This window comes from Diadema antillarum, unplaced genomic scaffold (assembly GCF_040938485.1).
Source record: "Diadema antillarum isolate AM-2024a unplaced genomic scaffold, OU_Dant_1.0 seq00000231_RagTag, whole genome shotgun sequence".
Lineage (NCBI taxonomy): Eukaryota > Metazoa > Echinodermata > Echinoidea > Diadematoida > Diadematidae > Diadema > Diadema antillarum.
Window position 1 is genome coordinate 2,520 of NW_027271281.1, and position 288,358 is coordinate 290,877.

At 40.1% G+C, this 288,358-nt stretch overlaps 6 protein-coding genes across 6 annotated transcripts in view; 3 read left to right on the top strand and 3 right to left on the bottom strand.

Annotated features, from left to right (window-relative positions):
* The first annotated feature begins 2,128 nt into the window (after positions 1 to 2,128).
* Positions 2,129 to 146,861, top strand: LOC139729259 (semaphorin-5A-like). The gene is made up of 24 exons (XM_071640190.1): positions 2,129 to 2,227; positions 5,294 to 5,339; positions 7,291 to 7,353; positions 26,503 to 26,601; positions 43,802 to 44,015; positions 44,861 to 44,949; positions 71,363 to 71,395; positions 77,649 to 77,757; positions 78,917 to 78,974; positions 79,648 to 79,777; positions 110,016 to 110,161; positions 122,281 to 122,351; positions 122,728 to 122,807; positions 123,940 to 123,987; positions 131,618 to 131,694; positions 132,721 to 132,795; positions 135,927 to 135,988; positions 136,390 to 136,593; positions 139,139 to 139,285; positions 141,029 to 141,223; positions 142,975 to 143,136; positions 143,867 to 144,055; positions 144,663 to 144,872; positions 145,738 to 146,861. The coding sequence occupies exons 5-24, from the start codon at positions 43,922 to 43,924 to the stop codon at positions 146,076 to 146,078; spliced, it is 2,520 nt and encodes an 839-aa protein (XP_071496291.1). The 5' UTR covers positions 2,129 to 2,227; positions 5,294 to 5,339; positions 7,291 to 7,353; positions 26,503 to 26,601; positions 43,802 to 43,921; the 3' UTR covers positions 146,079 to 146,861.
* A 10,570-nt stretch (positions 146,862 to 157,431) lies between these two features.
* LOC139729261 (cip1-interacting zinc finger protein-like) lies at positions 157,432 to 169,530 on the bottom strand. The gene is made up of 8 exons (XM_071640192.1): positions 169,363 to 169,530; positions 168,123 to 168,232; positions 166,164 to 166,272; positions 165,362 to 165,472; positions 163,822 to 163,887; positions 162,177 to 162,402; positions 157,617 to 157,738; positions 157,432 to 157,452 (listed from the first exon to the last, which is right to left on the bottom strand). Exons 1-8 carry the CDS (start codon positions 169,528 to 169,530, stop codon positions 157,432 to 157,434), a joined length of 933 nt encoding a protein of 310 aa, XP_071496293.1.
* Positions 169,531 to 170,779: 1,249 nt separating this feature from the next.
* On the bottom strand, positions 170,780 to 176,775 carry LOC139729262 (uncharacterized). Its single transcript, XM_071640193.1, has 5 exons — positions 176,626 to 176,775; positions 173,514 to 173,849; positions 172,377 to 172,671; positions 171,407 to 171,909; positions 170,780 to 170,793 (listed from the first exon to the last, which is right to left on the bottom strand). Exons 2-5 carry the CDS (start codon positions 173,836 to 173,838, stop codon positions 170,780 to 170,782), a joined length of 1,137 nt encoding a protein of 378 aa, XP_071496294.1. The 5' UTR covers positions 173,839 to 173,849; positions 176,626 to 176,775.
* A 7,144-nt stretch (positions 176,776 to 183,919) lies between these two features.
* Positions 183,920 to 210,311, top strand: LOC139729257 (kelch-like protein 18). Its single transcript, XM_071640187.1, has 10 exons — positions 183,920 to 184,237; positions 188,116 to 188,246; positions 191,158 to 191,298; positions 197,878 to 198,076; positions 200,758 to 200,918; positions 202,045 to 202,181; positions 204,565 to 204,787; positions 205,292 to 205,396; positions 206,165 to 206,276; positions 209,891 to 210,311. The coding sequence occupies exons 1-10, from the start codon at positions 184,097 to 184,099 to the stop codon at positions 210,272 to 210,274; spliced, it is 1,734 nt and encodes a 577-aa protein (XP_071496288.1). The 5' UTR covers positions 183,920 to 184,096; the 3' UTR covers positions 210,275 to 210,311.
* A 10,696-nt stretch (positions 210,312 to 221,007) lies between these two features.
* LOC139729260 (ectopic P granules protein 5 homolog) lies at positions 221,008 to 275,215 on the bottom strand. The gene is made up of 45 exons (XM_071640191.1): positions 274,571 to 275,215; positions 271,902 to 272,784; positions 269,834 to 270,243; positions 268,867 to 269,031; positions 267,926 to 268,169; positions 266,473 to 266,618; positions 265,683 to 265,790; positions 264,904 to 265,073; positions 263,691 to 263,805; positions 262,506 to 262,614; positions 261,581 to 261,737; positions 261,016 to 261,204; positions 259,873 to 260,045; positions 259,024 to 259,175; positions 257,250 to 257,390; positions 255,346 to 255,510; positions 253,962 to 254,081; positions 253,029 to 253,366; positions 252,428 to 252,574; positions 251,335 to 251,452; positions 250,581 to 250,790; positions 247,312 to 247,542; positions 246,437 to 246,603; positions 245,808 to 246,095; positions 245,185 to 245,308; positions 244,584 to 244,719; positions 243,583 to 243,754; positions 242,771 to 242,861; positions 242,241 to 242,324; positions 241,657 to 241,799; positions 240,744 to 240,909; positions 240,030 to 240,224; positions 238,930 to 239,152; positions 237,253 to 237,398; positions 236,202 to 236,400; positions 233,599 to 233,677; positions 232,648 to 232,760; positions 230,934 to 231,115; positions 228,800 to 228,985; positions 227,105 to 227,256; positions 225,961 to 226,154; positions 225,259 to 225,507; positions 224,502 to 224,727; positions 223,493 to 223,699; positions 221,008 to 222,526 (listed from the first exon to the last, which is right to left on the bottom strand). The coding sequence occupies exons 1-45, from the start codon at positions 274,613 to 274,615 to the stop codon at positions 222,169 to 222,171; spliced, it is 8,616 nt and encodes a 2,871-aa protein (XP_071496292.1). The 5' UTR covers positions 274,616 to 275,215; the 3' UTR covers positions 221,008 to 222,168.
* Positions 275,216 to 287,898: 12,683 nt separating this feature from the next.
* Positions 287,899 to 288,358, top strand: part of LOC139729263 (exopolyphosphatase PRUNE1-like) — a 10,755-nt gene continuing 10,295 nt past the window's right edge. Inside the window, exon 1 of the mRNA XM_071640194.1 lies at positions 287,899 to 287,970. Coding sequence (XP_071496295.1) covers positions 287,899 to 287,970 — 72 coding nt within the window. The remainder of the gene's footprint in view (positions 287,971 to 288,358) is intronic.

The following is a 288,358-nucleotide window of genomic DNA, read 5'->3' on the forward strand; positions in this document are numbered from 1 at the left end:
ATATGAGTTTAATTTAGACTGTAAATTCTTGCCCAATAGGTTGAGATGTATCTCAGTACTCCTCATTGTTTACTACAAAGCATGCTTCATTATTATTATAATCAGAGATTAAAGCACACACACACACACGCACACTCACAAGCAAAAAAAAAAATGCAATCTGCATGTAAGATTTTGCAGGCTCCATAACAGTGTTCCTCTGTCCTAATAAGAACTACAAAGCAGAGGTTTGGCAAAGGAAAAAAATAAGAGGGATAAGTAGGTTAAAATGAACAGTGACAAAGCAATATCAATTTCTTTGGGGTGGGAGTGATAGTCTTTGATGTTTAAGAGCCAGTGTGGATAAAGGTGAAGGGGAAGATAATATGCTGAAGAGTCATGACCCCAAGTTACCCCCATGTGACATCACTGTCGCTTGACCAATCAAAAGCCCACATGTCGAAATAACCGCTGCCACTAATCACGACACCAATTTTCTTTTTTCAATTCCGTACAACTCCGTAATTGAAATGCATTTAATAGCCTATGGGTCATCCGTTAGCTACAAAATCCTGCTCTTTTCACGCAGACAACAAGGTGTAAATGAGACCACTTGTCGTGGTTACTTTGGCAATGGGGTAAAAAAATGGCCTACAAGCCTCAAAGCGGATTTAGCGGTGGTTTGTATACATGCATCCAGCAATAGGTGTGCCTTCTTCTAAACTCCTTCCCCCTCACTTGGTTTGACTTTCATTTTGAGTTTATAGCTTCCTTGTGTGGTTTGTCTGTTTGCTTGTGTGTTTGCCATTGTCGCCATGGGGGTGATTCTCAGAACTTTGCCACACATTCTCAGAAATTTGCCCCACGTATGGAAGGATGAAGCATCTTTCTTGGGGTAGAGTGTGGTCAGCTGATAGCTTTTTGAGCCTTTAGAGGGTGAACGTTATCTTCTTTTTTTTTTCGTCTTTTTTTTTACGGAAACTGGGAAACAAGGAGTATAAGAGCTCTTGGGTAGTTAAATCCAGATATGAACATTAAGTGATGTGAGATATATACATTTTTTGAAACAATATCTATGTGTGAACAATACTGTAAAACCAGAAATTTTCATGTGCATGAAACTTGTGCAAAATTTCTTGAGGAGCCAAGATTCGCAAAATAAAAATGCACATGAAAGTTTCTGGATATACAGTGTACAATACATGTACTGTAGCTTTCTTTAAAAAAAACTGGAGCACAGTAAGAGAAAGAGAAAGGGAGATAGAGAGAGGGAGAGAGAGTGTGTAAAGGAGAGAGAGAAAGAGAATGAGATGGAGACGTACTGAAAGAAAAAAAAAATTTCAACCAAAGTTTGATCTCGTAGAAATAAATTTCCCTTTTCAGCACAAACGATTACTGCTATTAGAGCATGCATGTGCTCCTACCACACTCTATTCTCCATGGCGACACGTTTTCACTTTGTTGCTTTTGATGCTGCGGCATCGAGTCCTAGCATCAGATATTTGGCTCATTAGGCGAAGAAAGAGAAAATCTCATGTAATCGGGATAAAGCGATAAATAGGTGTGACAAATAATAGGGCAATCTTTTATTTCCTCCCTCTTTTTTATTATTTACCTGAAGCAGATTTTCAAGGTTTCAATTATGACACCCTGATTGTTTGCATTGATGTCACCTTTGCTGAGATGTGAGAAGAGATTGCTTTTAGAGAAAAGCGATGTAATGTGTCATCGTAAGAAAGGAGAGCATGATACGCTCGTTATGAAGAAGAAATGGGTCACGAGATTGATTATGTGGTTTTTACCACTTCATTACACCAGAACAATCCAGGGGCAATTGTTGTAATTCACTCTAATGCCCGTAGTGAACGTGCCAAGGATGTCATTTAAACTAATCCGTCACGATTTAACGAGAACAAGAGGAAATCCTAATTTTTGAAGTCAATGCCCCACATGCGTGTATAGGTGCTACGTGAGATGGACTAGTGGGCTATTGATCTAGTCATGCTCAATTTGTCTCACTGTCTTGAAACAGAAGCTGGATCTCGTTTTAGTATGCAGGATTGCAGGACATAGATTTGTCAGGAAAAAAAAAATATATACAATCATTCTTAACTTTTTTCCATCTAATTTCTTTGTCTCTTCCAGACCTCCAAGGCAATGGCCTCGCAGAATACAGCAAAGACGGAGTGAAAGACTTTTCGCAACTTCTGACCGATCCTCTGAACAATCAACTCCTGGTTGGTGCAAGGTGAGAAAGAAAAAAAAAATATGAATTTAATATTCCTCTGTTGTTTGTTGTGTGATTGCATAGAACCGCACACAAATCAGCAAATTATGATTTTGGTGGTGTGTTGTTTTTTTTGTGTGTGTGTGTGTATGTGGATCATGTAGTCAACGACCAAACGTCCAGGATGTTATACTGTCTTTACGATGTCTGGAAGCGAGCCTTGCTTTCGCTTGCAAAACGTCATGGGATGTCTCAAATGAAAATGGTCCTCAAGTAGCATAAAATGTCAATTCATACATCACAGCATTCCATTCATGCTGAATTTTTTGAAGGTGACCTGAAAAAAATCTTACCCAATCAAGAAGATGCTATGAAAGTGCATTCTAGATACACAGAAAAAGTTTGATTCAGTTGGAATCCAAGCTTGAAACTCTCTGAGCTTTTTTCGATACTCCGTGTCATCATCAGCCTAATTGGATATAAATTAATTGGGAATGGGACTATGAAGAAGGCTTCTACCATTCATGCACAGCGAGCACTGAAGAAATTGTCAGGATAACATAATTCTAAGCGGTTGTCAGAGTTGTATTCATGTCCCCCACCACCACCCAAGCTCCCTGTTGTATGTGAAGAGTTATAAATGTCGCTAAAGTGAAACACATCTCTTTACATATTCTTGCAAAGCATGCTCATAATGTTGCTGTGATGTACTTAGGATTGGAAGATCAACATAATCCTTCACAGGAATGTAGGAATACTTTAATATCTACATCAGAAGACAGTGAAACTGTAGGATATCTTGTACATCCAAACCCTTAGGGACACAATAAGCTAAATTGATGGTCATCTGATAATAGCCGGATATCTCCTACCCTAACCAATCTTGTTTCCTTTTCTTTTCTTTCATTTTTTCTGACTGTCAATGTATCATCAAGGATGAGTGGTGATTAAGAATAAGAACATCTTGGAGGGCACTAAAAGTCTTCCTTTGCTTTCACACAATCAATAAGAGTTATAGAGATTTGGGGGTACTCTCATTTTATGGCCCCTCCTTTGTCCATACCATACCCTTCATCTGTGGTCCATGCATCCGTTATTAAAGGCTGTTTCCTTGTTCGTTTGTGTTTTGGTAACATATATCCGTGCTTCGTCCCAATTTTGTGTCCCCCTTTCGGTCAGCGGCTCATCTCGTTTTGAGGGCATTCACTCGTGGCATCATTTCAAAAGATGAGATCCCCCCCCCATTTTTTTTTTGTTTGCTCCTCCAGGGCTATGATGTCAGGATGATAGTGGTGTATTCCCTTTGGGAAATAAGTCACTGTCTCATCTTTCATTCAACTTTGTGCCCAGGATTCATGATATAAACGGGGAGGGAGGGTGGGGAAGGGATAAAGAAGGGCAAAAGAAGAGGAGAATATTGCTCATGATATATATAGGTCCTCACAGTTTACCACACATATTGTGTTTGGGATAGACACTAGCCTCTATAGAGATTTCCTAGGGCTCTTGGCATTCCTGTACATATTTTTTTTTTTTTTTTTTGGGGGGGGGGGGGTTGGAGAATTAGGGGCTAGGACTCCTTGCTCCCGTATTTTGGCTGAGGCAAAGCGAACACAGTCCCCTGAATTTGAGAGGAATTAAACAAGGTGCACCATTCGCAAATTGGATTGCGAAACTTTCCCCCGAAGCCCACTTTGGGGATGATCAAATTTGTTTACCGTCATCTTCTCTGCATCAAATAACATTCCGTTCTGGCAGCATGTTATCAGATCGTTCGGAATTCTCTTGAGGACGAATAAACTCCCGGACGCAAAGTAAATTCATTCTCTCATTTTCTCTTCTCATTCCCCTGTATTTGTGCTCATTACATTGGAGAATCCATTCAATTTCTACTTTGTAATGTGTTGTTTTTTTTTTCTTCGCAGTAAGAAAATGACATTGTTTCATTTCCTGACTCAATTTCCACTGCTTGATACATTCATTATGTTGTCAGTCATACTTGCTTCAGGCAAGTTTTTGTGTGTGTACAGCGTATCAAACTTCTCAACAAAACAACAAATTCTGTAGAATGAATCAATTTCCATTTCAGTCAGTTCATGGTATTTTCAGTCAATTTAAATGGTGATGAGAATACTAGTTTCACGATAGCTATCTTTCTCTTTGTGAAAGTCCATGAACGGCAAGTTTTCTTTATGTGCTGTTCGCTGGAGACGGGCTGTATGTTATCTATGTGCATCGGGATTTGGAGATACAAACTAAGGTAGTCTATCAAAGAGATCTAACATGAGACATTTTGATTGACTGAATCTGGAGGGATTACTGCTGTGGAGGCAGGCAAAAAACATTGGTAAATTCGGCATGATTCAAATTTATCCGTGAAACAATTGCAATGCCAGTCAATATGTATGGAATAAACTTTTACTGAAAGAACATTTATATGTTTACCTGTACAGCCTTCATAGCCTGTTCCGTGTGTGATTCAAGTAGTATGAAATTGGTTAGGTGCAGTTCAATGACAATTTCTCATTTTACAACGACCATGGAGAGGGGACTTTCTCTTTACATTTACTTCTCACCGAATGGAACTCAAATGAATTGAAGAGGCATTGCTACTTCATGTACAAATACAGCATTATGCCACTAACTAAAATATTCATATTTACTGATCCAACTTTATGATGTACAGCATGCATCAGATATTTGTGTCAGTATAGACATTTTTTTTATTCTTTTGAAAACTAAACTGGGTGAAAGTTATTGTGCCATCATAAACACAAAGCTGGGAATATAGACTTCAGTGCAGATATACCAGCTTGTCTGACTGCATATCATCATATTCAACGCTTAAAGAAGAAAAAAATATCACTTAACTGAAGTCTTATGGGCTAAGATTGAAGAACAGTAAATTAAGGTATAAACAGCAGATGTTGAGGCAAATTGTGCTTATCTTTATCATATTTTCAAGGAAAATGTGAGATGAAATAGTTCTCCCAGGGCATGTCATTAAGATCTTTATTATTTTTTTCATGCACCATGGACAAGGTACTCTAAATTTGATCGTTTTTGTGTTTGTCATACTCTGTACAGGGATACATTACTTCGTCTGGATCTCAACACATTATCACCACTCGAGGTAAGTGATTTTTGTCATTTAGAAATACATAGACAGGTGTAAAATATTGGGGGTGTTTCATAAAGCTGCTTGTAAAGTCACGAACAACTTACAAGCGACTGGTGATCAGTTCTGATGTGCTATACTTATCAGAATTTCCATAATTCAGCACAAGAAGTGATCACCAGTCGCTCGTAAGTTGTTCATAACTTTACGAACAGCTTTATGAAACAGGGCCCAGCTGGGATGTTTAATGACTTGACAGGTATATGGATACTTTCATCGAAACATATACACATAGATGGATGGATGATTAGACATACAAGTGGTGAAACAGAGAGATTTGGGTGAAGAGGCATAGATATGTAATTTTAATGAAAGCTCAGGGTTATTAGGAAAAGCAAGAGAGAGAGAGATGGAGGGAGGGAGGGAGGTGGACAAGTAAAGAATTTAGTGATAGGTTGATACAGCTAGCAGAGAGAGAGAGAAATAGAAGATAGAGAAAAAGGAAATATTACAGATATTAATATATGTACATAATTAGAGAGAAATATATGTAAAGGGAGAGAAACATATGATTATATAGAAAGAAATATATATATATATATGTATATATATATATATATATATATATATATGAGATATATAGATATGTGTATATATATAGAGAGAGACAGAGAGAGAGACAGAGAGAGACAGAGGGAACAAGTGTGTCAAAGTAATTTCAAAGCACAAGCACACAAAAAGGGGCAAAGAGCATGGTTTGCCACTATCTCATCACCCATAATATATCCCTCTCCACATCCTTGCAAATATTTGTGTGGTTTGTTAACCTCAATTTTTTTCCGCAGTGACCTAATGCATACTCTGCCTGGAAAGAGGGGACAAAAATGTGAAGAGTGTTTTTTGACTGCCAAAATATTGATATATTGGGCAAATATTGGCTCTCATATCAAAAGCTTTGGATTGGAAAAAAACTGGGCTGTCTTTTGTAGGGCCGTCTGAGTGTAAAAAAGGGATTCGCGGGCCAAGAAAGCCCTAATTGTGTGTGTACACCAAGCAAACTTCGGGGAGCAACTTTTTTTTCCTTGGGATCGCTCTCTCGCTTTTTTGTGGATGAAATGTGTTTGCCTTGCTGTGGATATTTGTGTCGAGAAGGCAATGCAGAGGTGTTTTATTAGCATTGCAGGACAGGTATCCATGCTTGTTGAGAGATGGGGAAAGGTTAAGTGGAATGACAGTTGTCATGTATGTGGACACTTTTTTTTAAAAGAACAGTTATATTTTTGCAGGCAAGAGAGCTGGTATTCTCACTAGTTAGTATTCAGGGCATCCTTCTCAGACCAGTGTGCATTCGGTCCCAATAAGAGATAGAGATTGAGACTCATTGAACAGGTATTGACATGGAAAAGGCCACAATTGTTGGATTTTTAACAGAAAAATTGTGCAGAGCCAAGAACAAAGATGGAATTGTTTGGGAATAACGAGAAACCGGGACTTGATTGAAAAGAGAATAATGGAAAGCGTTCTAAAAGAAAAAGGAGGTATTTAGGAAACAGTCGTTATTTTGACACAGGAAATGGAGGCATGAGAAAACAATGACACAATGTGTACAGATGTACATGGTGCAGTAATTCGACACCAAGAAAGATTAATTTTGAAAGCAGGAAGTAGACCACAGAGGCCTTATTCAGAAAGAACTGTCTGATATGCATTAGTACAAAAAAAAAAAACACTTCATGATATGTTTCTATTAGGAATCTTTAATGAAGCTGTAGAATGAGATTATGATGGGGGTGGGGAGGGGAAGGGTATAAAGTGTGTACCATGTATGAGTGGTGCCCAACTCAATATACAGTATATGCAATGAAACGTAAGTCAAAATTTACACCTTAGTCCTGTTCAATGGTATTTGAACTCGTATCTTGTACTGACTTTTTCATCCAATGTGGGTTTTTTTTAACCTCTGCAGGTTACTGAATGGAAACCCAACAAATTGAACGTTGAGCTGTGTGAAAGCAAAGGAGAATCTGATGTGAGTATACCCTCTCAAATAAATACCAACCCTGTATTTTTTTTTTTTTGACAGTCTTTTGCTTAAGGCAAGTTTTTTTCTTTTTTTTATGAGATTTGCTGAAATTTCATGATTCATCTGTCCTGTTAATACTGTAGAACAATCATAGTCATTTACACTGTTCCAACAAAGCAAAGTCAGTTTTTGTTGTTATTGTTCATGAATCAGTTTCTTACTCCAAACTGGCACAGAGAATATCCCAGGATCAAGGTTGGTGTCTTGTAATCCGAGACCATGAGAAGTTCACACTTACAGTAAAAATGGTTTGTAATCACATTTCTGAAGTGCATTTTCAAAATGCACATTTAGAGATTAGGAGTGTTCAGACGCAGACTTAGTCTCCTCACCGACTGCTTTTACAGCAAGCAATATTCAATATTATAAGACTGTGTGTGTCCTAAGCTCCGTGGCCCTGATAATCAAGACGCCCAACTCTCGATTGCACATGTGTGTGCTTGCACTCTGGCAGTAGTGAATGAAGTCTTAAATCATGTAATGAAAGGTTTTCAGAAACACACTCTTTCGACAAGCGAAGTACTTGCAAGTGTGAAAGCCATCCATGATATTTGTGTGGTACAACAACGTAGTGCTTAGGCCGTCAGTGAAACTATACAGAGGATAAGTCAGAAACAACAACTGTCTGCTCATAATGAAAAATAAGTTGCCCCTGCAGCTCGCATCACCAAGCAGCAGGTGCCGCCGACTCCTTAAAGGGAAATATCTCACATGCACGGCCTGCTCCGAATGTTTTCATAAGTTGCTGCTGAGTTTCCCTGTCATGTTTTGGGTTTGTTTGTTTGGTTGGTTGGATTTTGCAACAAAAAAAATAGCTGAGAATCCATACATGCTTCACATAAAAGCAAAACACTTTGCAAATCTGCCATAGCAGCATCAAAATTAACTGTCTGCAATGATATGCATTTAATTTTATCTGAGTGTACGTGAATGTTTCAGAAAAAAAAAGGTTTAATGCTCTTTGACCTTGATTTGCAAATGTTTTGGAGATGTGGATAAAAGAAGATCATCTCCAATCAAACATTTTGGTGACTAGCACCCAACGGTTTGATGTTCTTGTAAGATTTTATCAGACACAAATTGCCCAGCGAGTCTGTGTGCTTTTAATATTAAATTTGATGAACTCTGTCATCCCCAGCAGCGGTATGTTTGCATACAATGTTGTTTGCATTTGGAAAAGACGGTGAAGAAAAAGACGGAGCTTGCAGGGGGGTTACGGTTGCTCGATCTGTTCCCCTCGAGCTACTTACCCCCCAATCCTCGTCGGTTCGTCTTCCTCCTCCTCCTCCTCCTTCTCCTCCACCACCGAGGGCCCCCATTCCGCAGACTCGTCACCGCTGCTCCTGCTGCATTTCTGTCAAACTTGTGTTAAATTTCTCAAGGTGATGCATAACTCATTCATGTCTGTCTGCATGTGTCTGCGAGCCTTCTGTCTTTTACCACCTTGCCTAAGGAGGCCCAAGATGCATATATAGAACATTTTTTCCCTCTCTTTAAAGGGGTGGCATAGCTTTGGTTGAGATGGAGGTTCAGGTTTTAACTTTTTTGAAAGATAGTTAGAAACCACTTAAATGAAAATATTGAAGAGCATACCACTCCAAGAGGAATTCAAGGTTTATTTGATGAAAATTGGGTTTGAAATGGTTGAGATATCTGAAAAAGAAGCAAAACATAGTGGTCCTGATAAAAGGTGGCTCCCATATTTTATTAGCTTCACTTTTGTTTTGGGATAGCTCGGCCATTTCAAAACTGATTTTTTTTTTAATCAAATAAACTTTGAATTCCTCTTTGAATTGTACGCTCTTTTATATTTCATGAAGTGGTTTCTAATTAGCCCACAAAAAGTTTTAAAACCTGAATTCCCATCTCAGCCAAAACTATGCCATCCCTTTAGTGCAAAATCCATAGAGTGTTTCCATTCTTTCTTTATTATTTTTTTTCTTTTATTCAAGCCTTGTGTGGTGTCTTTTGCCAGTGTTGGCTTCTTTGCAGTTTTATCATGTTTCTGCTTTCCTCCCGACACCTGTTTGGGAGAATTCCCTGCAGCGTACGCTGTGTCATGTTATGAGCATGACATATTCGACGTGAATTTTTAACATCTTTATCGCCCCAAGTATTCAGCTAAGGTCCTTCCCCTACATGTACCTCCTTTAACCCCCATCTCCTACCACTGTTCCCCCCCCCCCCCCGACAATAAACCTGCGAACAAGTGCACTAATCTAGAAGAAGCTTGTACTCATTTCTTCTTTTAAAAAAAACACACCTCGATATGATATTGTCTGTTTTCACAAATCATTCATTTGTTTAAGCCTATCCTTCTTTCCTACATTCCCTCCAGTGATCCTCTGCCAATTCAAAATCCTACATGGCGGTTGAATATGCCCCTCCCCCCCCCCCCCCAAAAAAAAAAAAAAAAAAAAAAATCAGCAGCATCATCACACACAATTCTTGGATTATTGGGAAAGATGGTTCATCTTAAAACTGTGATTCATGTTCACCAGCAGTTATTGTTAACATCTTGGAAAGCAAACAGGATATGGTGAGAGTGGGGACTGCTTGACGTGTTGGCGCGGACATCATTCAATCTTTGTTGCATCTTCGCCGTCTCTGATCTGTTGCAGTCTCGTGTCAAGCCCTTTGTGCCATTTGCGCTGATAGGTAGTAGAATAACAGGGACATTGGGAAGCTGGCTGAGGGTAAACCAACTCTGGAGTTGTCACTTCTCATCATTGCCTCACGAAAACATTTATTCTGGTCTCACCCCTTCCCCTAAGCCCCATGTCTTTTCTCCCCCTTTTCTTTTTTTTTTATAGTTTGTCTGCCCTTCCAGTCTTCTGTAATAATAAGAGCTCTCTTCCGTGGTAACCTGGGAGTCATCATCAGGGGTGTAGCAATGATTTTTCACTCCGATTTCTAGCGTTAAACCCTTGGAGTCAATACCCCTTCCTAACAGACAGATAAAAAGGGAGCACTGTCATCGAATACACTTCCATCTATACAAAATCGACACAGATGTTTTATTTTGTTTGTTTTTTTAAATCTTTGATGTACAATTTGGTGCTAGCAGCGTGGGTATGGATGGGGCAATTAAATTGGGCAGAGTGAAAAATCTCTCGGCCAGTTTCACGAGACTCTCGATGCATCGAGAGAGCGTATAGAGACCATTCTTTTGTGACTCGATATTCGACAAAAGGCGTCGGTCCTTTCCTCTCTGTGGAAATCACATACGTCTACATCGTTCCTATGGCAATTTTTTTTTTTTACTCCCCGTTCTGATTTGGCAAGATGTCTCAGTGGAGGCTCTCAAAGACCATTTTTCTGTCTCCATACCCCCTCTCTGTGTCTACTTATTCAGTTTCACTCCCCCATCTCTAGATTTGCCCCCCCCCCCCCCCATCCCCCACCTCACCTCACCTCACCTTACTTTCCTATGTCAGTCTCCCCATTTTCGTGGTGTTGAAGAAGAAGAAGAAAAAAAAGGAGAGAAAAAATGACTGAAATAGGAACCAGATGTATGTAACCTGTGCGAAGGAAATGACATTCAACACTGGCTCCTGGCTCGGCTACCTGAGAGAATTACACCTCAAGGCCCGGCTCGGGAAGTTACCGAAAGTCGCACAGGAGGCCACGGCCGAAGTGGAGACTGGAAACGAGAGGCGTGATTGCTAGTAAACACTCGCTGAAGAATGGCATATTTTGATATTAGAATGGACTATCAGTTAGATATATGGATAGATCTTATATGCGCAGATGGAAAGATTTCAGTGCTTGAAATAACTCAAAAGCTAAAACTAGTAGCAAAAATCTCCCACGTGAACACTAATTTAACCGTCGCCAGCTTTGTGTTGATGAGGTTTTGGACAGGTATGATACAGCTCATAGTCAGGTTACATTTAAGATGGGATTAACTCCGCCTGCAAAAACTTTTAGTCCACTATTTACTCCCTGCATGCTGCACATTCAATTTGTCAATAAGAATATTCCTTATGGATGCACATATGTAACTATAACTTTGTATTGATTGAGTTGAAACAGAGAAGAGACAATCACTGTGTATAGGGCTTATAGTCAGGCTACATTTGATATGGGATATTGTAGCAGTTAGTCACCATTAATGTGTAAGGGCACTTTAAACTATCTACATGATTGGATCACACACATTCTAAGGTTGAAACCGTACAATTTGATCTTGCAATTACATGCGCATCCCCCAAGGTGCTATATATAGGGATTGTGTTATCGTGAGGAGCCACTCAGAATTTCTTGTGCAAAATATCACTTGAGAGATGGAGGGATTAAAACATTTGACTGAAGGACCATAACCCCCTCCCTTTTCATAAAGTTTTGCATGAAACTCTACATATGTATATCTTTCAGGAAGTCATGACTCCCCCAAATGGTTGCCATGGAAACATTGGCAATATTTTCTGATTTCAGTGGTTTCCCCATCTAGTCAAAAAAAGAGGGAAAAAAATCCAGGGGGGATAGATTTCAAATGGGGAGTGATGCTCGCAATCAGGTAACATTCGACTACAGATACCAATCATCTCTGACATCCAGACACCGCCAATCTGAGAAACACTTCCCCCTCTCCCGTCCCCCTCCCCCCCCCCTTCTGCCAGACCTGCCATCCTCTGCCAACCTCCCTTCAATCTCCCCCCTCTTCTTTGCATCCTCCTTCACTCTCTCCTGTGAACCCATCCTTTTCCTTACCTCAAGGAGGTACATCCTCTGTGAGACGTTGGGCTGTGGCCTCAGTGTGGCATGGCTGGGTGTAGTCTGTTGCCTGGCCTACCGTTCGTCATGTTAGAGGGGGAGGGGGTTTACTTTCACACCTTATTGAATCGATCATAAATAGCAACTTCACCAAATGGACAGAATCATGACAAACATTCATTTTGCAGTGTTGGAGGAATGTATATATATGAATGAATGTTCATATTCTCATATATCTATCTTTTTATATAACATGTTTTATTCTACTTTACCATGTAGATGTTTTTTTTCTGAGTTGAACATACCCAGTAATTCCTTGTAGTTTGCTTGAGGGTCCCTCATGAAAAATAGGTAACTTGGCAACATGGAGTAGTGTCCTATATACCATATGATTCTTAATTTTTACTGTGAGATTTCAATAGATTCGATTCTGTTGCAAAAGAAGTTTGCCTTTTGTGTTTGAAGAAAAGGAAAGTAAGGAAATAGAGATAATGTGTTGATCTTTTTAGATTGTCAGTCTTGTCTCTAGTATGTATGTATTTCCATCCAAGATTCAGCATGATTGTTGCTATTAACAGGTAGAAAGAAAAGTTGGTTTCAAGAGTCAGGCCCCTGGGTTGCTAGTGATATAGGTTATGTCTTGAAAATGCATAGCATCAGCTCTATTCTCTATATAAAGGCAATATCTAAATTCAGAAGAAAAAAAAGTGTTGGAGGGGGTAAAAAAGATTGCATGTCCTCGATCCACCTGATGCGTGTGAAATACTTAAAACATTGACGTCACCATTACGTCCTTGTTCGCACTTCATCCAAGGACTTGGATCCAAAAGTCACTGTTATGTCATGTTGCGTGTTGTTATTTTTTTTCTACTGGTGTGCCATTTGTTTGACATATTTCCAGCAGGAATGCTTGCTTCAGGGCAGATGAGGGAATTATGACATGTTGTGTCATCGCACTGTTTCATTGGAAGTGTGTTGTTTCTTAAATGTTGTATGCATGGGGCCATATCCTAGGGGTTGTGCATATCAAAGTTTAGTTGTAAGGAGGGAAACTTAAGAATTTACTACATAATAATGCAAATCCTTAGGATTTTTACTTCTCTCACTCTAAAAAAAAGTTACTTTACTTAAGATTTTAGATAAGTTATCCTGTAATGTACAGCATTTTGCTCAGTAATGGAACTTTAAGAATAATGAAATTAGTTGCATCTCAAGAAACGTGTGCTCACCTAACTTTAAGAATGCTACCTAGTCAGTAGGCAGTTAATCCATTTGCACCCTAGATATTTCAATTTTGTATAGAGCTAACACATTGCACACCCACTTGCAGTTAGTAAAGGGTTAAACCTGCAATGGTGTGGGTGTGAAAGTGTCCTCAGAGATCAAAGTGTCAGATCCGTTTCAAAGACGCGATCCCCATCGCGAAGCCCCCGCGGGGGTCGAATGTCGTAATTAGATTTCACTTCTTTTAACCAGATTAAGATGGGTTCGCAACTGTGTGGCATTAAAACTGATTCATCTTTTGGGAGTTTCATCACTGGCAGAAATGTCTCTCCTGTGATCTCTCATCGTTGATGTTCAATAGAGATTTGGAAAGGCTTGGGGAGTGTGTCATCATCTTAGGCTCAAATTTTGTTGGAAATGCATCTCGGTGTATCAAGGTTATTCCAACGAGCTTGTCACATGGAATAGAGTCTTGTGGAATTCACATGTCCAGAAAAAAATGACTTTGTCGGATCAATGTAGATAAATTGAAGCAAATTTAGGTTGAAGTATTGACTCTGTAGACCCCGTAGAGCATGGCACATTAATCCTTCTCCCCCCCCCCCCCCCCCCCCCATGTTGATGATTTGGGAGAGTCTCCCGTTCCAGATAAATTTAAGTGAAAGAAATACATATCAATATTACGAGAAGAGATAATGTCTATCACACAGCTGGGTAATTGAGTTGCGGATGCCTCTGTTGCCATGATAGTCAATGCTCTCTCATATCTGCGCCTTTAATCTATCATGAACATATGTCATACCATAAAAGAAAAAAATAAGCAAAGATTGGTCAAAAGGGCCTCTGCTTCTCCAACCCAGAGAAAAAAAGAAACACCACAAGATGGTTCATGACCCCTTCTTATTGATAGGGTGCCATAATTTTTAAAGAGGATGGTGGGGGGGGGGGGGAGGGAGGTTGGGGAAGGAAACATATGACCGGGATGGACATTGTATGCAAAGACAAACTAACATACAAATACACAAAACTAATGTGAGTAATCATGGTTTCTCTGGGGACAGAACTAGTTTTGTTTTTCCCTTTTCCCAGCAGACTCCCTAAACCCCTCGCAAGAGAGGGGGAGGGGTGAACCCTTCGGAGAAAAGATGATTCAGAATTGTTTGTGTGGCGATGGTAGCTCACACAACCCTCAAAACAGGAAATCGCAAGTGTCACTTAGAGGCAGACTTTTTTCTTTTCTTTTCTTTTTTTTTTAAAGATTTGCTCCCTTATATTCAGAATAAGCATCATTCAAAATACAGTAAAAAAATTCACTCTTGAGCGTTCAAAGCTGATTATCTTCATCGTAAACCCTCTCTTCGCCAGTATGGATATATAATCAAAAACAGAAAGTTGTTTGTGGATGGCTTCAAATTCTGATGCAGATGGTTATATATTTCATCAAAAGCTCTTCCCCAAAGCTCTTGCCTCAGAATAACAAATATTTTGTTTCTTTTAATCAGTTTTAATCTTCTCATATCCATGTATCCAATTCACCTTGATATGAGGGCTTTATTATACGACACTTATTATGTATCCAAAATAATTCCGCTGTCATTTTTTCTCTCTGATTTGGTGGCAAAGTTCATTCTTTCTCCATGATATTGATATATGTAGAGTTCATCATTTCATGTCATCTGTCCATTGTTTTGTTTCCCCTTTGAGTTGTTCTCCAATTTTCAACAAATTTATAGTTTAAATTACGTAATTCATTTTTCCTTCACTCTTATACATACAGGTGTCTGACGTTTGGTATATTGATTTTTTTTTAATAAATCAAATAAAAATGAATATCCCTTTTGTGCTTCTATTCAGTTTGCAATACATAAGGTATTTAGCATTTACATCTTGGCTCATTTTTCATTATGAGAACAGTTTTTGCATAATCACCAATCAAATATTTATAAAATGGAAATTAACCTGAAAAATATATGCATGCAGTGAGTGCATGTATATACCAGTGGAACACATTACTGAAGTTATGAAGGAAAATCAGGTAGTCCTTTTGAAAGCTGTGAACTTGTAAAGCTTTAGCTTTGGTTAATAAAATCATTGTGCAGTCATGGCCAGTTTATAAGAATGTTACAACAATATTTATGATGCCACAGTAGTAGAAAGATAGAGAGAAAAATCCCTTAACCCATTGAGGACGGACTGATTTTGTTATAACACGCATTTCCCATAGACACCTGCCCGAGTGTACTCGGGACTCGTCTCCATCGGGTTAATGGTCTCTCTTCAGGATGCCTGGTCTGTTGGTTCTACCCGGCAAGACCAGATATTCTGTTAGTCTCATCAGAGGGAATAAACCTTGAGTGCTTGGATTACAATCGCAGGCTAAAAATTTATTGTTACTGATGCTGAGAGACTACATGGTATCATAATTGGCCAACTAGGGACAATTTTCTTTTATGTGTGAGTACCTTGTACGTGGCAGGTCTTTAGTTACTCCTGTACAATGGTCTGTGACTGGTAAATGTTCTTTTAGAGGTTAACAAGTACTGTGCATTGCCAAGAACATTGGATGAGAAGGTTTTGGGGGGTAGAAGTTCACTGCAAATTGGCTTCAAGTGCAGTGTTTGCATTGTTACCGGGGCAATGTTGTGACAGATTCCCTGCGGAATGTGCAATTTGCCGCTGTAATGGACGTGGAGATGCGTTTTCATAATGCTGGTTGTTGTTGGGTTTTTTTTTTTCAGCATTATGAAAATGAATCAAATATATGGCTTTTTGCTTGAGTTGCAAGAAGAGTGAAAATTGATTCTGAAACATGATCCACAAAACTTTAGCTGTTGCTGATGCCACCACATGAAAATTTCAATGTACCGTGAAAAGAACGCACCATTTTAATTTTGCGGCGCCCGAGGCAGCACGTTCGGTCTCCGGTGCTCTGGGCTTCGAGTCTCACAGTGAGACAAATTTATTTCTCTCATATTGGCGACCTCTGTAAGGAGTTTTTTTTTCCCCAGAAGGTCAGACGGTGTTAACTTTCATGATTTTATGATCAAAACGAGGTTGTTTTTGATCTTGCAAAATCAGAAATGTATTGATTTTCTTCCATTTGAAAGAAACTTTCAGAGTATTTCTGAGATATCCAAGTGGGAATGTATTACATAGCTCATACAGTTGTGAAATTATAAATCATTTTCTGTAAAAGAAGTGATTAGGTGAGTTGATGTTGTATGTTCTTTCAGTTATCACGACAGGAAAGTATCCATTTCATGAGAGAATTAAGGCCTCGTCAAACATGATTTACTCTGACTGAACAGAGTTAGTCATTGTAGTCATTGCCATATAAACATGGATGTCATTGAGAAAGTTTCATTTGGCCGGTACACACTGTCCAAACTGAGCGAAATGAAATACCTGGTGGTGAAACTACATGTAGTTTCACATAGTATAACTGTGGTTTACAGTGTTTTTATAACAATGATGAATATTTTCCCTGCCCACGAAAGTACTACTGGGTATGTCTTCGGAAGAAAAAAAAAAGAATCATGCAGACTGAGCTCAGATTTTCACTGCTTCATAGATTGCTATCAAAGGTAGATGTTGACGTAGGCTCGATCAGATGAGGCCAAATCGTAAGGAAGTATGTGGTGCTGCGGTAAGATTTGCATGATGCATTGAAATCAAGTAGTAATTTGGTCTTTATGCAAATTAATGATAACTTGACTGACAGGATCATGGAATTAAAAGGAAGAAGATGAGTTTTATGTTGAAAGAGTCTAAGGGGTAAGCAAATTTTTGTCATGTTGAGAAAATGTAGGTACATCCATGAAGGCCTAATTGTCCACGGATGTTGTAATATTCAGAAGATGATCCCCAAACAAGGAAAGCTGTACTACTTGAATTGTTTCACCCATAGCATGTCTAAATTCACCTTTCCTGCAACAAGTTTTTGTAGGTGACAAAAGGTCGTGGCGATGGAAGAATCGGCACTTGTTATGTTTTTTTTTTTTGTTATGTTTTTTTTTTTTGTTATGTTTTTTTTTTTGTACATGACCAAACGAATAGCCCCCTAGCTGAGATGATTCGAGGAGTCGGTTTGTGAAGCCAGCCATGAAGAGAGCTATATAAGGCATCATTGGTGTGTCGTAGCGGAGAATGCCACCCCTTTAATAAGCTCCATCAACCTTTTACACCTGGATGGCTGGAGGAGGGAGGCAGAAGAAAAAGTGCGGGGGGGGGGGGGGGAGGGGGAGGGGGTGGCCCCGCCGGGGATAGGTCATGAATTTTTCAGAAGACAAAATGACGGGGAACTTTTCACCCCTTCATCTCCTCCTGTCTGCCTTCTTGCTTGCATTTGTTTCTGCCGCGGAGGGCATGGTGCGAAGACGTGAGTTCATGAAATGAAAAGAGATGCATCCAACTCCTTCATAAAAAGTCATCCAGAATCATGGGGGAAAAAGGCAACAATGGCTTATGACAAAAATACTTCCTCTCAGCACATCATGTCCCTTTGCATATAAAGCTTTGTGTGTAATGTGCCTAGTGATTGCTACACACACAAGCAAACAAAAAACAATAAACAAAAACAAAAACTTGAGTGATAAAGGCTCATTTTGTTTGATGTGCCATGCAGGAAAGCATGTGTATGTCTGTTTGTGTGTGTGTGTGTATGTCTGTAATTGGTGGACAGCAGTGAAGATGTGCAGCATTATTGTGAATATAGCATGCTTTCATTTACTTCTGTACCTGTATTTATGGCATTGTTATCCAGATAAAAAAAACCTTGTCCGACAAGTCTATTTACCTCAGAGGCATCAGCCTTACGCATTCTTCCCTGACCTTTTGGGTTGATGGAGAACATGGATTCCGTGTTAGAATAAGTTGGATTATGAATGAGTAAAAGATTTAAGGATATAGCCTAAAGTGCAGGAGTTCCATATATTTTTTTCAACTCACTCTCCCCGAGAAAAAGGGCATTTAGCAGGAGAATCTGAGGCTCGATTGATGAGCTGACACGACCCAGCCGAGTTCAATCAATATTTGAGCTTCATGCGCTTGCCTGGATTTGAAAGTCATACTTCATGTGACAGAGGGACCGAGGGAAACATAAAAAGTGCAATGGATGAGGGAACACTAAGGGGGGGGGGGGGAGATGGGGAGGAGGGAGGGTGAAGAGGGGGAGTGGGAAAGGGGGGGAGGTGGAAAGGATGGGGGAATATCCTTTGTTTACATCAGTTTCAACTGTCTGAAGTACAGATGAAGGACAATGTTGATTATGAGATCCACTGTTCCTCATGCTTTCTTCGATTTCAGTTTGAAATGAGCGTGCCCATATGAACTTGATCTTGACTTTTTGTTGTCCATCTCACAGTTCTCTGTCTTCCTGCTCTTCTATTTCTTTTTGATGTAGAAGTTTTTTTTATTTCCGTTTGCAGGGGGAAATGTGAGCTCTCTAGCAGTTTTGATATCATTCTATTAAAGTGTAATTCATACAGAAACGAGACACCACGCAAATGATCCCATATTTGCAGCTGCAAAAAAGAAAATGAAGACAACTCTGATTCAAAATAATGAATCTTTTCCTGCATTATCTATTTCTCTTTCCTCTTTCTTTAGGGAGATCATATTTTCATGTACTTTTATGGTTACCATTCGGGGAGAATTTGGTGCATCATTCAACCGATTCTAGATATCTCAGTCGTAAAAGTATATGCCTGATTTTAGTAATTTAATTGAATTCAGATTTAGATGATGCATTTTTTGTTCCCTAATCTTCCCATTGTCGTTGAAATATGCCTCTCAAGTGCGTGATGAAAATTTGAGGTCAGGTTCACCCTCTGTTGTCTGTATGGAAAGAATACTTCGAAAAAGAAAAGATGTCTGTCTTTATATGTGGTTGAGGGGTAAGGGGGGGGATGACGAGAATTTTTTTCTCCTTTACTCCCTGGGCTGTCTAACCCAGCATGTTCATCTTTGCAGAAGCACTACGAAGAAAGGACTTTCTTTATGTATGCCACTTTTACGCAGTTCAGTCACGATTAGTGATGCTAGGGAGACCAAAACAGAATTACGCCGCATGATAACACCATGTCTGTCCGTCTGACTGCCCGCATTACGATATTGGGCTTATTTTCGGCCTCGCCTGTCTCTTTCAAAGGAAACACAGCTAGTGGGGAAATGCCAAGTTTTCCCCCCATTAAAAAAAAAAAAAATTGTCAGATATGGCCATTTTCGATGCAACTCAGGTGTGTGCTCTCGATATGTTAAAGGAGAAGCTCTCGTTTGTTTTTTTCCCAAGCCCTCCTACTGTCTGCAAAAGTTCATTAAAACATGGACGTGGATTAATGAAAACACCTTCCATCCAATTTGACTGCAGAACGTGACAGCATTGGTAGCAAGAAGCAAATTTCATTCCCTTTCTTCTCAAGTGGTGGATATATCTTCCAGCTGAATTCAGGTGAAAACTTGTAATTCGCTGGATGAATGTCAGTGGATGGCCTTGGATCAGAACGCTATGCCATGTGCACAACATGGGCAATCGTTTGCTTCAACAACGAGACCATTCACCACTTTCTCGAAATGATACTGTGCAAATTAGTGCTTTCTCTAATAGTGTTTTTGAGAGAGATGTAGTCAGATTCTGGGACTTGATTCTGAGCTGTTTTATGAGACTAACACCAGCTTTCTGGCAATTTTGACAGCAGTGACAACATTTACGTAGAACTCCCGATCTAATTTCTGTTCAAAATTTGGTGGGACTTCATGGAAGGTTGACCGCATTTCCTTGAAGGGATACATAGCCGGAGGTTTCATTGAAACATTTGAAAGCATGCGTGAGATTCTGAATATGCAGGATGTAGTTTTCTGCATCCAAGCGTGGAGAAATTATGGCCCGCCAGCCCCGTAATGAAAGAATAACAGCCGCAAGTTTGCGTTACGTGCAGACGAGAGAGAGAGACGCCAAAAGACGATGACAGAATGTGTCTCTGCCGTGCGGTCTGTGTCAGCATGACGGGACAAATGTTTCCTACGTGCTGTATCTAGCAAAAGCATTAAATGCCCTACCACCACCCCCCCCCCCCCCCAACTTTCCCTGTATTACATGCAGGCAGACAGTTTGAAATAAAATTCTGATACATTAATGCTTCCTTAGACCATGTTACTGAGTTTCTGTCCAGTGAACTAGATCAAAAAGTTTGTGAGGAAAGATAGAGAGAGGGGGGGGGGGGGGGGAGACAGGTTAGAAAATGATTTACAGCCAAAGTCATCGCATCCGGCACACGGACATGAAGGAGGGCAAAATTGATTGGAACGGTTCTTGTGCGCTCCTCACATTTCAGCGCAATTACAACCGCTTGAAGTTGCATATGCATGGAAGGATCTACACACTCGTTTCATTTTCTTCTCGCCATCCAATTTGCCTCTTGACTCGACGGTCGGTCGCATGTCAGTGGAAGCTACTTCCCTCTCCAGAGTAGCTTCCACTTCTGTCCAACCCTTTTCGGATGTAAGTATACTGCTGGGTACACGTGGGGAACAAACTATGGATTTTTTTGGGGGGGGGGGGTGGGGGGTGGGGGGAGGGGGAGGGGGTAGATCGTGGTGGTTGTACGGGGGAGGGATGCTAAAAAGGGTCTTGTATATAAAGTGGGTCAACTAATGTTGACAGATTTGTATGGAAGGAACGGGTGATGTCCACATTTAAAGCTACTTCAGCTGTGGCACTGGAGCACATTTTGGAACTACTTTGTGGAGAAAGTTTTATCCTTGGTCCATCCTCTTTGAAGCACCAGTGGCTCTGATCATGTAAATATGTTGTTTACCTGTTGGTTTACATCCAATAAAAAGTAAAAAAAAAAAAAATTGGCTCTGATCGCTGGAGGTCTCATGCTGACATGCAGTGCAGTGTGGGCTTTGTTGTGTGTCATGAGCATTACTTGGTTTCCAAGCTGGAGGAGCACTTGGACTGTTTGCAAGATCAAAAAGGCTCTTCTTCTCCACAGATTCAATCAACACATCACGTAGTGATGTTTAGTGTCTCTCAGGCTGTGTTTATCATTTTTCCAATGATTGAAACACATTCCAATTCCCACTCAAACTAACTGCATTTATCATCTCTACAGAAATTCATGTCTGGCCTAGACACGTTTGAGATAGCACCTTTTGGGGGAGGCATTTCTGAAAAATTTTTCCTGACAATTACATGTACCCCCAACTAAGTATCGGTTAGCAGTAGGGTTGGAGTAAGGTTTAGGGTTAGAATTTGGTTAAGGGTTAAAATCAGGTTCAGGATTAGGATTAGGTTTAGGGTCAGAGAAAGGGTCTGGGGTAAATTGACCAGGGGGAAATTGTCCTAGAACCATCATAATGCCACATAAGTAACAAAATATATATTTTAAACAGTAAGTATTAGATACATGCATTTGAGATACTGCTTCTCATTCCTCTGCTATACCTTCAGGGTGTGTAGGAGTGTGTGTGAGAGAGAGAGGGAGGAGAATAAATAAAGGTATATTCCATATTAGGGATATATAATGGAGAATGATGGATTGAGAGCTTAGCCCATCAGAGGAAGATTGGAAGGGGGTGGTCGTCTGGAAACTGACACCCTCTCACCTACGCAGGCCATTCCCATTACAGTCTGTATGTCTCAAAACAATACGAACTGGGTCAAAGGTTAACTAGAGATTGTAATTTGTCATCACTGACAAATTAAGGTGATCCGATTTTTTTTATCAATGATTCGAGTCCTGATCGCAATAGGCATGACCATACAAGTTTCATCTGTGTTTAGAGACATTGGCCGTGTGATGTTTGCATTCTCATTTAGAAAAGGGAGTCATATCTGCCATCTTTGGTACCAAATTCTGTATACACTGAATAACGAAGATACAGCAATGAATACATATGACCTTTGACCCACCTTTGCACTCCCAAGATTACATCTGATGAAATAGTGGTTATTTTGTGAAATGATTCTCGCGACATCGTCTATACGTGTGAAAAATATGGGAAAGATAGGACAGGTATTCACTAAGATACAAGATGAAACATTTATGACCTTTGACCCTAATTTACATACCCAAGATGTTGTCCGATCTAGTAGTTGTTATTTTATGAAATAATGTACGAGACATGAACTAAACATGTGCAAAATATGGGGGTGATAGGGCGTGTTTTTCTTGAGTTATTGCAAAGAAAGTTGCAGAAAGAAAGAAATATCTCAATACATAGAAGATAAGCTTTAATTTCAACCAATTTTTTATCGTAATTCCGACATCGTATGAAAAAACGAATTAAATAAAACGATAGCGCAAAGTCTCAGCTACAATATATTAAAATCTGGGAGAAATTCACCGAAGGGTAAGTGAGCTAGTGCTCGATAGAGACAATCATGTCAATTTTCACATTAAAGAAAATTCCCTCCCATAGAGATAACACGTCATAACGAAGATACAGAAAGAAGTACATATGACCTTTGACCTCAATTTGCACAGACAAGATGGCATCTGAGTAAATAGTGATTATTTTGTGAAATGATCCTTGTAACATGGTCTTTGCGTGTGCAAAATATGGGAAAGATAAGACATGTATTCACTAAGATACAGGGTGAAACACTTATGACCTTTGACCCTAATTTACATACCCAAGATGGTGTCCGATCAAGTAGCTGTTATTTTATGAAATAATTCACGTGACATGAACTAAACATGAGCAAAATATAGAAGTGATAGAGGCCGTTTTTCTTGAGTTATTGCAAAGAAAGTTGCAGAAAGAAAGAAATATCTCAATACATCGAAGATAAGCCTGAATTTCAACCCAATTTTTTGACGTGATTTTGACATCGTATGAAAAAACAAAGGGCACACTTACGGTAGCGTAAAGTCTCAGCTACAACATATTAAAATCTGGGAGAAATTTACCGAAGCTTAAGTGAGCTAGTGCTCGATAAAGATAGTCATGTCAATTTTCATTTCCAGAAAAACTGCACTCCCATAGAGATAACACGTAAACTGGTCAAATTTGACAAGATTACTTTTAATCCATTTTTACGAGGTGATACTGTTATCCAATCAGAACACTGTAATTTTATGTTTGAAAGAACATTAAATAAGCTACATCATACTGAAATCTGGGTGAAAATTGACAAAGGACTAGTGAGATACGCTCGAATGAACTTGAAATTTGATGACGTCATTTTGAAAATTTACTTTTTTTACTTTATTAAGAAATTTGATATCTTTTAATCATTTTGTCAGCGTTGCCAACCCATGAAATGACATGTACAACTCATCAGTTTTCAAAATATGTATAGAAAATGGGGGGTCACCGTCCATCCTAACGAGTAAAATCGGATTCAAAATTGGCAGTTTTTTGGCATAGTTGTACTGTATATCGCCATTGACGCGCGCGCGGAATTTCAACTTTGACGGGCCCGTATGACGTCATATTGAGTCGGATTGACTTGAAACTTGGTAGAAATATTCCTTGACATTTCAGGCAGCCGATACGTGTGAAAAAACGGGAAATTTCTATTGCATATAAGCTGTGCGTGCGTATATGCGCGCGCGCGTACGCGTCCGTCCGATTTTTTCAATTTTTCAAAAAATGCTCCAAATGGTCTGAAACGTGTGCAAAAAAAATTTGAGCTCGATTTGAGCATACAAATATTTCAACGCGCGCGTACGCGCACGTACTAAGAGAAAATGTAAATTTTGAGAATATGAGTAGAATGTGCATAACTTGAAATATATGTGACGTGAATTTCATTGAAAAACTTCATTCCATTAATGAGATATGACTGAAAATGTGTTTTCATATAATGACGTCATAGTGACGTCACGGTCGACTGATCACTTTGATTTTAGTTCGATTGCCGTCTTTGGGACACGATACATACATGGTATAAGTTTGAAATTGATAGGCAGAGTACTTTCTGAGCTAACCTCTGCACAACTTTTGGGGAGAAATAAAGAAAGAAAGAAGAAGAAAGAATCCGTACAGATACAATAGGTGATCCGAGAGGATACTCGGATCACCTAATAAAATGAAGGGGAAACTGGAATATATCCTCTCTCCCTCTCTGTCCCCTTCTCTTTCTCTCTATGCTCTCTTTCTATCATATTCACAGACACCTTTACACAAATGTGTATGTTTATGTGTGTATATGTTTCGATGGAACGACCTCTCGAGTTTCATATTTCGAAAACGGATATATTTTTCATTTGGCCCCATTGGGAGTGGTGTGTGGTGGAAAGATTCTGGTTACCACTGGGTAAGACATCCAATGTAATGGGTGTTGTGATAGGATTTTTCTCCTGTTTCAGAGGCTGAAGGACTTTATTGTCATGCTCTCTGGAGGGTGTAGGGGTAAGTGCTACGCGAGAGCGAAGAGGGGCGTCGGCAGATGTTGCAATGCGTGTGGTTACGCCCACGTGCCGCCAAAGCAAAGTCGGGAGAACGAACTCAATCGTGATGCTTTCTACATCCATGCACTCTGCCATCCATCTGGTGTGAGGTAGTGGGAGATGGTGTGTACCCTTCGCAGAGGAGGGAAGGAACCACAAAATTTTGTAATACGCCTGCAGACCTGCTCCCAGACAACTGGGCTAGTATTTCCCACTGGGGACCTTGGCTTCCTTTTTGCCTGAAGTCAGTCCTATATTCTGCTGCATAAGCTGGAGAGAGAAAGTCTCCCTGTCATACCATGTTTCTGTTTTTGTTTTGGGTTTTTTTTTTCCTTGATGGGGTCCTCAAACACACACACACTTACAGATAGATAGAGAAACATGCATAGATATATTGTATGTATGTATGTATGTATAGATAGATAGATAGATAGATAGATAGATAGATAGATAGATAGATAGATAGATAGATAGGGAGTATAGATAGATAGATAGATAGGGAGTATAGATAGATATTTTGCTCTATACAGGAATGAACAGGGATGACGAGAAAGCAATGTTTTGATAGTCAAAGGGGTTGATCAATAATGTACAGCAGCATAGAATTATGTTCTTGCAGATATAGTAATGCTAGCCAGTGGCTCATATCATGGCCATGTTTTGTATGTAGTCCTTGTGAAAAACTATTGCATTCTTCTTTTTGTTTTCTTTTTTGGTAGTACACCTATTTCTGTGGGGAGGAGGGATTTAATGGTTCACAAAGGCTGAATTCAGCACAAAATATGGTCCGGATGAAGACTTGTGCAGGTTCACTTGCAGTTTCCCCATGGGCGAGGTCATTTTTTTTCCCTCCCCCTCTTCCTCCCCTGCCCCTGCCCCACCCGCTTTTTCAGCCCCTCTCCATGGAGATGTGTGACAAAACACATTGAGCCAAGTACTATCCCCTGTCTGTTATGATTAGCAGGGAACTCATGAGGAAATGTTAGAAGCACGTTTCACACTCATCAAATAATTGGACAGTCTGAAAGCAAAAGTGAAATCAGGTTCTTCCCAAAAGCCATTTGAAATCCAGTTTGGTCGATTCGGATCCGGAGGTGTCTTCCAGTCTAGTTTTGCTCAAGTCTGGGTGGATATCCTCCTTATCTGAAGTGTTAAAAGTCTAAAACACAGATGATGAGGTGTAGCTTAACTTGACCTTTAACTACTGTAAAAGTGGTTTCTTTCGCGGTGGTTTTATTTTCGCGCTTTGAGGTTGAACTGCGAATTTAACATCATGCGAAAATGTTTTGAACTCGTGGCTTGTTACAATGCTATCATTACCGACCGCGAATTTAAACACACGCGAATTTAAACGCACGCGAAAAAGTTTGCACTGATGGAAACCGCGAAAGTTTCTGCACGCGAAAGAAACCACTTTTACAGTAGTATTCTTGTCCACAATGCTGTGTGCATATGATTATTATATACATACCCACTCTTGCAAGTGAGCATATTGAGAGTTGATTGACAATTGATTCGCTTCAGGCCATAGAGTTGGTGAGGCAGCTGTTGTGTGAAATGTTATTTGCCAGGTAGCAGTCGAGAAGGAGATTTCTGTCAGTGTGTGAAAACTTTGTAAAGCTGAACTTGTACGGAAACCTGTTTCAGAAATGTCATTACAATTGTACAAACAAGTTCTTTAGTGAGTCTGAAACACCTCAAGTGTACCGACTTTACACTCCTCAAGCCTGTCTGCTTTTCATTGTCCCCCTTACAGGAAGACTGCTGTAACTACATCCGTGTCCTCCTAGTCCACCAAGAGAGAGTATTCACCTGTGGAACCAACGCCTTCAATCCCCTGTGTACCTGGAGAAATGTAAGTGTTAAATGCCTCATTATCAAATCAATGGAGACTTTCACATGAACACACACACACAAAAAAAAGACTGACATCAAACCAAAATCACATTCCCTGCACACATGGGTGCAGTAATGAATGAACAAAGTATGCCCCATATCAAAGACCTAATTATATACCACACATATACATGTGTATGAGAACCACCTGTATCATTATTTCCAAAATCCTAATAGACATTGTCCAGGACTTCCTAGGTTATTGCAGGGAAAAGGTTCAATCCTCGGGAGCAGCCATGTTTCAGAAAGTAGCAGGTGAAATCTTTATGTATTTTGTTTTGTTGTTGTTGTTGTTGTTGTTGTGTTTTGTTAGCCACTTTGCCTCTTCGACTGTAAAGATATGAATTACGTTTATATGATACCATACTGAGTAAGATTTATACAACTTTCGTGAAATTCACCAATGAAAATAGATTAGCTTTTGCAGTAGCCGCTTCTTTGAGAGAATAAAAAAAAATGCAACCAGTTCTTCGCTCATTGGCATATGCTCAAAACTTGTTGTTTACAATATCGTCTTCTACATGCATGTACCATGAATCAACCAGAATATGAATGTGTCTGACACGTAAAAGTCTGATGAACAATGGATGAACAATGTCCCCCGCCTGAATGAAGATCCCATTATCCAAATGCAACCACGAATTTCATAATTTGTTTATTCATTCATCATCATGATGCCTAGTAACAAAGCTGAAGCAAATACACATACATACACTATTTGGGGTGATTTTGTTTTTTTCCTCGAGGCTCCACAGGAAGGAACTACGTATATTTTAGTTTAGATGTTTGCAAAAAGCAGAGATGCACTGACCTTCGTCGCATTTCTCGTGTGGGCGTCATTGTTGCTACCCCCTTTATGATAAATGTTGCAGACAAATCAAGAGAAGTTTTGGATGGGGGAAAAAAAAAAGAAAATTGGGTCAGACTAAAGCTCTTAGATTATTCACATCGTCTTTTCCCCCGGCTATGTCACTGCCCTGGCTGAATGAACTCTAAATTTGGGAGTTACCATGGTGACGCGTTTTGACAACATTGTATCAAAAGCAACTTACATTCCAGCGTGTTCTGAAAAATATCCCTTCTCGCAAACGTAGCATCGATAATTGGTGGAGAGTAGGAAGTGGAAATGTTAACCTGTTTGATATGGAAACGTGGTGGCCTGGGTATTAAATCTATGAGCATTTAAGAATTCAGTATGGATCGGGTTGACTTACACCATAGATTGCCTTTTTTCCTTTTTTTTTTTTTTTGCCTTGTATATTCCAATGATTTCAAAGGTACATGTATGAAGACATAGCAGAGGTAGAGAGCTGAACATTGGTTTAAAAGCATACGATGTCAGAGTCTGTCGCCATGGTAATATCAAGTTGAGCTCATGAACTTTTGTCCAATTCTTTGCAAAAAAGAACTGAGGAAAAGCATTGAAATTTGAAAAAAAAAATCACCTCGATTTCCAAAGAGATACTAACATATTATTCATGATGAGTTATTGATTATGCATGTTTCATCAGTTCATTAGCTGAGTAATAGATGAGTTCATAACCATCATATCACCATTCATATGGTTGGTTGTCTGTATTGCTCCCATTTGTGACTTCCCACTCACACAATAGCCACATCTAGGAATATTACTGATGTAGCAGCATATAATGAGCTTTCTGTGAGGAAAATCTGTAGGATATCAAATGCATTATGCTGTAAAAGTGGAAATTTTTGCTGTTTGGTAATATTTCACACATTTTGCATGATATTATACTAGAATGAAAATAGAAGCACCTTATGGTTGTTGCTTGTCATATGTAACACTTTAATGTTTAACACTTTAAACTATGATTGAATTGAATTGAATGTTTTGATTCTGCGGAATTAAAAGCACACGCCATGTACCTTACGCAGCCTAGCCGAAAAGAAAATGCACTAAAATTTCCACATTTACTGTAGTAATTATGGGAATTGGTGAGATTGAGGAGATTTCTGGCTGCAAAAACTGGGGGACTATTGGGGGCGAATGAAGATGAGGGGGGTGCGTATACATGGTGCATCTTTTCCTAGATACGAAGAGGTGTTAGACATACATGTGTTTACTAATCTATTCTTTACTATGGAACATGAAATGTCAATGGACTTCCAGCCTCCAGTTCATGTCTCGCTTTTGTGAGTTTGTATGTTTGTGTGTTGTGTGTTTTGAGGCGTGCATCACATCTGTAACAATCTCCGAAGGGACGGCTCTTCCCTTCAAAGTGGGTCAGCCGTGTCACGATGGCGCTCCACGTTATTATGCGCGACAACAAGCGGAGTTTGATGTAAGATGACATGTTCTCTTTATTCCCATCTCTTTCCCTCCCCCTCCCCCTTGAGCTCTGGGGGGAGGGGAGGGGAGGGGAGGGGAATGTTGATAATATGACAAGAAATAACGGCCCTTCGGAATTCCCTTCTCGTTTTTCTGAGCTGTTTACCGTGAAATCCCCACAGCCGTAGTTAAAAAGTCAGAGAGTGGGAGGGCGGGCCATGGAAGAAAACACTTGAGGTGAGTGGGTTTCTCTTACGTCTTGAGAACGAGCTCCAAAAATACCTCCCAAAAATACACCCACCCAATGATTTCTTTAGGTAGATAACCTCTATTTATTTTTTTCCCTCGCTGTTGAAGGTGTCCTCACAGATTTTAGGCACGTACAGCCGAGAAATGGTGCCTCCACAGATCCATTTCCACACCTGTAACCATGTTATATTGATTCATAGTCCTATGAGAATGTAAGGAGCAACAATAAACATTCTTTTTTTCTTTCGATGGGTCAAAAATGCTGCAAGAATTGCACAGGAGATAGGACCATGAGCAAGAGATGTTGTAATTAATTTTTCACTGTAAAAATTGCGGGTAATTCACATACAAAGGGAGGGGGAGAAACAAAAATGGATGGAAGTTGTGCATTTGTTCTAGTAAATGCCAAAGTAGTGCATATTAAGAAACTTTGTGGATATCTCTAGGGCTTTGTAGAAGAGAGGCAATATTCCTTTAAAAGGACCAATGATGTGACCTCTTGAATGACTGCTTATATCGCACGCTACGCGATGATATTGCCTCTAGTGGGACCGACTGAGATATTTGTAAATACCACTGCCTTTTAGTCACATGCCCCAGTAGTGAAAAGCTATAAAATTTCATATTTTTTTTTACTATTTAAAACCATATTCTTCATATGGGACTTCTCAAAATGAATCCCTAGCTGATACATGCCATATTTTTGTCTTTGTGTGTGTGTGTGTGTGTGTGTGTGTGTGTATGTGCTTATGTGCTTTTTTTGTTGTTGTTGTAAAGTGATGATTTCAGTGAAACGATTCTCAGAGCAAAAGTATCAGTGTCAATTGTTAAGATAGCATAACTTTGAATTTCATACATGTATTGCTGACATCCAATACCTTTTGCGAGCAGGCATATATTATATAAGTCCGATGAATACATTAAGTAAGGCTTACTAAGGAGATCTTCCTTTTTTTTTTTTCCAAGGCCAATCATGTGCAAAGTGCATTGTTGGTACCCAGGCATTATCAGATATTTGATTGAATTGCTCTGTGAATTGGAATAGAAGAATGAGAGGAGGGTTCAAGTTCAGAAAGGGAGGTGGGACAACGGAGGAGGGGGTCCGGGGGAAGCGTTTGACGGTCGATAAGGTCAAAATGCCGCCGTCACGACTGGTTCTCTCCGCCATTGATGAGATGTGTGGACTTTAAGCATGCCGAGAGGGCAACCTAATCGTTGCCCATTTTCTTTCAATCACAGAAACCCTGTTATCCAGGAGAGCCTGAAACTGAATTTTCCTTATTCGTCCAAATCACAAATAAAAGAAAAAAGAAGAAATGATGGTTTTTCACCGTGCATTAGCCGTTATCAATATTCAAGGACAAGTTGATAATTTTCTCTGTGGATGCCCACCCTTAGCGGAATGCCATACGTTTCCATGCATTTCCAGAGTTCTTTGTATCATGTATCAATGGCTCCCAACAGTCAGGGTTGAAACAGAAATACTTTACATTAGATATTTAGTTTGGCTTTAATCCTCAGCAAGGATAGTAGTTTTGGGAAGAACTTTTCCTTTAAGTGGTTTAAGATAATGGGCAATCATTCAATAAATTGATGAGCTGCATCATGGATGTTTGTGATTACCACAGACAACTGTCCCATCTATTCTCCACCTAATGTCATTACGCGGGGATCTCTCCCAGAACTGGTTACGACCAAGGATCCGTGTCTTGGTTTCCCATGCCAACTTCGACACTCCCAAATTGTCCACATTTTCAGACAAGGATGGGGGAATCTGTCACGACATTAGCAGATGACAATAACGTGTAGCAACTCACAGCAGTGACAACAAGGACAGCTATGCCAGCTGAATTTTGCACGTGCCACTGGATTTCAAAAGTCTGGGAACATCGAGGCTTTGGAAGAAGCAGAAGAAGAGGGTAAAGCATCGTAGGATTTGGTAGAAAAGGACACTGACAAGAACGGACAAGAAGAAGGAGTTTCAATCGAAATGGTCTCAAGAACTGGATAACTGCCAATTGTGTAACCATTTTCAGGATACTTTTTTTAAAAACATTTCTTTAGATGTCATGTCAAACAGTAACTTTTAGACATATTAACAAAGTAGCTAATTCTCCTTGAGATATATTTACCATTGTCTTTATAATTTGAATACAGTTTGTCTCATTTTTTTTTTGGGGGGGGGGAGGGAAGGTGATAATATAAATCATTTTTATCCAACTAAAACCAGACATACTCCAGGAGAAAAGAATAAAGAATATGAACATAAAAGTGAAATTCAGATCACTTCTTCTTCTTTTTTTTTCATGTGAGAGCAATATTGGTCCCAATGATATATTCATTTGAAATAAGTTGATAATATGCTCATCCATTTACAAGTTTCTGTATAGTTTGCATGCAAACAGTTGCTATATGCTATATGAAAGAAGTTCCATTGCGTTGAAGTTTACTGGAGTTGTAATGATTCTGCAGTGATTCATTTGTTGAATGGAATTGAATGATTTAAAAATTTGTAATATTTTTGTATAGAAATTTCTGCAAAAGAGTAACAGTGATTCTGACATTATTACCTCATCCAACCTTCTTGTTTGATTTTGACCAATGTCACTGTACATGTCACAATTGAATTTCTAATATCTTGTGTGGTTCTTGCACTTGTTTTCTTCTTTTTTTTCTCAAAATTGACTTGAAATGAGACTGAGGATCAGACAGAGAGCAAAAACCAATCTGTGTTGTTCGGATATCAAAGATACACATCATTATTGTCATCATCAGATATTTGAAATTCGATAGCATGCATAGATACATAGGTCAGGGGGGAAAATGGCACGCTTAATACATCAACAACAACAACAACAGAAATTACGTCATGCAGCATTATTTCATGGAATCCGGCATAATCTGGGATTAGCGGCATACGGCATCCTATAACAGGATGTCGGGGTGTAAATCTCGTGCGGAGAGGGGGGTGGGCTAGTGGAGGGGGTGGGCTGCAGAGTTTTGCCAGTGCGGCGCGGAAGAAGATTAGCAGTATTCGTAATTCATGTGATTTTTCACACAGGAAACTGAATCACGACTCCCTGAGCTCCCCCGCGTTGAAACGTTCTGCCGGCCTGTTACCCTGGGAGGACAGAAATTGATAGTGGAAGAGGATATGCAGACGTTGTCGCGGCGATGCGCGTTCCGATCTGACTTTTTTTTTCCACGTGCGTGTCCTCGCAAACTTTTAGAAGTGTGAGAGATAGCCTCCTAACTCCTTCATATTGAAAGAAGAGAGTTCCTACAGGAATTCATTTTTTTATTGCCCTTCTTTTGTTGTGCTAGGAAGGGTATATGTGACACAGAAATTGAGTAAGGTTATAAAATCCTTGTAATGAGATTATATGGCAAGTATCTGGTTTTATCTCACATAAAATCAATATAGCAACAAAAACTCTGATCTTCTTTTCTTTTTCATACAACGGATGGAAAAAGAGATTATATCATTAGAAAAGTATGAATATAGTTAGAATGAACTAAAAAGTGGCACTTCACAAGCATTTCGAATGGGACCAAGAAATGATGTAAAATCTAAGGTTTCTTTTTTGTCTTTGTTTGGCAAATTGGAAATGTATCGATCCTGCAGATAGCCAACAGTACTTGGTTGTATTCTTTAAGAGCAAGCAGTACCTTCATGGAACACAAGCAGAAAGTCGTATATACCCCTATTGAACCCATTACCATATGACACCTGACGGGTCTAGGGTAGCGAGCACAGTGCTTTTCCTCCCCCCACCCCCCCCCCCAAAAAAAAAAAAAAATAAATAAAGAAAATTTTAAAAAAATGAATAAATAAATAAATAAATAAATTTTAAAATAATAATAAATAAATAAATAAATAAATAAATAAATAAATAAATAAATAAATAAATAAATAAATAAATAAATAAATAAATAAATAAATAAATAAGTAAATAAAATCCATCAGCATAGTCTTGTATCCAGACTTTCTGCTTCTGATGATTGTAGGCATCCTCTGCCAACAGAAATCATTTCTTTGGCAACAAATCGCAGGATGCCCTTAACCCGTTGAGGACGAGTCCCGAGTATCCTCGGGCAGGTGTCTATGGGAAATGCGTGTTGTAGCAAAATCAGTCCGTCCTCAACGGGTTAAGGACATATTTACACACTTTTGCACTGACTTTGATATGTCATGGAAGCGATGCAATTATATATCAATTGTGGCATAAAATTGAACAAAATGCGTAAAAGCCAGGCTACCGCTGCTGTTGGAAAGGCATAGGCATACTGTAACACCAGAAGTTTCCGCATGAATGAAACTTTTGTGAATTTCACAAGGAGCCACTATTTGCAAAAGAGAAATGCATGCGAAAGTTTTTTCGTGTGCACTCTCCAGCGGGCCTACATGTAGTATACTCGTAAATTTTTCATGGCCTCGCTACTCGCAAAAAAAGGCTGTCGGCTCCAATTCGCAAAAGTCTCATGCTGCGAATGTTTCTGGTTTTACAGTACTGGTTCTCATTATTATTTGGAATGAGTGGTGCCACAAACTCATCAACAACAATAACAACAATTTCAAGCGGAGGAAGCGTGTTCCTTTGCTGCATTCAAAACTCTCAGAGAAGGTATATAGAGACAGTGTTCTGGAAGTAATCTCACGTTCCTGGGTGGAAGGAAAGGATGAATTCTACTCATTTAATTCAATTAGTGACTAACCATGCTGTCAGTTGAGACCTTGCTGATCGCCCTCAGTCAACCCCTGTCTCACCAGCGTCATTTTGTTTGTTGTTGTCGTCGTCATTTTACGGAAAGAGCAGGGAGATAGCGAGGAGAAGACAGTCCAGAATAAATTTGTTCCAGGTCCTGTAGTGAAGGACCTGTGCTCAGAGATGACTGATGTGTGTTCCCCGTCCCCCGTCCCCTCCCCCGTCCCCTACCCCGTCCCCTCCCCCTCTCCTCCCCCTCCCCCAACACATTGGTGCAAAGAGCCATTTACACGCACAAATTCGTCCTCACAGTCAACGCCTCGTGGCACATGCATGAAACGCTCGTGTGCTGGTAGAAATTAATGAACTTTCAGATGCAAAGTGGGGCTAGTATTTCTGGTGATATCTTGCAAATTTAATGTATTCAAATATGATTTTGATAAAAATTGCCAGATAGCAATTTGGGGTTAGTTTAGGATAACTTTGTTAAAAAAGCAGGTAGCTGATGATTATTCCATTTTCTCATAGAAGTTCAGGATAAGCATGATTGACTTTTTGCTCTACTTCACTGCACAATAGATTAATTGATTTGACAGTGTAGCTTTAAAATTTATCTCTGGTTTTTTTTTTGTAGGAGTGGGGAGACATTTTGAGATATTTCTACAAGTTTGTTAAAAGCAAAAGTTCAAGATAGTGGCATGCTGCTTATAGAGTAATCCTACTCTTCTCTGCTAGGATGTTTGCAATATTTCTAAACATTTTGCTCTATCTCAGTTCAGGGAAGTTGAGGCCACCAAACTCTTGTCATTTGTCATTTGATTTGCAATGAATTGACCTGCAAGTTCCGTGAGGGATGTAGGGCAGTTGCTTATTTTCTTGGTGGTGCAATTCCAGTATATGGACAGGATGTTTGGTTGGCAAATAGAACACAGCAAGTTTTTCTTTTCTTTTTCCTAGCTTCTAAAACTGACAGGCTGGTAAACGGACGTCTTTGTTGGAGGCATCTAGCTCTGAAACATGCTCAATCAGGAGAAATCTATCGTGTTCCCTGCCCCCTCCCCCCATTAGGGTCAGATTTCATGCAGCTTCTTCAAGCATCGATCCACTTAATCCATCAGTTCTTATGCATTTCATCTCTAACTCCTCAGCTTGTGCTTTGCTACAAGCGTGGACTTGTGTCCACCCCTACCTTTATATATCTATATTAATTTTTTGTTTTAGTTTTATTGTGAGTTGTTGTTGCTTTTCTCTGTTCCAATCCAGCCAATTTCATAAAGTGTATGACCATCGGATGACTGGCCATTCAGCAGAAAGGTCAAGTCAGGAGGGGGAAAAAGAAAAAATGGAGAGAGAAACTGCTCTCAGCTAAAAGGGTAGGTTGATGGCTCACATCAACGACTCGTAATATAATTACTCGGTTTCACTCAGAGTCGCTGACAAACTTTTGAACATCAGATGAAACGAAATCCGGCGGCCAAACGTATTTGTTATTTTCTGTCTCCATATAAGACATGACAGGGAGAGTGGGGTGGGAGGAGGAGGAGGAGGTTGGGGAGCGATCTCTTTAAGTGGTTTGGAGGGTATTCTTTACAGTTCGGCTTCGTGGGATCGTTTCAGCGCACCGCATCGTTCCTTTATCATCATTGGTTGGCAAGCTGTGGAAGTATTCATTTCTGGATCAGATATGATTATGGAATGCAGACGTATATCGTCATGCTTTTCAATTTTTCTTTAAGTGGTCCTTAGGTAGCTGAAATAGCAGACATATTGTCTCTGCTTGGGTTCACAAACATTAAAGGGTCATCTGCCACTAAAGGGCGGGGCTCAGGGGATCAGCCTTTGCTTCACTTAATTTCTGTCTATATATGGGCAATAGCATAAAACGTTTTTGAAGAGGTGATGAAATTTTTAGTGGTTTAATATTGCAGTCTCCTCAGTAATCAATACTTTTTTCTTTCCTCTTTTTAAGGTAAAGCAATCTTAGACAGAGGTGTGTTCATTCACTGGGGGAATAGGATCATTCTTTTTTTCTTTTTTTTTACATCAAAAGGGGAAGAATGGGAATAAGTAATTTTCTGTTACGGTAATAACAGATACATGATGAATGCTCGACCTGAAATGGAAAATGAACAGAGACCTTGTTTGTTGGCAATAATTGCATCCTAGGATTCGTCATCACCGAACCTCTATCCAGATCTGCATTTTCATATGCCTCTTGTATTGACTTCATGCAGTTTCACAAGAATACCACCACAGGGTTGGTTAGGGGAGGGGAGTGGATGGTATACTGGCATTGGCAAGACAGAAGGATCTTGTCCAAGGTAGCTGAAAAGAGAAAGAATAAAGGCACGTAGGGGTGATGAGAACAGCAGTAGATCGGTTAATGTAGGAGTTTATGAGGTGCGAAGGCGCAGTGTCATTAACCTTTTCTCAGACTTTCCCTGGCGCTGACCTCGCGGGAGTTTTATGGGATGCCGTATTCCTGCCGTGCAGTAGGAAATGCGACACGATTAGCTGTACCAACTGAATTTTGGACGATGAGGCGAGGTTATTGATTGGATAAGTGGATGATATTGGACACTTCCCTCACAGCGCCCGCATCCCCTGGACGACGAGCGCCACTCGTCAATGGACGAGTGGATGTGACCACGTGGATACGGGCTGGTAGGTTACAAGGCAGAGGCAACTTTGAGTGCATGCATTTAAGGGCCACGAGTCATTCGTGAGATCGGTATGCACCCAAGGCACCCAAGAATTGTGAATGCCATAAATGTGTGATAGCTCCTCATCGGTTGGGGGGGGGGGGGAATGAGGAATATACACTGGTGTTGTATTTCCTTCTCTTTCACTCTCTCTCTCCTTCAAACACACACACAGACAGGCACATAATCTTTCTCCCCGTCTTTCTCTCTCTTTCATTCTGGAGAAAAAATGTTTACACCTTGCCGTGATGGGCAGACACCTGGCAATTTTCGGATCCATTGGCAGGCACCTGAGAAGGATTCTGCGGTAGATTTGCTTGGTCGGAATAAAACAGGAAAAAAGCTCGCTCTGTTTGAGGTGAGGGGATTATGACAGAGTGCTGACGAAAGAGCGAAGAGATGTACAGCTTCGTGCCTGTATGCGATAGGCTTTACCGTCTATTTCAATTCAGTTTCACTCAGCACTTGTTGACAAGATCCCATAAAATGTTGTTGGAAAAATGCAGTAAAATGCTGATGTGAGCAGGCAGTGCTTAGCAACAAGCTTTGGTCTATAGTACATTGGGTAAAGTTGGCTGATATTGCACATTAGTGTGGAGTGTGAGAAGACAGAGGAGATAGAGGTATAAACATTGCCGTAGGACTGGGAAGTGACTAAGACACACCCATAGAATTAGAAAGGAATCAAGGTAGACAGAGGAACACAGTAGAGAACTGTTCATGATGCATACGTATAGCACATGAGAGCAATGAAAACACTCCTTCATTGATTGTGTGCATGTTTTCCCCCACAAAGAAAATTTACCCTCTTTAGAGTGTAAACATTCTGCCATGATAGTCAACAACATAGCAAACCCCCATTATTCATTTTGTTCCAACTACCCTTCCCTCCATCCCCTCCCCCCTCCCCCTTTCCCCTGGTAACACCCTAATACCCTCAAAGAAGTAAAAGGAGCCATACCAGAAAACCGAGATGCAGTGATTCCAAATGCCCAAAGGTGGATGGAGCTGGAATCTTCTCATTACCCCTTTCAGCCTCATCACCTGAAAATGCCACTGATCCTCTGTGCAAACATGTTACAGATGGTGATGACAGGGTTCAGACAGGACCGAATGAGGGCCAGAAAGGAAAAACTTTTTTAAGGCAAGCGCTTTTGTCAGCGGGAGATGAAAAGGAGCGGTGGCGAAGTGAGGTGTCGATTAAGTCATTGAAGTTTGCCTCCTATCTCTGCAGGAGAGGACGGTGGAGGATCGTGTTTTACGGAAGGGTTTAGGAGACCGAGGTCTTTTACGGAGTGTGATGGTCACATACTGGTCTAATGAAAGAGAGGGAATTGATACAGTCAAGTCAATTTGTGTATCACTCTAATTAGAGATTGGAGAGCATGTACTCTCAGATATTGGCAGGTGTTTTGTCATGCCCAACAACAGCAACATAAAATATCACTGTGTAACATGTGTTGTAAGGTATATGATAGGTATAGATATTAGCAGCTGTTTTATCATGTACAACAACAGCAGCAAAAAAATGTCTCTGCACAATATGTGTTGTACAAGGAAGGCTATGAGTATATTGGTGCATGCTGACAGTGATTACTTATGACCTACAGTTCTTTATATTGTTTTTAGGCACTTAAAAAGTTTTTTTTTTTTTGGTGGGGGGGGGGGGGTATGAGATGCTTAGTTTCGGCCTAGCTGGAGCTTGTGCCGGCAGAATAAAAAGGGGGCTGCCAAAGTGAAGTTTCAGCACACATGCAGTACACCTGTGCTAGGCTAATGCAGAAAATGTCCTTGTCGTTCTATCTATCTATCTATCTATCTATCTATCTATCTATCTATCTATCTATCTATCTCTCTATCTATCTATCTATCTATCTATCTATCTCTTTCCTATGAGCCATGGTGGAGTAGCTCTTTTTGTATGGCATGTTATGTTGTTTGGGCTTGTCTGCGATGATTAGATGTGAAATGCGGGACCATTATTGAATCACAGACTGGGAAGGGAATCTAGGATGGCATCAGTGAAGGAAGAGAGGAATAAACCAGAGTAAAATAGGATCGTCCAACTTCGTCGTGACGAGATTGGGTTCTCATCCATTCAGAATTGTGAAAGATTGATGAAGAAAATAGGTTGGGGGAGGAGAGGTTATCTATGGCCAAAAAAACTCATGTTGCTCATACAAGTTATGGAAACTTGCTGGTATGAATTCTCTCTTTGTTAGTTTGAAGTTTCAGCCACTGTGATAAACTCACCTCAGTCCTTGCAGCTAGTGCTCAATAACAATGATTTTATCAAATCTCCTTTCCTGCCACTTGCACAGTGGTTATGTCACACACTCTCGTTCTGCAAGTTTATAGGATAAAACCACATTTCTGTGCAACTTGGTGAAGCATATTTTCTGTGTGGGATATCACTGTACCTAACCCAGCACATTTGGAAAGTTACTGGGCACATTTGAATGGATACAAAGAGAGTTGATGTGTAACGTGCTTTTGACTTTAATTGTGCTTTGATATAGAGAATGATAGATTTTCATGAATGAAAATCATCTTCTTTGGAGATCTCGGAAGAGTGTCTATAGTTGATGCAGCAAAATTTCACCAGACTTTTGCTTTCTCCACCATGTCTTGTCACACTCAAGAAAACTCAGTGAGACCCCCGAGCAAGACGTTTTTAATTCAGATGCTGAAATTAAGATCAGCCTAAACTGTCACAATGTGAGTTTAATGTCAACAAAGTGAAAACAAAGTTTGTCAGAATATGACAAGAAAACCTGGGGCATCAAATACATCACAATTTGTAAAATGGGAATCTCCTACAGACAAGTTTTTGCTTCATTCTTTGCTAGGCTTGAGGTGCAAAACTGCACCAACAAAGAAATTTTCAAAATATAGGGGAGAAAAAGAAAACCTCCAGGCAAAAAAAAACAACCAAAAACCAAAGATTCAAGGCTACAATACATCCATGCCAGCTCAAGAAAGAAACTCTGCCATATTAGCGAGAGTGATGCCAGAGCGCAAGAACCTGCTCGTAATCTAAGGAAGGCATCCAGTGCAACATTTCAGATTCGATATGAAACCGTATCCCGCGAGGGAGAGATTGTCCAGAGATATGGGACACATTTTTCCCAGTCCGAATAGAGGTGTTTTCTAGTTTCCTCCAAACGGGAAAATTAGGTTGCTCATATAGCAATCCATCAGATACTTCACCTGAGATGATTATGTGCTCTGGCTTCTCTTCCGGGGATTGTGAGATAACGTTTGTCCCACATATCAAAACTCCTTTGAGCGTGGTTTTTTGGCCTGTGCGATGCAAGCTGATGCAGGAAGTGGAACCTAAAGCAGGGCTTTGCGTTTCTGTTTATTTCAACTGAAGTTTGATTAGTAGGAAGGATCTCTCCTTTTCAACTCGTGATCAACATAAATACACATTCCTCACTCAAACTATTCTTTCAGAAGTCAAATAAATTGGTATTTATTATCATCATCATTGTTGTTATGATGGTGATGACTATGATTTTAATTATAATCATTGTTATTGTAATACATTACTGCTGTATGAAGTTGATTGAATGAGGAATATTCATGTCAGGTACAAGCAGTAACAAATAAAAAGAAAAAAAGAAAACATAGGTGTCCATATGCTTCGACAACATGTGCAAAAATGGATTCCTTTTTGTCTGTACATGATGATCGATTTGTAAAATTCCTCATGCTGTGCACGTTTGATATAGGTCACTTTCTCTTTCTGGGAAAAAAAAAATATAGCGGTTAAACTGGGGCAGGTGGGAAGGACAGGCTCTTTATCCCCTTTCACTGAAAGAAACCCAAAACTATTGGGTATTCTACACATTTCAGTGAAACTCGCCTCAGAATTCTTTTCGGAAGTGATACCTTGTAACTTACTGCTTTCATAGTAACAAACTACCAACTCTGCCTCCTTTTTTTTCCATTTAGACGGATACTATTGGCATTCTTCCTGTAATACAAGGCTTGTGAGAGAGTGGGGCCAAGTTCACTGAAACGTTGATTAAAATAGAAATTGTACATGAAGAAGACTAAAGGAAGTGAAAGAAAACATGGATCGGTCTTAACGGAAAATACAGAAAGCTTGCTTAACAAAACTTCGTGCTGTGATGGAGAAAAAGAGAAAAGTATGATTGAATGAATGAATGAATGAGGGAGGGAGTGCAGGAAAGTGAGATGGGTGGAAATATAGGGAGGATAGAAGAAGGCAGAGGAAAATCAAAGAAAGGAAAGGTGAGTGATAGGTATATGGTGAAATAAGAGGTGAGAGAGACTGGGAAAGAGAAGGAGAGAAGTATTGGGGGACACGGGTCGATGAAAGCACCAACTCCCGATTCATAGGACTGGGTTTTCTCAGTATGGGGTGCAGTGTGTGTCTGCACCGTCAGCGTGTGAAGTACATGCTGATTACGCGAGTGAGAACAGATCCGGGGGAAAAACTAGTTCACATTTAAGAGGACGCCGCTGCCTCGGGAGGTAGGAGATGCTTTCGGGGGTACTGCCGTCCTCCATCGTTGTCGAGAGCTGGGGAAAATAGTCGGGTCACTCGATGGAAACGAGGAGAAAGTATGCAGCGTGAAAGAGTGGTTGAAAAGGGGAGAGGAAAGGAGAACAGCGAGACAGATTATATACACTCACCATCTCTCAGTCACGAGGGAATTCAAGAGGAGAGTTCACTTTAAGGTCATGTTGGGGGAAAGTAGACTTGGATTTATCATTATGAATATTTTTTTTTGAAGGGTGTATAACTTTTATGAGAGGATGATGGGTAAGATATTACTTGTTCACATTGGTCATAAGTAGGGCACAATTTCCTTAGCTGCTTTTTTTTTGGGGGGGGAAGGGAGAAAGTTGCAGTTGTTTAGAAAAGCGCTCAGATTTGGGAAGTACAGCGCCTATTGTAGGTAAGAGCTCAAGATCCACATGATTAAAGCTTGTTTAGAGAGAGAAATGTGTAAATCATAAAGGCTAGACATCCTTTAAGTAAGTCTGGTGACGGTTGTATATCCTTGAGTGTGACATGTCAGTGGTATGCATGTTATGCGCATTGATGCGTTGATTTCACATCAGTGGTAGATAGCCCGGGTGAGAGAATGCAGGAAGCTCAGGGGTGAGTTAGTGGTCACAGCACTTTGTCGCAATTAGGAAGAACCGGAGACAGAGAGTAAATCTCCGCCGCTGACAGATTACAAGGGAGGGAAAAAAAAAAGATTGCCAAGAATGCTCAACTCACCCAACATGATAGTGTGGGAAACCGCTCACACACACACACAAAAAAAATGGTGCGCACATAGTTTGTGACATCGCCGAGGAGAGAGTTACATAGCGTAAATTCGTCTGGAGCATTCAATAGCGTGGAGATGTAATCGTAACCGAGGACGAGAGAAAAAGGGGAAATGGTGCAAGGTCGGGACACGAGCGAGTGATCGGTGCAGAGAGATTGTACGCTTGAACTTGTTTCAACAAATAAACCCCTGTGCGCAATTTCCTGTAAGAAAGCTAATTGCATTTTCAGAGATCTGTGAAGAAGAGATTTGGGATTGTGCAATCTTAGAGCTCAGTGACTACCCTAGTTAGGAGCTTTTCTTTTTGCGTGTATTACAGGCAATCCTGTTAAAGGGTTTGTGCAATTGTAGTTGTACTTGAGTTTTTAGGTGACCCTGGTGACCTCCTGATTGAAAACTGTCATAATTCAATCATTTTTTTCAATGTAAGGGGGTGAGGGCACACATCTGTTTAAAATACGGTGTAGTTTGATTTTAAAAAATATATGTTCAGAATGAGTGAGGTTAAAATAACTGCATTTATGCAGGATTTTATTGGATTTTCAACACTGAAAACAAAAATCACATGGTTGCAAATGAAACATTTTGAATCTCCAGACTGCACATGCCTAAACAGTGACCGGAGCGTGACCCTGGGCACCCGAGTGCATAACATGGACCTAGTGTGACGAGTTGCATTGTGGGATTTAAAAGAAAGAAAAAAAAAAAGATTTCTTCATGTGCCATTCACACATGCGGAACAGGGCAAATTATTGTCAGAGTCTCCTAAAAAATGAATTAAGCTGGACCAAGTTTTGCATCATGATGTGTATCAAGAGAGTTAGGGAATTTTTTGTGTGTGTGTGTGTGTGTGTGTGTGTGTGTGTGTGTGTGTGTGTGTGTGTGTGTGTGTGTGTGTGTGTGTGTGTGTATGTGCACACACACACACATGTGACATAAGAAGAGGCAATTTTTCACTTTACATTGCAAAATTCAGTTGAAAAAGAACAACAACTTCCATTTTAGGTGCATGTGAACAGAACTTTTGTAATTGATTGGGATTTCCGGGGGGGGGGGGGGGGGGGAATGGGGAGGGAGAAGTAACATTTGTTGACTCTCAATTTCACACAGCAATTTTTGTTCATTGAAGAAGATGATGATAAGAAGAAAAAGAGCCATATGAGGCATGGTCTTGGAATTTACCTGCAGAGGAAATGAGTGACTTTCAACAGTAACTCATGCATCTTACATGTGTATCCACTGTCAGCAATAATGGCCCATTGTGTCCAGTCCATTGTTATGTGCTTCGTCACTTTCAAAGCGGATATCAGCCAGCCGCCCTGCGGCTTGTTGTGTGCTGCATTTCATATCTTCTCTTTGGTGTGATACATGGCTTAGGAATGGTAGGCAACCTGGGGATATGTTTTCAGCAAGAATTGTTATTTGAATAGAGATATGATGTAAATTTTGAACCGTGAAAATTTCGGTGGTGACTCATTGGTAGGATAATGTTCTTGTACCAGAGGTTCTGAATGACAAAGAGTCAAAAATCAATTCAAACTGAAAAACTGTCTTGCCACGATTAAAACTCCCAAACACTTCATTACCTAAAAAAACATCAAAAACTCTTGTTCTCCATATGTTTAAAGACATGTATGGTGAGAGAATGTAGATAAAATTGTTACCTCTGTGTATTCTAGTGCAGTGGCTATTAAAGTGAGGAGAAGCAGCAGTGATATTGGTGAAATATAAGCTTGTACAGCTGTGCAAAACAAAGAGTTGACGATGTAGATTTAGCACTATGACATTCTTGTTGATTGTCAAACAACTAAACTTAATATGCCGAAAATTTTTTCCTGTTTCCTCTCTTGTGACTTATTTTCATCTACTCTTGCTCCCCTCTTTGAACTTTGCTTCGCAGAGAAACAATGTCAGCAACATCGTCGATGAGGTTTCCGGCATTGCGAGATGTCCGTACAACCCGTACCACAACACCACGGCACTCTTCACTGAAGATGGCGACCTGTACACGGGGACCGTCATGGACTTCATGGCCCGGGACGCCGTGGTCTATCGGACCTTGGGCCCCTCCCGTGTCCTCCGGACTGCCCAGCTCAACTCAAAGTGGCTAAACAGTGAGTTTGTTGTTGGCGATAAATGTGGTTCAAGGCATTATTTACCATTTTGCTGATAAAACAAAATTCAGCTTTAGTGCTTTAAAATAAGTTCTAAAATGGAAGTTACGGATAGAAACAACCAGTGGAAAAAAGTTAATCAATATCATCAATGTTAAATATAGTTACATATACAAAATGTGAACAATAGTTACCTGGTATAATAAAATTGTTTCTAGACTAAACCATGTACAGTTACGGTTTAGTGAGAAAAATAGAGATATCTTCTTATATTTTAGACTTTATTGCAAAATCTTTATATGATAAGATGTTTTGTGATACAACTGACCTACACATATGCATCAAATGTGATAACTCAAACATTTTTTTTAAATCACTGCTCCCAATGGTAACCTTTAAAGAAAATAGCACCCTTTAAAAGTCTGCAAAAACAAAACAAACCAAGTCAGCTTATTTATATCCCCCACCCTCACAAAGTCTCTCTTTGTGCATTTGCTTTACCTTTGTGTTGTCATGATTGAGTAGACTCGGTCTCCTTTACTCTGAAAAAAAAAGTATTGCAATTGCCAACTGCATATTATACTTATCCTATATAACAACTTCAACAGGAAATATTGGACATAAATCGTAATTTGTTACATCTGTATCATATCCTGCCTTTCTTTGAAAGCTTTCATGAATTATTAAAGAGGACTCATTTTGTGAAGCTTTAAGAATTTGATCACTGAAGAAGGGAACTTTATTGTTCAAAACTAATAAAATGTAATAAGATAAAATAAAAGAATTATGAATCATACTAAAAACCTCCCTCTAATTTCCCATGTCTATTATCTTCTGTCACTCAGACCCCAACTTCGTCTCATCATACGAGATTGGGCCATACGTCTATTTCTTCTTCAGGGAGACAGCAGTGGAGTTCAGTAACTGTGGACAGGTGAGAACACATACCAAATCCATTCCCAAATATCGTATTGCATTGTTGCTGTCAATATACCCTACTAATATGGCACTGCAAAGTGCATACATTTGAATACATGCCCGTCAGTAGTATTGGACCTCTAGCAAAGAAAAATTTTAAATTTCCATGAAACTATGCAGATGTCAGGGGATGCTATCACTTACTCGAGAATCATGACCAAGTGTTAATGCTTATGTTTCTTTCATGATCACTAAAGTGGTGCTTGTAGAGTAACAGAGAATATGACTGTATTTTCAGAAGTTTGCTGCTATCGTGCTTGCCCGAGCGTCTGCAGATCCAAATCGAGTGAGGTTTTATTAAAGCCACAGAAAGTGCCTTGACTCCTCTGTTGCACTGGTTCCGCCATGTGAGAGAAGGTGGAAATTAAATTGTGCATTTAACCATCATCTGACAGTTACAAAGAATCCCGGGAGAGAGAGAGAGAGCACTGAAATTCCCCTGTATCATCATGAGTTTTAATCCACCTGCCATTTATCAAAGGTAAACAAAACTAGCCTGTCTACTGTACCCCCAAATCTTGCACATTTGATTATATTCTCATGCTGGAATCACTGTCGGGCTTCCAATGTGTGCCTAACTCTTCATGAATCCAGTCTCAACCAAAGAAAGAGAGAAATGGAGAGAGAGGGGGAGAGGAAGGTAGAGAAGGAGAGAGAGAATGAGAGATAAAGAGTAAGAAAGATGTATACTTGGGGAGTATTACACCAATGGAATAAAGAAAGCCGCGCTGCATTGCTTTAATACGGGAAGAAAAATAGGCCGGAATGTCATCTGGGTGCGCTGACGTCACGCGGTACAGATGGGGGCAGCAGGACGGATGGGCGTCTTATCTTACATACATATCGCCTCAGATTAGTCTATATCTGCTTGCATGCGCCATTATTTTTCTTGAGTGGAAAAGTGGAGGCATGTTCACCGGAGCCTGGCAAATAAAAGGCTCAGCCGCAGGAGCGCCACCCCACCCTGTCGTGAAGTAGTAAAACGATAGAAGAGGTGTTGGGTTTTTGCGTGTATGTCTGTCTCCTCCAGCCTTGTTGACATCTGCTTACCCTGAAGAGATGACAGAAATTCCCCTTTATTGGTTTTCACTCTCCTTCTGAATTGGAGTGGAACGAATTTATGAGAAGGAGTTTGTTTTTCTGCTTTTTACAGTTCGATTTTCGAAAGTACTTGTGGCAGTTGCCGAGTAGTAGTAGTGTTCTCTTTTTTATTCCATTGATAGGAAGACAGAGTATTGTAATGCAGTCCCAATTTTTGTAAGTCTTTTGTACCCCCAGTGGAAGATGAAATGGACTCCTTCCAGCGTATACCCGGTAGATAATCCCATTAACCTGACAAGAAAGGGTTGTGCATGGAATTAGATTAAGTTGTATCGATCATGTCAAGGACCTTTAAGTTTGTATTCTTATTGGGTTTTTTTTTTGTGTGTGTGTGTGTGTGTGTGAGTGTTGCTGGCGAACTTTCCCCTAGCCCGTGCTAAGAAACGTTAACCTTAGTTGTACGGTCTTCAGGGAGCAATATCGCCATGTTTGCTCAAAGCTTTGAACCCCCGCTGATTGGCTGGAGCTTAGCCAGGATTAATCACTGGGTAATCCAACCCCCAGATCGAAGCATGCAATCCTGTTGTAGAAGTGCCGAACGGAATGGTCTTGCGACAGCCTGACATTACGCGGTGCAGTGTGTTGAGTATCGGTGTCAGAAGGGTTCGACTAGTGCACATGAGCTCATTCGGTAGTGATTGATGCGCGCTCTTGTTTCGTACAATTGAACATGTCATGATACGTCGTCTAGTTTGAAACAAGATTTTTTTTTCTTGTTGTTTTCAAAGTTCACTGACAGTAGAGAGCTCTACGGAAGCCATCCCAAAGCTCTTACCCAACAAAACTGTGCTTGCTTATTCTTTTGGTTTTAAAGCCCTTTGGATCCTCTGGTGGATGTATTATGTCTTTCTTTTTGAAAATCAATAGTGCAGTAACAAAGATTCTGCAACAAGATTTGACATGACTGATTATTGTTTTGCTCTTCCAAAAATTTGACCATCAATAATCAAAGAACCCTATCAGGCAGTTTAATGATATCAGTCTAGATACAAACAGAAGCAAGTAGCGAGTGGTAGGAGACATACATGTATCATGTGACAACAGAAAAGCTCAGAGATGATGGAAAAAAGATGTCAGCCCACATCGTAAAGGAAGATGAAAGCTAGTTATCTTCAAAATAGGGGGGAGAAGAGAAGATGGCACCGAGAATGGTGTGTTAGGGGACATTCGTCTGTCGCCCTGACTGTTTAGCATTCTTGGGAACTTATGTGTGAAGATTAAATGAGGGTAAATTGATCATGCGACAGCTTTGAGATGAGATGCCTAATTTAGCTCAGGCTTTGCAAGTCTGCCAACACAATGTATCCCTGTGTATGCTCTCCTCCCCCCCCCCCCCCCCCCATCCTCTTCAAGCTCGCTGGATTCAAAGGGTGTTGTGTTGACTGTGGGTTCCTGTGAAGCTGCACGGATGCCCGCCCAAAGATAGATATGATTGATGCTTGTAGTGAGCCATAATGTCACGCTCTAACTCAACTCTCGTGTCGCGATGCAGGTAATCCGTCACTCAGAGGGCTCACGTGTGCCGTGCCGCAATCCGACCTCTTAAAGCAGAAGAAGAAGAAGAAGAAGAAGAAGAAGAAGCAGAAGAAGTGTTTTGGTGTATGTTTGCATCCCATGCAATGCATTGCCAAACAATACAATACAATACAATCGAAATGGCTGTGTGGTTGATCAAAAGATATTGTGGATGTTCAGACTTAAAGATATCCTCAACTTGAGGTTAGCATTGCCATAATTATTAATTTATCAAAGCTGAGAAAATTAAGAGTGAATAGAGAGGTTGTTTCACATTCTCAACTACTTTTGTGCCAACGCATTCATTTAGCATGTGTGGGAGACTACTTAACATGCCATATATTTAGCGAGTCTAATTTTTAGCAAATTGAACTCCAGACAATTTCGCCACTTGGTTGAATTGGCAGTTGTGAAATACAGCAATGGATGACCAAATTTTTCACATGCACATTGTATTCCTGTCAGGATCCGAGTTGACATTGTGCGCATTGTTGAATTTGCAAATAGCACGGACTCGTGGATTTCACTAAAATAGAAACCTCGCGAAATATATGGCATATAGAGTAACTCTTATTCTGTGTGACATAATAAGACAGGTTTATGTTTACACTCATGTATTCATTCATTTGTTCGTATCCCAATCACCCGAAACTGGACCTCCCTGTGAGTTTTGTTGAAACAGCACATATATAGCACCAAGTGATAGTATCGTGAATAATTAATACTCTCACTGAATGCTACATGCGTGCGCACAGTAATAAAAGTTACGATCATCTATAAAACAGGATGTGTAAAAACTTTGTTGGCATATGCTGTGAAAAGGAGAGACAACTTAAATGATATCATCAAAATTTAGTGGGATTAATTGATGTGTCAAATTAATATCTCTTAATCGTATGCAACAATTATAGTTATCATAGACTCAGAATATTGTTTATGGAACTTAAAACTGTTGGAACGCTTTTAAAAGAATGCCTATGATTTAGTTTGTGTGTGTGGTTTTTTTTTGGGGGGGGGTGAGGGGAGTAGGCTATGATCAATTAATACTTATATGATCATGACTAGTTAAACCTTCAATTCTAGGTTGCATGAGTGTAGAATCAAATTTGTTTTTTGTTTTTAAGGTTTGTTTTTTTTCTCCTTTACCCCCACTTTGCCTTGAGGAGATTGAAGAGATAGTGTGACTGCCTTGCAATGACGTAAAGGGTTTATTTTCGTCAATGTCATGAGTTGACTGAAATTCTTGTTTTCAATAGCACACCAAACTAATGCCTCCAGAAAGACAAATGTTATGTCATCTCAAAGATGGGAAATCAGCAACTTTGCCTCCTGAAGAGGTACAAAACTCCTATCTCTGTTTGTTCCCATGTTCTAGTGCAAAAGAAAAATAGGTAAATAAATAACCACATTAGGGAATTGTCTGATAAGTCCCCATTTGTGAAATGTTCTTGTGAGTGTATGTGGTACATACAATATAGTTATACAATGTGAAAAACATGCTGGTGTTATTTGTTGTATGATACACATACTGTTGTAGGTGTGTTGCCATGTCAGAATTGAGCTACGTGTAGCAGACAGCAAGCTCATATGTGTTGTACATGTACTACATTTGTAGTACATGTGTATGACAATCAGGAAGAGCTCCAAAGGGTATAACCCCAATTATCTAAAATGTGCCGCAAGGTCTGTCGTCACCCGCAATAATGCATTGACATTGACGCGCAGCCTCGTATCTCACTGTCAGTCGGTATGCCAGTCGAAAGAGAACAAGAGTGGATGTTGTCTTTCTTCTATGAAGGCACATGACAGGGAGACTCTTATTAGTCTGGCAACAATCACAAGAACCCCAAAAGGCACAGATCAACCAGCACGCACATGCTAAGACCGCAGAGGAAATACCAGAAGTCTATTTCTGATATGGATGTGACCAATCTCCCAAATATATTCTTGTGCTTGTGATGCAAGTGGTGCCAGTTTGCTGATGCTATCAGTACTTCCAGCGAATGGGTTGCCTTCTTATCTCGCAGCAGCATTGAGACAATTATGCTTTCTACTTTACGCAAAGGGATGTGGTCTAAATTCGCAGGGCCGAGCACGACAAGAAAATGAGAAGAACTGATTTCGGCCAGACGAAGATCCCAAGGAGATGCTCCTCACCCTCTCAAGGAATCCTTAAAGTACCCCCCCCCCCCCATGACACAGTAGGTTTGGAACCCAGAGGGACTTGCCCTCCAAAAACCACAACCCCCTCACTCCCACACCCCCTCCCTACCCCCACACCCCCCTCCCCACCCCTACACCCCCTCCAGGGGGTGCAATGCCCCCGTTGGACTCAGGAAACTTTGGTGGCCATCAAGAGGAAGATGCCTCTTCCAAGCGTTCAGAGCTCCCAGAACTGAAACTCAATTCCCTTCAGAAACTAAAATGGCCCTCCTCACACCGCTAGCTTCCTTACCGAGTGACTCGACACTAATTTTCATCTCTTTAAGACAGAAGGATTGCTGTCTTTTAATGAATCTTTAAAAAAATTCCTCTTTAGTTAATAATTCTTCATTTTTCCAGAGGTTTTACATGATGATGAATCACTTCCTGTAAAATGATTATAACTCACTATCTTAGGAAGAGATGAAAGTGACAAAAGTGAAGGAAACGTTGATGAAAGTCAATGGATATTCATATTGTAAAAAGTCAAGAACGAAGTATAAACCTAAGAGTAAAAAAACAAAAAGCACACACACACACACACACAAAGGTTTGGGTTTTCACGTTCAACCGTGAGTCACACAACTTGAAAGGTGGATGTGCTACTGTTGGTCGGTCCAAGGTGGCAAAAATAATTAATGCCGGACCCGCATCAGTAGGTGATCAGGATGGATGTCATAATAGCACTTCCCACTGCTGTGATGATTTAAAAGTAAGGAGCGAGAGAGAGAGAGAGAGAGAGAGAGGGAGAGGGATAGAGATAGAAAAAGGGCTGTGGATGGCAGCCAAGGGTTTAGATATTTCATTCTCACTGCATTACCTTTCCGGATGAAGAACTTAGCTAAGGTTTTTTTCCAGGGATCAGCAGAACCAAACATCATGGGGTAATCTTCGGGAAGGATGTCGTGAAAAAATGTGGACGAAAGCGAGAGTGCAAGCTCATTTTTATTCTTTCTGCCAGTGAAGGGGAATTATTACTTTGATGAAATTATACGGGCAGGGAGGAATGCGTCAAATGAAATGTTATGGGAGAGGGAGATATATCTGGAGACTCTCCCTGCGCTGAGCGGACGCATTCAATGTCGGTACTTTCCAGTGATACGTCACCGTGTTATGTTGACGTGAATCTCGTCTCCTGCAGCGAAAGAAATTGAATTAACTCACTGCCCGCAGTAAATATCAAACTTACTTCTTCTTTTTTTATGCACATTTATTCCTCAATTACACTTTGAAGCCTGGACAATTTATTTCTCATTCTTCTTCACTTAGGCATATTTGTCACACAAAGTGTATCCAACAACAAAGGAAGTAGCAGTTATGGCTACATAAAGTAATTCATTCTGAGTGAACAAGAAGCAAAATAGGGACTTACGAATTACACCATTTTTTTTTTTGTAATTGTGTTACACGTGTAATGTTTCTTCAGAATGATAAATAGCAACATTTTTTTTTAGAAAGAGGAAATGATCTAAACTACAATTACCACTTGAAAGAGGGAATGGATAATCAGTTTAATTTCCAGGGCGCCGAGGGGACGCTGAGTTTGGAGAAATATCACCAGCGATTGGGTTTCAGGCTTTACTTCATTACCCAGTAAAGTAGATAATCTTAGTGTCATCAAATTTAGGGAATTTGGACAGACTCATCAATTTTAGGCCCCTCCACAGTAGGGTAATATCAGAAGTTGAATTAGAGGCAAAAGATAGAGTGATGCTCTGCTGGAATCTCATTGCATGACTCCTTTTGAATGTCTCAATCAATTTGTTTCTTGATTTAGAATACAAGTAATTTGTCAGGAGTTTAAAAAAAGCAAACTCCGGACAGCTATGAGGTCATTGGGAGGAAAGCAATTGATGTTTGTCTTTAGGTTGTTCAACTTTGTCTACATTTTGTACAACTGTAATGATGTAGTCTTGACTTTTTGATAATACTATGAAGTCTACAATGAAATCATCATTTAGAAACACTGAAGATGTTTCGCCAAACTCATGTATATGTGGATTCAGGAAAAACAGAAAGATTGGGGAAATGCTCTGTGAGAGTTTTGATGAAAATTTGATAACTCATGCCATGCCATTCCATAAAAAAAGTGCACATTCCCTTGACCTGATACCTGGATATGTTAAGGCAAATATTCTTCTCCATGCCTTGTGCAGAACCTAGGTAAAGGTTCTTTTTGTATTTTTGAAAAGAGCATTAAAATGATGTAAGCAGACAAAAATTAAGTCATGAGAGATAAACATTTTGAGACCTACATACAGCCATGAAGAGCAGGAATATCTTGAGTTGATAGTGTAACTCCACTACCGTGGATGAAAGGGCTGTGTTGGACGTACTATTTTAATGAGTTTATACAACAATGGAGGATATTATATCAAAGAACGATTGCCTTCCAAATGAAAACGAGTAGATCTAGGAATCATAGGATGACCGAGGCAAGCAAGGGTTAGAGGTCGAGAGACCAAGGTCGCTACATCAATCAGCTGCTTTCAACTCCTCTGGAGTCCTTAGAAGGATCCTAATATCTGCAGATCTCCCCCACCCCCAACAATCCATGTGCATCGTACCCAAGTGAGTGCATTGTTCATGAGTAATATGCTTGATCTTATTACCTATAATTGTCAAATTTTTCCTAGCTCTCAAACTTCCCTCCTCCTAGCCCAAGAAAGAAATGATGGCAGCTCTTGTAATCTTAAATACCCCAGAACGACTCGTATGTGTTTGCATCTAAATTCAGTCAGACATCTGAGAGGACTGGAGTACTGCTTTGAGGCCAGCTGTTTCTCATCTTTTTAATGTCGATATACTTGGGAAGATCATTGTTCCTATCATCCAAAAGAGCTGCTTTATATGTAAGACTCTGAACTGCTAGAAATAGAGCAAAATTTGTAACACACTGATTTCTCTCCTTGTATTGTAAAGGCGATGATCACTGATCGGCAAAAGCCTGTGACACCAACCAGTGTCTGTGTTTCACACGAAGTAAAAAACTGTTCAGTGTATACATGAGTTGTGGCCATTGTGCCACATACAGACACATCTGCGCTGTTTTGTTGTAAAGCGGCTGCAAAATTCCTCGGATTGCCGAGCTGACTGGCCATTATTCTAGTGACCAGAATTCCCTTAGATTGGCTTGTTGTTGAATGGATGATATTTGGCATTTTGTATGGCTTGATATAAATGTGTTGGTTGTGTGTGCATGTCCTCAGCTTACTTTTTTTCACTGTTTCTCCTCCCCCCTTTTAGCACTTTCCTTCAAAAACGTTTTTGAAAAACCAATGTTTGGAGATCTTTGCCTTGAAAAAAAACCCCACAAACTATTGCTTTGTAGGGGGAGAATTTATTCAAAATTATTGAGGTATGCTCATTTTTATGATTTTTACAAATCATTTCTAGGTGTCAAGAGTTCATCTCTTTTTTCCTAGCTCCATATTCTCATGGGACAGAGACTTGTTTTCATAGAGTGATTGCCAATTATATTTTCCTCTTCTTCTTCTTCCTTTCAAAGAATTCAGCTAGTTTCCCTCAATCTCCTTTTTTTCCCTTTTATTGTTTGCCTTTTCAGTGTTTTCATCCGAGAGAGTCAATATACAATTCATATTACTTAGTGTGCACACAATTGTCACTTGAATGACGACAAAAAAGAAAGGGAAGGAAGAAAAGAAAAAAGAGCCTGGCCCATTCTATGTCGAACACATTTTTTGGCTGATTGACAGGGAGAGTTCCAGAGATCAAGAGCACTGGAGAAAAAAAGGAGGGAGATTTTTCTTCCTGCATTGGCTGAAAGAAAGTGCAGTGATATTGCCATCATATTTCTCCCCTCCTTCCCCCCCCCCCCCACACACACTCCATGTTGGGTAGTTTTCTGGTAATATTTTCATAAAGCCGGCACTGAACTTGAGATATGACCCCTGCCCATGTGGAGACATTGTGAATCATTCATTCCTGTATTAAGAAAACATTCTTCCAGGGCGAGACTTAGGCACCTGCATGAGAGATTTTAATTTTTTTCCAACCTTCTTCTGCACGACAGTAAGTGGTACTATAAAAGTGATTATTTTTGCACAAGTAATTTTTTCACCCTCGGCCGGGTGTAACGAATTTCGCATGTTTTTGATTCCATGTAATTAAAACATTAGATAGTGTGACGTATCACAAGCAAAAATATATGTGTGCCTTTATCTTAACAATTGTTTTTGGTCACGGGAAATGCACAAAAATTTCCACACCTTGAAAATATCCACTTTTACGGTAATTCTTTTTTTTTTTTTGTTCATCATCTCAAAATATTGGTAGGAGTAGGTTGCTTTTGAAGATGTATACAGTGGTTACAACATTCAGATCTACTGCAGATGGTTTCTAAAATACTTTGATATCCAAATCTGTAACGGTATCTCAACATATCCCATATTCTGTCATAACAAAAGTATGTTTGAAGTCATGCATATGTACAAGTGATTGATACCGGTAGGGTACAGTTACTGACATATTCCTGCAGACATAAAAAAGACGTCTTTAACCCGTTTAGGACGAGCACCGAGTATACTCAGGCAAGGGTGTATGGGAAACGGGTGTTGTAGCAAAATCGGCCTGTCCTCAACGGGTTAATGCACCTTCTGCAGATAGCTGCAGCTCTGGTGAGCATCAGGGATGCATTCAGCACGTTTCCTGTCAAAGTGTCAAGTTCATCCCTGATCAAAATTGGTTGGAGTAATAAACAGAGCTTTTATTGCGATATGCGTGAAGGGATTGATGTCTCCAGCCAAATCAGCAATCTCAGAAAAGCCATTGATGTCTCGTGAGAGATGTAAAAATCCCAGAGGCTTGTTTCAGGGAGCAGATTTTGTAGAGTAGATTTATGGCGCGACACTTCACTCTCACTAGCGCAAGCTCATGGCGTGTGATTTGAGAGCCACGGCCTTTACATCTCTTGGAGTTTACTGGATGTAGCTGCATAAAGGAAAGATTTTAATGCTACCCTACTCTGGAAGAATTGGTTCATGTCAAATTGTACTTTTTATTCCAGGCTGTCCCAACAGCTCATGACATGTACCCAAGACAGACTAACTTTGTGTGAGCAGATCAGATCTTCACAGAATGTTTAATAGCGCTTGGCATTGAACTTGCACTTTAACTAATAGCTTTGGTTTCAGACGTTGCAAAACTTGCACTTTGAATTGGGAAGGTTCTCTCAAAAATGTTATCTTCACTGAGACTCTGATCACTTTGCAGTGTTCACACAAAGTATGAAACAATCCTTTTATGAGAGTAGTCGGAGTGTAGGGAAGCACATTTTCCAGATTCCCCATCCCTCCATGTAAAACCTCAGAGAATGTATACATTAGCTGTTTTATTATCAACACGTGACGTGTAGAAGCAATAACTTCTTGTGACAAGGGGAAGTGATGCGCAGCAGACCCGAAAAATTGAGTCGAAATTTATTACCATTCCAGAGATGTTCCATTTGTGTGTTTGTGTGTGATAACTTGAACGGATGTCAAACTACATCTCTTGGATGCCTGTGGTGGGAAGGGAGAAAAAAAAAACCCAAACATGCGTATTCCCGTAAGCCTGTCTTACTTAATTCATGGGGCTGACATTTTAATCTCGACACCCTGAATTGAAGAGGGTGGGGGTCATCTTTCATGGAAGCCATTGATCACCATATATGGTTCACCGAGAAATGGAACATTTTCCAGAATAGGAAAGACTGATTCTTGTTCTTGCTCGAATGCCCAGAGAGCTCGTAAACATTAACATTAGCTTTTTTTTTTTGCTCCACAGGAAAGAGCAGTGTTCCACTTACAGTTAAATTGAAGGAAAGTAATAATGACTGAAATTCCTCATATTTTCCATTCATTCATTTGGTGCCAGATTTCTGTGACACTTCAAGAAATCAGCACAAACTTGTAGTTGAAGTAGTTGTAAATTTAGCCTACCATTGTAAAGTGGAGTCAGTCGGAGGTTGTATTGAATGGACAGTTCTTCCTGAGTTCCATTTCGTAAAGCTCTAGTTAGGAGTGATAAGAACAGTCTTTTGATGTTAAGCCGTTTTGATATTTGCTTGTTTGATGTTTTGATGTTCCAATACCATGCTAACATCATCATTATATTACTTTGTTGTGGTCACTCCAATGAAATCCAGGGATCCTTTTAAGCAAATTAAGACCAAGTTGACCAAAGCTAATGTCCACTCATTCACAATAGTTTCATCACACCTGCCATGAGGTAGTAAAGATTTCAGGTGGTCAGTTAAAGACCAGTGGCTTTGGCCAGCTGCTTGGACTGTTTGAAATATTACACCGCAGCTTCAAGAAGAAGTGCATGAGATTCCTCCTTCCTTCACTGGAAGAAAACAACAAAAACTAGAGAGGGGCCGTCAAAGGCGGCAGACCCACGCCTAAGTACAAAGTCGGGGTAAACATAATGTGCATTCGGTCATCTACCAGAATTCGGCCACTTAATTGCCAGTGTGCTTTATCACCAGCCAGTGAGTTCTACAAAAGATCGTACACTGAAGTGTACGATCTTTGGTTCTACAGTCACATCACACGCAAATCACATCATTACACATACGGTATTAACACTCATTCACGTACAGGAAAGTCCTTAAGTCTCCTCCAAAAATCCATCGAAAATCCCAAATTCCACCGTCAAAAGTGCAGAATCGGAACTTTTCCAAGCGCGCGCGAATTAAGTCCAGTTTTAAGAGTATTGTCTACACGACGGGTCGCGGAAAAAGCGCTAAAAATCGAGAAATACGCCGTTTTCTTACGGGATATTTTGATTATAGCAAGCCGAGAGTGTGATGATATCAAAGGTCGTATGAGTGTACGATCTTTGATGGTATCCACAAAAGCAAAAAAGAAAAACAAAATTTACGTACCCCCTAGGCAATTACCCCTATGATTAGTGTCTACGGGAATTATTCAATGCAAGGGTTGAATGCAAATGTCTACTGCACCAGTATTCGGCCACCAACGAGCGCCGCAACGTCCCCGGTGCAATTTTGCACCAACAGTGTAGAGCGCGATGCATTTTCAGCGGCCTTGCACACGCATTGACATTGAGCACGCATATCGTGCAGTGTGACTGCGACCGAGCAAAATGCTCCTCTAACGAAAAAAACAATCAATGTTAATTTGAAAAATCATCAAATATCAAAGGTCGTATGAGTGTACGATCTTTGATGGTATCCACAAAAGCAAAAAAGAAAAACAAAATTTACGTACCCCCTAGGCAATTACCCCTATGAAATAGTGTCTACGGGAATTATTCAATGCAAGGGTTGAATGCAAATGTCTACTGCACCAGTATTCGGCCACCAACGAGCGCCGCAACGTCCCCGGTGCAATTTTGCACCAACAGTGTAGAGCGCGATGCATTTTCAGCGGCCTTGCACACGCATTGACATTGAGCACGCATATCGTGCAGTGTGACTGCGACCGAGCAAAATGCTCCTCCAACGAAAAAAACAATCAATGTTAATTTGAAAAATCATCAAATATCAAAGGTCGTATGAGTGTACGATCTTTGATGGTATCCACAAAAGCAAAAAAGAAAAACAAAATTTACGTACCCCCTAGGCAATTACCCCTATGATTAGTGTCTACGGGAATTATTCAATGCAAGGGTTGAATGCAAATGTCTACTGCACCAGTATTCGGCTACCAACGAGCGCCGCAACGTCCCCGGTGCAATTTTGCACCAACAGTGTAGAGCGCGATGCATTTTCAGCGGCCTTGCACACGCATTGACATTGAGCACGCATATCGTGCAGTGTGACTGCGACCGAGCAAAATGCTCCTCTAACGAAAAAAACAATCAATGTTAATTTGAAAAATCATCAAAATACGGGCCAGTTTGTGATGACGGAGAACGAACTTTCATAAATCTAGAAGGACATAGTCCCTCAAATAGGCCTAAACGTAAATTTCGGAATTCTTACGAACATTTGAGCAGCGAAGTCGGATCGTTGGGGAGTTTATGTGTTCGTATGGTAGCGGAAAATCGCAAAGTGAGAAACGGGAAATTTTCGGAATGGTCACTATACCATGGGGTCAAAACTTCAAGGTCACACAGAATTTGCAAGGGTCAACCGATTATCACCAAAATCTAATCGATTCTTTCCTGTCATTATCCAAACATTCCCTGAACATTTCGTGCAAATCCGTTTACCCGTTCTCTTGTTATCTTGTACACAAACAAACAAACAAACAAACAAACAAACAAACAAACATACAAACAAACAAACAAACAAACAAACAAACAAACAAACAAAAAAAAACAAAAAAACAAACAAACAAACAAACAAACAAACAAACATACGGAACCCTTTACATAACCCCCTGCCGATTTTCATCGGCGTGGGTAATGACTCATTATTCCAGGATATTTAAGTAGACATTTGCCCTTTTAATAAGTACAGGGAACGATGCCTTGTATGTTTTAGACATGTTTCTTTATGCTTTTATAATTGGGATCAGATTCAGTGATATGACTTTTAAAATAAACTTACATTTCATTTGATGTGACTGGACTTTTATAGCCTGTTTGTCATAGAATGTGAAATATCAAGAATTTCAAAGGAGAAAAATGTCATTAAAGTTTTTGATGATAAAAATGATGCTTACTGGTCACAAATCTATTAGATCTATGAGACAAAATAAAGAGCAATAACAGTGGTGTAGAGTTGGTCTCAAGAATAAGCTCTAGTAGTTATGAAACCCAAACTTTCTTTTCTTCAATCTCTTTACTCTCACTCTCAATCACTTTCTTCAAGTTTGCTTCATATTCTCCCTCAGTCTCTTCCTCTATCTGTCTATCTATCTATCTATCTATCTATCTATCTATCTATCTATCTATCTATCTATCTATCTATTTCTTCTTCTTTTTTTTGCAGGGGTTGCCAAGTATTGTGCTGAGAAGGTGAAAGCTTCTCATAAAATATGTGCAGATTTGTACCTCATCTTCTAGTTGCATTTCTAAAATCTTCACCCTTCATCCTCCCCCCCCCCCCCCCCTAAGGCCAGCATCTGCGTTATTTGTGGAGGGTCTTTCGAGAAGCTGATGGGCTGAGTTGTGTAGATTGCCTTTTAGTTGCCATGGCAACTGATGAGCCACCATCACAGAAAGCACAATAAGATATGTGTACATTAGAGGATGACGCTCAGAAGATTGTCATCAAGTTACCAACAGACATTTGATACCTTTTATGGGATTACTGTAATGGTGGAACATAAGTTACATTGAAAGCATAAATCTCCTTCCTGCCCCCCCCCCCCCCATCGTTTTTCTCTACCTTTCTCTTACTGTACTTACATCAAAGCTGTAATGGTAGCCGTTTCCTAGGTAACATTTTGTGGAGGGAAATGTGCATGGTGGCTTGCATTAACAACGTCTCTTTCTCTATTCACAGTAAGTATTTCATGTGATCCTCTTGATTTATAGGTGTTCTTTTCATTCTTGCTCAATTTAGCTTACTTTTTGGAGGTAATTCAATGAGATAGTGGCTTGAAATACAGCCATTCTAAATTGACTGATGTGTGTGTGCAACTGGTTTTAGCCTGTTACCATAGTATGAGATGCAATTCACTGTATATTGATCGCAAGTTCATTGTAGCCTCATGTAGGGATGTGATGTTGATGTTTTATACCGAATGTAAACAATAATGCATTCATAGATTAATTGATGATCATAGTGTGGCTTCATGCCAGAATTAGATAGTATTGTTAAGAGATGAGTGAATGGTGCTGTGAGCATGAAAAGGAAGATTTTTTTTTTTTTTTGTGAGACCTGTTGTCAACAAACAAGTTTTTGAGTGCATTAGATTTTGTATATTGAAGATATGATACATTAATGTTTTTGTGATAATCAAGGTTTCTTATTTGACTGATATTCAAGTTACATGAAACAATGCCAGTTATTCCTGAGAGTTTCAACTTCATATTCAAATGTTTTAACTTTTGGAAGAATACTTTGGACTAGCAAGCAGTGTATGGGTCCAAAACTTTGGAAGAGTAATGAGCATTAGGCAGTCGTGAATCATCAGTTTATCGCTTGGCATCGTCGCGTACTGGCGATGAGTGATGCGATGACTGACAACACAGCAGAAACACAGAATTCTGTCGACCTTAAACTCGCCGTCCTGTCGACTCACGTCTTACAAAATCTCTCATCGGTCATTGCTCCCCGCTCACATCTAGCTAGCTGCCAAGGTACATTATTATTTTCATGTCAGGAACACACAAATACAACAGCAGCAGCACAGAGGACAGGGCACTCTTGATCTGATCTAGCTGCGTCCGTCGGTCGTCCCCGTTGTCGTTGTTGTAGATGATGACAACGACGATGTACCAGCTCATTGCTTCATCACTTAATACCTCCATGTCCCTGTGGTTCTCCACAGGGTAAAGCCTGTGGCAGATTACCGAGATTTCTGTATCAAAATCGGCAAAAGCTGTTTGCCCAGACGCGGGCGTGCGTATCCTGCGGGCTGGCACGAGGGGGCCAGCCAATGTTTTGCGTCGCCACAGCAACGAGGAAAGACGGTGGGGTTGGTCGGGGCAGGCAGGGCTCTCCTGACAGCTTGCCAGGGTTGTCGCCCTTCGATGTTGCAATCTTTATAACAGTCCGATATCTCTGTAATGTTTCTTTTTACTGGTTGTTATGATGCACTTTACATGGCTTCATCGCTGAGACCATGCATTACAATCTCTGCATTCAGGCTTCAACGTCTGCTAGCATTGTTAACCCAATCATACATTATGTTCTTCTATTCCCTGTCCACCTGTGTCCTATGTGTCTGTCCATATCTTGCCTCCTGTTGTTTCTTCTCCATTTCAGCGCATTGGGAACTGTCTATTCCTCAAACCTGTCTTTCTAGTCTATCTCTCTACATCTGTCTCCCCTACTTCCTCTTCTTCTCTCTCTCATCTATATATTTTTCTCTCTTTTTGTCTTTCTTTCCTTGTCTCTTCTCTATCCCCATTCTTCTCGAGGCCTATTCACACACATCCTGAAATAACAGTTTGTTAAAATTGATGGAAAACTGGTAATTTATGTGTGTGAATGGACCTTCTAACTTGCTTGGCCACTGCTGAATGGCTACTCCTTTTACTTAGATACTACGAGGAGGGAGATTGTTTTTCTTCATTCCTTACACATTCTTAGTGCTACTACTCTATGTGTCTTTCCCTTCTATTTCTTTTTCATCCATATTTTTTATTCCATCATTTGTTGTTGTTTATTCTTTTCATTCCCATTTCATTCTCTTTCATTCCCATTTCATTCTCTTTCTATTTCTCTCTCCTTCTCCCCCACCCCCACCCCCAATATCTCTCTCTTTCTACACCCATCCGCTTTTCTTTAATAGTCATCCATCAACCGGTTACTCTCTGTTCTAAGCATCTGAGTTCCTGTCTACCATTGACAAGGGTGATGATGTAGTGGCTTGTGCCTCTCCCCTGCTGTGTACATGTTTTTCTATTCACTGATAACATTGCCATCCCTCTGCAAAGGAAATGCCGTCTCCATGGCGAATTATATAGGCCTTCGTGTAAATACACCTACTGTAAATAAATCTCTTTTCTACACAACCCAGGATCCATTATTTAAGAGTGCACAACGATTTTTCCTTCTCCATTTTTTCCTCTTTGTTTTTGTTGCCCTGCCAGCAAAATGCAGCATAGCCCAGGTCTTTTTTCTGCACTAGATACAGCTACTGTAAAAGACTAAACAATTCCATTAATCAGAAAATATCGATCAGTCGTTATTGATATCAAAGAAATCATGATTCAGAGCTTTTATAAAGATTGCATTTCTAATCACTCATAAACATGTGCTATCATCCTAAATACCACTGATTATTTAAGATGCACCTTCCTTTGATGTATGTGAAACATATTATCAGGAATTGTATGGAAGAAAGTTGTGTTCACAGTGGCCAGTGTAGAAACTCGGCAGCCTCGCAGATCGTGTCATGATACTGTTATTCGATATATTTAGTGACATCTCCTTTCAGTAAAATGCATATATTTTATCCCATTACTTCTGAATGGTCAGTAGTTAATAGAATGCACTTTCCAACCCCATCCAAATTCAATTACGATTCCTCGCAGGTGTAATTGACCCGAATTCCATTATTGAGGAGCGGTATGCCGTTCAAAGAGGGCATCTATTTACCCGTACAAAAGCTGCAATCAGTCGTCCAGTAATTACTGGCTTGTTAGTGGTCACTGCAGTAGCTGGCCACGACGGTGGAAGCTATAGCGGCGGCGGCGAACCATTTTTGCTAATTACAAACTCGAAAAAATGGCCGGCACGCTTGCGCCGCTTCTGCCTTCCTCTCCATTTTGGGGCAAATTGTTGGAATTTGATGATTAAAATGCATGAATGAAATGGAAATAGAAAAATACACCGGCAATACTGGTATGTTTTTGGTCTTATGCTTTGGGGAAGACATTAATGGACAGACAGTGAAGAGATGTGGCTTATTTTGGGTACAACTTCATTAAGTCTTGCTGCTTGAACTCTCCTGCACTCTTACAATTGGTCTGTTAGCAGTGCGTCCTCATGTGAATACGGTACTTTACAAACTTCTGATATATCTGTTTCAGTGAGTGAGTCAGATGGTTCTCTCTCTCCCTCTCTCTAGCTTTCTTTCTTTCTCTCCCTCTCTGTCTCTTTCTCTCTCACATATGCATTTATGCATATTCCTCTTTCATTTGTAATTATATTAGCTGTAACATATAATCTGTGTTCATTTGCCAGTATAGAACTTAAAGAACAACCTAGTGCTAAGTGTGATTTAGATGTGATATACATGTATATGTATCAGCCTATATCTATGTTTAATTGCAAAATGGGCTATTTCTAAACATCTTAAAGTGAGTCCATCATCAGATATAATATAGGGTTTAACCTTTCCAGTCCTGCCTCATTTGTTACGTAGCAAGGACTATTCTCAAAATTATATTTGAAAATATCCCATTTTCAAAAATTATTTTCCATGTTTTTTAGCAGCTTTAATCGCAAATATCTCAAGTTCACAAGAATGGAGTAAACTCGTTTTGTAGTCAAACTTTTCATATGTATATTTACCATCAGTTGTGACATTCTAGCCACTGCATGTCCTGCACTATCATGCAGTGAGTTTGTAGATAACCCACAGTCCCCCGTTCAGATGCAAGCCAGTTTATAGCAGAACTCAATAAAGAAACGACGAATAAAGAATCATCGTATAGCCGATAGACCATTCAGACGCTAATTTTGACTGTTCTGGAAAACATCGTATAGATGTACAGTTTCTCAATGTGCATGCTGTTATGGTCATGAGTGACTGGTATAAGGTCACCCAGTTATACCGTCCTATAGTCACTATTAGATCAGATGCACAATGGATCTGATGGAATGCTGATTCATTATCGAGTTCGAGTTCAAAACGATGCTCTGACCGTCGTTTCGCTATACGTTGTTTTGTTAGTCAGTGTTCAGACGTATAAATTCATCATATAGCTATACCGTTCTAGGGTAAAATTTTTGCATCTGAACTCCCTGTATGTCCCAACATCCCTGCCCACTTTGAAAGGTATAGGATGTTACATGGGAGTCCCAGGTGGCTTTCTGACCCAAAGAGATGCCCCATCATCCATCATGGACGTCCGCTCACATTGTCAGCCGGCTTGTATCTATCTTGTTCTCCACTTTTCCTATCCAGTCATCATTTGATTAGGGGGGCGGGGAAGGAGGACAAATACAGAGTATTGCAGCCGTAAGTAAGAGGCAGGATTGAATGCATTTCCGTTACAGTGTTTCAAGCATCTCTTTGGCTTGTCCTCAAGCACTGTCATCAAATTTTAAACCATGTTATAGAGACTGCTAGGAGCTCTCCCCTTTCCCCTCATCCCATAAAAGTTTAAACTTGTCCAAAGGAAGCAAAATCATATCCATCAATCTTATGTCTATATTTTGTGCTACTAAATACATGGACCTTCACCAAAGGATATGTCCAAAAAATGTGGAGAATAACCCATCTCCATGATTTTCATTGTTACCCCTCTCTTGTTCTTAGATAGGTAGATAGGACAGATGGAGAGGAAGACTGTGTTTGTATTTGAGAGAGACCATGTGATGACTATACAAAACAATGCAGAATAAGGCAAATTTTGCTTATGCCTTCATTTAGTTGACAAGTAACTCAAATCTTATGTTTTATCAGAAAGAAAACAGGAGGAAGATAAGTTGTGCCACTGACCAGCTGACCAGCCGCTGGCCTCTGGAGTTCACAAATTTCAGTAGGTTTGCAGCAGTTCTGCTAATTTATGCAGGTCCTTCAAATCTAATGAGGGCTAGGTATTTATAGTTACTGCCGTTAATATCAATCTTTCAGGACTAATTTCACACAGATTTTTGTCAAGGACCAAAACTCCGTAAAAGTTTGTCAGAAGCCGCTGCAAGTCTTTCCAAGTCTTTACAAGCCAATTTGTAAATTCTTGGATATAGGCCTAAGTAGACAGTGAGTGCATCTTGCAATCAGTTTAAAAGATAAAATAAGATATTTGAATTATATCAATGATGACTGAAAACAATACTTTGTTCTTGTTTGATCAAGAAATTCAGCAATCAATCGATAGGTAGCTTGACCACCAGGCTGAGGTATCGTTCTTTTTTTCCACTACCTACTATTAATAGGTGTAAGACTTGCACAGAGACTAGGCCTAACTCTCTCTTTCTCATGCTATCATACACATGGAGTATATCTCTTCCGGTGGGATTAGTGCACTGTGGCCTTGGCCTGAACTGGTCTTTCTGTTCGTCATAACCCCTACACCCACATGTTTGTCATGGTTATGATATTAATCATACAAAGTGGATGTAGTTATTTGCCAGTCCCATGAAAAATTGATGATTAGACAAATACTTTATTTATGTTGTTGGTCTAAATTGCCTCATATGCAGCTATACTGTATTCTAAATGTCTTTACGAGTATTCATCAGTGTTTATGAAACCATCATCAGCAAAGCTTTGCTAGAAACTGGTTGATGGTAGCTACATTTAATGCACACACATCTTTATTTGTAAGACTGTGATTCAACTCCGCAATTCAAGATTGCCCTGAAATATCTGCTGGATGAATTTATGACTCTGCGTAAATACCTCACCCCTGGATGAAAATGGACACCCACAATGTCGGGAGATGGCCCATTATGATGGACAAATCAAATCAGTTAGGTGACCAACTCCTCGAGGTGCAAGGTTAAGAGGGTGACTCTGCCGTGGATGATGACCAGACACTCTCTGTCCCCATCCCCTCCACAGTCACCCACCCAAAGTGACAGGTCAGATAAATTGGCTGATTGGACGGCAGGAAACTTCGCGTGCACTTAGTACCAGAGAATCGTTAGCTTGAGCTGATTGACCTCATCGGGTGATCTGGTCAACATAGGGGTATCACAAATTTATCCCCTCCCATCAGTCTAACCCCCCCCCCCCCCCTTCCCTTCTCCTCCTGGTCAGCGTATCTCATCCTATGTGAACGGCAGAAGTGACAAAAAATGAATTCTGGTGGCATCTAGCTGTGGACCCCCTGGTCACTGAAGTAATTTTAAGCCGTGAATCATTCTGGCGGGAGGGCCTTGGATGATTTCTTGGTGCTGACCATATCTTAAGATCTTTGTGTCAGCAAAAAGGGAAGGCAGGAGACCCACATTAGACTTGTCTTACTATCATGAAATAAAAAAGAATAATAATGTTCAGAGGATCTAAAGAGACAATGAAGATAGCTAGGGATTTCCCTTTTAGCCCCCTGCGAGTTTCCAAAATTGACATTTTTTTCCATATAGCCTTATAGCCATTGTCATTGCTTTATTCTACATCAGCTGGTTAAGAGGGACTTTCCATTTAGAAACTTAATCTCTTCTGGCCCATAATCTTTAGATGCCATTGACATTGCACAAGAATGCTATGCCAACCGGAAATGTCAGAGTTAAAGGTAGTACTGAGCAAACCGGAGAGAATAGAAGAATGTCACAATGAATAGGCCTACATTCTTCGACAAAAGATGGAGAATACTTTTGACTTCTGCAGATTATCATAAGTATTGTCCTCATTGCGCATATATCTTGTCCGCTGTTCCAACTCCTGATATGAGTGAAAGTCTGTCCATGAAAGACTAACTCTTTGATTCACCTGTAGCTTGCACTTTGTCCAGTGACAGGACGATGTCCAGCAAAGTTGCAACAGTTTAACTGGGAAGCCTAAAGACTAGCATTCCCCAAGGCTGTCCTATTACATCCAAAATTGGTCATTATGAAAACCATCAGATTTTTGTTCTCTGTTTTATGTTGTTTTTTTCCTCATGAGTTTTATGGACCACCCTTTGGCTGAGGTAAAGTGCCTGTCACAACACATCAGCCAAATAACTAAAGATATTTTGTCAACTCTTTGGAATTGCCTATTCAAAGACTGAAAATTGCCCAGACTCTCTGGAGAAAAAAGCAATGTCCACTTGAGTGGACTTGCATCATTTTTGTCCACCAAACATTTTTGTAAAGTATATTCAATAGGCACAGGTTACACCTCAACACAGTTGGTATGCCAAATATTTGGGGCAGTATCTATCATGATATTGCATATTACATCAAATTAAAAGAAGAAAGAAAAAGAAAGCCAACAAACTTACATGCCATCAGGCCTCACAAGAGATTGATACCGATTGTAGTTAGAGTTGATCTTTCTACATGGCTGTCATGCACAGTCAAGTATGGGATCAATAGAAGAAGAAACCAAGCCTCTGGAAAATTGATTTTCAGAAATCATGATATTTCTTTTGTTGGAGTGGGCATATTCAATTTTCTCTTTGGCTAATTTCCCTCAAAGACCTACATGAAGTGTATTTCAGTTTGACCAGAATTTCCCCTGAATGTGCAAGCATTTCCTGAGGCAGCATTGACTGCAAAGGGTGGAGCTATACACCAGGCACGCTTACCAGCAGCCGGCCGCTCCATGCTAGAATTTCTCCGGCCCAAGGTCAGTGGTGCATCCGGTCAAGAAAGGTGTGCAAATATTGCTTCTGACCTCTGTTATCCCACATTTGGAGTACCTCATCCAATCTGAACAAACAGAGGTAAATGCCCTCTCTCACCAGAGTTAACACCCTTGGGTTTTGCCAGAATTTGTTTTACACAGCCGCAATAGAAGGTGCCAGAGTTTTTCTTCCTGTATATTGATATGTATTTTTTCCCCTACCATTAGTCTCTCTCTCTCTCAAGTGCAGACATGCAGAGGCAGTTAGCAAACCCAAATCTTAGATTAGATGGATTGGAGAAGCTAGCAGGTCAAATACCAGCGTGTAGATGCCTTGAGATATGTGTGTTTAGGAAGGCAAATTTTCAAAAATTGTGATGGAAAACAGACATTCCTCAACAACATTTCAAGACTGAGAAGAATCGGGCAGAGACCTCTTTCATCAATGGATGCATGGTGGGGGAGGGGAGGGGGCACGGAAAGCTCCAAAGGGTTTCTTTCTCCAAGCTGCTGACCACAGAAAATGCACCAGGGATTTTTTAACCTCTTTCTTCTTGACAAGTTCATCTAACAAGTTCATCTAGCAAGTGCTGCCTTATCAGAGAATTGCTCCTTTATCAGATGGATGGGCAGGTTAGATTTGCTGGAAGAAAAAAAAGTCGACCAAGAAATTGGATGGTTCTGTTTAGAAGAGTGCAGTTATTGGTGTGGTGGGAGGAATACTCGCAAGGGACTGTTAACCACCCAACAACCCCAGCACCCGTCTCTGCCTAACCTTTTTGAGGACAGGACTTCAACTGATGATGGCTGCACAGGTCCTGTTCAGTGCAGATCTGCCGCCTTCGTAAACTGATGGTGACCCGTGACCTCAGGTGACCCCATCAACCTCCCTCTTCCCCCCCTCCCCCCACCCCCCACCCCCCCCCCCCCCCCCCCCCATAGATGGTCACTAGATTGATGGCTCAATTCAGTCAATTTTTACTGACTTTTCTGATTATGTTTTTGGAATATTTTCGAGGACAAAGGACAAAATGCGGCCACAAGATAGGGGCATGCACCTCCTTGGGGTCAAACAAGCATTCCATGATGCAGTACAAAGACGATTTTGTTGACTCATAATACTGACTGAGTAAAATGATTTGACCCCTTAATACTGGAAGTTCAACGAAAGCCTGCAGCAATACAAATGACATTTTGACAAATCTTCGCTCAATAATTTGCTTCCTTTGATATGAAAATCGTTTGTGAAAAGGTTTTCCTGATCAACTTTGTCATATTTCTCGTTCACAAAAACTTTAGCACACACACAAAAAAGAAAAGAAATACAGCTTCTCTACTATCACAGTCTGCAAAATGCAACAAGGAAAGCCTGACAACATCTCTGTAATTTCAATTATAGGTGCATAAGCTGTCACTATAAACTGGAATTGCTTCAGGAAATGTTCATTCTAGCAGTCCCTTTTATGTAATTGAGAATATTTTCAATATACGAAAACTTCCGAGAGAACACTAGTGGCCACAAATCTTGATTTCTTGAAACTACACCTAATCTCTAGGGCGACCACAACTCTGAAATGAGATCAATGTGTCTCCCCCCCCCCCACATCTTTTCATTTTTCTTTGCTCTCATTCTTTTATATCAGGTTTTATTGATTACTGCGTGCCGTTTTCTGCAGTTACTAGAATGTACAAATCAAATTATCTTTGGAGTGCCATTGCTTTGTTACTTACAGAGAGGGGAACCTCACATTCAAACACAAAAAAAAAGCAAGAAGAATGGTCCCCCTAGGACCGCAATCCACTCACAGAGATTTCACCATTGCATGAGAAGCCATATCAACTCCCCTGATAATACTCTGTATTCACCTAGTTGTGACAATCATCCCGTGATTAAAGGGATGGATGACTGACTCCTTGAAAAAAAAAAAGGAAAAAAAGAAGAGATGTAGTATGACTTGAAGAAAGAATTTTGTGTTTCCGTAGATTGAATTTAACATACTTATATCACCTACGAGCAGTGGCCGGAGGCGGCACGTTTTGCTCTTTGTCATTCTCTCGTGTAACTTTCCCATTTCAAACCGACGATCGTCATCGAATACAAATAATTGTTGCGCGAATTGCGGTGCTGCGATCTGTCTATGTCGTGATTCTGTGTTTCAATAGGAGTTTGTTTTTTTTCCGGTTTGTCTCATGGTTTCAGAGGTGACATCCATCACTTCGTAAAACGATCGTGTGTATGTGAATTGTACAAATCACTCTCAGGGGCAGGGAGGGAAAATTGAGACAATTTGCCTTAATTGCAGGCAAGCTATTTCAGTAAGTAAATGTCAGTAATGCTCAAAAATGTCACACAAAAAAAAAGAGGCTAAAAAAGCCCCTCATATGAAAGAGATGAAACAGCGTAGAGAACAATGGAAAATGCTGCAAAGCGAGATATTTTTGCGGCATGAAATTTTCGCAAACTGAAGCCGACAGCCTTTTTTCGCAGCAGGAAATTTCCATGAATACTCACTGGCATTCAATGCATATAAGGTAGATAAGAACTTTTGCATGCATTTTAATTTCACAGATCTTGGCGCTCTCGCAAAATAATTAAAATGCATGTGAGCATTCCTTGTTTTACAGTACCAAAGATGACTACGAACATCAAAGACTTTGTCTCCATGTCATCAATTCGCTGGTCCTTTGCCCATTTTGTGAAAATTATAGAAGACATCCTGCCACTTGGAACGTCTCTACTAACAGATTGGTCTACCAATATGTTTTTATTTTTTCCTTTCTCTCCAACAAACTCTTGCCCATTATGTCATTCTTTGACGACCTCCCTCCATTACCATTTTCTACACTTTTTGTCTACCTTAGGGTTTATTTTGTCCACTTTCTATAACTAGATACTAGAACTTACTTGAAACACAGCTAAATGATTGAGTATTTGGGCTCCAGTTGGTACACACTTTACATGACTTGCTGGGAACCTCCTGTGCTGGGTTAAGTCGCAGGATGTGGGGAAGGGGGAAAGGCATTGCGTCTCTAAGCCGTGGGCCATCCCTCACACCTTATCTGTTCCTGAGGCGTCTGCAATGCGATACAGCAAGGAAGGAAGGACTAAGAGCGAGGGAGAGAGAGAGAGAACGGATAGAAGAGAGGAAACGGATGTTTAGTGGAGGATCAAAGGATGAAGGAGCAGTGGAAGTCAGCCGTACAACATGTCCAACATGACTTACCTTTGGCAAAAAGAAAAAACTTGCAATATGGTTTGCCTAGTTGGTGTTGTTGTGGCTTCTTTTTTATTTTTGATGTTGCACTCTGAAGTCTATTCTTCCTTTTTGGGGGATGATGCAAACACATTTTGCTTGGTAATGGGCTATTTATGGGTTAGTAAAGTCACTGTGTCATGCAGCCGGATTTCCACTTCTGTCACTGTTTTCATACGTCTTGGACGTAGAGATCCGAGGCTCAATTGTCATGACAATACATAAGTGGGAGATGAATTTATCGTTTTCTTCTTTTCACTTGTTTTTCTTTTGTTTGTTGGTGAATCATACTATTAATGTTTATGCCATATATTTAGCGAGTCAAAGTTTTTGCGAATCGAGACTTCCCAACAATTTTGAGAGTGGTGTGATTCACGATCATTGCATATGTGTCGGGATCAGAATCAATGTTTTCACCCATTTTAAAATTCAGGAATAGCAACAGACTCGCAAATTTCATGAAAATAAAAATGCAAAGAAATATGTGGCATATACAGTAAATAATTGCTAATGGTTTTGTTTTTCATACATTTGCACATCTCCAAACATTGATGGAATTTCTAATGCAACCATTTGCATAGTGTTCATCTTGGATGAAATGTTTTGGTCACTCTGACCTGTGATTCTGGAAGATACACTGTATAATTGGCTCGCATCAAGCCTGGTAAGACAGTGTCGATCGGGACCCCTCACCCTTCCTCTCGTTACCTCCCCTCCTAGCACTCTCATCAAGTTACATCCTTTTATCGGTTAATTGACAGTTAAGCCCAGCTCAAACCAGTTGAATACGCAAACTTGGGGCAGAATGTGCCAACAATGATTTTTCTTTTTTTAAATGAAAGAAATCAAAATCACCACTTGGCTACATATGCAGCCACCACAAGGGCTTATCATGAGTATTCATTGCGGCGCAAGTGCCTTCATTTGATTTGGATTTGTGGCCAGACGACTTTAACCATTACAATGTCATCGATCTACCCCATGGTGAGATGAACAGCTTATTGGGCATTAGCTGCACGGTGGCTTGCACTTTCTCAGACATTCAGAAGTCGATTGCGTTCATGTCATTTTTTTTTCATTCAGCAGACTGTAATCAGCTTTGTCAAGCAGGCTAAAATGTTGTGTATTTCTGTCCATGTGTGTGTGTTGTTTAATGATGTAGGATGAAGGAAATATAAAGTTTACATGTGTATACCTGGTTTATGTTCTGTTTATTATAGAAGGTATTAATGCATCTTTTCTTTGTTTTTTCTTTCTTTCTCTTTTACAGATCATCTATTCAAGAGTTGCCAGAGTTTGTAAGGTAAGATCTCTTTCTCTTGTAGTATTTTAAAAACATTTTTGAATCATTGATTGGACTGAGTGAATCACAATTTACTTGAACAAATTATGAGAAAAAGATAAAATACCCCAAACTCCTGTGTGGGGATTTGATCGATGCTGCAGTTGGCCCAAAGATTCCCCAGCTTCAAATTCTACATCAGAATTCATCGACCATCCTACTCATGAATGTAGAAGAGCAATCCCGAGTGATAGGTTCTCAATAGTTGCATTCACACGACGTTTCTAAATTTCTAGTTTAGCTTGAAGTTTTAAACTTCGTGATCAGCTCGTAGTTTAGTACCATGTAGATGCACTAAAAAGTTAGATATCTGAGGATTAGTCAATGATTAAAACTGCAACATTTCTCAGGGTTTATGCTCTTTCCATTAATAGCTTATCATCGTATGGACGCAATAATCAATAATCGTGAAAGTTAGTGTGACCTCTCCATGAATCCTATTCTCCCTCAGCTTTCGGATCGAAGAGCATATTGAACACTACCTGTGGCACCATGATCGGGTTTATCGCTAGATATTTTGCGCATGTATTTCCTCTTTTTCTGTAGTAGTTTTATCACCGAGTGGTGGGACTCGCACTTCAAAAGCCCAATCTTGGAAATAGGTGTTGTGTGGACGCGCGTCATAGTCTAGGGGGCGAGATCCTATCGACAATTAGCTTCTGCATGAGCGTAGCTACAATGGGGAAGCTAGACCCATACTGACGTAGTTTGGAGATGAATGATGCCTGTCACATTCCAGGATATAACCTTCCTACAATGTATCATTGTCCACTTCATGTCCTGTTGAGAGGTTTCACTGATTGACCGCTTCTCTTTACATTTAATGAAAAGAAGAAGAACAACAAAAAAAGAGTATTACAAGAGTTGTAACCATCTCTGTTAATATTTGGCTCCTGTGGGAAAAAAGAAGATTTCAACGAGTATCAAATTAAAAGCTACTTTGGACTAATTTCCCCCAGTGATTTCCACCAATTCATGCTTGATAACTCAACTCATTATTTTTTTTAATAGCTCTTTCCACTTACAAGCAGTGAGTCCTTGAGAACGGAAGTGCTGTTCTTTTTCACTCACTCGCACATTTCCATTCTCTGCTAGTTTTGGGCATTGGTGATTGATGGTCTTCCATAACTCATGATGACAATTTGAATACAAAAATACACTACCATTAGCCTCTTCGCATAGGGAAATCCTGTTCACGAGAGAGAACAACAGAAGTCATGAATTAGTAGAAATAGGGGTGTAAAGGCCACAAATTTAGCCCATATATTTTTGGTATTGGAAATGAATATGAGCTCCTGAAGGGGGAGTTAGTAATGGAATAGGGATATAGCCTTTCATCCAGACTTTTTACTTCCCATTTGCTAATGAATAGAGGATGAATGACATAGGCCTATGTATTGGATGCATTTTATTAAACCAATTAGATGACTATTATGATAGGGTAATTGTCCTGAGAAACACTTCTGGGCATGTTAGTAATCTTCTGATAGATGTGCATTGTATCGATGGGTTTTTTTTGTGGGGGGGGGATGTTCTTCTTCACATTCATTTCTGAATGGGAACATCTCTGAAACAAATGATGCAGTGTGCTGCAGATCCGTCACACTCTCATACAGTTTTTTGCTGCAATATCTCTGGCTCATGGTGTTGTACAAAGGGGCACACTCCTGCAACAGATGCTCTGTTGTCATGCTGCGCTTGTCCGACATGTGCAAAGTTCGGAGGTTGAGAGAGAAAATGGACACAAAGTCTGGGATTGAGACTATGCAAATGGCAGGGTGAGCCATTGCTTGTGAAAAATATGAATTGTCTCGGTCTGAGAGTCAGCTATTGATCCTCGTGATGTGAACTTGTTAAGCTGTCAATCCATCATCGCCTCCTATTGCCGAGGACCACTTACGGTGACTTTGTGCCATGGAAGTGATGGGAACTGGCAAACTAACAAGACTAGGGACAGTAAGAGGGGGAAACACAGACTGCCAGTAGCAAGGAAAAAAAAAGTCTCGGTCAAGTTTAGTTTGATTTCTTTTCCAGATGTGAATTGCTGATACGGATAGAAATCAAGCTACTGGCAGGAATTTGCAATACGGTGTAGGAAGTACATGTATCTATCTCTCCAGGGTACCCCCACTCCTCTCATCATGTGTACTTCACACTTGATATTAAGCAACCAAAAGCAAACAAAATGAAAATAGAAAAGAAGATATAGACAGGCAAGCTTTGAGAGTCCCGGAATGGTAGTTACTATGTTCTGCCAGAAAGATGGATTAAAATTGGCTAGCTCCTTGCTGGTGTGTGCTCTCCCCCCTTCCCCCCCCCCCCCCCCCCCCATCATAAAGCAATTATTTCATGGGGGAGGGGGATAAGATGTTGAGAGTTTAAAGACATGGGTATATTCTATACATGCTACTAACCATTCCCTGTAGGATCAATTCAAAGTGAGCTTGCATTGATATCTCATCCCTTAGGTTTTCACTAAAATACAGGATCACAATTTGCAAATTGCAGTTTTACTTTCCAATGAACAGTTATGCTCTGTGGTAACACCCTACCCCAAAGACCAGCTTCGACGCATTGCAAAGGTTTATCGCGGATTTGGTAGGAGTGATTGTTCTTCTTTTATGTCAGTGTTTCCACTGCATAGGCTTCCATTGTCTGCCCTTGTCTTATGAAGAAAACAGAGAATCCCATACTTAACTCATCTTCACCTGAGCAGGACACCCAACAGCTGTCAGACACCTTATTTTCAAGTCATCGTTCCCCTGGCTTGTGCATTAAAATCCCAACAAATATCAAGCTACATATCTAGTATGTGATAAGAGTCATGGTACTGATATGATTGTATGATGTAAGACGCACAAAGAAGAGTCAGTGAGCAAGAAAGAAAGGAGGAGACCCAAAATTACCTAAATGCGTTCAGTCATCAGCAGATTCCCATAGTATTGATCACCTCACAAGTGCAATTTAAGTCCTTCTTCAATTTCGAAGCTTGAGTTGTTAAATCCCTGTTTAAATCACATTGCATGCAAGAAGGTGTTTCATTGACCTGAAAATCTCGTATATTCCCTGTTATACAATCAATGACATATGAAAAACAGCTCTCCACTCCTGTAAAGCCTGAGATTTTCGCATGCCTGAAACTTTTGCGAACTTTGCAAGAAGCCACGATTCACTGAAGTAATAAATGCACACAGAAGTCTTTGTCTGTACAATGCATTGAATGCCAGTGGCAATTTTCAAAAGTTTCATGCCATGAATGTTTGAGGTTTTACAGTATTCAATAGACTTTTTTTTTTCTCTGAATTTTTGAATTTTTCTCCATCTTGCATGCATGTGCTGTTCTTCTAACTCTATACGATTGTAAAAGAAGTAATGTGTTCTTAATTGTAAAACTGCATTGGGGGGGGGGGGGGGGGGGGTAAATTGCCAATGCTGTATTCAAACATGAGTGAAGACTGATACTGCGCCCATAGCTCAAATAACCTATTCCGTGTTTGTCATCCATCATGTTTTCCCGTGTTCTTACTGTCATATTTACAGAGTTGACATGGATTGGTTCAGAGCAAAATGTTCTGTGTGGATTTATCATCACTCATAGAATTTACAAGCACCTAGAAATTATACACCGTTCTGCAAGAACTGCTTTTGCATTACCCTGGTGATCTTTGAAGAAGGAGAGAGAGAAAAAAAACGTCAGGAAGGACCTAATAGTGTAGCCTACTTTTTAATTCATAATGTAGTCTAACATTTCACGAGTATGAGTGATTATTCTGAATTTGAATTCTACAGTTACAAGAATTACGTCTTGCCCTGAAATGTATCCAAGGGAAAAATCCCAATCCACATTCATGTTTCTTCCCTACAGGCGCTCATGCCCGAAATGAAATTTTGTATTGGATTACGCGACGCTAAATCACACTGCAGGGGAATCGAAGAACTTTTGTTCAAACACAAGGTCGTCTTCTGGCGATAACACTGTTGACCGATGAGAAATTTGGGGGGGGGGGGGGGTGTGGAGGAAGAAAGAAAAGGAGAGGGATTTTACAATTTGTATTCTTGATGTATTGCCTCAAGATCAATTTCTTTTATGCGTGGAGATTGGTACCTAATATTGCTCAAAAAGAAGTGCTGCGTTGGGCTTCGATTTGATTCGAGGTTGTTGAACTGACTAGCCTGGAGTCTTGGCAGCACTGGCAGAGTCACAATTCAAGTCTGTGCTACAGTACGGCACGTATATGATGAAATTTCAAATCTTAGTCAACCATCAAACCATGCCAGGTGCAACCAAACGAGAAATTGGTTTCGAGTTTGGGTTTTCTACAAGTCCAAGGAGGTGGTCTTGCACTCTTTGCGATGGCATACCTATACTAAACGCTGTTTGATATTTTTCTCTTTTTTTTTTTTTTTGGTTTCATCATTTTCATCCTTTCTTCTTTGTTTTTCTGGCTTTGTTTCATTGCCACTGGCAAGGTAAAAGTACTATGTTATGGTTACAGAATCAACAGGACGTGTATTATGAATTGAATTGATATATCTGATAAAACAAAAACAAAACTTATTTAAGAAGTTTAATGTCTCATATTTGACGATTATGTTTAGAGTTTGATTTCGAAAACTGCATTGGTTCTGATATGATGGACTATGTTATTCCATCTAATCAGAGAGAGAGGTCTAGGTAATTTTGTTTGTTTCATTTCATGTGAGTACTTGCATTTAATATGTGTGAGAACCTCACAAATGATAGATCTCAAGCAGTATAAAGGAGTGGAGAGTACCAGGCATGAAAATAGTGGATATGAACCAATATCAAAATCTTTTTATGTAGAAATGCACAGAAAAGCATGACTGAGCATGTATACGAGACTTCATCAGTAATCTGTCATGGTAGAACATGATGGAAAATTAAATTCTTGTGTACTCAACAAAAATGAAGAGAGAAGGAGAGAAAAGTGTTGATAATGAAAAAATTATGGCAGCTTTAATACGTCAACGTGACAATCATTTCACCATTCCCTGCATAGTCCCATCTTATTCCATCTCTCTCGATGGCGTCTGTTGCTTGTCAGAGCCTCACGTCCATCCATCGTATACACAGATCCGACATTCAGAATGTCGCCCATCATCCTCCCTCTGTAGTAACACAAAACAGGCACGAGGCCCATTCTCTACAGACAGCAGATAAATCCCTGCACATTAGTCTGTCTTGCACAACCAGATGCATCCCTTCACATCTGCAATTAATGCCACTATGTGTTTGGCTTGGATCAGCATCGGGGAGAAGGTCAAGAAAATAGCATTAAAATCCCCTGAATGCCTGATCGCACATCTCCCCCCCCCCTTCTCTCTCTTCCCTTTATCGCTTTCTGCACCCATACATTTGTCTGATGGCATGTCAAGCCATGTTTTACCACCAACCTTCATGTGAGTTTTCACCTCACATCAGAGTTTGAGATGAACGTCTTGGAGATGCAGATGGGAAAATGAAAGAAATTTAATAGAAAGACAAGACAGAAGAAGAGAAAGAGAGGGGGAGGAAGAGAGCTGAAGCATGTGAGCTGTACCATAGGCAAAAACAAAAAGTTTACTCTTTTTATGAAGCAAAATGTTAGAGGGGAGTGTGAAACAGGTGAATGGGAAGTACCGCCTTTCACATGACATGACACACATGATGCATTGAGTGATGTATGTGCATCACTTCAAAGGAAATTGGGGAGGGGAAGGGGGAGGGGGAAAGGGGGAGGAAGGGGTTGCACATACAAGTAAAATACAGTTCAGGGATTATTGAGCTGAAAATCTGAAAAGAATATTCAGTTTGTATTTTCATTTACTTTCGTTGATATTCCTTTCCAGTGTTAGTCAGTTGTGATCTTCTTTATCCTCTCTCTAACTTAGAATTAATAGTGATTATGACGTGCAGTCTTATCATTTACACAGGGTAGCTTCTCCACACTTCGTACTGCTCTTTTGGAGGGCACTGTGCCATTACCATTTCCCCCAGCAGCATTGCCTGGTATCCATTGGTACAACCTGGCAAAGATTCATTGTGGGTAAAACATCTTCTTTTTTTTTAGGACTTACATTGTAAGCTCTGGGCAGGATTTAAATGTCAGCAGAGGGCTTAATCCTGAAAGAGAGATGGTAATGACATCCCTTATGTTTTCCTCTTCCTTCTCTTCTCCTTCCTCCTGCCCCCCCCCCCCCTTTTCCACTGCAGAGTGACACCGGAGGACACTTCTTGCTAGAGGAGAACTGGACCACCTTCCGCAAGGCCCGCCTCAACTGCTCCATCCCAGGGCAGATACCGTTCTCCTTCAATGAAATTGGTAAAGTCAACTCTCTTACAGCAAGCGTGTCAGTAGTAGTAGCAGAAGTAGTTAAATCGCTAGAATAGGGAGTCAATAAATGAGTACTTGCATAGATATACTAAGTATTGATGAAAATGAAAATACATCATGATAACATGCTTAAAATGCAAGAGATCATTTGGTTTATAGCAATGTGCAGATATTTAGAGGGGGTACATGCAGGGGAGGGTGGATTATATTTGATTTATTTGGAGCTTTGAAGGATTTATTGCAACATCGTGGATGCAAGAAGTGTTAAGGTGCAGCAATATAAGCACTGGTACTTTTGAAGGTCATCAAGATGTCTCATGTATTCATAGCACCGCCATCCCTAATCATGCACCCTTTTCTACGATGCGACATCATCAATTTCCAAGAGATTTCATGTACCGTGGCGGCATTACTGCCGCAGCCACACTGCTGGCTCCCACCTGTACGTTGTGGCAAAAGAGCGTAGGATGTAAGCCTTGTTTACGCTGATCCAAAATCTGTCTGACCATCTTGTCGGTGCATCCTCTTTTCGACGTCTTTTTTTTCTCTCCCCACTTTGTCGCGTACTCCAACCTCAACTCTCGAGACGACATGACATGAACAATGCAGGCAGTTGATAAAAAAGGAAGATTGAATGTTGCTAGAGAGACTTGGAGAGAAAGTGAATTACATGAGGCAATCATATTGACGTCAGATTAACAGAATTGCAATCATATTGACATCAGATGAAGAGAATTGCAATCATATTGATGTCAGATTAACAGAGTTGCAATCATATTGACGTCAGCTTAACAGAGTTGCAATCATATTGACGTCAGATTAACAGAGTTGCAATCATATTGACATCAGATAAAAGAGTTGCAATCATGTTGATGTCAGATTAACAGAGTTGCAATCATATTGACATCGGATTAACAGAGTTGCAATCATATTGACATCAATTACTATCTTTGCATTGTACATAGTTTATGATGTTGTAATACAACAATAGGTCTATTGGCAAGCAGTGCTTGCCCGTTGCCAGGGTAGAAAAAAAAAGAAATGTTTGTGCCCTACAGTGTCAAATCATGTTTCAGTGGGAAGACTTCACGTAACGTTTGTTCCGTGACGTCAACTTCTTGCATTTCTCAAATTTCTTCTCTTCCAGAGAGCACGTACTACGACAATGAGACAGGGATCATCTTCACCGTCTTCTCAACACCAAGGTACGATTACTTGCTGCTGAAAGGTAGAAGGAAGTCTCTAATGCCGAATGATGCGATGATGCTGGTGACATTCATGGCTTTTTTGATGTGATCCCTCTTAAAAAGTTCAAACCCCAAAGTCCTTGTAACTAAGGATAGGAGAAAAAGGATAGGATTTCATCATCACTAAGCAGGCATCAATCATTTTATTAAGCTTCCAAACTAAGCTTTGATCATGTTTCAAGGTTGTACAGTTGTCTTCTTTTTTTTTTATTTGCAAGGATTGGAAAAGTTGTTTTGTTTTTCAATCTGTCACATGAAAGCTCATGTTGCAAAATGGTAGATAGATGCAGAATTTGTTAACTCTTGTTGATGCTTATCGTCAGATTAGGTGGAAATTCTCTTGAAGGATGCAACCTTGCTGTTGTCATTCACAGATTCTCAGCATTTATCGGGTATTTCTTTCTGTCATTTTGTTGTTTTGTTTTCAGTATTTTCTTTCTGTAATGCACAAATTGGGAGTGAACGTACGTGTATGCACTGCACCGTGAAGTTATTAGAAGTGATCACGCAGTGCAGACTCTCATGATTTTGTTGTTTTTGTTAGTGTTAATAGAAGTCTTAGAAAATGGCCTTTTGAACAAACAGGAAGTGTTGACCCTTTTCATCCTCCCCGCCTCTTGCATCCCCATAGCAACAGCATCCATGGTTCCGCCATCTGCGCCTACACCTTGGAGGCGATAGACGAGGCATTCAACGGCCCCTTCAAGTTCCAGCCCAATGCCGCTTCTGCCTGGGTCAGCAGACCGAATGCAAGTCCAAGGGTATGTAGTCTGGCCTCAAACCTCAATTCCAACCCTCCAACTCTCCACCCCCCCCCCCCCCGAAACTCCCTCATCTCCCATGAATCAATAAAACAATCAATTACAATAATTTGTTTTGAAAGGCATCTCTTATTCCAACGTTTATGGAGTAAGAAATGAGGAAAAATGGAAATGTGGGTGTGGTGTTTTTTCTCGCCCCTTTCTCCAAAGTCTTGAAGTACTGGCACAAGTTGCTGTTGGATTTGCCTGTATGTCTTGATAATGTGCATATGTCCATAATCTATATTTGTGTGTGTGTGTGTGTGTGTGTGTGTGTGTATGTATGTGTGTGTATGTGTGTATATATATATATATATATATATATATATATATATATATATATATATATTCATTAGTGAGTATATTTGGCAGAAAAATGTGGAGTACATATGAAAATCCAAGTTTGCAGATGGTAAATATCAAGAAAAGCCAAGATGCCTATCCAGGACCAAACGACTCCTCGGTACATGAGTAAATATGTACAAGTTACATTCTCTTCTCCATTTCATAAACAAGGTGCCTATAGGTGAGGCTCGTTGAGTTGTTTTCTTGACACATATTCAAAGCTGCTATACAATGTTTATGCTGTTGGGTGCTGTAGATATTTTATCTTTTCTGTCTTACTCTTTGTCTGCTTATGTGTGTGATTTGCAAGGGCGGATCCAGGAATTCTGTAAAGGGGAGCCTTTACAAAATCAGAGCGGGATGCATGCCCCCACCCCACTTTTTCTTTTTATTTCTTTTGTTCTAACAAAATAAAAGGGGGGGGGGCGCACTGGCGCCTGGATCCGCCACTGTGTTTGTGTTTCTGGTTCATAGATAAATTGTTTGTCATAGTCAGTATATTCTCTGCTACTTGTTGTGCCGCTGAAACAGAGAACATCAAGAAATGTGTGCTCCTTTCATCAATCGCAATGACTCCAGAAGACAGCTGCTACAATGTTTCTCGCATGAATCCGCACCTGCATTCCTGCCGAACATGACGAATCGTGCTTCAGAATAATGAGCATAAAAGCCTCTTGTGTTTGGTTTGGTTTGTCTCCATTTGTTTCGCCATCGACTCCAGACAAGGCAGATGAAGATGACAATGTTGTCAGACCAGATGTCGTCGATTATTTATGTGGGGGTGATCGACTCATCTTTCTGTGGGGTAAAGTCTATGACAAGGGAAGCTTTAACCTCGTAAAAAAGGAAAGGTTCCTCCTAGAGGTTGAGGCCAAATTTCTCCCCTTGGAATAATCAGTCTAAGGTTTCATAAAGTTCATCTTTTTTTTTTTAACCTATGATTGCTGTCCTGGATCAAATGGGTCAATTTGGTCAATCAAGATGATGATCATTAATTTGTCATTGATATATATATATATTTTTTTTTGGGGGGGGGGGGGGGGTGGGGGCTTATGATGACTTTATTTCCAAAGTTAGTATACTTTTCTTTAAAGCATACAGTGAAAGTGAATTCAATTGCACTTGGAACAAACACATCTGACATGTTCAGAGCTGTAGTTTCTGTAACGGTTCCGACTGTACTTGGACAGATGGTGGGGATGAGAATGGTCATAAGTCATATCAAGTGGTGTTTTCCTCTGAAAAGATACTTACATGTATGATAATTGCCACATGATTGATATCCAAGCCCTGGCTTTTCTCTTTGGTCTCAACTGTGATAAACTGATTTTGATGGGAAAATTTATAGCCTATTTCATAAAGTGAAAGGACTTTGGGTGCCTCACTGAAACTTAATAATTCATCACAGGTTAGTATTGCATAAGATACAGTGTATGGACATGCTTTTTATCATTCCATTTATAATGGCTCCCATTCAACATAATGAAACACATGTTCATTAAGGCGCACCTGGTAAACTAGGGACGGCGAGCGACGCGGTGCGACGCTTCTGCAAATTTCTTTCAATTTCCGACGTCAAAGGACACCCAGCGACGGTTAGCGACGGCATACAACCAGTAGTTTAGACTGCGTGTCGGCGGGCGCCGCCGAGCGTCGCAAAGCGTCGGCTAACTCCCAAGTATACTTGTAAAAGACGAGCCCTCACAAATGGACCGTTGCATGTACGAAAAGGAGCTTACCTGGTGGCCGTCTCGCTGCGTCCGCAAAATAAGCTCCTTCCCTCTACCCTCCCGATGCGTCCCGATGCGTCTCGAGGCGTCCCTCGTTGAATGGCGACTATTGTTTCGTAATGAATAGAAAGCTTATACTACTAGTGCTAAGCGGAGAAGCCATCGGCAATCCAGGATTTAGGGCCACGCACTATTTTGACATGAAAATTACACTTACTGATACATGTGCAAATGTATTTTAGGTTACAGAAATGAATTGTGACATGATTCAACTCCTCAGCAATGCAACTGCGAACCAAATTCGACAATTAGTATTAAGGAAGAAATGCCATAAATATACTATTGCTTGATGCTTAAAAAAAAATCGCGAGTTTACCGTTTAATTCGCGCTACTCGCGCGCTCGCTACTCATGATCCGAATCCCCGATACGCGTGCGTGTACGTAGTGCAGCGTCCGAGTATACTTGGGCACACAATCTGCGCCCTGGGCTTGAGATGAAATTTTATGAAGCATAGCTGTGCCTTGTGAGAGCTAAAACATCAAATGCAAGTCCCCGCACCGTACGTAAATTTTCATTTAAACGCAAGGAAGTTCATTGCTAAAAGGAAGCGTGATTCCGTAGGCAAATATCGAACGCAACCTTCACTAATCAAATGGAATAGAAAGTGCTACATATTACTAGCAGACAAAGCGAAGCCATCGGCAATAGGAGGGTTTGGGGCCAAGCACTGTTTTGACCTGAAAATTACACTTAACTGATTTTCTAGGTTACAGAAATGAATTCTGACATGATTCAGCTCCTCAGCAGTGCAGTATCGAACCAAATTCGGCATAAGTATGAAGGTAGAATTGCTGCCCGATGCTTACAAAAATCGCGAATTTACCATTTCGCGCTACTCGTTCGCTACAACTCCCGATATCGACCCGAAAATCCCCGATACGCATAAAGTATTATGTGTTATAGCGTGTGGTATAGTGCACATAATCTAAGCACCGAGCTTGGGAAATTTCAGTAGTTGCGAGAGGTAAAGCATCAACAAATGCAAGTTCCCGCCCGAGAGCGAGCCGTACGCAAATTTGCATTTTATTGCAAGCAAGTTCATTGCTATTTATAAGCGGACGCACGATTTCGTAGAGAAAATATCGAAGGCAACCTTGACTAATCCAATAAATTTGCGTTTGTTTCTAATTCAACGCAAAGTTTCAGGCAAAACTGTATTACTTTATTTGCAGTTGCAAGTCAAATCTCTCACAGGGCCAGCGAGCCCTGTCAGTCCTAACAACTTTTTAGGCACGACGGACATCCACTCGTTGGTATCTATTCCAGAATGCGTTCGGAATACTTAGTACAAGTACCTTTTATCTCAGTGGCATGCACTCGAGAATGCGCGCATTCTATACCCATTCCGGCCGTCGCCTGGCCTAGAAATAAGCCGGGCATTCCGGAATGAAACTGAGAATGCATCAACAATGAGGGTGACTTTGTCTAATCTCTCTATTGTCTGTTAAAACCTAACGGTAACACTACCAACAGGATTAATTTGCCAGGGTTCACAGCCTTTGTCTTCTAGAATGCATTCGATCAGCCCCACGCTTTCACCAATGAGGTGCATTTTGTATACGTACGTACATGCCGCTACTAGCTCACCATTTTGCTTCCTTCGCGAGCTCTCAACGATCGAACATGTGGCTCTGGCTGGCCTGGTACATATTGCGAAGGTACCAAGGTAGTCTTTATCCAGGCATGCTAGATTTCGAATTTTCTATCAAAGGACATTTAATTCAGTTTTCGCCTAGAAGGGATAAATCAATCCTTTTGCATGGCTACATGACCATTTGTGATATCAGGGAGGTGAGGTCTGTTCGCTATATGCTTTTTTTTAGGCGAAAAGAAAGACAAAACAGTATCATATGACGTTTACAGGAACTCAAAAGGGGCTTTTACTCAAGACTAGTGCTAGAGACATGTCCCTGGCTCACTCCCACTCCCAGGCCAGACTGTCTAATTGATATCTACACGTGGTTTACAACACAGGTGGGGTGTGAAGGAATGCATACGCGCATTCCTTTGCTGGCAGGCAACACTAACTTATTGATTGATCCACTCTGCTTTCATGGAAATTTCCACAAGCTTGGCCTGGCTGGGGCATAGGTATCATTCCCATTTATTCTGCCAGCACATGTTCCTTGTTTTGTTTTAGTTTTAGTTTAGTTTTGTTTTTGTTTTTGTATTGTACCGAACTTCTTCTTTGTCGGGTGGGCTGGGGAGAGGAAAGATCAAAGTGAGCTGAGAGGGAATGAGACAGGGAGAGGGGAATCAAAAGGAGGAATCGTCCGCTAAGCATGTTGTCTCCTATACTTTTGCACAGTTCCATTATTATTGTCATCAAACGCCGATCATGTGAAATTAACCGGATTTTGATCAAATAGAATTGAACTGATATGAATAATAATATGAAAATCAGTGCTGTTGCTACAATACAAACGCATTCTACGTCACTACGAATGATTACAAGTTACTGATCTTATACTGCAGGACCTATAATGTATTACAAAGCGTTTTTAAAGCGACAGGGCTGTGTATGAAATTACAGACCAGCGTGGCTAAGAGCTACCCTCACAACCATGAAGCACACGGGCAAATTACAGATAGGAAAATTATTCGACATGTATTCTAGCATGTTCCGGAGCTGCATGTTATTGCTATTTACTTTCGAACGTAAAAGCAAACATGTGACATTTATTTTATCATCGTACGGAGTTGAATATTATCGTTATTCATTTCTGAACGTTAAAGCAAACATTCGACATTTGTTTTAGCATCTTCCGGAGCCGAATGTTATTGCTATTTACTTTCGAACATAAAAGCAAACATCAAACATCTTAATATCATCGTACGGAGTTGAATATTATCGTTATTAATTTCCGAAAGTTAAAGGAAACATTCCACATTTATTTTAGCATCTTCCGGGGCCGAATGTTATTGCTATTTACTTTCGAACATAAAAGCAAACATCCGGCATTTATTTTACCATCGTAAGGAGTTGAATATCATTATTATTCATTTCCCAACGTCAAAGCAAACGTGCGATATTTATTTTAGCATCTTACACAGCCGAATGATATCCTTATTCATTTCCCAGTGCAAAATCAAATACTCGACATTAATTTTAGCACCGTACGGAGCTGAATCTTACCGTTCTTCTTTTCCTAAAGTATAAGAAAACATCTGACATTTATTTTAGTATCATACAAAGTCGAATATTACCGTTATTCATTTCCGAACGTTAAAGGAAACATTCGACATTTATTTTAGCATCTTCCGGGGCCGAATGTTATTGCTATTTACTTTCGAACATAAAAGCAAACATCCGGCATCTACTTTAGCCGAATGTTATCTTCATTCATTTCCGAACGCAAAATCAAATATCTGACATAAATTTTAGCACCTTACGAAGCTAAATCTTACTGTATTCATTTCCAAAAGTATAAGCAAACACCCGACATTAATTTTAGTATCATACAAAGCCGGATATTATACCGTTATTCATTTCTCGAAAATAAAAACAAATATCCGACATTTATTTTAGCATACGGAGTCGATTGTTAGCGCTGTTCATTTCCAAAAGTATAAAGGCAAACATCCGACTTTTCTTGGTGGCCCGATCGGTCCACCAAAATCTTCATAAAAATATATGAAATTTTGGTGCCCGACGTGCGTTTTTTGATGGCCCCGGGCCACCGCTAGTGTCGAGACCTGACGGTATACCTGGTAGGTACCTCTTAGCAACGGGGTTGGCGTCTCAATCTGGCAAGAAAAAATACGAATGTATCGAACTGCGGTACGAAACGCAACTTTAGGCGACGAGTATTATGTCGTAAAAAACAAACTAACCAACATACAGAAAAATCGAACAAAAACAAAATCTCTGTGTTAGAAATCCGTTTCCAGAGACACTTTTACTCATTTTTTTTTTTTTTTTATTTCACACTGAAACTGAAATACAACGTGTATAATATGGCGCGACTTTTCTTTCTCACAACGCAACAGGGCGGCGTGTCGTTCTTTTGAAGGTCAAAGACAATCGTAGAGGTGCACGAGGCCGCTATCATTCTTCGTGAATGAATGGTTTCAGTAATGCGTCTGCATTCTCGGACGCATTCCGGACGCCTTGAATAGAGGATTTTATAATCCCCATTCTCGGAATACGACGGAATGCCTCTATTCAGAAGGCTGAGGGGAGTAACAATAGGGCATTCTCAGTGCAGGCAGAATGCGTGGACCGGGAATGAAGTAGAGAATGCCTGCATGCCGGACGCATTCTGGATTACCAGCGACTGGATGTCCGTCGCCACAGCATATAGGCCTACAATTCATCACATTTTATTTTGCTTTCTGCAGAATGTGCGTCATCATGCGTCCCGAGGCGTCCCTCTCTGAATGGCGACTGCTGTTTTTTAATGAATAGAAAACGCTAAACTGTACTGGCAAACAAAGAAGAGAAGATTAATCATTATCTTATAATGTCTTAATGAAGTGTAAAGTTACTCTAAATACTACGGATTTGGAAGTAAAACGTGATTCGTTTTCTTCTCTTAAATGCGTTCTTTGAGACCTTCAGCAAATTGTGATAGTCCCTTACGTGCTACTAAGTAGGTTATAGCTCGTTATTCCGAAGGTTCGTTATTCCCGAATTTCATTTTCGGACTAACGAATCTCCGGAATAACGCCACAAAATGTTCGGATTAACGAACCTCTATAAGGTATAGGGAATTTGCGTGTTTCGGATCAACGAACCTTCGGAATAACGAACCTTCAGAATAGCGAACCTTCTGAATTTTGAATTGATTGATTTGATTTATTTCATTCTCATTTTCATTTTCATTTTTTTCTTTCATTCCACAAAACATAACACAAAGTAAATCTCAAATTCAATCATAAGCATATATACATTGCAAAATATAACGATCAATGGTAATCAACAAACTTACAAAGATATGCACACATACTGGAATTACAAAGTTATGTTTGAAGGATTAAAAAAATGAGAACTGGGGGGTCCACTAAAAAGCATTGCTTGTAGATTGTGGACCACTCTAAAAAATCTTCAAAAATACTTATTATAATTACAAGTATATACATGTACATAATACATAATACAGAAAAAAAAGACAAAATGAAACAAAGAACAGAGACACAACAACATGACATGACTAAACTGAGGGGGATACGATTGAAAGGAATATGGCAAAAAAAAAAACAAATTTAAGGGAAGAAGGAAAAGAAAGAGATAAAGAGAGTGCCTATACACGCTGGACAGAGACACGGAAAAGGGGATTGTGGAAGTATTTCGGACAGCTGGTGACTGCACGCAGCTGTGGAAAAGTTAAGGATATAAACTGCCGAATTTCTTTACTTTATAATGCCATTCTTTACTTTATAATGAATAACGAACTGCACCCACTAAGAACAGTTGTATTTAGTGGCAAGTATAGATACGAGGCCGATTGTAGTCATCATCATGAAGCATACTAACGTAGTATTTAATCTTCCAGCGCGCGTTGGTGCGTTGTTTGTAATTCTTGGTAAAACCACATTGTTTTCAAAGAGAGAACATTATCTTGCTGATATAGATCTGCTCTACATAGCTGTCACATTCATGACAGCAGTTTTAAATTCTGTATAAACCTATGTCATTAAACTTTTCGTCTAAATTTCGTCTTTATATACCCACTGATTAAATACGAAAAGATTTTAAAAAGTGGTGTTCATCAAAGAAGGGGGTCTGGACATTCACATGTTGGCATCAGTGACTGTTCATTCATCACGATTTATTTTTCTCTGTCCATTCACGAATCAACAGTATCATCATTCATCTAGTATTAAGACAAAAAGGTAATGTATATAGATAGGGAACATAACTGCATCACCAATAAAATGTTATTATCGATGTGTATCACAACATACCTTGGTACCTGCTCACACTCGTGTTCATTCATTTGTTTTTGTTTTCATAAAATTCATTCTTTCCTATCTTGGTGGTACCTTATAAGCAGCCGTTGAGTTTGCAATTCCCTCGTCGATTGAACGTCGACGGACTCTTCGATGATTTTCAGCGTCGATTATAACTTACCTGAACACCCACAGACACGCACGACAGCTTTCAAAGTCCCTTGACGGTATAAACTTGGAGAGGTGCTCACATGGACTGTTATCTCGGTGTCGTATAACATGCCGAAACACACAAATTCCCTATGCCTAGAGGTTCGTTAATCCGAAAATGAAAAAGGGTCTGTTAATCCGAACATTTTGTGGCGTTATTCCAAAGGTTCGTTATTTCGAAGGTTCGTTAATTCGAAAATTAAATAGGGTTCGCTATTCCAAAGGCTCCTTTATCCGAAAATGAAATAGGGTTCGTTATTCGGAAGGATCGTTAATCCGAAATTAAATACGGTTCGTTATTCCGGAGGTTCGTTCATCCGAAATGAAAGAGGGTCCAGAACGAACCTTTGGAATAACGAGCCTTATTTTATTTTCGGATTAACGAACCTTCGGAATAACGAGCCTTTTTTCATTTTTGGAATAACGAACCTTCGGACTATTTAAAGATCCTTCGGAATGACGAACCTTCGGAATAATGAACTGTAACCCTGCCTTACGGGGGACGGGGAATGCTTTCATCTTCTCAAGAGACCTCTTTGTGTGAGAGAATGCAAAACTTTCTAAGGATGTTTTCAATTATTGTTTACTAGAAAACATAGACATGTGTTGTTTTCAGGCTTTTTCATTTTTCAATTTATTGGATTTTAAACATCATTTTCCGAAGTACGTGAATCCATTTTCTTTTCCTCTGTCATGACTGAAATCAGAAAGTCTGCGATAACAATAATTATCGCTAAATGCCACGCTGTGTTTGGACGTGCCAGTGTGCGAAACACATGGTTTTACTTTCAAGTTCAAAGGAAGGCTCTATGTGCTTCTGGCTTCTTTGAGGTTTGTATACTGCAAGTTCGGATCCATGGATCGAATGCGCCGTAGTAGCTGTGCTTAATAACGGTAAACAGTTTACGTTCGATACGAAGAAATATTTTTGAATCCAGTGATTAGCAAATCCCTTTTTATATTTCAGTGAAGATTTGAAATGCCTGATTTAATACGCTATACAGACAACTGTTCGATATTTCTGCTATGGGCCAAAAAGAAAGGCTATAGAACCATGGTGTGTAGCGTAGAATCATGAGATCACGAGCTAGTTCTTCCATCGATTTAACTTCCAGGCTATTTACACGTTGTTTACAACCAGAATTCCAGTGCGCGCATTCTTTCGTCTGGCCAGCACCTGGGGTCTGGTGCATGCTTCTTTGGAAATTTCCCACAACGGGGGCCGGGGGGGGGGGGGGGGGTGGTGTCGACCGCATACAATCCGTTCGTGTTTTTCCCCTTATTTTTTCCCCTTTGCTGGTAATGAACATTTAGTTTTAACTTAACGAAGGTGAGGTGTATGTATTTTTTCCATCATTCATGGGAAGAGAAGAAGAGTGAAAGAGGGAGAAATGAAATCAGACGGAGGACACGTAGCTCAACAAGCTGTCTTTTACACCAGCATCAGTAATTATCATTACCATCACTCAGATCATTTGGCCCTTTTCGTATCAAAATTAAGGAACACGACCACCATCATCACTCGAGATAACACATAAGCAAACTAATCACAAAGTACCAACAACCTCTCAGACAACAACACAAACACTATACAAAATATCACACAGCACACCGAAGAGGCTGGGAGCGAACTTCCTTCGAAATACTACACTACAGCAAATTGGAGAAATCGCCGTTACGAAAATGCATGTGCAGTAACCAGAGAGACACCTGAAAGAATTTTTACATACCGGTACTTCGAAACAAAGGGAACGAATAAAGTGACATTAAACGAAAGAAATCGTACCAAACGAGGTATGAGAAACAGCGGAAATAAAACAATGAGTAAAGGCCCTCGCCGAAGTTTGCAGCACCGAACACCACGCGAAAATTATACAAAGTCAACACGTGGCAACTCGCTATGACGAGATCTTTGAGACAGACATATTTTGTTCTTTGTAATCTTTATCAGTAGGCAATAAACAATACAAAACAGAAAATGAATTCGTTGGGACCGGAGAAATTAGTTTGTTATATCGGGTATTATTTTGTTACATCAGGATCTCCAATGCCTACATCGAGTTTCCACGGTACACTGGAATCAAAGTTCGAACGCTTTTTCACATGCACAAAATACATGCAAGAACAATTATCGCAGGAGCAAATGTGTCATCATCCAGTTCATTCTCAAAATTGTTGTTTTTGTTTTTTCAGTCACAAATTATCTTAAATTGTTGTGAAAATTGTCCCGAAACGGGAGAGTGCCATAGAACTTCTTTAGAGTTCTGTGGAGAGTGCCCGTCACCTTCTTCTGAGGGAATTGCTAGTAAGCCCGACCAGACGCAGTGCAATTCTATGCAGCGACAGGGCTGGGTAGTTAGTGAATGAGTTGCCTCCTAATCCGTCTTTTGTTCGCACGAGGCGTGGCGTGGACATTCTGTTTTGAAATCGACAAGCCTTAATTGTCTTTGATCAAAGTTACTCTGTACAATGTACTTGAAAGTCTGTGGTGTAGGGGTCATTGAGACACCTTCCTTGCAAGACACAGTGCGATGCGTGAAAAAAAAAAGAAGCTTAGTGCTTGTTCATTAATTTTCTATGCCACCACGCCAATGTGCTGAATACGCATTGTATCACGATGCGCACCATCTTGTTGATGAACCCTATGAATTTGTTTAATCAAATCGTTGCTGACCGTAAAAGAGAGGAGGAGATTATAAGTCACGAACTGCCAGCCGCATGACAGAAATGTACCAAGCAAGCAAACAAGCAAGCACCAGTGAATGCCGTTTACAAACGCAAAAACTTGAACTGTTGATAGCAAAATCGACTGAAATCGTGTTTAGACTAAGTAAGAAGCTAAAGGGCCTACTCGTACATTAATATTGCAGAGATCAGTTACATGATTTCTAACAGAAAGAAAACTCGCCTTTTAAAATGCAAGGTAAATCTCGCTCCACATCACAATAGGGCAACGAGTAAGTTCAGATTGTCTTTATTCACTTACTGTTGTCAAATCACTACCCTGATTCAATTTTGGCTAGTCCGCAAAAAAAATGACTAAACAAACATTACGACATATTAGTATGCCTTAGTAATAGTATCGTCCAGCTTGTGTACCAGCAGCACGATTATAAAGATTCTCGAGTACTACGTGTTTATGTACTGAGCTACTGTACGCGATGTATACATGTTTGCGGATTTACAGATCAGCAGTTGCGATCTTAACAAATTTAATTTGTGAGGGAGACAAAGTGAAGAAACTCGCATCTGAACCTTCACCCCTCTGAATGATATCTTTCTTTCAATGCAAACTTTTTTTTTTTGGGGTATATTCAGTTATTGTTTACTATAAAACATAGTCATGTGTTATTTTCAGGCTTTTTAATGTTATTTATTGGATTCTAAACATCTTAACTATTCGAGTTTCTTTTCCCCTGACTGATATCTGAAAGTCTGCCATAACGATGTTCGCTAAACAGTTTACGTTCCATACGAAGAAATCATGTCTTTTAAACGAGGAAAAAACAAACAAAAACAAGACAAAAAACAAAAACGAACGAATGTTGACAGCCAAATAACTTCACAGTTCGTAGGTGAAGTTCCTTCAAACTTTCCAAAGTAATACGTAGTTGTGAGCGTGAAATTGCCAGGATTTTGCTGTCTAACCGGTTAGTGGCTGCATCACATACTCGTAGTGAATTTGTGAATATTTGTGAATATTTCTGTGAGTAATCAATCCCTTCCTAAACAATTTTTTAGTTCAGTAAACATTTGAAATACTCAAGTAAGTACACGATAATAAACTGTTCGATATTTCTACTAACGGTCAAAAGAAAGGCTATAATTAGAATCATGATCTTTGCCATGACAACTCATGAGCTGTAGTTCTTCGATCGATATTTCCAGGCTATTTACACGCAGTTTATTCCCCAGTGCGCGCATTCTTTCGTCTGGCACCTTGGGTCTGGCACCTGGTTTTGTGGAAATTTTCCACAAGAGGGGAGAGGGGTGGGGTGTCAAGTTTCTCGTAATGCCAGAGAGTGCATACACAATCTCTTTGCTTCAGTTACTGTTGTGTTTTTTCCCCTTTGCTGGTAATGAACGTCTAGATTTAACTTTACGAAGGTTGCTAGCACGTGGTTCTTTTTGTTGTGAGGTGTATGTATTTTTTTTTTTTTCATCATTCATGGGCCGGAAGGGAAAGAAGTATGTTCAGGAAGCTGTCTTTTACACTCGCATTAGTAATAACTTATCATCACCATCACTCAGATCACTCAGCCTTTTTCTATAAACATTCAGAAACATGTCCAACATCATCATCAATCAAAGATTACTGTAGTATTCCTCCCGTCTATATTTCTTTTCTGAATTATCCTCCACTGCTCGCTTTAATGATTAACAAAAGATCGTAACTGTTCGTTACTTTGAAAGTTTGCAATTTCCGAATTCTCGTTATTCGAAAAAAAAAATAAAAGCAACAACAAAATTGTGTTGCTGTTTTGAAGATTCGTCAATTCAAAAACGAAGGAAGGTTTGGTTTTCTAAATGCTGCTAATCCGAAAACAAAACAAATTTTTGACCACGTTATTCGTTTTCAGATTAACGAACCGTATTTCCCATTTTCAGATTAACGAACCTTCGGAATGTCACAAAATGTTCGGATTAACAAACCCTAGTACACTTTCAGATTACTATAGTAACAAACATGGAATTTGCGTTTTTCGGATACTGAAGAACGAACCATCGGAATATAAGTACACCTAGTATCATCATACCTGACTCTTTTTGGAATAATAACCACCACGCAAAGAAATTAACAATGTCAAACTGAGAAACTGATTTCATGCCTCAAAATTTTCCCTGATGCCGTCTATATATTTCTTTTCTGAATTACCCTTCCCCCTCCACTGCTCGACTGAAAAACAAACAAACAAAACAAAACATAAAGTTACAGTTCGTTACTTAAAGTTCGTTACGAAGGCTAAGATTCGGAGGAACGAACCAATGGAATAAGTACATGACTCTATCCAGAATACAAACATCACACAAAAAAAAATTAACGATATCAAACTGAGAATTTCACTTACTTGTATTTCGTGCCTCAAGAATTTCACTCCCTTCTATATTCATTTTCTGAATTACCCCCCCCCCCATCCCCTAATCGACAGAAAAAACAAAAACAAAAACATAAGTTACAGTCATTCCGAAGGCTCGTAAATCCCAAATTGACGAAGGGGGAAAAAAAAGTTTCGTTTTTTGAAGAATCGTCGACTCGAAAACGAAACGGGGGTCGATATTCTCAACGTTGTTAAACTCAAAAGATAAATGAATAAATAAACAAATAGGTAGATAGATAGATAGATAAATAAATAAATAAATACATTTTCGTGCCGGATTAAGAGTTTTCAGACTAAGGCACCTTCGGAATAATCCCACACACTGTTAGTTAGTTAAAAGTTGATGCCTATTCAGGTGGTCACAACTTACGTTTGAAATGAGAAAGTGCATGGGAGCATTTGCAGACATTTAAAACATCCGACATTAACGTTTTAGCACTAAGAGCCGAAAGTTACCGTTATTAATTTTCGATTGTAAGAGCAATCATGCAACATTTACTAGTATTCTAGCACCTTACGGAGACGAATGTTACCGTTAATCATTTTCAAATGTAAAAGCAAACTACCGACATTCATTTTAGCATCTTAGGGAGCTGAATGTTATCCTTATTCATTTCCGAACGTGAAAGCAAACATCCGCTATCTATTTTAGCATCTTACTGAGCCGATTGATACCGTTAATCATTTCCAAATGTAAAAGCAACAATCTCTTATTATTTTAGCATCGTACGGAGCAGAATATTACTGGTATTCATTTCCAAATTTAAAAGCAAACATCCGACATTTATTTCATTATCATACGGAGCCGAATGCTGCTGTCCACTTCCGAAAGCGAAATGAATCATCTGACAATATCATTTTAGCATCGTACGGAGCCGAATAGTAGGGCCTACTGTTGTTCATTTTCAACGTCAATGCAGATATCAGACATTTACTTTCCCATCAAACGCAGCTGAATGTTACTGTTATTCATTTCGAAATGTAAAAGCAAATATCCAACATTTATTTTAGCATCGTATGGAGCAGAATGTTACTTCTATTCACTTCCGAACGTAAAATCAATCATCTGACATTTATATCAGCATCTTCCGGAGCCGAATGTCATTAATATTTACTTTCGAAAGTAAAAGCAAACATCCGACATTCATTTGATCATAGTACGGAATTGAATATTATTGTTATTCATTTCCGAACGTCAAAGGGATCATTCGACATTTATTTTAGCATCTTCCGGAGCTGAATGTTATTGATATTTACTTTCGAACATTAAAGCAAACATCCGGCATTTATTTCACCATCACACGGAGATGAATATTATTGGTATTCATTTCCAAACGTCAAAGGGATCATTCAACATTTACTTTAGCATCTTACAGAGCTAAATGTTATCGCTAATTTACTTTCGAACGTTAAAGTAAACATCCGGCATTTATAGCATCTTCCGGAGCTGAATGTTATTGCTATTTACTTTCAAACATAAAAGCAAACATCAGACAGTTATTTTATCATCGTATACGGAGTTGAATATGATTGTCATTCATTTCCGAACGTCAAAGCAAACATCAAACATCAATTTTAATGAATCAATGTTACTGTTATTCATTTCGAAATTTAAAAAGCAGACATCCGACAATATTTTAGCATCGTATGGAGCAGAATATTACTGCTATTCGCTTCCGAACGTGTAAGATAAAAGCAATCATGTGATAGTTATTTTAGCATCTTCTGGAGCCGAATGTTGCTATTTACTTTCGAAAGTAAAAGCAAACATGCGGCGTTTATTTTATCATCGTACGGAGTTGAATATTATTGTTAATCATTTCCGAAAGTCAAAGCAAACATTCGACATTTATTTCAGCATCTTCCGGAGCCAAATGTTATCCTTATGCATTTCCGATCGCAAAATCAAATATCTGACATCAATTTTAGCACCGTATGGAGCTGAATCTTACCGCTATTCATTTCCAAAAGTATAAACAAACATCCGACGTTTTAGTATCATACGAATATTACCATTATTCATTTCCAAAATTAAAATGAAACATCTGACATTAATTTTAGCATTTGCGGAGCCGATTGTTGCCGCTGTTCATTTCCAAAAGTAACGACAAACATCTGACTTTTTCCTGCGGGAGAAATAGGACGACTTCGTAATACACTGTATTTAGTTCTTGAGTCACTTGACAGATAAAAAAAAAGATCTAACCTCGTGCATGCAAAATTTTACATGTATGGAGCTGCCTAATTAAGGCATACATTCGCGTATGAGTGTAGACCTACATGTGTTTTCATAAACCCTCTTCGATCGCTACTTTCAAAGTGTTCCCCGTTCAGTGAGATCACACCCCGTAATTACGTTTTCTTTTCACCATCTTATAGCCAAACGAAACGCAAATCAACTCATAACCAATGTTGAGACAAAGGAAAGCGTCGGGACACGTCGTTCATCGTCGGGCTATCACAAGCATCATTTGTAATCAGGAGAGGTGCGTCTGGACACGTCGCTCGCTATTCAATTTAAGCACTGGCCGTGACCATTCAGAAATCTCGCTATATCTCAAGCTCCATGTCCCGAAACGTCGGCACTATCAAAACGAACGCTTGCGTGAGCGGAGGTCACGCAACATAGAAATAATCAACAGCTTCTTTTGAGGGTGTCGGCAAGTGTCAGCAAGCGTCGGCAAGCGTCGCGGTATCATCAAAATGATGGCGCGTAGTGCTTTGACCGACGCTTAGCGACGGAGTAAAAACATACTGCGACGCACTTCATTGTTCTCGCAATATGTCCCCGTCGCTGAGTGTCGCTCTCCGTCGCTCGCAGTCCCTAGTTTACCAGGTGCGCCTAAATGAATGTCTGCACTGCAATGTGGAAGGGAAATACAAACCCCTCCCCCACCAAAGAAAAAAAAAGTATCGATTATGTAGACCATATCAATACGAGCTCCACAAATTTTATCTTCGTACTCTCAGTATTATAAGGTAGTCAACCAAACTATCTTGAAGTAACTGTGGACCCTTCATTCAAAGTTGATTATGATCTAAATGAATGAAATGAAGTAAAATTAAATTAAATCTTGCATCAAATGAGAAGGTGTCCCTTTGTTGTATACTTCCTGAACAGGAAATGGAAGTAGATCTGTCAGGGGGATACAATAATTGGGAGTGGGTAAATAAAAATATGATTTCAGTCAGTACCAACAATTCAGAGACTGTCTTCTGAACAAGACAAGAAGGGGAGGGAGGAAAAAATGTCAAAATAATGGGAAATCATGTAATAATGTATCAACATTCCTAAATCTACATGGAATTTCCTCATTCATATAATTGGAGGGAGAACAGTAGGTGACAAATTGCAATATTCAATGAATTATATTCATTAGACCGGAGATAGAACTTGAAAGTGGAAATACATGTAGTATAGATCAGTTTTCCAAAATACCTTAAACTGTATTACCAGAGATAAAATATTGTATTGCTGGGCGGTGCGGTTACTCAACTTTACATCATTGTAGGTCATCAGTGAGAAATGATACCAAAGAACTACAAACGTTTATTTTGTCTAGGAAAATTTCAGTTGTGTGTCGGTTCTAGACTTATCTTCTGGTAAAGAAAAGGACTTACCAATTTAGAAGGGGGGAGGGAAAAAACAGGCAGTAAGCACTACAACTCATTTATTCCAGAATACACCAAGGCATTGAGCTCTTGTCATTTAAGGCTTCAAGCAAACTCTGGGGGCAGTAGTCAAATCAAAAAGTTTGGGCGCTCCAAACTAAAAACTTCTAATGCAGACCTGTAGCAGTGGCCGTTCGGTCATCAACCTTAGTCTTGTTGTTTGTACACCAGCTATGTTGTTGTTGTTTGGGGTTTTTTTTTCTTTTTTTTTCTCACTGCTTTCTCTTTCTGAGAGTTGTAGGGAGTTGAAATTAAGGGAGATGAGGGTGGGGTGGAGAGGGAGGGTATTTCATAAGTTTTTATTGATATTCACTGTGTCCTACTTTGCTTTTTTGACTTTGACAGAGTTTCTTTTATTTTTTGCCTCATTTCTTCAGAAGTAGTCATTTTTTAGCCACGAATAGCATGCTATCTCCAGAGACTTGTTATTCTGCTAAACATGTCAGTCTATGATGGATTTCAGTATATTTTAATTGAGGAGCGCTACTTCCCATTATTCGATTATGATAGCCATGATGATTGAAATTTTTTGCCTGTGGGGTATGTAGGGGGGAGGTAGAACACTGTTTTATGACAATGCTTAAAATCCATTTCTTTTAAATTAAGTTTGCAGAAAGACACAGTGCTCATATTACATGTTTTTTGGCCGTCAAATATTGATAGTGATGCTGATATTCGGCGCTTTCCATAATCAATTTGTTTCTCTTCCACCGCTATTTCATTACATCCTGTGTAATTGCTGTATCCTTCTCCATTTGTTAGTGCCTTCAGCCATGTAACTTTACAATAAGATCCCATCTTTTTTTTCTGTGTTTTTCCCCTTTTTTGAGGAACAATACCCTGTGGTTTTCTGAAGTCCTATGTAAACTTAAATAACTTACTTAAAGCTTCATGACATGCCCTTATTTTCATTGACTTTATCAAAAGAACTACGTCGAGCTCCCCTGTTTCTTAATGTTTTAATTCCTACTTCTTTTCTGCATCTGAGGCTTACATTGATTTTTCTTAAAAGCACATTATTCCCCTTCGGTAAGGAGTTTAAACGACCGCATGACAGATCTCTGTAATCTCAAGAATTTTCTGGCAGATTATGTCGTCGGTAAGTGCCATTTAAAAAGAAAAAGAAAGGGGGAAAAAAGAAGAGGATTTATTCATTTGCACTTTTCCTATAAATCCAGCTCATTGATCTGGGGATTGCAACATTCAAGAACCTCCGTAGCATTTTGTTCCTGTTGACAGCGAAACGTTTATCCTCTTTAAAAAAGTGGATTGCCACATCCTTCCAAAGGTCTCCGGTTCCCAACCGCCCAAAGGTCAACCGAGAATGGATGATGTGTAGTGAATAAGATCTGCTATTGTTGTTGTTGATGGTGACAAGAAAAGATGCCAAAATGACAGTGCCCACAAATAGTGAGTAGTTTGTGTACTTATCACAATCTTTTCACTTCCCTTTTTTGTTAGACATTCCTGTCTAACCCATGGCTTCTGTGGTTCCATTTGTTTTTCCATATGTGTTCCCACTTTTTCTTTAATTTCCACTTCTTTCCTTCACTTATATCTTTTGATAAACACCAATGTTTTTGTGAGAGTGAATGGATTAAGAGAAAGGGGCAAGGCTTTGAAGAAAAAAAAAGACTTGATACTTAGTTGATCCAGATTCATAGAAATCATTTTGTAAAATTATGATGGATGGAAACTGGAAGATTTAAACTTTAAAAGTCAATCACTCTTAACTTCATTATTCTTTGCTTAGAGTGGGAATGGAGGGTTTGAGTAGATAATTGTGCAGACATTCTGCCATTTATTGAAAGGTATTACACCTTTTGAATAGGCTGGGGTTTCTTTGAGTCTTTTTTTTTTTGTAGGGGGGGGGGAGGAAGTCATCTAATGTAGAGTAGGAGAAACATTTCATGAGTGAATCTAGATGAATATACACGAAAATCTAATGGCAGCTTACCTTGAAAACATTTTAGGAGCATTTGGCTATCCCTTTCATAGCCCACTCTAGCTTGAATTAGGGAAGATTTTGTCAAAGGACATTAAAAGTGAGGAAGAAAATCCCAGAATGTACATTGTATGCTGATGAAAAATAAGGCCTCATCACAGATCTCTTGTCAGTGGTTTCCAAGAAAAATGTCAGACAGGCAGATGATTTCAGCAGATGTGAAATGCAGAATGTATCATAGTCTAAATGAAGTACTTTGTAATTTTTAGTCGAAATGAAGTACTTTGTAATTTTAAGTCAAAGACCCAAAGCTGTGAGATATAGCAATTCCCCTGTATATTTGTCCTCTTTTTTATATATTTCTTGCCAAATAACCATCCCCACTTTATTTCTTGGTGAGCAACCACACTCTTCCTATACTACAACATTCTGATATGTCAATTGGGTCTGAAACGTAGGCACAACTCTTATTGCTCATCCAAGTACATAGCAACCTGCTCTATTTCCTAGACGTTTCAGAGAGGTTTCACATTTGCAAGGGAACTTTTAATCACTTTTCTCAAATGCATTTCTGAAAGTGTTTAGAGTGACAGTATCCAGGCATTGAACCGAGCCTTCTCACAGACTGCCAACTGACAAAAGACATCCCATGCAATAGTTTTGTCACGAACTCTGTTAACCTGTTGAAGATGAGTTGAAGAATTACAAGACGGCAAAATATGCTCAAAATTCGCCAAATTCGGACTGTTCGCCATAGACAAATCTACTCAAAAAGGTACTTTTCTGATCAAAAGAGTGTCACTGCTACAGATGTTACAATAATGATATATACACATGAATAATCATTGAAGTGTTCACTTTCAGAATTGGGGCACCCCAAGTTTGCCACTTTAATAGTTTAAATGGTATGGCAGATTTTGTGGAAAGGTGCATCAATTTTTGACCCGTTTTACATGTTGTAGCGTTCGCGTGGAAGCACGGTTTCGCAAATGACCGAAAGTTTTCAATATGAGTCCACCCTTTTGATCATGTAGTGAGAAATCAAACCAAGCAGATTACACTCGAGCACCTGCAATCAAGCAAAATTTGATTTGAAAACAACTCCAGACCGTGACTTGAAAAATGTGATTTTAGTATTAACATGCTCTGGTCAAATGAGTCCTTTGCCAGTGCGCAAAAGACTGTAAGTCACAAAGGTCCATATTGCACCATCCTCATCTCATCCATGGATGACACCACACAGCACGCCATGATGATGTCATGACAACAAAACAATTCCAATGGAAGATTGTAGACATCAACTTTCTCCCCTAACTTCCCCTCCCCCCAAACCAACATTGTTGCGCATCTCCCAAAGTCCCAAGCAGCGAACAAGGGTCTAATAGCAGGTTAGAAGAGGATGCTTGCCCGAGCGACCCTTGTGGAATGCCATTATCTCATGTCACATGTCATGGGCATCTGTTTCAAGATAAATCCTCCCGCCCCTTCATATTTATTGTCAGAACCTGTTGCTCAGGAGCATGAAGAAAGTGGTCTTAGATGTCTCGCGGTTGTGACATGGAGGATTAAGGATGCTGAAGATGAAGATGGTGCCCCAGACTGGGTCAGTGAACTGCTGTCTGGCCATCAGCGGAGGCCGAGAGAGGATCGATTGGAGCGGGTTGAGGCATGATTGAGAAGGGCGGGCAATAGGAGGCGACAGTTTCCAAGAGTGGAACCCAGGCAATTTTCATGGAGTTCACAGGAGGTGAACACTGCTAGACGTAATGATGATATTATCTTTTTACGTACAAAACAATTTCAGGTGAATATCTGATAAACAAGCCTCTTTCGGCTAGGTCAAATTAGAAGCTTGGTGCTTCCGTGGATGCCCATCGTAACCTGGTATAGAGGGGAATCAAAAGTTGGGGGTCAAAGTTCATCCATGTCTTCAGTGATATGCATTGGTAGCCAGCTATGATCCATTATGACCTTACCTAAGCCAGGCTACATACATTTTGTCTTGCATACAAATATTGTTTCCCCCTCTCATAGCCATAGAACTTTTTGGCAGCAATAGCAGCTTTCTTAGTGGACTGTTGTGATATTTACAATATAACACATCCACAACCCTCCCCCCCCCAAAAAAAAAAAAATAAATAAATAAATAAATAAATGGGTAGAACTGTGGAGAACATTCTGGAACAGAGCCACATGATTCCGTGTTTTCATCCGCTTTTTTTTACATCATGTTCTAGTTTTGCTTTTGTTTTTATCTCGTCATAGTGGCGCACTTCATACCATTGTGCTTTAGTCAGCCCAGGCATTATCAGATTTTAACGTCTGCCAAACTTTCATGTGAGAAGATGCAGAAAAACCGGGCACCATGGGACCAGAGACTATGGCAGCTGAGAATGTGATTTCTGTGTCATATTTTGGATGCCGTTCGTGACCCCTGAAATTTCGGACTCTTGGAAACTGAGCAGGATGTTTTTTTTTTCTTCTTTTATTTTAGTGTCTTCCCAAAGTTGTTCCCTGTTAGCTGGCCTAGATAATCTCTCTGTTTCGTATTTTTTGGGAAGAGTGACGCCCCAAAATGACGCATTTCTTGCGTCCTATATCATGGAAATCGGAATGTAAGCTTCTTAGTCATGCTCTATCCCTTTGAACCACTTCCAAGCAAAATGTCATTGCACAATTTGCATGATTTTGTTGTGTAACTAATGTAGCTTGTGTTGACTATAGTTTGTTTGTTTTGTTTTGTTTTTATTTCCTACTCAGATAATGTTTCATATCTAGGTACAGTAATATGAGTTGAATATTCCAATCAGTTCAGGGTCAGATACAAGTTGTCTTGTATTGTAAATTGTCTTGTATTCCAAATTTTAGTCGGAGCTTTGGATTCTGGCCCGTGTTGAATGACAGTTACCCTTCTTCATTGAGAGTGCGATCCCAGCACTGATCCTTACAAACCTGTTTTTCTTAATGTTAGACTTTCATACTTGTAAGGGTTTTTACCCAAGCAGGCAGACACATACCTACAAATGTAACTGCTGTTGTTCCCTGGAACACCCTCCTAAAAGGGGGAAAAATGGAGCTATCTATCAATCATCCCTACTTTAGATAAAAAAATTCTTTTTTAGTAATATAGTGATGTGTTAGGCTCAGCTATTCAGGAAGGCATGTCTTTAGTTTCCTGATAAAAGAATCAAGTGGCTGCAGAATGCCAATTACTGCCGGATTATGCCAAACACGTGGAATAATCTTTTGCCATCAAACGCAGTATTTGGGCCTACTTTCACATTAAAGTCGGATCTTGGTCTTGAGGGAGTACTCCCTACATTTCATGGAGAGCGAGTGACCCCCTGCTACCTCTGCGGATGCCCCCCACACTGCCAGGGCTCTGGGTTTATCAAATATTGTGGGACTTGAGGTTGGGCTACCTGTCAGTGTCGTGCTCTACTTCTTCTTTGTTTGTGGTGGATTGATGACAGCTATATCTGCCGCATCGATGATAGTCCTTATACCTGGTCCCTGCTCTCTCAAGTCCGCATGCCGTGTGATATGTACTTCCCCTCTTTTTTTTTATACTTATGATTGCCTTCTTTATTTCCTCCGGCTTTTCGTTTATATCTGTGCTGCACCGTCACGCCGCCGAGCGAAGACTCATGTCGGGTAGCGCTTGGATTTCATATCGTCAGATTCTGTTGCATTTTTGTCAGTGGCTTGTTCCAGTTGTATCGGTTACACGTTTCCCTGAACAAATATACTTCTTGCTGGTAAGGAGGATGGGCTGTATGTCTTTTTGCGATACATGCTCTTTCACTCATTTCCTCTTTGTTTTTGGATAAAACTTCCAGTCATTAAAAGAAATGGGCCAGACTTTTCATAGTGCCGTACTAGTTGTTGAAGTATCAAGTAGAAGTTTTGTACTCACAAGTGTTAATCTGTATATGTCTGTCTTTCCGTTTATCTATCTATGTATCAATCGTATCTTTCTACCTATTTATTCATCTGTCTGTCTCTGTCTGTCTGTATAATTCTGTTTTAAGTATGGAAGCTGAGGAGATGCATCAGTCAAGTAGAAATCCCTCGGACTATTTCAAGTGTCTCCTCGTGATATGTGACTGGAATTATAGTCATGGGGTGATATTAAAGTGAACGTTGGCACGTCATATGTTCTCTCAGAGTCCCCCCACCACCACCACCATCATGCCCCCTCCCTAAGAATCCCTCACACCAAAGACAACCCCAATTTGATGTCAAGTGATCAGCTGTGCCCACTTGTGTTGTGCCAGTGTTATCCTGGAATACCTGGCTCTCAGCAAGACCCAGTTTGGGGACATCGTCTGCCGCGTGAAAAGAAGGAATTAAAGTGTGCAAGAGGGGGGAGAGGGAAAAGATTGACCCCTTTCTCTCTCCTATGTTGTAAGGCACTACAAGAAATAACCCCCACCCCACCCTGCACAAGAAAAAGGAGTTCAAACCGCTGACAAATAGCCAACGAAGAGCTATGCCATAGCTAGGAACATTAACCCTCGACCCAGTCCCTAGCGACAGGTACGAAACCGACTTATGGCAACAAGAATTGTTACCGCAGACTAGCTAAAGGAGGAGATGAGTCAAGGAACCTGGGAAAGGGGGATGGGAAGAAAGATGAGATAATATGAGGGAAAAGAAAGTGGTGTCTTTGGAGAAACCGGAGTTTACTAAATGGATTTTGTCACGTTTGCTCAGAGAAATTCCCCTGCACACAAACATGGGCTTAATGCACAGCGCACATGTCACAGTGTTTCTGTCGCCCCACGAGTTGATGAGGGGTTTGTCTGCAATGCATGCGTCCAGATTCCCCGTCCGAGCACTGGCGGGGCTCCCCGCATCACTCAACCGTCCAATTAGGGTGCAAATTTGGCTCTAAGGCTGATGTGATTTGGGGTTTAGAGCAATTTTGCCCAGCGTTAGCAGGGGATGAAGACCCGTGTGCCCTGGAGAACATTGATTTGACATGGCCGCATAATCTGTGAGATTTAGCCGGGGGTGTTACGTGCGAACGGCTCTCTCCAAGTCACATGCCATTGTATTGATACAAATTCTTCTCCGATCATAACCCTTCATTGAAGGTTTTAGAGTATTATGGAATAAGTGGAGTAATTGCTCTGTGACAGATGAGCCAACAAATAACTGTAAGCCTCTACTTTTCTTTCCTCTTTAGAAAAGGCTAAACACCTTCTCAAGAAGGGGTTCATTCTTAAAAAATCGAGTAGCTGTCATTGGCCCTTCTAAGGTGGCACAGTAAGCTTGTCGTTCCTACCAAAGATATTCGTCTGTGATTCCTGACAATTAAATCATAATCAGGGTCGTGTGAAGCGTGCAAATGAGATCAAGTAATCCTGGGATTTGGGCAGGGTTCAGCTGAAAACCTTCACTCTCTGTTCACATCAGATTTCTGAAGAAAGGTCTGCTTTGGTGATTTAAAATCCCTGTTTACCCTGTTTCTCAAGAAGATTGGGAAGAATACACCTGGCTTCTTCTTTTTTTTTTCTTTTTTTTTTCTTTTTTGCTTTGTCTGCCTATGTGTTTTTTATTTTTCGTACTCATTTTTTTACACATGTATTTCTGTGCATTCATGTTTTGAGATTTTTCAGTGGTTGTGAGAGTGGATATGGACTCTGGTGTTGCCATGTTTTTGACTCTGTGGCTATCAAGGTCTACCTATCAAAAAAATTATGGTCCAAATTCTCCCCTCTTAAGAAGCAAAGTTTTCGGACAAATATGTGATAAAAACAGTTTAATAAGAAATCTAATTTATGACCCCATATCATGAGGCCAGAAGGGCCAATAAAATACTTGAGGATATACATGAATGCTAGGATAAAGAGGCCACCAGCATGGGTACCCTTCTCAGTGACATACTGGTTCATCCATTATGGCGCATCTGTCATGGTATTACCCCCATCCATGTGGTCCACTGCTTGTCTTCCTTTGAGAATAAAGAGCAAAAGAAATAAAGAGTCCACAAATTAACCTTGCTCTCCCACTGCCCAAACCAATGTTTTGCAAGAATTTCAGCCCAAAATGAATGTGGCACCCCTACCATATACCCACGCCCTCTCCTGCGACTGTCCCCATAATGTACCGACACAGCCCGTCATGATCCCCATCTGGCATCCAAATGCGCCCACTGAAATCCCTTCATCTCACAGCATTTAATTCACCCGTGAATTTCTCCTAGAAAGATCACAAATACTAGACCAGACACAGATTTCAGACAAAAATCTGCATATTCACATCCTAAAGTGTGACTTTATTAAGTCTGCATGGTTGATATTCCAGTGAAAAAGTAAAAGTTGATTGTGTTAGAAATTTGCTGTTATTGGTAGTGTCCGTGAAAGGTTGATGTTTTAAACGATAGCAGTTTTACTTCATACACACCATATCTTAATTGGAAAAGTGGTATTATTTGTACAGTGCTTTACCAATGAATTTGTAATAGACACAGACACAGATTGCAGATAAAATTCTGTGTATTGGAGAATCTTGCAACTTTCATGTTAAAGAGTTTGTTTTGTGAATGTGGTCGGCAGAGGTATGGAACTTGGAAGGAATGGCGTGCACTCTGCATGGTTGCCTGCCTGCCTGCCTGCCTGCCTGGCCTTAACTCTTTGGTGAACTCTCGGCCTGCCCTCGATGATGGAGACCCGATCGATATGTCGTGGCGTCTCGTTAGCGACATTAATAGGGGCGGGCAGGGATTGGTGACCCCCTTGTCTTCTTTCTCCTCTGGTGTGTTTACATGAAGGTTATATTGTCCTTTCTCCATGGTGATGGATGATGGTGATGCATTCCTTCTTTTTTTTCTCCTCCTTCTTCTTCATCCTCCTTCTTCTTCTTCCTCCTTCTTGTTCATCTTCTACTTTTTCTTCCAGATGAACCGTGGGATCATGATCCATGGAGCATTGGCACGATCATGTCAGAATGTTGTTTGGGGCTGGGGGATGAGCTGATGGTAGAGTGCGCAGAGGACAGCCAGGGCACGAGTGTCATGGGGTCAGGGAAGGGGCAAGAGAGCAGGAGGGGTATAGTGATGTTGAGGGTGAAGATGGTTTGGAATGGAAGGTGCAAGTGATAGCCCAGGATCCCCCCCCCCCCTTTTCCGTATTACCCGCCAACACCTCATTATGCTTTCATGCCATGTGTCACATTCTGAGCATGTAAGAAGATTTGGTTGCGCACAGATGGAGAAGAGAGGGGGGCCTTTGAGACCACCCAATTGAGAGGGGGCGTTGTTTACTTCAGCCTTCAGGCACCTTGGGCCTTGGGCCAAGGGTAGCTTTCGCTGGAATAGGAAAGAAATTCTGATACCTGCTGGAACTTTTTGGCGCAAAGTCTTGCCAGGAACCAATCACGCTTCGCAGTGTTTGCTACCTGCTCTGTCCAACCCACTGGGGGTAGAGTGAGTGGGTTGTAAAACTTTCATTGCCTTGCCCCACATGTTCCAACTCTAACTCTCTGCGCATCTTTTAAATGATAGGCTGCATGTCCGACATGAGTTTTTCATTGGTTGCAGCGACGTGCCCATATTGCAGCAATACCAGCGATATCGGAGATATCTTACAGATGAATGACATGCAAAATGCGCATCCAGCCCATCTTTCATGGAAAAACCCTGAAGAATATGTATTCTTTGCACTTGTATGTTCAATGGATGGTTACAGACCATAATCAAAAGTATGGGTAGTCAAAGCATGCCCACATTGATGATAAATAATTTATTAATATATGCAAGGATGCCATAGGAAGAAGATGGAGAGTATTGTTGAAGTTGGTGGATCAAGTATTGGACTTTGGAATAGTTCTAGACCACATTCTCCAACTCATGTCACTAAAAAGTAAGATTGTGAGGGTCTTTGCAAAAATCAGAATATTTTCATAATTAATGTAAATGTTCTTGCCATGGTCAGGATAACGTTTACCTTGTCAGCCTGTGATATTCAACCCAGTTATGCTTTCAAGACAGTTGCACTGCATAAGATATAAATTGTAATAAGAATTTCGGCTGGGGAGGGTTAGTGGAGTATAACTTCAACATTGATGGAAAGGTGGCATATGGCAGCCACAACATTGTATTATGCAATTGCAATATCTACAGTGGAAAAAACAACAATAAAAATTGAGTGTGATATGAGCCATGTTATCATTGCCAAACTACAAGTCATAACATCGCAGTGAGTTCAAAATTGTTTGATTTGTGCTTTTTTGGAGGGGGAGCGGGATGAAGAAAAAAAGCTGGCATGATGCCACAAAAGTTTGACACCCGTGTAATCTCAACTGCCATTCCCAAAAAGCTATTGACCTAATAAACTTGTACTGTGAGGAGGTTGTCTTCTCAATTTGGGGGGAATATGGGAGAAAAACGATTTGATGACAGCTTCATGGGTCAATTTTGTGATGTCCAAATGTCACGGTTTATACATTTCTGTAGTATTCCCTCATTCTTCTCACCCACCCACACAACAGACGCCTCTGTTCTGTGGCAGTTTCAAAGTTTGTAAATACTGTGGGTGTAGGTCAGATGTTATATAAAAGTTGATAACACGTTTTCATGGTTTTTTTAAAAAAATTATAATTTCTATGTTTCCTTTACAAGTCAATCTTAGTCATTTTTCCTGGTTGTTGCTTGAAACATATTTCATACATTTCAAAAATTTACATTGGGATCACAAGAAGATGAAATCTTTAAAAAGAAAAGGAATAACATGAATTTATTGACTTTGAGTATTAAAAGAGTTGCAGACTCACGCTTCTGGTACAGTAGCGCATTTCAGAAAGACTTGAGAATAGTGCGAAGATGCGCGCTATTGATTTGGAAAGCAGCCAAGGGGATGGAATAACCGTGCGGTTGAAAGCTGAAAGAAAGTGATGAAGCTTATTGATCGAGAGAAAGAGGAAGGAACAAAAAGGAATATTGGAAACAACAGAGTTTGATTTCAGCCGAAGAGCAGAGGGCAAGAGTAAAGGGAGAGGAACCAGAACCACGAAAAGGACGGCGGGTCACTTCAACAGAGGAGTTTGCAACTAGTGACGGAGATCAAACGCGGAGATAGGATGCGATTCTTCTCTCTTGAGCCTGAGCATCGCCTGGACTTGACAGACATTTCAAACAATATGTTGTGAACATCTCAATTTGACAGCTGTGTATCATTTCATGTGTCATCCATCGCCAAAAAAAAGGCAGTAATATTTCTCTGTCTACTCGTATTCCCTCTTTTTCTCCGTTTCCTTGCAATCCAATGTTAGAATTCAGTCACGTATGACACATTAGAGTCTTGATTGCTGTTCTAGATGATGCTGATTCCACAGATGATTACTCCAATCTGCTGGCCCCATCAGACCTAATTTCCTCAGAGAACTGTTGCATCTTATATTAATCAAAAAGATTACTTTTGTTGTGACAGATATAGTTGGAGAAATATGACTTTTATTCTTACCCTAATCTGTCAGTATACATCGGGGTCTGTATTTTTTTCCCTCTAAATCCTATAGTTTCACATTGCCTTCTTTATTCAGTTCAAGGAACCTCATTGCTGCACACATTTGATTGTCTCTTGTCTTCTTCTTTTTTTTTTGATATTCAAAGTTTTTAAAGTAATTGGAGAGATTGTCTATTAATCTTTATTCTTACTAGGTATAACCTGGTGCAAGTTGCATGTAAAAGTAATATTATATTATTGTGATGAAGGCAATATTTCTTGATAATAACGTATGAATGTAATGGACTTTGCAGTTGCTCATAGGAGAGCTGAAAATATATATACTGAAGCAAATGGCAGAAACTTGAGATATGTGTCATGAGTTTATAAAGAACACAAGACATCAACAACATTCTGAGATTTGAAAGAGACAGATAATTTCTGTAAACCACTTCTTGATAAAGATTAGTGTGTGCTATGCATCTGTCATGGGATGATCTAGCCTGGTGTTAATCCCAACGAGGAGGATAAGTGTTATCTGTATTGTGGGACAAGTCTGGCTGGTCCTTGGGGTGTCCTAGAACCACCATCTCACAGCTAGGCACAAAATAATAGGATTGCAAGTCATTTTTCAGTGGATGTTGGGCTGTCAAAGTCACTTCCCCCGCTAAATGCCAGATGCTCACGATTCACTGTCCCATCTGTATCTCTTGCCATCTTCAACCGAGTTGGGATGAGTCTCCCTCTCCCTCTCTCTCTCATCCTCCCCCTCCCCCTCTCCTGATTGGAAGATCCCTAGAAACTGTCCTTTTTTTTGACAGTGCCCAGGTCATCGATGATATCAGGTGTGAAGTAGGGTTAGCAAACTTTTCTTGATGGAAGTTTGAAGTGGGTGAAGATCGGATAGGGAGAGATGTGGTAAGCTGAGGGAAGACGGATGATGGTTAACAAATTTGCCTTGATAGAGGTGAAAAAATGTAAAGAGAGCCTCTGTGTGTGTATGTATGTGTGCTTGTTGGTGTGTGTGAGAAAGAGAGAAATGATAAGGTAGAGAAGAGAAGTACATGAAGTGGTGTAGCATTACAGAGGCCATTTTGTTGTTAGTAAGTGTGTCTCAGTGTTAGCAAACTTTGTGTATATGATTTTCGCACATAGTTCTCTGTGCTGTCAACTTTTTCTGACTCCATCCACCGTGGCAATGACTGTGAACATGACATCTCACAACTCACACTCATAAAGGTCCTGAGCAGACTTCTCCAAAGGAGACAAACAAACTGTGGGCCAGATTGAACTGCATATCACTCACGATGTTAATGGAGGAACAGCACTTGATGCATATCATTTTCTGTATGTCTTTGAGGCCAAACAATCTTGACTTTAAGGCAAGAGTTGTTTTTGTTCCTTGATTTTTGTTACACAATAATGAATTAATTTTTACTTTTCCATCTCCCCCCGCCCCCCCCCAAAAAAAGATAAAATAGATCAATAATCCCACTGCACAGATATTTCATTTTACTACATTTGTTTCTTTCTTGTGAATTTCATACTGTATAACCGTGAATTGTGTGAAATTTATGCTGTTACCTTCTCAAAAAAGAAAAACATGTTGCATTGCTGTTTCTTGTTCAGAGAGTTAGATGTAAGCACAAAACAATGGTATTGTCATTAGAGTGTAGAACAAAATAACAGGGTTCACTGTAATGGTGTCAGTCTTAAGTTCAGAAGCCATATGGGATTTAATTACAATTAAAAAAAAATCTGATATCTATAACTGGTACTGGTTTTCTTTTGATAGGGCTGTGACAACCAACAAGACCGGATGGGAAGGCCGGGCCAGATCGAGAGGTACCTGGTAGATGCCCAGAAGTACCAGCTGATGGACCTGGCAGCGAGGCCGGTCAACGGGAGACCACTCTACGTGCAGGGCCAGGAGGCTGCAAGGTGAGCGAATACTTGTGATCTCGGTCAAAAGGCTTGGAAGCAGTGTGTTCTAGCCTAACCTGTAGGCTCAGTGTGATTTTATGTTTCTCATGTAACTGAAGAGATTACCCAGATTGTTTTTCCAAGTGACAGGTTTTCTGCTTGCAAGCTTGCAAAAACTTTTGCAAAAACATTTATATATATGATTTTAAGCAAAATATATCTTAATGAGTTTTTATCTCCTGCTTCCTGCACAGTTTTTGAGATGATTAATTGGGATGTTGACTTCATCTTGAGATGCCCACACTCATCTTTCTTGTTTGCACTGCAATTTTCTTATGTCATTTAGATGTTTATGCAACTTAAAAGTGTTGCGAGTTTAGAAGTCGGGGTAGAGAGGTGGAACAATTTTTGGCAAGACTGTATAATAAGAAAGAGAGGTGTTAGGGGGCTCCCAGTTGTCCTATTTTTTACTTCATGTGGTTCACCTTGACTGATCCAGCCATCGTCTGTTGATTGGAGTGGATGCCAAGCAACAACTGGTTCCCCCTCCCACTGCAGCCACCTGTCCCGAATGACAGGAATCATTTACCTGAGCCCTTCCCCCTCCGGATCGGAGGCTATCTCTGCGAATTACGGGATCCCAGGGTGTGCGATTTTTCGCCTCTGCCCCGAGTGTTATGTTAATCCTTTAGAATAAAAAACCCCGACCCAGCCACACCCACCCACCTCTAATCTATAAATGTGTCACTCTGTTCCACCTTACACCTCTCGAGTCCCCCCCGTCCCGCCTCCATCATCTCTCGGTGGAAGATGAATCAAAACCTCTGGGATGAGAACATGGGCTGCTTCAGACTCTTGTCCAATCCTTTTAATCCTCCATGATGCTTCTTTCTCGCTTTTCTATTTTATCTATCTTCTTATTTTATATATTAATTCATCTATCTGTATCTATATCATGTATATATTTATCTTTCTGTATATTTGTATCTATCTATCTACCTGTTTATCTATCTGTCTATCTATATCTATGTCTGTACATGTATGTATATCATCTACCAATCAATAAATCTCTCTGCAAAAGCATAGATCAAAAGTATAGATGATATAGATTACATGGGCAGGCAGATCATAGCTAGACAAACTGTTGATCTATATCTGCGTCTTGTCATGTATATGTTCATTTGTGTGTGTGTGTGCGTATGTTCTCTTCTTGCATCTCTTTTGCCTTCACTTTGTGTTGTTTCCACATTTCTTATCCGTTCCCTCCTCTTTTTCTCCTTCTCAGCTCGTTTTCTTTAAAGAACGTCAAATCACTAGGCAAGTTAGCAATTGAAATATGGCTGTATCGTATTATCCCCGTGGAGATTTCATTCTGGTTCTAGCTATTTACTATGAGTGAGATACACAAATTGTTTGTGGTTTGATCACATATTTGTATCAAGAGTTGACATTTACAATAAACTCAGAAAGCAGTATTGCCATTTCTTTATAAAAGCAAAAACAAAAATAGGTGAAATACAATAATGAAAGCATTTTAGTTTATCAATGTTTCTAAAGGTGCATTTGTAGTAAATATTTTTTTCTAATGGTAAAAGCAGGAGCTGTGTACAATGTACTTCATCTCTTGCAGTTTCTCAGTAGCTTAGTTGTTGATAATATTGAGTTCTATATTCTTTGATGAAATTGATGCACATGCAGTCATAGGGTATATATTTCATCCTGCACGAAATTTTGCAAAGAGCATAGGGGAAAAGATCAGGAGAATATAGATGAAGTAAAGGAAGCATAATTTTCCCTAATTGACTACGCTCTCCTTGCCTGTATGCCTGGTTGGATTGCGGGCAGTCGGGCGCAAGGAAGGGGGGTAACAGGGGTGTGACTCACTGCCCTCCCTGGGTCAATATAGCGGCGCACCTGTCTCCATCTCTTCCTGTCACACCTTTTCTTCAGGAGGGGGGAAAAAATTGAATGTTCCTGGCAGCTCCTCCCCACTCATTCTCTCACCCTCTCTCCACTTCTCTCCCCCTCTCCCTCTTTCTTTCTCTCTTATCCACCATCTTCAACTTTCTCATCCCTTGCCTGCTCCCCCCCCCCCCCCCCCACACACACACACACCTTTCTGAGTGACCTCGGCTTGACAATGAGAAGAATTATCTTTAGCAGGGAGTCTATCTGGAATCACAGCTGAGATTCGAGAAGACAGAACTCATCTTCTTGCGAAGAACTTTTCCCCCCTCTAAAGATCGCGTTTGATACCAGTTGCGACGCAATGCTCAATGCGCTTTCACATTTTCCATCCGGGATAAGTGGTAGACTGAAATCCAATTTGTGGCTACCGTCAGGACAGGAGTCTGGTTGTTCATGTGCCTCGACTGTCATTACATACACAACCTACTGTTAGGACAATGTGTGCACTAAACCTGAATCATTGACACTTACCTGTTGTGTGAAAACAAAAATGAACAGGAAGGAAAGTTTGATACAAAGAACAAAGAGAGTTCAGTTTCATGGATGGCAGACTCCCTCCTGGTATTAACCATGATCCCTCCCCCCCCCCCACACACACACCCCACCCCACCCCCCAATCCCTCCCCCCTCTCTCTCTCTCCGAGGATCATTGGTTCTCATGTGAAGAGTGAGGCGGGTTTGAATGGTGATCGTCGATGTCATAAGAGCGATCAAAATCCGGTATCAACCCGATTATGATTCACTATCTCGTCAGTTGTGATTTGATCGCAGGGGTAACTCCGGGCTCCCTCCCCCCATAATCCCAGATTAAGCCTCCCCCTGACAAAGGCAGACGCTGCTGCAACTGCTTCTGAGCGGGAACAGTGGATTACCTATTAAGAATAAGGTGTTGAGCAACTGCATATGTGAAAAAAAAGGCTTTTCCCCCTAACTTCACAGACGATTTCAATCACAATTCAAGGATGTACTTTGTTAGTTTCACCCCTTTCTCCATACTCTGCCATATCTTCTCTCTCTGTCTTACTTGTTGTTTTTTTGTTTCTTTTCTTAAAGGGATGGTACAGTATTGGTGGAGATGAGAATTGGGCTTTCAACTTTCTGCGAGATACCAAGAAAACACTTATGATATATTCAAGAGCATACCAATTTAAGAGGAATTCAAAGTTATTTGATAAAAATCAGGTTTGGAATTACTGAAACATCCAAAAACAAGGTAAAACAAAGCGATCGTAATAAAGTGTGGGTCCCACACTTTATTAGAATCGCTCTTTTTTGGATATCTCGACCATTTCAAAACCAATTTTCATCAAATAAAGGTTGAATTCCTCATAGAATTACATGCTCTTTCACATTTCATAAGAGGTTTTTCATTATCTTACCAAAAAAATGTTAGAAACCAGAAATTAGGTCTCAACCAAAACTATAAGATCCCTTTAACCTGTTCCATACTAAATTCTGAAATGCCCATAGACTTAATATGCAGGCCACTGTGTTACCGTATGGAGGGGGATAGTAATAAGTAATGAAAAAAGTTGTATTAAAAACATTCAACATGTAATGGAAGCACCATCCAATAACAGATATGTAGAAACAGTTTCAGGTGATTCTTCACGAAATAGTTATCCTTTTTAAAAGTAGAATTTGTGATTATGTTGTTCTCCACTTTTCCTTGATTTCAAAATGAAAGGGAGATGAGAATTTAGATGCTAGCATACAAGGCCTTCTTCACCCAGTAGGAGTCAAGTTGATATCACATCAAAGTGACAACAGAAACAGCAACAGATCGTGTACAACATTACACACATGTGACCTTTCCTTCTCATTGTACATTTATTGCAACATGGCACATGTTACCTTCTAGCACATCCTAATACATTTTGTCTATAATTTTTTTCTTCAGTGAAAGATAGACCCTAGTATAACAAATATATACAGACATTTTGCTGTGTGGTTGTAAATGGTCTTTTCGGGGTGTGATGGAGGATATTTGGACAGCGTGATTTACTTATCGACTCCGCAGTCTGGAAGAGTTCTCTATCATCAAGTCCCTAGCAGGACCACCACACCAGAGCTGCTTCCAGCAACACAAATACCTTGGACTTCCTGCCAGCCCCGTATCAACAGATCAAGACCAGGGGGCTGTGGTGGTGGTATCACCTGTCGCCATGGCGATAGAAAGGAGTGCTGAAGTTGGAGGAAGTACATGGGGAGAAAATGAAGATGAAAAACCCAGAACATATAAAATGATTCTTGAGTGGATATGTGTTTTTTTTTAATGTTTTGACCTGGTAGGTCTGAAGTTCAGCCAGGTCTGAAGTTCAGCGTCTGAATACGGGGTCTTTAAGACTTTTCCTCCACCTATATGTGGCACCCCAGCAGCCTCCCACATGGATGCACTCTGCCTCTCTCCCATCCTGTATGAAATTTTCTGATAATGACTCATTGCTCTGTGTGACACTTTTTTCACATTTATGTGTGTCTCATCTGCATTTATCAAGGATGCATTAAATTTTCTAATGCTCACCAATTTTCTCAAATATCCAGTATACAGGTATTCCAACTTGGTATCCTGAAGAGAAAATCTGCTTTTACAAATATTGCTCAGTAAAGGTGGATACTAGATCTAATGCAGACATACTTTTTTTGATGGTTTAGTGTTGTTTTTTTTTTTAAGTTTACACATGCACACATTTTCTGCAGCAGATGGTCACCACACACAGATGAAAAGACGGTGGAATGATTAGATTCAGGCTTTTTAATGAGATTGTGCGTGCATTTTCTGTTTATAAGACCCTGCTTGTGTCACCCTGTAAAATTGATACTGTGGTAAGCAGAAATTATGGAAAGATGACTGCACAAGTGCACTTTAAAGAAGCCAGGATCGTCAATTCAGAAAAGATTGATTTGACAGGCGGAAGATGTTGGTGGACGATATGTGTCAACCTGATCATGACCCAGGAGTGCTTAAAGCCTGCGTGCATCATTTCTGGTTAATCGCAGAACGACTGATAATAGTCAGAGATGCAAATCGATCTGTGAAAAAAACTCTATGGTGTTGCATTAGCCATACATGCAAAAGTTTGTGTAGCATTTTTTTTTTTTACATTTTTGAAAGTACAAAAAAAGAATAATAGAGAAAATGAGGAGTTAGATTAACATAGTTTTTTTTTTTCACAATTGAGAATCGGTTGAGTTGATTTTGTTTCAGATCATATTGTAATATAGGGATATAGGTTGTCTTCTTCATTTCATTACAACCTCCGGAATTTGGTAGTTAAAATCAGGGGAGAGACCACATTCTAAATTATTGTTGTGGTAGAAATATACCAAATTTACAACTCTGTACCATCTGCTCATGGCTATGCCCAATATATTCTATTAAAAACTTGCTGAATTCCAATTTGTGATATCAACCTTTATTCATGCCAACAGTTTGAAAGGCAGCTTGCCAAGGTTGAGTGAAAGTCAAATGTCTCGACTCAATGAGGCATTTAATTTTTGGTAGTGGTAGTCAAATATGTCATGTATATCTTTTTAAAGAAGTCAAAATGGCCCTCTTGTTTGTTTTTTGGGAATAATAGGGGGATAAATATGGTTGTGTAAGAGGCAAGTCCTATATCACCAGTGAATCTTATATGCCTTCAATATATCTTCAAAGAATGCGACACACGCAAAAAGGGTCAGTTTTGTCACATTTGATATACTGCACGGCATGCCTGTCAAAACAAGCATTTCATATTCCCTGCCTCTTGTTTGTTGTCATAGGGTTGGATGGCAGTGTATCCACCATTACTCACATCTAGGTTAAGAGAGTTCTAGGAAAGGTGTTGTTAACCTTACTCATCCAAATCATATTCTTAAAACAATATTTTCATCATCCAGTTTTACTTACTATGTGGCATTTTTTTTGTGTGTGTTTATATGTGCACAAATTGTTGCATGATTACACCTACCATCTATTTACAGATTGATTTTTTCCAATAATTGATTTTGGAATACTCAAATAAGTCTCAGAGTGGGAATTACCATTCTGAAGTAGCATTTGTTCTTCCAAAATGAACATCCCCAAAGTCAATGGAAGTTCATCCTTCTTGATCAGTTCTACAACAATCTTATGCCATCATCTAAGATATGCTGAATGGATTTTAGGGAAATTTGTTGGGGTTTTTTTCTTCTCAATTCCATATACTCATATTGGTGAAGACATGTGTAGGCCTACTTTGTTCACAGATGTTTGAGCGGGGTCAATCTTTCATACTCAAGGGAAATTCAAATTTCATCTCAAGTCTTATTTCCCAACATGTAATATTCTTCTTTTTTTTTGTGCCACAGGGATTTCCAATAGCACCAATGTGGAGCCAGCCATTTTTTAAAATCAAAATGAAATCTGAAATATTTTAAGTCAAACTTTGCATTGGTCTTTAAAGATTTGGAACGCTATATATCATAGTGAAAAAAAAAAAAGTAACCAGGATCATGAAATTATGTTTCGTCCTAACTTGAATATGGTTACTTGTCAAACTGAAGATGGAATATTATGTGTAAGATTTGCTTTTACCGTCCTCAGGGGGGTGTTTCATCAACGTTTGTCAGCGCTGACAACTTGAATCACCATAGTAACAGTCAGTGACCAGAGCATCTCAGCCAATCAATACCAAGGATTTTACTGAAATTGTCAGCGCTGACAAACATTGATGAAACACCCCCCCCCCCCCCGATCTCTTTTGTTATTTTAGTTTGGTGTCAAGTAATGACTGTGCTTGTGTTAGTATATGAATCAGTCTTGTAATAAATTATGTAGATAACTCTGCTTTCTTAAAGAGGCACTGCATCCCGAGTATGCCAGCCTCCGACAACAGTCCTAAAAGGGAGCCCTCACTTTTGTCAGGGAGGTGAGAATCACCTCCCTGCTGTAGTGTTATAAAAAACCTCTTGGGATTCTATACACCAGCACATTACTTGATATGATTACCCCCATGGTATAGTGAACATGACAGTAGTAAACCATTACAACATGAATATGATGTCACATAAGTTAGAAATCCTGTTCACATTTATGTAGTCACACTGAAAATTGCCTCAAAGAAATACAAGAATTGTAAAATCCCAACAAGAATGCGGTTGCTTTCTTCGGTGATAACAAACTGGGATACAGTTTGGCCTAGAATATGACCATGGGCTGAGATTTTATCTTATTTTGATATTGACTTTGATTGGATGATTTTGATTCTAGTTACATTTTTGAATTTTTAGAATTGATATGAACTTATACTTTCATTTTCAGTTTTAAAAAAGGACACAAGATACAAAGAAAATGATTGTCCAATACAATATACACCAATCAAGTTTTGGAGACATATTTTTAATTTAGATCTTTTAAAACAGGAATCTTATGATGTGATATACCATGTATGTCTACTCAATATTTATGCATGGGTCAACCTTCACGACTATTGCAAGCACTAGTTAGCAAATGGGGTATATTGCCTTTAAACTCTTCTTACTTTCCCTCCCTGTGTGTTTATTGTAATCAAATTAGACCCACCTCACACCCTATTACCTGGTCATGATCACGAAGAAAATGACTCAAATTTGGGGATGAATTCAGTCTGACAGTCCCAACAAAAGAGCGCTTTATTCTCAATCTTTCTGTGTGGGCGAAAGCTTATTAAAGAGAAATATTTAGCCTTTTTTCTTTTCCTTCTGATTAGCACAATTTTGATATCCCAAGTGAAAACACTGCCACCTTTCATAACTTTTTGTATGCGTCATGTTAGCTTTACGATGAGCAGTTTCCATCAAACCGCGCACAGTTCGTTATTGGGGATGACGTGTGTTTGATATTCAAGAAAGTGCATTGTGTATAGTGCTCAAACCATGGGGAAGAGATTACGTTCCATTAACCAGTTTTCTGCCATGAAATTGAAAGTGAGCTCAAATGGTTCTGCCCGCATCTCTTGAAGCAATAGGCTTTCCCCCCAAATAATTGACTCTGACAGCTCACCTGGTGTTTTATGGCTTAACGCTTATAAGGTCCCATCTTGGTTTTCATTCAGTGTATACATGCCTGCTTCACCCTGAGGTGTTTGTATAATTTTTCATATTTGATATCCTGTCTTTTCTTATGTCAACATCTGGTTTCCTTGCCTTCCAGCATACTAACCACTTCTCACTTCAGCCATACCATATTTTTTTATTTTTGTATTCCTGTCTGGTCTAGAGAGAGGGACAATCTTGCACCCCCCCCCCCCCAAAAAAAAAAGAAAAAAAAAGAAATAAAATATGAAAAAGCAAAAACAAAAATTGAGGGCTTATGTATGTCTCAGCATTCTTCTGTGGAGTACCTTTAGGCTGTTTGTCCAGTCTTAATGAAATGTCAACCACTCCCTCCTAACTTTGTCCCTACGGATTCTACGCAAACAACCCCACCCTCACTTAGCCTGGTACAACTTTACAAGCACCAAACCCAACCCCATTGGACCACAGACTGTACTCCAGCTCGCGGCTCTGGCACCCAGCGGTTGCCTCTTGCGATTCCATTGGGCGGAGCGGGAGGGCCGAGTTATAGACGGATAGCAAAAATATTTTCACCTCACATGAGTGAGTTGCACATAATCTCTCTGTAAAAATATTGTTCATTCGGGAAGTGAGACATAGTCCCTGGATAGGTGGCATGGAACCGAGGGTGTAACAAGAAGGATTATGTTTGGGATTAAAAAATCATAGTGGCAAAATGACAGAGTTGCAAGAACTTGCTATGTTTTCGTAGAACCTCAGTTGCCACTAACAAAATATTGAGTAGTCATTTAAAGAAAAGCTCTCAGAGAAGTCTCAAGGATTTCAGAAAGGGATGAGTATTCAGCATCATTTAGACACAAGTGCATTTAAATTCCTGGAATTCAAGTTTGAAAAGAACTTCAATCATCTCAAGTTATTGAACACAACTTTCTAACTTTTCCATGTGACCAAAGTTTCAGTTGGTATGTATTTAATCAAGCTGGGCATTAATTCTCCTCTCCTCCAGTTCATCTACATCTAAAGGAATCAGCAGGGTCAATTTAGGATTCCATCACCACGGATGCATGCTGTGTTTCTGCACAAAAATAGAATCTTTCCCACTCTGGCATGTGTCTGGCATATGGCAAATTTCAAGCCGCGAACATGGCTTCAAACTGGGCCGCCATTAAAGTCTATTTACCGTCCCCCACTGTAGTGCCGAGTCCTGGCAGGATTCCTGTCCATTCTGAAATCAAATGCTGATTCTCAGTGTGATATCTCCCCTCCCCCCATCCCCAACCCACTTCACCCTCCATCTTTCGGTCTCAGGAGACAGTGTCAGGCGTGTTTGTTCTTTAAATATATCCGCGGTATAAAGTTTGCGGCAACAGCGCGGCGTGTGGAAGTCAAGCCGAGGCAGAGAAAAGAGCCATGTTGTTCCTGGGTGCTGCGAAAATGTTGTTGCTGGCAGAAAGGAAAACTCGAGATTACAAGTATCCGGAGCTCGGGCCCCTGTTTCACTCCATGCTCGAAGGCAGAAAGGCATGCCATGAAAGGGATTAGAGATGACTTTCTTTCTTTTGGGTTGGAAATCTTGTTACAGAATAATACTGCGACACGCAGTGTGATTGGCAGCTTTACAAATTGCCTCTATTCATGTAGAAAGTGGATGAACAAGGGAAGTCAGGGAAAATGGCAAATAGAAAGTAAACACAGCAACCCAAACCCCAACTGTGCTCTCGCCAATTATATTTCAGCTCAGTGTGTTATATTCACTCATTTAGGCTTTAGGATAATTGAGGAAGTAACGTTTTCACCTGTTTTCACCCTGACCCTTATATGGTGGAATAATGCTCTGCAGAAAAGTAATTGGGGTATTGGATTCTTATAAAGTTAGGATTACCAATACAGTAATGTGCAAATATCAATACACATAAATTCATTGCACTGCAACAATTAGCAGAAGAATTAAATGGAGTTCCAATTGTCAAAGTGGATTTCTGTAATAGGGGTGTAGTGAACACTTCTCTGTCCAGTAATTTCAATTTGATGGCTAATTGTTCTGAAATATAGTCATTTCAATAAATACTGGTTTTCAGAGGTTCATAAAAGCTGATATTGTCATACTGTAATGAACATAGAACAAATGCATGTGACCACAAATTTTGACTCTCTTGATTTACTACAAGGTGGTGAGCATATTTTTTCCCCTCTGTAATGATTCTGTATTTACAATTTTCTCCTTTTTTGCATCATAATTGACACACCACTTGTGTAAAGTTGCTTTCCATCATCAATCCTTCACAAATGGTAACCATGGTAACCAGATAACCATCTGTAGTCTGTCAGCTGTTGTGGATCACTCTGACTTCAACCCTTTTTACTCTTTCCCAGCCAGCCCCAACTGGTGAATTTCACCTAACTACAAAAAGAAATTACTGGATATTTTGATCTAGCTGCACATCATTCTCTAGCAATTCATTTTGAATCTTAAGTGCCCGATTGGGCCACTAAGAGACCACAGCAGCGGACCACAGGCCCGCTGCTACTGTCAAGCCCTGCATAGCAAGCTTTTGGAAACCTGCATTTTTTTTCCCTGAGAGATCTCTCCTCCTACCTTCCATACCGCCCTCCCCCTCTTCCCCAACCCCCCATTGTCCTACAAAATGCACTGAGTGACACTTCCAATGTGATTGTCTGTTATGATTTTACTCAATAATGGCCCGACTCTTGACAGATTGCATTTTACAGTGCTTGCACACTGCTTCACGCTTTGTTTCACAGACATACTTCTCTCTATGTATATCTATCTATCTATCTATCTATCTATCTACATGTATCTATCTATCTATCTATCTATCTATCTATCTATCCATCTATCTATCCATCTATCTATCTATCTATCTATCTATCTATCTATCTTTATCAATCTATCTATCTATCTAAATGTCTATCTAGCTGTCTATCTATTTCTTTTCTTTCCCCTCTCTCTCATTTTGTCTCTTTATCTACATATCTTTCCAAAAATCTGTCATCTGTATCTTATTTATTTACTACACTCTGTCCCTCTCTTATTTTTTCTCCCTTTGTGCTATTTTCAATGAAAATATCTCAACCAAGCAAAGGCATGTCAAAACTTATGAATCAGACATACGTTCAAACGAAATTCAAGCATGCGTAATGTGTCATGGTGACATGGAGCCAAATTGTGTATATTAACCCGTTGAGGATGAGTCCCGAGTATACTCGGGGCAGGTGTCTATGGGAAATGCGTGTTATAGCAAAATCAAACTGTCCTCAATGGGTTAAATGGTGCATGGGTAATTTCAGGAAATTCAACAGTTACATTCCCCCATAGTAGGCCTACATCTGTAATTAGTTTCGATCAGGAGAAAAATGCAAAGGAGTGAATCACACGGTGGCGCGTCCTCCTCCTTTAGTGATGCGCTGTCCGAAAGGATGCCACATGTGCTGGTGTTTAGCATACTATGTGAATGACTCAAATTCTACACCTTCTATCTCTCTCCCGTCCTCTCCTTCTCTCTCTCATCCTATCCGCCTCTCGTTCTCTCTCTCTCTCTCTCTCTCTCTCATCTCATGTATTCTACAAGTTGACTCATGACTGTTTTTGCAGGGAAAATGTAGTTTGACTCAGGTTTAGGCGTATTGAAGTGAATAAATTTCTTGTTTTCCACCTGTACATTTGACATTTTCTTTCCTTGCACTTTATTCATTTGTTGATTTATGAATCATTGAGGATTGGCAAATCATGAATGGATAAAGAACTGTAACAACTTGGAAATACGGAATGTGATCAAAATGCCAAGCATTTTGTATGTGTGCAAATGCAGTACGTCAGTCTTGAGTAGTGTTTTGAAATGAACTGGAAAACCCAAAGTTTTTGTCTGTGCCGTAGCACAAACAGGCAATGCCAGTGTAGCTGTATGTCGACTTCTTAGAATTCCTAGAGAACAAATTTCATCTTTGCTTTTGACATGTGTTGTGCCATATTCACTAAACACTTAGGTGGAATATCACAAAGTATTTATTTTCTTTGTGTATTATAACCTCCACAAACTGTTAATCTGAATGAAATCTGTTGAATATTTCTTTCAATGATGTTCTCACTGTTTTTCCAAACTTTTTGTTTGTCTCTCCCTCTCTTGTCCTAGATTGGAGCAAATTGTTGTGGACACTGTACAAGGCAAAGACAGGATATACAATGTCATGTTTGTTGGAACAAGTAAGAGCTTGAGTCATTTGTTTCTCTATTTGTTTGTTTGTTTGAATTGGTAGTGTCCATGTGCATTATCTTTTCTTTCTTTTTTTGTACAAAGTCCAATTAAACTCAAAGTAAAGCAGTATGAATATGATAATTTCTGTAATTTTGTCATGATTGTCAGAGTCACAGCAGCAAGTTTGAGGTGTGAAAAAAGTCTACGTATTCATTTATTGTTTGTCAGAATTTTAGTGTGTTTAACCCATTGAGGACGGACTAATTTTGCTATAAAGTGCATTTCCCATAGACCCCTTCCCGAGTATACTCGGGACTCATCCTCAATGGGTTAAGATTTCAGTGTTTGGTCATCCTTCCACTGTTTTTTTTTTTTTTTTTTTAGGTAATGGAAAAATCAAGAAGATGGTGAGCATCGAAGGAAGGGATGATGCCTGCATTGTGGAGGAACTCTGTGTCACACCAGTAAGTATCCTGGAGGAAATAATCCCTCTGCAGTGAATGAATTCTCCCCAGTTTTGCCATAAAGAACAATAGCATTGGATTGTACCATTTAGTTGTCAGAGGGGAGAGGATTCATCCACATGCTTTTGCTCATAAACATAGTCTTGTTTGGTTAAGGATTCCATTATCAAAGCCCTAGTTAACATGTTATCATTTTTCAGTCTTCACTTATAGTGAAATTACCAGAAACATGAGAATAGTAAAGAAACATTCATCCAAAATCTTGAAAGCTGCAGCATATGTGGCTTTTTGAGTCGGAAAGAAGTTTACTCCTGTGAGTAGTTAACATCACTTCCTGGTCTGGTTCTGATGCAATTTGCCTGTGGCACAACAAGTAACAGTGACAACGTTTTCTCTTCTCTGGCTGCTTATACTGCCTATTTTCTGTAGAAATGGGAGTTACCGGGTTACAAAGAAAATGGTTACCTTTGCCAACAGGGACGACAATATGATCCCTGTTTCTGTGAAGCATGGCAAGCATGATGCTAGTCATTCTCATAAAGAAGACTACTGTGTGTGATCACATCTTACCTGTGGAAATGTGCGCATGGTAAAAGTATTTCAGAATAATCGAGTTATATGCAAAAGTACCTCCATTTTAAAGGTTATGCTGTTTGTTGATTTTTTTTTCCCCCCGCCATGCTACCACTCCTGAAAGGTCATTATTCATATGATAATGTACTGTAAACCCAGAAATGTTTGCATGCATTCTAATTTTGGGAACTTTCTGAGAGCCAAGATTCGCAAAATTAAAATGCACATGAAAGTTCTTGTCTACACTATAAGCATTGAATGCCAGTGACAATTGACGAAAATTTCACGCTGCGAAAAAGGCCATTGCCTCCAATTTGCGAAAATTTCATGCCTCGAAAATATTTTGCATTACAGTAAACAATTAAAGGCGAGCCAGAGCCTGGTGGAAATTTCTCTATTAGTTTGTGAAACAAACTCCTGGTAAACACAATAATAGAACAGCTGAGGTAATTATGGTAAGCGTGATAAAATATTCTAGCAGTGTTTGTGTTTTGTGAAATGCTGAAAATCAGCTTATTTGGCATTGCACTTTTTTTCCTCCCTCTCTCTCGCCATGCAGATGCACAAATGTGATCCACTGAGGGCGCTGAAGATTGACAAAGTCAAGGTGAGTCTTTCTACCGCTGTCAATCGAAAGCTGTCATGAGGGTCGAGATGTGACGGTTAACGTTAGAAGATTCGAGGAGGAAAACAGTGTGTAGCATTGATGACAGCTCTGATCATATTCCCATTTGTCCGTCGCGCACGAGTTCTGGTTTTGAGATCGATGCCTGGCCAGGTATGTGGCCAAAAGTATTAAGCTTATACGAGGAGGGAGAGCAGATAAGGCTTTCGATTGGCGAGGATTCGGAGAACGCAAACATTTTCAGCCAGCCGGCCAGGGGAGCTGTGTGAAGGCGTGGCGCCCGATCCTGGAATTCCTCCCACGTTTGGTTTCCGCACCCGTAGCGCCCGCCCGTATCCCGTGATTCAATTTCCTGGCCGAATGAAGGAGGCCATTGTGGTGCCCAATTTGTCAAATGGCCAACATGGCAGAGGGTTTGGGGTAAAGGGTGGAGGAAGGGGGATGGGAGGGAGAGGGGTAATTTTTGGTGATGAGGACCGTTACAAGCCCCTCTGTCTGTATGGGGGGGGGGGGGGGTGCTTAGCACTTCTTGCTAATCCTAACCCCACAGGACATGAATGCTGCACTCATTTATATGACTGGACCACTTCACTTTCATTTCCTGTGATATTTCCTGCACGGAATCCCAACCAAATGTGACACTCTTCCACGTAAGCTTTTGTGAGATGAATGATGCATCTGTGAAGAGACTGATGTTTTTGCGGAAAATCCACTCTGAAATGATCACATCGCTTTGCCAACTGCTGCCAAGGGAGAAAAAAAAGAACAAAGAAAGAAAGAATTGATATAAGGGCCTAGTGCCAATTTGATGGCCATTTCTCTGAAGAATGCAAAGCTCATAGTGGAAAATTAGCTGGAAAGTTTGACGTAATCTATTGTTTGATGTGAACAAAATGAGATGGGGAAACAGCATTTTGAGTGTCCCGCTATTTGAATTTGATTTTATAGGTTTCCAAGCTTCTCTGCCTTGTGTTTTTCTTTGTCGCTCTATTTTTCACTCTGTTTTTTTTTTCTTTCTGTGTCTGAGTTTGTTGTTGTGTGTACTTTTTGTTTGTGTGCTTGCAATTTTTTTAATCCTGTAGTCAAGTTGTCATCACAATTCATACACGTGTCCTTGCTGAACAATCACGCTAATGAAAACAGACCTGCTTCCCATTCCTCCAAGGCTGCATTCCTGTACAAGCCCCGTAGTCGCACAGCCTCCCACCGAAGCAGAACGCAAAGTGTAGCGTTGGACTTCAGCAAATAAGTGCTCTTTTTTTCCCTTTTTTTTGGGGGGGGGAGAGAAAGATCTTGAGGTCAAGGTGCATCCGGACCTCTTGGTGCAAGCTCCGTCACCTCGAGTGGACAAAGTTTCTCCTGGGATTAGCAGGGAGAAGCAAAATAGGTGTCCCCAGAAAATTGACTGTTGATGATGTCCCTACTTTGAAAAAAAAAAAGGAAGGAAAAAATTAGATATGAATTATTTTGGAAGTCACAATGAATCCAGCTGTAGAAATTTCATGACAGGGCACCCTTGATTTTGTCCAAAGTGGGCGGAGATGAGCTTAAAGCACTTGACACAAAAGATCTGTCCATTTTATTCAATTCAATTCAATTCAAAACGATTTCATTCAATGAACTTCCATCGCAGCTAAAAGCCAAATTACATTCATTTTCGCAAAGTATCAGATACATAAAAATGTTATTCATATGTGATACACTTTGTGATAATAGTGATATTAGTGATTTTATATGCACTGCAGCTATATTAATTTCATTCAATTACTCTTCCCTTTTGAAACACAAACAACCACAAAACAAAGCATATCATCACTTATGCTTATGCAGGGAACACAAAACAATTGTTTCTCCAACTTTTGGGTGCCTCGACAATATTCATTCTTTGTTTTAATGACATTCAAAGTGTGCAAACGTCAGTTTTTTTGTGAGAATGATGAATTTTACTGTGACTGGTCTTCTTTAAATGCGTGGGTAAACTGTTGCTATGTTTATTGAGTTTGTTTGAGGAGGGTTTTTTTTTTTGAGAGAGAGAGAGAGAGAGAGAGCTTGAGCTTTGAAAAGAAAGAGAAGGGATGAGATGGGATGAGAAGCGGGTGGGGAGAACTTGCCAGACTGTCTGGTTCTGGTCGGGATGATGCAAACCGCAGATGTCCGCCTCCGCAGCTCTCTGTCCCCCTCTTCCTCTCTCCGTCTTTCTTTCTCCCTGTCGGAGCAGACAGCTCCGGTTGGGGATGAGTCCGATGAAGAGAAACGGGAGTCGATCTCGCTCCCGTCCCCGGCTTGCCCAGGTGAGACGGTTTTGGGCGGGGTAATGGGGCGTGAAATGATGTCAAGTTGGATCCACTCGGGGTGGAAAGGATGTTGGGGAGGTGACTCATTCCGGGGAATGAAAGGAGGGAGAAACAAAAAACCAAGAGGATTTGATGAGGGATACGAGACGTGGCGGGAGTTGGACAGCCGAGCAAAATTATGATGAGACGTGGCGAAAATGCGAGGCGCAGTCATCCGGACATCATGTTATTGATTTTGTCTGTGTGTGTTTGCGATGAACCGCGCTTGCGTTGTTCATTGGCCATGATTGAATCGGAAGACGGGTCCGTTTCCTCCCCTCATCAGACCGTGAGATGCGAGTAAATTGGTTTCATGCTCCCGAGCGCGCAGAAATATGTACCCAGTATTTGAAATTAGGGAAAGATGGAATATGAATGGGTTTTTTTTTGTCTCTCCTCTCTATTCACAAGATGAGTTTCTCCATACTCTGTATCACCTCCCACCTTCCCCCTCTTCATCCCCAACCAGTCACCATGTGCGAAGAAAGGTGCATTCTCGCATCCTTGTGAGACGGAGAGGTGTGTAAAATCCAACTTGACAATTTTGGCACCCGAATCGAACCCAGCACAAATTCTTGCAGATGCAGACTTGGCATATGGTGTATCCCCTTTCCCCTCCCCTCCCATTCCCAGCCCCCCTCCCCCCCCCCCCCCCATCTTCTCAGAGAAGCTTGTCCCCATTCTTCCCTTTCATCTGCGATCCTTTTGCCGCCATCGACCCGTACTAGCCAAAAGAAGTAAGAAGACGAAGAAGAAGAATTCTAATCAAAGAAAGGTGTGAGGAAGGGTTGTGTTTCGCACCCTAGTTAGCCCTGGATTTGAAAAAGAGACATGCCTGGTTTTGATATCCTAAGGATACTTAGCCGTGTCCCATATACCTGTTGGAAATCCATGGTACGCCAGTCCTCTTTTACTTCGCTTTTCTCTCTCTCCTTGTTTCTTACTTTCCTTTTTTTTTCTTTCCTTTTTGAGATTCTAGAACATGTCCTGATTCTGTTGGAGGCAAGTGTTTAGACTTACAGAAGAATTGTCACAGAAGAAAAAAATCCTGTGGAATGATAAAGACTGTTGTCGCTTGCATTTTATGTTCATGTAAATAGTGTGAGCATGCAGTTATGCTGTATGAAGTTTATTAGATCACACCATTTTCATCTCTCATATTGAGCTTTGTTTTTGACTGTCTATCATGTGTCTCTAAATGTTAAATGCTGCTCGAAGTTAAGTCTGCCTTAAGCAGTGGTTGTGTTCTGCACTTCAACCCTTCATCATTGGTGTGCAATATGTCTACCCAATGATAATCAGAAATGACTATTGGAAGCATATTGTAGTAGTCAGTCTTTTTTTTTTTTTTTTTTTGCTAAGATGTTTACAGAAGTATGGTCATTCAAAATCCTTCACTTTATTAAAATTTCATTTGAGAGTAGCCAGTCTTTTTTAAATAAGATGTTTACAGATGTAACGTCGTTTAAAATCCTTCACTTTTTTTAAAGTTTATTGGATTGTAAGTGCAATACCATTCTGTAGTCCCATGTAGTCTCTCAAAGAGTATATAGTTACTATGTACCAAGGAAAACTGGAAGACAAAAACATTCGATTAGTATTAGAGTCATGTCAGTGACTGGGACATCAGTTTCGGGAACTTTGCGAACAGTGTGAAAGGTGCTCAGCCCGGTGTGGAGAACTGGTGTCACCCTGGTTAATTGGAAAAGGTGCGAGAGGAATTCCGGTGTGCCACATAGGCATACGGAGAATAGAATGGCAGCCAGAGATGGGGGGGAGGGGGGTGGGGGTGGGTAGCCCTCGTGTTACACCCTAGCCTTAGCCTCTGGTGCATTTAGCAGGCACCAGGTGAAAGGAATATATCCCCAAGCCATGTAAAGGTTCAGTCCATTGGACAGCAAGTCCGTTTTGAGTTTGATAGAAGCACAGTTTGATAGAACAGTCAATCTGTTTTCTGTATCGGTACACTTCATCTGCTTTAGAAGTGAGATCACTCTTTTTTTGAACAAGATTTGTCATCATTTTCAAGTGTGTAGTCCTTGTGTATAAATGATTCAAGTGTAACCAGAGATAATACTTAAAGGTTTGCACCAATGTATCAATAATTGCATATACATCCAAGAAGGAAGATGGAATAGAGACACACACGAGAGAAGGGTTAATGCTTTAAAAAAAAAGATTTGTCTTACATGCAAATTGAATAGATTGACAATCACCGGAGCGTGCAGCGTAATGGGGCGTGGGTAAGTGGGAGGGGATAAGGGGGTGTTGAGGTTGTACATGTCCTTGACACTCACCCGATTGGCTCTCTCATCGACCCAGCGTGCTGTCTTAGAAGAAAGAAGGCAGCAGCATCACTCCGCACTAGTTGAAGAAAACAAAATGATCAGTGCCCCTCTCGCTCCTCTTGTTGATCGATCAAAAGCTGAGCTGCGTTAGTGCAAACCTCTGATTATTTTTGTTATCTGTAGGTGATAGTTTTCAATTGTTAAAGGGGGTGGCTAGTAACCGATCAGTGGGAATGCTGAGGGATGATTGTTCCAATCCTTGTGGCATTCATTTAAGAGTACATTATATATCTACTGTTGTGTAAAAAATTATTTGCTTCAGAACGGTCTCATATTCAAGTAATGTGCAGATTAATGCCCCATCACTGACCAGGCACGCTAACCTGGAAACATTAAACTGCACATTACTTGAATATGAGACCATTCTGAAGCAAATAATTTTCACACAACAATAGGTATATAATGTACTCTTAAATTAATGTACTCTTAAATCTCTTAAACTCTTAAAAGGATTGGAACAATCATCCTCCAGCATTCCCATTGATTCCCACTGATCAGTTACTAGCCATCCCCTTTAAAAGGCTTTTAAATTGTTTTCCAAAGCCACCTAATCAAGGTGCTGAAATTATTGCATTACCAAATTATTACTTCACTTTTAAAAAATAGATAAAAAGTGTCAATGAAATGAAAATAAAAAAGAGAATTATAACAAAAGCATCAGAGCTATCATGAGTAAGCAAGATGTAATCACAAATGATAAATGCTCACCGACCAGTGAATTGTTACAAAAACATCATACCTAACAGGAGAAAGTAGGATCAAAATTACAGATGATATACACGGTGGGTAAACTTATAAGCATTGTTCAAAATATAGGGTAAAATAGTGCCCTTGTGGTTTTAATGTTTAACATTTTACTGAAAATGAAATAAATGTAAAATTGACACTATAATGTAGAGGAGATCGAGCTCTACAATATGATACCAATATTTAATACAAAAAAAAAATTGATGAAGCCCTGCTGGTTCTCGTGTGCAACCGACGATATAGGAGATGCTCATTTGCGATTGCTTTTGGGAAAAAACAAAACACTAAAGCAAGGATCCTCATCTCATGGGAAAGATGTGGATGGAAGAGAAGAAATATAAAATGAAGGAAGAAAGGAAGGAGGAGCAGGAGGAGGAAGGATGAAGGGAAGAGAGGAAGATCATGGAGGAAGAGTTAAAACCAGATGTGGATAAAGAGGTGGAAGGAGAACATGGAGGAGAATGTAGGAATCTTTATGGAGAGCAAAAAAAGAAAAGTGGAAGCAGAACTGAAAATTTAGAAGTAGGAGAGAATGAGAAAGATCACACAGGGAAGAGGAAAATCGTTTACTTTGAAAGTTTTGCTAAACCACCGATAAACATCAAATTAAAAGGAAATTACTGATATATCAATCTAATTGTTTGCATGTTGATTCATCACAGGTAGATAAATAATTTCTTCCTGTAACATGCTGGTCACGTCCACTTGAGGATGCATCTCTCTTCAAGTGCTGAATTAAGGGGTCCCAATCAATTGGAGATGATCGATGGAAAGGACATTTATCAGATTCTTAATTTGATTTTGCGGCAAACAGGCATCCTGTTTACCACTGAAAATGGGTTCCCAACAGAAACAATCCCAGCAAAATATTGAGCTGAGGCTTTGCCAAGCTAACCGCTATCTAGAGTATGATGGGATGGGGGGAAGACAGTCTCAGATATCATAATTTTTGTGCAAAGTTTCAATTAAACTGTGATGCAACGTGACACACATTTCCATTAGACAAGATGTTTATCCATCTCGGCGAAGGGAAGCATAAAGCGAGGAGTAGCACCAACCCAGATGAGAGGCAGAAATTAAAAACAGTTTATTAGCTCGGCTCCGGGAAGTAACGGCTCTGAGAAAATCAGGTCGTGTGCCAGGCTTCGATATCTCTGGAGAAATCAACGGCGAACCTGACGTTAATTCCTATGTTGCCCATGCCTCGCGAGTTTTCAGGGAAGACGTGGGAACGGGGGATGAGGGCCCGTAATTAAGAGCTCACTCGCACACTTCGTCCTTGTCTCCTGGTGCTGTGTTTTTGTTTGCGAAGTCGAGGAATGAGTGACCGGCGAGTTCATCGAGACTGATTCGCACTCGAGTTCAGCGTGCGGAGAGATCTGATGGTTATTTGCTCTGCCAAGACAGTGCGGTTATTTTTAGCAGATCTGCTCATTCAACACGTTAACTTGCATAACCTTGATGAGAACTTAACTGTGTTGCATTGATGTAGATGTGCCTGGAGGCAGAATTGAAGTTAAATTTGTTTGTGGAGGGAGGTGTTGCTACATAGGTACAGCAAACATTTGCTTGCCCTTCAGTTACTTTTTAATCATATTGATTTTTCACACAAATGCGGAGAAGACCAATTAGAAGATATTTATTTCAGTCTGTTAATTTCATTGAATAATCACACTTTGTTTTTCTTTCCCCTCTTCCTTAATCTACTTTTCTTAATTTCCCCCATTCCTGTCTTTCTATTATCATCTGTCTATTTTCTTCACTCATTTTCCAACTGTTTCCTTCATTGCTAAATCTCACACTTCTTATTATCTCTTTTGCCTCCATTCATATTTCCATTTCTCTCTTCTCTCTCTCTTTCCTCACTCTATCTTTCTATCTATTCATTTACTGCAATCTCTTTATCTATCTATCTATCTATCTATCTATCTATCTATCTATTTATCTATCTATCTATCTGTCTATCTATCTATCTATCTATTTATCTTTATCTCTCTATCTATCTATCTATCTATCTATTTATCTATCTATCTATTTATCTATCTATCTATCTATCTATCTATCTATCTATCTATCTATATGTCTGTCTATCCATCTATTTATCTATCTATCTATCTATCTATCTATCTATCAATCTGTCTATCTGTCTATCTGTCACTCGTCCCGTGTCTTTGCCCCACATAGAATGCCCTGTACATAGGATTGCCGGAGGCAGTGGTGAAGGTGAATGTTCAACGTTGTCACCAGTTCGTAACCCAGAGGTGAGTCCATCCCTAAAGCGATCGCTGGGCAGGGCTAGAATGATATGTCTCTTCCACAGACCTAATTAACCTGTGTCGCAATGCTTTAATAGCTGATGTATGATTTACTTCTCTAACAAAAATGATCTCTAATAAGCAGTGGTACAGAGCATTGTTGTGGAATATGTGTAATTGCAAAAGGAAGTTTTGCTTTAATACACATTGAAGGGTTTCCTTTTTGTTGTTGGTAAGAGTGTTTTTTTTTTGGGGGGGGGGCATGAAGCATGTGGTAATTCAAATATCTCAACACAAACTCTTACATCATTTCATTTCATTTCATTTCATTTCATTTATTTCCACATCCTGATAAAAAACATTTACAAAAAATACAGGAATTAACGATACATACACAGGAGAACATTGGAACAATACAGGAAAAATGTTCAACTTATGATAACAATTTCACAGCAGACAAACACAACATAAAGCAGTTATTTCAGTTTGTGGGGGGGATCAACATAGACCGTTGGTCTTTCTATGGCTGATCCCAAGTATTACAGCTAAAATAGTTACATTAATGCAATACAAACAAGAAAACTATACTACAGAAAGAAGACAATACATATAAGACCTTTTTGATTCAATATTCTTCCATATTTACAATACTCTTTTCTTAATTCAAGGTAGTAAACATATTTTCTCCCGTAGGATATAGGATTTGAGTATGATCTGTAAACTAAGAGGGTTGTGTTGATTTTTGTTCCATAATCATGAGAAAAGTCAGTTTATTTTGAGACATAAGATATATAATGCTTTATATTCTTTTGACCATCATGTGGTATATTCAGGCAGTGCTGTAAAAACATTAAACAAAAACAGATATGCTTTCTCAACTTCTCCACTATGTGCGGTAAGGGCTGTGGCAAAGTCTAGCCACAGATATTGGGTTGATTATTCTGTGGGATTGTGGTGGGATATAAGGATAGAATATACCCTCCCTCTCTACGTATATATATGTCTCTTTCTCTCCCTCCCTCTTATATGCAGGGAATGCCTGAATGCGAGGGATCCGTATTGCGGTTGGAATCAACTCGAGTCTGCGTGCACAACATATCCAAAGGAGTGAGTATACTGCTAGCTCTATAATATATCCACTACACATATTACATCATGCTATATACTCAGAGAGATTGTGGTACATGAAGTATTCGACAATGAACCACTGGGCAATATTTCATATTTCTATGCATATCCACAAACTAAGAGTAATATCATGATGTCACAATTGTACTGTGTTTGGCTTGTTTATTCGCTGCCTAGAGTATTTTTTTTCTTTTTTTGGTTGATGGTAGTGTTGTTCTTGTTGTTGTTTTGTACTTGCCAGAGATCATGTTAAGAAGATTTAACTCAAACAATTGGACATGAGATTTGGGTCTAATTTGACTTCATTAACATGCCAGACACATGATATTGTCAATAAGTAGGTATAACTATAGGAAAGTTTTACGTGGGCGTACCTAAGCACTATTCAGGCCGGTGTCTCTTTATACTGGTTGGAGTCTAATGACTCTCAGCGCTGAAATTTCCCCATGCCGGCATCGTACTCAAGTTTGAGCGAGCCCGAAGAGTTGTCGTTTCATACAGAGAGCGAGATGACATCTCTCATGATGACATCAGTGGACAGGCTCTTGGGGGAAATAAAATTCATTATGTGGATCAAGACCATCATTCATTGATTGAGCGCTAGCATTCGATACTGTGTTGCTTGGCAGTGGTGTCTGGAAAACAAAATGAACAAGGATGGTCCAGTGTGGAGATGAGAACTCCAAAAGGACCTGCAAATATGCCCAGTCGATCCATCCTACCAATTGATTCCTTCATTCCCATTCTCTTTTTTTTTTTTCCCTTCGTCCTCTTCATTCTTCTTCATTTCTCCGTCGCTGTAGCTCGGAAGACATGTCAGAATGTATTTCTCTCGGATGCCTCTCAGATAGGAATCCGATCTGGAAATGCCGTCCCCACGAAACGCGGCGTAATTGTTTCAGTGTGATGCATGTGACGGCGGAATCCGATCATCCATATCACTTTCACTTGCTGGGCGGTCGGGGGCAAGCGGAGCGCTCTGCCTCTCGTTTGCGGAGCCGTATCGTAGCGGACCAGACGATGACGAAACGGGGACTGAATCGATGAAGACTGATTGAGTCTTAGTGGAGAAGTTTTAGCTTTTATGTAGAAAGGAGAAGGGCAAGGAAGGGGAAGAAATTAAAACCAACATGTCCAGGAGTTTAATCTCTGTCTGAATGTCTGCAGCATTTTTCTTTCTCAATGGCATGTGGCCTTTGCACTTTATGACTGTACATGGTTAAATTTTGTACTTTCCCCCTGGGTGACCCATATGAAAAATATCCCCTTTATTTTGTACCTAGTTAACCTTTTCATTTTTCCTTCCCACCCCATTTCTTCAACTATTGAAACTCATTTTGTCATGGGGGGGGGGGGGGAGAGGGGGGGTAATTTTTGCCCATTCTTTTAATGTTTTAAAATAAGTATCACATTCATTCAGAGTTGTCAGGTTAGCTTATTGGTTGGTATAAATCTTCACTTGAACAATATAGATTTTGTTTATCCGTTTTAACCATTCTTCCATGTTTTTATTTTTTCTAACTGTTGTTAGCTATTTCCATTACTGGATGTGACTAGTCACTTCTCTTCTTTTTTTTTCTTCTTCTTTTTTGAGAGAGAGAAGGTGAGAGTCTGACTCTTGAGCCAAGAGTTGGAGCGCCTGTGCTCTCAGACTTTTTCCAGTCCATGGTTTCTCAGCACACGTTCTGCATGGCGATGTTGTAGAAGGAATGCGGGGAGCAGTGTTAAGGAAATCATTGTTAGCTGTGACCCCAGCCTGATACTCTGAAAATCCGCTAGCTGCATCCTGCTAAAGCGAGAGAACGTTGATAAGAAGGCATGAAGAAACCCCCCTCCCCCCCCCCCCCAAAAAAAAAAAAAAAAAGTGACAAAATGGTCTGAAGTATATAGGGCACTTGTGAAACAATACACATCCTAAAAGAGAGAGAGAGAGAGATATATAGTTCTGTGAGAGGGATGTTTCTTTTGGGCCTTTTTTCTGTCATCGTTCGTTCTTCTTCTTCTTCTTCTTCCGGAATTGTCGCCACTGAACTTTCACTGACCTCTCTGCCTGAGGATCCAGGCTTCGGAAGTTGAGTTTTGATTTGGGGGTCCGTGAGCCGCCTCCCCTAGGAGTGCACCAGCTAGGCCAGTACTGGCATCGGTTACATGGATGGAAATGCCCCAGCTTGTAGAAAGTGTTTTTTCGGGGGGATTTACTTCTCCAAATTCTTGATGTTGATTTTTCTCTTGGACAACCCTGCCCACCAATCCCCACCCCCGCAAAAAAAAAAACAAAAACAAAAAAAAAAACACCTTGTAATCTGGAGTAGCCTTTCGATTCACTAGGGTGAAAGTTAAGTCAATAACTTCCATGCTGACTCTAAATGCGTTCTTTTAATTGAATGTAGTCATGAAGCAGTTCACCTGCAATTTCTTTTTCAAGAAATATTTCTGAATAATGAAATGATATACAAAACATACATCTGCACATGATTATTCATCTTTATACTAATTCGATCATGAATAACCATACTTGAGTATAAGTAGTGCTGTATGTGTGCATCTTGTACATAGATTTTAAAGAACTCTTTTGATAGAGTGATATTTATACCTAAGTAGGGCATTTGGTATGAAGAGAAGTATTGTAATTCTAAATGGGATAGGACTTTGTAAGGAAGTAGAGGAACAGAGAGGAGAGAGAAGGGGAGAAATTGGGAACAAAAGATAATTGAAGAGGGAAAGATAGAAGGGCAGAAAAAAAGGATTTGGATAAACTGGATATGGTAGGATGGATTTGAGTTACGTTGACTGGCACACACATACATGTATGTAGTAGTTGTTGCCTATCTTTTTGTGTACATCACATTTCTCACTCTGCCATCTCACGGGCCTGGCCTTGAACTCCGTTCGTCTCCTTGGCAACACAAGTGTTGGTTCCCCCATCAGTTCACGAGCGATGTGGAAGAATTCAGTCTTACAGGTGGTAGCCCCTTCTTGCATGCCTTCCAAAGCTACAGGAAATAGCAGCGTCAATAAGATTCATTAACCTTAGTTTGTTGTTTTAGTCAATCCAATTATATGTTTAATTTTTTCCTTTCTTTTTTTTTCTTTCTTTCTCTCCTTTCCAGTCCTGAGGACTTGGAATTCTGGATTCAGGAGATGGTTGGGTGTCCCATCGTAGACAACACAGGTAAAACCTCTGTGCAATGCAGCACTTAGTCTGAATTTGTGGAATATTGCATTTGTGTCTCCAGTAGAATTGATTGTTTTTAACTGACAAAGGGCATGACCAATTGGTATATGATTCACAATGCTTACACAACAAAGTCACCAGTTGTGGGACACATATGTATATGATATCAATATTAACTGCAGTCAAACCCTCACAGCAAAATAAGGAAAATATTTATTGTCAAGCATTTGCAAATATCCAGATGTGCTCCTCATTAATATGAGATTTGCATCTATAGTTGCCTGTTTTCTGTCAAACATACAGTAAAAAAAAACTGCTTAGTTTTATATATATATATATATATCTTCTCAAGGGCAAAAGTCATCTAAGTACCTCTCTTACTTTCTTCCAACTTGCAGTGGACGGTGGCTTCGGCCAGTGGTCTAACTGGACGCAGTGCACCGACCCCCAGGGCCTGGAGGCGTGCATGTGCCGGTTCCGGGACTGCGACGCGCCCCGCCCCCAGTGTGGCGGAGCGAACTGCATCGGAGAATACCAGCAGGTGGCCAACTGTACAGGTAGACCCAAGAGCACCAGCACGGCCGTTGATAGTTATCGACCAGGTACTTGGATGCATGTTTGTGCATTTTGCAATCCATTTTGTGTTGTCATCTTCAAGGTCCTGATGTTTCCATCTCCTTGTTCCTTGTTCTCTTTCTCTCTCTCTCTCTCATCATTTTTCCCTTTCTCTTTGTATTTTCACCTTTTTTCAGTCTTATATATCAAATGTTCTGTCCCTATTTAATAGCATTCTATGTTTATAATGGTCTCTTTTCTCTCACTCACTCTCCCTCTATTTTCCCTTCCATATATCCTTTTCACTGATTTCTTGGTGTCATCCTCATAATAAGTGTAATGCTGCATCAGTCTGGGTCATGAGGGAAATAAAAAACAGAGACATTATTTCAGGTCGACTGTAACCATACCTTTGATCTGATAGTTTTGTTTTGGGGGGTTTTTTGCTTGTGAATATTTATGATGATGCAAGAAGTTGCATTTTATGTTACTCAAAAGTGACAGATTTCAGTTGTTTGTGTGTGTGTGGTTTTTTTTTTTGTGTGTGCCCCATCTGTCACCTTAATCATTTCTTTCAAAAGTTAGTGTAATATAGGAACTTCTAAGGCAAACTTAGACAGGCAGCACATTTTCAAGTCACTGGTCATTTTTTTTTAATCTCTTTAATACTGTCATGAGAAGTTCAACCTCTTTTATGTCCCTTTCTTGAAATCAATAAAGTAGAGTTTTTCATTGTCCCATTTCTAACAAATCTATAGTATTGTCCTGAATGTAACATGCATTTATGAAGAGTTTTCTGAAGGGTTGATTAGCATACCGTCGGTAGTCCATTTTGCATCCATCTCTGCAATATTTAGTAATGCTTCAAAAGTTTTACAGAAAATGGACTTCTAACACCTCATTTCTTTTCCCTCTGAAGCTTAAACTTTTCTTGATTCTTCACTCAATGTGTGTGCTGTAATTTAAGTCCTCTCAGATCTTCTCTTTCTAAAGAATCGTTTGGGATGCACTGTTCACTCAACTTCAAGAATTCCCTAAAATGGTCTATTCTACACTTTCTTTTTTTTTCATGCATGACCAGTATGGATGTAAATCTAAATCCGACAATATGATTTGTGAATAGAATGACAGCATGTTAAACTGGTGCATGGCATGGGTCTTTACATAATGCAACAATTTTTTTTCTTTTTTATCCTCAAACTTATCTCTGTTCAGTAAATGAAATCATGAAAATGATTATGCAAGCACTGTGGCATGGCTAGGGAGCATTTTGGATGCCATAATGGTTATGGATAATGTATAGTTTCTGTTGAAAATGAGACAGATGTAAGTGTCTGATGAGAGAGGGGAAAAAAGTCAGTGCATGATGTAAGATTTTGAAGGCGATGAGATTTGCAAGAGATATGCAACTTTGGCATGCTGTCACTTCCTTTTCCATCTTTTACTTTTGCATTCTCTTGCCATCTTTTACTTTTGCACTCCCTTTTCCATCTTTTACTTTTGCATTTTCTTTTCCATCTTTTACTTTTGCATTCTCTTTTCCATCTTTTACTTTTGCATTTTCTTTTCCATCTTTTACTTTTGCATTCTCTTTTCCATCTTTTACTTTTGCAAATTCTCTTTTCCATCCTTTACTTTTGCATTTTCTTTTCCATCTTTTACTTTTGCAAATTCTCTTTTCCATCTTTTTCTTTTGCAAATTTTCTTTTCCATCTTTTACTTTTGCATTCTCTTTTCCATCTTTTACTTTTGCAAATTCTCTTTTCCATCTTTTACTTTTGCATTTTCTTTTCCATCTTTTACTTTTGCAAATTCTCTTTTCCATCTTTTTCTTTTGCAAATTTTCTTTTCCATCTTTTACTTTTGCATTCTCTTTTCCATCTTTCACTTTTGCAAATTCTCTTTCCAACTTTCATTTCTGCATTCTCCTTTCCATCTTTCACTTTGCATTCCATCTGCTCTAAATGTTTCAGCATCATGGACATCATCTTTGGTTTATCCTAAGGAAATGGTCATTTACAAATTATGCAGTTGAAAGAGAAACAGAATTCCACATTTTGCACCCATCATACACTCTTGTCCAGGGACAAATTGTAAAATATGACCCATGGCTGTAACGGAGGCCATGTATGATAACCCTCACAAGTTTTTCAAACTTCAGGAAGACAAGCAGACACATATCATGCATATATGCATGCTGCGTAAATTAGACTTTGTGGAAGAATCAGCACAATACTGTCCATTGATGAGGTATTAAAAATGCCCATTATCAATATATATGTTTCTCAAAGATCTACATAATAGATCAGAAATTATTTGAATATGAATTAGAATGCTAATTTTGTTTAATCTAACAGTGAATTGGGTGTAGAATGTTGTTGCTTCAAAGTCTTTGTAAAATCTGCATCTTTTGAGTATGGTATTGATTAAACGCAGGCATAAAACATACCTTACAAACATACACTTGTTCAGGATGGAGGCATATATATTACAGACTGTTTGGGTCAAAACATTAGGTGTTGCTATACCATTTTGAACAGTCCATTTTTTATTTGGTGTATAATTTGTTGGGTTTTTTCTTCGTAATGACAGGTTTCTGGGGTGAATGGACCCTGTGGGGGCAGTGCTCCGCCCCTTGTAATGGTGGGATCCAATCGCGCGTCAGGGAATGTGTGAACGGACAGGCCTGTGTGGGAGACTCCACCCAGACGAGGGAGTGCAACAAGCAGACGTGTGAAGGTGAGTCCAGAAAGTACAGTTGTACTCCTTAAAGGGATCGTATATTTTTGGTTGAGACTTAACTTCAGATTTTTATCATTTTTTGGTGAGATAGTGAGAAGACTCTTCTGAAATATGAAAGAGCATGTAATTCCAAGAGGAATTCAATGTTTTTTTGATGAAAATTGGTTTTTAAATGGCCGACATATCCAAAATAGAGCAATTCTAATAAAGTGTGGGACCCACACTTTATTACAATCGTTTTGTTTTACTTTGTTTTTGGATGTTTCAGCTATTCCAAACCCGATTTTTATCAAATAAACTTTGAATTCCTCTTAAAATGGCAATGCTCTCTATTATTTCATAAGTGTTTTCTTGGTATCTCGCAAAAAAGTCAGAGCCCAATTTTCATCTCCACCAATACTGTACAATCCCTTTAAGAATCTTTTAAGAGAAGGGACATGAAAACTAACTGTTTTTACATTTCATTTGAAATGATTTTTCTCTTGTACCCCATATTTTGATATCAAAACGCATGATTCAATGGAGGCATAATTCATAGATGATCGTGAGGCCATATTGACAGCCGTAATAAGTCCAACTGTATCAATTGGTGTAATAATCAGCACCACACCCACTTAGTTGCCTGTAAGTCTTTGCTCCTAGGCAATCCAAAAGGCAAGCTTATTCCATGATGCACTCATCTCAGGGGCATGATCCATACAAGTGTACATGGCCTCTCTAAGATTTGAATCCCATGATGTGGAGAAAGGAAAGACCATATAACTAGTAGAGTGATGCTTGGGAACATCCATTAAACAACGGAAGTGGTTAGATGTGCCATTAAACTGGAAGGATTCAGTACCATCAGTAATGGATGCAGACAGCTTATTACCATGGAGACCGGAGAGTGAACACATGCTGTCCCCCCCCCCCCCCCCCCCTTTGGCAGTTAGCTTCAAAGTTTTAATGTAGTCAGTCAATGATGCAGAAAGACTGTCGCCATGGAGAGAAGAGAGGCAATGCATCTCTTATATCCCTCTTCGGTACTTTAAAGCCAAAACAAAGTTCTTGTTAACCTGCAGAACTGTTGATTTTTGCTCTAAAATGTACACATACACATAAAGAATGTGTAAAATGATGCTGCAGTAACATGATGTCAGTTGTGTAACAATGACAATGTGAAATATTAGCCAAAAAGGTTTGCCAGAAGTACTGCAGTCTCAGAGCATACCTAATTATGGTTTGCAACATGATTTTTCATCATTGATTATCGATAATCCGCAAATCCGCAGGCCACAGCAGTGTCCACCAATATTCCATGCAAGAGTGAATTGCATTTAGCTTATTGGAAAATACAATTGCTAGGGCATGATTGATTATGATGTAATGTTCTACCTACCCACTCCTGAATGGGAAGGACATTGCAGGAATAAATGTCGTATGCATATGATTGGAATTATTTTTACACTTAAGATCTCAAAATACCCCAAAACAATTAAGTCACTATCCTGGCCAATCGCATCAGCCAGACAAGTTTCTAAGTAGAGCCTTTCAGTATATTGCAAGCAAAGTCCAAATGGTAGAAGATGAATTTTGAGCTCTTTTGAGAACTATGTTTTAAGTTTTCAGCTGCAGTTTCATCAATTCAGGGATGCAGACAGATTGTTCTCTGTATATTGGAGACAGAAGGAGAGTGATGCAGTCTTTCTATAAATGCTGGTATATATCTCTTTTTTGCGTGGTCAATTTTTTTTTTTGCAGAAATTCGTCACCCCACGCAGTGGACCCCTTGGCTCGTCCACAATGTGTCTGAAGATGGCCTCCTAATGCAGCGGTTCAAGTACATCTGCCGAGCCCAGGTCCCATCCAAGACCATGATCTCCGTTGGAAGGCTGAAGAGCAAATTTAAGTTTTGTCCCTTCGGCACAACTACCCGGGGGTGCTGGGCCGACAGTGGTGAGTGGAAAGCATTGAAGTATTGAATATTAAGTCGAAGGGAGAACCCTGAATTTTCATAGATAGGGAATTGAGTTAATACCAAGTGGTGTATAGTGTAGTGTAATGTGATTGATGTAGTGTTGACAGCTTTTACAGTGGTGTTGATTGGTGTCATTTTGGCAGATAGGGCTACATAGACATAAAGGTGGTGGTGAAGTATAGTGTAACACGTAGTGTTGCATAGTGTCAAGTGGTGTAGTGCAGTATACGTGAAACTCAATGCCTAGCGTGGCGAGTGTATATATAGCACAATAATCACATTGACACACTTGTTGGAAATCTGCACACAAGCCACAAAACAACGAGACGTGGTCACATATCATAATGTATGTGCACTAGTGATTATATTACATGACAACAAGCAGTTGTCAGGTGCAGGTCAGCACTATGGTGTTGTATAAAATATATAAAGTCAGTGATACAGTATAGTCCAAATATGACAACACTGCTGTGAAATTGATCCACACCAAACTATCTACATCAAAGATCTGAGCGACTGATAATGACAATGATAATGCCAAGCTATTGCTATCGTATGAAAAAGATAACTGCAGTGATTATATCTTAACTGATGATGATGTTGGGAATGACAATAATTGCAGTTGCGGTAATGTTGATGACTGTCGTGGTGTCGGATGGTTTGGTAGGTTTTGTGCAGCTGGTTTTGATGAATTGTGAGAAAATAAAAGGTGTACGTGTAGATTCAGGCTAGTCATGATGATGGTGATAAAACAGTCTTCGAGAGGATTGTACCTTGTAAACATGTAAGCAAAACTTAGCACCAGTTGTATAAATCCATGACATTCAACTCAAGTTTCTTTTCGATCTTTTGTATAAGTTGATAATGTTCACTGTGTTGTTGACACTCACATGTTGATTTTCACTTGTTGAATGCCATTGCACTGACATACTGCTGATGTGCAAAAGTTTTCAAATCTTCATCAATAAAAATTGCATGAATTGCATTAATTGAAAGAAGAAAAAAAATTAATTAATGTTTGTTCTGTCCAATGTGTAGCCAATGGCTAAAAAAAATGTCAGTCACATGCAAAACAGAATTCATTGCAGATTCTGCGGTGAGCGTCCAAGTTAACAGAGACTGGTTTTGTTAACAATAACAATTAACAAGTTGAAACTTATTCTTGATGCAGACAGTTGTCATCTGTTGCCTTTTCATTCTGATAACACAAATCAGGGAGCATGGTTTTAGCTCTAACAGGAAAGCATTTTTTTGGAATTAATCACTAACAATGGTCAGATTGTTTGCAAATACATTCCGTGACATATTATCAAGAGCAAGAGGATGTTAAAAAGCCAAATCATTTTTGCCCTACATTGCAGCAAGGACTTAAAAAAAAAGAATCGTACCAATTATATCTTTTGATGATTTTTTTTTACATTCATTATCCATCATCTTCAATGTATATGCAAAAGTGTAAAGTTATAGCAGGATAACAGCATTTCAGAGGCAGTACAAAAACTAACAGCCGAATCAGCTTGCAAGGGCATGTCACCAGTTTTGCTCTGTCAACGTCACTTCAGAATGATAGGCGAGTGGGAATGAACAGATTACGAGTTTGTTTCCTCTTTTAACTCATCATTCTAACATGCCCCTCCCTTCCCCCACTCTCCTTTCTCTCTCCATCTCTCTCTCTCTCTGTCTTCAATCCCCTCCTCCCTCCCTGAATTCCATCCCTTCCATCCATCAGAAAATTTTGGTGGCTGGACCATGTGGTCACCATGGCAACCGTGCAGCTCATCCTGCGGTCATGGCGTGCAGGTCAGGCATCGGAACTGCTTCCCGGACAATGCCGAGTGCACTGGGCAGTTCGTTGAAAAGCGTGACTGCTTGTTAAGCATCCCTTGCCCAGGTAAATATGAACACATAATCGTGATGAATGTGCCTTTACATCCCCAAGTGCAAACCGTACCCCTCACCTTTCACCTCTGTGTACCATCATCTACCACCCCTCATGATCCCATTGTGGTGGTCCTCATCATTATGATACCCCTCCCCTTTCCAATTCTTCTTCCATCGATCTGTTACCCCCATCCTTCTGCCCCCTGCGGAATAAATTGTCAGCCACCTGCCATTCATTGTCTTGCCACAGTACCTTTATGGAATGCGCTTGAGGACATGAGATAACTGATGTGGTGTAGTGAAACATTTGCTGCTTTATATGTATGTAACACACATTTGCCTGGTATTAACTTGCACATCACACATGTCAGGACCTCGTTTCTGAGCAAATTGTGTACCCTATCTCATCAGTTTAGATGTAGAAAGGCAGTGAAATTAAAAATACCAAATTGACTGTCGGATGCCCTTTCTCTTCTCAACTGCTGTTGTGTTCCGTTGTCTGTGCCCTCTTCAATTGTGTTTTGTAAGTACATGTACAGAAGAGCTACATTTACTAGCCCAGATATGTTATATCATATTTATATGTTTGTTGCTAAGAAACCAGCAGGGCGTTAACCCCGATCCACTCTACACAGAGTTGAGATCCTTTAACGCCCACTGGGTTCTACACCAACACTCTTTGGTTTGGTTAAAATGTTATCTCAACATGCCTTTCTGCACCATCACGAATGTTTCACCAGTTAATGGCGACTGGAACTGCTGGGGCGAGTGGAGCGCCTGCTCGGTGACCTGCGGGAAAGGGGTGCGGCGCCGCTCCCGCGAGTGCAGCATGCCGGCACCCATGCACGACGGTCTGGACTGCGTGGGCGAGGCCACGGAGGAAGAGGAGTGCGATGAAGGAGATTGCAATAAGCAAAACCTCTTTGAATGTAAGTGATGGGACTGTGATTTGGAATCTCTTAACTCTCTCACTGTCGATTAACAGATGAACATATCATTGGCAGTGCATATGAACAGGTTGCTTGTGAATTTCAGAGGGTCAGAGGAATTTTTCTTTTCTTCATTTTGTTCTCAGCACATACTTGATACTGTTTTTCAGTCTTGTAAGATTTGATGTCACAAAGTTTTCAGCTTTCTCTCATCCCCCCCCCCCCCCCGACTAAATGGCTTGCCCATAAGACTTGCTGCTCAGAAGACTATCAAAAATTTATTTCAGCTTCTCAAGTCTGACAATGGGCATATGGATGGAGAGCTTGTCGCTTTACCCTTTCACATGCAGTTAGGTGTTGTCTAAGATGGTTTCAGATAATCAGCTTTATTGGAAGATTTGGCGGAACTTGCAGTAAAAGTGAATTTGTCTGTTTCATGTGAAACAGGTTATGAAGAGATTATTTAGATGTGTAATTATGAAATATCGTCCAGGCAGAACACTGCCTGGCTTCCAGTTGAAATCTTGTCCATTTGCCATTCTTTTCTATTTTGAATTATCTCATTTGAAACAAGAAGAACAACAATAATTCTTTTTTTGTCCAACAGTACCTGATTGGCCAGGACTCTCTGTGAGGTCTGGTCTACGCCCATCTGACCCTTCATCGGAGGCCAGTGAGGGCTGGAAGGAGTGGAGCAAGTGGACCTCCTGCAACCACAAGGGGCGTCGGCACCGGAGTCGCAAGTGCGACACGGCCACGCCCAACTCCGGCCAGTGCGTGGGCTGCGTCAAGGAGATTGCATGGTGCTTTGGAAATGGTAAGGGAGATAAACGGATTCACACACCGTGCACTAAACCTATATTCATTTCCCTACTGAGATTCTGAAATGCCCATAAACTGTGTGTAGGCTGCATCAGTTTTCAGTAGCCAATGGGACAGACATACCATTACCTTAATGTGTTCCTGGAAAAGATGGCAGGCAGTATGTCTCAGGTTATCCACTTTCTCTGATGTGCTCTTGTGGTTCTGGTAATACTTTGCAGTTTCTGAGTTTACAGTTGCTTTATTCCAAGAGTAAAAACACTTGTTGAATTATATAAGGAGTTTTGATTTAGAATCGATATTGAGAAAAAGAAATGTCATTCTTAGATGTGGGACATTCTTAGATGTGGGAAAAAGATTTGATACTGTAAACGCCATATATTCAGCAAGTTTAATTTTGTGCAAATCTGGGCCCCATTTCATAAAGAGTTGATATGATAGCAACTCTTGCAACTCGCTGGAATGGCAATTGTCATGGTAACGACAAGAATCCAGCTTCCTGATTGGCTGTTGCTATTGGAAGTTGCCATTCCAGCAAGAGTTGCTATCATAACATCTTTTATGAAATGGGGCCCAGGACTTCGCAACAATTTCGCGAGTGGTTAAATTCACGATCATGGAGTACACTTAAGGACAATGACTGTACATGTGCACGTCGCATTCGTGTTAGGATCAGAATTAATTTTATTTATGCATGTCTTGAAATTTGTGAATAGCACCAGACTCGTAAAATTCACAAAAATAAAATCCCTGTGAAATATATGGTGTGATGTATACCCTCGAGTAGATTTGCTTTGAATGGCATCAGAATGATCTCTAATCAAATCGCTCCTCCTTCCCTCTGCCATGCCACCTCCCAGGAGAGGACTCCCAGTCCTCCATCTTCCAGGCTCCAGAGGTGCAGCGGCTCCAGGCCACGCCCGCCAAGTGCCCCTCCCAGACCGAATCCATGGAGCCCCTCTACTTCTGCGTGGTGGCGCTGGTCTCCGCCGTGGCCGGCTCCATCATGTCCCTCTCGGTCTACGTCTCCTGGCACAAGAACAACAAGCGTCGCCAGGGCAACCACCCGGACTACGACGACGAGGAGGACGACTTCGGCGACATGGGCCAGTACTCGGACTCGGAGTACTCCTACGACGGCAGCGAGACGTCACCGGCGCACATCACGGCGAATCCCGCAGATTCGGACAACGAGAGGTGAAGAGCATGGGTGTAAGATCGAGGCAGATGGATTGGTGGTCCCCCCTTCTCAGCAAGACCGAGCAAATTCCATAATTGAAAGTACATGCACACTGCATAGTGAACTAAAAAAGAAAAAAAGAAAACCCAAAAAGAGTTTCCGAGCTAACTGTCGTGCTGCAAAGCTAGAATTGAGAATGTGACGTTACTTGACGCCATTAGAATCCTCACCTTTGGAGCCGTGAACTATTCTCTTCTGTGATATTGTGCACCTTATTTATATATTACATACCTATTTTTCTTGTGATATTCGACCATATCTTGAGTGACGTAATCATCGTGTAGTACAGTGTGTCTGTGACGAGCAATTCTGATGGGTGGATCCATCTTTCTCTATGGAGCAAACGTTAAACCGTGTCGGACTCCCTGCAGCGTTGGATGAGACAAGCGAAAATCTCTGACTGCCATCTATGCAAAGACTAACGCGCACAATTTCTTTTTTTTTCAGAAGGATCGATGCGAATGCCAGACGAGACAATAATACCTGCAGAGACTGACTACTGGGATGGAGAAATGAGACTTAATGTGTGCAGTCATAACATCATGACTTGTTGGTTTTATTTTTAAAAAGTACTTAAAAAGAGTTTATTCATTGTCAAATATTCTGATGCACTTTAAAATTGATGTACTTATCACCACAGCTATGCGTTGCATTGTCCTACCGCAGTTGGTTTACTTTCTGAGGGTAAAGTATTACAAGCCAAAGGGGGAAAAAAATGTAATAGGATGACCCCAGTGATGAAAATGTGAGGATTGAACCCTGGCAGATGCAGTAATTTTTTTTTTCTTAAATATCCATATGCATGTAGAATCTTCATTTAAATATTTATGATATCAGCAATAAATTTCCTTTTCATCGGAGGTCTAATTTTGAATTTATCAACCATAACATGGAATTAAGACATGTATATTTCTGTATTCATTTTTGATCGATCTTGTCAAGTTTCACCATGAAATAGAGAGATGCATGTTTGCATTTTGCACATCAGCATACTATTGTAGGAATGCATTCTTTCCTGTTTGTTATATATATATAAATATTATATACTTCACCTGCCAGCGACAACTTTATATAGATTAACTTCCAACCTGAGAGTAGCATGTTCCAGTATCATACGATTTATCCCCTCTCTCTTCCTAGTCTGTTTGTTCAGCCTCACATTTGCACTGTACATAGCTCTTATTTATATCTGCAATAGTCCCCATCCTGTGCTGTTGCCTCCAGTGTACCGGTAGTTCTCACCGAATGCAAAATGTTTCTTTTGTTTTTGTCTTTTTCCTTGTATATAGCTGAGGCTTTTGATGATTTTTTTCTTTTTTTTTTTTTTTTCTTTTTTTTTGGGGGGGGGGGTTGTGTTTTTTCGGGGGGGTGGGGAGGGCTTGGTGAGTTTTGTGAATATTGTGGCATTTGAAGTTTGTTGATGACAAGGGAAAGCATTAGATCAATGAAATGAAAATCAGTGGAAATGTTGTATCCCTCAACTCTGCAGTCCTCGTAAGTGTGAAAGTGCGTTTGTGTGACTGATTCATGTCGAGTTAGCTATGCAAGTAAATAAATCATATCATCACTTTGCCGAGTATGATCTGCAGCTTTTCACCAATCCTTTAGTGACTGTGCTCCCCCAGCTTCATTTTCCTTGGCCTAGACTTTTCCTCCTCTTCACTTTAACTCTTGATCCATTTGGCTGTTACCTCTTTCATCTGATGAGCACCCCAATCCCCCCCCCCCCCCCCCCACATCACCCAGTAATCTCTCCGTATTGATAGGGGTCCAGCCACTAAGAATTCTGCTGTTAGCAAGTTATCAGAGGCCCCCACACCTCGGTAAACAGTAATTGATTTGAAAGCTTGTTCAACATGCCGTAGCCCTTTTAGCCAAGGCTGATATCAATCTAGTGATTGAAAACAGATTTTCCTGGCTCAGATCATGCCACTAACTCATTGAGGCCACTTGTTGACTTGTCCATAGCAATAACAAACTGAAGAAAAAAAAAACCAAGATAAAAAATAAAGGCTGCAAGCCCAACTTTTGGCAAATGAAGTGGCAGCACAAATGATTTATGATATTATTTTCTCTCATGTCCCAATATATTTGTTTGTTAGTTTGTTGTTTGTTTTAATGTCTTTTTTTTTTCATCTGGTTGTATGTATTAAATTGTCAATATGGTATTCTTTATAATATGTTGTTCAAAATGTCTGTATTCTGACAGAGGTATTTATTTGCCCGCTTTGTTTCTTAAATGTCTTACCAAATTTGCAGTAAGTGTTGAGCATAAGCAAAGTTCTCTAACTAGTAAAAGTTCAGAGAGATTTAAGAGAGAGAGAGTGTGTGTGTGTGTGTGTATGTATGGGTGTGTGTGTGTGTTTCTGCGTATGTTCATGAAGTAAAACTCACAGCTGTCATTGTGTATTAAGATAATGTACAAAGCCAGACAACTATATATCGTATTTATATTATTGTAATATATACTGTAATGAAATTGTACAGGTTGCCTTGGCTAAATATACATTTTTGTACTAGGTGGAAACTGAAACAACAAAAGCACATGTCAAAATTGTGACTTTTTTACAGAATCAGGTTTCACACAAAAGAATATTTTTGTGGATTTGTATGATGTATTGTGTGTATATAATTATGTAAACTTGATCATGTGTGTTCAGAATATGTAAAAACTGTAAAACAAATACAAAAAAACTGGCCACTATGGTGAGATAAGGTTAATATTTTTATTACATTGAAAAAAAAAAATGTACTTGCCTTTTGAACAATCAAACTGATAGTTATCTTAAAACACATCACTGCAGTGTTCCTGGCATCTCAGTTGTGTTGATGTATGCTTTGCCTAATAAAGGACACAATTCTAAAATCGCCGCAGATATTTCGTGTAGATGGGCAACGATTCAAGGTGACCATTGGCTCACTAAAATTGCGCAGTGTACAGTTTGATACCATGCATATGTACTGCACTCGCTATGCAATGCCAGTAAAACAAGCATGTGTACGCCTTCACAAAATTTGTTCCGACATACTAGTATTTATGTGAAATTCACTAAAGTCAATGTGAAGTTACTGTCCCAAGAAAAGTTTAATTCTTTTGAGGTTTCTGTGTTTTATGTGGGATAAGAGATACTATTTTATTGTTTCCAAATATTAAAACTTTCCACCCATAATTACATTTGTCTTTTCATTGTAAACCGTACCAAGACACATAAACCTTTACCCTAGTCCCGCATGCTCTAATTTTTTGTATGCCATCATGAAAAACAATCACAATATTCTTCCAGTTTTTTAGTTGTTGCTGTAGGAAATTGAAGATTTCTGCAATCTTTGAACAAGTAATAAGTGCAGATAGCCAAGTGAACTTCCATTTTAGACATATTTTGCGTTTCTTGATATTTGCGTAATTTGTTGCACGTTAGCCATTCTTTGTAATGTATTCGCGTCTTGCATAGTTCATGTAATATGTATATGAAGGGGGCAGCCTGAACAACAGATTCAACCTATCAATAATCTTTATTTCTAACCAACTAGTGTCATTATCTCATGTGTATCTCTGTATTCAAATCTATGTTGTTGTTATTTTTTTTCTCTCCCTGGAATATTTCTAATCCAAGTTATTTGCATAAAGTGGTCTCATTTTCCCTCTTTACCAGTATTTTACCTCGCTCTTTAGTCATTAAAAGTCAGATTGCTCTTCTTAAGAAAAAAATCCAGATGATGAGTTTGCATACCGTTCTCATTTGTTCCAATACTGATACTGATTATGTTAAAGGGACTGTACAGTACTGGTTGAGGTGAGGATTCAGGTTTATAATATTTTTTGGTCAGATAATGAGAAACCTCTTATGAAATATGAGAGAGCATTCAACGTTTATTTCATGAAAATTGGCCTTGAAATGGCTGAGATATCCCCCAAAAAAGTGATCCCAATAAATTGACATGCCACAACTTTTATTAGGATCTCATTGTTTTTCCTTGTTTTTAGATATCTCAGTCATTTCAAAACCGATTTTCATCAAATAAACTTTTGATTCCCCTTAGAATTGTACGTTCTTTAACATTTCATAGAGTGGTTTCTAAATATCTCGCAAAAGGTTACAAGCTGAATCCTCACCTCAACCAGTACTGAACAGTCCCTTTAACGTGTGTGTGCTAGTGTGTTTGGGATGGTAAACACATTTTATTTCACTTGAATACAGCAATTGCAACAAATCAACACAATCATTGCTGTTGACATTGTTTTTCAGGTGTGCAATTCTTGTTTTATTTCTGTATCTTATAAAAGAAAAAAAACAACAGATAAAGACAGCAACATGGAGACTGCCCAAAAAAATTCATTCTGTATACAGGTATCACAATAACTTCATCCCCTCCCCCACAATAAAAACAGAAGCTTGCAACAAGTGTTTTCATTCATTACAGACTTGGACATGTTGTATTTGGTGGTGACATTACCTTGAAAGAAACTTGACGGAATATTTTGTTTCAAATTATTGATTATGGGGACTTCCATACACAATTATTGAATTCACATTTTCAGTAATTAGACATTCCTCTCAATGTGCCACGTTTATTTCAAGTTGCATTTTGTTAGTAAATGTTGGTTGATAAATGTATTATTCATTCCATGAAACAAGATATTCAAACTAAGTGAACTGCCAAAAACCTGGACTGCAGTGATCCAATCACCAGATGTTTTCATGAGCCAACACCATACACTTTTTGAACAAAGTGTATGGTATGTATGGGCCATCAAGTTACATTGGAAACTCGATATAAGGAGATCTTTGTATAACAAAATACCCGATATGTACAAGCTAATTTCTACGATCCCAATGAATTTAGTTTCTTTGTTTTGTATTGCTTATTGACTACTGATGTAACAAAATATCTGATATAAAGAACAAATTGTCATGGTCCCAAGTATCTCGTTATGCTGAGTTTCCACTGTATGTGTTACTGTACTTCAACAAGTGGAAATTTTGGTACAATTCCCCCCCCCCCCCCCCATTATTCACTTCACTGACCGTTAGCATGTTGCAAGCACTTGTAAAAAAAAAAATACTCAAGTGATGAAGGAAGAGAATTTTGCAGTTGTATTTTTTCCATAGACACCTGCCCAAGTATACTCGGGACTAGTCTTCATGTAAGGGTTAAAATGAAATATCCACACCACAAAACTTATCTTATGGTGGTGTTCTACTTCTGTTAGGGTAAGATCAATGCCATAGCATGCAGACGACTATATATACACATGATCAATTTAAAGTTCGTACACATGTCATACTTCTTTCGCTATAATGTATTACCTAATCCTACGCCATAAAAGATTAAAACTCTGAAAACTTTACAACACTGGTGTGAGAGAAAGCTTAGGAAAATTCCGAAATAGTGACAAAATTCCCTCACAACTTGATTTTTGTTACAGAGAACCCTCATCGTGACACTGAAAGGGTAGCAGATATCTCATTATACATTACACAACACATTTCTTTGCCATTTTTCAATATCACATATCAGACAATGACATTAAAACAAAAAGTTTCCAGGACATTACAAGTGTATTTGTACTCTTCTTGTGTCTAAGTACACCATACCAAAATTACAAGAGATACCATAGCAAATGATGATTGTTCTGAATAAAATCAAAGCGCTTCAGACATACACTAAAAAGGTATCATGAAGTACATAAAAACTGTAAGAAAATGAGATAAAACCAAATCTTACTTCAATCATTCACATACTTCTTTTCAAGACATGATCCTTGAGGAAATAAAGGAAAAACGGCACGCGTTGGTACCTGAAGATATTCAAGTTGAGGACATTGATGAGAGTGAGGAAAATCAAGCCAGATAAACAAATTCAAGTCACACATAACAAATTGAAAAATCCCACAAGTATCTTTAAAAGGAAAAAAAGAATCATGGTATTTAATTTAAGACATGAATCACAAAGTACGAATAACGACTACGAGAATACAAAATATGTACATAATTTGTGTACAACCTTCAGCATGTACAAAAACCGCAAGAGATGGAATGGCCCATTACTTTCCTTTTCAGTGGTTCTGAAATGTCTGATAACTAGATATTCCATCAAGTTTTTATCTTAAATATGAACAATGAACGTATTTCTCCCATCCTGGTAGACACATTTTTCAAGTAAGTCTACTCACATTATTTGTACTTTATATTCATATTTGTCTCTTTGTTACATTATTCTTGTGACTACACAAGGTACAGTACATGTATTCTCTTTGTGTGTAAGCCCAAAGCACATGGAAATGTGCATTACTGGTACATTTCAAGTTAACAGAATCTGATCATTAACCATTGTCATACCAGGGGGGAAAAAAAATTCATCTGAAAACACTGCATTTAACATCCTTCAAAGATCATCCCTCAGTATCTTGCAAACACTCTTATATTCCGTCCCTCATCATGTCTAGCGACGCCTGGTCCTTCTCTTTCCCCTGGTAGCGGTGGCGGGACTCTTCTTGGTAGGAGTAGGGGTCTCCACCTCCTGCTCCTCTTCCACCACCTCTTCCTGGACAGTGGAAGGGGCGGCTTCTTCCCCAGCCTCCTCCTCGTCCTTCTCCTCCTCGGCACCCTCCCCCTTATTCTCCCCTCCCGCTTCGGCCTCCTGCTCCCCCTGCCCATCCTGGTCTCCCTGCTCCTCCTGGTCTCCCTGCTCCTCCTCCTCTTGCTGCTGCTCCTCCTCCTGCTGCTCCTCGTCTCCCTCTGGCTGCACCTGGTCCTCCTCTGCAGCCTCCTCCTCCTCCTCCTCCTCCTCCTCCTGCTCCTGCTGCTCCTCCTCCTCCGCCGCCTCTTCCTGCTTCTCCACCTTCTCCTCCTCCTCCTGTTTCTCCACCTCCTCCTCCATCTGTTCCTGCTGATCCTCCGCCTTGTCTTGCTGGCCGCCCGCCTTGTCCTGCTGGCCCTCTGCCTTGTCCTGCTGGGGCTGTGCCGCATCAGCCTCTACCTTCTCCGTACTCTGCTCATCACTTCCAGATGGCTTGCACTCCATCGCTTCCTCGCCTTTGGGGAAGAACACAACGTGAAAATTGGACACATGCAGCTTTCAACATCATACTGTGCCATCAGTTGTCAAGTCACTTGCAATTAGCCAACATGAACCAGCAAGCAATAAATGCTATGATTTTTTCCCCCTCATTACTCTCCCCAATCACGGGGAGGCTCTTTTGAAATTGGGAAATGTTTTCTCTTGGTCTAGAGAGACTTGGGACCAGATCAGCTCATTGAGGAGACCAGATCAGACCAGTGAGCACAGTTTTCTGATTTCCCCATTTTGTTTTGAATACCTGCCAAACCGAAAATTTAGTCAATGGGTATAACTCAGAGAAATAATACAAAAATAAAAATGTTGATCAAACTCCTATACACATGGGCGTCACCAGGGGGGGTGCGTTGGGTGCGAACGCACCCCCCTTCAGACCCGTAAAAAAAAAAAAAAAAAAAAAAAAAAACCTTCAGTCTGCGAGCGACCTCAACGCCGGACACTAAATGATTATTATTTTTTATCTATTTATTTACGTTTTTGAAATTTTGCATCGGGGACAAAAAAAAAAAAAAATCGTGGGCAAAAGCAATTCACACCCCTGGTTCTGGCAGCACTGATTTTATACATAATTATCTACTAGTGCAAGTGTGTTCTATACAGTGTTGACTATAGACATAGATTTTGGACATCCTTCCTATACTTGGTCACTTCGACGCCACCTCGCTGGTCATACCTCCCCCGGTCATGAACATAAACCGACACCCTTGACTACCTGTGGCGGATCCAGGGGGAGGGGCGCACCGGGCGTCCCCCCCCCCCCCCCCCCCCCCCCGCCCCCTCTTAATTTCCAAAGGAAAAAGTATAGCTACAAACGGCAGTTTTTGGACTGTAAAATGTCAAAATTTTCAAGCTCGTTCGCTGGCATTTAGTCGTAATGCCATTCTCCTGAAGTTGCTGCCAGTAATTGCCGGCAGTTCCACCCGGTGCGCCCCCCCCCCTGTAGAATGTCACAATTTTCAAGCTCGCTCGCTCCGCTCGCTCGCATTTAAATTCTCCTAATATTGCTGCCAGTAATTGCCAGCAGTTGGCGCCCCCTCAATTTCGAAAGCAAAAAAAGATATAGCATCAAACGGCAGTTTTGGGACTGTAAAATGTCAAAATTTTCAAGCTCGTTCGCATTTAATCTTTATGCAATTCCCCTGATGTTACTGCCAGTAATCGTCCAGTTGCGCCCGGTGCGCCCCCCCCCCCCCTTAATTTCCAAAGCGAAAAAATATAGGTACAAACGGCAGTTTTTCTACTGTAAAATGTCAAAATTTTCAAGCTCGCTCTCTTCGCTCGCTCGCATTGAATCCTTATGCAATTCACCTGATGTTGCTGCCAGTATAATTGCCAGCAGTTGCGCCCGGTGGCATGCGCTCCACCCCCCCCCCTCCTTAATTTCCAAAGCGAAAAAATATGGCTATAGGAACGGCAGTTTTTGGACTGAAAAAATGTAGAATTTTCAAGCTCGCTCGCATTTAATCGTTATGCAATTCACCTGATGTTGCTGCCAGTAATTGCCAGCAGTTTCGCCCGGTGCGCCCCCTCCCTTAATTTCCAAAGCGAAAAAATATGGCTAAGAACGGCAGTTTTTGGACTGTAAAATGTAAAATTTTCAAGCTCGCTCTCTTCGCTCGCTCGCATTTAATCTTTATGCAATTCCCCTGATGTTACTGCCAGTAATTGTCTGCAGTTGCGCCCGGTGCGCCCCCCTACTTAATTTCCAAAGCGAAAAAATATAGCTACAAACGGCAGTTTTTCTACTTTAAAATGTCAAAATTTTCAAGCTCGCTCTCTTCGCTCGCTCGCATTGAATCGTTATTCAATTCACCTGATGTTGCTGCCAGTGCCAGTAATTGCCAGCAGTTGCGCCCGGTGGCATGCGCTCCCCCCCCCCCCCCTTGATTTCCAAAGCGAAAAGATATGGCTAAGAACGGCAGTTTTTGGACTGTGAAATGTAAAATTTTCAAGCTCGCTCTCTTCGCTCGCTCGCATTCAATCGTTATGCAATTCACCTGATGTTGTTGCCAGTAATTGCCAGCAGTTCCGCCCGGTGCGCCCCCTCCCTTGATTTCCAAAGCGAACAAATATGGCTAAGAACGGCAGCTTTTGGACTGTAAAATGTAAAATTTTCAAGCTCGCTCGCATTTAATCGTTATGCAATTCACCTGATGTTACTGCCAGTAATTGCCAAGCAGTTCCGCCCGGTGCGCCCCCTCCCTTTTTTTCCAAAGCGAAAAAATATAGCAACAAACGGCAGGTTTTTTTTTTTTTACTGTAAAATGTCAAAATATTCAAGCTCGCTCGCTCCGCTCGCTTGCATTTAATTGTTATGCCTTTCTCCTGATGTTGCTGCCAGTAATTGCCGGCAGCTGCGCCCGGTGCGCCCTCCCCCTTTATTTCCAAAGTGAAAAAATATAGCTCCAAATGGTCGTTTTTTTTTTTACTGTAAAAGATGAAATCCTAGCTACGCCGGTGCCCTTTCCCCGCTTGGTTTCCCTCAACAACAGTAAAAGTCTAGGGATTGAGAGCTTCCTATATCCCAAATGTCTGTCCCCCCCCCCCCCCAAAAAAAAAAATCGTTACATTAGGGTCAAAACGCACCCCCCTTGAAAAAAAGCTGGTGACGCCCCTGTATACATCACCACTAGCGGGTGCTGACAAAAATAGGAACATGAGGTTTAGTAAAGCTTTTTTCGTTAAAAAAAATTTAAAAAAATTAAACTAGAAAAGCACTCTCTGGGTGCAGACCTCTGCCAAGCAGCTACTTTCCACCGATAATCTTGCTCTTCCCAAAGAGATTTTTCTCCTCTCCACCACTGGGGAAAAGCTCTTTGGGCTCTTCCATAGAGATCAGTTATTTCCACCCACAGGTATTCATGCTGAAAAATCGCATGATTTCCCAATATAGAAGCCTTTGTTACGTCATAAACCCTCACCTGCGTGGCGCACCTCGCCCTAGCAGAAACTAAAGCACGCACTTTAGTGCACGTTTGAAAACCTAAAAAATGCGCAGCTTGAACTCCCAAATTCACTGACCCTACCTGCCAAAATATCAAAAATCCTTCATAAATTCAAAAAAAATTCTCGGATCACTACCAAAATTTAATCATCTGTTACTTGTGTCATTCTCAACCTTTCCTGTAAGTTTCCGTTGACTACTTTTTGACTACAAATCCGTTGACTACTTTTTGAGTAATTTTGCAAATGGACAAACAAACAAACAAACCAACAGTAATGAAAACATAACCTCCTCCCTTATGGCGGAGGTAAAAATAGGAATGATCCTATTAAATGGGAACAGTTGGTAGACCTATGATTTTAGGAGCTGTCTGTGTTCCTCCTTCCTGTGAACAGTTCCTGAGCCATAACACATCATTATAATGTGTAGCTGCTGCAAGCAATTGGATGAGAGTGAAGAAAGCTACAGTAGTAGATTTTTCTGACAATTTTTTTATTTCTTTTAAAGAGGAAACCTCAAACAAGAGATTCAGAGAATATCTGTTCCCCAAATGAGCTAATTTCTGACGAATTGAGAAATGCCATGTAGCAATGGTTCAGAGAAAAGCAGCCTGTCTAAACTTACTTCCTTCTTCATGTCTAATGGCATGACATGTACAGGCAAAGGTAGCTTCAAACCTTGCACTAATAGAATAGTGTGAAGTAAAAGAACTTGTGTAATTACTTGGGTATCATACAATAACTCAAATTACAGCACACTTATCTCTGACTGGAGGCGACAGCTTTATCTTCAAACAATTAACTGGACATGATCGGTAAATCATTGCTACCCTGCCCGCACTGTAGCACAGGACTAAATGATGTGCAGAGTGAGCCTTGGGAGTTCGGCCATGCTCGTAGCAGGTTTGTGAGGCTCATCTTACCTTTAGCCTCCTGTCCAGTCTTGCTCTTCTCTTCGCTCTCCTCCTTGCCCCCAGAGTCCTGGCTGGCTGACCGCTTGCGCTGTGCCATGGCAGCTGCAATGGCTGCTCTCTTGATCTTTGAAAAGCAGTGGACAAATTCCGATATCATTCGTTAAACATAATTTGACAGGTAGTAAACATGTGAGCCTGTTTAATTAAGCACATCACTGCCCCAACACTGCACTAGTCCACAGTGCTGTTCCATTAACACCCATGAAAAAAAGTTTTTTCAAGTATATTTGCAAGGTATTACACTTTTGTTTCTTCATTTGCTTGACTTGACATGGTAGCCATGCGTGCAAACAAGCTTTCTCGGTGCTTTCATGAGTCTATTTCATGGCAGTGGGTACCTACATAGAGATAAGTGACAAAGCTGTCAACAATTGCAGGGATTTTCGAATGTATCGGAGACAGGGTAGCTCCCCGTTGCATTGTCTCCCCACAATACCGGGTCTTGGGATGTGAGCGGACGAAAATGAAAAGAAGCAGAACACGAGTAGGAGATCCAACGTACCTTCGTTTGCGTGTAGTGGGGTTCCGTGCGGCAGTGGGTCACCCAGGCGCTGGTCTCGTTGGTGTAAAACTTGCGGCACAGCTTGCAGAAGAATCCGGTGACGGGAACCACAAACTCAACACCTGTGTGGAGGGAGATCGTCCAGCGAGAAAGGCAGAAAATTGGTGATAGGCTCAGATACAGCACTCCGGGTCAAGTAGTGACCTCTAACCCCTTTCTGACCCCCGACCCCCCATCCTCCTTTTCAGTACTGATTATGTGGTCCAAACAGAGAGATAAAAGCACCACCACACAAACAACATTAGGCAAGTATCTCACGATAATTGGAATTTCCATAGGAGCACACAAATTCTAACACTATAGCTGAGAGGGTGCTACCACTGAATTTAGTATAGTTGTATCTATGTTGATGAAAGTCTTTGATGCTAGTGCAATCTTGAGCTTTAATCTATTGGGAAGATAGGACAGTAATAGAGAAGTTAAGGTTGGAAAGTGCATAATACACCATGCACCCCATCTTCAACAAAATGCAATATTGTTTTGTTCCTGGTTAAGATCATGCATATTATACATTCAACAGTAAGGAAAATGTGTCATTAAAGAATGTTTTATCAGGACATTCAAAAATTTCAGTTCATAACGTCTAGTGCCATTTTGAAAACATTGCCCTTGTCATAGCATTCATAGCATAAATATGCAAGGTGACATGACCAACATGAACTAAACAGAATACCCTGAATTTTTGTTGGATTATTTTTCACCTTTCCCTTATCACAGTCCTCTTCAAAAGGAGAAAACTCATTGGCCCGAATTCACGAAGGTGGTACAAATGAAACCATGGTTTAAACCGTGGACAAAAACCATGGAGCGCCAAGTGTCGCACGGAATATTTCATTACGAAATTCGTCATTTCGTTGACAAAATGACCGTTTCGTTAACGAAATTGATCATTTCGTGGACAAAATGTTCATGTAGTTACAAAATGTTGTCATTTCATTACAAAATAATAATTTCATCGACGAAATGACTGATTTCATAACAAAATATTCCATGCGACACTTGGCGCTCCATGGTTTTTGTCCATGGTTTAAACCATGGTTTCATTTGTACCACCTTCGTGAATTCGGGCCATTGAGAAAATTACAATGTATGTATAACATCAAATCAATATCATGCCTTTAATTCATGGGATTTTCATGCAATGTTTGCACTTACCTTTTACTCTCCTGAATCAAGACAAAATTTTAGCTGCAAAGATCATTACTGTGAGACAACTACACTTGACAAGATATTTCACACTATCGAATGTAGGTTCTGCTACAACGACTATCATCATCTGAGCAAAATAACTTCTAGCTACGCTACAAAAGAAATTATCTAAAGAAAAATTTCCTATTCTACCAAACTTATCAGGAGCTCTTTCAGTGTAGAATATATAGTACATAGGTCCTGCTCTTTAGGAATTGATTTATCATTATTATTACCATTATAAATACAGCTACAAGCTCATAGACAAATTTATCATGTTATCCTCGAAAGTACAGTCTTCAGTTGCACATCAACCAGCAAGAATGGTCCGTCTCTGTTGCCACTGCAGAACACACATTGTCCCATTTGTTCATCCTTGGATGTAGAGGGGACGGGTGGTCTGTCATCTCTCGCTTTGTTGTATGACGGAAACCGATGAATGCCGAGTTCCGTCGTTTGTTGCACTATTTTTCACTTTTCCCCTCAAGGTTTCTCACAATCCTTGCCTGCATACCTCCTCTTCCCTTGGGAGTCTGTACAGTTTCGTATCATTGGCATTTCGCAGAAGAAAGTCCTGAGGCCTTAACAAGGGCTGGACCATTTTCAGATTCCAATGATGCTGCAATGATGCTGTACTCCAAGTCCCTCAATAAGCATATAGTCAGGCTCATACATGGTTTGATATATTAAAACCAATATCATTTTCTTGACTTGGGAAATAAACGTGATTGATGTATATTATTTACCACCATACTGTAGACTCCCCCTCTGGATTAAGTAAGCTAAACATCCCGTGAAATGCTGCTAGGGTCTCAAAGAAACCGAATACACAATGTCCACATCTGATTTTGCTTGGACACCCACATGAGATGTCATTAGAGCTGTAATGTCTTCTACCACAATGTGGAAGCCAGGTTGGTTTATATCATCAAAATAAGCTCTGTGATTATCAATACATCCTTTACTTTTCATTGATATAGCTGTTCAAACAAATGCAAAATACGGCATATTTAATTTCAGCAAACTTGCTCTGAAAAAAAAAAGAAAACAGCAAGGAATTGTTGCTTTCCTTTCATGCAAATTTGAAACAAACAACTTTCCTATATCTTTGACTGCCGTCATTGTGACATTTCATGTAAATTATGTATCACGACAGTATGGCGAAATTGTTCTTCAAACAAATACTAGTAGTGGCTTTATAAATTGTCAACTTTGCATTCATGCACATTCCTTTAGGGATTCACACCCTCTGATGTGGCAAACTGGACAGATAAGAGTGGGAGAGGGTGTTTGAAGTAACAACGGCTTTGTGCCTTGTCAGCATGCCACGAGTGAGGAGTGTTCAGACGTTGGCGTGGGTGTGTGCTCTCCTTTTCACTCTTCTAATCAGAGTAACAGGTGCCATCCAGTCGAGCAAGATAATTTCTTCCACACGCTTTAACCGTCGACTTGGGCACAAGAGTTACATCACTGCAACATGCGGCCTGTGATCCACGAACCCCTGCCATAACGTGACAATGTCACGTAACACAAGTCATTTGGCCTCCCCTCCGCACTGTTGCAGTTCCGTGTCAGATTCGCAGTGCCCCCAAGGAATACTGGTTGTGACATCCCGTCCTTTTATGTCAATGCAGTAAATGCCCGAACAGTTTGCATGAGTAGCTCAGAATTCAGCTTGAGGGTGTGCAGCCAAAGCTAGAGCATGGGACATTTCCTGACATGTGCTATTTCCCCTCCTGTCTTTCAACGTGACAAGTTCTTCTTGAGAAAGCGTGGACAAATTTGGCTTGTACAGCAAGTATCAATTGCATGAGAGTTACAGGTTCCAATGGTATCTTCTCACACTTCAAAAATGGTAACAAATGCAATCCGTCTCTAATATACAAAACCTGTACACCTGTCCTTTGCCTCTGGGAAGAGAAACATATCTCAAATTCTGTCCAAGCCTTTTCAATAGCTCTTATTTGTTCTACACTAAAAACTTAAAACAATAAGACTCAACCAGAAACACCAAAGGGGAGCCCCCTGGATGCGTGAAAAAATCTTGTCAAATATAAACTACATCAGTGATCCATATACACTGATGGGGAAAAAAGAGATCACAGGAGCAAGTGAGGAATGATTGACAGAATGAAGGAATGGAAGATGAGAGAAGAATCAATCACACAAAGGTTGGACATGTTTTATTCAAATGCATAGGGGCATTCGTAAGAGGGGTGTGCTTAGTTCACAATATCCCTACACAAACACGAGAGACTATGGATACTTCTACACTATGCTCATTTGTTAGTGCAAGTAGAGATAGGTGCATACAGCCACATTCTAGCACCCCAAACAGCACATCTGAGCTGCCACACGATTCTTGGTGGGTGGGTGGGTGGTTCACATGATCCACCATAAACACCCAAGTATGCATGGCACGAGTTGGGGTTGACACTGCCTGTTTTCAACAACATGTTGGCAAACAGTAACTGCCATCAGTAAAACAGTAAGTAATTATAAGTGACAAATGCTGCTCGAGTGCACTGCATCAGTAGAAACAATTGTCAAGAGTACCTACGCAAGATAATCAGCAATCCATAATGAAGTCACCAACTTCTTGGAACTGTTGGTGTAAATCTATCCATTACCAAATTTGCAGGTATTTGATCAGATGATGTCACTGAAAACCTCTAGTGTGAGAGGCTGCTTTCTAATGGTCTCATTAAGAAGTGGTTGGGGGAGACCCTGATTAGCAAAAAATTGTGCACTTTAGAATAGCCAAATGCACTGTCTGTAGATATGCCCTCAGCATGACCCAGACAAATGATTTTGAGATGTACATTGTAGTCATATAATTGGCCAATCCTTTCCTTGCACCTCTTCTCAGGCAAAAAGAAAATAATGCATGTTATACTGCCCCCTACCCACATGTCCACCATGTGTTTGTATTCATGGGGATGGTCCATAAATGGGGAGGGGGCAGGCAAAAAAAAAAGCTGACACAACTCGTGTACGCGTGCCGGAAACCACTCCTCGCCCCTGTGTAGGCCATTCCGTAGGGTCAGAGTGATGGGGTGGTAGTTCATGTTGAGTTGTCATCCTGCATTTAGGATCACACATGGCTACCCCACTCTTCCCACTTACAAGATCTACATAGGGAGGCCTTGGGTGCATAAATGCAACTCCAGTGTAACACTGAGTGGCAAACATCGGGAAAAAAAAAAAGGTGACAAAAAGGGGAATATGGTGGCTCATGGACCATTGAATGGTCTACTTGGTTGTTCTTTAAAAAAAAAAAAGTAAAAAAAAAAAATAGGGGGCTGGACCTACCCACAGAGACATTCGGATTGAAAACCGACAAATCTTCATCTGGATCTCCTGGTCTGGCCCGAAGGCCTGCACTGCCATCCTGGGCCGTATTGGCCTGGCCAGAGGGAGCGGTCGATTGACCGGACTCCGTCTTATCCTTGGGCCCGGCGGCGGCGGTGGCGGCCGCGGCAGAGTCAGTGCTCTTTTCTCCGTCTCGGGTTGCGGCTCCCCTGGACTTGCTTTTCTCCTGGATAGAACGTTTTCATTTGAAACATTTTGTGATTCTCGGCACAGGGCTTTTCGTTATCACGCCATCCCCCTCACGACTCGGGCCAAGATGACCCCCGATTTCAAGACAGAATCATTAATGTACAGTTGATACATCACAAGAGCCTCACGCCCTGTCAAAGTTATTTTACATTCAAAGAGACGCAGCATTTAAGGGCTGTTCAAATTCACTTAATACCTTCATTGTGTTTTGAAAATAATATGCCATGTTAGGTCTGGCATTTCTTGGTCTAAACTGAAAAAATATAAGATTTATATATGCCTATTTCTGCAACAAATTTGAAGTAAAGCTTGTAGCTGGCACAGCATGTCCATGCAGATGTGTACTAATTTACCCATACAGGGAAACCTCGTTATAACAAGCTGCTTGAGATGTCTGAAAATTCCTTGTTATTTCAGGTATCTCATTATATCAGGGGAAAAAGCAAATGCATGTAAAACGAATAGAACCTGCATCATCACCTCGTTACATCAGGCATCTCGCTTCATCCGACCTCGCCACTGTGAACGTTGCTATTTTTGTGCCATCAATTTTTCACGTTTTGCCGCTCAAAAACAGATTTGCAGGTCCTTGAATTCATGCTGCGCTTTGTTTGCTTTATGCTCATGTCTTCATCCAGGTCACAGAAAATGCATAAAAACTGATGCGCTGCCCTTTCCGTCTGAATGTATAGCCTGCACAGGAACTACTGCATGCACACATGCGCTCAAATGGATACTACTAATAGTAATAGTGCACATGTACACAAACATACACACACACTCGTATCAGGAAGGCATCACAGACGAATCACACTATTTCAGCCTGTACAAAATGCGCAGAGAAAATCGCAAGGATATCATCGTGGCTTCTAGAATTCGCAAAGTCGTGCCGAATTCGCAAAGTAGTGCTAAACTGCGCAAAACTTAATGCGCGTGAGTACTTCCGCGTTGACAGTATAACGAGGTTCCACTGTACATCCACAGAATATCTACATATACATGGAAGGATTGCATGATAAAAGTCATCAACAAATCACCTGTTTATGCCTTGTTTAGGAAATGACAATATAAAAGTTTACTATGTCATAACTTTTAAGCTTCCTCTAAATTTACATCCATCATGTCTAACACTGTAGTGTTCCAGTTTCAAAGTCTTCAAGCCCTACTCCATAGCAGCATTCTACTTTGTAAGTGATGGTGATACAGTATTCAACACACACCAAAAAAAGCACGAAGTTTTGTGTGCTTTTTTAAAATAACTTCAAATCCAGGATGAACTCGCCCAAACCCACACCCCGGTCCCCTTCCTCAAATTTATTTTGTTGCAAAAGCAAAACAAGCTGACTGAAGCTAAAGCATCGTCAAAATCAATCACAGCATCTATCGCCATGGTTACCTTCTCCAACTCCTGCTGCTTCTTTTTCACCTCCTCTTCAGGGTCTAATCCCAAAGATTTCAGTTTCTGTCAGAGGCAAACAAAAAAAGAAAGGAAAAGAAGACAGTGCAGAATGAGTAATTCATAAAGTGTTGTATACCTTTAACCCTAAAAAGACTGGGGGGGGGCCTAAAAGGCCCCCCCCCCCTCGACATTTCGCGCGATTACTCAGCAACACGCAATGCTCTCACCGCGATGCTCTATGACTTTTTTCTTTCGAGTTTCCCGCACATTTTGACACCAAATTTGTGACGCCCGGGGGTACGGTTCTGAAGTTACATAACTTTTTGTACATGCACGTGACACCGAAAATGGCTCAAAAATGTGATTTTGTGTACAAAGTCAATACAAATTGAGTTTTATCACATGGTTCATATAAATAATAATAATAATAATAATACATAACATTTATAAAGCGCTTAATATCATATTTCTAAGCGCTGGGGAAAAACAAAGATAGAGAACGAGTGAAGAAGAAAACAATAAGCAATCCACATATAAGTACAGCAACAATCATATATATGACAACAATTACAAACACTAGTACACTACCGACACAGATAACACTTCCTAAAGAGATATGTTTTGAGGTTTGACTTAAATGAATCTAGTGTATTGGCTTGTCGGATGCTGACGGGAAGATTGTTCCATAGTTTAGGAGCAAGAGAGGAAAAGGCACGATCACCATAAATATGCTTATTTTTACTCTCAATGGCTAAAATCAATTTGTTTTAGTAGTATTATGCTTCAAAAAGGGTCTGCCACAAATTTTGCTGAAAAAAACAACAAAAACAAAAGGTTGAAAAAACAAAGAAATACATAAGAAATTCATAAAACAATAAAATAAATAAGAAATTAATTTTGATACCGAATTTTTTTTCAAGTACATTTGCTAAGAATGCTACAAAGAATATCTAGACCAAAAATGAGCACTTTTGGAGCTTTATTTACTGATTTAGTTTAAAAAGTCTGATTTCTCGCGTAAATTAGCATAATTAATCAAAATAAAATAAAAGAAGGCTATTTCGGAAAATTTAAATATACGATCTTGTAGATTACATCGCACACTACCATTGTGCAAATTTCCGCGGCGATCGCGCGATCCACGGCCGAGATCTTAAGGGGGGACCCTTTAGGCCCCCCCCCCCCCCCCCAGTCTTTCGAGCTACCAAAATAGCCCAGTCTTTTTAGGGTTAAAACTTGTGATGTCACACTCCCATCCACTGTGCAAAATTTATCGCAGCCTGCTGACTGAGACTCTATGGTGCAGTTAGGACGTTTCATGATACTATTGCTCATGAAAGGACTTCGACTTTGATACCATCAGGGTCTGACATCTTGCTTTTCACTGAAAACTGGCATCCCCTTAGTATGCACTGCAGTCACATTTATTGGGGTCTATAATTGAACAGTTCTCTCAATCAATCCATCATTTACCCCTCACGTTTGCATCACTTCAATCATCATGCAGGAGAACAATAGGGGAAAATCAAAGTCTCACCTCAACGTGATCAGTGCTCTTGCAGTGGCGAAAGAAGCTGCCCACAGCGTTGAAGGTTCTATCGCAGTGTTTGCATGATGCGGTCACCTGCAGTGACTTCTTCTTTAGTTTCTGCGTGTGACAAAAAACGGAAGGGCGATGTCTTTGAACCCCTGCGTGTGTTGGGGCCACATACGGCAAATCGGGATGTACACAGATCAAATGTCATCTCATTAACAAACAATTTCAAAAATTGTCCACAAGCAGATACAGGCAGTCAAATATGCTTCAAAGTTTCTGTACAAGCTAGAGATCGAGCATTCTTAGAGATATACCACACAATACACACACAAAAATACACATATAACGCTTAAGTACTTGTGTCGCCAATGATGTATTGTTTTTTTTCTACCTTGTTTCCCCTCTGTGCAGTCTTCAACAAAATCTGTTTTCAAGATGTCAAGACATACAACCATCTTCCAGCTTGATAACTTCTTTTGCTAACAATGACCAACCCAGCCACACACACCATCATACATGCAATTTATATTTATACATATAACGATTGTTTCTGGCACTATGATACAGTGCATTCCCGTTATTACGAACATGGTTATAACGAAATTCCGGTTACAACGAAGTAAAAATTCAGGCCCCAACATTATCTGCTTAACGCTTTTTTATTGTTTATTTGTTTGGTTGTAAGAAAATTTTGATATAACGAAAGAAAACTGCCGGTCCCGAGGACTTCATTATAACAAGAGTCCACTGTAGTTCAAATTGGACTTCACATTTCAGAAAGCAGCCAAGTAGAAATTTTTACCGTATGCTTCTCAGTCTTGACGTGGGCCATGAGGCTGCCAAAGATGAAGTCTTCGCAGAGCTGACAGAACCTGGCCTGATACAACATCTTCTTTTCACCCTCCGTCTTCCTACAGGAGTCATTAAGAGAAGTACCAGCACATCAAATCACAGACAGAATAACACACAGCGTGTTCACACATATCCATACTTTCGTATTACGGTGTTTGGTCACATTTGTATGGCAAGAGGAATGTGTAATCTACACTTCTGCAATGCATTGAACAGAGGAACATAAAGGAAATAAGTAAGAAAATAATGTGAACACATACATAAGGTAAGTACACTATTTCTGGTCTAAAACTCTTTTTTTACTACAACGAGCTTTGCTCGAGCACTGATACAATAATTGAGGGGATTAGCAAAAGCATGGGCTTGCCAGACATCACTTGCAATGGGTAATGAAAAACTTATGTATTCAGATGACAAAAAGAAATTGCTGGTTCTCCATGCATGAGCTGACTAGCTAGAGTCACCGTATCAGTCAGATTTTAGTATGGCATCACAGCATTGTTGGCTGAGCTAAAGAGGCACTTGTCATGCATCCAAAGCATTTATACAGCTGGACCACACTAGCAGGGATCCCAATTAACTCTGAGAGCATATCATTGTGCTTTTTGCTGAAATGGTAACTCCCACTCAGTAATATCTCTTACCTCCTTTCTAGGGGGAAAAAGTACAAGCTGAGGAAGGATCATATCATAAAAATCACCTGTAAATCCACAGATAATGAGATGACATTTCACGGACAGAAAAAAAAGAAACAGCTTTACTTACATCACTTTACAAATCATTTTTGTATTGATCAGTAGAAATAATCCTACTTAGACCTCTAACCCACAAGAAATCATTAAAATAAATCATTTAATTGTGTGCCTTCTCATACTTTCATGTGTGCACTTTTTTTTTTAGATCTTTGACTTGAAATATCTCCATTTTCCTCTCTGAGGTCAAGCCTTCAATGCTTCAATGCGCATTCAGGAAAATGAGAATGAACACATATCAGAAGCATATTTGTCAGACAAGATGTTCTAGAATATCAACTCACACACGTCAAGTCCCATGCCTCAGCGACCGAACTCACACTCATTCTCTAAACAATCACTATCTCACCCCTGTGCCAGAAAAAAAAAATGGGGGGGGGGGGGGGGAATTGGCAGTGCATGGTGCGCACTTTGCCAGCTACACAGCCAACCCTGACTGGGTAGCTAGCTCATCAGGGGCAAGTTTAGAGGGGGCTTCACTGCTATCCACACTGCTCTGCCCGTGTCGACGCAAGCGCTCACCGCTGGCTCTGCACACACCGCTCTGCTCGCATGCATGTACTCTTTTGCTGTCCGCGCACTCGCTTTGGCAAAATAGAAGTCTCCCTCTCAGCAAGTCCCTCACCGTGACGTCTCTGCCAAACACAAATGCAGAAAGAGAAAAGTGCATCGCCCTTTTTGTTGTTTGCTCTTCGGGGAGTTTCCCCAGATTTTAATCCAGTCAAACAAACCCCGCGTTCATATTAAACCCCACGTCGCAGGAACAGTCACCAGAGATCATATCTCTTTTACAACTGACCGTCCACACTGTCATCTCAACTGTACCCAAGCTGCAGGGACAATGGGCTTAGAGGCAAGTCCTGCCACGTGAAAGCACACACCCCCCATGCGCACATTTGATGAATACAACTGGACACTATCAATCATGGCATTTGGTAACTCTCCCCTAAAAATTTTGTCCCCGGACCCCGACTTGTTTCGTGGGGACAGGGGGACAAGTCTCAATGAGCATTCACGTCGCGGTTTTGGAGGGGAAAGTCCTGTGGCGTTGGACTTTCCCCGCAATGCAGAGACTAATGTGAACACGGGTGAACTTCCACCTCACTAGGTCAGGGTTGTGAAGGTCACTTTGGAGTGGGAGGGGGGGGGGCACTTACCCATTCTTTTCCTCCCCTTCCTTGGGCTTCTTCTCAACTTCCTTGTTGACCAGAGCAAAGTCCTTGATGTTCTCCAGATGCATGTTGCTGAACATGTGAACTCTGTATCCCTGCAACAGACAGTGAAGGGAGGGGAAAATCCATCGATGATCTAACATTGCTAGTCTGTGCATTGATCTTGGCTTCCCATACACTCGTCTCTGTTTTGGTCACGCAGAAATGCCAACCCAGTAAAAAGCATTGCTCCCCCCCTCCCCATCTCCATCCCAAAAACAATCATGTTTCACTTCTTTCATTTTCATCAAAATTGCACTCTACATTGTACTTTGCATACTAATATTTTTTTTACACTGACATCTCTTTCCTTACATCCCCTGTTTGTATATACTATCGATTATATTGGATAGGTATGAAATACAACTATCAAAATAGCTATATGATTTCAAGCATGGTAATTGGTCGAAACGCGTCACGTGAAATTCAACTTTTTTCGTGCACTGCACGGGAGTGCAGATGTCGCGCAAAAAAAGTGATATACCACGCTCACGATATCACATTGTGTTTGCCTATTGTTCATCATGTATTTGATCTAATGTAACCGAACGCTTGCGATGCTACATCCCATCACATCGCAAAAATTGCACAGTGTGAGGCGGCCTTTAGACTGCCGTTACTGGCGTTATCGTTCATTGTGTATAATGCCGTTTCTATATATAATAATATATGATTTTTTTTGGGGGGGGGGGGTATTCATCCAAACTCGCTATTTCATAAAAGAAATAGTGCACTTGTTCCGTTGTGCGACAATGTATTAGTGCAGTGGACACTTGGCATCCTTAGACGGTGCACACTCGCCTAGCGACTTGTACACAGAGGCGGCACCCATCTAAAGAAACCTCACGTTCACTGCACTTATACTATCGTACTCCGTGCCGTGCGCTATTTCTATAATATATAAACATGAATATGCATCTGTATATCAAGCTGTCTACATCTACAAATCTACACAATAAGGAATACTTTGCTTAAATGCTTTGCTTGGAACATATGTTTTACAGCTCTTGTGCTTATTAGGGGTGTGAGAGCACTTGCAGAAAACAAAAAATCTTAAACTTACGGAAAAATGTAGTCTGAAGTGCATTAAAACTGTGAACATTTCAATGCAGTTGAATTGCCAAAAAAGTCTGATATCCCTGGCTTTTGAACATCGATGGAACTAAAATATAGGGGGAATTCTCACATTCATGTTTTTGCTCTGATACTGGCAAACGTGGCAGTAGAGGTTCTCTGGCTTCTCTGCCATCGGTCTGCCGCCCTGCAGGTGTCCGCCCCTGGCTCCGCCTCGGGCTCCACCCCGGGCTCCACCCCGGACTCCTCCCCGGAACCCGCCCCTCATTCCAAGGGTCATAGCACCGCCCCGTCTACTGCTCAACGGCAAGCCCCCTCTGCCCCTGAAACTGCCGCGGGTTGGCTGCGGTCGGCCCCGTCGGCTTGTTGCTTCCCTCGCTCTGTCCTGGGGAGTCTGCCAGCCACAAAGGAAAATAATAAGAGAATAATTCCTCTGGTAACACTTCGTGGCAGAGGCATTAAAAAAAGATAATCAGGGTTTGCATACCGTACTGTACTTGAAGAAAAATGAAACAATCTTCAGTTCGGGACATATCTAGATTACGTAAATTCCTAACTCAAAGTTCACTGTTCGGGAGCATCTTTGTCTTGTTTGTTTTACATCATCTACCTCATTCTTTCAAACAATTACATCCCCTTTCGCTAGATATCTTTAGTAAGCTACTTAAATGTCATATTCTTTACATCATCATAAAACATCACAACATTTTTTCTTTTGTTTTTCCATTTGCAATCTATAATTTTTTTAGGAAACTACTCCAGTACAACTCCTGCCTACATGACTGCAGTCAAAATATTCTTGAACTGTGTTTCTCAACTTTTTTCAACCCGAGGCCCACTCTGGTTCCTGAACAATTTTCAAGGTTCAATTAGATAAGATATGAATCTTTTCTTTTTTTTCATTTTCTGGCCAACATCGCAGCCCAGTTGCACAAGCTTCTTCACAGCCCACAGGTTGAGAAGCACTGTTCTAGAATGCTCTTACCACCACACCGACAGCTTGAGAAGCACTGTTCTAGAATGCTCTTACCACCACACCGACAGCTTGACGTTTGAAAGGCGGAGGACTTCCAAGGATGCTCTCCGGGCCGCGCCCTCCTCCTCCTCCTCCTCCTCCTCCGGAGGATGAACGTCTTCCACTTCGGCTTGGACCCCGTTCTGAGCGATCTGCAAGGAAGTGAAAAGGGGTTGTAAATTGGGAAGAGGGTTTGTAACACAAGCCAGCAAACTCAGGCCACTAGAAAGATAAAATAAATACTTGCCTACAGGCTCAAACATATGTGACATATGAGAAAAAAACAAACATTGATGACAGATGCCATGTCATACAGAAGTTTGGAATAATCACATCTATTGTCATGATAACCATAGCATTCAGAATGCTTTGCAAGTCTACCAGGCGGTCTAGCTGTCTGTGTGTTTGTAGGGTGCATGTACACTTGATTGTGCATGCGCATGTCTGTGCGTGTGTGCGTGTGTGTGTGTGTGTCTTCGCACACAACTCTTTATACAAACTGCATCTAGTAACACTAATGGGAGCCACCTTGTGTAAAAGGTGGAAGGTGTCTCATGGTTATATCATGTCATGATTTGAAAAGACCTAACACGCCCAAGAAAGAAAAAACAGTCATCAAATTATCACATCAATGTTATAAAAAAGAAATATATGTGATGTAAAGACAAGCATACATCAACACAAGTTAACTTGAACCAGTATAACGTGAAGATTTCAATAGCAGAGCCTTAATTTGCAAGCAGTTGAGAGTTAATAAGAACACTTGATGTGAAGGCAGTATTTAGCAAAAGTACACATCTTGGGGAAACTTTTAACACACTTGAGAAAACTGACTCATCATTAATTGCCTGATATGCAGTGATCAAAAGTTCAATGCTTTGATGCATTTCAAATATGAAGAGTAGGTTCCAGGTATATCACATCTTATTTTTTCTTATTTCTTCTTTCTTTCTTTCTGAATACCTAGCATCTAAGGACAGCAAGATATACATTTCTGAAGGCAAGTGAATAGAGACTTGAGATGGGGGGATATTAACTTTGATTTCTGGACTTGGCAGCAATGTGATCACATCCATACAAATACACCTCACTGTACATGTATGAAACTGAATACTAAATGAGTAACCATGCATACTAATACCTGGCGATCTGTCCAGCTTGCGCTTCAGACTCTCGCTACCCCGTGGACCCTGGTTGGGCCCACGCGGCCGGCCGCGCTCAGCCAGACTGCCCCCACGCGGCCGGCCACGCTCGGCCAGATCGTCACCCCGCTGACCTGATCCTCCTCTGCCTCTCCCTCTGCCTCTGCCTCTGCCTTGGTTACGGCTACCTCCGCCCCGTCCTTGGTAACGGCTGCCACCACCGCCACCACCGCCGCCGCCGCCTCCTCCGTCCCTTCCCATTCCCCCTCCAGGCCTGTCGTTGTGGCTACGGCCATCGTTGCGGCTCCGGCCTCCGCTCTGGCGCCGGCCTCCCGCCGAGAACCGGCCCCCGTCCCCTCCGCCACTTGACCTGCGGCGTTCTTGTCCGAAATCTTCCATCCGACTGCCGCCACCCAAGCCACCGCCACCCAAGCCGCGTGACATGCTGTCCCCAAAGGACAGGCCCTGACTCTGACTCGCCATAATCAATTTACTTCGCTCCCTGTCAGTGTATCAAAAACAAACAAACAAACAAACAAAGGGTTATAAATGGCATTTATTTCAAAGGCCTCAGAAGAGGCTATTAAACAAAATTAATAAAATCAACTACTCGACTCAGCACCAGATTCATAGCCATATGACATACTTATGACAGAATAAATGATTAATTCTCAGCATATGATTGGTCTGTGAGAGAAAAGAAAGTCACAGAGGTTAATGAGTAAACATTCATGACAGGGGCAGAACAAACTAAAGCTGGCGTGAAGAATGAGACACGCACCTGCCAAAAGGTGACGACAGCTCCAAAATCTCATACACAACACTGCACACTGGCACTAGTCTTCCAGAATGGACCAGTAAAAAATGGAAAAACTGGGTACCTACTGGTCGGACAGACAGGTTGGACCAGTAGAAAAAATACATGTATATCTCCTAAAAATAGACACCTAGCCAGGCTCAAAAACTCACATCTCCAACTGCATAGCCTGCTGGGCCAGTAGGGCCTTCTGCATGCGCACTTTGTTGGCAAGCTCGTCCGTGCTGCTCGACTGCATACTCCCGCCACCGAAGTCGTCGAAACCTCTAAGGTTGGACAGCACTTTTTCGAGCGGCAGGTCCCTTCCCAAATCCCTCCCCAAATCCGAGGAGTATCGATCCTGGAAGCGCCCCGAGTCTGACGAAGAGAAACTGATGTCCCGCAGGTTCATGTCGGAAGAGAAAGAGTCCCTTGTCGACAGCCTACCACCACTGCCAAAGTCATCACCTAGGACAGATCAAGCATGTGTAATTGAGATTTTCAACATGAAGTACTTTGCCCCTTGCTATCGGTGAAACACATAAAGTGCAACAATTTCACATTTTGATCAGCAAATAAGCAGTCTGGAAGAGGTTTCAATTAAATTGTACTTAAAAAAATTATATTTTGTAATATAGAGCCTCACTGAAAAAAAAAAATCCATAGAATAATATTTGTTAAAACGCACATACAAATTAGCCGGGATGATGTTACGAACTAACAAGTCTCAGACTGGTTTGTGCACAAAATGTACTGAGAATTAGGTTTGCTTTCACGGGTAATTCAGGAACTATAACCCTTCACCCTTAAATGTCATCACTGCTAGGTTACTAAAACACAACAAAAATGAAGTGTCTTGAAAAGGATTCCACTCTTTCTTTTTGATCTAATTAATCGGGGTGGGAAGACCTACAATTAATGTCTGTATGTTGGTCAATGGGACAATTACAAGGGCATGATATCATGACTTCATCTTAAATTGCATAAGCGGTTGTTTTTCTCTGTATGGTAATCACATGAAAAACTCACATGCTTCCTTTTTCATGGACCATCACTGCCATTGTCATGAACAAATATACTTTGTAATATATGCTTAACTTCTTGAAGTATTACCATGTGACTTGGCTGCATTATTCCTGCCAAATTTGATTCCATTAAGATAACACCACTGAAAGCAAAGCGTAAAATGTAATACCATGCCTAAATGCTCCATTGCAAAGTCCCAGGCACTATTTGCCATGATACATCTAACAATGTTGTTGTTTTTCTTCAAAATTGTATGAATAATGCCACATAAAAGATAGGCATACGGAAAGAAGATCTGTCATCGCTGAAGCCACCTCTGTCCTGATTACGTGATCGCATGTCTCCGCCCGATCCATAGCTGTCCCCTCGCAGGTCCTTGCTGAACCGGTCGCGGTCAAAGCTGCTACCTCCGAAGCTACCACTCCCCGACAGAGAAAGTTCCCTGGAGCTGAAGGGGTTGAAGTCGCGATCACGGTCCCGGTCGAAGCTCGAATCCATCTGCCTACGGTTGGGGCTTGCTCCTAGGATTCCGGCGCCGTAGCTGCTGCGTGAATCTCGGCTTCTGGACTCCATCTGGTGCCCGCTCCTTCTGCCATGTCCTCGATACATGCTGTCACAGTCTGAGTGGTCAGAGAAACTTTTGTTTTCACATTCCATATCATGCAAAAGCCACAAGTATGGTTCAGAGATTAAAGACTCTACTTTGAGTGGGGGCATGGGGAAGGTGACAAATTCAAAATCAATAGCAAAGTTATAATTGATTGGGGGACGTTCGACTGATTAGGCAGCAGCACATCGCAACTCCACAATGGAGTCTTGGGACATATCGAGACTTTGGCTCTGCAGCATGCATGCAAGCTAGCTATAATACATACATGTACCAGCCGGGTATGAGGCTATTTTCATCGCTTTGCAAGCGAGGTGGTCATGGTGTATTAGATTGTGTGTTCATGTGACCAATTCTATATAATAAACAGGACCGTGTGTATGGATATGTACAGCATGCACGTGTGTGGCTGTATCCAGTGACTCAGGCCATGGCATGGCTACACCTAGACAGAAAAATCCATCTATCTGGAGGAGTTTTTTATCATCTAGAGTCTGAATACACATGCATCTGTACTGTCACAGCACATCCTATCCCACTCCCACACCCAGTTTAGTTCAGAAAGAGCTGCTTACAGGGATTATCTCGTCAAGGTTCGCACCTGTCTGTCAAATGATCTCCAAGCATGCACACTCACTCTAAATATCCAACAGCCTCAAATATTTGCATTTGAGTGAGATTCAAGTCCAGTAGAAAAGGAATTTTTCACCGTTTTGACACTTTTACACTTGTCGGAATATAATGTTGATCGCAGCTAGTTCACTCTGTGATATTAAACTGCATTGCACAGGAGTAGACAGCGCAGCACGGTGTACAAAACACGTTCACAGCAGCAAGCACCAGGATTGATCTGAACATTTGTAGCTATCTCACAGTGATCAGAGCAGGTTCTTCTATGGTATCTTTAAGAAGATAATACTTTTTTCGCCTTTCTCTCAGCTTGTACTGAGTCGCAGTAGCGATTGATGATTGGGGTTGTTCTTGTTGTGTGTGTGTGTGTGTGTGCGCACGTGCGTATGTGTGAGGGTGTGTGTGTGTGCATGAAAGAAGATTGTGAATAATGTGGTTATAAGACAAGGGTGAAAGAGTAAAGCCTTTTTAAAAAAAGGCTAGGAAAAGGGGGGAAGGAAATTAAAGAAAATATATTTTTTTTAAACTGGAAAAAATGAAACAAAAGGTTTACAAAATAAAGAGTTCACTAAAACTTAATGGAAGGACAGAAGAGAAACTTGCATTATAAAGAAAAGCAGGGGAGAGATGGATATGTTTAAAAGGAAAAGAGGAAAGCAAAGAGAAAAATACAGAATGAAAACAGACAAGCACTAGGCACTATATAAGCTGTTATTTTCGTGAGGGTTTAATTTTCGTGAATTCCGCGAATCACAGTTGGATCGCAAATTTAACAACACATGAAAATGTCTACACACACTAGGGTAATAGTGCATTTACGTTAGCACTGGCATCAGTTCGTGAAAACAACATCTCGCGAAAATGTCTATGACCTCCTCATTTGCGAAAATATCTGTACGTGAAAATAACAGCATATATACAGTAGAATATTGGAATAAAAAAGAGGTGAATCAAGACTGGATGAAAGCAAAGATGATTATGAAGGAAAGAAAGAATTATACAGGTTAAAAAGGAAATGAACAAAAAGATTCCTTAGAACGACACATACATTTGTAAGAAAAAGATATTGGAGAGGATAGAAAGGAAAAACTCTTGTAATTGGAGGGAAAAACAACCCATAAACACGATAAAGGTAACAAAGAACAATTACATCATGTACATGTAGGCAGAAAGTACAGTTAGAGTAGGTGTGTGAGACACCTAAATAATAAATTGAGAAAGTTAGACAAGAGGAAAACCACAAAGAAATGATTCAAAGCCAGGAAAGGGAAACTCAGGTATAGATTACTGTAAAACAAGGAATTTTCGCGTGCACTTTAATTTCGCGAATTTCGCGAGCGCCAAGATTCGCGAAATTAAAATGCACGCGAAAGTCCATGTTTACATTATATGCATTGAACGCCAGTGGCACTTCACGAAAATTTCATGCCACGAAAAAGGCTGTCGGCTCCAATTCGCGAAAAATTCATGCAGCGAATATATCATGTTTTACACTATACCTGAAAATGAAAGAAGAAAAGATAGAATAGAAAAGAAAGAGACTGACAAGTGGCAGCACACAATCATGCACGCCCTCAACCGCTTTGAAGCTACAACCGCTAATGCAAGACTTGACCGAGGAAAAGGGAAAAACAAATTTTAGCTTTTCAACAAAACCACGTCCACGTCTGTCTGTCGACAGTCAGACAGACCGAATGATCGACCCTTAGCATGCGCGAACACATTCACACTGTGCTTGTGTACAGAGCAGCAATTCAAGCGATCAAAATTTTCCAATGACTTTTCGACACTTGTAAATACTAACGGTGTTAACAGAAGTTAACGTCTGGAGTCTATTACCTTTGGAGCATCAGATGCAAGTAATTCTAGCTTTCTATTTATTTTAGTCTAGGTCTAGTCTAGGTTACGTTACTGAACAACAAGGGTGAGTTTGTGCATTGTTTGGGGATCATTTGACAAACAGTAGACAGTAGTAAATAGTAGAGCGTAGACATTGACAGAGCGCGGCGGAGAGTCTGCTGCTAGCTGCTCTGTAACATTATTTTTCAACATGAATTAGGAAACCCTAGCTAGCCTAGGGGCTATGACTATGGCCCTACAATTGAATGATTGGCAACATTTTTTGCTTGGTAACATTAAAACTTAGGCCTAAAACTTACCGGTAAACACTCGATTATTAACGGAGGAACTCGATCTATCAGTCAGTCAGAGCGCGTGTATGTAGAAAAGGGGACTTTTCCGCGTCTACGAGCCTTGCTGAACCTGGAAGCGTATCATAAATGTACAAATTTTGCTCTTACTCTTAGGTCGACACTACTCAGCACAAAGATAATCTGTGGTATATAATACGGCCGGAGCCGGAGCGAGAGGCGCCGAGGGAATGCAATGACACACGTTTTCCGATCCGCATGATAAACCCATGCGCTCGTTCGCAAACGCTCGCTCCCCGCATGCTCCCCGCATGCACGCGTGTTGCACGCACGCTTCAAAATGGAGCCCACGCCGAAACTCAGTTTGCTGTTCCAAAACCAGCTAATACATCCAAGCGAACGGGAGTGGAGCAGCGAAAATTTAAAAGGTTACTTTCCTAAACTCTCGAAAAGTGTGAACGCTGAGGACAACAAACACGATAAATCACCGTAGAAACAACAATAAAGGAATTATCAAAAGACATAATAATATCTGATCACACTATCATGTACTCTACAAAAATAAGGGCTGTAGATAGCTACTGAAAACATACTTTCCCATTCATTTCCTGTAGAAGAAGAATAGCTCTTTCAGAAAAAGAATAAAAAACTCAAGATTGACTTGATTGGCCCGAGTCCTGGACGTAATGTCATCAAGGGGTGCGACTTTTAGTTGGTTTTGTGATGCACGGCCACATATTGTAGATTTCTGTACATTTATTTTTTTCCTTTTCATCAATCGTATTTCACTTTTGTTTACTTTGTTATAGGGCCTAGTTATTCTGTATATATATATATATATATATATATATATATATTAATAATTTGGAACTCAGTTTGTATTACTGAATCGAAAATGTGAAATATGTGTTTACATTGGATTCCGATACCCGAAAAATGGGTTCACCTTTTAAGAGTGAAGTAAAGTTTCAAACTTTCACATTTTTCGAGCTTTCCGACTTTCAAACTTACTACAGCAGTCGTACACTGAAATGTATGTGAAACGAATTCTGCAGCATTTCAACCAACAGGTTACAATAGTGATCATGATGGCCTGGTCCCCCCCCCCCCCCCTCACACACACACACACAGTCAGGTGGTCCCACACTCAGGTGGTCAGTGATTAATAGGCCTACCGCACCCCTGCTCCCGATTTTTCAGGAAAAGGTGTAGGCCTATATTTCAGGGGCCCAACTAGGGAGAAAATCCCGAGGGAAAGGGGAAAAAAACGTTAAATAGGCCCTAAGGGGTATTTCAGTATTTTCCCTCGATATTTTTCATTAGGGGTAGTTTTCAAATCTTTCCCAAACAAAACTGAAATAAAATTCAGAGTGCTGGGGTTCTTTTTTGCCCCGATTCTCCCGAATGTACTTTTTGTGCATGCTTTGCTGCAAAGCATGCCGGGCTGGCTTTAATTCCCTCCAAAAGCCCCCATTTCCCTCTTTATAATATGGAACAAGCATCGGCCTATTTTGTGTAAGGGCCTGTTATATTTGACAGCCTGAGTGCATTAGGGCGGTCCAAATCTCAAGAACATCCAGTCCAAATATAGTTAGTCTGATTAAAAAAAAAGAGTAAAATTTTACGAGTTCAACAGTAAAAATTTGACTGAAATTGGATGAAAAATAAGGAAGTTATGAAATTTTGAAGTTTTGATAATTTTTTCCAAAACAGTAATTGTACGGTGGGTATGAATATGCACTAAGTAAGCTAACCTTGTCATGCCCTCACAATTTTGCATTGATCGCGTACAAAAAGAAAAAAATGATGAAAATTCAATGTTTCTGTCATTGAAGTCTAAAACATGACGTTATTCCTGGTTGAATAACTTCAGAATAGTGATCAGTATATATGAGGATTTGGGCCCTGGGCATAATTAAATGAAAAACAGGAATTTTTACAATTTTACGTACAAACTATATGGTAAGTTGTGAGGGAATGACATGCTCACTTTGCCATTTGCATGTCATGACTGTTCAAGAACTGTTCCCCCCCCCCCCCCAAAAAAAAAAAGAAATAAGAAAGCAGAAAAGAAGTATTCAAGATGTTTAAGCCAAACAGTTTTACAAACTATTGTGTACACAATGTCCCGATAGCAACAGATGTTGTATATACTGGGAAAAGATATTCGACTCATCATTTGATTGGATGAATATATTCAAAAGAAACTTGTGTTATTGTAAAGAAAACACATTGAAAGAATTTAATTTTAAGATTTTGTATAATCTACTACCAGTTAAAAAGAATTTGTACAGATGGCAAATCAAAAGAGATGGAATATGTGAGCATTGCAGTGTAGATGAAGATAATCTCCACGCGTTTATCGAGTGTAAATTGAATAAGATTTTCTTTTCGTATCTAACAGTTATAATTAAAATTATATATAATGTTGATTTTAAGATAACAGGAATGCATCTGTTAAAAGCCCATAAAGAGACTGAATTAGATTTGCTTTTGACAATTGCCTTTTGGTGTATTTATAAATATATACTGTTAAGAAATAAAACCGGAAAAGAATGTTGTGAAACTAATTTGCAGCATTTGTTTGGAAGAGAAATTTGTAAAAGAACAGGGGAAGATTTGAATAGCAAGAAAACATATTATAATTTACCAAAGCAAATGAAGTATATTGTGTAAATAGTTTGTGGTTTCCTTTTAATCTCAGGAACCCCTCTTGAAGCTCATTGTATTTTTTTTTTGTATAATGTGATATTAAATGTTGAATTATGGAGGCAATAAATACCCTGTTGGGGTAAAAAAAAAACAACTTATATTTTGACTGGATTTCCCCTTTAATGACGTCTTGTCACAACATGTTTGGACATTAAGTGAAGTCATTTACTCACATTGACAATTTTTATCTGATCTTCAATGGTATTTATAGAGTTCTGAAGACAATGAAAATTTCGAAGGTGCTATACCCTCACGTGGTTATCGCCCTTTTTGTAGGCAATACAAACAGGACGACAAAGAATTAAGACATCAATAATTACAGGCATAATTTATTATCTATATAGGACCTATACCTGTACTTTCAAAGATACTTTCATCGAAAAAGTCATTCACTCCAGGGTCATAATTTTGTTAACATTCATACTTTGTTGTTGTTGTTCTCAGTTGGGGATTCGTAAAAATCACAGTATGTACTTCTCACGCAAATTCTTACTTTTACATCGAACGTTCAATTTCAATTTATTCCCATACTATTTTCAAAACGATACAAAATATATACAATATATGCAATAACAAAGAAAATTTCAGCGAATTTATCAGTCAATAGTCAGTGATGCAAAAAAAAAAAAAAAAATGATACATTTATCTCAGTTGGTGACAACGTGCAAACCGCCAAAGTAGTACACAGTATAGATCTAAAACTTGTAAGAATAGTTAAACGTAATGGATAGCAAGCATAAATATTGTTACTTCTTTCCTTTGTTCTTTTATGTTGAAGACATACTTAACTAAGAGAAAATAATATGGGGGAACCTTATAAAAAGTAAAACTTGTAGACTATGGGTCCCAAAGTTTCCGAAGCTATCGATAATCATTCTAACACACTGGGTGATTTTTTCCTAATTCTCCGAAGGCCTTCAATACCATAATGTATCAGCCACAACGTCATTCTTTATAAATCATATCATAATAACTTATGGATATATGGTATCAGAGAGAAGACCTTGAAGTGTTCAAGAACTAAACATGTTACGTTAAACGGTCACAATTCTAGTGCAGCCCATTATGTGGCGTTCCCCAAGTATGTATTTTTGGTTCCCATTTGAAAGATTTTCCGAATACTTGTGATATTCTCTCGCTCTTAACAATCATTTACAGACAGCAATTGTTCTCTCTTCTCACTCAGATCCCAATGTTTTGGTAGATACAGTAAATCTTTAAACTCTTGGAGATTATCAGGGTGGTTTAAAGCAAATGAGTTAACATTAAGTCTATGTATCAAAGTAAACCAAAGGTTATGCTTTTTAGTAAAATATAAATGATTTACCTGGTATACTCCTTATAACACAATGAAGAGGTAAATCCATTGAGATCTAAGTTAAATCTTGGACAAGAAACTTTCCTGTAGAAAAATATATGGAAGAGTGAGTTTATGCTGAACTATTTCCCGAAATATTGTTATTAGGCCCTATAAACAAAGTTAAGACTTTGTTTCTCTGCGCATATTTATTAATAATGTTAGATTCTACCTTAATTGAATACCTTGCATGATGCCCCGGGGCCGTTATCCGGGCAATTACCCCCAGAGGACAATATTACCCCCCCCCCCCCCCGGTTAGTGATAAGGTTAGAGTATAAAGATTAGACTTAGGATTAGGTTTAGGGTTATAGTTTGGGTTAGGGTCAGGATTAAGTTCAAGATAAGGATTAGGGTTCGGGAAAAGGGAAGGGTCTGGGGTATGTCCAGGGGGTAATTGCCCGTATAGACCCATGAGTGAAATCAAATAAGGTGAAATTATAATACGAGAGCAATGTAAGGGGTGGTTTATAATGTACGCCACATCTTTATGATTTCGGCCTACTCTTGCCTACACCATTCATGTATTTAATTCATTAAAGGGATTGTACAGTTATGGTTGAGACCTAATTTCAGGTTTCTAACAATTTTTGGTGAGATAATGAGAAACCTCTTGTAAAATGTGAAAGAACATGTAATTCTATGAGGTATTCAGCGTTTATTTGATGAAAATTGGTTTTGAAATGGCTGAGATATCAAAAAAGAGCGATTCTAATAAAGTGTGGGACCCACACTTTATTACGATCGCTTTGTTTTACTTTGTTTTTTGATGTTTCAGTGATTCCAAACCCGATCTTCGTCAAATAAACTTTGAATTCCTCTTAAAATGGTATGTTCTGTACTATATTATAAGTGTTTTCTTGGTATCTCGCAAAAAGTTAAAAACCTAATTCTCATCTCCACCAAAACTGTACTATCCCTTTAATGTTTCAACGACCTTATTATGGTGAAGTAAATATTTTCTTATTCAAATTCAAAACAATTAAAATTGTTCACTCCCTCAATGCACATTATCAAATATCAAGTTGAGCTGAGTTGAGTCGATTTATCGACACTATATGCAGATAAAATTGTATTATACAACAGGTACTGTACACAGCATGAAATATACCATATCATACATGTACAAAATCTAAGCAATACTTTCAGTGCATACAATATATTGTAAGGAAACTTATAAACGTACGAATAATGATGCATATGTAATATGGCCAAGGCCTATATTTAGATTATTCTGTATAGGCCTACATGATATGGTATAAATCGGGCAAGAAGGACAACATTTTAAACAAGAGACCCGCGGGTCTAGCGCTCACCTGAGTATCACAAGTTCACCTTTCACGCAGTCACTAATCTTATTCACAGCTCTACCAAAATTTGACCAGGCATTCTCAAGTAGAAGATGAAAATGTACAATAAGGGCCCAATTTTTTTAAGATTCCTTAATTTGGGGGGATTGGGGCCCCCGGGGCCCTCTGGGTGGGGCATGGTGCCCATTTTGATAAATTGAGATCCTGACCCCCTAGGGATGCTACCTGCCAAGTTTGACAAAAATCCATCATGAGGTTTTCAGGAGGAATATGAAAATGTACAATTCAGGCCCCCATTTGGACCCTCCCTACCCAAGAGGGGCACCCCTGGATCTCCTATGAACAAACTTGAAACTACAGTCATTAATGCACTCACTCATAGTATTATCTCAGCTCTATAACTTCTGATTCTAGAGAAGATTTATAAAGATTCCTTCATTTGGGGGGTTTGGGACCTGGGTGGGGCATGGTGCCCATTTTAACAAATTGAGATCCTAACCCCCTAGGGATGCTACCTGCCAAGTTTGGTGAAAATGGGTCATGGGGTTCTCAAGAAGAAGATAAAAATGTACAATTTAGGCCCCATAAGGACCCCTCCTCACCCCCTCCCCTGGGTCCCAAGGGGGGCACCCCTGATTCTGCCATGAACAAACTTGAAACTACAGTCATCAATGTACTAACTCAGAGTATTAACTTAGCTCTATCACTTCTGGTTCTAGAGAAGAAGATTTTTGCGGATTCCTTAATTTTGGGGGGTTTGGGCCCCCTGGGGGCCCCCTGGGTGGGGCATGGTGCCCATTTTAACAAATTGAGTTCCTAACCCCCTAGGGATGCTACCTGCCAAGTTCGGTGAAAATGGGTCATGGGGTTCTCAAGAAGAAGATGAAAATGTACAATTTAGGCCCCATTAGAACCCTTCCCCACCCCCCTCCCCTGGGTCCCAAGGGGGGCACCCCTGATTCTGCCATGAACAAACTTGAAACTATAGTCATCAATGTACTAACTCATAGTATTAACTTAGCTCTATCACTTCTGGTTCTAGAGAAGAAGATTTTTACAGATTCCTTAATTTTGGGGGGTTTGGGCCCCCTGGGGGCCCCCTGGGTGGGGCATGGTGCCCATTTTAACAAATTGAGTTCCTAACCCCCTAGGGATGCTACCTGCCAAGTTTGATGAAAATCGGTCTTGGGGTTTTCAAGAAGAAGATGAAAATGTAAAAAGTTTACGCACGACGCACGACGGACGACGGACGACGGACGACGGACGACGGACGACGCACGACGGACGCCGGACGAAGGGCGATCGCAATAGCTCACTTGAGCTTTTGGCTCAGGTGAGCTAAAAAGGCAATAGATCTACCCCCTATTCGAGATTCAACTTTCTCATTGAATTGAAACTTTACAGCAATATCAGCATTAAGTTCTGTGATTGACTGGATAATGACTGAACACTGTTCTTCCGGATGTTGGCGAAAAAACAATAAAATCGGGGAAGGAAGACGCAACTAAAAAAAATTAGCATTTTCGAGTCTCCGAGTCTCTCTGCCCCTAAAGTGTGGTACAGATATTCTTGTCTGAATCATTGTACTACAATCTATTTCTGTGGATGATACCAAAGATCAAACAGTATTGTAAAAGTACAGTACGCTGGACGGGGCGCGGACGGGGACAGGATGGATGTGGAAGAGTGCCCTCTACCTACCGCTACATCCACCTGCAACCCCGCTTGTGTGTGTGTGTGTGTATGTGTGGACGCGGTGTTTATTTTATGAATGAGGGGGTGCGGGTCGGATCGTGGATGCACGATAAAATGGACTGGAGGAGGAGCATCCCGTATGCATGCGATGATGCATCGCGGCGACGGTGGGGGCGGGCGGCGCGGGCGCAGTCCTAGTATCGCACACATAACTACAGAGTGTGTGTGTTGTGTGTGTGCTCATGCTGTTTCTTACCGGTTCACCTTGCTAAGCGTCAGTTTTCATTTCATCGTTTGCTTTGTGTGTGACCTAGAACGCCAGTTAGTATCCAGGCCTTATTACTGTCAAGACCAGACATTACTCAGTCTTGAGCACTTCTGGTAATTCTGCGGGGTTTTCGACTTTATGAGAATGTCGCCCAGTCCAACGTCCTCGGACGACTTGTCCGATTCATTGGTGTTCTGCGAGAGCGATCTGCCGGCTGCAGGTTACTCGGCAATGGAGAGCATACGGCGCCAGGGCAAGCTATGCGATGTGACATTGAAGGTGGGGGCAAGGTTCTATGATCACGTCTTGACGACAGGCATATAGTCTAAATAGTCCACTGTAAACCCCGCGACTTAATAATTAAATATGGTGCACATTATCATTAGCGTATACCATCATCACGTGGTGGATAATTAGAGTTATTTAGACAAGCCTCGATGATTATACAAAGTAACTTCTTTGGCTTTCTAATACCAATTCTAATTCTATGTTCTAACTTCTATCTGAAAACAGTGGAAGGGATGAGAGTGTTATGTTTATGTGAGAAGTCTTCTCAACTTCAGTCATGGTAACTTACTGCCGAGCGTCAATTACCGTATGGTCGCCACTTGTGTGTAATTTTTATGCACGTCCGGGCTGGCGAACTAATATCGGCAGTGAATTAATTCGCCACCCATAGCGTGCCACATATTATTAGCGTGTGTGTTATACATACGCTTCAATGAAGGAGGCATTGTCGGTCATCGCGTTTGAAAATCTCCCTTAATCTGCCACCTGAAATCCATTCTAAATCAAAAACATCCTCGCATTAAAAATGGTTTTATCACCTGTTACATATGGTAAAATATATTTTGATTACAATTATATGTGTTTTTACGGAGGAAAAAGGTGAATTACGAATGTATTTTGAGATTGATGAAAATCCGTCGCCCAAACTGATCTCCGATCGCGGCGCGCGTTACATGCGATGTGAATGTCTGGCGACCTTACCGCAGTGGCGGCCATACCGTAATTGACGTTACTTTGTAAGATGTGGATTTGTAGATAATTCGTAGATAAATTGTCCTGCTACTCACCATTCATTGCTTCTACCACACAATACTGTATAAGCTGTTATTTTCGCATGTAGATATTTTCGCGAATGAGCTGCAGCTGGTCACGGACATTTTCGCGAGATGTTGCTTTCACGAATTGACACCAAGGTTTGCAAGTGCTGCTATTGGTAGCCTATAGCGCATGGCAACATTTTCGTGTGTTGTTAAATTTGCAGTCCAACAGTGATTTGCGAAATTCGCAAAAATTAAACCCTCACAAAAATAACAGCTTATACAGTAAAATATATAATCTACACTTCGAGGCTGTGTCTGGTCTGGAGTTGATGATGCTGCAGGAAATTGTCCTCCGATTTAAAATTCAGTTATAGCACTTTTCCCATGCGGAGGTATTAGTTACACGAACATAACGCAATGCAAACTAGAAAAGCACTCTGAGAGCGCAGACCTCCGCCAAGCAGCTACATTCCACCGTTGATCTTGCTCTTCCCAAAGAGATTTTTCTCATCTGCACCACTGAGTAAAAGCTCTTTGGGCTCCTCCATAGAGATCAGTGATTTCCACCCATAATACATGCTGAAAACGCGCCCGATTTCCCAATTTAGAGGCTTTTGTTATGTCATAAACCCTCAGCTGCGTGGCACGCCTTGCCCTAGCAGAAAGTGGAGCACGCACTTTAGTGCGCGAATGAAAACCTAAAAAATGCGCAGCTTTGAAGTTCATTGCCCCTACCTGCCAAAATATCAAAATTCCTTCATAAATTCCAAAAAAAAAAAATCTTGGATCGCTACCCAAATTTAATAATCTGTTACTTGTGTCATTCTCAGCCTTTCCTGTAAGTTTCATCCAAATCTGTTAACTACTTTTTGGGTTATTTTGCACACGGACAAATAAACAAACCAACGGTAACGAAAATATAAACTCCTCCCTTGGCGGAGGTAATAAGCCCCCCCAAATAGGGTAGACTAGAAGTGGCACAATGACGATTCAATGAGTTGGGTAGTTTTATTCCATGAGAAGGTGACATTAGAGATAAAATTTAGAGCCAGAGAGGGATAGATGGAAAGGAGAGAAGTTCAAGAATCCGATGTTTGGAGAGCAAGATTATGACTCATGAGGTTGGGCGAGTTTGCAACTTGATGTTTGTGTACTTTTACATTGAAGGCTGATTAAGAAGTGTATGTAAGCGGGAATTGTTGAATTTTATGAATGAATGTTCTTTCGAGAAGTTGTAAGGGGCATGCGAAACTTCTTTAGAGACATTAAGTGAAGGAAGGCGGGGGAGATTGGTTGAAAGCAGTGTCCATCTCGCGTTTGCTATGGTGACCAGCCATGACCTCGCCATGTCTTTTGTTAGTCACATTAATATCACAGAAACATGCAAGTTATGCTGAGTCGAGGGGAAGGTGCATTCCAGTGTCTTATTATTAAACATATCAGTACTTTAGCAATGATTGACAGGTGAGGTCACTGTAGGAATATTGGTTTGAAGGGATTTTTTTTTTTTTTGTGGGCGTATCCAAGTAATCTGAAGAAAAATAGAAGAAAAATCAGTTTAGGATATTTGGAATGTTTCTCGATATTTGTTTCACCGCAAAAGTGATGTTGAAGTATCATAAATCACAAATCAACATGCATTTGTATTTCAGGGAACCTTTAATCCTAATACTAACTAAAACCTTGGATATAAGCAGGGGGTTCCACTACAAATCCGCCATATCCCAGTGTTTCGTATCATAAGCTGTTTAGTTTTAGATTTTGAACCAATGATTAGTATTATGTAAATATGGAATTTCCTTGTGTGCACATGTGACATGTTGCATTCAAATGAAACTGTAGAACTCGGTTAGTGTAAGTTGTTTAAGATTGTCTCACTCAATTTCAAGATCTGGATGCTGTTTTGTGGCCAAAATGTAAGGTGGTTTTGTACCCCTAGGGCTAAGGAATGTTGTGCAACTAATGGACAATGTCCTATTTGGCTCTTGTTTAACCTTTGAAAAGCTTTCTTGATATTTTTTTTCCTGGGGAGGGGATGCCGTCCCCAGGTCTGCGGGCCCATGCCCCCCCCCCCCCCCCAAAAAAAAAAAGTGTTTGCCCCCAATATTAAAACACACAAATATAACATACGCAATGTGACATAAAAAGAGTATGATTATTCATGTTGACTGTTGCATTCCATGTCTTTTCGTATTTTGTTGTTGTTGTGAGACACATACTTCCTGATATTGATATTTGATATATTTATAGGGCAGTTAGGCTTAATGCATCTGTCTGCTCCAGATATACACACATGTTTACCTACTTTATAGGGAAGTTAACCAGCAAATATAGACAAGTACCATGATAATGAGAGATGCAATATATGAGATGTACATGTAGGGCACTATTACATTGTAAGTACTCTGTAGCCATACATTTTGTATTCATTGCAGTTGCAGTGGGATTTCCTTGTGCAAATGCAGCACTCAAAATGCAGTTGTAGATGAGAGGAAAATCCAATTTGCAAGGCACCATTATCAATGGTTGGCATTTGGTTTGATGAAGATCGTGAATAATGCATGTAATGTATTTATAAGTGTATCTATAATGTATACAGTATAACATGTGACCTTTGAGTTTTAGGTTGTGTATGTACACAGAAATCAGCTGCTTATAGTAAACAAGTGAATCCATATCTAGGTCAGATTGATTGTGAACTTGTTTGCCGTAGGAATACTGACATTAATATCGAGCTGTGTCTGTAGGAATACATGTACACGTACCTGAATACACTACCTGCAAGATGAGACTGGTACTTAACATGAACTTCCTGTAATAAATAATTCATCAATAAAACAGTTAATGAACATCATTTGTGCGTAGTCCCACTTTAGAACACGAGCAGGAGTTACTCGTGTAAGCGTTATGGGAAGTGACACCTGGTAGTGATTGGGCCTTTTCATCAATGAATGAAATGGCCCCTGCCGCAAATAGGCACCCTGTACAAAAGGCCTGCCACAAACAGGGTTGTTTACTCTAGCAGGTTTTGTGAACTATCGAGATGTCAATGTCATGACCAGTATATTGATGAGTCTTGTCTATTCATGGCATCCTTCATCCAATCAGGTTGACGAACACAAGTTCTCGGCCCATCGTATCGTCCTGGCGGCGTCCGTGCCGTACTTCCACGCCATGTTCACCACGGACATGGTGGAGAGTAAACAGGAGGAGATCACCATGTCGGGAATAGATCCAAGGTATGGGAACGAGTGACGGTGGCACCAGTAGTGGGATTCACACTGACTCAAATTAGCGGGATACAAATCTTGAGATTTTTGCCTAGTGTGGGCATAAAGAACCCACAAAATATTGTGATCGGCATCATGATCCATCCCCCCCCCCCAAATAAAAAAAAATCTTGTGATTATTTTGGAATTATCGCAGTAATTTGAAAAGCAGCTGATGATTCACGCCACGGTGAGTGTGTGAATGCTGTTTTGAGATTTTTTGGTCCTGTCATTCAAATTCAAAACACACCTCTCGACAGCGCACAAATACAAGGGCAAGGGTCATCATTTTGGTAGATTTTAGCCATGTGTTGTGTACCGTTTGGTCTACAAATTGTCGCGATTGGCAAGTCGCGGAACATTTCTGATGGCCTGAAAGTTCAGTGTTTGGATCACGATAGTTATCCTGCTATTTTGTCTGTGTGAATGTGACTAGTGTTTCTCACCTTTGCCACCTCCATCCCAAACCCCCCCCCATCCCCCCCCCCCACAAAAATCAAAAATCAAAAGCAAACAAAAAACAGATGTACATACCAACATGCCAAACACAACTTAATTGTCTCTATCAGAAAGCGGAAATGGGAGATGATGACATACAAACGAGTAGATATCATCAGTATACAAATAATGAATGTTTATGAGTGCAATGGACAGAATATTTCATGAGTTGAAAGATGAAATGATCCATTCAATGAGGCGCAGCCGAGTTGAATGGATCAAACATTTCATCTTTCACCGAATGAAATATTCTGTCCATTGCACGAAGGAAAAACATTTATTATTTGTTTTATATAACGCCTGAAAGAGATCCTTGTCCTTACATGTTTTATTAATTTAGAAACAAGAGATCGAGAATCTAATCGCGAGAGCATTCACTGAGTGCTTTACGCTATTACTAGTATCAGTAGCACGCTGTCGCATACATATACTGCAACATGTACACGCAAGCGTATACGCGTAGTAAGCCGGGCTTGCAGTGAGCGTGCAATGGAGCAAATCGTATGGATCCAAAATTGCACAGTAAATGGAACCACAATTGCACGGAGGATGACGTCACAGTGAAGTGGGCCGAATAATCAATGTCAAACAACCAATCACATGACAAGGATCTCTTCAGTCGTTATATAATTTGGAATGATAGAAAGTGTGCACATAATATTCCCTGTGAAAGCGTAAAGGGGAATTAATTAACTCTGTGCATATCTACAGCAATAATGCCTCCTTTACATGATGTAACATCATTCTGGACAGGAAAACTGGCAATACCCCTTTCACTCTCGGGAGTGGGTGATATCCCTTAGGTTCTCTTTTGTGTACTCCAGAAAGCAGATGGCATAGAAACCAGAAAACAATGATATATATACGGTACTGGTTTAAACTGAGATTTTATTCTGACGTTCAGAAGGGTCGTCACCAGTGATTACTACTCAATTTTCACAAATCTCTTTTCTTGCACCATTGGTATACAATGCCATTCATTCAAAACACTTCTTCTGGTGGTAAGATACATGTATGCCTGTCATGGTTAAGTCAAGATGTGCACTAAGAGGCACTTGACCAAGCAGACTCTTTTGGCCTGCCAGTAGGATACAGAGTTAGATAATATGACTGATGACCCTAGCGTCATACCTATTTGTTCAGATGTCAAATATCACGCTGAGTCTTATCAATCCCTATCCATTGTATAGTTCCATTCGTTCAAAACAGTTGTGCTAACGGTAAATTTTTTTTTCGTGATGGTACAGTAAAGCTTCAAAGACACCACAGAATAATGTACTTGTTTACATTCAGATCATAAAAGGACAATAATGTCACATGGTCAAAAGACAAAGCAAAAAATAACAAAAAAAAAAAACACAAAGAGCTCATGATTGCATCATGTGCCCAAAATAGTTTGTTGACACTACCTGCAATAGTCTTTAATTGAGACACCTTGCCAGAGGTTGTATTATGTTACATGGATCAGCATAATACATGTATGCAAATGTGCTAGGCAACATTATTTGAAGTAATTTTCAGACTGCATTCAATATGTATACTTTGTCAGAGCAAACATTTGTGAATGTTTGCCCAATACCAGAGCAGTGGTACTATGCCTTTATTGCTTTGAACAGATTTCACGTTTTGAATGCAGTGTTCACTCAGTATTCCCCATGCTGGCTGCAGTGTTGGAACTGCAAACATTTACAGTATTTTTGCTTTATGACGAATAGAGTTTTGTTCATGTCCAACAGTGTATCATTGAAAGTGGGATCACTTCTCAGGAACTACATACTTGTATAATTATCATGCATCATCCATGAAGTATTACTATGTATGTTCAATATATAAGGATAAGTATGGCCATTTTTGTATTCAAGGTTTTATTCACATGGACTGAAAGCAAAACCTGCTGTCCAACCCATTTACTTAATGATATTAGAACCGGATGTAATGATGGACTTATCAAACCTCTTGTGGACTGATTTGGGTGAACACTGTTATAGTACCGTATACAAGTAGTTGTATCAAGCTCCAAAGACTATCAAAAGTATGCCTCCCAAGTGACAATGTGCAATTCAACCCATTGAGGATGAGCTGCTTTTGCTATAATGCATATTTCCCATAGACGCCTGCCTAATTATACAAGAGATTAGTCTTCAATGGGTTAAAACAAGACCTTGTGGTAGGCCATATTTTATGACTGTGAAACCCTCATTAACCCATTTGGAAGCGTACATGAATAGAAAATAATCGTAACATACCTTTCACAAGTGCAAAATATCACATCCATTGTTGTCTTCCATCCAATTCTTTCCCCTCCTGTTCAGACTTATCTCTTTGTTGTTATTTTGTTTGTTTGTCTGTTTGTTTATTTTTATTTATTTTTTGTTTTTTGCAGTGCCTTGGAAGTGCTAGTGAATTTTTCTTACAGTGGGCGTGTCATCATCAACACTCAAAATGTGCTGTCCATTCTTGCCTGCGCCAATTTTCTGCAGCTGCAAGTCATCAAGAATGCCTGTTGTAGCTTCCTCAAGGACAGGTGAGTTTTTCTATCCCACCACCCCATCGCCACCCTCCCCCCCCCCCCCTTTTCATGAACGTATTTATCTTCAATATCGTTTGAAGTCCACATTGTAGATCAAAGATATGTTTATGAGATTAAAGGTACAGTTTACCTTTTGGGCCAGTGATTTTAAAAATGTTTGAGATATCACATTTGATGCATGCGTCGGTTGGTTGTATCACAAAACATCCTACCATGTAAAAAATTTGCAATAAAGCCTAAAATATAAGGAGATATCACTATTTTTCTCAATAAACCATAACTGTAGACAGTTCAGTCTACTATTGTTCACATTTTGTATATTTAACAATACTTATAACATTAATTATACTGATTCAAATTTTCAGATTGGTTTCTATCCCTAACTCACATTTTAGAACTATTTCGAAGCACTAAAGCTGGGTTTTTGTTTCATCTGCAAATGGTAAATTATGCCTTTAAAGAGATTACAACCAGGGGACAGGAAAAGAGAGTTTGGATCATGCTGGTATGGACTGTCGAGTAAGCAGCTTGGATTTCTGTCATGTGATAAATCAAATGCTCATCTTTCAAGTAATTTGATATCCCCTTTCAAAGGCCCTTTCAAAGCTCTCTGTAAAAAATATTTTGCAGATGTGAGAGTTTTGGATATGGCTGTGTATCTTGGATGACTTTTAAGTTAGATCAAATGCTCATCCTCTTTCAAAGGCCCTTTCAAAGCTCTCTGTAAACAAATATTTTGCAGACATGAGAGTTTTGGATGTACGTGGTTATGTGTCTTGGATAACTTTTAAGTTTAGCCTCTACAGTATCTCTGTGTCATTCAGATGGTCCTTGCGATTCCATCACTGGTTATGTTTTCTCATAGAAACCACCAGGAAGTGGTGATCAGTTCCATATCTGACACTGGTGGTGTAGCCTTCGTGAAGTGGTCTTTCCTTAACCCGTTAAAGGGGATGGCTAGTAACTGATCAGTGGGAATCAGTGGGAACGCTGGAAGATGATTGTTCCAATCCTTGTGGGATTCATTTAAGAGTACATTATATATCTATTGTTGTGTGAAAATTATTTGCTTCAGAATGGTCTCATATTCAAGTAATGTGCAGTTTAATGTTTCCAGGTTAGCATGCCTGGTCAGTGACGGGGCATTAATCTGCACATTACTTGAATATGAGACTGTTCTGAAGCAAATAATTTTCACACAACAGTAGATATATTATGTACTCTTAAATGAATCCCACAAGGATTGGAACAATCATCCCTCAGCATTCCCATTGATTCCCACTGATCGGTTACTAGCCATCCCCTTTAAGGACGGTTTGATTATCCCACTACACTCATTTCCCATAGATGCTTGCCCGAGTATATTCGGGACTTGTCCTCAACGGGTTAAAGACTACTGTAAAACGAGGAATGTTTGCATGCATTTTAATCTTGCAAATTTCGCGAGCGCCAACATTTGCGAAATTAAAATGCACTCAAAAATTCTTGCCTACACAATATGCATTGGACACCAGTGGCAGTTTGTGAAAACTTCATGCCGCGAGAAAGGTCGTCAGCTCCAATTCGCGAAATTTTCATCCCGCGAATATATATCGTGTTTTACCGTATCCATGACATATACATTAAAAGGTGTATGAAGAGAATCACTTTCCCGACTTAATTTTGAGCAGATTTCTTGTTCCTTTATGATCTATGCTGTAATATTTCGAAGTCTTTAATAGCATATGACTCTAACAGGATCTCAATCATTCATTCAATGTCTTTTCCATTCAGATCACCTGGTATGGAACGAATAATTGTTTGCAAAGAGATGCATAATAAGTCCTTGTGAACAAAGTGCAGTTGTGCACAACAGCACACATTGACTCAAAATATTCACATAACGCATGAGGTATATATGTACATTTTCTGCGATCCGTTTCTGTAATGTTCTGTTTTTATGAAATAGTAATATGCACAGTGGCCAATTGTAGAATGTGTTTTGCACACACACACAAACCCTTATCCAGTCTTTATGTTTTCCAGTGGCCAGAATTTTATGAATGCACTGACGCACTCCTAGGTTGGTTGAATGAACTTGTGACCACATCAGTGGGTCTTCACTACCGTGGTACTTTGCTGTGTTAGGAGAGGTATAATCATGCATGATTTGACTACATTGTAAAAATTCCCAGAAATACTCACATTATGATAGCTTTCATATCACACTCCACTGCTTACATTGCAAAGATTTTGCAGTGAGGAAGAGTTGAAAAAAAAAATAGAAAGAGCTTGAAAATGGCTAATACCTCAAAGATAATCCAAGAGATCCTGTCAGTCCAAACTTCCTGCATACCAGAGCAAATTACAAGTTTTTACAGCGCATTGAAATTTAAAAGTACAATGTATTTCATTCTGATATCTTCGTGGTGTCTGTTCACTTTTCTCACTGTATGTATTGCTGAACAAGTCCTTTGTATATGGTAATGATTGCAAACTACTAGTATGCTGCACAGACTACTTGTGAAGTCAGGCGTGCCCATATGATACCAAGGATAGCTTTTGGTAACACTGTCATACAGAGAACAGTGTACTCGTGGAAAGCAGATTCAGTCATAAGGGTATCCACCAAGGATAAGAATCAAGTGGTACACAAAGTTTGAATGTCAGCGGAGACACAAATGAATAAGACATTTATTGTTGCAAGGCTATTACCAATCGTGTTCTTTGATTATAGAAAGGACTTACATGTATGTACTAATGTGTCCAAATTCAAGGATGCGAGTAAAAGTGAGATTGAAGTATCCTGTAATGAAATATCTTTGTAATCATTGTTTCCATGAAAGCTGTGGCTCAATTTCAGAGATAGTTAAACTCTGCCAACTAGGCTGTATTATGGTACAAATCCATGATACAAGCAAAGGCAACACTGACTTTGGCATAGAAAATTTATGAGTACAAAGATGTATCTTGCTGTCACTATCAAAAGATAACAAACAAATATCACCATGTGAATAAACCTCTTACTAATGGTTCATTCTAACACTTCTGTGTGTGGGATAGATATTGATTTTTTGACAAATATTAAAGGCCACTCACAGAGTTTCACTCATTCTGTGAGTGGCCTCTTTCAACACATGTAGTGTTGAAACTTATTTTCAAACCAGTTAGTTTCATTACTTAATAAATAGTGTGTACATGTAGGACCACGCAGCTTTTATAGAATATATTCAAACTGAAATCACTATTGAAGTGTCTGAAAGTCCCTTATTGTCTCGCCCACTGGAGGTGAAGGCGAGACTAAGGGATCCAAATGGCGTCCGTCCGTCGTCCGTCCGTCGTCCGTCGTCCGTCCGTCGTCCGTCGTCCGTCACAAATGTTAAAGTTTACCTGCAAGACTCTCTTATGATGCATAACTTGGCAACTGTTACAGCAATGGCAGCCACACTTGGGTGATAGAAGCTCTAGGGGTATCTTCATGTTATGGTGTTGTCAGAGGTCATGTGATGATGTCAAAGGTCATTTTGAGGTCATATATTATTAAAGAGTATGTGCAAGACTCTCTTTTCTATGTTAAAGTTTACCTGCAAGACTCTCTTTTGACAAATAACTTCACATAAGTTGCTTGGATTACAACCTAACTTGGGTCATAGATGCACTAGGGGTACCTTCATGTAATGGTGCCGTTGGAGGTCACAGGATAAGGTCAAAGGTCATTTGAGGTCATACGTTAAAGTTTACTTGCAAGACTCTCTTATCACATGTAACTCGACACATGTTGCTACAATGGCAATCAAACTTGGGTGATGGATGCACTGGGGGTATCTTCATGTTATGGTGCCGTAAGAGGTCACATGATAAGGTCAAAGGTCATTTGAGGTCATACGTTAAAGTTTACTTGCAAGACTCTCTTATCACACGTAACTCGGCACATGTTGCTACAATGGCAATCGAACTTGGGTGATGGTGAGAGATGATGTCTCTTGGGAAGTTGAAGGTAACCACAAGGTCAAAGGTTACAGACAGGGGTCAACGAACTTTTATGACCCAATGTTAAGTTTTTAGGGCGCATTTCGTTTATGGCTGAAAACTTTTGATCCCTTTGTCCGTTTGTGACCAAACTTGGATGAAAGATGTCCCTTGGGGAGGTGAAGGTCGTCACAAGGTCAAAGGTCACAGACAGGGGTCAGCAAACTTTTAGGGCCCAATGTAATGTTTTTAGGGCGCGTTTTGATTGTGGCTCATAACTTTTGATCCCTATGTCCGTTTGTGACCAAACTTGGACGGTAGATGTCCCTTGGGGAGTTAAAGGTCATCACAAGGTCAAAGGTCACAGAAAGGGGTCAACAAATTTTTAGGGCCCAATGTTAAGTTTTTATGGCGCGTTTCGATTATGGCTCATTACTTTTGATCCCTTTGTCCGTTTGTGACCAAACTTGGATGGTAAATGTCCCTTAGGGTGTTGAAGGTCACCACAAGGTCAAAGGTCATAAGCAGGTCAATTAACTTCTGGGAGTTATAAAAAATATTAATTCCTTGTACGCGAATGGGCGAGACACAATTTGGCGATTGCCTTGTATTTTTATCACTTTACAATATTGCTCAGTAACGTCAAAAAAAGCTTGATTATCCACCTCCCCCCCGACTAAGGATATTGAAGATGACATTGTCACCACGCCATTTCATTTTTTATATCTTTCACCTGTGCCTATACATACATGTATCTTGATTAAACCTGAAAGTGGTTCAAGGCTGAAATCCACAACTTCCTTCATTGAAGCCTTTCCTTGAATTGAACACGTAGTGGCATTGACTTCCAATACACTTACCTTACTCTGCACAGCATGTTAGCTGTTTTACATGGTATGCACATTATACATTCAAGTATAATAGTATGTAATGTCTTTGATTGTACCCTCTCTGTGGTACACTGTATATGGCAAGACCAATTTATAGTCACTAGCGATTAATCAATGCGTGATCATCGGGTGCAGGGGGAATTGAGGGAAGGGTGAGGGCGCCAGTCGATTGTGTAGGGACAAATTTTGTTCACGTGTCGTCACATTGATGACGTGCTTTGAATTGGATGTAGTTTGCGGGGAGGTATAGTGTAGCCTCCAGCACAGATGCGTGTATAGAAGATGCCAGCTTTTAACATGATTAATGTCCTTGGCTCTGCACGTACACGTGTACTCATGGCTTAATTATACCTCCATGGATTAATCATAACATCTATATAAATCTAGATCATTGGAGATCAATGAAAGCCCAGTTCTTTTTCTTTCTTTCTTTCTTTTAGTTCAGGGAGGAGGGATAATTTTTTTTTTTTCAGAGGCAGAGAAAAACAAAGAGAATAGAGAGTACAGTACTCACTTCTTAATCAGGAAGGGTCGGGAGATAAGTTTTTCTCCCGTTTAAGCAGTGCTCCTGCTTAAGCGGTGGCTTATATTGCCCGTGCAAATCACACAACATGAAGCCTAGTACAACAACATTGTATGTGGGCATTACACCAAACTATGCACACTTATCAAACCTGCCAATAACCACAGCAACAAGTACACGCATGCTACGACACGCAGACACAAAATGGCAATTAGAAAAGACGCAGTAGTCTCCTAATTTAGGCAAATGCATCACCGGAACAAATCTTCTTTCATTTGAGCCACAAAATAACCCTCTACAATTTGAATAATGCACAAAACTCAACTACTCAGTAGTTCTGTGTGTCAGCCACACTGAAGCCTTTTTGTTGCAGTCTTCTGTATTTTTTATCTATAAACACAAATCTAAAAGTATAAGAGCTGATGTAATAACATATAGAGTGTGTGGCAAGAATGTATATAGACATGTTTGTAAGTTTTGATGAACTTTCTTTACAAAATATACATGATGGACACACATGCAGTGCATGGGTCTGCAAAGCTAGCCTAGTAATGTACTGGAATTTACGGTGAGCCCCGAAAAAAATTATATTCAAAATCTAACGGTCAATAAAAATGTACTAAATGTTACCTCCCACTTTCAATACTTTATGGGAGTTTCTAAAATGATACTCTCTTCAACATACCACTGTATTTATACAACTCTTCATTTAAGGCATGCAAATGGGATTCCCTACCTTTAAGAGTTCAAAGTACATAAAGTCGCGATGCCTACTCTCTTAATGCATACAAAATGTGTAGAAGGAGGCAGCTACAGTATGCTAACTTCCACACTCTGTTATAACATGTTAACAACATGCACATTATAATGACACTGATTGGGACGATCGTACGAACACATTTTTCTCATATTCATGCCCCTTGTTATAAATGCTGTCACACACAAACGCACCATTTACTGCATGCATACAATGCGTGAACAAGGAGAGTATGACCCACACGCGGGGAAGCTGGTGACTCTCTGTATCGCACTAAGGGGTGGTACAGTTTAAGAGCATGAGTAGAAGCTGACGACATTCGATAAGATGACCACCTCGGCGCTCCGTCTCACTGCAAATGTTTAGATTGCAGTCGGCATAATGCTCTCTGATGTGTATAACCATTTCTTTTTTACCTTCATTCTGTCCCACTCCCTGCCGTGGGCTTCCCGCAGACTGTACGCCAGCAACTGCATCGGCATCCGCCGCTTCGCCGAGACCATGGTCTGCGGCGACCTCTTTCAGGCGTCCACCAGCTACCTCCACAAGCAGTTCGTGGACGTGGCGTGCTCGGACGAGTTCATGCAGCTGGACAAGTCGGAACTCATCGAGCTCCTGAACATGGACGAGCTGAATGTCACGGGAGAAGAGCAGGTAGGCAGCATACAGTACATTTGGGGTGTGGTGTGTGTGTGGGGGGGGGGGGGGGAATTGCTTATTTACGGTACACACACACAGTCTCATCCCTTCTTTTTTCTATTCAAATTTCGTTCACACACACACACACACACACACACACACATACACACATACACATACTCTTCTTATTTTTTGTATTCTGTATTCAAATTTCATTTGACACACACACACACATACTTTTGTTTGATGATATCAAAATCATACTCAAAAAGAAACAAATACACATGAAAAAGGTGGCAGCTAGTATTCCACTCACTTTGATATGCTCCTCGATCACATAAATTTATTCATGCGAAGAAACAATTAACCAGTATACAGATTCATTGTAAAAGAGTTATAAATACAAAGATCTATAACTGCCTTGATCAACTTATCGGACTCATTTACCTGTTGAGGACAAGTTGCGAGTATACTCAAGCAGGTGTCTATGGAAAATGCGTGTTGTAGCAAAATCAGTCCGTCTTTAATGGGTTAATGCTGTTTCATTGCACAAAATATTTGCACGCAAAGAATACATTACAGAAAAGCCTGCATTAGATTAATGACACATCATGATTCAGTTGACTGAACAAGATCCATATTTTTAAACCTATCACCCTAATCAATCCCACGTATATCTTGATTATTTCATTTGTGCAAAGAAAAGAAAAAAAAAGAGACACAAAAACATGCATACAAAGACACAAAAGAAATGTGACAAACTGAAAGCAAGATGGGAAAGAAAAAAGAAATGTTCAGAGTGAGAGACAACAGGTTTGATAGTGAATAAACAGGTAATTAAAGTCCAGTGCTCAGGCGATAATCTGGAACTGCTTTTAATAACTGCAACACTCCTTAAGTTCAACAAAAATCAATCTCTATCATACTTTTACCTGGTGTTTTTACTGCTAAATCAAAACCACAAACCACTTTATCAGGACATACATAATTTGGCTGAACACTTCCTTTCCCCATTTAATATTGATTCCTAAAAATTTCTTAACACTGGCAAGGTCATTAGAGAATCCTCATGCAAGACAAACAAATGAAGATTTGTTCCAGTAATAGATTTTCCCAAACATTGAGACTGCTGTGTCATTTTTTTATTGCCATTTTGTCTGTTTCATTTGTTTTAGTTGCTAAATCACTGTCAAAATAGAAGGATTTTTATGATACATATATGCACAAGCAAGTGGGTACTGTCTGTGCCATGTATTTTTCTGAGTATAACATTTTGTGAATTGGGACTTCGGACACTTTCACGAGTGGTTGAACTCATGACCAAAATTTACATTGATGAAATAAGAAAGAAGAAGTATCACCTTTAAAGCAAAAAAAAAAAAAGGCTTTTTCTCTCATTGGAGGTAATATAATATGCATTTGAGTTATGAGAGTCAATATTTTCAACCATTGCATTACATTTTGAATTTTACAATTATACTTTAATTTACTCTTTGTTACTGTTGTAAAGTGTGCATTGTTTTCTCGCTATATAATTATACATACACATATATTGTGTCATACAATGTATATTTCTTGACTAGTAGGCTGTTTTTTCTTTTCAATATGTTTTGTATTGAATATGTATTACTGTTTGTTTGATGGAAATAAAGTATCATTGAAAAAAAGAAGAAAAAATGGTACTCTAAATCACATGATCCCACAAAGAAACTAGTGCCATTGTACATCAGTTCACTGCATCACCTACCAGTACAGTCATACACTTCCTGGTTGACTTCACTTTTAAAAAGTCAGGATGTGGATTAGGTTTAATATTTAAATGTAATTTGTCACCAAGGATGTTTGCATATTGATTGTCAGGACACTTGATTCTTATATACCATGCAGTGAATAGCTCTTCATAGGGGAAACCACCCTGAAAAGGCCAAACGAAATCCCAAACCCACAAACCCCAAAACAAATAATGTTTCACCTAGGTAACCTGATTTGCCTGCCAGCCACAATAAGTAAATATTCCTGGAATTCTAAGCTATTGCAGAGGAAGACTTACAGTATTTAGTATGCTAGTTGTTGCACCAGAGCTCACTTCTGGGCGGACATTGTGAACAGTCATCGTCCAGCAGAAACCAAAATCTGTGGTCACTGGTTGCATTAGGCAAGTGGTCATTACACACAGGTTCTTAACTACATGTTTTCTTTGCGGCTTTGTGGGGGATGCCCATGTGGTCACTGTGAGCAGGTGGCTGTTATAGATAGGTGGTTGCCAGAGTATGTTTGACATACACAAATATATCAATATCACATGTACACAAATATTTTGTTTGATCCGCATATAATTGGCAGTAATAGCAGTAGAAGGAATGTCACGAATGTCATTATGACGTCAAGTATGTCACTCTCAAAAGCGTGCAACTGAGCATGCTTTTTTTTTTTGTGGGTTTCTATTGCTTTGGTTACACTGAGATTGCGCACGTTAATCGAATATTGATACAATTGTTAATAGCACTGTGAAGATAACAGCATTTTCATCCCTAAGTAACAAAGGGGGAGGCCCCCCAAAATTTGGATTTTATTGGCATTTGATACATGCATACACACATATTCATATGATATTATATGTATACATGTATACTATATGTATTTGTGTATAGACCTATGCATTAATATCATATTTATCTGATCGTGGCTTGAATTAGGTCTTTGATGCCTTGATTGGCTGGGTACGTCATGATGAGGAGAATCGAGAGGAGTTTATGCCAGAGCTCCTGGGCCTTGTGAGACTCCCTCTGATCAGACCCCAGATCCTTACTGACCACATATCGGCCATAGAGCTTGTCAAGAACTGCCACAAGTGTAGGTAGGTATCGGGGTGGGAACAACTAGTCTCCCCCTCTCCTCCCCCTCCCCTCCCCCCCCCCCCCCTCCTCCAAAAAAAAACAAAACAATCCAAGCAAACAAAAATAGAAACAAAGAGAGAGGGAGAGAGAGATTGATTGAGTCAGAAATCAGAACCAGCCTTTTTCAAAGACCCATTCATATTCTGTGAGTATCAACAGTGGTATTAAAGCGAAGAGAGCCAAAGATTGGCATGTCATGGTGAAGGTCATTAGAGATCTACGTTACTCTTGTTTTATTTATCATTCATGACTGGGAGAAAGTCTAACACATGTGCCACTCCTGCTGAACACTTCCTCGACCAATGAAACTGCACGATTGGCCCCCTAACCCTCATTGAGAAGTGTATATGCATGAGCTTCTTCAAATATGGCTCTGCGTATTGTGATATTTTCATCAAACTTCAGTCATTCAGACACATGTGAAGGTATGAAGGAAGTTGCCATAACAACAGAAACTTGCTTCAATTAATTAAAAAAAAAAAAAGTGACCTGCAACTGGCTTGTAGATGCATGTATGATTTGAGGCCACATTCAAAACAATTAGAAATTTGCACTAGCATAAAAAAAGTGGGGTTTTATGAATCATCATTCAATGCCAATCTGCATAATACAGATATCATCCAGTGGGTGACGAGACCTCATATCTCAATTGGCATGTATTCAAAAACCTCGTCACTCAATTTTGAATATCCAAAATACTGATTTGAGTTTTAAGATATGGTGATTATTAGTGTAACCAGAACAGAGTTTCTACATTATCTGATGCTAGCATCGATGTTATTTTGTGAAACTGTTGCAAAAATGAAAACCTGAAAAATTCATTTTTCAGATAAGAGGTCTGATATGTAATACTTGTTAACACTATATAGAGAAGTATCACACAGTCTAGGTGTTTAAAGTGACTTTAAAATATCTAAATTGCGCAGTGCTTCTCTATATAATAGTGTTAACAACTGTTGCATATTATACCTCCTATCTTTAAAAAAAAAAATGTTTTACAAAATTTAGATATTGTTTAAACATGAAAAAAAAACCACCTGTTTACACAATTTAAATATGGATGGTTAATGCCTTGACACACTGCAGGGACCTTGTAGATGAAGCCAAAGATTACCACTTGATGCCTGAGAGGCGTTCCATGCTGAAGAGTCAACGGACCAAACCACGGTGCTGCAATGACATCACAGGACTCATCTATGCTGTCGGTGGTCTCACACGATCAGGTGAATTTAAAGGGAAAATCTGCCCTGATTGAGAATCAGTTTGTGTGAATAGAGGCAGAAAAAGTAGAGGAGTAGGACAGTGAAAGTTTGAGCACATTCTGATGAAAACTGTGAAAGTTATGATTCTTTTCAAAGTTGTGACCAGTCAAACGCAAATTGTTGATTCTATGATGTCTATGATGTCAAAGGCAAGCCCCCCCCCTCCTCCGCCATTTGTTGCTTACTGTAGAATGAGACATTGTTATTTAACCATCAAGTAAATTTCTAATTGTACATGCACCATTAGCACAATCATTGTAGATATATCTCCATACAAGCCCTGCAAAAAAAAGTATGTTCCATTATCAAGAATGAAAAAAGCATGACTTTTGGAATTTTATGCATGGGGCCAATGGACAGTGAGCTCACGTGCTACACCATGGAATGTTGATATGGGCTAGATCGATCCTAACTTTAAAAAAAAAATCACAATTTTCTCTGGCTATAATGCTTTCAGTATACTGTGGCATATCCCAATCTATCGATCAGTTTGTGCATGGCTGTGCACTAGAGCAAAATATTTGAATTTGGCAATCCATCAACTGAGTCAGATGATAATGGTTAAAGTTAAAACGTAGTTCTCAGAAGTGCTCAGAATTCATCTCCCACCATTTGGATTTTGCTTGCAATATATATTGAAAAGCTGCACTAAGTAACTTGTCAGGCTGATGTGATTTGCTGGGATAACGAGTTGTTTTACAGTATCTTGAGATCATAAGCGTGAAATAATAAGAGTTGATGTACAAGACTTTTATTCCTGAAGTGCTCTTCCTGTTCAGTAACGGCTACATAAAAAATTACAAGTAAGTGATGTTCTAAATGTGTATTGAATGGCATGTAGCTAACAAGCTGTGCATGTCATTCACTCTCGTGCAATGGATACTGCTGTGGCCCATTATGTTATTGTAATCAGTGTAATTGAATCTAAATATCACATCGCAACCACGTTCAGGAATGCTCTGAGATTGCAATACTTCCAGCATACCTCTGATGAGGTAATATTTCACATTTTTGTCCCCGCCGAACGAGTTCGAGCAGGGGACTATGAAACGGGCTCCGTACGTGTGTGTGTCCGTGTGTGTGTCCGTCCGTGTGTCCGTCCGTGTGTCCGTCCGTGTGTCCGTCCGTGTGTCCGTGCGTCCGTGCGTCCGTGTGTGATCAAAATGTTCAATTTGCTACTTCTCTGTCATTTATGAGCCGATTTTGATTCTGTTTGCTTTATATGATAGCACTATGTGGGAGCTTTGAAACTTCTACGCAGAATTTCAGTTGTGACCTTTGACCTTGACCTTTGACCTATATTGTATATTTTGCTACAAAATGCTACTCCTTCACCATTTCTAACCCGATTTCGATTCTGTTTGCTTTATGTGATGGCACTAGGTGAGGGCTTCAAAACTTCTACACAGAATTTTGACCCTTGATTTCTTTGACCTTTGACCTTGATTTTTGACCTATATTGTACATTGGCTACAAAATGCTACTCCTACACCATTTCTAACCCGATTTCGATTCTGTTTGCTTTATGTGATGGCACTAGGTAAGGGCTTCAAAAGTTCTACACAGAATTTTGACCTTTGACTTCTTTGACCTTTGACCTTGATTTTTGACCTGTATTGTACATTTTGCTACAAAATGCTACTCCTTCGCCATTTCTAACCCGATTTCGATTCTGTTTGCTTTATGTGATGGCACTAGGTAAGGGCTTCAAAAGTTCTACACAGAATTTTGACCTTTGACTTCTTTGACCTTTGACCTTGATTTTTGACCTGTATTGTACATTTTGCTACAAAATGCTACTCCTTCGCCATTTCTAACCCGATTTCGATTCCGTTTGATTTATGTGATGGCACTAGGTGAGGGCTTCAAAACTTTTACACAGAATTTTGACCTTTGACTTCTTTGACCTTTGACCTTGATTTTTGACCTATATTGTACAATGGCTACAAAATGCTACTCCTTCGCCATTTCTAACCCGATTTCGATTCCGTTTGCTTTATGTGATGGCAGCAGGTGAGGGCTTCAAAACTTTCTACACAGAATTTTGACCTTTGACTTCTTTGACCTTTGACCTTGATTTTTGACCTGTATTGTACATTTTGCTACAAAATGCTACTTCCGGCGGGGACATATATTACGCACCGCGTAATTTCTACTTTTCCTTGTTGTCATTACCCAAGTGAAATTGTGTTATCTGTGTTATCTCAGCGTTATTTCACACATTTCTTATGCGTATGTTTCCATTTTAGAGTGAAAAGCAAGTTTCTGCAGTCATATGGAAACTATGTTTTACCTTTTATTGTTAATGCTTCAACTATTCTTCTGCCCCACCTACCCACTTTAGGCGAGTCCCTGCATGCTGTAGAGGTCTACGAGCCAACCAACGAAACGTGGAAGGTCAGTAAGCCAATGACGACGCGGCGGAGTCGGGTCGGCGTGGCCGTGCTGAGCGGGCGGCTGTACGCGGTGGGCGGCTACGACGGGCACATCAGACTGAACACAGTGGAGGTCTTTGATCCCCATAGCAACGAATGGTGGGACATGGCGCCCATGAACCACCGAAGGAGGTACAGAGCGAACCTGAACCGTGTCTCAATGGATCCAATGTGTGAAAATTGCTTGTTAATTGAATCGGATAATGGTTTTAAGCAAATGCATTGATATACATAGTGTACCAATTTGACACCACCACAGTAGCATCACAGTGATTTGATTAAATGCAATCCATATCTTACAGATGACTTGTTTTTTCTAGTGGCAGGTTGAAGAACTACAGATTACACCTTATTCCTGAAATTATTTTGGTTTGATCACAAAAATAGGGGGCTTAAGATTTCAAACATTCATATCATTAGTTTTTCACCAGATATATCACCAATTGAAATTGAAGAGCCACCTGTACAGGTTTTTGTGTGTATATGTATTGCTGTACTGAGATCTTTAGGACAACAACCTCATTAGCTTTTATTGGGCATCATTATAGCAACCAGTGCAACTTTTCTTACAAAACATGGTAAATCAGCAAGAGTTTATCATTCACACCGCTTCCATTTTCCTCTGACTCTTCCCAGTGCCCTTGGAGTAGCGGCATTGGATGGCCGTGTGTACGCGTGCGGCGGATATGATGGCGTATCTTCGCTAAGCTCAGTGGAATGTTACGACCCAGAGACCAACAAGTGAGCAAACAACAATTGTCCTCTCTTGCTCTGACCCAAATCTGTTGATGCACCATTGGTAGACTGTGTCACCTTAACCCGTTCCATACTGAATTCTGAAATGCCTATAGGTTCCCGTACGAACGGGTTAACAAGGCATCTGCATATCGTAACTCATTTTATACCTCATAGTTGAGTTTCAGTGACGTTTTATGGGAAGTTGCCTCTTTGCAAGTCAATAAAAACAGAGAGTGAAGGAAAGACAGATGAAGAATAGTGAGAGAGAGGGGGGGGGGGGGAGAATTTAAGCGAAAGAAAGATTGGTGAAAGGAGGAGAGGAGTGGTAGATTGGCAGATTGGCCGGGGTAAAGGGGAGGGGAAAGTTGTGTCTGAGCTATTATTGTCATTCTGACGTACTGTAAAAACTGAAACATTCACAAATTGGAGTCAACTGCCTTTTTCGCTGCATGAAACTGTTGAGAATACCTCTGCCATTCAAAGTGTTGCGTAGACAAATAATTTCATGGGCATTTTAGTTTCGCAAATCGTGGATCCTCATGAAATTTGCCAGAGTTTCATATGTGCGAAAATTTGTGGTTTTACAGTACATATTTCTACCGTAGGAAAAATCCATGTGATAGATTACTGTGTACATTGGGAGGGTATTGAGTAATGCACTGGCTGACTTTCCGTCTACCCAAGTGTCTATGCCTCTGACTGTACATCTGTCTGTCTGTACAACTGTACGTGTACCGTATGTCTGTCTGTCTGTCTTTCTATCTGTGTCAGGTGGTACGTAGTCACAGACATGACCAAGTCCCGGAGTGCGGCTGGAGTAGCAGTCCTCAATGGGGAGATATTTGCTGCTGGGGGACACGACGGCCTCCAGATATTCAACACGGTGAGTTGCATAGACTGCTGACAAATATCAACTACCAAAATTCATTTGTGTGTACTTGCACTTTGAGGTGTTTGTAATTTCATTTATTGTTCATGAGTAAGTGTGTCTTGCAACATCTCCTTGGTTTTATGGTGTTATCTGGTTTCAGAGTTTTAACCAGTAACTGCATGTTGCTCATAAGATGTAAACAACTTTGTATCATATCTGGTCAGCCGCGGTTTCATCCAATGTACTTCCAAGAAGCAACATACATCATGTTAATCAGGATACATAGAGTTGTAGTTGCTTTCAACATTTTCAAAATATTTTGGCATAATAGCATCAAATACAACTGGTTGAATTTGGAGGCACTTCTAGTATTTAGGTGTGTTTTATTCTTTTACTTTATTGACTATTAGTGCGTAGTAGAACAAATTCAAATAAAAAAGCAATGTTTTAAATGCCCTTTTTTACAACTGTAATATACCAAGCACTCACAACCAACAAGAATTTTAACTTGTGTGTGCGTGTGTATGCATGTGCATGTGCATAGAGAGAGGTGTACATTTGCAATGAATTGATATGAATGAATTAGAAGCTAAGAAAGAATACCTCATAATTTCTAACATTGCATGGCTGCTTGCCTCAATGTTTAGACAGTATGTTTATACTGCTGAAAGTACTAGATGTCATAGTGTATGTTTAGCTGTATATCATTGGTATACAGCAGTGCCGTATATTAAGAGAGTCTGGCCAACTCATAAATTGGACGCCATGTCGTTACCCAGCGTACAGTGCGCTTAAGGCTTCAGCGTGTGCGCTTGGGGGTTTGCGTGCAGGCGTCCCAAAGGCGCAAGGCACTGTGTTGCCTGACTTTTGTTTTTTTCATAGAGAGAGAGAGAGAGAGAGGGGGAGATATATATAGAGAGAAAAGGTGTAGGTTTGGGGAGGGATATTCTACTAGTAATTCATTCCATCCATGTTGAACAAAGCCAACAATCGTCTATCATTTTACACATTCAAATAGACCATTGTAGACACAGGCACCAAGGTATAGGGAAGCTGTCTAAAGGATATAATTCTTAAATATAGGCCTATAATATGATATTTTTTTTTTTGCTGTAGAAATAAAAGAAGAATTCACAGTATGCCGTGTCGTAAACTTTCACTAGACTGTATGCTATAGCAAGCTGTCCAGGGAACAAGAATATTGTATAACAAAATGATAAATAAATTTACAATTCTAGCAGTGCACAGGCGATAGACGAATTCCACAGTTATTACTGTTTTGCACACAAATAACCATCAATTACCATATTATTTAGTACCATATAGTTATGTATGAAACTGACATGAAGGCCTACTAGTATGTAATTCAAAAGGAATACGCCTATGTACAATGCACAACATGAAACGTCATCGGCAAGTGCGTATTAAGGTATGTAAAATGATCTCAAATTTAGAAATATGTTTAGAAATATATTTTTTTAAAGACCTGTAATTGAACAAAAGCACAAATACCTGGATGACATATGATAATGAGGGATATCCGTAACATCCATCCGTACCAAATATAAACTACGATCAGGACCATTTAATAGATATGAAAGAAATTAAAAAAACAAATGAAATTGTCCACGAAATGGCTCCCGGTATACCTCAGCCATATTACATTGTTCTCTATAACAGCAGGTGAGCAGTATGTCCCCCCCCCCCCCCCAAAAAAAAAAAAAAAAAAAAATACAATCAGATTTTCGCATTGATAACACCCAATATGATTAAACTGTCTAAATGCTACTTCAGAGTCTTAAAATACAATATCTTAGCTCTATTTTGCAGAAAACCTCATTCAATTTGGTTATGCGGTCACAGAGAAATGTGGATTGTTGTAAAGTGTGTCATGAGTCTGATTCTTCCAAGTTTAGCACTTCGATGCTCTTGTGTGTGAATACAATAGACAGAACTAGGAGGGAAGAGATTTCTGACATGCTCTACAAAACTCCTCATTTCTCTTTGACCACTGAAGCAAATCGAATGGGGTTTCTGTAAAATGTGGGCGATGTGTTATAGTTCATACCCTGAATTTGTATTTAGAGTGATTTACCATTTTTAAAGATATCATTGTGGAGGGTCCCGTTGTAATTTTTTGGGGGGGACGTACGGTATCTAGAGTACGTTTTGACAATGTTACACGACAGTGTCATATAATAATATTGACAGAAAAAATGGCATGTTTGTCTAAAGATATAATGCGTCGAGTGTTTGCTTTCCTTAAACTAGGTGTGAATGGATGACTTTTATTGTTTAAGAGAGCAAGTATTAAGGAATTTGATCATTTTTTACTCGTAAGTTGACCTATCTATATATTTTCATGGCGATACTTGGAGTGGTTATTTTAACAATATGTGAAAAATCTTGTCATTTTACTATTTTCACTTGACCTTTGACCATCATGGCCAAAATCTTTCCCGGCACTTACTTGTTTAGTAATGATGGCATGGAACTACCGTGTTTGGTTTTACGTTTTTGTATTGGGTAATCTCCAGGGTATGGAGGAACTGGGTGATAATATTTTAACAATAGATACTAGAATTTTAACATTTTACCTGACATTGATTCTTGACCTTTGCCCCCCTCCCATAACCCCCGACCCCGAATAAATAAATAAATAAATAAATGAATAAATAAATCACAAGAGAATCACAGTCGCCGCAGTAAGTTTCGTCTGGAAATACTTGTACTCACCTTCAAAAATTGCATATATATGTGGGAAATAGTAATATTGTTTTAAGAATTTAACCATTATGTACATGATTTTGACCTTTCACTTTGAGCGTGTTTACACAAAAGTTTATAAGCTATTCAAAAGACAAAACTTCGTGCATTCACACATGCATCTTCTGTCAAGTTGGCATTACAAACGGTGTCTACAAAATTGATTACGGAATGAAGGACAGACAGAAGGACGGACGGACGACCAAAACAAATGCCTCAGCCGACACTTCGTAGGAACCTACGTTATGGAGGTGACATACAAATGTAAATCAAAACTTGGACACTAGTAGTCTGAAAGACACCGCAAGGAATCCAAAGAAAACAAATCATATACTTTTACCGTCGCACTCCGATTGCCCACTTTTTTTTCTACTTCGTTTTGGATCTGTCGGAAAGCGGTGCATCCTTACACTTGAGTCAGGTCGGTTCAAGCAACGCCACGCTGGGCAGGAATTTAGGCATGACAAATCTTCAGTTTTTCGCACAAAGATATCAAAATAACTTTAAAAATATATTTTATACCTTCTACTTCAATAAAATAGACAATTCGTTACCCCCACTGCACCATGACTGATATTGGGGATTTCCCAAAGGCAAACAAAATTAGCGCGTAGCTGCGCGTAATGAACAATGGGCTTTGCGTTTGAGCTTTGCTCGCGCCCGCGTGTTTGACTTTGGTAACGACATGGCGCCTGTAGGTCACGGGACCAGCTTTTGACCAATCGCAGGCTCTAAAACACATAAGCCGAAAACCGAGTTGGCCAGACTCTCTTAATATACGGCACTGGTATACAGATCCTTTGATGATCAGCAATGTTTCCTTCTCCCCCCTTTTATTGAAATGCTACTGTGCCGTGTAGGTTGAGTGTTTCAATCGCTTCACGGGCCGATGGACTGTGGTCCAACCCATGCAGAGCAAGCGATGCCGCCTCGGTGTCACCGCATTCAACGGCAAGCTCTACATCTGCGGCGGCTACGACGGCTCCAAGTTCCTGAACACGGTGGAGGTCTACGACCCCGTGGCCAACCAGTGGACCTACGTGTCCCCCATGAACTCCAGGCGCAGCCGTGTGGCACTGGTGGCCAACAGAGGGCGCCTGTTCGCCATCGGGGGCTACGACGGACTGTCCAACCTGAACAGTGTGGAGATGTACAATCCCCAGGATGACAAATGGACATTCGTGTCCCCCATGCAGGTTCACGAAGGGGGCGTTGGTGTCGGTGTCATACCACTGTCGTCGTGACGACAGCCTGAAAATGTAGCAGTCATTTAATTCCTCCCCCCCCCCCCCCCCCACCCGAACTCTTCACTTACCTCTTTCGTGAGTGTGCTGCTAAAGTAAATCAATACATATGCAGCAACCAAATGAACAGAGTAATGCACTGGAGATATGATGCCCCAACAACCCGTCTGACATCTCAGAAAATTCTGGAAGCTGTAGATTGTACAATTTTACAGTTCCTGTGAAAGTGGTTAGGTGACATGTGGTATTGCCAAGAACTTGAATGTGGAAAATGTGGTATTAATTTATAATGGGAAATATCAAACATATCATATTTAATTAAACACGAATCACTTAACAGGTTTCAGGTGACATAATTCTGCATTTATATATTGATCCGTGACAAATGTAGGTTTCTTACTTTTCTCCTTTTTTTTGACATATGTATATACCAATTGTATGAAAATGCCAAAATTTAGCCGATGAAGCTGAAAAATGATGGTAACATTGATCAATTCTCTTTATAATACTTTTTCATCCAGAATCCTCTAATCACATGTAGCATTAAAAAAACTGATCAAACTATTTATAATTTCCCAGTGAATGTACATGACATTTTCCACAAAGTAGAACCGATCCTGAAACTAATTGTGAACTCCAATATTGTGTCAGCAGTATACTGGAACTTTGATTGGACACAGCATAAGAGCAAGAAGGTTTCAAGTGAGCTGAGATTCTGCCTTTCATCTGTGCATCGGATGGTATCAGAGGGAACCCTAATGCATTCACCAAAAAAATGAGGAGCAGCTTCTTTGCCATTGGATGTTTGTGGCAAGCATGACAAGTAGGAAAGGAGATAGAGCTAGTAGTTAAAAGGCATGTAGTATTTTGCAGAGTACAGTGCAGAGAAGGCTGAAAATTCTTGAAGAAATAATGACAGGCAGTGTGTGTGTGTGTGTGTGTGCGTGTGTGTGCACGTGTAGGTGTGTGTAAATTAAAAAAACAAACAAACAGCAAGAACAACAAAAGGTACCAAACAACTAGCTTCATGTGAAGGCATTGACAGAATCTAGTAATTTTAACTCTAACCAGAGCAGAAGGTGTGTACAATCATCCGAGATGTATCTTAAATGATTGAAATAAAGTGTGCAATACTGAAATGTAACAGAGGAGGAGAGGAGTTCTTCTTAGGATGTCTAGGGAATTTTTTTCAGGTGTAACCCTTTCTGTGTCAGCTATAGGGTTTTTTCTGTGCCCATCAACACTCAAAGCATACTAAGGGTTGAAATAAGAATTATGAGTGAAGGTCGCATTCTTGGGTAAAAGAAGAAGTCCGGGCAGAACGCCATTTTGAGGTACAACTTTTAAGCTCTCCGGCGTTTGTAAAGTATGAATGGTCAAATGTAATCAATGAAAGTTTGCGTTCATACTCAGGGCCCTGTTTATGAAGAGCTAAAATTGATTGTAAAGATGATTTCTATGGTAAGTCTATGGCAGCCTGTGTAGTAAGGCAATTTAAAATTGATTATATCTTTTGATAAAACAGGGCCCAGGTATGTTAAGTGGTATCATTCATTTCAAATTCAACTTATTTGGTAACCGTGGCATTTCATGTAGTGGATTTATACAAAACGTTTCCTTTTGGAGAGTAAATCCATGTGAATGTGACTGAATCTTTGTATTCTTTGTTCCCCTTGATATCTCTTGGTTACACACACACACACACAAAAGAGAGATGTTGCAGGAATGAAGATCAGAATGATGTATTTAATTTGTCATTCTAGTGATCAAACCATACACGTGTTAACTTTGAATCCATGATTTCAGTGTGAACTCTCGAAGCACGTTCTAGTCCTCTGTGCCATGTCAGTTTTAATAAAAAGCTTAAGTTTTGGAGTGTAGTGGCAGCTATTCATCAAACCGGCAGTACAAACTGTTTATACATATGTGGCGCGCTGCTTATTGGCTGAGGTAGTTGGAAGGTCACATAAGCTCTGTTTGCCAAATCATGTTTTAGAGTCCAAGCCATACAGACAAAAAATTCATACAGTGATTTGAGTGATTTTTTTTCTTTTCTTTTCATGAGATTTTGCCTCTGGAGTCGAATTTGAATTCATCACTGTAATTTGAATTCGTGATTCTAGTTTTGTCACACATGTCCAACAAAATTTTAATTTGGGTGGTTTTCTTTTTTTCACTAGCTTATTGCTCAGATGACAACCCCTTCAAAGTTTGGTGGAGAGAGTGCCTTTGTTAGACTGATAAAACAGACAAAAACAGTGTACCCATACAATAACTATCACTATTGATCAAGAAGACTGAGTTGTGGAGTCACTTATACCATGACCAGTACTTCTAACAGCATCAAAAGCAGAGATTCAGTCGACATTGTTTTACAAGTCGGGTTCAGGGCTACTGGTATATCATTTTTTGGCCATTATGACATTATTTTATCTGTGTGTGAAACTGCCATTGTGTTGTCCCACCCACAATATTGATGGAAAAGCAGATTTTGTGTGAAACGAGAGCAGAGATTAGGAAGTTCCGGTGTTTGTCAGTGATAAGGTCTCAAACCAAGGGAAACATGGATCATGTGGGGAGATAAGGTGACATCACACTTTTTAAAGGGAAACTCCACTTGTGTGTGTTTTCAAGTTGACTGAAATGAGAATAAAGTCAAATGAAATATAGACTATTTTTATGATAATCAGAACTGTAACATGAGAAAATATGGATTTCTACATTTTTGTGTGTTGCTCAGAAACGGGGAGATCAGTTGTAATTTTCATATGCAAAATACATTGTAGAATAGCCGAGGCAGTGATGTCATTACTCAATTGTCCCATTATTTGAGCTATAAAAAAAACAAAAAACAAAAAACAAAAACCTTCTTTTCTTCATTTTTCTGTGAAACCATGCAAAACTCTGAAATGCTGTGACTCTTTTTTTTTTTGTGTGTCCAAAACTTTCATTTTTCCGTTTGATTTCTATTTGTGAAATGTTGACCTGAACATGAAGTGGATTTTCTCTTCAACCCTTTGTGCGCTTTGAGGGCTGATTGGCACATAAAACCCTGTAGCGTTGAACACACTGTCCAAAGTCACTGGCACAGAAAGTGTATGTTCTGTGAAAGATCTTATGTAGTTGCTACAGCTTTGTGTGGCTTGGATGTTAGCATTAGTATATCACATTGTATATCAAATGAGAGTGATGTGTGCGTATTGGTAATGTGTAACATCAATAGGAGTTGAATTGTAAGAAGGGTCGGCAATGAATGTATGTGAAAGCCGGTGGGGTTGTATTCATGGTACAATTTGTATATGAAAAGTGTGGTTTCCATTGTCGTAAAAAAAAAAATGGTTTATGCATTATGAGTCGTATTGGATACCAGCAGTATTTTAAATTTCCTTTGTTGGGTAATTTTAGCCAACGGAGGCCATTGCGACAGATGAAAAGTGTGATAGTTGATGGCGTGTCAGTAATCTGTTTTTCAAAATTTGTGACGCGTAGAAGAACTAGGACAGTACATACAGAATTTGTCAAGTAACAGGATAATTTGTAAAAAGTTATTTCTGTCGAGTTCAGATTATTCTGCAGAGTAAGTGGGTGTGTGTTTAGTTTGTTTTTTTAATTCTTATCCATGAATTTTACATGACTGACTTATAAATGAGAAGAAATAATGGTGCTTGTATTGTAAAAAATACGTTTCAGTGTGTGCCTGTTTTTTTTTTTCTTTCTTGTGAAACAGAATTCAATTTTTGAATAAAAATGTGTCATACTGTGTGCATGTCATACAACATCTATGAGGTAGGTAGAACTCAAATCAACAAGTAACTCCCCAATACAGCCAGCAATGCTTTCGTGCACACACACACACAGAAAAAAAAAGAAGAGTTAAAATGACTTTTTGTCATGCGGTGTCAATGTATGACAAGCTCAGTTATGTTAGCCCTGTATAACATGTAGCTTTCAGTGGTGGTTGAGTTTTACCCTGTAGAGTGTATTTCAAATTTCTTGTGTCAAGGGAATGCTTGACTGACTAAATGGTACATCTGTTTTTAAACGATGTGGGTAAATCAACTGCAAAATGTCCAAGCGAATTTGGGTACAGTTTGTCCAACTTCTGACCAACTTGACAAAATCTGAGTAGAAGCACTGCAACCACTTAAGAGGCATTTGGTGTTGTATTCTGTGTCGTATACTTTTCAACCAGGGGTCCTTCAAGAAGAATGGCTGCCATGTCGACGAGGGAGATTCGAGCAACTTGTCTTTGCCTTGCAGCGCATATTTTCATAACACTTCAACTCATGTCATGCGTCATTGTATTCCATTCATGGATAACAGTATTTATAACGAGCAGGATAATGTAGCCGTTGTAGTTGTGAGGCGATTGGATTGTGGTGGTGGGAAGATGTACAAGGTCATCAAACAATCTTCCTTTGTTGTTTGCCCATCCCAGCAGTGACCTTTTCCAAAAATTGATGTGTGCATTATTGAGGCCAGTTTCCATCTACAAATATGAATACTTCATTGAGTTGGCAAGCAATAGATTTTTCACAACCCTGTTTGGAGTCTTCAGCTCGCCACAAAAAATTGGGCTGGTGATGCAATGCGTTGTGGGAGAAAGTCAGTCATGCAAACTATGCTGTGTAAAGAGACAAATTGATCCAATCACAGGATTTATGCACTGTAGTTTGAAATCACAAGAAACTTGCCATCACAGAAGAACCACAGTAATATTAAATCCATGGATTTTATTTAGCATGAGCCCCCGTGTTACTGTCACCAGTAAATCCATCCTGACCAGTTTTGCAACATGCTTTCTTTCTTCAAAGTGTTAGAGAACTTTTCCTCAAATGTCATGCTGAAGTTCATGGAAACATTGGTACCTACAGGCAAGCAGGACCGTATTTGCTCTATCTGGTCTATATAAGAATTGTTTGCCCCATCAAGATGAAGAATATGCACTCCTACCTTCCCATGGATTGCATGTGATGATTTGCAAATTGGCAGAATCGATTCGAAGCTTGCTGAAATGAGGCGCCTTCTGATCATTTCAATGCAATGCATTGCACATCTTATAATAGCAGTCGTAAAAGGATAAATGCACCTTGAAGAATATCTGTCGTCATTTTTAGAGAAAACTTTTTAACAAGAAATTTACCCTGTGTTTGTTACTTTGTGTCATTTATGCTTTTTATGATTTTCAAGGTTTATTATGTTTTCGTAATAACAAGTTGTTTTTTGGGGACTTTTTTAATCTGATGAAGACCAACCTGCATCTCAAAACCTTCGCCCATTTGGGAAAACAATGATGGAAGAATGAGGACCAAACCATGTATGTCAAAGGACCATTTATTTCCCCCCTCCCCCTGACTTTGGCTGTGTAATTGCAAAACCTTCTCTGGCTGCAAAAGCAGAGCAGAGTTAACCCTTGTGACATAGTACTCTATTTCTCAGTTCACAGTACAGAAATTATGTGTGGGCTTGTGGAATGGTAGTTCTACGGTGTGTCAAAAAAAAAAAATGGAAGACGTCAAATGTGACACATCATATGGGATTAGTTTTGTGTCTGTTGGCTATGTTGAAGTTCATGTGGAACAAATTGATAACAAAACAAAACAAAACAGCAGATTTCTAATAGTTCATTTTCCCCTTACATGAAATGAGTAGTACTAAATTATTTTGAAGAGTTTTTCCGTTTTCAGAGAGGTCTTATAAAAGAACTATAAAATGTAGAATTCCTCTTCTGGATAACGAGTGGAGCTTTGATAGATAGAGAAAAGAAAATGTATTTGTGAAAACCATACCAAACTATCCAAATTTAATGCATTGTCAAGCTAACTCATATGCACAAGATTTTAGGATTTTTTTTTTTTTAATGCCATAGGCAACCCATTAGAAGACATATGCAGCACACATATAGATAAGTATTTATGTAGACCATGAAATTCTGATGTCAAATGTTGTAATCAGGAGAAAAGGCCAGAGCACATTGTGTGATTCCAGTGCATGCACACACCGACCGACTTCTACAGACTCGTCAAACTACAATGTCGAGTGTGATCACTTTTGAAGCGTAAGTCTCAGCTTGTGTATCAGTGACTACGCTTTGGCTTCTTGCAACAGACTATTATAAGGACACGATGCATGATCAGATCCACTTGTAGTAGTATGCAGGAAATAACATGTGGCCATTCCGCTCTTACAATGTCACGCGGCATGTGAGTCAAACAAACCTCATGGCAACTGGAAAAAAACTTTCTGTCGTAGTGATAGAGACCGTCTTTTAAACATGCATTCTCCTCGTAAAAGACGGGCCAGCAATTCTCAAATTATGCAGGCTTACATGACATTTTTTTAGGGCAAGCTTGTAACTGTAAAATATGTGCAATGTAGAGGGTAAGACTAAAGCAATGAATGTTGATGAAGGACGGTAATAAACTTGAATTAATTTATTTGCAACTGCCATCTGTGTTCATCTTGATCTAATGGTGGTATTTTAAAATCCTTATACCAGGGCTCGACACTAACTTTATTTTTCGGTGGCCCGATGGGGCCACCAAAATCATCAATTTCAAATTTTTGGTGGCCCGAGAGAAAAATTTGGTGGCCGAAAAAAAAACATTGATAAAAGTCCATTTTTTTTAATGAGTCGCACACTCACTGCATGCATTTATGCATTTCCGGCGCAAAAACTTACAAATTTATTGACACACTTTTCAAAAAATTTTGGTGGCCCGAGGTGAGCCACCAAATTTGCCCTTTTCTGAAATTTGGTGGCCCGACTTTCATTTTTGGTGGCCCCGGGCCACCGGGCCACCGTTAGTGTCGAGCCCTGCTTATACTATGATTACAATGTAATGAGTGATGAGAGATTGTGTATGAATGTTTGCCATCTGTGAAATGCCTTTATAAGGTAAACCCTGCTCTTTTTGAAATAGTCTGGTTTGCAGGAATCCATTGTTATCATTAATAGTAAAAAACAAACAAACAAAACAAATCAATCCACACAAAAAACCGACAAAATACCATTGTTCCATGTGTTCTTTTCTCGTAATGTTACACAAATTTGTCCAAATTGACAGTTAGTTTTTTACTGATCGACAAATTGTCGAACATTGACGTAAATAAGCACTGAATTGATGAGTGTTAACTAGTAGCCATCACAAAAGAAATCATAGGCATACATACTCGAGCAGGATTTGAACCTATGACTTCCTGATCACCAGACAGGCATCTTATCCACTAGACCACCGCCGTAATATGCTATAAGGATTAGAACCAGCACTGGCTGTCTGGCAGTACATGTGTAGCTCGGTGGTCTAGCTTATATCTAGTGGTTTTGGTATGGCTACTATTAAAACACTGATCAATTTAGTGCTTATCTACGGCGATGTAGGGCAATTTGTAAATCAGTTGCAGGAAGAGATTTATCTTTCTTCTTTACATGCTTATTTACTCTGTTTCAAAAGTTTTGTTTTGGCGCCAATAGTAGCATCTAGACTTTGTAATACTATAAGGCCATCCCTTGAACGTCAACCACTTGGAGCCATCTTTTGTGCCTACTACTGTAACACCTGAAATTTTCACGTACATTTTAACTTACATGAATATCACGAGTGCCAAACTTCGCTCAATTAAAATCCACGCTAATTTTCTAGTCTGCACTGTATGCACTGAATGCCGGAGGGAATTTGCAAAAAATTTACTTCTGCGAAAAAGGCTGTTGGCTCCATTAACGAAAATTTCTTGCTTTACAGTTTAGGAACTGAAAGACAGACCACAAAATCAAAGTTTCAAGATGTTATCTGTACATGTATATTGGGTACAAATTAAATTGTTTTTGTTTGTTTCTTTCTTTCTTTCTTTCTTTTTGGTATGGCAGGATCTTCTTAATAAATCATACACATTTTGTCCTTTCATAGTAACAGTGTATGGAATGTGTAATGTTTCTGATGATAAAACAAATCTCCAGCTAGTTTGGGCATTAAAATAATGCTTTCAGACTAATTACCTTGCATCGAGGTTAGATACACTATATACAAGGTAGACACTGGATACATAATTTATGCATGAATCTGATTCTGACATGCTATCCTGTAATTACATGAAGTAGATGAAATATAACAGCATTTCCACAGATAAACAGACAAACAAGATCAAACGCTTTCATTTCATTCATAGATGGTGTATTTGACAGTCTTCAATATTGGTTACGTTCATTGACACAATTAAAGATAACCTATCTTGCACATAGAACAAATGTTTCAAAAAGAAGGATGCTTCAAGATAAAGGCGTGATAAATCTCATATGATACAGGTCTACCTCATATATTTCTCTTTGTACAAACATTTACAAATCATGTATCGCTATGAGTTAGACACTGACAGGAAAAAAAAAAAAAGAGTACTGCTGTAAATATTGATTTCTTTAAAGGTAAGGTTCATGTGGAGTAAAATACAAATACAATTCAAGGATACATACATTGTTATAATCACTGTAAGTTAGTTTCTCCGATAACATCCACATTCATCATTTTTCTCATTCTTTTCATCTTCATAGAACATGGATGTGCTACGATGATGCATAAAATCATAAGTGCAAAATCACCCTTTAGTTTTCTCCTTTTTTTTCAAATAATGTGAGAATGCACCCTTATTCTATTACTGCATATGCCACATATTTCTTGAGGATCTCATTTTTCTTGCATTCTGTGAGTCAACTGATAATTGTGAAATTAAACACACGCTACAGTTTAATTCCCTGATGCATAATTGCAATCTATGCAGGTATCTTCTTTGCAATACACTATCGGTGGTCAGCAACCTTGATAAAAATGCATATCATATTCATATTACTTTATCATCATACAATGTAAGTCAAGTTATGAGTCACTGTCCATCAACATGCATACATTATTAAAAGAAAATAATTACATTAAGTTCATCCAGCCTGATTGCATGGGCTACGCAAGGAAAAACAAACACACACACACACACACACACACACACACACAAATAGCACTCCCTCATAAAGACGCTCCTTCTAAGTTCTGACAAGGGCTGGCAGTCTTTCCGTTGACAGTCCAACCACCAATAAACAACCAAGTTTTGATTCAGCGTAATGGGGTCAGGGTGACAAATTTAAAAGGGACTGACAAATAAAACGAAAATACATAAAACTTGACATCATAGGGCAAACTGAAAAATGAAACTTTCTCATCCCTCTTTGCACCAAATATCCCTGATCTGATCGCAAAATCATACATATAATTATATATACTGTTATATATTGACTGCAGTGATCCATGAATAATGACTGTCATTTGTTTATTCTACATAGCACAATGAACTGAAAAAATAAAAGGTGAAGAATTTGTCTTTGTTCAGAAGCAATGCAGAAAGAAAAGAACATTGATTTTTGTGTCCTTGACACCTAAAGAGTCATGCTGACAATCTTTACAAATGAATTGGAGGAAAGGCTATGCAAAGCAGCTGTTCTTCTTTTTAATAACAGAAAAGACGCAAATAAAAAAAAATTGTCCTCTTCTGCAGCGCAGAGATACAAGGACACTCTAGTAACATAAACAAAGTTGCCAATCAAAAAAAAAAAATGCCAACAAAACTCAGCAATCATCACTTAAACTTGACCAATCAGCACTTGGTTTATGTACTTAGTACTTTGCATTTGACCAATTGCAAAACACTCTGGAATCATAGACCCAAGAGCAACAGATTTGCATCAAGAAGGCAGAAAATAGAGAATATACAGATTACTTTGAAGTGTGATGGAACATAAAGATAGAGATTGTATACGTCAAGTTACTGACTTGTTTACTTCAACTATCAACAAACTAATGTGCTTGTAAGCAGGACTTCCAAGAAGAAAAAAGAAGGCAATGAAAATGTTTGAAAAATATTATAGAAAACATTCGCATATTGCCAGGACCCAAGACACTCGATACCAAACATTTGGTAAATTCCAAAATTGGAACAAGACCAGAAATTTAAATACATCTGGGGTCTGAACTCTGATACTCTCGTGTTTAGATCTAATGACTTTATGTGATGCGCGTGGGCATGCAGAATTTATTTTTGATGTCACACTTTGCAAGTTTGCAGCAAGATAATCATTTCCAGACATGTTGCTGTTTTTTAAGTCTTTCTTTGAATCTTAAGATCAGAATTCAAGACACACTTCATATCAGAGTCTCGGAAAGCCAACAAAGCACTAGGGAATGGATTCAATGGGACAGGTATGCTGGCAGTCAATGAATGGCATATTGCAGAAATTGATATTGCAGACTGGTAATAAACCACTATAGAATTTCCTCAGGAATGCCGTGGTACAGAATTCACATCAATACTAACAACAAATTTTGAATATCGCATGTACTAGACATCAATGTACAGAAAATGAGAGATATGACATACAACATTATATCAATGGACACACATTCCCATTCTACAGCACCAGAATTGATGCAGGAAGTAGATGCGTACACAAACATACTGTCCATATGTATATTCTGGAGATAAAAGCTACATGTACCACATAAAAAGGGTTCATTTTGGGCTTGGAATCTGAACCTCGATTTCTTGATGAAAATTCTTCTACAGTAATGTAAAATACCATTACTACTTTCACACTTGAAACTTTCAAAGCACATTGCGTCATACAAAGAAGAAGAAAAATAAAAGAAGATAAACATTTTTGCAGTGGTGAGCTGGCTCAATTGGTATAGCATGTCCATTTTACAATCAAGATGGTGGCAGGTTTCATGCCTCAGTGAGGCCCACTGACCTTCCTGGTTTGCTATCATTCCTCAGCTATGACCTCATAGTTAACATCTCATGTGTGAAAGAGTCATACATCTCATACATACCAAAGACCCAAGCTCATTTCTTCGAAACAGCAGGGTGTCGTGCCCACCACACACATACTTGCAGACATACACACATACATGCACACACACATTATTTTGTAGAGCATGGAATCACACTGACCCCCTAGTGGTTTGTCAGACGAAATTTACAACGGTCAAAATTTTGTCTATATAGACCCACAAAGATCATGTCCTAGTTGCAAATTCCTTAGAAGAAACTACAGAACCTTCGTCTATAAAACTATGACTACCTCCTTTGGCATTGGTGCACAGATAGATGCAGTATCTAGATTGGTTATGTCAAAGTTTTCAATTGGGATTTCATTTCCAACTCTTTATACGTTCCTCTCAGATTACTTAAAAAACACTCAAGTATGGCTAAAGTCCGCTGCACACTATATGACTCACAACTATACGACTGACAGACTTCGGATCTGAAATAAACAAGCGTGTTTATTCTGAGGCTATTGTGATTTATTTTGGATTCAAAGTCTGTCAGTCGTAAGGTCATGAGTCGTATAGTGTGTGGCGGGCTTTACAGTCACTGGTTGAAAGTGAACCAGCTACCACACAGTGATGATGGATATTTGAAAGAAAGGAGTCTGGAGGAGATCAGTTCTAACTACTACCATAAAATATCAAGAATTCACTTCAGCATCCCACAAACAGAAACATCTACATCCAAACAAAGAGACGGGACGTGACACAAAGCCTTTTTTGCATGCTTTATGGGTCTATCTCATGATTCTGAAAAAAAAACAACACACAAGGTTTTGTGACCAAGTTAACTCTAACTTGTGTGTGAACCCTATTTCACAAAAAAGGAGCCTCCTCATGCAAAATGAATTTGAGGATGTCGTTGCTAGGCAACCAAGACATCATTCATTCTCTTGTGAAATCATGTCGAGATGCTCGCATCACGTTGGCACCACTATGAATTACTGTGAATTTAGCCTGACTTTTGTATGTGGACCTTTCCCACAAAAACGGAGCCTCCTCCTTCCATTGACTTTGCCGACGACGTAGCTACGTCACCGTGGCATTCGCATTTCTCTTGTGGACCACATTAAGACACGTCTTCTCGGGATAGAGGTGTGCTGTGAGGTACGAGAGGAGAGCGAGCGAGTCGGGCAGGCAGTGGTGGCCATCCAGGATGAACTGTCGCACGTACTCCGTCACCCCCCTCAGCTCCTGGTAGCTGCGGTTCTCCAGGGCGCTGTCTAGGAGCTTCATGCCCTGATGGGCGTTGCTGGACCCCGAGCGGGACGGGCGGGGCAGGGAGGGGTAGGTGATGGCCCCCGGGGCGTTGGCCACCATGCGCATCCCCTCCTTGGGCAGTTGGGCCATGATGAAGGTTGCCATGCTTCTTGCTGCAATACGGAATCTGGTGAAATTTAAAACAAAACAAAACAAAACAAAAAAGAGCGAGAAAATATGAGATTGAAAGTAATGATGAAAGAACAGTATATCCTGACAGTTAAAAAAAAAAGACAATGTTTACGTGTTGCCATCCATCTGGCTTTCTCATTGAGATGCAGATAAAAGCTCATACTACTGTAAAAGTGGAAATTTTTGAGGTGTTGTAATTTTCGCGCATTTCGCGCAACCAAAAACTAGCGCGAAAATAAAAGCACACAAATGTTTTTGCTTGCCATATGGTCCTGTGCGTGATGTCTTGATTCCGCGGAATTAAAAACACGCGAAACTCTTCTTACCGGGCCAAGTGCAAAAAATTAGTCGCGCGAAAATATCTACTTTTACAGTATTCGCCTCCAAAAACCTGTCATAACTGATACTGAAAAATGACAACAGATCAACACATCTACAAGTGATACTTCACATAAGATACACATTACTATACCATACTCTCTTCATGCACATATCATTTGGGAAATTTCCAGCGTAACCAGGTATCTATGAATATGAACCAATGTCGGCACAAATGGGAAATATATCATTAAATAGGGAATTTCTTCTGATTTGTTAACACATGACTCACTCCACCAATTTAGAGTATCTTCTTTTGATCATCTTCACTGATCTACTTTTTACTTTACATCAGTGCTTACATGCTATCAATTCTCCTTTTTTTTTTCTTGGGGGGTTGAGATTGGGTGGTTGTGGTGGTAGTAGAGTTGGAAGACAGGAGATACTTTGTGAATGTAGAGACCCTAAAAAATTTCACTTTTCTTGCTTTTTACTTTATATCAATCCTTACATGTTATAGTTTCTCCTTTTTTCTTTGCAGGGAGATTGAGATAGGGTGGTGGTGGTGGCAGAGTTGGAAGGGAGACCCTTTGGGAACGAAGAGACCCTAAAAAACTTTTATATTTCCCTCTCCACAATTTACCTGAAGGAGAGCTGCGACTGTTTGCCGAACCCGAGGGCGCCGAGAATCCCCGAGGTCCGTCGGTCCTCCCCGAGGGCCTGGATGGCCGGGGCGAGGTTGTTGAGGGTGCGGGCGACGCTCCACTCCGGGGTGCCAAAGTTGATCATCCTGGTGCTGAGCTCCAGGGCCTTATACCACCACAGCAGTAGCTTGAACTCGTTCTCCCGGCTGCCATGACGATGAAGAAAAAAGGAGAGAGAGAAAAAAAAAAAACAATCAAAGAGGATGTCATTCCTACATGTATGCAACAGGCTGTGAGTCTATTTTATCCCATTTTGCCACAGTATCAAGAGATTCAGATGAACCACATACATCGGTGCAGGTTTGGGCATAACACAACTGTTTCCTTCCCATACATGTGTGCTTTGCCACAGGTCAATATAAGAGAGAAATCATTTTGCTAGCGTACATATCTTCATCTGGACGAACAATAACATGAAATAATACAGCAGAAGAATGCATATCATCATACAGAGTCACAGAGGGTGTGTGGTTCAAAGTCAAGATAATTACGGTCTTTTGACAAACTAGAATCACTCCTACAGAGAGCGCTCTGATTTGGTATCAAAAGAGCTGTATCTATCTTAAAAGTGGTGTATACTCTAGAATGACAAATCTTTATTGTCAGCTGATTTTTTGTGGAAATATTCTGTAAGAATCCCTTATAATGCCTACCATTTTTAATACTTCACACTCAAAGGACAAGAACAATGGGAATGAACTATATTTTCGAAATTCATCTTCTCAAAAACAAGATAATTCCGATTACATTTTTTTGTTACATGTCAAAATTGTATTTATGATGAATGTCTTGTGATTACTGATTATATATGGTTTTTTTTTTATGTTTTAGGTGTAAGACTTGAAATAAAAAGAATTTCCAAATTGACAATCAAGACTGAAATTGAAATTGAAGTTGAAATTTTGAATTTTCGAATTACTGCTGGGGTGTGCCTGGCTGGTGTCTGACCTGGGTTTACAGTTGATGCACCACTCGATCATCTTGGCCTGGAGGGCCGTCTCCTCCTCCAGGCTCCGGCACTGGGGCAGCTTCTGGGAGAGGTAGGCATAGAGGGTCAGGAAGGCCCCTCCCTCCAGACACTGGGCCAGGAACTCGTCGTGGGACAGCTGGGGGATCTTCAGGACCGCCACCACCGCCGCCCAGCCGCAGGAAGAATCGCTCGGAGCAGGGGTTGCTGAGAGAGTGGGAAGATCGGAAATTACTCAAAAAATAAATCCTTCTGATGTTATTTCATCAATCATTTCTTCTCAAAACTTTTCTTTTGGGGGGTGGAGGTTGTTTTTATGGGGTAGATATGTAAAACTGTGGATAAAACCAAGTCATAGATTAATACATGTAGATAGACACAACCCCAGTATATAAATGCACATTATCTAGAAACATATCAACATATTTTTGTCTACCTACTCAACTATCTATCCGTCTATCCACCAAAATATCTATATGTACCTATCTATCCATCTATTCATAAATACATGTATAAGTGGATGACTTTCATCGTCACGATTTTCTTCCATCACCAACATATCAATTTTACCTTGAATGACAACCAACAATGAAACAAATAAACATAAAGTGATGTAAATCACTTTTTATACTTTAATTCTTTTCTGCACTTACTACAAACAACAAATTCAAAACAACTTAGCAAAGAATTCTGTAAGTCTGAAAAGTTGTTAGCAGAAGCAGTGCCTGGCATACAGACCTGTGTTGAAGTAAGAGTCAACGCAGGCTTCCGTGATCAGGGCCATGTGCTTGGTTGAGGCCAGCGTGTTGCAGGCCACTGCCATGACCTGGAGGACAAAGCCGCCGTTGCTACAATCCGCCAGCCACTTGACCAATGAGTGGACGATGGAGTCCGGCGCCCCCGCAACAGGGGAGCACCCGTTGAGGAGGGACAACACGGTGGTCAGCAGGGAACACAGGTGAGCAGAAGCATCCACACTCGGGGGAGCTATGTGGGGGAGGGGGCAAGGGTGGAGTTCGGGTTGGGAGAGAGGGTACCAGCAGGTGAAGAAAAAAAAGAGACACATTTCAATGGCAACTCAATGAGCTACATAATCTGCTCATCCTTTGGTGCTCAGTTCTACTTTATATGGAAATCCCTGAAAGTGTTTGAATTTGCCTAATAAATACAAGTGCTTAAGTACCAACTCTCATAGCGATTATTTCCACAAAATTTGATAACAAGATGATATTTTATGATTCAGGTTGCAGTCAGCTTGTACACATCAAATCATAATTCACTCTTGTTGCTGAAATATCAACCATAAACATTCATGTTCAGGGTCTCTTTTTTTCATGTTTGCCAAGTATAACTAAAAATCTGAACAATAATAACAGGTACTGACAAGATTCTCTCTCATATCAATCACTCTCTCACTCTATTTCTAGTATTTGCACTCACCCAGGGAAGAGATGAGGGTGACATCGCGCAGCAGTCCGTGGAGGGGAAGGGTGAACTGCTCCGCCTTCACCTGCCTGTCCTGCGAGCACTGGCACATGAGGCCGACCACCAGCCCGACGTAGGCCGTCTGCTTGGCAGCCAGCCGGGGGTTGGGGGGCTCCGTGCTGCCGACGCCCGCCACGGACCGCATCAAGCTGCAGAGGAGGGTACAGAAGGAAACAGAGTTACATTGTCTCATGAGAAACAGAGTGAGAGTGTTACATACTGCCATGAATTTTGCTGCTGTAGTATTAAACTGATGGACTAAATGCTGCATTTGAAATGCCAAGGGAAAACATAGCAACAGAAGCTGCATTGTTTCTATAGAAATAATCAGAATAGCCTTTTCTCATCCCCCCCCCCCTAAAAAAAGAGTAGAGTACACATACAATATGAAAACATCTAACTGCACATACATTGTAAAACAATGCATCTTCCACAGCTATTCTCATGCCCCAATGCACAACATTTACCAGAGCTATTTGAGCAGATTTCCCCAGAGTCTAAATGTAAATAGGATCACGAATGGCATTGCAACATGACTGCTATTGTGAGATGATGACAGAAGGCAAGAATGAATGAAATATTTGAGTGTCTACGCAGTGGCACAGCACTGCCCCATTTGCCAGCCAGTTGTGCACACCATTTCACATCATTACCAGTAGCTATAGTCAAGAAGACAAAAAGTGTTGATAATAATGGGTATAGCATGGCACATAGAAAGATATTTTAAAAGGACACTTGCAGGCATCTCTCCCATATATTGAAAGAAGAATACACCAGATACTACATAATAATTCCTAAGCACTTCCCCATTTGTACTACACATCCTTCCTTGTCCACATGTTGTGGACACAGCATTCTTAACTTCTGCATATTAAAAAAAAAAATCAACAACTAGATTTTGAAGGCAAAACACACATTTTGGTCAAAAATGGGAAATTGAGCATAGTAAGACTGTTCAATCAAATAAAAAGCAAACATTCAAATAAAAAGTCTCTCGTTTTCCAGAAGAAAAAGCAAAACTAGTTGACTGTTGCAAAAACAAACGAGTTGGCAACTCTGCACAAAGAAATAAGTAATCATGTCTGATGACTGCCGATACCTCAGCACAGTGCTGACCGACTGTTCCTCCAGGACCAGACGAGGGTTACTCTTCTTCAGCTGCCACATGGTGGCGCTATGATAGCAACTGTCGTCCAGGAGGTACCACGGCAACTGGTGCGACTCGGCTATAAGAACTTTCAGACTGGGCCCCTGTATCATGGTTCAAAAACAACAACAACCCGATAACATACATGTGTGTACATCATCCCATGCTGCACTACAAATATTGGCTCCTGTTTAGCGTAAAGCTGTTTAACCCGTTGAGGACGGGCTAATTTTGCTACAACACGCATATCCCATAGACCCCTGCCCAAGTATACTCGGGACTCGTCCTCAACGGGTTAATAAAGCCTCGAGTATGCTGGGTAAAATATTCAGGTTTCAAGGTAGACAAGAGTTAGAAAAATTGGATTTCCAGTTCTTTAACCCTCTGTGTGCCCCATGATGATAAATTTCCTGTCCATAGGTTTGTGTGTAAAATTTGTGCACATCTGACTCAATGACAAAGAAATGTGACCTGCTACAACAAAATGATCCTAAAGTCGGGCGAGGTCAATTATTTGAAAATTGCATGGCACAATTTCCTAATCTTTCTGCTTTAAATTGATATATAACAAATCTTATAAAAATAATCGGCTGCGGAGATATCGATGTTTAAAAGAGAGCATGTCGAGACGTCTGGGAAATCACTGTTTCGAGAAAAGCACCCTAAAAGTTTTCCTTGCGACGCAATCGCAATCAAGGGACACGCAAGTCAGTTTTCACCTCCGGACAATAGAAGGCAAGCCCTAGCAACTCCCGAAATGCTCATTCAAGCGCAGCGTCGGCGGTCTCCTCACCGACCAATCAGTGACCAGGATGCCAGGAGAAGCGGCTGGGCATAGCGCACCCCGCCTGCACGCACCAGTCGACTGGGCAGTGTGTGAGCTTCACGCTTCGGTTAGCGGCAAGCAGCAAACTGACCAATGAGATCACTCTGGTCGTTGTTAGGGGCGGAGCCTATCTGTGGCGCTCAATCCAAATTTTGGAACCAGTTTCTGCTTCGCTGAAACGCCCAAAAACATGGCCCAGAAAAATGCTATTTTTTGGTCTTTCCTTTCACCATTTTGCTTCAAAATTTCGACAGATGATAGAAGATATGTCAGACTACAATAATATGTCAAAATCAAAAAATTGTAAGTTTTGACCAATTTTGATGCTCTGACTTCAAACTCGATTTTCACGGCTTCGACCGTGCGCGACTTTAGGACCCTTTTGTTGTAACGGGTCACAAATGGTTAAATGAAAACAGTAATAGCCCCCCCCCCACCCCACCCCGAATCAACAAATGCGAGGGCATATAGACACACATCTGCCATGATATCATGCATAACATACAGTAATATTCGTTTCCTTACGATGAAATACATAAATGTGGGATTGAACTAGCAATGATTTTGAAATACGTAATTAGTTTCTCTTATAGATGTCCCCTCTCTCCCTCCTCCCCCCACCTTGTATGTCCAGTAAATCACAGACAGAATACATTCCAGAAGTAGAAAAAAAAAAAAAATCAGCTTTGCTGAGGTACATTGTAAGAATACACTTGTAGGTAAATGATGAAAGCAGAAACAGAGAAACCTCTTGATATAAACGTACAAACAGACACCAATTGTGGATTTCGCAGATGCGTTTTGTTTGTTTTTTTTCTGACCTGGATGCTCGCGATCTCATCGGAGTTGCCAAATATAATGAGCATGCTGAGCAGGGCCGAGAGGTGCTGATTGGTCTGCTGGACGTCGCCGCCGGCGATGAGGCGCTCCATGATGGCGGGCCACTGGATGCGGGGGAAGATGGAGGCAAGGAAGAGTAGACAGCTGTTCTGTCCATCCTCATACATCTATAGGAGACAAGACAGAGTACACGCCAGGTAAATGATGATGTCAAAGGTGAAAACAACAACAGATAATCAGACAATCACGCAAAATAATTCATCAGCGCCCCATTTCATAAAAAGTTGATATGATAGCAACTCTTGCTGGAATGGCAATTGTCATAGTAACAACAAGAATCCAGCTGCCTGATTGGCTGTTGCTATTGGAAGTTGCCATTCCAGCAAGAGTTGGCATTCTAACATCTTTTATGAAATGGGGCCCAGGTGTACCTCTGACTTAGGACAGAGTCCTGTTCAAATTTTATACCAGCAATTCATTTTTCTGTCTCTTTTCTTTTTCGTGTGCAAACTGCTTTCTTTGCTTCCCTGCAATGTCTTTTGTTAATCATAACAGTTACATGGAAACAGGCAGGTTATGCTCAGTCTAGAGGAAGGTGCATTCCAATGTCTTCTGTTAATCCTTTTAGTACTTAAGCAATGATTGACAGATGATGCCATCGGCAGAATCTTGGTTTGGAAGGTTTTTTTTTTGTGGGCATATCCAAGTAATCTAAAGAAAACTAGTAGAACTAGACATATCGCTACGGCTACTGATATGCCTCCGCCATAATGCATGGTTCTCCTAATAGGTCTATAGTACAATGTCTTGACAATGTGTGATGACAGTTTCACACAACTGGCAAAATATTAAAAGGACAGGTTTGACACAAATGTGCTGAATGTTCACTTTCCTAGAACTAGGTTCAATTGGATGAATGATTAAAATGTCAGAGTGCAGGTATTTGGGGAACTGATGATTTTTACTTGACTTTTGACCCTTTTATAAGTTTATGCATTGAGTAATTTTCAAGGTATTGAGGAAAAGTATAATTTCAGTATCAAATGGGAAAATAGCATTATCTAAACCTGGCCTTTGACCTTTGACCTCACAGTTCCAAAGAGAATCACTGTTAGGTTGAACATGCATAAATATGTAAGTTTCATGATGATACCTGGAGTTACTTTCGAGATATGGAGAAAAAAGTGCAATTTAGCACTTTCACTTGACCTTTGACCTTTGACCTTTTGGCAAGAAACTTCCCCAAAAATATATATTGGGTAATACATGCCATACATCAAGTTTAAAAAAAAACAAACCTTCAGGCATATTGCATTCTAAGGAAAGTAGTGATATTTTGAGGAGTTGACCTTGACCTTTGACCCCCTGACCTTTGACCCACGACCCCAACTTCCCTAGATAATCACTGCCCATCAGTACAAGCATATACATGTATACCAAGTTCCATGAAGATACCTTGAACCATTTGCGAGATATGGAGAAAAAAAATGAAATTTCAATTTTTTTTTTTCACAAAATAACCTGTGACCTTTGACCTTTGACCCTGTGACCCTAAAATCCACACAAAGTATTATCCCCCAAGGATATACCCTCATACCAAGTTTGATGTAAAACCACCACACGGTTCTTGAGATATCGACAAAAACAAAACGGGACGGACGGACGTACGGACGGACGTACGGACGTACGGACGTACGGACGTACGGACGTACGGACGGACGGACGGACGGACGACCCGAAAACATAATGCCTCCGGCCACTTCGTTGCGGAGGCATAAAAATCATTATAAAATATATGGCATGTATTTAGATATTCGTTTGGCCACATAAGAGATTTTGAGGGTATCATCAATCAATACAAGTCAACACACGTTTGCATTATGTACACAATTGTAGTACTGTTAAGATATTTTGCCCAAATCTACTCAGCATCATCTCTACATCATCTACATCTCATGTAGCACATCTTGGCTGAGTATCAAGAAAATCCACCAAAGAATACCTAGTATTAAAAGCCATATTGATGAGATTTGGGCCAGAGAACAGATAGTTTGAAAAAATCTGACAACTCCAGCACCCCATAGTGCGGTGGGTGGAGGCACAAATGAAGCAAACCTTGATCATGGATTCCATACAGTAGACGTCCGGGTAGAACTCATTCCAAGGCAGGCTGGCCATGGCTCGGTGGTAGGCGTACATCACGTCCTCCCGAAACCGAAGTTCCTTCCTGGCCATACACTGGGAGTAGTAGGACCAGAACAGGGTAAGGATGTTGGCCGAAGTGGTGATCTGGGCATCTATTTCACCAGAGGGAGAGAGAGAGAAAACGATATCATGGAAAAATAGGGTTTCTTCATACCATCACCATCACCATCACCATCACCATCATCACCACATGCCTCCATTTACATCATAATTACGTACTTACGATAAAGTCTGTGATTACAGTTTTCTTTATTTTCAGTTCATAAAAAGAATAGTGTATTTTGTTTGTTTTCTCTTTTTTGTTGTTCTTTTGTATATCATTTTTATTCATGCCTGTAAAAAATATGCATTTTTGTTGCTGATGGAAATGAAATAAATTCAATTAAATTTAACTCAATTCACCACCACTACTACTACTACTACTACTACTACTACTACTACTACTACTACTACTACCAATGAAGACTTTTATGACTGCCACTAGTACTGTCACTATGTACCTCTGCAATTACTTTCACTTCAGCTACCCCTTTTGAGATGGAATACGAGTCCTACTGGCTCTTCTTCAAACTTTACTAGGCAACTCTTCAATACCACAACCCTAATTGGAGAAGTTTGATTGTTCCCTGTATTCCTTCCTTCCTTCCTTCCTTCCTGACCTTTGACCCTGACTCTCATTTTTCATATCAAATCTCTCTACCTTGAATCATAAAGATGGTATGTATAAGCCAGTTTGTTATACCACTTTGCTCATGAGCAGATAAAAGGTCTTTTATACTACTAAACAGAGATGTTGGTTCTTAACCCGTTGAGGACGAGTCTCGAGTATACTCGGGCAGGGGTCTATGGGAAATGCGTGTTGCAGCAAAATAAGTCCGTCCTCAACGGGTTAAATTCACTGAGATACAAAGCATCTGTGATGTCATGACTGTTCATTAAATGATGCTTGCCAGCATATCCACCTGACAGCAACAAAGTGTTCATGAAAGCACAAAGCATAACTAAGTTACAAAGAAGCAAAAGAAAAGTATACCATAATTTAAATGTGATACTACAGCATGGTTATCATACATTTAAGGCCACAGTGTACAAATCAGAAAAGGCAGTACATTTGATTCCACAAGGAAGCAGGAGACTGTCATCGTAAGCATGGCTTGACTGGGCTGATGGCCCCATGGAAGAATTTTGCTCAGGGTTTACCTCTCACACAAAGTAACTTTTTTTCAGTATAGTACCGCCAGTGTGTAATGGGAGAAGTTAGTGCAGTGTGTGTGTAGCATGTGCACTAGATTTTGCATTTTGATGAAAATCCCTACCATTTTGTTTCTGTGCTTTTGCCGTGTTCATGGAAAATAATTTGAACATGATGCAGAATTTTGCTCCTCAAGTGTGTAAGCATTTTCGTCTGATCTTATTGGTATCATGTAGAAAAAAAAAAAACTTTCAGAACTTCAAACAACTCTATCGTCATTTCTATTTGTTTGCTTGCTTATTTGATTTTTTTTTTTTGGGGGGGGGGTGTTTTAAAGTAATGGAATGTGAGGATTTTAGGCAGTCCAGTTTTTAACACATTCCTTAATGTAATCAGAGGGGAACAAAATTTTGTGGAAAGACAAAAACTTACTGTAAAAGAGAGCCTGCATAAAGCTGGTGGTCTCTGTAAAGAGTGTGACCATCACCAAGGCCGGGTCGGCATCACCCTCGGACCAGGCGGGGATGATCTGGGACGTATTGGGTCTGGAAGTAGACAGAATGGAGCATGGGTCAACACTCCTATCTCAACACCATACTTGAGCATCTTACCATTATAAGAAAATGTCGATGATGATGATGATGATGATGATGAGGATGATGAGGATGATGATGATGATGATGATGAATAGCATTTATGTAGCTCAATTATATAGCAACATTTATCTGTAGAACAAGGTGCTCAAGGTGTCTGATGTTAAGAAAATTCAACACATTTTCACTTTTCATGCATATCAGAATATAACATGACTTGACCCTTTTAGAAAGCAGAGGAAATAATATTACCCTTAACCTATGTCAGTAGCAAGTCAAGGGAATGCATACTTTCCATAATTTTTTTTTTTAAACGTGACTGTCCAATTTTCCTCAAACTTTCACCAATGTAATTTACTAATATTGCTGCATTCACTCAATCCACACATACATCTGGGGGACCTTGTCCTTAAACTGCTCTGACATACACCATCTTATAGTTTAATACAATAAAAATATTACAAGAAGACCACTGTCTGTAACAACTGATTACAAAAAAATGATGCCCAAGGGCCACACTAGAGTTCTTTTTTTCTTTTTTCCTAGCCAGTTCAGGGCCCCGTTTTATCAAAAGATAAAATCGATTTTAAATTTCCTTACCACACAGGCAGCCATAGACTTACAGTTGAAATCAACTGTATAATCAATTTTAACTCTTCATAAAACAGGGCCCAGGAAATTTAAATCATAAATTTTCAAGCTTTGGCAGCTCAAGCAGAAAATTTACCAGCCAGGGAAAAATACTGGATGAGCAAAGGAATTAGACTACCAGGGATGCGGTCAAACTTACTTGGATGGTGACGGGACCTCAGTCCAAGCAACCCAAGGCGAGAAGAATGAAACGATGAGTTCCCACAACGCCTTGATTCCTGACAGGCACAATGGAACACACATAAGATATAAGTCACTGCCTTCATTTTTCTTTTAATATACATCACCAAAAAATAATCTTGTGCATAGTCTCGTGCAATAGAACAAGATTTCACACTCTGTGAAAGACGAGGTGCATTATTCAATTCCGCTTCACCTCATTAAAAAACAAGAGACCCGCGGGTCTAGCGCTCACCTGAGTATCGCAAGTTCACCTTTCACGCAGTCACTAATCTAAATTATTCACAGCTCTACCAAAATTTGACCAGGCGTTCTCAAGTAGAAGATGAAAATGTACAATAAGGGCCCAAATGTTTTAAGATTCCTTAATTTGGGGGGATGGGGGCCCCCTGGGGCACTCTGGGTGGGGTATGGTGCCCATTTTTATAAATTGAGATCCTGACCCACTAGGGATGCTACCTGCCAAGTTTGACGAAAATACATCATGAGGTTTTCAAGAAGAAGATTAAAATGTACAATTCAGGCCCCCATTTGGACCTTCCCAACCAACCCCCCCCCCCCCCCCTTGCCCCCAAGAGGGGCTCCCCTGGATCTCCTATGAACAAACTTAACTACAGTCATTAATGTACTCACTCATAGTGTCATCTTAGCTCTATAACTTCTGATTCTAGAGAAGATTTTTAAAGATTCCTTCATTTTGGGGGTTTGGGCCCCCCTGGGGGCCCCCTGGGTGGGGCATGGTGTCCATTTTAACAAATTGAGATCCTTACCCCCTAGGGATGCCACCTGCCAAGTTTGGTGAAAATGGGTCATGGGGTTCTCAAGAAGAAGATAAAAATGTACAATTTAGGCCCCATTAGGACCCTTCCTCACCCCCCCCCCCCCCCCTCCCCTGGGTCCCAAGGGGGGCACCCCTGATTCTGCCATGAACAAACTTGAAACTACAGTCATCAATGTACAAACTCATAGTATTAACTAAGCTCTATCACTTCTGGTTCTAGAGAAGAAGATTTTTACAGATTCCTTAATTTTGGGGTGTTTGGGACCCCTGGGGGGCCCCCTGGGTGGGGCATGGTGCCCATTTTAAAATAATGAGTTCCTAACCCCCTAGGGATGCTACCTGCCAAGTTTGGTGAAAATGGGTCATGGGGTTCTCAAGAAGAAGATGAAAATGTACAATTTAGGCCCCATTAGAACCCCTCCCCACCCCCCTCCCCGGGGTCCCAAGGGGGGCACCCCTGATTCTGCCGTGAACAAACTTGAAACTACAGTCATCAATGTACTAACTCATAGTATTAACTTAGCTCTATCACTTCTGGTTCTAGAGAAGAAGATTTTTACAGATTCCCTAATTTTGGGGGGTTTGGGCCCCCCTGGGGGCCCCCTGGGTGGGGCATGGTGCCCATTTTAACAAATTGAGTTTCTAACCCCCTATTGATGCTACCTGCCAAGTTCGATGAAAATCTGTCTTGGGGTTTTCAAGAAGAAGATGAAAATGTAAAAAGTTTACGCACGACGCACGACGGACGACGGACGACGGACGACGGACGACGCACGACGCACGACGCACGACGCACGACGCACGACGCACGACGGACGCCGGACGAAGGGCGATCGCAATAGCTCACTTGAGCCTTTGGCTCAGGTGAGCTAAAAAAAAATCTAAAATCTTGTACCATCACACTTGTGACCATTCACAACAATGACCAACAGTCATTAGCTCTACATTGCTACACTGAAAATTAATTTTCTCTACAACTTTACATTTTTCGAGTTGTTCTTATCACCTGGATACAATTATAACTGAAAATTAGGAAAAAAAGGAAACAAATCAAGTTTTCTGAATGGAGAGATGAGATTCAGCTTTTTTTGTCTTTAGTGAGAAATAAAAAGTCCCTTGATATTCCATATAGTTTTCACATGCCTTCACTGCAGATTCTTTAAAACTCTCACTAAATGTACACCAACAAAAGTGCTATCATATACTTAAATAGAACTGAATAAATACATGTATAAGCGACAACAATCATCTACACAAGAAATGCACGCAGAGAGCGCAGACCTCCGCAAAGCAGCTCATTTCCATCCTTACATGCATGCTGAGAATCGCCTTTATATCCCAATGACAAAGGAGCCTTTCTAGCTGCAGTGTCTACACATCATCACATGTCTACCTCATCAGCAGCTTACTGTATGTTGCGCCTCGAGCACAAATTTAGTGCATGTATGCACACTTCAAATATGCAGAGCTTGAACTCCCTCATTTGTTGGCCCTATTTACACTTCTCCCCCCTCAAAAAAAAAAGAAAAAAGAAATCACACACACACAAAAATTCTGGATCCAGACAATTATCTGGATCACTACTGAAATGTAATCATCTGTTCTTTGTGCCATTATCAACTTTTCCTGTAAATTTCATCTAAATCCATTCACAATTTTTCTAGTTATTTTGCAAACAGACAGACAGACAAACAAACAAACAAATGCCGACAAAAACATACTCCCTCCTTGGCAGAGGTAACAAACACAAAACAGCCCGTTGGCTTGGAAGCTCTACAAACCTTGGTCTATGGGAGTACCCATCTCCTGCAGTCTCTTTGCTTCCTGCAACACACAGTTGAGAGCGAGGAAGCCCAGGAAGCTGGACAGGGTGGGCATGTAGTCCTTCCAGTGGCTGTACAGCCCATACTGCTTCAGCTCCGCCCTCTCGTGGCGCTGCCGGGAGAAGTATCGTCCCAGCCAGTCCAGGCTGTCTCGCAGCTGTGACATACGACATAAAGATTGGAAATTGGCATGAATAATCAACTAATATTCACCAATCAAGTCATGGCAAAATTATGATACTAGACGAGATTTGAAATGACGACTGTAAGACAATACATCTATACACGTTCATTTTTCTGTCACATGACACTGTGCACATCTACTGTGAAAACAGGGGGGACGTTATTCAACACATTTCCAAATAAAGTTAGGAGATACTGTATAAGCCATATACTTCATGAGTCTAAATTTTCGCGAATCGGGAATTCCCGCCGATTTCGCGAGTGGTTAAGTTCGCGATCATGGAGTCCTGTACTGAATGGAGATGTGCACGCACATACGTCACATTCACATCGGGATCAGAGTCCATATTTTCGCGTGTCTTTAATTTCACGAATAGCACCTGACTTGCGAAATTCGCGAAAATAAAAACCTCGCGAAATATTTGGCGTATACAGTACCTGACGACAATCTATGATACCTGTCACATTCTCATGGGACATGCGTCAAATGATAATAACAACAACAACATCAACAAGAACAACATGCCAAGAGTTTACAGTGCCTTGTTAGGGGAAAAAAGATTAATGGACCGAACCTATAAATAAATCAACCTTATCTATAATAATGACATAAACCAACACATGATCAAATATTTGATAAAATTAGTAGACAAAATATAACCAAAAGACTTGATGAAATTGTTAAATACATGGACATTTCTATGGGCTTCACTTCACAGTCAAATTGTATCAAGAAATATACAACTAAAATAACGTGTCACTTCAATGATGAGGAAAAAAATTCATAGACAAAACCATGTATCCACACTGACTGACTGAGATTCACCTCATTGAGAGACAGGTATGTCTCCTCCTGCACCAACTTTTCAACCTGTTTCTGTCCGATGTCTCCGAAGTCTGGCAGTAGAGGGCAGCAGAGGGCCTTCAGGACGTCCTGGAGCACGACCAGTCTCAGTTTCTTCTCCTCCATCCCTGGGTGAGAGAGAGAAACAAAACAGAGGATGAATATTTGGTCATCTGCTTGCCACAATGCACATAAGTCATCGGTGCAGATCGGAATCAAAGTGTCTTTGTGGTCTCAATGGTTCCATGACATTTGCTCCTGCGACAATTGCTCCCATGACATATCTGCACGCTATCAAAGCCAAATATAATTTCTACCCACAAACATAACCCTAACCCTAATCCTAATCCTCAAATTAAACTAAACCTCAAATCCTATCACAATAACCCTAACAATAACTCTAAGTCCTTGGAGAAAATAAAACCGGAGCAACTGTCGCATGAGCAAATATCGTGTCACCGGTCTCACTGGTACGGCAAAGTGCTGTGTATACACAGCATATTTTTCCTCTCTCTTCATGACAAAGAGCAAAAATTTGGGGATGCTGCCTATAAACAGGTACAAGAATTTCTTGGCTGCGGTTGCCAAGGCTGACGTATGTAAACCCCATTTTAAAGTCAATGCTATGCTTGTATTTGGTGCACACGTATGATTGTGTGAAGAAGAGGAAAAAGACACTGATATCGCAATCAACATACCTACAGTAAGTCTTTTGAGCAAACACACATGAGATTTAGGTGGATATTTTGAATATGATGTCCTTTACTAACTCCTCAAGTAGGGTGCATCTTATACAAGAGTGTGGCGTATAAACAGAACTTAATGGCAAGCAATTTTCCATGATCTCTTTGAAATCACAAGGCAGTGATTTGTGGGAAATGTATCAGATGCTGATAGTTCTTTGGAAGACAACTTTGGCTGTGATATCGCCATCAAAGTTGAGACTTTTTTATCACGACTTCAGTCTCAGGGCATAAGGAATATCAGCCCTTCGTGCTTTTCTGCAAAAAACTGCACATTTGCATACGACATACATGTACTCAACAGAGTGTGGCTGAACAGACTATTAACTCTTTCAGTCCCATGGGCAACATCTTTTTATTACCTTGTCGAAAGGAATTTAGGATGGTATTCCTGAAGGGGTTGAAACAAAATGGATGAAATACGTCAAACGCACTTATTTGGCAGCATGTTGACTATAAACTCGCTACACTTAACCACCACGCATGAGCCATTTTAAACACCATCATTCCATGGTTGTTAGGTTGTTGGTTTTTTTTTCCAGTCTTCTTTTATACCTTACTTTCATTATATCTCACTAATGAATTTCAACATGCACATATCATCAAAATCTTATAGCATTAAAAGGACAAAAGCAACTTACAGGGAATAACAAGGTATCTTTTTATTGCAACTGATTACCAATTTTACAATCAAGAATTTCATGAATTTGTAAAAAGGTATCTGTCCTAAAGTGTTTCTCCTTGCAAATTAATGACTTGTAGCACTTAACCATTACAGGGCTCTAATAGCTGTGCATCCTGCCCCCTCCCCCCCCCCAAAAAAAAAGAAATTTACAGAGAAAACAAGAAAGATACAATCGCAAAGCAGTACTGATGAGTATGTTGTGTAACCGACGCAAAAACTAAGGCTGGATACCTTTCATGACGACATGCAGGACGTCGGCATAGTGCTGAGGGAAGCAGTGAAGGAACATGGCCCGGAGGTGGGAGCGGTAGACCTCGAAGTGGGGTAGGGGTCGGCCGTCGGGCTCCTCCCCTCCCAGACCACAGGCCATGAGGGCCTCCCCAATGACGGCAATGAGCTGGGAGCCAGAGCTGGGCGTGGGCCGGTGCCTCTCCAGCCACTGGGTGATGTCAAACTTGGAGGGGACGAGATACAGAGGAGAAATCATTCCATTGGTATTCATACAATGGGTTTAAGAAAGTGGCCAATCAGAAGCTCTGAAATGAGTCACATGTGCTCTCTTTATTTGCCAACTGTAATTTCACCTAGAAATGTCTGTTGATGATACATTTGCCTGTTTATTATATCCAGGCGTCACAAATTTGGTCACAAAAGTTGCGCAAGACTTAAAAGAAAAAAGTCATGAAACGATGCGGCCCGAGATTTTTACGTTACAGATTTATTGTGAAAAATGTCGGGGGGGGGGGGGTGTCAATCAGCCCCCCCCCCCCCCCCCCCCCCCCCCCCCGCCCGTCTTTTTAGGGTTAAACAGACTTTACCCCAACGACATCAGGAAAATGTCGACAAAAACAAAATTTCTTGCCTCAAGCAATAAAATTGTAGGAGAGAGCAAGGGGTATTATTTTAACAGACACACACCATAAACCTTCTCCAAGTAGGCTTCCATTACAACCTACCTGCTCATGCGCGAAGGGGGTTTGGTTACATGTGATCAGTGAGCGGTATGTAATTCTGTTTAGACTATTGTGCATGCATGTTGAGTGTATCAAAGGAATGTTACCTTGAGAGCATTTTAACAGAAAGGTTGCCAAGGTAATGACGGGGTAATGTTGGGGTAATCACCCTAGCTGGCTAGAGGAGAATTTGGCAAAAGTTACCGCAACAGTGTCCGAGCAACATTTTGCGGGGACCGTTTTAACAGGCAGGGTAAATAAAGATTGCCCAAAAGTTGTCACAGTAGCTCTGACTTGCAAGGCTCTGTTTAGACAAGGCTTAGCTGTCAGAATCAAACGGAACGTGCAAGCACAGTAGCAAAAGCTCAAGATACCTACCTTGGTCAGAAGCATAAAGGCAAGGTCCTGCATGTCGTTGCCCGTGGCCCGAACAACCTCCGTGTACATGTGGACAAAGGTCTCTGGGCAGTTGCAGGGCACAAAGTTGGGGGCAAGGATGCCCGCCAGCTTGTGATTGGTCAGAATCTCGTGCAGTAGAGGTTGGGCCTGCTCTGGATACGGCCGGACAAATTCCTGACCACGAAGAGAAAACAAACAAACAGAACAATCATGCTGCTGTTTGCAATATGGAATTACTGTTATATAATTCTATGATGATATTTAATAATCATGTTGATGTTTCACAATACAGCATATCATATAAAGCACAGCATAGAGCCAACTTCTATCACATTTTCTGGTCAAAGTTATTAATTCTTGTAAATCTAAATGAATGGTAATAAAAAAAAAAATGTATGAAAAATATATTGAGACAAGGGCATTGACATTCCAGAATCTCAACAGATTATTAAACATCCTTCCATTTCAAAAAGTGATCATACACATTTTTTTTAATGTTGTAATGAAATTTGTAATACTAACAATTTTGAATAAACTTCAATTCAAATCTTCATGCACTTAACACCAAAAACAAACACTCCTACAATCATGGACCTTTTAGGATGTACAGTTCGTTCCCAAAAAGATTACATGTACAGTATGGTGTACGTCATGGGAATATAAAAGTTTTGAGAGCATAAAGGCCATATGTACTTGTCCCAGTATCTCAATGCAGGAGGTGAAGAACTGGCGTGTGGGTGGATAATGCCGGCAGTCGTCATTCATCCGGTTGGCAAGGTGATAGAGAAAGGCCACGCCCACCTGCTTGCTGGCCTCACGCTCCCCGTCGCTGGCGGCTCGGGAGAAGTTGATCAGGTTTCTAACGGACAAAAAATTTCGCAAATACTTGTCATGACTTTTATCCTCCTTATTTGACAGTATAATCCAAGGCCAAACTATGCAAATATAAGTGATATACATGTGTATCTCTTTGTACAGTGTTTTGTCTTTTTTGGGGGTCATGTTTCATTTGGTGTCTCTTGGAAGGGGATGGGGGTTAGACCGTATGATGAATCAAAATGAGACATCTGCATTTGCAGGATCATGATGCAAAAACAAAACAAACTACAAATGTTGCTATGGTGACTGGTATGTCTCCGCCATAATGCATGGTTCCCCCAATAGGTCTAGAGTATGTCTTGACAATGTGAGATGAGTTTCACTTGATTGGTACAAACTTGAAATGATTTGTTTGTCACAAATATGTTACATGTTTACTTTACTTGGTCTTGTTAAGTGTCATTCAGACGGATGGCTAAATTGTTTAAGAGAGCAAGTATTTGGGAATTTGAACATTTTCACTTGGCCTTTGACCCTTGCCCTTTCCCCTTTGACCTCATGGCCAACAATTCTTATAATAATCACTTACTGGTAACATTCATTTTCATGACAATATTTCAAAAGATGTCTAAGTTACCCTGTCCACGAAACTGATCATAGACAGAAAGACGGATGGACAACCCGAATATATAATGCCTCCTTCGACACTTTGTGCATAAAAACAAAAACAAAATACCATGACCTTAGAAAATTCCACTCTAAAAGTGATCTGATGTTATAGACTCACGTAATGGCATTTTCCAAATGGACTGCTGCACAGCAGATGACTGGTGGAGGTGTTGCTTCAATCTCGATGGTCAGCTGTTTGTATTCGGCTCGGTTCTCGTCCAGCTTGCGCTTGACCGCATCACTCAACTTGAAAGCTTTGTGCTGCATATGTTTTCAGCAGAATGCAAGGGGTTAATCACTGTCATATACACACATCATAAATCATAATTGCTTTACCCATGCTTACTCACTTCTGATTTATTCTGTAGCTGGATAAAAGAAAAAAAAAATGCCACATCATTTTTCCTCATCATCCATGAGCATCGCTGATAAAAAACATAGTATCTACTCTGAATGATAATCAATTAGTGAATTAAAAATGAAATTTCTTTTATGCAATATAAACACTTCGTAATTATGGCAACACTTGCAATGAAAAGTGAAAATAAAAATTCTCATCTTCCTTCAATAATAGCATAGGATGTAAGTATCCATGTGATGTATTTCACTGCAGCTTTGTTTCAGTCACTTGTGAAAATTTTAATGTTCAACAAAATATTTCCACACATATTTTTTTTCTCGTTCACCAACACAACAGCCTACCCTGACAGCTATCCTGGCCGGTCCAGCACATTGATGTCGATGTCTCGATACAATCCCTGCCTTACAAGGTATCTCTAGCCGAGTCTAAAGAGAAGAACACAGTGAAAATACAATTATAAACATTTCAGAGGCCCTGATTATAATCACATATCATTTGAAGTTTGTTATGCACCATTAATGATCAAACATGACTTGCAAGCACTATGAAGTTTTCTTCTTCTTCTTCAGCAACTACAAAATGAAAAAAAAAAAATCAAAAGACGATTTAACCAGAAGGGACATGAAAATTGTGCACATTCATGCATACAGGAAAAAAAATGAAGAGAAAGAAATTTGATGAACAATGAAAGAATATCTCATATGCGTCTTCAGTGATAAACGGTGAAAACTTGAGTCACGGCCGAGGGGATTAAGTGGCACTCAACATCAAATCCTCATAAACTTTGCAAGACCAGTGCTGCTGCATGAAAATCTAAGCTTCACAAGTATCAAGTTTAATAGCAACTGATATAAAAAACACAAAGACTGACCTCAACTTCCGAGTTGTGGTAGAGAGTTGGCAATAGTTCCACATAGCTCAGATCCAAGGCAACATTGTAGCTTTCTCTCGTGGCAAAGGAGCTGCAAAAATAGAAGATACACAGTATGCACGTAGATGGAACAAAAAGCAATCCAAATCTATCATTTCAAAAAGCCCTGAGAAAAGGCTATTATCGAAAACAAAGCCTCTGGATAACTCTTTGGCATACTGCATATACCAAATGTTTCGCGAGGTTTTTTCTTTTCACGAATTTCGCAAGTCAGGTGCTATTCGCAAAATTAAAAACACACAAAAATAATGACTCTGATCCCAATATAAATGTGACACACACATATACATTTCTCTGTTCAGTACTGTACTTCACGATCGCAAATTTGACCACTTGCGAAATCGTCACAAAGTCCCGATTTGCAAAGATTCAGACTCACTAAATATATGGCGTATACAGTATTTGTGTGTGCTAAAAGAAAAACAGTATGGATTCAAACAACACACACACACACACAAAAAAAATACTGACGTTTCAAACAAACAGAAGGTGATTGCCCTGCACATTACTACAACCAATACTTAAACTCACTAACAACGAACACTTCACAGGTCCCGTATGAGGTTTATTGGAATTTCTTAATCTTTAAAAAAAAGGGTTAAGTAGTCAAATGAAAGTCAGGGAGATTAAATATGATGTATGTTTACAGGAAAACACTAAATAACCTTCTGACTTCCCTGAAAAAGACGAGGGCAAGAATGTTAATCAAATCACTGCAAATGGAGAACGTAGCTTGAGGCAGACACACTCACTTGGCATACTCCAACATGTCCTTGAGGTCTTCCTCAATGAAGAGGGCCATAGCCTGGTGGTCCACCATCAGATGCTCCGCGATGTCTCCCACAGGAGCCACCAGCTCTGGGACAGCTGGAGGGGGCTTGGGCGTGTCGTACTGGGACAACCTGGACAGGATCTGACTAGTGGCTGTTTCAGGGGAAAAATTTAAAAAGAAGCACACAAACAGACAAATGTATCATAAACAAACACTTTTAGGTGAAGTTACAGTTGACAAATGCCATTTTTAATAGTCAAAGTTCAGTTACCGACAACCTTTCATCAGGAGGGATTTTTATACCCCAAAACCTAATGAGTGCATCTATGCCTCACAAAGCATACCTTGATTTATAGGTACTGTGAAAACCCACTGTCCTTTCTAAACTGGCGATGAGGGCACCTGGGATGGACAAAGAACCCCAAAATGTAATGCCTCCGACACCCTTCAGGGTAAGGCCATTAAAAGACACAAATTTCAAGAATGAAAGAATAACTAAAATGTGCACAAATGTGATGCTTTGTGACCTTTACCCTCAAGTTGCCTACTGACTTTTTAACTCAGTTCTAGTTGAACAGATGTGAGTGCAATGGTGTCAGAGATCCTTTTTTTTGGGGGGGGAGGGGGAAGAAGCACTGACATGTTTGATGACACACAGAATGTATGGGAGATGTAGGAGAGATACTGTATAAGCCAAATATTCCGCAAGGTTTTTATTTCTGCGAATTTCGCAAATCAAGTGCTATTCGCGAATTTCGCGAATTTAAAAACATGCAAAAATATCAACTCTGATTCTGACGTGAATGTGACATGCACGCATATATTTCTCTGTTCAGTACTGCACTCCCCAATCACAAATTTAAGCACAAGAAAAATTGTCGGGAAGTCTGGATTCCCGAAAAATTAGACTCGCTACATATATGGCATATACAGTAGTACTCAGAAGGATGACAGCATCCTTAGAAACAAGACTGGTGTTACCTTCTATTTCTTGTTCTCCATGGTTGGTGCCCATGTTCTTGTAGGTGGGAGGTTTGGTGACCTGGAGCCACTGGGTCACCAGTCTGTCCACACCAAAATTCACTTCATCCCAGTCCACATATTCCATCCATGGTTCCTGTCACGAGATTACATCAACAAAATTATTTCCATAAGTACATATGGATATTTTTTGTTATCATGCATTGTACGTTTTGTTTTCTTTGAATCTGTATTGAAAACAAACATGTGTTATTGGAAATAAAATTTAATTTGAAAAAAAAAAAACAGTTTTAAGTTTTATTCACCACATGACAGATGCAACCACACTTCCTCTATATCATCAACTTTAGATCTCAAACTGAATTGGAGTAAACTCAGGAAATATCCTTCAAAGAATGCTTTATTGAGTAAGATCAGACAATATACACCTCTCAAAGACATAACTTGAACTATTCTTTTCTTATGAATGAAATCTCAATTTTCAAAATGAGATAAGCTTGATCCTGATAGCTGGTTGTTCGCTCATCTGCCCCACTAATGCGACTTTAAAAAAATGATTCCCCCACACTCCACCTTCTCCCATCCCCCCTTCATTACTCACCAGGTCCCCGTTGAAAATCCTGGCAAGCTTCTCTCCGTCATACTGCTCTGGCAGCGAAGGAAGGTACAGGCTGGCGTCGTGGAGCAGCGGTTCCTCTAGCCATAGCCCGTAAGTCTGGTACAACCTGCAAGTAGCAGTGGATACAAGTCTCAAGATTAACTTTATTTTTTTTCCTCTTTCTCGCTCTCTTGAAAGTAACACAAATATAAGAAAGTGACAAGTGCTGTGTCACTTTCAATACTAATTGTGCATCAGTACATTACTTGCCAGAAAATTATATTATAATGATAATAACCAAAGTCATCCTCCATGAAAATGTTTGCAGTGCTTAAATTTTTGAACAAGTCACCCCATAAAGCCGAGATAACCAGCCATCCTTAATGCAATAGCAATAAGTTTGCAGTACTCGAATTCTTGTACAGACATTTCATTAAGCGGCGATAACCTAAGTCATCCCGCATGAAATAGCAATATTCAAAGTTTGCAGTACATACACAGTGTTGTACAAGACATCTCACAGTATGATTTAAAGATGCAAGCACAGCTAAATAAAAAATTAACAGAATCTCTGTCGTTAACGTGCTGTCACTGAGGTATCGCAAAGACTTCAAATGGCCACATACTTGAGCAGTTTGGTCTGAAATTCTCTGTCTTGCCGATTGTCGAATTCCTCCCTTTCACTATAACTCTGTTCCAGTTCACTGCCTCCGTCCCAACTGGGAGCCTCCTGGTCCATCATGGCAGCCCTCTGGCTCTGCCTATGAGGGCGCTGTCCCTCTGGGTAGCGGCCCTGGCTGGCGTTGTGGTGGGCGTCCGCGGAGCGGGAGAGCTGCCGCTTGAGCTGCTTCATGAAGGCCAAATCAGCAAAGCTGTGGAAGTAGCGCAGTCCGATACTGTACCTCTCCAGAGTCCTGGGTAAGTGAGGTGGGAGAAATTCAAGAGAACAATTTAATGATACCATCAAATAGTAGTCATTCTGGGGGAAATAACAATGTGTGTAGCTTTCAGGATACCCATTTTGTTACAATACATATAGGAGATTTTTTTTTTTTCAAAAGAAAGATGACTTTACTGAGATTATCTACCATGCTTGACAATAAGTGTGTAACTTCCATACTGTCTATAATATTCTGTCAAAATTACTTTCTGTGTATATGTGTCGGCCAATTGTTGTTGCTTTTTCTTTTTCTCTGTTTTCTTATTTTTGTTCGGTGGGGAGGGGTAGGGGAGGAGGGAATGGAGGACCACTTACCTCCCGCCCATGTTCATTCTCTCGAGATAGAGGGAGAAGAACTTCTGCCAGATGACTGGGAGGAGAGGATGGTGGATGTTGGTATCCAGAGCCAGCTGGGCCCACCGGTAGATTGGAAGCTGGTTGACATTAACCAGGAAGCTGTTCTTCGTCTTCTGGCTCACCTTCTACCAGAGGATGCGGGACAAAGAAGAAGGAGAGGAGGAGGAGGGTAGAATGATGACGATGATGATGATGATGATGATGATGATGATGATGATGATGATGATGATAATGATAATGGTGGTGGCGGCGGCGGCGGCGGTGGCGGCAATGATGATGATCAGGATGTGGAGGACGAGGAGGAGAGGAAGGGAGGAAAAGGAGAAGGAAAAAAGAGAAAAAGAAGGAGGGAAAGAAAGAGGAGGAGTACAGCCAGAAATGGGTGATGACACAAGGAAGGAGGAATCAAAATTCTCAGTCATTCCTCCACATTTTTGTTTCAATGTTTACAAAGAAATCAATGAGCGATATGCATTGATAGAGCTGCTGATCTCTGCATTTAGAAAAAAAAAAAATCTGATACATGGTGTTAAGAACATATGCTACACAGCAATAATGTTCCCATTAACGTTTGTGACCGTTGCACATATTGGGAGTGCTAAATCAAATTTCAGAATCATATTTTCAATTTCAAACCCACATCTTTATTGGTTGAAGAATAGACATATCAATCTAGTGCCACTTTACCACACAAATTTGTTCCTCTGCAATTTTTTATTTTTTTTTGCTCATGTACATATGCATAGTCACATCTGCGACACACATACACACACGTACACACACACACTGAAGATTTGTAACTGCCTGAATAGAGAATGAAGAGACGCATCTACCTTGACAGCCTGGTCCGTTGTCATGGAGGGGTTGCCGTGGAGCTCCTGCGAGACCGCCTGGAGCGCCCCGCTCTCCTGCAGGAACTGGGTCTCGGCCAGCATGAAGGAGTAGGCCAGCCAGGGGAAGTCCTTCTTGTACTGCTCCTGCATGCTGGGCAGCGGGCTGGCCGAGGTCACTAGGGACATGACGGAAGACAGGAGGCTTGGCGCCTTCGTGCTGGACACCTTCTTCTGCGGGAGAAGGATGAGGGGACGGACACAGTGAGAGAGAGAGAGTCACTCCTAAGTTTTTACATCAGTTTTGTTTCAGTTTTGTTTCGGCGAGTTTTGTACGAGTAGTTGCATTCATACACTGGAGTTGTCGGCTTTGCTTTTGCACTGCAATGCAAAACGTTTGATCTGCTTATAACATTGGTTAACTTGATATAAGTATTGCCTGGAGCAAATTTTGTGTTTTTTTTCGACAGGGCCATGTCTAATATTTTTTTCTATAAACAACAACAACAACTACAATTGATTTCATTTGCCACCATTCAAACATGCCAACTCTATCCCAAGAGTTTGAAGAAAAAAAAAAAAAGAATCAAGTTGGAATGAAGAAAACAATAAAAAAAATCACTTGGCTGCAAATCAAGCACTTTGAATCTGAACAAATAAACGGAATGTGACACTGATAATCAGACTGTGTAGACATTCTGTGGAGAGGTGCATTGTGGCATTGAAAAAAAAAATAAAAATAAGCAGGGAAAATTATCAAGATTTTTTTTTTTTTTTATCAAGTGGGACTCATTTTCACATTGCATGATATAGTTGACCTTTTTGTGGTGTCCACACCCAAGAATTTACACATCGCACTGCATATATTGATTTTCAAAAAACATTCATTTCAGGAGTACATGAACACCACTATCATATTCGGGGGGGGGGGGGGGGGCATCTTTGTTTGTTCACGCGTTGCATGAAGGAGTGAGCCATTTTAACTCTTTGTTAGCTATGAAACAACTTGTCAGATTGCCTAACTCAACACTTATAGCCATGTTGATACATCAAAGTCCAGATTGCCTTATTCAATTCAAATCCATCACAACTTCCATCCCAAAACACCACTGATACAGTGCACAAAAAGATTGCCACTAGGGGACGATACAGGTAATCTGGTAGGTTGATGGGTCTTTGATGATGTTTGTAGCTGGTTAACATATAGTAAAGGGCAGTGCAGTGACACACTGAAGCTTGTGGTGGAGGTGGAGGTGGGGAGTCACAATGCACAATAAAGAAAGAATGTAGTCACACTCCTAATCCACTGTAGTTAGAGGGATAACACATAATGGGTGCACCTTGCTTGGATAGTTCAACATTTTTTTCTTTAACTCAAGGTCAGAGCCAATGTTAAGGAAAAAGAAAACTTTCACACTGTAAAGCAGTGGGTTTTGCATGTATTAACAAGGAAATGCTGTGAATCTGCTTAGACAATATGTCCATATCACGTTCACTCTTTCTCTTGCTCAGGAAAGTACAATTTTTGCTAGTCTTGGAACCTGCAAGTCTTCCGCCAGATAAAGCAATTCATGAACTGCCTTGCACGTTAGTACTTTTTGACAGAAAGTTGCTACTTATCAGATCTTGCCTCTTGGGGCAAAAAACTTGAAAGACTTCATCAAATGACATCTAAAAACCTCATTTGAAAATATGCCATTACATTAGTTTACTCACGGCTATTTCTCTGATCAAAAAATGTTACAATTTAGTATTGGGTTGTTCATGAAGAAAAATTTTTGAGCTTCAATAATATGATCAGTGCTGAAAGCAAAGTCAGTAATGTGCAGCATTGGTGGAAACTGAAGTTCTATAATGTAGCAGTCTTACATAATTAGATAACATGTCAAATCATAAAATCAACAGCATATGCTGTCTTAAGCATTAGACATATTCTGATGATTCTAATCAATGCATGAAAGTTAAAAATGAAAGGGGCGGATCCCTAAATTACAGGATGACAAATACAAAAAAAAAAAAAAAAAAATGCAATGCATGCAAGGCAAACAGGTGAATCCATTTGAAACATCATGAGGAAAACTTACACAAATAAAAACATAAGGGTGAAGTGGCTGGATGCAAATACTAGTAAAATGCTGTTATTTTCATCAGGATTTAATTTTCATGAATTTCACAAATCACTGCTGCGGAGTGAACACACAGGAATTAGTGCAATTACGATAGCCTCAGTGTCAAATAACAACATCTCGTGAAAAAACAGTAACAGCTTTTTGGTATGTAGGTTACAAAGTAAAGTCTGTGAAAGATTTAACTGACATGGTGGAAAGTGCAATAAAGAAGATCAGAAGCATTGTCTTGGCTACCTGCACTGATTTCTTGTAACGAAATGACTGCTTGGAGGGAACACGTACAAATGATACGAAAAAAATTAAGGTACTTTACAGACTGAAATCATGACATCACATTACATCATAAGCAGAACAAATGGTAAAGTATTACTTCCTCATATTACATTATAGGAGAACATGGGCTAATGTTTCATTTCTTCCTAATGTACATTATAATTTGTTCTTCTTCAGGCTGTTCAATTTAACATGATAAATTTGACATGGAAAAGTTCATGGTGTCCAGGAGGGAATCGCCCTTTGCAAGACTATGTAGCATGCAAAGAAGAAGAAATATGAAAGGGGTGGGAAACATTCCTTGGGCTTCCTACTGTAGTAATGAACTCGTGTCCACATGATATACATAAAACAACAACAACAAAAAGTATCTGATTAAACTCTTGTTTTTTTTGTTTTTGTGAGTGTGTGTGTGTATGTCTGTGTTTTCATATCCTCCTCACATGTCAGTTAAAGTTTAGTCAAATTAATTTCCTCCTTAAGTGCCAGAAATCATCACCACTGTCCACAAAAAAAAGAATTCAGTTGTATATAACCATATTCCCTGCCACAAACAGTTAGGAAGCCATTCCACAACCTCTTACGTCATGCCATGATACAGCACATACAGTTTTTTGTTGTTGTTTTTTTTTAAGCAGTAACATAGAATATTGAAACTATAAATTAATGGCAGCTTTAAACACAATCTGTGTACTGATCTTCAGAGAACATACTTAAAAAGAACTTTGCAGCATTTATTGACATCAACACCATTCTTTAGAAAATGTGAAAAACACAATGCAAATACATACATGTATGGACAGGTTTGAGGCACAATCAGTGTCTAGTTTTGAATGTTCAGCAGAAATCCACACTGCTTTTTCCACTCACCCTGAAATGCATCAGGAAGACTTCTTGCGTGAGCACACTGCTCGCCTTGCAACACACGAGGGCAGCCTCCAGCGTGGTGTCCAGCACCTGGCAGATGTCGTAGTTTGTGTGCCAGTTCTTGCAGGAGGTGAGGACAGTCAGCCAGAACTCCAGGAGGGCTTCTGTGGAACCGGGCGGGGCGCCGGGGGCCTTGGATGCCCTCAAGAGAGTCTATGTGGGGTATAGAGAGGGGGAAGGGGGAGGGGGAAAGGGGGAGAAAGGGAAAATAGGGGAGTGACACAGGGTGGAGTCATAGTGTGAATATCACCAGATTATACCCCCGGGAGTGACGTCACTTCGTGATTTATAACCCTTTCTTGTCTTTTTTTTTTTTTAATGGAATGAGTGCAGTTAGACTGTAGGATATGAACCTGCTTTTTGCAGGCCTAACCATTACTGATTCCAATCATAAAGTCAACTAGCTTGCTAAACACACCTCATATGTATATGCTTGCCCAGGGGAACATTCCATGAGAATTATTTTATCACACAATCATTCCATCAGATGAATAAAACATTATAAAGAAAAGAAGAGAAAAATCTTTAGATACATGTACATTGTACTTAAGTTTCTATGGATTCAATTCCTACTCATTTGTTAAAGTGATATAACTGGTACACCGCTTTTGATGGGAATAATACATATGATATAATGATTAACCATCTCCGGACTGTTCTAGAAACAAAACAATTACTATAGAAGGAGTACACATACTGCAATCATGCTGGAGAAGAGAGCAGTGCACTTGGTCTGGAAGGACATAGAGAGCTTCTGTAGGAGTCTGGAGTACTGCTGATCACCATTCAATATGGTCTCTATCATGGAGATGAATCTAAAGGAAAAACACAGAAGTACTGTAAAACGAGGAATGTTCGCGTGCAGTTTAATTTTGTGAATTTTGCGAGCCAAGATTCGCGAAATTAAAATGCATGTGAAATTTGTCTACACTATACGCATTGAATGGTAGAGGCAACTCGCGAAAGGCCATCGGCTCCAATTCACGAAAATTTCATGCCGCGAAAATATCGTGTTTTACAGGAGTTAATCGTCCACTAGTCACCACTTAAGAGACAAGTGTTTTTTCTCCTGGAATTACATTATTTTCACATTCTAATGCTCGTAATTTGATCCATGGTATGTTCTTGTCCATTTGGACAGAAGAGATTTTTTTTTTTTCTAAAGCAACTGATCATGATATAAAGGTACTGATTTTAACCTATGACTACTTCATATAAACAACACAACAAATAAATGATGTTGTGTTTACAAAGTATAATTCTTTAGAAAATGAAGCTAATGCCTTTAATACACATACAATTGGGCATATACACGGAAGCATACAGTCACAATTGCAGTTTTGCATTTTTGGGATTAATGCTTGTACGTCAAAGTAAAGCCTTTCAATTTCAATTCAGAGCACATCCTACATAAATATGATATAAGATTACTGGAGTTCCCCCTCTTGAATAGATATAGAAATGATTTGCTGTGAGACAGATCCAAAACTGTTGAGTCATCATAAAAGGCCATATGCAGGGCTGACAACCTCTGCAGATTAAAAACAAACTGGTGAAAAGAAAAAAAGTAACATATTTTGAGGGTAGAAATAATCTCGTTTTTGAACATGGACATTTTTCACATATAAAGCATGCTTAACCAAATTTCAGAAAAGACATATTTTACACCTAAAACATATTTTCTTCGTTTCTATTTTGATTACAATTGACACATTTAAGTCCCTGATATACGTGTAACATCATTCCACCATTAACTAATAATCCCCCATAACAAATGGAATTGTCCGTACTTGACGTTGGTCAGCAGGTACTCCTGGTGCCCCGCATTGATGAAGGTTGGTACCACTTTGCCAATGAGGGGGATGCACATCCTGTGGCAGCCAGAGGTGACGAGGTTCTGCAGGTACTCCAGTCCCTTGGAAAGGAAGTTCTCAACACTGCAGAGATTAAGAATATGGTTGCAATATTGAAATCATTTAGGATGATGAGTCTCCCTTCATGACACAGGAATTGTAGGAAAGTTATCAACCTCTTCCTGAAATGACACGACACGACAAACTTTGTGAGTGTGCCTTTAGGTTCCCGACTGAAGTTGTTCCTGACAATACAAAATCCTTCCAATGTCTTGCCAAAAATGGCAACATTTGACAGAATGCCTCACTGGACACTAGGAATAGAAAGCATTTTAAATACTAACGAGAAAAGCTGCACTTAAAAGCTCCTTACAAGGTCCTTAAGGCAATTTTTTCCTATAGATTTTGATGCAAGAGTATGTACTGGTCTTTTGACTCCAATTTCGTTCATATTTCTACAGCCTATCAGAGGGATAGGATGGATGGGACAAATGACTGATTCTAATCAAATGGAGGTGATGAATTAATTCCAACTTACTCATGACCAGCCTTGGTCATTGCCACTGCGATGTAGCAGGCCAGCGGCGTCTTGCTCTCCAGGGCTTTGTTGACAGGGTACAGGAGGGGGTCGGACTTGAGATCTGGGGGGCAGAACTCGCCCTCCCTCCGCCCCTCTTCGTCCTGGAGGAATCCTTGTCCTTCTGCAGACTTTGAGCTCTTGCTGAGCGATTGGCCGCTTGACGCGCCTCCCACTGCTCCAGCGGCAGGGAGGACTGGGATTGGCTGATCTTGGGTGTGGAGGCGGAGCTTGTTGAGTATGTCCCAGCACCAAACGTCTAGTTGGACAACGTCCCCCAGCACAATGGAAATGCCCCACTGGGTGAGAGAAAGCAAATATGAATAACATATATTTATCAGAGACAGTCAAGCACAAAAACATGTATCTCTCAATTTTCGCAGTTGGTCAATCAAGAATTTGCCCATGTGCAAACACATAAAGATATGCGTTTTCTCTCAGGTACCACATCACACTGTTCCTGTCAACTTTTCTCTACTTTTCCAACATGCTGAGCAGCATGCTTATGCACTACAACATGTCACCCAATCATTTCATACTTTGAGTATAAGAATAGGACAGTCAACTCCATGTCAAGTGTGCACGAGTTGCCAGGAAGCCGAGTGGCCGCCTGCGGCAAGAGTGGGGGTTCATGTGGGGGATGCCCCTTATACTTCTCTCTCACTAATGATCCTTCTGCTGGTTCACCCAAAACAATGTCGCACATGTGAACAAATTGGCTATGTCTAAGAATAATTTTACCCCAAATGGATCTAAACATGTGTCAATTCTACCATGGATGTCAAGATTCAACTTAAGTCAAACGATTTCTCTGGTCCCTTTGGATTTGATTTGGATAGACTGTATCAGAAAACTAAGCTGCACTGCTGCAGGGAAAAGTGATATGCCACTCACTGATAGGGTGGAGGCGATGAAAGCTCCCTGCTGTCTCTCCATGATGTGCTTGCTGAAGGCCTCCATCACCAAGATGGCTACTTTGCGATGGAGATCGATGTCCAGCACCAGCTCATCTTCCTGAAATGTGATCACAGGATGAGAAAAGATCACGCCACATCATGAACCTTTCATTGATATATCACAAGCCCAAGTAACTCTCAACTTGGCTGTCATGTAAGTTTAGCAACAGTTTCTTGTGAATGCCAGAAGTACTACACTGAGACAATGCAAGAAGTACTACACTGAGGGGAAAAAAAAGATAAAGTTTATCAGCCTTTATTAATCACTTCTGCAATCCGTCGTCATTCTTCCATTTTCCCTTTTATTTCCTCCCACTTAATCCATCAATCTTGGTTTCTCTCACGATCCTACTCTGTCATAATCGCAAAAGAATCTTTGCCCTCCTTCTGCCAAACTAATTTGATTGCCTCCTCTACAGGTTTCTCCTGTACATTTATGCCTCCATCTTTTATATCTTCGAAGTTTCCATTCCAAATTTCTCCTCATCTGTTAACAACTGCTTCTTTCCATGATAAACTTTTCTCCATCTCCCACATTGTCAACATTCTATGGAGGAGCTGTCGTGGTTCAGTAGATAAAACCATGGACTATCAATCCTGAGGTTCCTGGTTCAAATTCCCCAGCAGCAGTGGTTGTGCCCTTTTAGGCAAGGCACTTTATGTTCATGTCTTGTTCTTTCAAAGGGGCTTTTTGATCAAGTGCCCGAGAGCATAGAACTCTCCTTTATTTCTTTCCACATTTACAATATAATAAACAGTTAAAAAAGACGAAATATAACATAATTCACACATAATACACAAAGGGATGACATAGGTCATCATATAACAAAGTGGTAACAAGTCAGACTTTTAAAGAAGTCAGACTTAAAAAAAAAAAAAAGAAGAGAGAAGTAAAGTAAAGTGAAAGAAAAAGGTGTCCCGTAAAAGCCTCAAGGGCTTGCAGTGATGGGATCACCTGACTATAAGGAGTTGGGAAACACGAAAAGTGACTTAAAGTCACTGCCCCCATGCTTGCTTGTTTACAAGCTGTCATTGCTTTCACAGCAGCAATATAGGAAAGAAATACAAATCGATTTAATATCAGTCACTTTTCTCTCATCCTCCACTGAGAATCCCTCTTTCCAACACTTTAACTCTTCCCTTCTGCTATCCATCTTGGCTTATATCTCTCCTTCAATCATAATGGACTTTCTCTTGCCAGATCCACCTGTTTGGTTTTTTTTTTGCTATGTGTGTGTTTTTGTTTTTTGTTTTTGTTTTTTTGTGGGGGGGGGGGAGGTTGGTGTTTCTAAGTCCTTCCCTTTTTTTTTCTTCCATCTCACCTGCTCATTGAAGCCCCAGTTGAGTTTGGAGAGGATGAGGCGAGCCAACTGGCTCTCATTGGAGTCTGCACTGTTCTCCAGCAGCCACGCCCTCAGGACCGACATGTCTGACTGGGACAGCTGCCAGAGGTGGAGGGGCAGCTCCGAACACAGGTAGAGGCTCATCTGAAGCATCGGTAGGGATAGAGAGGGGAATGTGCACTTTTGGTGAAAGAGCCAACTTAATCCTTTACATGCCTAAGTGCTTAGCTCTTGATACCTGCCAAGCTTTTTGCATCAGCATTCAGTAATTAACCAAAACTTGACCCAGTCATACAGATAGATTATTAAGCCCATCCAGGCGTAGCAATGTGCCTCAGTCCAGTTGGAAGGCCATGGTGACAGAATAGGGATTACAACGATTGGGTAATCTGTATTCATCGACCATAAGTTTCAACCTGAGCTAATCACCACAGAATGTACTCCGTCATGCATGCCAATTGCTGTATAAAGCACTCAAGCATGTGAGTCAAATGGCAAAAAAAAGTACAGTAAGGGTGAATTATTGACCTTTGCAAGGCCCTTCCTTGCAGCCTAACACATTACATCATTGTAGTTGTGTGGATATGATATTCTAACACACACCCACACACACACAGAAATTTCCTCTTTTTTTTTTCTGGCTGTGAAGATTCATAATTCTCTTCTGTCATCAAAGATACCTGAAAAAAACAAAATATTTTGTGTTTTCCTCATATTCAACAGGACTGGTATGAAGTAAAATACCTATCAATGAGCAAGTCTATCTTTGAAGTGTAAAAGTAACTAAATCATATGAGGATATTTCTCATGTAATAGAGGCTACATGTTTGACTGGGCTGCATAATATGTCTTTCTCATGTTCAGGTTTCTTTACACTCTATTTATCTTGTAGACTAAATCCTAAGTAGCTCTAAAACTTGCATTTCTACTTACAATACTTTTGACTCTCACTTGAAATCCATGAGACAAGGCTGATATGACATTTGTCTATCATCCGTTTCCCCATGATTTGTTACATAAATGCATACACATGACATTAAAGGGACTGTACAGTTCTTGTTGAGGTGAGGATTTAGCTTTTAACGTTTTGCGAGATATTCAGAAACCACTCTATGAGATGTCAAAGAGCATTCACTTCTAAGGGGAATCAAAAGTTTATTCGATGAAAATCGGTTTTCAAATGACTGAGATATCCAAAAACAAGGTGAAACAAAGAGATCCTAATAAAAGGCATGGCCTGTCGCCTTTTATCATTATCGCTTTTTTGGATATCTCAGCCATTTGAAAACCAAGTTTCATCAAATAAACGTTGAATCCTTCTCAAAATTACATGCTCTTTCATATTTCATAAGAGGTTTCTCATTATCTCACTTAGGAATGTTACAAACCTGAATCCTCACCTCAACCAGTACTGTACAGTCCCTTTAAAGCACAAGAACAAAGTGTAAAAGCATCTCTTTTGAATGTGGACCTCTATGTGTATTACTATGCATACGTCACACCCTTATTTGAATCCACCGCATGAGTCAATCCCAAGATTGATCAGTCAACTGTAAAACACGATATTTTCGCAGCATGAAATTTTCGCAAACAGGAGCCGACGGCCTTATTTGCAGCATGAAATTTTTTGCGAGTTGCCTCTAACATTCAATGCATATAGTGTAGACAAGATCTTTAGCGTGCATCTTAATTTCGCAAAACTCGGCTCTCGCGAAATTTGCGAAATTAAAATGCACACGAATGTTCCTCATTTTACAGTAATGAGGACGAGCTGATTTTGCTAAAACAATGCATTTCCCATACACACCTGCCAAAGTACATTCAAGACTAAACTTCAACAGGCAAACTTAGGAGGGTACTGAGCAAGAGGAAGGCCGACTTACAGAACCAATGATATCCATTGAGGACTGGATGAGGCCAATGATGTTGGTCAGAATAAACGGGTGGGTCAGAGCCATCCCGGCCAGCAGTTCCCTGCCCACTTTGGAGCAGGAGTCCCTAGTGTGCTTGTTTAGGTATGCCAGCTGTAAGAAGTTGTTAGGACAAAAAGGATATTTATATAATATATAAATATATATTTATAATTTACAGTCCCGCAAGGGTCTGTAGGTGGACCACTTCTATTCTCACTATATCTTTCAAGGATTAGACACATTTTGAAAGACACGACATTCAGTATCACTGTTATGCAGATGATATACAAATATTTGTATCCTTTTCACCAACCAGGACTGAACTCACTGAAGCTGTAAAACGATTGGAATTATGTATTGATGATGTTAAGGCATGGATGGAAAGAAATGGTCTCAAATTTAATGACAGTAAGTCAGAATTTATTCTGATAGGATCCAAACAGATGTTGTCTAAGGTGAATTCTGATACATGTTTTGTTAGAATCGGCAATAGTAATATCAAGCCTTCGAACAAAGTTCGTAATCTTGGTGTTGTTTATGATGCAAATCTGACATTCAAAGACCACATTTCATATGTATCCCAATCTGTAAGATTTCATTTGCGTAACCTGGGCTCAATTCGGAGATATTTAACTAGATCAGCAGCAGAAAAACTGATGCATGCTCTTATTTCGTCTCGTCTAGATTTCTGCAATTCTCTGTTTTGCAGTCTTCCACAAAAAGAACTCAGTAAACTGCAACGTCTTCAGAATTGTGCCGCTAGATTACTTACTTTCAAGAAGAAAACTGTGCATACTACCCCAATACTTCGGTCCCTACACTGGCTTCCTGTTGAAAAACGTATTAACTTCAAGATTCTTCTTCTTGTTTACCGTACATTGCGCAAATTTGCCCCTGTCTACCTTCAAAATACTCTTCATCTTCACCAACCACCACGTAATCTACGTTCATCAAACTCGCTAAAATTACAGGTACCTCGAATCAAGCATAATTGGGGGGATCGGGCTTTTTCATATATGGGCCCAAAACTATGGAATGGCCTACCAAAATCTCTTAGAGAAGTATCTTCCATTGATAGTTTCAAAAAGAATCTCAAGACGTATATTTTTAATTTGAATTGACAATATTGTATGCCTGTATGTAATGTATGTGTACGTATATATTGTTTGTTGGTTTATAATATACATTTCAAATACATAATGTGCATCAATGAACAAAACACATACAAATATTATGTAATTAATGCTTGATATAGTCAATGCAGTATAAAAGCTTCTCATTTGATAGTTAGAAATATAGCTTTGAAGAATCAGGTTTATACAATGGTAATGGCTTATGTCCGTGGTCTTTTGTGTACAAGCCACTTGAATCATGCTTTTCGTCTTTTCCTATGTTTTTCTGTCTCTAGTTGCTCAGTACATCTCTCTGTTCACTATTTCATTCACTCATTCATTCATAGCTGCCTCTTGTGAGGGAGACTGCCAAAGTAGAAACATAAAAGGCAGCCTGCGTTCATCTCTTCTTTGATGAAAAAGAGTCTTTTGAAGGCCAACTGTTGATTGCTTGGTCCTTTCATCTTTGGTTAACCCTTTCTGTGCCTTGGACTTTGGACAATGTGTACAACCATATTTAAGGGGTTTTCTGTGCCAACTGGCACTCAAAGCCGGAATATGTAAGGGTTAAGCTGGATTTGCACTAGAGAAAGCAATGATAACAAGGAGAGTGGGCCCAGGGAAGCTCTCACCTCATAGACCTCGGTGGTGATGAATTCCACAAAGTCCGCCTCCTCTTTGCTCCTGGCCGAGGCCATGTTGGCAAATGTGGTCAGCAGATAGATGACCTCCGACATAGGCATGTTGAGTAGTTTGCTGCTAAACATCTCCTTCTTAGCAGCATCTTGGTGAGCAGGAATAAAAAGAAAACACACAAACACCAGATGTCATCTCTCTCTATATCTTCTATAAAGTATATCAGAATCTACTTTACAATGTTCTGTGACATGGCAGTGACAATTAACAAGTTTTGCTTCCTTAAGTTCAATTTATTGATGATTGAAGGAAGCCTGGTATTGAAACTACTGTAACTATGAAATATGACACTTATCATTCTTATGACTACATGGAAGGGAGCCTTTTTCATTTCCTGTAAACATTATCAGTTAACAAAATGGTTGGAACTATCATTTAAAAGCCATCAATCTTTAACAGTGATGTATGGCCACTTTCCTTCTTTTCATTTCTTTAAAACCTAAATCTTCTAAATCTAACAATGCATTCATCATCTCACTAACTTATTTACACTTTGCTTGATCATATCAAGTGAGTCATCCTACAGTCTGAATCTTCTATCATCTTCATCCAATGTTGTCATACACTGCCAATCCATCCATCATCATTCATACTCTTCAGGCATATCCACAAATCAGCTTCCTTCCAACCAAGCACTCTTCAAACCATTCTTCCGTCAGACCAGTTCCCTGTCCATCATAAAACCAGACCCACTACTCTGTCTTCGTAAAGTCTGCTCATCGATCCATCAATACATGGACTTTCATTATGACATAAAGAGGATGATCACTCAAATTATCCCTTACCCGATAGATCCCACTTGTATTCCTCCAGCTGGGCTCTCCTGCTCGCATTGATGGAGGAGGAAGATTTCAGCTCTCCCTTGCTGGAGTGATGCAGAAACCATAGCAACCGCCACATCATGTGGGGTGAAAGACAAGAGTACGGCATGTCTGCCAGGAATTGCCAGGTGCCCAGTCTGATGAGAAATGAGGACATTGACACAGTTCCAAGAAGACAATGAAAACATCATCTCTGATAACAAAGTTACAAGAGTTAAGTAATGCCGCACGCTGAACTCAATATATGTCATCATCTGTTTCATAACCAGGCATACATACACTTGTTCTTCATATCAGCTCATGCTAATTTTATTGGTTCTTCACCTCTCTTCAATGTCAACTCACTGTGCACCAAGCAGTTTAGAATGGAAATTATTGATTACCTCACCCTGCAAATGACAAGGTCGATACTGCCATTCATGATTTCAATGCACAGAGGTGCATACCATGATTTTATTACAAACTTCATGCTGAACTCACAAAGGACAGCAAGCATGTTTTTCCCACTTCATCATCGTGTTTACCTCCCTTCAAACTAATAGAAACATTGACCAGTCGTGGTTTCATCAGCAAATTGCTTGCGTCATAAGGACATTAGCATAAATGACTTTGCAGCTTACTATTGATTTATTAGCACCATTGACAGACTTGACTTTTGCAGCACTAGCAGGGAAAGATATGTAAGAGCTCAGAAAGTTCATCACTTGAAAATGAACCCCTGTAGGTTGCTCACTGACTCTGTTGGTGGCAGTAAAACAAGCTACTATCATACTGACTCATGTTCACTTAGAAAATGGCACAGTACACCGATGTGCCAGGTGCCACTAACCACAGTCGCATTGATCTACTTTGGGTATCCGTTGCAGCACAATATATTTTTCTTGTAGCGTAAGATACAATACATCCAAGATTTTCTTGGAAATTTTTTCTTCTTCTCAGTGCTAAAAGTACGGGTGCTCCTCACACAAGATTTTATGGTACAAATGTATATGAGATGAAATGATAGTATCATCACCTCATGAGTCTTCTACAATACAAAAAAAAAAGTACACATTTTTGCATAGTCTTCATTGACATCAAGACCTTGACCCCTCTCCAAAACCTCACCTTGGCGAACTCATAATGCACTGTACTGCCCTGAAGAACATCTCATCCACCTCCAGCTGAATCTGCTGCAGCGAGATTGCCTTCTCTGGGTCGTCGGAGGGGAGGGTCGCATCCTCTGCATCACCGCATACCTCGGCCCTCCAGGAGTGGTAGTTGGTCCACTGGTTGGCCACATATTGCACGGTGTGTCTGCGCGGTAGGTTAAAATACACAATAGCATTTGTTTATCACTCCTACTACAGAAGAAGTCGCTGGAAATTTGTGTATACGAGTCCAATTTCCCACCATCCTACATCCATTAGAACACACTCATGTGCCATTCACAATTGCTTTAACCCTAATACTACCGAGAGGGGGGGGGGGGTCACTATGCAAGCTTTCAAACACATCTTTTGTGATGAAAGAAAACCATCTGTATTCACAGGAGATCACAGTTCAATAGGTTCATCACTGGAGATGCACTGACTTTAACCTAGTAGTTCTATGGACTATTCAAAGCCCATTCTTAGAGTACTCTAATACTGGTGAAAAGCAGGCACGAAGAAACGGGGCCCAAGTCTCATACCTGATAAGCCGCCCGATCCTCTTCACGAACTGTCTGTACCGGGAGCGGTTGAAGGTGCCGAGACCCGAGCGGAAGATGTCGATGAGGGTGGAGCTGAAGGCGACCAGCCTCAGCATGTCTTGGCTCTCCACCTGTTCGATGCTGTACGCCCTGTCGGCTGTGTAACGTTGATGAGGAAAAAGGCAGACATTACCATAGGCATCCAGATTTACAGTGGACTCCCAGTACAAGAAAGTCCCCAAGACCGGCACTTTTCTTTCGTTATATCGAAATTTCGTTATAACCAAACAAATGAACAATAAAAAACAGAGAGCGGATAATGTTGCGGCCTGAATTTTTACTTCGTTGTAACCGGAATTTTGTTATAACTGTGTTCGTTATAATGGGAGTGCACTGTATACTGTCTTGAACTCGGCCACAATTCGGTTTTGATCCAATTGAAGTCTACATGTATGCATCAATGCTCAATAATCATCTATAGTCTACAAAGAGAGTATGATTAAAAGATAATAAAAATTGATGATAATGCTTATGTTAAGCCTGTACTTACTAAACAAACAATGGGAAGAAAAAAAACTACAAGCAATGACCACAGTGTCATATAACTAAACAGCCCTGTTGAGGAATAAGCCAGTGACGTTTTGCATTATAATTCATAGTAATTTATTACATGACACCACAAAGAATAATCTATTTTGAATCTGTGTTATGAAAACCAATGATTGATACACTAAAAGAGAATCACAAACTTTAGAAATCTTGATGCATGTGTTGTTTGTTTATTCTTTATGGGGGAGGAGGACAAAAAAAACAGCAATAAACTAAACTAAACTGGAATATTTAGGTAAATGACATGTTGACCCTTTTTTTCCCATGATTTTACTGCTCTAAATAGTAAAATAAGTAGCACAGATGGCCAGCAAACCTGTGGAATCCACCCGAAGAATGTGGCTGAACATTTCAGTGAAGGGGAACTGGGCAAGGAGCTCCACAAGGTCACCCTCATTTAGCAGCAAGGAGTGAGATGATTCCTCCTGGAGAAAAACGGGATGCAGAGAAATGACATTTCATTTCATCTTATTCCATTTCTACTTTTTTTTTTCCCCAACAGATATAAAAACATTCATTCTACAAAGGGAATCCAATGGGAACAAAATGGTATGAGAACGACTACAATCTTATAAAATTGTGATATCATGGATCATCAATTTGTAAAACACATATCATTTCATACTCACGAGAAGAAAAGAAATGGGATTGATTTAATTCAAATCAAACCCAAATAAAGTCTACTGCCAATCTAGACAAACTAACCCACACAAAGGAATTTTGGAAATTATGCTAGAAGGCTGAAAAAGAAGTGTTTCACCTTAGGGCATTATACCTTGTGCTTCATTACAAAAGGGGGAAGTTCCCAGCTGGAGAAATGTGCATCATCCTCACTCCTCGAGTCCATGAGCAACACTCTTCGATCATAATCTTATGCCCTCATTAACAGGCTACAAGATGTGTCTTTATCTTTAACACCCTCACATTTACCTATCACATACATGTATAAGAGTAAGAGAGATGTGGGGGGGGGGGAGAATGTTTTGCTCAAATGTTGATGTACAAGCATGTAGTGTGGGCATGAAACCAATTTTCACCTCTTGCTAGTCTCAAGCCCCGATAACCAAACAGTCCCAATTTATGTTCTAATGGCTCCTATGCAGACATATTGCATTTTTCCCCCCACTGAATCATTAGGTAACCTCAATTAAAATAATGATTAGTAATTTCAAAACAACATTGCACTTGATGGTAATACGCTGTGGCAACATGGGGATACATCTGAACAACATGAAACAGCATTGTTAATGGAGGGCACACAAATCCTCCATGTTTTTTGCATCAATTATAGACAACTGAAAGGCTCCTTGACGGATTTTTCATCTGTATCACAGAAGTGAACTATACCAAAAATAAATCACATAAAATCACATTTTTGTCTTAATATGAGTATTTAGTAAACATGCAAATTTCCAACATGCAAATTGCTCATCAGATCTACATGTCTACTACAGAAATCAAGTCTCAGCATGAACCATCGGGGAGTCATGTCCAAACTCACATCTTCTGCATCGACGTCTTCATCGACAAGTGTCCAGTTGATGGTAGCATCACTGTTTGCTGATGAGGGGCTCGCAGACAAGACGGTCATTTTGGCCAGGTATTCCTCTCGGTAGCTGCAGGTGAGAACGTGTTGTATGCATTGGTGTGGTCATCTTTAGTATCATTCATATTCATGACAGAGATTCCTGAACACACACACAGTCATAATCATTCATCACCATGTAGGCAGGGCTGCACACTAACCCATGTCTCCACTGGTCCGACCTGTCTGTCGGTCGGACCAGTAAGTACCCAGTTTTTCCATGTTTTACTGGTCCATTTCTGAAAAAAAGTCACTGGTCCGACAGTGATTTTTTTACTGGTCAGGGACCATTGGACCGGTGCCAGTGTGCAGCGTTGATGTAGGCATCATTTGATGGGTAGATGTGTGTTAGTTTACTGCTTCATTTGTTTGTTTGGTTGGCTGTATCTCTACTCTTTTTTGATCCAAGATGGGGGAGAGGAGGGAACACATAAGGGAACAAACATTCTTTAACAAAATGTAGCCCTTCAAATGTCACAATGACCTGTACATGGATATTCAAAAGTGAAGACGGCTACATCATCACAAAAGACATGAAAAGCAAAAATTGATACATTCTACTAAGTGATGGAACAGTTTCCAGATTTTTTTTTTTTCAGCAATTATTTGGATATCCACTCTGACTCACTAAAATTCATCATAATTCAAATTTGGAATAAACCTAATCCACTGCAAGCGTAGCAGACATACTGTACAACCGTAGGGCTACAGGTGGATGTCTGCTCCAACGTGATACATGCCAACCACATGACAGTACGCTTGGCACACACTTAAAAACATTTCACACCTCAGTTCCTCAATACCGTATAAGCTGTTATTTTCGCAAGGGTTTAGTTTTCGCGAAGTTTGCGAATCACCGTTGGACTGCGAATTTAACAACACATGAAAATGTCCCCATGTGCTGGGGTGATAGTCCACTTACGACGGCCTCAGTGTCAATTCGCGAAAACAACATCACGCGAAAATGTCCATAACCTCCTCATTTGCAAAAATATCTGTATGCAAAAAATAACAGCTTTTAGAGTAACATAGATGACACAGGCTCTCTTTAAGGTCAAACAACTTTAAATAAATAAGCACAGACATGATTACCAAGCAAAACGGTCATTCTCAGCTCCGTAATACTTACCGAACTGGACTCATGAGGGTGGACAGCATGACGACGAAGTGGTCGAGGAGGTGCGATGCCACAAATCCTTGTGACCTCTGACCTCCAGTGCCCGAGGAAGTCGCCGCATTCTCCATGTGCAGGAGCTGGGTTTCTTGACCACTTTCTCGCACTGACGGCGGTGAAGCAACCTAATGGTATGAGATGATGGTAGTAGACAATGTGTCAATACACATATATACCCTTCGCTGGGAGCTCAAGTGGGAATGATCACAACAAGTATTTTAACCCTTGTAATACTGAGTTTTGTTCACTGATTGCCACACCGGCTGGTATGCTTACTTTACCACGTATCATAGATGTCTGGAAACAAACTGTCCAAGAATGAAGACTACTGTAAAACGAAGAATGTTTGCTTGCATTTGAATTTCACGAATTTATACGCATTGAATGTCAGAGGCAACTCGAGAAAATTTCATGCTGCAAAAAAGGCCATCGGCTCTAATTCGCGAAAATTTCATGCCGCCAAGATATTGTGTTTTACAGTATGTAGTCCTCCCCCCCCCAAAAAAAAAAAAAGAAGAAAAAAAAATGTTGTGTCATTCTAGCCTTTCTTACGGAAAAACAGTATTTTTACCTTTCCTGTAATCGACATGTCTAGCAACACAATTTGAGAAGAAAAAAAAACAGCACCTTCCATGAAACCTGCAGTATTTTTGGCAACAAACAGTACAAAATACTGCACAAAAGTAACAGTTGCCATTTCTGTCAGTAGATCTCACTCATGCTCCCGCTCCTACCTGGAGGAACGCAGCAGCCCAATCACCGATACCAGGGGGACACCTCAGGAGATGGTTGAAAATGAAGAGGTGGTCCTCTAGGGTGGCTACTTGGAGGAGTACAGACACCTGCAATACAGATCATGTGGTAAGAAATGTCCAATCAGTAATTAAGGGGAGTTTGTCACCCCACTGAGCCCATGGTTCATCTTTGTCAAGTTTTACAGTACTACATCCATATAGGGCACTTTGCTTCAAAATAGCCATTGTCAAATATCAGACAGAGGATGTTACATCCTCCTCAAAAAGTGACCAATGGAACAGACATTCATATAATGTTTAATATCAAATAATTTCATATTGTTTTCATTGCAAAGTTTTCAGAGCATCCTAAACATTTTTTTTTCAATGTGCACTCATGACTTATATTTTTGTATGTGTCATAACCCAGGGAGTTGAAAAGTATGACATAAAAAGAAAATCATTTCTAACTGGTAATCTCCTAATTTCACAACAATAAATCAACGTTGTAAGTATGATTACAGCGTATACTTTTTGAAACCATATACAATAAAGCAAAGATCAGTTTAATTTTCCATGCTCAAAAGATCCCAATAAAATCTTTTCAGCATGGAAGGCAATGCTGTCAATTAATTCAAACTCTGACCTTTTGGGTTGCCATGCTAAAGCTGATTAGCACTACTTTACAACATAAAACATATGATGTGAGCGCCATCAGTTTATAAACTACCATTCTCTACTTTATTTGACATTTTCACCAAAGCTACATCCACAGTGCAGACGACCTCACCATTCTCTGCAGCCATGATCTCGAGAGTTCGACAAACTCCAAGTCCGAAACGGGCTTCCTCTGGAATGCGAAGAGGACCGATATGCACTGTTTGAGTCGGGCGATGTCGGCCTGCGCGGTGCTAGAATGAACGTCAGTGAGGTGGGCTGACAAAGAAACAAACACGGCAGAAAAATCTTTTAAAAAAATGAGCACAGGAAGTCGATGATAGAATCATCACATGCAACGGACGTAGGAAGTTCCTCCCAAAATTGAAGTCACATGCATCAATAAACCAATTCAGTAATCTGCAACTCTGTTTGTGTCTGTACGTCTATTCTTGTCATCGGTAAATCAATCTACCGTGTGTCTCAAAAAAAAACTATACACTTTTGAAATGCCCGCCGAATAAAAAAAATATACAATACTGGCGGAAAGGTTTACATGTATGGATAGCTTATGGACTCAACTTTCATATGACACCAAAAAGTCTGGAAATATTTCATGCTTTAGATGAGCACTGCTCACTTTTGTAAAGGGTATGAAAATTAGGCAGCGCAGGAATTAGCCTTCCAATTTTGCAAGAGGTGAGTCTGTTGGAGCTTACAAAACTGAAGTTGATATGATAGGTAGGAATTATGTAACATTGAATATTCAATTATGGATTGTCAAAAAAAAAAAAAGAATGTCAAAGATGTCAGCTATCTATTCTTCAGGTCAATGGGTAACCTGAATAATAAGTAGCCAGTAGCTGTGACATTCATTGTTTCAACAAAATGTATTTGAATAATGAATTTACATAATCTCCATCTGGTTATTAAGTAAATCAATGAGCTATTCTACTAATCTGAAAATAACTGCAATGTGGGGCGAAGGTTTTCATTCAAGTCACAGATGTAAAAAATAAGAGTGTGTAGCATGGAAATTGCAACATGTACCATCACCTCATCCTGACTCACTGTCACATGAACACATCACTGAGTCTACCAGGGAAATTTGCAATGCTACAATAAAATAAATGCAACTGCGGTTTAACCATGCATAAAAGTTTGGTTTAATGAACCATAAAATTCACTCAGCAAACCCAAACTGATCACAATTTCATATCAACTTCAGTTTTGTAAGCTCCAACGGACTCACCTGTCGCAAATTTAAAAGGCTAATTCCTGCACAGCCTAATTTTCATACCCTTTACAAAAGTGAGCAGTGCTCATTCAAGCATGAATTATTTTTAGACTTTTTGGTGTCATATGAAAGTTGAGTCCATAAGCTATCCATACATATAAACCTTTCCCCCCAGAATCATATATTTCTCATTCGGCAGCCATTTCAAAAGTGCATAGTTTTTTTTTAGACACATGGTACATACATAGGGGCAACAATGTGCCTCATCAGTCCAAGAGGAAGGCCATGTAAAAACAATGCCATGCGGGTCAAGCAAAGCCAATGCTCTGTCAAAGACAAACATCTTTACCAGTTATTGGCATAGAACTGCTGATCCCTCTGAATAGGTGTGAGCAATTTAACAGCTGATGTATGTAGCACTCAATCTGCAGACGAGACAGCTGGGCGGTGTATGTGACCAGCGCGTATGTCCCGTGAATGTGCTCCCGCAGTTTGTCGAGTGCGTGCTCTAGCGCGTGCATCTTGTCCTCCTGGTACTCAACTGTCGTAAATGTGTGTGTCGCCTTCACGTTGATGTCGTCTTGACACTGACCCTGCCATATCACAAAGGCAAAGAGAATTACACATTTCACTTTTTTTGTTTAATCTCTGATGAATCTGAGATGCTATCGACATGAAAATCAATGCAAAGATGGATAAATAGCATCAACGCTGCACAGCTCACCTTTACTTCATATGATTATGCTGCCATTTCTTTAAACTGATGCTCAATGATAATTAAGATCTACTCATATCAATATTTCTTTAAAAACGTAAATATCTGCTGTCAAAACATTTACAATACCACGGATGATAACACATTATAAGAGCTTTGAATTCTAACAACACATTCATCAGTTTACATTCCCTTATACAACTACCATATAACATTGTCAAATGCACCTGTATTTGCATAAAGTAGCAGTCTATTTATGATAAATATACAACAAATATAAATAAATGCAATACAAAAATGCAGGGAATTGGTCTGTCCTGCACGTAAGGTTGTGAATACATCTCTCTGAAGACATATACATATACAAAAAGGTAGGTGTCCCGAGTAGTCACTAGCCACATGAATACAGCATTGCACACAAACATGCTAAATTCCAGATTAAAAGGAAATACACGTAGCAACACCTTGTTGCAACAATACAATTTTACCATGCACCTTAGGTGGGCATTACAGACAAGTTTGATAGGATTAGCACATCCAGCTATAAATCAAACAAACAAACAAATATTCTGTACCTTGACTGGCACTTCTGTCTCCCGGAAGCTCCAAATCTCATCTTGACTTCTTGTGTACACCTCCCGAAACCCAGCAATCTCCGCCTTGATCGTCCCCACATTCAGTCTGGCCCTCAGGTAGTTGTTGACCAACTCATAGAATTCATGTTTGTCCACATAATTCCCCTACACAAAACACAGGCCGGAGGTGAGGGCCAGCTTCATCTTCATTATTGCAATCACTGGCAAGTGTGTTATGTTTACTTAATATGCACAAATTAATACACAGATCACGTTGTCAGGTTTTGTTTCAAAATGAGAAGGAGGAAAGTAATCCAAATGGATACTGTAAAAGAAGAGAGTTTTAAAGTGGAAGACAGCTGGTCAGAGGTAAATGGAATGGAAAATGCGTTCACCATACTCAGTGTCAGTTATGATGCGATGTGTGTATATTAAAATAATCACGTTGGTCATACAGTTTTGAAATTGCAGCAACATTCTTTGTCCACATTTAAGAAATACAACAAGAAAATATGTTATGTTTTTATCCATACAAAGACTCGATGCATTTTTTAGGATATGTAAGAGAACTACTTCCTTTCTGAACGTACAAAAATAATGTTTCCTCGAGAGGTATGAAATTCTGCAGTTTTTCTAAAATCGGCATTTCTCTGCAATTCTGTGAAATGCTGCAGATGATGATGCTGAACCAAGCCTTAAGAACTGCCTCAACTGAGGCAGAGTTTTGTTGCATTGAAGCAGCTTACACTAGCTGAACTATTCACTGTGCACTGCATCTTTGTGTGCAGTTTTAGACAGATAGGAATTTTCTCTAGCATTCCATTTTCTCCTATCTTTTTGACTTTTAAATTGTTCAAAAAATAAGCTAGCACGACATAAAGTTGTACATGTAATCACACACATACACACATACACACACACAAACACACACACACACAAACACAATCCCACGGAACTACATCCTCACCTTTACAAAGCTCTCCACAAACGCATCCTGAGTGGCAAGCATGCTGTTGGAGTAGTAATACCGTAGTTCCAGCCTGCTCATTGGCTGCATGGACTCCGGAGGCCACATCCCAGTCCTGAGCCAACCGGAAATTAGCCTGGGCTCCGCCCGCTTTACCGCTACCCTGGTCTCCTCGGCTTGTGATGGCTCCTCCTCCCTGGTTTGCTCCCCGGCTGCCACAGCAGAAAGAGGATCCTCCTCAGCTGAGACAGGGATCAGAGGAGCAGTTCCTGTCACCTTGGCAACTGTATCTTCACTTGACATTTGCTCCCGTTGCTCCTCAGTAACTGAAGCAAGAGGTGTTGCTTCTATAGGGGGAGCAGAGGCTCCTGAAGTGATGTCATCTTCGACTGGTGGGGCTGTTGCTTGTCCTGACGATAGAAAACAAGCTTTTGAATAGAATTTCAACAGGTAGCTGTGACCTAATTAAAACAACAGAATACTTCAAATGTACACACTGTACTACAAAGTATGAATAAGCACTGATGCTTCCAATGATGCCAATACTGTCACACAACAGATTAAATCAAATTGTAGAATGACAAGACGTGAAAACATAATACAGTGTACCAACTTCACTGAATATTTGTAAACAAAAATATGAACTCTCAAACATAATGCCAGTTTCACTGAATTATCATTTGTAAACTAAAATATGAACTATGAACCCGACATAAATTATACAACATTCCCACATACAATGCACATGCACAATGTACAGTGTGTACATGTACTAGTAGGCATGTGTACATTGTACAGCATGTACTTGAAAAAGGTGTAGTTTCGTACGTGTAAGATTAGGCACACCTACTGAGTGAATGGATGCGCTCACTTCTTCCTAAAAATACACCAATGCATGCAGGTGTAATGTGTATCAAGCACTGAACTGAAACAGAATTCTCATGTGGGTGTTTGTAACACAGGGTAGAAATAGGGTAGGGATTTAATTTGCTGTTAGTGTACAGGTGAAGTTACTACAGTACCGGTACCAACTATTTTGTTATGTGTAGGCTTGGTACCACTGTACGGACTGCTAGGAACCGCCATTATCAATCAAACAATGATATCTTTTTTCCTTTTTTTTTTTGCAAGTGTACATTGATTACTGGATTTTTTTTTTCAGGTTATGCGAGTAGACAAATATTTGTGCAATTGCAGGTACTGAAACCTGCTTGGCACACTGCAAAGAGCTTTGAGGATCTAACATTATTACCCAAGTCTGAACCAATTCCATCAGCTACAATAAGCAAGAGCCTTCTTTTTGTTGAGGTAAAGTTTTTCTACTGAATCTTCAAATGCAATTTGAACAGTAAAATTAACTCAAAGAGTACAATGTTTATGTTCTACAAAGTGTATAGTGTTATCTTTTAGTATGACTGGCTCCCATCTGCCACAAAAGTCTATAAATTCCCGCCATACTATTTTATAGTTTAATGGCATAAACTGAATTCAGCGGTAAAGTAGATTTGAGGTACAATGTAGATGGGGGGGGGGGGGGGGTCAATGAAGCAAACATTTGAAATAGATTCACGTACCCACACAGGGCATAGGGCATCATGACACTTTGAGTGGCTGCCTCTGTTATTAAAGCATCTCTTTGTCTTGTGCACTCAACCATTCAGGCATTTGGTGCATCTGTATGCAACTATTTGGCATGTGACTACTATATCACATCAACTCTAAAAATAGTGCTTTTAAATCCCACTGCTGAGAATACCAAAGTCACCTAGAGTTAGAAGAAATTCTTTAAAAAGAAAGAAAAGAGTAAAGATAATCTATAGTAAATTTCCATCTATTACAGAAAAAAACTAATACAAATCTTTTTTTGTCATGCATACACAGTAGGTGTGATACTACATTCATTCGCCAAAAATTAATAAATTTGAACAAACTGTCCAATTTTTCCTCAACTTTTCACTGATTTGTTCTACTAATATTGCTGCAATCACTCAATCCACATGTATAATGTATGTACATATATTTTGGTTTCATTTCCCTTCAAAAATGACATAAATATGAATCGACTGACCTGCTGAAGATCCTGACTGGTCAACAGAATTTTCCCTGGACAATGACAGTACTTCAAACTCCTCTAGACTCTGCCCACCTAGAGACTTTGGTCCCTCCTCACCTTCAGGCACCAGCTCCTCAAACTGACCATCCTTGTCGGTCAGTTCCTCAGCTGCTGAGACCGCTCCGTCATGGTTGGCATCAACGGGTTCCTCCGGTGCAGCATCTGCCGAGACAGCTTCCCCATCTGATGCGCATAGAGTCCCGCTGTGACCGACACCCTGTTCCTCCTGTAATCTGTCTTCCACAACTTCTCTGACATTAGTTTCACTTTCTGCAGTCATTGAGCCTTCCACAGGCACAGCCACTTCTTCCCTGGTGTCGCCAGCTGCAGTTTCACACCCCTCTACACCAACAAGAGATTCGCTCGCTTCTTGAAATTCTTCTTCTTCCTCCTCTTCTCTATCACAGACCTTAACATCTAGTGACCCACCACTATCTTTTATATCCCCACTGCAGTATTCTCCCGGTGGCTTTTCAACATCACCACTCTCTCCTCCCTTTGCTTTGACTGATGTCCGACCATCATCATCATCTGCTTCCAATTCAGGCGTCGTCCCTTCGTGAGTTGTGTGAGGCTCACTGTCTGCCACGTCATCTGCGTTCACATCCTTGTCGGCAGTTTGGGAAGATTCCTTCTGCTCACCAACCTCTGTCCGAGCAGCAGGGACAGTTTCACCTTCAGCTTGGGAAACGACAGAAGCATCCGCCTTCAATTCCCGCTCCGTAGCTCCTACATCTTGTTCTGCATCCCTTTGCTCTTGATCTGCGGTCAGTCCTATTTTGGAGTCCAGTGGGGATTCATCAAGCGGAGTGGCAGCTACCGTCTTAATCTTGGAAGCCTATGAAAAGGAATTTCAGCATTACAAAGATTTTACATGAGAAAATTAAACATCAGTTTTTGCACACTTACAATTCATTCCACTTTATTGAGCTTTGGAAATTCACACAGAGGCGTGGCCGGCGCAGCCGTGGGGGCTCGGGCCCCACACTTTTTGTGTACCATACAAAGGAATACATAAGGTGTCATCACTATGGGCCCCCCACACTTTTTTTAACCCGGAAGTACGTAAGTGGCACTACAATAGAAATAGAGATCTTGAAGTATGGCGGCGGTAAGATTATGTTTTTTCTCTGAAGACCTTTTTTTTTTTGCTTGTAAGCTGAAGAAACCCGGAAGTGGACGGGTAGAGATGAGCTGAGGACCTTTTTCCTTTTTTTTTTTTTTTTTTTTTTTTGCTTGTCAGCTGAAGAAACCCGGAAGTGGACGGGGAGAAGAAATGAGCCTTTTTGTTGTTGTTTGGGGGGGGGGGGGGGGGGGGGGCTTGTTAGCTCATGAAACCCGGAAGTGGGCCCCAATACTTTTGAAAACACTGCGCCGGCCCTGAGAGGTACCAAGTAATTGTACTAATACACAATAAAATGCTCCGTGCACAAAGTAACAGGGGTTTATTAATACTTTATCACAAGGAACTGTACCTGATGAGCAAGATTGCAATGTGTGCCTCTTTATCCTAAAAATTAATATTATTACAATGTACATACATCTGTGATGGTCAACTTAAAGTTCCTAATGGAAAGACTTGAACTCTGATATGCCAAATATTTAGCAAGTCTAATTTCTTCCTTACAGTTTGGCAAGTGGTTAAATTCGCAATTGTGGAGTACAGTTTTGAATGGAGGAATGTATGCGTCCACTGTTGGGAGGAGAGTTGATATTTTCGTATAGTACGTTTTGAAATGTGCAAATAGCACTTATCTCGCAAATTCACAAAAATGAAAGCCTTGCAAAATATTTGGCGCATACAGTAAATCTATGTGTCCCCCCCCCCCCCCCCCCCCCTCCACACTCATCTTGCCATACCATTCTAATTTACCCTACCCTTGTTAGCTAACATATACTGGTAAACATACACAGCCCTGTCACTGTACAGAAGTCACTTCTGGTCGGGCTAGCTAACACAGAGATGCACACTGTCTCTCCCTACTTGCCAAATGTGCATGCATCTGTGCATCAAAGCTAACATAGGTAGGGTAGCCGAGCCTATAATCTAGGCAGAGGATCAAGGATGCAGTTATTTTCTTTGCTGTTACACAAAACGTCTGATGCACAGAACTCTACAACTAGTATGCGGCAAGACTATTGTCTTTGCTAAGCGATGCGCCAGATGCAGCAAGATCATGAGATTACGAACTGCAGATGCATGCGAAGCATCCACTGCCTGTATCCATTCATCTGGCTGTATTAAAAGTAGGATTGCTACTTCAAGCTTATCTTTAATGTGAATTAATTGATTTGACAAAGTCAACTCTGATAATTTTTGGACTGGTCCCAACTAGCGTTAGATCTATGCCTGAACTGGCCACAAGAGTGCAAATATTCTATTTTGTTTCAAATGGAGCAAGTGGTACATAAATTAGACATAGAAAACTAAATTTTTGACACTTTTATCTTGGTGCAAAATTGTTGTTGGGTATTTGTGTAGACACCTAGACCATGAAAGCTAATAAAGTAACATGTAACTTTCCAATAACTTCATATCATGATGTTAACGTTAGATTGAACACCCTTACAGTATTTAACTTGTAAAGTGTTGGGTAACAACTGTCTGAAATATTTGTTCTAACCTTCTTCTTTGTTCTCTTCTTCGGTCGAACCGCTTCAGCCATCATGAAACTGAGTGAAAGTGACTGAGTGTGCGCTGTGCACTACAGCAGCATTTGTCTCCAATAGGATAGTAAATTTATTGAGCTATCAAATCGGTAGTGCAGTAACACTTGCACTGCACTTTGTTCTAGAAATGTGGGTATTCTAGAATCTTGATCTACTAAATCTAGATCCTCTAAAGTCTACTTCCAATGACTGCCGACTGTTCCAATATTACTGACTCCACACCACTGGCACTGCCACACTATCACTGGATCGTCAATACAAATGTTCGTCAACAACAAAAAGTTCAACTTCATGACACTCGCACAGTCAGTAACTAATCAACATAACACCCGTGCACCCTCCCGCTCCAGCTCCATCCAGTAGAGGCAGCTCCAGTTCTGGCTTGCTGAAACTTTTTTGTCACCAGATACGCTGTTGTTTAGGTGAGAATTCTGTCAGCTCATCTCTCTGGTTGAGTCGTGGCTGCAACCCTATAATATACAACAGGCATCACTATCACACGGTCATCGCATCGATCACCTCCATTCACAAAACAAGGTTCGGTTGGTTAACGCATTGTGTCTGATGCTCGATGGCAAACTGGCAAACTACTGGTAAACTACTGTGTGTGGCTCTGGCTGGAGCTGCACAGCACAACTACCCTCGAACTTCGTTGTAATGCGATACATATTACACATCACAGGAGAGAGAGTGGCCGTCGGAACACACTCGGCATTTCCCCGTGTCCGTAGTGTAGCTCGCTAGCTCACAGCGGACGAGCGCTTTGCGATGTCGTGACTTATCAGAGCGCGTGACCCTTATGAGTGGGCGAGTATTTCTATATTCCTTCTTGAAATATATAATTAAAATATATTGATTACTTTGTAAATAAGATACATTTATGAATCAAAATGTGAATTATTTACACGGGAATTTGATGAAAATCTGTGATTTATATCAATTATATACGTGTTTAGTCTGTATGTTTACAAATTGGCAAATTAATACTGTAAACAAATTAAGGGGAATCCCCTGCATTTTGCTAACGGGTATTTTGACGGGATACTGATCTTAATACATTCTTCCTTTTTTTTTTTCTTCTTCTTCTTCTTCTTTTTAAATGGATAGTAACTTTGGGGAAATGGCTAGTAACTTCGGGCAAATGGCTAGCAACTTCGGGGAAAAGACGTTCTTCGGCAAACCCGTTAACTTGTACTTTGGAGTCTGAGTTTATAAAATAGTACACTGTGTATTCATTCTAAGTACCTATCGACAGTATGATCTCCCTTACTATTTGTAACTACATGTATATATCGGCTACTACGAGTATATGTCCAAGTTGACCGAAAGATCGGTCTGTATCTGGTCGTCGGGGATATGTTCCGTGGAGACTGCGTCTGGCTTCACGGATCCCCACCTATACGGAGGAGAGCGATAACGTCAAAAATAAAAGACTCCTCCGGACAGACGGATCTTTCTCACCCAGGATGAAGACCCTCCGAAATGTTATTTATTTCCCGCGTTGATGTAAGGATGATTGGCTGTCATTCTTATCTACATTTTTCTGTAATGACTAACACTGCTATGGATGATACTCGAGTTTTAGTTGATCAGTTACCACGTCCGTTGAGAAAAAGACTCGTTGCGCTTGGTTTGTAATTCTCTAGTACTAGTAGACGTTCAACGTCTTTTCGCACGGCGGGACTGTTTGAAAGCAATGATTTGATTTACTAGTATCTCGGTAACGGGAAATTATAACAATAATACCTGCAGCCCATGTGGGGATTCCGGAAAACAAGTTTTTGTGGTTTTTTTTTTCTAGTAACTCATGATGATTGACTGAAAAGATTTAATGTAACACTAAATGTTTGTCAGCGGTGTACGTTAGCACGCCGTTCTGTTCTGTTCGCGTCGCTTTTCTTTATACTCTTTGTGTCTTCCCCATGTCAATACTTTTCAGAGTTTCCTTGTTTGTTTGATTGTTTCATTTTCTATCTGATGAGATGACTGAATAGCCCATATTCACCTGAATTAACTGGTCTTCCATGGGATTCAGGTTGATGTGAGGCGGGACCACTTCATCTGGTTATGAACCCTGCTCTTTGAAATGAATGAATGAAGCGGGATCTTATGCTTACATGAGTTGTGACTCTCTCACACACGGGACCTCCATTATAATGTCCCCTCTGAGGGACAGAGTGTTTTGCCGCTTACTAGAGGGGATGGTATGATTACACACAATATTGCTCAGTTAGACTCGGGCATCGAACTCGGATCCTTTGGCTCTGGAGGGAGACGCGCAACCGACTGAGCCAAGTGGCCGTCCTTGTAATTCTTTTTCTGTCATTCACCATCAAAGTAAATATTTACACTTTCACCCGAAGCCGGGTGACACAGACTTTTTATTATTTTTTTTTGCTTCGTTTTGTTTTGCTGATATCAAGAAGTTTGCCATCAGTCTATATTTTGCTGATATACTTTATGCGATAATTTTTTTTTTACTTCAGCGTTACAAAGTTTCCAATCGTTCTTAATGTATATTAATAATAATAATAACAATAATAATAATAAAAATAATAATAATAATAATAATAATAATAATAATAATAATAACAATAATATATATATATATGATATTATATAAAGAAAGCGGTGACTATAACCTGTTTGGTGCTTTGTTTCTTAACGCATGCGCTTCGGTGACTTGTCTCAGTCAGTATAGCGTGTCTGCCTCCTGATCCAAAGAACCCTAGTTCCCCGGCAGAATTGAACCAATTACCATAGAGTTACCTTCCCTTCAGCGATAGAAAATCCATGCCAATGACATCTGTATACCCCAGCTGCCCCTCAGAGGGTTTGGGTAATGAGAAGATAAGTCGTCAATTTAAACATCAAAATGTTTGACACTGCTACCGTTTATACAACTGCATTTTAACATTATTCAGTCATTTGCAAGGGATACTATGATTCACCACTGTTACTATATAATAATGCTATTTAAAATGTCTAAACTTATTATTTGCATTTCGCTTTAATTGTGAAAATTACCGTAAAAGTGCATCGTATAATGTAGATCGCCTCGGTGTGGCCTCTTCCGTTACCTTTCATGTTTCGTGATTTAAAAAATAATAATAATAAAAAAATCTACATCCAGTGTCGGGGGAGATACATTTCTTCATGGTCTTTGTACTTTGTATCTATTAGTTTTTGCCTTATTCGAGGGTAAAAATCTTAACAAAACATACACTGATTTAAAAAAAATACATTCAACGACATAAAGAATTTATCCAATGAGAAAGGAAGCAATTATTCGAGCAATGAATTCGAAAAGATCGCCAATTCAGCTTTTAATTTGTCCTACATGGGGTTCGTGATTGATGTTACGAATTATATGTATTCATAACAATAAAAGCAGTAGATTAAAAGAAGATGCTGTATACGACTTATTACAATCGAACAAAACCCAGTATTCATACAATACAGTACCCTTAGAATTACCAAAAATAAGGAAAAAATGAAATAGATTTATGGGTGGAAGATGACACACTTTGGGGAAAAGGGTGGTTATCATATCGGGGAGCAGCTTGATAGAAAAAAGTAGGTAAATAAAAAATAAGTAATTAAAAATAAATAGTTACGCTATAAAATAGTCCGTCCTTGGCTAACAGGTAGAGCCATATTTAAGCTCTCATTATGACCCGAGCATAGATGGGCATGTTGAGAAAAATAAAAGGATTCTTTCCAGTGCGGAGGCGATTATTCATGAAGTATTTTGCTAACCGTGACGGGTGCACGTCATGAGACCGACACCCACGAGTCATGCAGCCTACGAGTTATACAGCCCACGAGTCATATACAGCTCATTAGTTCGACAATAAGCAAACAAGGCCCAAGAGACCGACACATTAATACATTGTTGTATCTGTCGAACTCGTAGGTTGTTTTTACCCAGTGTCGGTCTCATGGGCTTTATTTGCCTATAGTGTCGAACTCATGGGCTGTAGGACTCGCGGGCTGTATGACTCATGGGTGTCGGTCTTGAGGGATGACCCCCCCCCCCCCCGTGACATTCAAAATCATAATACCATCCCTTGCAAACAGTTCCCAGTCTAATCTGGTATAGGTCACTGCACTATCTTAATCCTTTCTTTTTTCTTTTTTTTTCTATTTACGTTTTAATTGATTTTCATGATTCATACAAATAACATAACAATCAAGTTTAAAATTAGAACTGAGAATACAATAAAATTAAAACTATATGAATTTAGCACTACGTTGTATATAGCTTACTCCTGACATGCCTGATGAGTATGTTTAGACATATTAAAGGTGTTATAGCATGTTTAGCTTTATAGATGTTCCACAATATCGTTATTATCCCCTCAATCACCATTTAAGAAGCAGCATTGCATTAAACTTTCAAATATTAACTCATTCGAGCACATATCATCTATATGTAGACTCCAAGTAATGATCCAATAACATTTAATGATTTTTCATAGATTGTGTATGACACATACATTCTCCATACTTTCAAAGTTAATTCCTTACATTTTGTCAATATCATTTGAGAACAAAGTATACTGTATATGCTGAGACAGTTTTATCACAATTGAAGCTGAAATTAGAGTTTACACAACCACGTAAAAATCCTTTGTTGCTCACGATTTACAACAGATAAAATTGCGTAGTGCTCTCTGTATGAAAATAGATTACCGTGCCATCGGCGTCTACAGATAGCGCGCAAAACAATGATTCACATCGTTATTTTCAATTCAGTTCAAATCAATTCAATTCAATTCAACTGCACTTTATTTCCATAAATCAAAACAAAAAGTAATACATTGCACAGAGTAAACATTTGTCGATTCATATTATTGGACAATTTGAAAAAAGTACAAGTCATAAAGCAATACATATATATTATGGACAATTACATATCGAGAAAAAAAATGCACACTCTGCAATGGCAACAAAGAATAAATAAAACGATGGAAAAGAGCGATCCACTATACTGAGGAGCTTGCATGTATTCAGACGCCGTCACTAAAAATAGACAAAAACAAATAATAATATATACGTATATATAGGCCCTATATGTGTATATATGATATACAATATATATATATATATATATATATATAATATACATAATATACAATATATATGCAAAATTAATCTATAATGTGTACCGTTAAAGCATTTGATAATTGATGTGTTTATTATGATGTTAATTATATAAAACATATCGTGGAAAGTATACTGTATACTTGGTCGTCAATATTGTATTAAACAAGATTAGCCTCGAGATAAATTCTTGATGGATGACATAAAGGATATTCGAGTTAATTGACGTCTATGAGTAGCCACGTATATCAGACTATCAGTGAGGTATTTATGTGCAAACCGTAACAAAGTGTCCACTTATACACCGGTATGCCATGCAGAAAGTTTATTCCAAATTAAAAGAATGGGAAGCCCAACCGCGTCAAATGCCTTAAAAGGAACACCAGACCAGTCCAAAGTTAGTTTGAAAAGAAAGAGGAAAATTTCACGAGCACAACGGTGAAAGTTTGATTAGAATCAGTTAAAAAATAATATCGTGAAGCATCGCATTTCTTCACTGCAGATCTTAAACAGTCGGTGTAATAAATTAATATGCAAATAGTGAGTTGATAATGTCAACACCTCACAACTTACCGTTTATAATTTGTACACAATATCTTGACATTTTTATTTTTATTTGTATTTATTTATTTGTTTGTTTGTTTGTTTATCTATTCATTTATTTATTCATTTATCATATTTGTGTTAAGACGCGATTAGGCCACAGTCTCATATCCTAATATATATATCTGACTGATCATAATTTGAAGTTATTCAGCCAGGTATTAACACTTTACATTTTTATGGCAGGAATATTTTCAACATCTCTTTTTTGTACACGATCAACGGAAAATTGTGAGGTGACAACATCATAATAAGCTCATATACATATATATAGACTGTTCGAAAACTGTTTTGTGAAAACTAAATAGCGGATCCTGAAAATTTCTTAACTTCCTTGCTTTTAAGATTCGATTTTGATCGAATTTTTGCTGCTGAGCTTGTAACATTTTTACTCTTTCTTCTCAGACTCCCCCCCCCCACATTTTTTTTGCCATAATTGTTTCAGTCACATTTTTTTTTCGCTGAAATTTCTTGACATTTTTTCCACATCTTGTGCATATTTTGAGACCCTATTCACGAAAATCGGAGTTATGCTTGCTGATTGATGATTTAACACATTTTTATGACCAATGTCACCGAAAATGGCAGTTTCCAATTACTTTTGTGTGTACAAAATGTACAATGTATAGGGTTTACAAGAAGTGTCAGATGAATGACATTGTTTTTCCTGGAATTTCTAATACAACATCCCTTTTGGCTATCATCACCTACTCTAGAATAACATAAAAAGAAACGATGAAGAGCAAAAAAAAAGAGGAATACATAACGAATTTTAAAAAGCAACAAAATACATATGAAATTCTCCGAGGGAAATTCATTTCGATGTCTGATTTGGGGGTTTTATTCATACTCAAAGAGTAGGCCTATTTCTGAAATTGTAAATAAGAGTTTTCAAATGAGTGCCCAAGGCTAATTTTATTGATAGGGCCTACTATGAGCAACTGCCAACTTTGAATAACCTGAATTACCAGGTAATTCAAAGGTAATTCAGAGTATAATGTAATCGATCAGATAGTATCAATGAAAAATAAGCTTTGAACACCTGGGGGGCATTTCATGAAGGAGCTTGTCGGATGAAATATCTGACAAGTCAATTATATCCGACAAGTTCAGAGAAATCAGCCAATCAGACAAAAGAATTTTTCAAAACTTGTCGGATATAATTGACTTGTCAGATATTTTATCCGACAAGTTCCTTCATGAAATGCCCCCCTGGTTGAATAGTTTTATTCATTTTTTGATCGATACCATCTGATCAACTACATTATATGCCAACTTAGTGGAGGTCAATGTTGAATTATTAATCATGCAAGCGAGCAACAACCGCTAATCTCTACCAGAGGATAAACATCAGTGGCAACACTGCCCTACTTTGGCAAAAGGAAGCAAGTTTCAAAAGTGACATTTCTCGTAAAAGAGCAAAATGTGTCTGTCATTTACACTGACGTCAATGGGTTATCATGATGTCTTATCTAACATATCTCTTAGTAGGATGAGTGTTTCTGCATGAAATTTGGCCTGGAAGAAGAGCTCATTATGTGAATTATGAAAACATCAATAACATCAATAATAATGTTACAGCATGGTCGCGTGTTTAGTGTAGATAACATTTGCTGCCCTCAGCGTTGGCCAGTGCAATCACAACAGGACGTTGGTGTCAAACACTCATAGTTCAGTCACCAAAGTGCAGTTTGTGCGCCAGCAGTCTAGCGGTGTCAAACACTGCATTGCATGCATGCACTGCACATATTCTACACTTCACGTTGACTTACACCAGCTCAGCTTTCGTTTACTACTACTAGGTCTAGCCAACTCCACTGAATCTCCTCAGCCAAGATGAATGAGTTCCTACTGCAAACAAAAGAAAAACTGGTAAGTTTATGTATGGCATAATTCGGAGCATAATTTTAGCTGCAAAAAAGACGATGACAAGTAGTCTCGTCGGAATATCATCGCCTCGTATTTGAGGCAAATTATAAGAGATTCCTCACCTGGAATTTATTAAATATTAATTTACACGACAGTCCCACCAACTATTTTCTAAGGGGTGTTGATGATGCATGATGTTGGCGTCGATTGCTGCAGACCGAGAGCATTGGTTACGTTGTTTCCACTTTCTGTATTAAACTTGGTACTTGGTACTTGGTTGGGATCCTCCTGAATTTATACGCCCACTGCCACTGGAGTTTTAACTGGAGGTGCCGAAGGGTGGACATTTTCTGTCTAGATCTACTGGTACTTCATTATTGAGTAACATCTCACTGTTATAATTTAGCTGGATCAGTTTGTGTGATTACAGAAGGGGGAAGTTCATTCCATGCTTTAATTAATTGTGTGAGGAAAGAATGAATTCCTGTGGACTTCAAGTCTGGAGGATGGTACTTCAATCTGGTGAAAATGTCCGCATAGTCTATTACTGCGACCAGCCCCATACAGCGCATAGCGTAATGGGGCTGCGGACTGTAGCATTCAGGATCATGACTAGGTAGTATCGCGCCTAAATATCAACTTTAAATTGGAAAATTTATTCAATTTGAAGACTTACCAGTGAAGTTGAAGTATTGACAACAGGGTTCTTGCAACGTTTGGTTCTGTCAATAGTCCCTTTCTGTTCCAGTTGATGACTTAATGTGACTCGGTCGAGAGAAACCTGGGAAAGCTACACTGAATTGACGGCCAGCGCATGTGCACACAGACATCTGCTTATCCGGTCACTGAATTAGAAATTTGTGCGCATGCACTGGCCGTCAATTCAGTGTGGCTCTCCTAGGTTTCTCTCTACCGAGTCACATTAAGTCATCGATTCGAACAGAAAGGGACTATTGACAGAACCAAACGTTGCACGAACCCTGTTGTCAATAATTCAACTTCACTGGTAAGTCTTCAAATTGAATAAATTTTTCGATTTAAAGTTGATATTTGGGCGTGATACTACCTAGACGTCCTAGTCACAATCCTGAATGCTACAGTCCACAGCCCCATTACGCTATGCGTATGTGGCTGCTGGTCGCAGTTACATAGTCTAATGAGTTTGGGTTTAGTGTGTGATAAATGATCAATATATAAATATCAAATCTATTATTTAACATCTTGTGAAAGCAAGTCAGAAGGTGTGCTTCTCATCTTGCTTGTAGAATTATGTAGTGACTTCCATCCAAGAGAGTTCAGAAGTTGAGTGACCCTAGATTCTCTGATGTAAGTGTTGGTGACAAAACGTGCAGCTTTTCTCTGGATTCTTTCGAAGACGATGGACAAATATTTTTTGTCAGTGTAAAGATCCCATACTGCAATAGCGTATTCCAAGTGTGGTCTAACTAAGTTGAAGTACCGGTATTGAACTTTTTCTTGACAGTATGTAGATGAACAATGATAAAAATTGTGCTGGAGGAAGTTCAAAACACTTACAGCCTTAGAAGTTGAGTAGTGAGTATGGCAATTCCAGCGATGTAATTTAAGTGTAATGACTAAAAGTGACTTTCCCTTTGGGCTTGATGGGGCACTAATGTACAAATGTACTATCGTATCCATGTATAGATTGTAGATATCTCAAATTCTACGTAGGAGAGAGAGAGTGGATCGTATCACTGGATGCTCTTTTTTTTTTGTGGCTCTGAATTCTGTACTCAAAAGGATGAAATTTCTGCCAAAAATAACACCATTTATTTACATAGTCCTGAAAATTACGGATTTTGCAAAATTATGAAGATCATTCACTCTGATTTTTGGAAAATAGACTTCAACTAGTTAACCCCTCTAATTTTACAAAAAGTTATCTTTTAGGACAGTGTAAAATCGCATTATAATTCGATTATGATTTTCATTATGGAATAATCGACGTCTTTTACATCTTGTCAGTGCACCAGAATCACAATTCATACCCATGATTCACTGTACACATTCGTACCAAGTGGACGACAAAGAAAAAAATCGTCGAATGGGTCTGGATCTGGATCTGGATGTACACAAATTGCAAACAATGTAGGGCCCTTTTGGGCATTTAACCAAACGCATCAGTAGAGAGAGGGCGCAGGGTGTTCTAAAAGGATGTATAGATAGCGGGGTAGCCTTCTTGAAAGAGTTGGTAGGAGGCGAATTTACAACACTGTCACTTAGATGGTTCCACTTGATTATTATAGACGGAAAATAAGAGTACCAGAACTACTGGTCAGTCTGTGCATGGATGGGGTTATAACACTTGTTGTTGTGTGTCACTTGTCATTAGATAATATTGGGTAGTGTAGTAAAATTTTCAAATTGTTTTGCACGGATACGTCGTTTAGGTTTTATTGGTTGAGCAAAATTTTAGATAGGAAGAGCTGGCGCCAACCCCCTGACCACTTTGTAGAAGAGGGTGAGTTTGAGTTGCCTCTTTCGTTCTTGTAGGGTTGGAAGCTGGAGTTCATCCAGTTTGTGGGTGACAAAGCCCTCTTCTCTGGAAACATAGTTTCCTGTGATGAACTGTACTGCTGTTCTTTGCACGTTCTTCAGTCAGTTAAAGGGAAACTCTCCCCTAAAATATAAATTTGAGAGGTGTGAGAGCATGTCCGAAGAACTCTAGAGAAAATTCCATCCCATCACAAAAAATGCCCCAAACTGTGAAATATTAATTCTAATAAATCAGCACGCGCTAGTGCGCGCTGCAATAGTAGCCAGATCTGAAAATAGTAGCCGCGCGTAGACCATCGGTGTGTGCTCGTTTCCTTCGTTCGCCTCCGTCTGCACACAGCTATATTGAATACTGTCTATCAGTATCGCCTCATCGAGCCATATGCATCCGCATGAGTAGATGCTGCCACGGCTGCCTGGTCAGTGGCGCGGCGCGGCGCAGCGCGGCAGCACCAACCTACATGTACCTGCGTACGTGGACATTTCCATGTTTTGAGAGTATTATAGTGCACTGATCGTACAGAAAATTATCGAACTACGCAATCGAATGCAGTCGATAACGCCAGACAACTACTCTTAGATCAAGGCGTATGTAATTTTTGACATTTTAGAGATTGCTCTATGTCTCTTTATATATTGCTACATCTCCGTATGTTAGTAACATTGCACTCTTATATTTCATAGGGATGTTACCAGTACGATAACCTACAGTGTCAGAAAACTAAATTTCTGTGTACACTTTCATATTCTTCTGAAGGTATGGATCCCAGGATGTGGCACCATACTCAAGGAGAGATCTCATGAGTGCAGTATAAGCTGTTCTCTTACTATTAACAGGGAAGAAGGGTAGGTTTCTCCAGAGGAGGGATAACACCCAGTTAGCTTTTTGGGTTGTCCTGGCGATGTGCTATTTCCAACTAAGATCCTCAGAGATGTTACTACCCAAGTACCAGGTATCTTGGGCATGTAAAATATGCTTGTCTAGCTGATAGAAGGATGACTTTCAAAAGTACTGCAGATGCTCATGTTGTGTAGCAGGCGGTCAAATTTTGGACAGCGTTAAGGTTGAGTCATGGATACATTTTCTTATTCTCAACTAAAAGCTAAAAAAAAAAGACTTTATGGGAGTAGGAGACAGAAAGAGAGAGAGAGAGAGAGAAAGTAAATGTATCCGTAGTGTATGATTTATACATTGTAACTGTTAAGGTAAGGATATGTGAAAAGTATCTATCAATTTTGTGAAATGTACAAATGCATCATCTCATACTAGAGGTAATAGAGTCTATTGGGGAGATCTATAGACCAATTCGGTCTGGGTACTGTTTTTTATGGTAATTTCTAACTGGGGGGCTTCAAGTATGCCTTACAAAAAGACGATTTATGCACTGACATAGCAACACACTTGGCTAATTGCATAACCCATTGAAAGTGCTTTTGCTCTTCTTTGGAAGCCCCACCCCCCCCCCCCCCCCCCCCCCCCAGTTGTGGCCGCCATAAGTTACAGTGCTCTGAAGTCGGATTCATCTATAGAATTAACTCACTTTTTCACAACTGCCAAGAGATGGCGCCCTTTACCACTGACTACTAAAGTACAATGTCCTGTTTGCGAGTGACAGATACATCTCGTGAGGGAGGATATATCTCTGCTATCTCCTCAGTTGGTGCAATTATCTGAGATGATTACATTGATAGTTTTCTTTCTGTCTGCTTTTGTTGTTGTTGTTTTCTGTTTACCAATGTGGTTGTGTAGTTGCCTCATGGGCCAGGGTAACTATATTGCAGTTAGGGTAATAAAATGCACTTCACACATTGGAGCAGTACACCTTCGGGTCATTGTTTGTTTTTCTCTCCCAGATCTCGTTAATCACAATCAAAGAAAATCCCTACAGTGGATTTTCCTTGTACCTGGCCAGGTATGTGTGTGCTACATGAGTTGTAGATGCACTTTATATTAGAATTCGGGCCAAATCCCTCAAGTTTAAAGCTCAAAGGTCTCTGATGTATTAACCTGTGGTGAAAAAAAAAAAGACATTTCCTAGCTGTAACATCATCTTTGAATTTCCAAAGATTGTATTGTCTGGTGAAAGCAATAGAACTTAATCAAGGATTAGTTGCTTGAAATGATATGTAGACAAGGTCAGAGGTCAAAGTGAAAGGTCACCAAAATTAAGCTAAATATATGATTTTCTGTCAACAACTTTAATTATTATGTCACACATTGTTATTTGTTGTAACAACTACATATATGCGTTGGTGAATATTAGAGTTAAAATTCAATACTTGGTCAGTGGTCAAGAGTAATGAACTTAAACACTGTAAACAAACAATCTTAATGCACTCAATGGCAGATATAGTGATTGTGGAAGAAAGTGAAACCAACTCAGTTGACAGTATGCTGCAGTTTCACTGCTCAATGCTGTTTTGTTTTTGTTTTTCCACTTGAGTCAAACAAGGTCAAACAGAAGGATTGTGCTTCATGCAATAAAGTTCTATCTGTTGTAAGACTGAAGTACAAATTTGTACACTCAGACAGGTGACATACAACTTATACATCAGTTTGTGGCCCAAATTCATGAAAGTAGTTTATTTATAAACCATGGTTTGTGCAAATTTCTTAGAACTGCATAAATATGAGTGACAGATTGCATGACGTCCAGTAACAAATGTACGTTGATACATGCATGTCAAAGGTATGCCTATTTCACGCTTCTTTTAGACCATGGTCTTTAAAATCTAAACCACCTTTGTGAATTCGGGCTATATGTCTGTCTGTCTGTCGTATAGATGTGTATGATGTGTATGACATGTACTTGTTTTTGTTGTGTTTCTGTGTATAATGGTTTGGCTGCTGTAGGACAAATTTGAGATTGAATGATATGAGACTGGATGTCCAAAAATAAGATAATAGATGGGAACTAAGGCAGTGGTATATGAAGAGACATCCAAAAATAAGATAAGTTGTAATGGGAACTATGGCAGTGGATGTATATGAAGAGATGACCAAGTGGGTGTGTCGATGTCTGAAATAGCAGGTGATTATATAGTGTGTAATGAAGAGAAAATTTTGGCAACCCATCAAAAAAGTTTGTGTTAAATCATATTGGCATATCACCATGTGACAGCCATCTAGACCAATGTGATCCGTCCGGCACAGAGGGTGCTTGGGGGATTAGAGGGAGGAAAATCTATGTTAGGTGTTCGTGATCCCCCGCCCCCTTCTACTGCTATGAACGTGTCGCAGGATTTCTCCGTGTCCACGGTGAGCATTAATTAAGGAAACTGTAATTGGCAATTCCTGGGTTGGCGCATTTTAGGGACAGGACACCTGGGAACGGCAAATAGACGTCATTCGTGTCATTGGACTGAGTCGTGGGGATAATCAACATGGGGGTGTCGATCAGAGGGTCAGCCGTTGGAAGAATTAAGATGGGATAGGGGTGGAGCAGAGCTACACTAGGAGTGCGAATGGGTTCCTTTATGATAGTTTCCTCAATCAGTCTTTTCAAGTGGAGGCTGCCACACCCTCATTAATTGTTGTGATGTCTGAGACTGATAGCTTGTGTTAAGCCAGGACCTTCACAATGAATATCCTGTCGGGACAAAATAACGAGCATTTGTCGTGCTGCTGCAATTTATATTACTAGAGG

What these genes read in the sequence shown, in the direction of transcription:
- LOC139729259 (XM_071640190.1), top strand. Translation starts at nt 43,922, where the DNA reads ATGGACTTCATGGCCCGGGACGCCGTGGTCTATCGGACCTTGGGCCCC. An exon ending in GTTCTCCTTCAATGAAATTG is followed by an intron (nt 77,758 to 78,916) that starts GTAAAGTCAACT and finishes CTTCTCTTCCAG; the next exon opens with AGAGCACGTACTACGACAAT. An exon ending in TAAGCAAAACCTCTTTGAAT is followed by an intron (nt 144,056 to 144,662) that starts GTAAGTGATGGG and finishes TTTGTCCAACAG; the next exon opens with TACCTGATTGGCCAGGACTC.
- LOC139729261 (XM_071640192.1), bottom strand. Translation starts at nt 169,530, where the DNA reads ATGACCCTTGGAATGAGGGGCGGGTTCCGGGGAGGAGTCCGGGGTGGA. An exon ending in AGAGCACTGATCACGTTGAG is followed by an intron (nt 163,888 to 165,361) that starts GTGAGACTTTGA and finishes TGCCTCTGACAG; the next exon opens with AAACTGAAATCTTTGGGATT. An exon ending in CCCACTACACGCAAACGAAG is followed by an intron (nt 157,453 to 157,616) that starts GTACGTTGGATC and finishes ATCTCTATGTAG; the next exon opens with GTACCCACTGCCATGAAATA.
- LOC139729262 (XM_071640193.1), bottom strand. Translation starts at nt 173,838, where the DNA reads ATGTATCGAGGACATGGCAGAAGGAGCGGGCACCAGATGGAGTCCAGA. An exon ending in CGATGACAGATCTTCTTTCC is followed by an intron (nt 172,672 to 173,513) that starts GTATGCCTATCT and finishes GATCTGTCCTAG; the next exon opens with GTGATGACTTTGGCAGTGGT. An exon ending in CAGGCTATGCAGTTGGAGAT is followed by an intron (nt 171,910 to 172,376) that starts GTGAGTTTTTGA and finishes ATACACTGACAG; the next exon opens with GGAGCGAAGTAAATTGATTA.
- LOC139729257 (XM_071640187.1), top strand. Translation starts at nt 184,097, where the DNA reads ATGAGAATGTCGCCCAGTCCAACGTCCTCGGACGACTTGTCCGATTCA. An exon ending in CGGTGGTCTCACACGATCAG is followed by an intron (nt 202,182 to 204,564) that starts GTGAATTTAAAG and finishes TACCCACTTTAG; the next exon opens with GCGAGTCCCTGCATGCTGTA. An exon ending in TACGACCCAGAGACCAACAA is followed by an intron (nt 205,397 to 206,164) that starts GTGAGCAAACAA and finishes TATCTGTGTCAG; the next exon opens with GTGGTACGTAGTCACAGACA.
- LOC139729260 (XM_071640191.1), bottom strand. Translation starts at nt 274,615, where the DNA reads ATGATGGCTGAAGCGGTTCGACCGAAGAAGAGAACAAAGAAGAAG. An exon ending in CGGCCAGGATAGCTGTCAGG is followed by an intron (nt 241,800 to 242,240) that starts GTAGGCTGTTGT and finishes AAACATATGCAG; the next exon opens with CACAAAGCTTTCAAGTTGAG. An exon ending in GGGTACTCCCATAGACCAAG is followed by an intron (nt 233,678 to 236,201) that starts GTTTGTAGAGCT and finishes TGTGCCTGTCAG; the next exon opens with GAATCAAGGCGTTGTGGGAA.